This window comes from Dasypus novemcinctus, chromosome 7 (assembly GCF_030445035.2).
Source record: "Dasypus novemcinctus isolate mDasNov1 chromosome 7, mDasNov1.1.hap2, whole genome shotgun sequence".
Classification (NCBI taxonomy): domain Eukaryota; kingdom Metazoa; phylum Chordata; class Mammalia; order Cingulata; family Dasypodidae; genus Dasypus; species Dasypus novemcinctus.
This window is the reverse complement of record NC_080679.1, coordinates 16,108,527-16,396,884: the sequence shown is the minus strand read 5'-3', so window position 1 is coordinate 16,396,884 and position 288,358 is coordinate 16,108,527. Positions and strand designations below refer to the sequence as shown.

At 37.7% G+C, this 288,358-nt stretch overlaps 3 protein-coding genes, 3 long non-coding RNA genes and 2 pseudogenes across 25 annotated transcripts; 6 read left to right on the top strand and 2 right to left on the bottom strand.

Moving 5' to 3' along the window:
* The first annotated feature begins 13,137 nt into the window (after nt 1-13,137).
* MFF (mitochondrial fission factor) lies at nt 13,138-45,090 on the top strand. Of its 11 annotated transcripts, XM_004453867.5 has the most exons (11): nt 13,183-13,338; nt 16,363-16,474; nt 17,223-17,399; nt 18,336-18,556; nt 19,797-19,966; nt 26,544-26,632; nt 29,143-29,217; nt 32,765-32,923; nt 38,047-38,106; nt 41,032-41,116; nt 44,219-45,090. In XM_004453867.5, the coding sequence occupies exons 3-11, from the start codon at nt 17,362-17,364 to the stop codon at nt 44,348-44,350; spliced, it is 1,029 nt and encodes a 342-aa protein (XP_004453924.1). In that variant the 5' UTR covers nt 13,183-13,338; nt 16,363-16,474; nt 17,223-17,361; the 3' UTR covers nt 44,351-45,090. The 11 variants fall into 11 exon arrangements, with proteins under 11 accessions (XP_004453926.1, XP_071072196.1, XP_058155992.1 ...); XM_004453869.5 differs by lacking the exon at nt 17,223-17,399 and having other exon boundaries at nt 13,138-13,338; XM_004453871.5 differs by lacking the exon at nt 32,765-32,923.
* A 5,241-nt stretch (nt 45,091-50,331) lies between these two features.
* On the bottom strand, nt 50,332-71,030 carry TM4SF20 (transmembrane 4 L six family member 20). Its single transcript, XM_004453866.5, has 4 exons — nt 70,848-71,030; nt 65,225-65,290; nt 63,210-63,355; nt 50,332-61,083 (listed from the first exon to the last, which is right to left on the bottom strand). The coding sequence occupies exons 1-4, from the start codon at nt 71,028-71,030 to the stop codon at nt 60,798-60,800; spliced, it is 681 nt and encodes a 226-aa protein (XP_004453923.1). The 3' UTR covers nt 50,332-60,797.
* Nucleotides 63,342-77,640, top strand: LOC131279121 (uncharacterized). The gene is made up of 3 exons (XR_009186454.2): nt 63,342-67,290; nt 69,397-74,891; nt 77,010-77,640. It is a non-coding gene; the product is annotated as an uncharacterized lncRNA (long non-coding RNA).
* Nucleotides 77,641-80,957: 3,317 nt separating this feature from the next.
* Nucleotides 80,958-85,756, top strand: LOC139439276 (uncharacterized). The gene is made up of 2 exons (XR_011649155.1): nt 80,958-81,182; nt 83,476-85,756. It is a non-coding gene; the product is annotated as an uncharacterized lncRNA (long non-coding RNA).
* A 35,421-nt stretch (nt 85,757-121,177) lies between these two features.
* On the top strand, nt 121,178-123,301 carry LOC101436536 (cytochrome c oxidase assembly protein COX11, mitochondrial pseudogene; annotated as a pseudogene).
* Nucleotides 123,302-151,761: 28,460 nt separating this feature from the next.
* AGFG1 (ArfGAP with FG repeats 1) lies at nt 151,762-251,706 on the top strand. Of its 10 annotated transcripts, none has more exons than XM_058299999.2 (15): nt 151,762-152,048; nt 175,484-175,577; nt 217,290-217,405; nt 220,383-220,545; nt 221,558-221,711; nt 233,786-233,905; nt 234,590-234,661; nt 236,004-236,213; nt 238,451-238,631; nt 241,002-241,081; nt 241,301-241,393; nt 243,903-243,950; nt 245,928-246,086; nt 247,100-247,185; nt 247,768-251,706. In XM_058299999.2, exons 1-15 carry the CDS (start codon nt 151,882-151,884, stop codon nt 247,825-247,827), a joined length of 1,803 nt encoding a protein of 600 aa, XP_058155982.1. In that variant the 5' UTR covers nt 151,762-151,881; the 3' UTR covers nt 247,828-251,706. The 10 variants fall into 10 exon arrangements, with proteins under 10 accessions (XP_058155982.1, XP_058155981.1, XP_058155989.1 ...); XM_058299998.2 differs by having other exon boundaries at nt 247,094-247,185; XM_058300002.2 differs by lacking the exon at nt 234,590-234,661 and having other exon boundaries at nt 151,763-152,048; nt 247,094-247,185.
* Nucleotides 251,707-263,236: 11,530 nt separating this feature from the next.
* On the top strand, nt 263,237-264,286 carry LOC131279120 (uncharacterized). Its single transcript, XR_009186453.2, has 2 exons — nt 263,237-263,459; nt 263,563-264,286. It is a non-coding gene; the product is annotated as an uncharacterized lncRNA (long non-coding RNA).
* A 20,418-nt stretch (nt 264,287-284,704) lies between these two features.
* LOC101426663 (small ribosomal subunit protein eS1-like) lies at nt 284,705-285,479 on the bottom strand (annotated as a pseudogene).
* Nucleotides 285,480-288,358: the final 2,879 nt, after the last annotated feature.

Sequence of the window (288,358 nt, the reverse complement as noted above, 5' to 3'; positions counted from 1 at the left end):
AGCTGCTAAGGGTGGGGAGTGGAAAGAAGAGATGTGATGTGGGGGCATTTTCAGGACTTGGAGTTGTCCTGCGTGGTACTGCAGAGATAGTTACTGGACATTGTATGTCCTCCCATGGCCCACTGGGTAGACAGGGGGAGAGTGTAAACTATAATGTGGACCATTGACCATGTGGTGCAGCAGTGCTCAGAGATGTATTCACCAAGTGCAATGAATGTCCCATGATGTTGGAGGAGGTTGTTGCTATGGGAGGAGTGGGGTGAGGGGGGTGGGAGGTATATGGGGACCCCATATTTTTTTAATGTAACATTAAAAAATAAAGACAAAGAATTTTTTAAAAACAAAACAATACTATTGCTACCAGACATCAAAAAAAAATACCATTTACATAGTAAATTTTAAAAATCAAATACCTAGGAATAAATTTAACTGAAGATGTAAAAGATTTATACACAGAAAACTACACAACACTGTTAAAGGAAGTCAAAGAGTTAAATAAATGGAAGAATATTCCCTGTTCATGGATACGAAGACTAAACATAGTTGTCTATCCTACTGAAACTGATCTACAAATTTAATGCAATCCCAATAAAAATCAGCACAACATTTTTAACTGAACTGGAAAAACTATCTATGAAATTTATTTGGGAGGAAAAGAAGCCCCAAATAGCCAAAGACATATTGAAAACAAAAAATTAAATCAAAGGAAACACACCACCTGACTTTAAAACATACTACAAAGCTATAGTGGTAAAAACAGCATGGTATTGGTACAAGGCTAGAACTGAATTGAGAGTATGGATACAGATCCTCACATATACAGTCATCTGATATTTGACAAGGCCAAAAAGCCCACTCAACTGGGAGAGAATGGTCTCTTCAACAAATGGTGCTTGGAGAACTGGATATCCATATGCAAAAGAATGAAAGGATTACCATCTCACACCTTATACTAAAATCAACTAAAGATGAATCAAAGATCTAAATATAAGAGCTCAGACCATAAAGATCTTGGAAGACAACGTAGGAAAGCATCTATAGGACATTTTAATAGGAAATGGCTTCATGAACTTCACACCCAAAGCATGAGCAGTGAAAGAAAAAATAGATAAATGGAACCTCCTCAAAATTAACGCCTTTTGCACCTCAAAGGAGTTTACCAAGTGAAAAGACAAGCTACCCAACGGGAGAAAATATTTGGTAGCCATATATCTGATAGGAGACTAATATCCAACATATATAAAGAAATCCTATATCTCAAAAAGAAAAAGACAAACAACCCATTCAAAAAATGGGCAAGAAATTTGAACAGATGCTTCTCCAAAGATGAAATACAAATGGCTAAAAAGCACATGAAAAGATGCTCAACATCACTAGCTATTAGAGAAATGCAAATCGAAACTACAACGAGATACCATCTCACACCCATTAGACTGGTGGCTATTAAAAATCAGAGGAATTTAAGTGTTGGAGAAGATGTGGAGGAATGGGAACCCTCATCTACTGCTGGTGGGAATGTAGAAGGATTCAGCCATTCTGGAGGACAGTTTTGTGGTTCCTAAAAAACTAGCTATAGGTTTGCCATATGACTCAGCAATTCCACTGCTGTGTATATACCCAGAAGAACTGAAAACAAGGACACAAACTGATTTACGTACACCAGTGTTTATAGCGGCATTATTTACTATCACCAAAAATTGGAATCAATCCAAATGCCCATCAACAAATGAATGGATAAACAAAATGTGGTACATACACACAATGAAATACTACTCAGCTGTAAGAAGGAATACAGTACTAACACATGGGAAAACACGGATGAATCTTGAGGACCTTATGTTAAGTGAAACAAGCCAGGCATTAAAGGACAGACTTCAGTGTCAAACCCTCAGCCTTGTTGTATCTATTAATCTTGTCCTTTAAGTAGTGAAGCTTGGTTGTCACTGTGGGCCATGAGGGGAAGGGGAGAGAGGAAGAGAAGGGATGGAAGTGGGAGTAACGGGAGACAATGGAAGTTTTCCACAAGTTCTTGCAGTGATGGATATAAGCCATGTTAAATTTCACCAAAAATTTATAAAAGTGTATTGTCTAAAATGTAAACCATAATGTAACCAAAAATTTAGAAAAGTATACAGTATAAAATATAAACCACAATGTAAGCCATAATGGAACCATGGTTGGTAGCTATGTTTCAATATCTGTACATCAGCTGTAGCAAATACAACATTCACGTGTAAAATGATCATTGCTAGGTGTATTAGTCAGCCAAAGGGGTGCTGATGCAAAATACCAGAAATTGGTTGGTTTTTATAAAGGGTATTTATTTGGGGTAGGAGATTACAGATACCAGGCCATCAAGCATAAGTTACTTCCCTCACCAAAGTCTATTTGGAGCAAGATGGCTGTTGACATCTGCAAGGGTTCAGGCTGCCTGGGTTCCTATGATCCTTGGGCTTGCTTTACTCTGGCTTCGAGGTTCCTTCCTTCCTGGGGCTGGCTTCTCTCCTCTGCGTGCTGACTTCCCAGGTCTTCAGCATCAAACTCTAACATCAGAAATCCCCAACTCTGTTCTTCCCCATGCTTTTTATCTGTGCGTCCCCACCCACCAAGGGGTGGGGACGCAATTTCCTAATCATAACTCAATCATGCCCAGGTACAGATCAGATTACAAGCATAATCCAATATTGCTTTTTAGAATTCATCAAATATATCAAACTGCTACACTGGGGAAGTAGGAAAAGGGTTTGATGTTGGGTATATGAGAGTCCCCTATATTGTATATGTGACTTTACTGTGATCTAAAACTTTTTAGATGTTAAAATTAGAAATTTTTTTAAAAAGTATGTAGACACTGAGGAAGGATTTGAGGAGACTGCCTTGCCACTGTACATGCTGGCCAACACCTATTACTGTGATGAAAGGCAGAACATCTATAACAAAGTTTTACAATATTTTTCATTTTTTAATACTCCAATTTATTTTTTACTTTATTTTAGTTTTTCTAAATTATTATATATTCTATTTCTAATCTTTAAACCTGTCAATACTATTTCATTTTCCTACTAATTGAATTTGGCAATATATTAGGCTTCATTTCTTAAGAAGATTTGGATCACAGAGGGGTTCAACTATGGCAGGGGGGGAGCACTAGTGTGGGGTGTCATTGATGGGGGATACATGGGTGGAAGAGAGATTGCCTAGGCATGCATAGAGGGTATATAGATATGTTCAGATGTTTGTTGGATATTGTCATAGTGGAGAGAGTTACACACAACGACTAAGGGAGTGCTCCCATCCTGGGGATCTCTGTTGCATTCCCCAATGGAACAGCAACAATCCCCCAAGTGCAAGGACAAAGACCAGTGAAAAAAGAATTGTCCAATGATGGTCCCTTAATACTGATGATTGTGCTTATGAGCCTGTGTGTTTGAAATTTCAACTAGGCCTAGAGGTGCAGGCTGCCTAAGAGTTAACTCCTAAGACCCTCCATGTTGCTGAAATGTGGCCACTCTAAGCCAAACTCAGCATGTAAATGCATTACCTTCACCCCAGCGTGGGATGTGACTGCTGGGGATGAGCCTCCCTGGCACTGAAGGATTACTACCATCACCAGCTGGTGATGCAACTAGAAAACAACCTTGAATAAAAGGGGGATTGGTAAAGACAAATGAGTTTATATGGCTAAGAGACTTCAAAATGAGTTGGGAGGTCATCAGAGGGGTCGCGCTTACACATGTCTCAGCAGGATCCCAGGATAGCCCAAAATAGATACAAGCCCAGGTACTGGTGCTCCTGAGGGCTATGGAGTTTCTATGGTCATGACAGATGGCTCAAGAGGTCATTGCCTCACCAGTGGGTCCTACTTTGGAATTTGTGCTTCTGACTGTGAAGGAGTTGGACTCAGATGTGACCTCTCTACACATGCCTCTTCTGTCACTTTTACTGAACCCGTGATTGGCACTGGGGTTTCTGTATGCTCAGGAGACTTGTATTTCTCAACTGTTCATGTGCCAACTGGGTCCTGAGCCTCAGCAGAGTTGCAACTCCTACTCTCCAGTTCGTTGGACTCACACAGGTCAACTGACAGGGAGGTGAGAATGGTCAACCACCATACCAGGGAACCAAGAGTGTCTACAACTGCAAGCAGGAAAATCACATCCATCAACCACGTGGGATCTAAGCCTCTTGATTTAGAGGTGGAGTGGACATCACCATTCCAGGGCCCACAAGATGGAGGAATATAATATAGAGTGGAGTGGACTTGCTGGTGTTCTACTATAGAACTTTTGTGACTCTAGCAATGGAAGAAATTTATATCATTGATGTGGAGATGGTGACCACGGGAGTTGCTGAGGGCTGGGAGAGGGAGAAAGAGGTGTGATATGGGGCATTTTCAGGACTTGGAATTGTCCTGAACAATATTGCAGGGACAGATACAGAACATTATTTATCCTGCCATAACCCACTGGATAGAGTGGGGAAGAGTGTGAACTACAATGTAAACTATGTTCCATGTGGTGCGGCACTGCTCCAGGGGGTGCTCGCTAAATGCAATAAATGTGCCTCACGATGAAAGGGGAGGTTGATGTGGGAGGAGCAGGGGTGGTGGGGAGTGGGGTATATGGGGACCTCTTATGTTTCTTAATGTAACATTTTGTGTGATTTATTTATCTTTTAAAAATACAATAAAAAAAGAGAAAAAAAAAAACAAGAAAATTGTTGGTCATCATCACCCTAATACCAAAGCCAGATAAAGACACTACAAGAAAGAAAATTATAGGCCAATTTCTCTTATGACTATAGATACAAAAATCCTCAAAAAAATTTTAGCACATTGACTCCCACAGCACTTTAAAAGAGTTATACACAATGATCAAGTGGAACTTATTCCAGGCAAAGATGGTTCAACATAAGAAAATAAATCAATTGAAAACACCTCATTAACAAAACAAAAGGGTAAAAAACCACATGATCAACTCAATTCATGCAGAAAAGGCATATGAAAAAAATCCAGCATCCCTTCTTGATGAAAAATACTTAGAAAAATAGGAATAGAAGGAAACTTCCTCAACACAATAAAGGGAATGCATGAAAAACCCATAGCTAACATCATACTCAATAGTGAAAGACCAAAGCTTTTTCTCAAAGATCTGGGACAATGTCAACATCATACTGGAAGTTCTAGATGGAGCAATTAGGCAATAAAAAGAAATAACAGGTATTCAAATTATAAATGAGGAAGTAAAACTTTTACTACATGACATGATCCTACGTATAGAAAGTACCAATAAATCTCCAATGAAGATACTAGAGCTAATAAATGGATTCATCAAAGTGGTGAGGTACAAGACCAACATGCAAAAATTAATATAGTTTGTATACACTAGTAATGCACATCTGAGGAGGAAATCAAGAAAAAATTCCATTTACAATAGCAACTAAAAGAATCAAATATCTTGGAATAAAGTTAACTAAGGATGTAAAGGATTTATACAGAGAAAACTACACAACTTTACTAAAAGAAATCAAAGAAGATCTAAATAAATGGAAGGGCATCCATGCTCAAGGACTGGAAGGCTCAATATTGTTAAGATGTCAATTCTATCCAAAATTATTTACAGATTCAATGCAATCCCAATAAAAATTCCAACAGCCTACTTTGCAGAAATGGGAAGCCAATCATTAAATTTATTTGAAAGGGTAAAGGGCCCCAAATTAAAAAATGTCTTAAGAAGAATGATGACTTCCTGACTTTAAAACATACTATAAATCTACAGTGGTCAAAACAGCATGGTACTAGCACAAGGATAGATATATAAACCAATGGAATAGAATTGAGAGTTTTGAAATAGACCCTCACATCTTTGGCCAACTGATTTTTTTTAATTGCTCTTTTTTATTTTTTATTTTTTAAAGAAGCTTTAGATTACATAAATGTTACAATGAAAATACAGGGGATTCCATATGCCCCCCTCCCTCCTGCTCCCACACTTTCCCACATTAACAACTTCATTAATGTGGTACATTTGTTACAATTGATAAACACATATTGAAGCACTGTTATTAACTATGGTCTATGGTTTACATTATACTTTACACTTTGTCCCACACAATTTTGTAGGTTATTACAAAGTATATAATGGCCTGTATCCATCATTGCAGAGTCAAGCAGGACAATTCCAATGTTCCAAAAATACCCTCATATTGCACATCTTCTCCCCTCTACCTCTCCTCAAAACCTCCGGTGGCCACTGCCTTTATTTTTTTAAATTTAATTTGTTTTTTGTTTTTTTTCTTTTTGGCCTCTGCCTTTATATCGATGACAAAAGTTCTTCCATTGTTGGAATAATAAGTCTATTGTAGAATAATAATAAGTCTACTTTAGTACATTCTTCATTCCCCAGTCTTGAGGCTTTGGGGTTGTTGATACCTACTCTGCTTCTAATTGAGAAGGGGCTTAGATTCCATGTGGCAGATGGATGGAGCTATCTTGCTTGCAGTTGCAGACACTCTCTATTCCTTGGGATGGGTATGGTCCATCATCATCTCCTTGTTCATTGCCCTGGGTGAGTCCAGTGAACTAAAGCGTTGGTGTTGCAACTCTGCTAAGATTCAGGGCTAGATTTAAGTATCTTGGACATATATTTATCAAGTATAGTGTTAATTATAGGTTTAAATAAAAGGGGCAGAAGAGCTGAGTGCAGGGAAACTAGAAATGAGTCTAACTCTATTACACTTGGGGAGCATAAATTCAAAAGTAAAGCCCACTGACAGAGTGCAGAATTCCTGAGCTGTCTGCCCTATTTATAGTGTCTGAATGTCTCTAGAGCCCTCAGGAACCCTGCTATTTGAGACACTATTTACTATGGCAGTCAATGAGATCCTGCTGAAACATGCATAAGCATAACCTCTAGAATGACCTCCCAACTCACTTTGAAATCTCTTAGCCATAAAAACTCATTTGTATTTAATATTTCCTCCTTTGGGTCAAGGTCTTTTTCCAGATCATTGCTAGTAGGTGCTTGGTAATAATCCCTCAGTGCCAAGGAGGCTCGTCCCTGGAAGTCATGTCCCATGCCAGAGGGAAGGTAGTGCATTTATATACTGAGTTTGGTCTGGCATAATGGTTTGTTTTCCTTCATAGGCACTGCCCTTGTACTTGGGGGATTCCTACTGTCCTATTAGAGAATGTAGCAGAACTCCCCAGAATGGGAATTCAGTATTCTTTTCCGTTATTGTGTGGATCTCCACCCACTGAGACTATATCCCATGAAAACTTGAACATATTCATATGCCTTAGAGACATGCCATAGGTGAAACCCTCCCCATGCATCCCCCCATCACTGACACCCCATACCAGTGATCCTCCCCTGCCACAGTTGTGACCGTTCTGTGATCCAAAACCTCTCCAAAAATGAAGCCAAAAAAATTAATAAGAAAATGAAATAATAATGTTTTAAAAATAACAAAAAAATACAAAAAAGTTTTAATTTGAAACAATAAAAATTTTTTGACATTGTGTTTTTCATCACTGTAAGATCTATTGTCTTGTACGTACAGTGACATTTTCTTCCATATATTCCCCCAGTGTCTTATTTTTTCATTTTACCTTCAAAGAAGCTTAAGGTTACAGAAAAGTCACATAGAGAATACAGGGGATTTCCATATACCCAACACCTGCCCCCTATTAGTAACATTTTATATGCAGATGGTACATTTGTTACATTGATGTAGAACTATGGAAGCATTGCTATTAACCATGGGCAATCGTTTACATTATGGCTAACATTTTGGATGGTACACTTTTATAGGTTTTTGTGGCTTTTTTTTTTAAGATTTATTTTATTTATTTCTCTCCCCTCCCCCCCAGTTGTCTGTTCTCTGTGTCCATTTGCTGCGTGTTCTGTGTCTGCTTCTGTTGTTGTCAGTGGCATGGGAATCTGTGTTTCTTTTTGTTGTGTCATCTTGCTGCGTCAGCTCTCTGTGTGTGCAGCACCATTCCTGGGCAGGCTGAACTTTCTTTCGCGCTGGGCAGCTCTCCTTACGGGGTGCACTCCTTGTGTGTGGGGCTCCCCTACACGGGGGACACCCCTGCATGGCACGGCACCCCTTAAGTGCATCAGCACTGCATGTGGGCCAGCCAGCTCCACACGGATCAAGGAGGCCCAGGGTTTGAACCTCGGACCTCCCATGTGGTAGACAGACACTCTATCCACTGGGCCAACTCCACTTCCCTTATAGGTTTTGATGAAATTTAAAATGGCCTGTATTCGTTATTGCAAGATCATGCAAAAACAATTCTAATGCCCTAAAAATGTCCTATGTTCCATCTACTCTATTCTTCCCTCTCTCCCCTGGGAAACTTTGGCAAACAGTAAGTTTCAATTTTTGAAGAATAAGATTCATATTTATGTGCAATAATACTGAGGGTTTGACACTTAGGTCTGTTTTCTTTTTTTAAACACTGCCTATGTTTTTGAGGGATTCTTGTCCCTCTTATTGAGAATAAAGCAGGACTCCCCAGAATGGGAGTTTAATATTTTCTTGTTTATTGTGTGGGTCTCCACCCACTGATATAACACACTGTGATAAGATGAATACATATTCCATAGACGCCTGCCCCAGGCGTACCCTTTCCCATACACCCCCACTTCCAATGTTCTACAGCAGTAACCCTCCCTGCCATATCTGCCAAAAGAACATTCCCACCGTCGCAGTTTTAACCATAGATCTGCAAATCTCTGGAGCTCACCTGCTCTTTCCTCCAACCCTCTCACCAGTTCCATGGATAATCCAACCCATCTCCCCTTCCCTACTCCCTCTCACAGACCAGCACTGCTGAACCTAATCACATCCCTGCACCACTGTCAGGCCCATCCACTGCACAACTACACCCTTCCATCTTATCATAGATTTTGACCACTTGGGCATCAGCTCACCACCCTCTACTCCCTTTCTATCTCCTATAAGCCTACCTTCCAGACTCTAGGTCTTTGAGTCTGCTCAATTTGTTTAATTCATATCAGTGAGGTCATGTAATATTTGTCCTTCAGTGCCTGGCTTACTTCACTCAACATAAGGTCTTCAAGATTCATCTATGTCATCCTGTGTGTTAATGCTGCATTCCTTCTTAAAGTTAATATTCCATTGTATGTATATACCACAGTTTGCTTATCCATTCAACTGTTGATGGACATTTGGGTTGCTTCCAACGTTTGGCAATAGTGAATAATGCTGCTATGAACATTGGTGTGCATATATGTGTTCATGTCCTTGCTTTCAATTCTTCTGGGTGTATACCCAGCAGTGGGATTGCTGGATCATATGGCAGTTCTATAGTTAGCTTCCTGAGGAACTGCCAAACTGTCCTCTACAATGGCTGCACCATTCTCCATTCCCACCAGCAGTGGATAAGTGTTCCCTTTCCTCCACATCCTCTCCAACTCTTGTAGTTCTGTTTTTTAATAACCACCCATCTAATGGGTGTAAAATGATATCTTATTGTACTTTTGATTTGCACTTCCCTAATAGCTAGTGATGTTGAGCAACTTTTCAGTGCTTTTTAGTATGACCAATTGATTTTTGATAAGGCTGTCAAGGCTACTCAATTTGGAAAGAACAGTCTCTTCAACAATGCTGCTGGAAGAACTAGATATCCACATGCAGAAGAATGAAGGAGGACCCCTATCTTACACTATATACAGAAATTAACTCAAAATCAATCCAAGACCTAAATGTAAGAACCAGGGCTGTAAAACTTCTAAAAGAAAATGTAAGAAAGCATCTTCAGGATCTTGTGTTAGGCAACTGTTTCTTAGACTTTACACCCAAAGCACAAGCAACAAAAGAAAAAACATATAAATGGGACTTTATCAAGATTAAAAACTTTTGTGCATCAAAGAACTTTATCATGAAAGTGAAAAGACAGTCTACTTGAAAGGGGAAAATATTTGGAAACCACATATCCAATAATGGTTTAATATCCAGAAAACATAAAGAAATCCTACAATTCAACAATATAAAGATAACTCAGTTAAAAAATGGTCAAAAGACTTGAATAGATATTTCTCCAAAGGTGATATACAAATGGCTAGAAAGCACATGAGAAGATTCTCAACATCATTAGTAATTAGGGAACTGCAAATCAAAACCATAATGAGATATCATTTCACACTCACTAGAATGGACGTTATTTAAAAAACAGAAAATTACAAGTATTGGAGAGGATGTGGAGAAATAAGAACACATAGCAACAACTGGTGAGAATAAAATGGTGCCACTGCTGTGGAAGACAGTTTTGCAGTTCCTCAGAAGGTAAGTGTTTGACCCAGCAATCCCACTACCAGGTATATACGCAAAAGAATTGAAACAGGGATTCAAGCAGACATTTGTGCACCGAAGTTCATAAAAGAATTATTCACAATTACTAAAAGATGAAAGCAAACCAAGTGTCCATCAACTGATGAATGGCCAAATAAAATAGAGATTATATATACAATAGTATATTATTCAACCTTAAAATGGAATGAAGTTCTAATTCATCTGACAACCTGGATGAAGACTTCATATTGAATGAAATAAGCCAGACACAAAAGGACAAATATTGTATGATCTCACTGATATGAAATACTTAGAATAGGAAAACTCATAGAGTCAGAAACTAGAGTATAGGTTACCAGGGCCTGGGTTGGAGGTAGAGAATAGGGAATTAATACTTAAATTGTACAGAATTTCTATTTGGGTTGATTGTAAAATTTGGGTAATGAAAAACAAACAAAAAACCAACAATAGCAAAACATTGTGAATGTAAGTAATAGCACTGAATTATATATGGGAATGTGGTATAAGGGGGACATTTTAGGTTGTATATGTGTCACCAGAATAAAAATTAAAAGAGAAAATATTAGAACTGTACAACATAGTGAACCCTACCATAAACAATGAACTCTAATAGTACAATTATAAAAATGTTCTGTCATGAATTATAACAAATGTACCACACTAACAGAAAGTGTTAGTAAGGATGATATATGGGAGCTCTGTATTTTATATATTTTTTGCATATTTCTGTAAACTTACAACTTCTCAAACAAAAATTTATTAATTAAAAAATGAAAACTGTTGCTTAACTAAATATTTAGAAACACTCTCATAATTGGGCCAAATATCTAATTTGAAAATGATTTGAGCTTAAAATGTACTAATCCATTTTGATGAACTTTAACACCTTGCAAGTAGAAGAATGAACATGCTGTATTCCAGCACATTCTTTCTCTCTCTTCTAAGCCTGTTTGGAAAAGAAAATGTTAATCCGTTCCGAATGGATACTTAGAAACTTATTGGCAGGGCATTTGCAGGTCACTAATAGTGAGTGTCTCCTTTAATTTTCACCCATGGCACCTAACTCACGTAGGCACCTAACTCATGTCACCACTTAACCTATTCCTAGCTCTACCTCATTGGAAACAAAGAGACAAACACAGAGAAAAAATTAAGTGCTTTTTAATAATTTGGCTAAATTTAAGCATTCAGATAAATATGATCCTTCCTAGAACTTTGTAGACTCTACAATTATTCTGAAAATGCTATTATTGCTAAAACTTTCTTAGAACCAGTGCTCTGGAAATATCTTCAATCCAATTTATCAGCCAAACAAGAAAATAAATCCCAATACTTTATAATGACCTACAAAATGCTTGCTATATTTGGAACCATAGCAGATAACCAAATGAGTGAGATAAAGACTTTGGTGTCAAACACAAATTTACAGTCTAGTAAGAGAATATAAGGCAAATATGTAGATAATTATAATAGTGTACGGAACAAGGTAAGGGCTATAAGAGACAGAAAATAGAGGCTCAAAAGTTGTAGGCCTCAGGAAATAATTCACAAGAGGATACAGTTTAGGTGGTTTTTAAGGGCAGCGAGGAAATTTCAAGCCACAGAGGATGGTCAGAAGCAGGTGGCATTCCAGGCAGCTGGAATAGCAAGGTCGAGGATAAGCAGTTAGGAAGGCATGAAGCAATCTCAAGGGACAATTAATGGTCCAGTGTATATGCAATGTCTGTAAACAGATTTCATATATATGTATATACATTTCATACATATACATGCACAGTAATAAAGAAAGTGACAAAGTGGGAGGTTAGGGCCACATTAGGTAGGATTTAGAATACCAGGTTGAACTTGTACTCATTGGTTGGTAGTAGAAATCTAGTTATGATTTCGAGCAAAAAAAAAAGTAAAATGGTTATATAAATTGTAACCTGGAAGATCCAGTATTTAAAATACAGCCTTCACCAGGCTATTTCACAGTTTCTGATGTTTTAAAAATTACTGGATTGGGAAGCAGATGTGGCTCAAGTGATTGAGCTCCCGCCTACCACAGGGAGGCCCCTTAGTTCGGTCCCCAGTGCCTCCTGAAAGCCCCAATAGACAGGGAGTACAAACAACGAGGGGATAGGGAGAAATTGATCAAATAAATCTTTTTAAAAAAATTACTGGATTGCTGTTATGGACTTTTGGATTTGTAGATAACTATAAATCATTTCTTTTACATTTGAGGCTTTAGGTCATTACAATTTGTAAAAATTAGTTTTTTATGGATGCATTGTCTAAAAATTAGAGAGAAAAAGATTGGCGATGGGAAGGGCATTTAAAGGCTAATAGCCCAGATAATGGAAGGTAAACAAGACTGCCAGGCTCTTTGTTCCCTACCTTAGTCTTGCCCTTTTCCGGGGTTTTCGGCTTGAAGAATTGGTGGAGTTAATCTAAGCAGGAGTCCTACTACTAAAATCCATCGCTGACAACTACAGGGTATGGGGAGAACTCAAAATTACAATGCATAAGCATCATTGGTATTGCTGATTAAATATGCACATTCTTAGGTTTCACCCTAGAGATTCTGATGCAAAAGGTCCTGAAAAACAGTTATTTTAATTGGATACCGAAGATGTATCTTGGAAATACGAGTTTCTTACATGTCACGAACTCTACAAGTCTAAGCTGGAACCAAAGTTAAATATTGCAGAAGTGTTCCTGGGTGGCTCGCTTTGCCCATAACAAAGATGTCTCCTAAGCGCCGTCTCTCCACCTCGGGTCCTGTGCGTGAGCCTCACGTCCGCCCTTCCCTGTGTCACATGACTATGAACCTGTCTCCGCTACGGCTCCTGGAAGGGGCCAGCGCCGGCGGTTCTCGCGTCTTTCCCGGCCCGCTGCGGGCCGCTCCGGCCGGTGCTTTGCCCGGGCGCCTTCGTGCGCTCGGCCAACGGCCTTTGAGAGCGCCCCGGGAGCCGGCGGGCGGCGGCCCTCGCCGGGGACCCTCCAGCGGGCCCAGGGGTGAGTGCTGACGCCTTCCCTTCCCGGGACCTGGGGTCCGGGCCGGCCGCCGGGCCTAGCGCTGGTGTCTACCTGCTTGGGGTCTGTCCGGTCCCCCGGGCTTCTCTTCAACCCTGGCCTTTCCTCCTTCTCAGGACCCCTAGACGCCAATCAAGCCCGGAGGAGAACGAAGGAGAGACACGCTCTCCTGCAAACGTTTTGGGACCAACCTCTTTGCCCTTTCTAGTTTGGTACCTCGTTTTGTGTATCCATTTATCTGACTAGAAAGTAGTCCGGGGTTGGAAAAGAGCAGGGGAATCCTGTGAGCATCAACGCCGGCTTCGCTGCTCGTCTTCCCTAATTCCCTGCCAAGGTCCTGACCCCTTCTAGGATGACCTTGAGCCAGGCGCCTGCCGTCTTTTAAAATAAGCTTTTCTTTTGTTTATTACTTTGTGGAAAATACGTGCTGGAAAAGGGAGGCCTTGTTGGAAGCTGGGGTTGCGGTATCCGCGGGGGTTGCGGGCCTCCGCCCCCTAGCCTGTTAGGCTCTTCGCTCGCAGGTGTAGATGCAGGGATTGCTCTTCGAATTTCCCTACGGGAGCCGCGACGCCGGACGCACGCTCGGTTTTCCCTTCCTGCAAGTTCATAACCTTCGTCTGCAGGATGAGAACCCCTTGTATAGGAAAAGAAAACCTTGGCTGCGTCCCACCGCGTTAGAGCAAAGGGCATTCTAGAGGAAGAGAACCCTTCAAAAGCGGTGATGCCTTTATAGGAGAGGATTAAAAAAAAAAAGGAAAGCTTCGGGGTCATTCGCCCAAATCCGGAACCACTTGCATGCTGGGTTCTCACCCACTGAGAGACTTTCTCTAAATGATCTTGAGTGTTTTCTCTCCCTGGATGAAAAGCCTTTGTTTCTGTGTCAATTCTCTTGGCAAATGAGATCCCAAAGGGAAAACCCTTGGGGAAAATGGCACTGGAAAGAATGAGAACAATTTAGTAGTATTTAGTGCCTTTCCCATGTAATTAAATTGCTTGAGGGATCTGTTATCTTTTTCCTTCCAGAAGTTTGGGAATTGATTTTGCTGTTCTTTCCGAAAGGTAATCGTATTTTCTATCCATATCTGTGTGATAGGGCTGCCTCATCTTAGGATAACAAAATTTGGCTGTTGCTCTTCTGCCGCCTGGTGTTGAAATTCATTTTGTCTGAGGTCATAACCTTATCTTAAAATTCGTTGTTAATTTGTATTTTTCAAAGTTTTCAGTGACCTCTTAAATGCTAAAATTAATCCTGTATTGCTCATCTGTTTTCTAATACATCTGTTTTTTAAGTATAGTTTCTTGAAAAGGAAACAATCATGTTGACCTATATGAAAACCTTAAATGAGGTCCACATAATAAGTGATAAAGAATTGGAGATTTCTTTGGTAATTGGAGAATTATATAAATTTTTGCAACCACAGTCAATTTGACCGCACTTGGTTCTACTACTTCCTAGGTTATCTCTCTTGGGTCTAGTGCCCTAATAGAGGAAATGAAAGAGTTGGGCTGAACACTTTACACTAGTGGTATGTGAGTTGAATTTAGGTGATATATGGATGAGGGTTTTGGTTTTTATAGTTTTTGTTGCATGTATTTACGTATGTACGTCAAGTCCATGATTTAAAATAGTTGTATAAAATTTCCTTTAAATATCCATTTAATTAAAAGCCTTTAAAATTGAGTTAAAGGAGAGATTAAGGATAGCTGAAAGTAGAGTGCTACTGAACATGGAAAAAACCATGAGGTGGATAAGTTACTGATGTTTGGTAAACATTGGTTTTAGAAAGTTTAGAAAGCTGAGATCATCTGTGATTCTGAGAGAGGTTTTTTACTCTACTGGTTGCCCAGTAGATTCTAAGTAACAAACTTCTGGAATTAATATCTTAACTTCACATGAGAGGTTTATTTTATTTATTGTCGAAAGATAATCACCAAAATATGCCATAGTCTGAGGGAGAAAAAACTAGGCTTGTGATCTGTTTTTTACTTAACTGTAAAACTAGTCATTGGGACAGCGCAGTGTTAAATTGTAGTAGAAAAGTTTCGTTTGCTTTTTTAATTGCGGTAGCTTAGATTGACTATGGGAGAATTCGGATTTTTCCAGGAGTTGTCTTTTCAGCGTCTGTCTTTATTTTCTAAGTCTGTGAAACTTTACACACGCAGAGATAAGAAAAGATGTTGCTATGGAATGAAATGTTGAGACCCTTAAGATGGACTAGTAGAAAGTTAAGACTGAAGTGTAGGGAATAGGATATTCACATTTAGGACGTATGCACATTTCAAGATCATGTAGTTCTAGCAACTTGCATCTCTTATTTATTATTATAAAACTTCAATTTATAATGTCCCAATGCTAAAATCCTCTTGAGATGTATCTTTAAATGTCATTTAGTAATAAAAGCTTTTTTTGCTTCAAATACAAGAATTGAAAGAGTATCTCATCTAGAATTATGCACAAAAAAATTGGTCTTAGGTTCTGCGGAGGGGATCTAGAATGTTGTAAGATAGGATTGGCTGGGACACTTCATGTTCCTATGTGTTCTTTGTACCATGTGCATGTATTATTGCTTCAAAATTAAGTACATTTTAAGTGAAAGAAAATTGAACAAATTATATATTTGTTCCTCCTAAATATATACATGTATATATGTAAGTGTGTATATGTATATATGCATTTACATGTATTCCTAAGTATTAGATTAATTTAAACTTACATATTTTTCATCTGTCACATTTTTCTAAAAGCAATTCAGAAACTGTGACCATTATTAGTCTTTTATTTTGCCTAACGTCACGAATAGACATAGGTAGGGCCCCCATCTATGGGACTAAACCAAGGGGAAGGTTGTTAACTTTTTATTTATTTATTCTTTTATCCATTTCATAATGTAAAGTCATGCCATCTTTGCTGACTTTTATCTTTTGGAGAATTTCCAGCAGTGAATCTCCAATTTTGATAGCATCCTGTTACTCAGGTAGCACCTGTTTGTTTTTTTTTTCCCCTAGGAACAAAAGTGGCTCTAAATCCATCACATACACGTTGACACAAGTTAAAGGATTTAATATGAAGCCCAGGAGCAGATAATGCCAAATAGCAAGCAGTAGTTGGTACACATTTGTGAGTAAAAATTGTTTTCTCTTTTGTTCTTGTTTTCTTAGTGTTTAAACCATCTGCATGCCAAAGCCTTAAGATTTAGGCATTTTGGTAAAGAATAAAAGAAGCAAGTTAGCAGTCATAATCAACCAATTGTTAGGATTTAGCAACCTAACCATTGCAGGGAGGTGAAGTTTAAAGTATGTAATACATCTATAACATGAATTTTGAGAAACATCCCAGCTATGACTTAAATTGTAATGTCTTTAAAATAGTGTTTTAGTCCATTGACTTTTGCCATTTCTTTTGCTGAAACATTAGTGTAATTTGGTTTTTGAAGTTATTTCCTTTTTAAGGAACCATTTCTTCCACATCAAATTTTAGGCTTCCTCAAATATTTTACTTTTACTGTTTGACTTCACTTCATGTTTCCTTCATCTGTACTTAGTCCAAAACAATTTTTTTCTTCAGAATGTGACAGAGAATTTTATGGGAATGTGTTGTTTTTTCTAACCTGACTTCATATTTGATATAGCTTTCCTTTTATCCTGTTTTCAAAATCATAAAACAGTGACTATGCTTAAAACTGTCTCTATGATTTTTGATGTGAAGAATAACTTTGTGTAGGAAAGATTTGCAAATAAGTTTTTCAGACCAAGCTCAAGCCATATTCAAGTCCAAAAATAATTTTAAGTAGATATTTATTTTTGTTCATAGTTTTCTTGTGAAATAAATTGTTGAAATACTGATTTTTATTCTTTCTTTTTTACAGCTGGAAAGCAGTGTCCGTGTTGTTATGTACACCTCCAAAAAATTTCAGATCTGTAGGGGAATTGTTGTGTAAAGTAAACTGAACTTCAGGGTAGCAGTATTTTAATAGCTATTGTAGACCTGTATTTACTGTATTAAAAATGAGTAAAAGAACAAGCAGTGACACACCACTAGGAAGGTCAGTGAAATTTTTTTCAGTTGAGATGGTGTTAAAGGTTTGAGAGATAGTAGTGGCTTTAAAGTTGATTGCCATAGGCTAACCTTGCTTTGTATGCTTTTATCAGCATTAGGTATTTTGGGGCAGTGTTCTTTACTCTGTATTTCCCAGGGAGCATGGATCCTTCTCTAATTTAGAAGGTTACTCAGTGCATTTGTAGTCTTGTATGCTCTTTCCCCTTAAAGGCATGTCATGCTTTTTTTTTTTTTTTAATATAGATATATGTATAATATTGCATACAAGTTAATAATGTAAAGCTTTCAACACCTCAAAAGATGAATGCATATGTTAAGGATTTATTAATACAAATTTTATATTTGATATTCATTGTATCTCTGTCATTACATACTGAAAAAGAGAAATTGGAATATGTATTTTGTGATTTTCACTGGGGGGTTCATCTTTTTAGTAAATTTAAAATTAGCTTTATTTACCTTATGAATTTGATTCTCATCATTAAAATAGTTGTTTTTTTTTCATGCATGAGGTCAGTTTCTAATTGCATTTTTATGAAGTCCTAGCAGCTTTCCTAGCTTTAGGAAATTTTGATTTTATAAAACTTTTATTTCAGGTATTTTTGAGTGACAAAACAGCATGCATATCTGTTTTGCAGAGAGAGAGTGCTTGTACATATTGGTGTCTTTGATTATAAAATAATTTTCTAAAATTTGTTCCTAAGCAGTATCCTCAAGGTGAAATTTCAACTAAGTATTGAAGGCATTATGTTAAGGAAGACATTTTCTTCATACTTTCATTTTTCCTTTGTATTCATTTAATACTTGTGAATAAGTATACTTTTTGCTTTTTCTATAAGGTCTTGTCTTCCATCTCCACTACAAAGAGGAGATTGACATTTTAACACTCAGTCATCCTTATCTTTAAATTTTTCACCCACAGGGTGAGTGGGGCAGCATTTCCTTCTCCCACTGCTGCTGAGATGGCGGAAATTAGTCGAATTCAATATGAAATGGAATACACCGAAGGTATTAGTCAGCGAATGAGGGTCCCAGAAAAATTAAAGGTAGCACCACCAAATGCTGACATGGAACAAGGATTCCAAGAAGGAGTTGCAAATGCTAGTGTAATTATGCAGGTTCCAGAGAGGATTGTTGTAGCAGGTATTTTACATTTGTTTTACATTTTAATGTTACCTGATAAATCTTTTGTTTTATATATTTCAGTTAAAATGTTTGCGTTTTTCAAAATATTATTTAGAAAAGAATTTGGGAAATGCAATTTTATATTTTCAAAATTTCTATTCATTACAGTAGGCTGAAATTTCAAACAATATTTTTATAATTGAACTAATAATTGAGGTTTATTTTTTGCTTATAAAATGTATACTTTTTAACTGTATAGCTTAAAGAGTTTTGACAAATACATACGTCTGTGTGATTACCACCACAGTCCAGAGATAGATAATTTTCATTACCCCACAGGTCCCCATCTGCCCCTTGTCAGTCTCCTCTCAATTCCAGTCACCAAAATCTCCTTTCTAAAACCAGACACAAGATTTGTCTCTCCTAGAGTTTCCAAAAGTGTGTATTCTTTTGTATCCAGATTCTTTTGCTTAGTGTAATGTTTTTCCATGTTGTTGTATATATCAGTTATTCATCCTTTTTTATTGCTGAGTAATATTCCTCTGTGTGAGCAAATCACAATGTGTTTATATGTTCACCTGTTGATGAACATTTGGGTTGTTTCCTGTTTGGGGCTGATAGGAATAAAGCTGCTATAAATGTTCATGTATAGGACTTTGCGTATCTCTAGGAGTACAATTGCTAGATTATAAGTTATGTTTAACTTTATGAGAAGCTCCCAAGCTATCTTCCAAATCGATCGTACCATATTGCATTCCCATCAGTGATTTTTCAAAGTTCTACTTAATCCACATCTTCACCAACACTTGGTTACTGTCAGTCATTTTAATGTTAACCATTTGGATGGGTGTGTAATGGCATCTCATAATTTTTAAATTTCTGTTTCTTTGATAATGATTAATTTTCAATATCTGCTTGTATGTGTTTTGGCCAATTTTATGTTTTCTTTGTGAAACATTCAAATCTGTTGCCAATTTTTAATATCAGGTTGTTTTCTTATGGTGTTATAGTTCTTTATATATCTTGGGATACCAGTTTTTTGCCAGATTATGTGGCATAATTTATTTTTTGTCATTTCAGCATCACAGTGGTAAATATTAGTGAAATGTCAATTATGCTGAAAGCTTAGTTTTAAAGAAACTGCTGTTACTGGTAAGATTACCAGTACAAAAGTGAGTGAAGATTAATATGTTTTAATAAAACTTCTATCTTTTAAAAATTCTTCCCCTTCTCCCACTTTTGTGTTTTTTATTCCTAGGAAATAATGAAGATGTTCCATTTTCAAGACCAGCAGATCTTGACCTTATTCAGTCAACTCCCTTTAAACCTCTGGCGCTAAAAACACCACCTCGTGTACTTACACTAAGTGAAAGACCGCTAGATTTTCTGGATTTAGAAAGACCTCCTCCAACCCCTCAAAATGAAGAAGTAAGTAGAGTTTTAATTTCAACTGAATTTCCAATAATACAATGACAAAAGTTTAGGAGGACTTGAGGCTACAAATCATATCGTTAGTAATATGTAATGAAATCCTTCCACATGGAGCATTGATTTACTATGAATTCTGATTTATGGATACACCAAATAAGGTATTATGTTACTGATATTTTTTCATTTAAATGTTGTTTCAGGAAAGGTAAAATTTTGTAGAAAGCATTATTAATATTCAGGTGGTCTTGAAGGAAGTGATTTTATAGTTAGGGCTTATATATTAAGTAAACAAGTTGGCAGGTTTAGCACTAAGAAAAAAAATATCACTTTATTATAAAAGCAGCCTGACAATCAGGGCAAAGAAAGCTCCTTTTCCCTTGACACTGTTCTTTCTCCTTACTTGCTGAAAGGTTGCTACCAAGTTGGCTACTGTGCTGTATAATATTAGTATCCCTATTGACCTAAATACAGAGTATATACTAATAAGAAGTCAGTAGCAGAGTTTCAGTCCTGCCCCAGTCTTTGATTCAGGGCCAATCTTGTAAAGCTCCTCTCGGTGATGATTTCTGTTGTTTTTCATTATAGCTTCTGAACTTCTAATGTGTTATGTTGTTATGAAGCTATTATAAAGCAGTGTGCAAACATGTTTTTATTGATAATGGCCCGGCCTGTGTCTGGTTATATTCTTCATATACTCCAAAGAGAGAAAGGCACCCGTATAACTTAGGGCAGGTACTTTTCTTAGGCTCTAAGTTTCTGCTGAGATAACTGAGGTTCTAGACATTCTAGATATTTGCTTGGTGAAAAGCACTAAATTTGGGTGTTAGCATGGTGAAAAGGCATTAAGATACTTGCAAAATTGTATTATTTTAACAAATACGTTTTCAGCTTCTTTTATCTATAAGGCACTGTAGTACAAGAACGAATGAGGCATAGTTTCTGCCCTCAAATGTTTGCTCTTTACTAACAACAGGGCAACAGTCTGAGTGAGGGAAAGACACCAGCAGACACAGAGGATATAAATTTTTTTAATGCAAAGAATAATGAAAAAATTTAAGATGGTTATACAAAGCAAAAGATAGTAAAGCATGCTCCCAGTTAGAGACCCAACTTCCCAGCTCCCAAAGTTCCCAATAAGAATAACTGTGGTTAATTTTGTCTTGGTGTGAGGATTCTGCCAGGAGGAAGAAGCTCCTTTTGCTCTTCTTTGGGTTACTTTTTCTTTTAATCTTTCTGTTCCCCCTAATTTTAGATGCTTTTGCCTACGTCATGCAGATAACTGATTGAAAGCAATCCAAGCACTTTCTTAGTAATTACTTTAAGACACAGTAAAGAATAAAGCTTACCAGGATTACCCCCAATAGACTTGGACTTTAAGCCTATGTCAGGTTTACTCTTGAGTAATTTTGATGTTTAATCAAATGTGATAAATGCTCAAAGTATGTAGCATGGGTTGAAAAACTTAGACCATGAGTTAGACCTAATTTTGAAGGCCTACTTTGCCACTTACTAATCATATAACTTAGGTCAAGTAATTTAACATATCTAAAGCTTATTGCTAAAATGAAGGTAAAAATAATGCCAACTGCATAAGATAATTGTGAAAATTGAACATTATAATGCAAGTGATATATTTAGCATATGTTCTAATTCCTGTTAAAAGCTCAATATGTATAAATATTATTGTTATGAAAGAGTTAAAATCCTGTGGCAGGAGTGAATCCTGAGATGCCAGAGAGAAGTTGATGAGGAAATTACTACCAGCTGCTCAATGGAAGGACCGATGGTCTGTACTTCAAGACTTTGGAAGGGTTAGTGGGCCCTCAGGAGATTGACCAATGAGCAGGGAGGAATGGAAAGGGATCCAGGGTTGCAGCAGCTTCTGCAACATGTGCTGAAAGAGAAAAGCAGAATAAGGCCCCAAGTGCTGAAAACTTTGATTTATTCGGCTGCCACTTGGAATCAATCAAGTGAGATCTCCAGAACCATATACTCCATAGCCATCATTCAATAGCCTATGCCAGAGTTTCTCAACCTCAACACTTTTGACATTTTAGACCCAATAATGCTTTGTTGTGGGGTACTATCCTCATGCATTGTAGGATACTGCACAGCATTCTTGATCCCTGTCTATTAGATGCCATTAGCTTTCACCAGGATGTGGCAATCAAAAATATCTCCTGTAGCCAAAAGGCAGAAAGAATCCAAATACTCATAAGCTGATGAATGGATAAGCAAATTGCAAAATATACATACAATGAAATAATTATGCAACCATGAAGTACTGGTACAAGCTACAGTGGATGAACCTTGAAGACATTATACTAAATGAAATAAATCAACCATAAAAGGCCACATATATGATTCCATTTATCTGAAATACCAAGTAGAGGTAAATCCCTTGAGACAAAATAGATTAGTGGTTGCCGGGGGTTGGGGAGAAGGAAATTGAGAGTAACTGCTTAATGGGTTTGTGGAGTTTACTTTTGGAGTGATGAAAAATATCCTCGAACTAGTGGTGGTAGTCGCACAACATTGTGAATGTGCTAAATGCTTCTGAATGGTACATTTTTAAATGGTTTAAATAGCAAATTTTATGTGTATTCTACCAAGTAAGAAAGAGAGAGAAAGAGAAAAAGAAAGAAAATAAGAAAGGGTCTCCAGACATTGCCAAATGCCCCCGAGAGAAAAAAATCACCCCTGTTTGATATCTATGCCAAGAAAAGAGACTACCAGAAGAAGGTTTATGAGGAAGGTCGTAAAACTTATCTGAAAGCTTGACCGAGGCATGGGATAAACTTGCAGAAAGCAATAGCATTTGAGTTCTTAAACTGGCTTTAAAGACTCCAGGTAAACCTGTGAGGTGGATCTGAGAAATGAAGTAAATAATTTCCTAACTCAAAGAGCATCTATAAAATCTGGAGGCTTGGCTGATAGGAGATTCATGAACCCTTCAGTATGCCTAATCTCTACCAAAATTTGGAAAGCACCTCTAGATCAAGACTATTGCTTGGCGATTCTATCTATGGCAAGCTAATAAATACAAATAGGTCATCTGATCTGGGCATAATACTGCAAAATACCCAAATTCTGACAACTCTCAGTGTTCTTAGAGTAGATCAGGCAGTGTGGATGAGAGGCATTGACCACTGCCTCCTCTCAAAAAGGAGTCCCAGTTGGAGCCAGTGGAGAAAGATCATCCAAACAAGGAGAAATTGAAAAGATAAATGATGTCTATAAAAAAAAACTTCACAATATTTCATGGCCCTCTTAGCACCATAACCCTCTGTCACTGTCTCAAATGTTTTCCCTAGAGTAGGTTTTTTAAAAATTTTGGACAATGAGCACATTTGGGGAATGAGCTCATCTCAGTTGTTACGCCCACTCTGTTACCTCTGTGTTTTTCTTTCCTAATAAAAGTCTCATGGTAGTATGAAGATTCATATTTCCAAACTATTTTAAAACAGATGAGTATGGGGGGAAATACTAAGAAAGTCATCTGAGTAGATTCTTGACAAGAGACAGGCTTTGAACAGGTTGATGAAGCAGGTTAAGCAGAGTCCCAGAGAACATTCAGATGTCCAGGATCCTATGAAAATCAAATATAACTTGGAATATTAAGCACATAAACAAAGAAAGTTTAGGTCAGTTCTTAATCCATGACTAGGCAGAGGAGACCCTGTGGCCCAGCTTCCGGAAACTTGTCTGAATCTAGGATACTTTCTCAGCTTCAGGAGTAAGTAAAAGTTTAAAGTGGGTAATCAAGGCAGACTGGATGACTGAATAACATTCAGGAATCATGAACTGAAAAAATAACTCCTTGAAATAAAAGGTGAAAATGCATTTTAAAAATACTGTGTTTCCTATCATCTTAGGCAGTGTCTAAATTCTTTGTATTACATTATACAAGTTGGTCATGTTACAAGGCATACAAATAGAAGCTTTTGTCTTAAGTTGTTTTTTCCCTCCGGTGTGTTAGTAATGTCAAACTTAAAAGCTTAATACCCCTGCTAAGATATATTTTAAATCAGATATGAGATAGTGAAAATAGCAGTAGACTTAGGAACCTCTAGCTTGTCTGGCTTTGTTGAATTCACAGACTTACTTGTCTTCCCTCATTACTTCCTATCTTGCTTAATCTTAGTTCTCACCTCATAGCAGCAGGAATGGTTCTGATTGAGTAGGAAATTCATCCTGATAAAATCCCTGCTATATGGAAGAGTTGTTGTACTATATAGGCAAAGCAACCACAACTCTGCAGTAGGTTGGAAGGCAAGTATCAGTGGAGTTCTCACAAGCCAACCCAGTATTGCTCACTGAATAAAATATACTTGGTAGTGTAAATTTTATATATATATAGGAAAGCGGACTTGGCCCCGTGGTTAGGGCATCTGTCTACCACATGGGAGGTCCGCAGTTCAAACCCCGGGCCTCCTTGACCCATGTGGAGCTGGCCCACGCTTAGCGCTGGTGCGCGCAAGGAGTACCGTACCACGCAGGGGTATCCCCGTGTAGGGGAGCCCCATGTGCAAGGAGTGCACCCCGTAAGGAGAGCTGCCCAGCGTGAAAGAAAGTGCAGCCTGCCGAGGAATGACGCCGCGCACACGGAGAGCTGACACAACAAGATGACGCAACAAAAAGGAACACAGATTCCTGTGCTGCTGACAACAACAAAAGTGGACAAAGAAGAACACGCAGCAAATAGACACAGAGAACAGACAACTGGTGCGGCGGAGGGGAAGGGAAGAGAAATAAATAAAAATAAATCTTTAAAAAAAATTTTTATATAAAATTAAATTGTTTAAAAGTTAAGAGTAACTTTGATTTTTGGTTTAACTTTAAATAGCTCTTGCAATAGGCTCCAAATTGACTCCTTTTCTGTTTCAGAAGTTATTTTTTCTTCAGTTTAGATGGGTAAGTGGTTCATAGCCAAATCTAAATCATGCTCAGAAACTATGTGCTACATAGTATGGTTTTAAGTTTTGATGGCACAAAATATAGGATTTATTCTGCTTTGATGGTGTTTATAACCTGATGTTCTACTCCCAAGTCTTTTTTAAAAACATTTATAAAAATTGACACTTTTTTAAAAACTCTGAACTCTTGTGTCCTTTTTTTTTTTTTTTAAGCCGTGAGGTTGTCATGGCTATTTCTAGTTTAAAAAGGAAGGGGAGGGGGCGTTTTCTAAACAAGCAGTAAAGTTAGTGATTACCATTGTTCTACTTGTCTATTGCTGTATGATAAACCACCCTATAACATGTGGCTTAAAACAAAGAAATTATTTTGCTTTTGGATTCAGGAATTTGCAGAAGGCACAGTAGGACAAGCTTGTTTGTATCCTACAATGTCTGAGACTAAACTGGAAAGTCTCAAAGGCTAGGTAGGGTTTACTCATCAGTTTGGGGCTGCGTCATCTGAAGGTTCACTCACTCACATGTTGGTCCTCTGAGACCTCAGCTGCAGTTGTTGGCTGGCACATAGCCTTTCCATGTAGCGACTTGGGCATCCCCACATCATGGTACTATTGTTCCAGCAAGAACTTCACAGGAAAAAGGCAGAAGCTGTATTATTTATGACCTAACCATAAAAACTCTTATAAATTGTTCTTATAAATAATGCTAATATATATTGTAAATGAAATAATATAATTAATTATATCAAGTAAGGTTGATAATTTTAAAAAAACAGAAGTAACTTTTTTTTCATGAATGAGTAAGCATTCCTAAGTTTTATCTGCATTGTAACTTGGAGGTTTTAAAATGTCCACTTGTAAAAAAAAAAGAAAGATGATGCAACAACAACAACAAAAATGTCCACCTGTAATACACATGCCTGGCAGCAATTCTTAGTTACCTTTTCTTGGTTAAGTTCTTTGTAAATTTTGTGAGTAACCTTGGATTAAAGCTTTTTAAAAAAAATTTTATTGAAGCATATCATTCATACTTGAACCTACATAAACATTAAATGTACAGTAAAAGTTGTGACCTTAGAAAACAAATGTGCATATCATCGTACAGGGCTCCTCCCATAGAACACCCCATCCCCGACACCTTGCATTGTTGTAAACGTTTGTTACAAACTATGAAAGAGCATCATAAAAATATTACTAACTATAGTCTATATCTTACATTTGGTGTATTTTTCCCCCAACCCACCCAGTTATTAACACCCTGTATTAGCATTATATATTCTAGTTCATGAGAGAACATTCTCATATTCTGTTAACCACAGTTCATCTTCCACCGTAGGATTCCTTATGTTAAACAGTCCCATGCTTTATACAGTCCATTTAAAATGCACAATCCATTTAAAATGTGGCTTTAATTTTCATCACAATGTTGTGCTGTCATCACCTCAGTCAATTTTAGAACGTTTTCATTACTCCAAAAGGAAAAAATCCCATACCCCTTATAACCCCCCCATTATTGTCCTTAGAATTGCTGTATTATCTTCTTTGCCATTGCTGAAAAAATACTGCAATAATACTGTTAACTATCATGGATTAAGGGTTGATGTTAAACAGCTATTGGGCTACTAAGAATATTTTCTATTCCCTTTCTTTGTACCATAACAGATCCGTACAGTTGGCAGGCTGAAAAGAGAGCGCTCTATGAGTGAAAATGCTGTTCGCCAAAATGGACAACTGGTCAGAAATGATACCATGTGAGTAGAACCACTCAGTATTGTATCCTTTCATAAATTTCCTATATATATTGTCTGTAACTTTTTCTAAATAGTTTACTTCTAGTAATGTTTCAAATCTATTTTACATTTACATCAATTTTACATTTATAGTTTAAAAATCCGACCATTTTAGTTGTGAGAAATTTTCAGTAGCATTTTCCTCTTCTGTGTGTATGAAAGTCTTCGGTATTATGTTGATTTGCTTATTTTTAGAGTTGTCTTTAAAGTGTACTTTAGACAAATTGATAAACATAAGTGTTTAGTGATATGTAGCCTTGAAAAATGTTTAGCCTGCGGATTTAAAAAAAAAAAAAAGAAAAGGAAAAATGCTGTAGAATGTCTTTTTCAGTTTATTGTAAGATCGTGAACCAGCCCTTCTAGCTCTACTTCTAATGAGTCATGGTAAACAGTGTAGCATAGGAAAGTAGAATTTTTTTATTTGCCCTAAGTAGGTATTAGCTCTCTGCCTAATGATTCATTGAATTATTAAGTCTCTTTCATATTAAAAAAAAAAAAGTATGTTGTTTCAAGGACTATGTATTTAAGCCTTTCTTTCTCATTTGGTTATACTATCATAGCCTTATCTTAAAGTTACAACTATAAGATGTTTTAGATTAGGCAAGTGCTTTTTGTTGTTAATGGATTTTTATAAGTAAAATAAAAACTGGTCAGAATTTAGACCTGGAAGTCCTCAGTGATGGTGGCTTTATTTAATAGATGATTGAGTTTGTTTACATGAATTAATAATTCTTCCTCATTAAGTTTTTGGTGAATTTTCTTGATGGATCATTACGTGATGCCAACCATTATGTTAGCTTCTCTGAAAACTGTACAACAATCAGATGGTATCTCTCTCTCAGAGCTTGCAAATATGGCTAAAAGCAAAACATTTTAATTTATATACAAAATAACAAAAGTACAATATAATTATATCATTTATGTTATATTTTATCAAGTTCTAGTTTGGACCAGACTAAAAAGTAAAATGATGCAGAAGGAGCTTTGATGGGGATAGGGTCTTTAATATTTAGAATAGAAAGAGTGTTTTCTATGTATTTTATTCTTGCTTGGAAAGAAGGCTTATGGACAAGTTTAATGGTGTTTTCAATAGTTATTTCTAACTTCAGTATAAATTCTTCTATTGCTTTTTGAAATTCTATTTTCTTGTGTTAGGTGCAAAGACCTATATAACACTTCTGATTTTCTGGAAAATCTTGAAAAGTCTCCCAAAGTAGCTATAGTTATTCTGAAGGGTTATATAGGAAGATAGCAAGTTAAAATTAATATATTGTCTCCTTTAGGAAAGACCTTCCTGAAAGATTCAACCTACTGAAATAGTTTATCCTTTTTTATTTTTAATTGATTATATTTCCCTGAAAGTTACCTGTTGGCAGTGATGTCAGTAGGCCTATGGAATCCATTTTTCAAGAATTTTGCCATGTATATCATACAAATGGTGAAAAGGCTACATAGTTTTTGGAAATCATAGCTTCATGATATTTAATACCGTATCAAAATAATTAAATATATACCTGAAGGCTTTAGTTCTTTACTACTTGTAATATTTTTAAAGGTATCTAATAAACTTTTCTACTATATGAAGATGTGGCTTATTATTTAGGACTATTGTTAATTTGACATTACAGTTAACAAAAAAAAAAAGACTAGTATATTGTTTTTTTCTCACAAATTATGCTATTGATAACTGAGTTCAGCCTAAGAGAAAGAAAACAGCTCTGTGAAATATGATGTAGAGTAGATGACTAGTTAATAGATGTTTCTGCAGTTACCCAAATACAAGTTCTTCGTAACAGTGCTAATGAACATTTGGTTTTCTCATTTCATGTACACTATCTTAATGACGTCTTCTAGATGTTGATACTGAAAATCTCATGTTTTGTTAAATTGAGAGGATTTTTAAAAAAATTTGGTAGTTAAAAATAACATGGAATTTAACTGTACGTTTTCACAGTGCAGTGCTTACCTTATTTAACCATATTTCTTTTTGGTAATAATAAAATCTTGCCTCTTCTCCTGCCATTGTTAATTATATAATTGAATTCATCTTTAAGTATAAACTATTAATATTTAATTAACTTTTGGGATTTTGTATGATGAGCATATTATGTATTCAATGTTGATATTGTAAAGATGAAAATATTAATACAATACAGCTGTATTTACTTCTACTGCAGTAATTATTAAACTTTTGCTATCTGCCTACTTTAGTCTTTTATCTTTGTAATGTGAGATTGTGCATCATTGTGGATGAACCTGTGCCTGCCTCCACTTTATTTTATTCTTTGGCTTTAAGAAGGGAAGTGTGTAGGTCTATGAGCAGGAGACCTGACCTTTATTTTTTTAGTTCAAGAGGCAGTAGGATTGATTGTCAGCTATTGGCACAAAATGAGCTCTAGTAAGTAGAATTGTATCTAGCTTATTTGTGTTATAAAAGCTGAATATGTAAAGAAGCATAATTATTATTTAAGGTGGCTCAGATCATATTCTGCCCCAAGAAATAAAATTTCAAGGTTCCAGGCACCGATTTCTGCCCCGGAGTACACGTAAGGTTTTATTTGTTACGGCTTTCACAAGTAGGAGTTGTATTAATTTTGCTAATTCACCAGGTAATTGGCATGTAATACTCTAATTAATTCTCTTACTGTTTCACTTTTTAGTACCTCTGTTTCACAGTTTCTCAAACTGTCATCATGCTCTTTTAAGAAGAATAGATGGACAAACTAAGAAAGACTTTTTGTATAATTTTGGGTGTACTGGTAAAAGTAAAATGGAATAATTTAAACATAAGAACCAAGCATACTTTTCCATTTTCTTTATTTTACTTCATTTGGCATCTTAGTTCTCATCTGTTTCAACTTAACCAGATTCAGTGATCTCAATTTTTTTTGTTTTAATTTCTGAACACTATCTTTTCTTGTTTTATTTTGACCCAGAAAGAGAATGTAGTCAAAATATAGCCTTTCATTTAGGTTTGTGGTTTTTTAAAATTCTATAAAATTGTGCTTGGAAGAATTTTTTGAGATCCTTAAACAATTTTTTGTAAATACGTAATACTTTGTATTTATGGCAAAATGAAGTGTGGGAATGACTGATGTCCCATGGGGGAAGCACATATTTTGGTGCACAGTATAATAATTCAACAGCTACTGTAGTTTTAAGCAACAGGAGAAACTACATCAACCAACTATTCTGGTTCTCTTATTCTTTTGGGAACTAGTAAGTTTCCTGAGTTAATGGCAACATATTAAAGTTTTATCTCTATTTAAAATTCCAAGAGGAAAGGTGCAAAATTTGTGTTTTCAATGAAAATGTTTCCTTCACCATTCCTGTTTTTTTTTTTGAAGAACCTGGTACCTCACCAAAAACGTTAACCTTACAGTTTGAGAAACATTGTTCCTGTGAAAATGCATGGGGAAAGAGGTGCTTGACTTTGGACTTATCTTTTAGTAATGGATGATTAAGCCAAGTACATATTAATTTACATTTTAGTTTTTTATTGAGTAGTATTATTTACTTAATACTCATGTAATAAAATTTCATGTAACCATGAGGTGGTGCTATTACTAATGAATAACATGGCAGAAATGAGTGCTTTCTTCAAATTTTCTGATCTTTGTTAAAGAAAAAGGTAAAGTTGAGACTTTGCAGTTTTGTAACATTACTAAGGATCAATTTATTAAGAAAATGCTTTTTAACTAAATACTAATATTATAACAATTGTTTAAATAATTTTTCCAGTGCCTCTGTTATGCAATATGCTTTTTTTTTTACTTTTCATAATTGTTCATTTGTCAGAACAAAACAACAGAAGCAAAAAGCTGGTTTTGGTGGATGCGTGGACGGAGATAGAAACTCACCTCTAAAAGTAGTTTCCCTGTCTACTTGTTGGTAGTGGCAAACATTCAGAGTAGCATTAAACTAATGCTAGCATTAGACTAGGATTGCTAAAATAGGGTTTATTTTTATTCCTAAATTTGTGTTAGTCGTTTTTCTTAAAAAAGGCTTTCAAGTCTGCTTAAAGCGTTAAAAAAAAGAAAGAGTTGCCAAATTATTTATTGTTTCTAATTAAGGTAATATTGATCATCTTATGATTAAGTCATTCGGTTTACTAGTGAAGAACATTTAATCTGTACAAATGCTGTCAAACTGATCATCAGTTTAAAAACTCCTTTCCTTTTCTATTTTTCCTGCTCCATGAAGCAATGCCATATAAATGAGTTAAAAGTTAGATTTCTTACTAATCTTTGAAACTTTAATTTCTTTTGAGAAACAACCAGAAATCCTGATAAGTTTTTTGTTGATCCTTGATGACTAATTTTGTCTCTTATTTTACAACGTAAATATTTTTTGTTATTAAGCTACAATAGAGGACGGTGTACGGTTTATTATCTTATTCCAATTTCATGTGATCATACAATCTTAGAATTGCAGGAGAGTTTATAGACTGTTTTAGAATGCAATCTATGCATTCTATCTTCAGAATTCTTTGCAGTTAACCTGAAATTATTTTTGTTTGACCTCTTTGTAAAATTACCACCTCATTTCCTATGTGTAGACCAGAAATACTTGCATTTTTAGAATGTAAGTAAATAATTCTTTATTTTTTTTTCTGGCAAAATGATTTCTCTCAAAGGAAGTAGCTCTTATTCCTTTTCATTTTTAATGGGCAAAAAGCTATCAAACCTTTTTCATGGACTTAGTTCATCTGCATTTTTGCTCTAAGATTATAATTTTGAATATTATTTTAAATTTTAATTAATTCATTTTCATAGCATAAGTATTTATATTTATTGTACTTCTCTCTTTGGATCTTTAAGACATTCAAAGTTATTCACAAAATTGTGGAGATTTTTCTTTTTAATCCTGTGGGACTGTAGAAATAATATTAGATGACAGTAACTGTCCTTTCACAAATTTTCCCACTAATTCTGTGAATTCAAACAAATACACTTTAAGTTAGAAGAGATTATAGAAGTCACAATAAAAGGTTTTTCTCTTTTCACTTGTTCACTGTTGCTCTGCTTGCATTCTTTCAGATATCGTGCACAAGCATGGTTTTAGCCTAATGTGCTTTGCTCTGACCTTGAGAGAGAATGATGAGCCCTCATCCCAGTGTCATAGTCCTCTTATTGTTAACAAGCCAGATGACAAATCCACGCTTGATCATGTTCTAACATTAAAACAGCTGTCTGAAAATGGTGACACTGATCGTAAGAGATTTCAGGTTAAAACTATAAAAATGGCTCCATTCAAAGGTGGCCACCTTTTCAGAAGCACAGTCAGTAGAGCCAAAGAAATTGTGAATCCCAGCTCACACGTAAAAAATGATTGAAAATATTATCACTGAGAAGCCCTGAAATGGTTAAGAGCCATCTTGATAATTTAAGCATCCTTTTCTTCTTTCACTGTATTCACAGCATTGGGGTTGATTTTATGCTTTAGTCATTTAGCTAGAAAACATATGCTTTATTTTAGTAAGCAACTAAAATGCTCCACTAGCTTTATGAAACCTTAATTCATATTTAAATCGACATCATTTACTCACCATTAATCAAGCTTATTTCATTTTCTTATTTATGAGTAATTGAAATGGTATTTTCACGGGACCATTTTTTGATTTATGTGTTCAAACTTTAACACCTGTTTACCAGACATGCCTGTACTACCCTTCTGATCATCCATAAATTGAAGTGCAGTGTTGTTTTGTTAGAGATTTGGCTTACCGAATTAGAATTTATGCATTAAATAAAGAATGCTGCTTCTCCAAAGCTAGGGTTGAGCAAGCTATTGCTATAATTCTCTTCCCTCTCCAGAGTTGCTCTTTCATGTTCAGTTTGTTTATTTTAATATTTAGGGTTACTAAATTATAGATGCTGCATTGTAGCTGTGTTTTTTTAAAAACAGTTCAAAATGTTTATTAACATCTTTGGTTTCACAGTTTTTGGGGCGGGGAAAGTAAAGGGTGGGAGAAAACTGTTAAGAAAATGTTAATTCTTAAAATATAACTGTTTGGGGAGAGTGCTCAGCTGAAGTTTGATAAAAATCTGACTTGAATGTTTTTCTCTTCATTTGCTATGCTTGTGTAAACAGTGTGACACCATCACCACAACAGGCTCGGGTCTGTCCTTCCCATATGTTACCTGAAGATGGAGCTAATCTTTCTTCTGCTCGTGGCATTTTGTCGCTTATCCAGTCTTCTACTCGTAGGGCTTACCAGCAGATCTTGGATGTGCTGGATGAAAATCGCAGGTGATTGGCCATCAGTGACTCTTGACAGTTTTATTGCATATTTTTTGGCTCCTTTATTAGTGGACTGTGGTATCTTCCTTTTATGTTTGCACCTTCTAGTCTCTTTCTAAGATGTAATGATTCAAAACAGCTTGCTTTGCTTTCTTTTAATTTGAAATTATTGTCCAAAATTCACATTTCACAAAACCATATTAGCTTCCCTTCCATCAAGGAGATATTTAGTTACTAACTGTATGTAGGAAGTATAGTGATTTTTTTCAAAAGGCTTTTGTAGACCTATTTTAAGTACTTGATTTCATTCGGGATATGTTGAGGGATACTGTTGAGTTGCATATAGAATGTTGGACTGAAGTGTACTAGTTTTCTTTAGTAAATTCTTCTTATTTAATCATTTATCATGCTAATATGATTAGATTAATAAAGGAAGCAAATCTGAGATGATTTCAGTGTAACTACCAGGACATTTTTCTCTTTCCTCTTAGCTAGGGATCTCTAGGCCTGTACTGAAAATCCCAGATGCTCTTGTCTTTTTAATATTACTGATGTTTTTCATTATTGGTAACATACCTGTTCTTTAATGTCTTTCAGATAGAATACTTCAGCTTGCTCATACAAATACATTTTTGCAATTATTTGAAATACTTTTTTTCTTGCTTCATTACTACAGTGTTTCAAATATAGGGAAATAAAACTTTATTATATGTTTATGTGTTTAAGGAATATAGAATGGAAAATTTGCTCATTTACAAAGAAATTATTTAGATAGTTCAGACAAAAAAAAGATGACATTTTGGGAGTTTTTTTGGTGGAGTGTGGGAAAGGTACAATCAGTTCCATTTCAACTGTGAACATTTTACCGAGTTTGAATTTTCATTATCATTTTATTAGACTGTTCATTTGTGAATTTTTAAGAATTCACAATAAATGTAAGCAGGCCCTTCCAGAAAACCTTGTCTCTTATCTTAGGTATTGATATGTCTTTTGGTTTGCTCAGAACAATCTTTTTCTTGCTCAGTGCCTTTTAATCCTCATATAAACACCAAGTGTTTCACTATACTTTATGAGTACTTGTTCATACTGCTTGAGCCATGTTGAATCCATAGCCCTTTCTAAGCCATCCAGGGTTAACTGAGGACATAAGCCTGTAGGCTGGGAACTATCTTGGAGTACTCGAAAGCTGTAAAAATCAATCTGGTGTAGAGGAAAAAGCATGGATTCAGGGGGCCAATCAAGTTCAGTCTTGATACACCCCACTAAATAACTGCATGGTGGCCTTGGACAAATTGCTTAGCTTCTCTGGCCTTGATTTTCCTCATCTGTTTGTTTGTTTTTTTTTAATTGGATATAATAATCATACCTAGCTTTCTGAATTCTTGTAAGGAAACCCACCCCCTGAACCTTTTTTAAAGATACAGGAATAATGGCCTCAAATTCTTTATTTATTGATGTGGGAGATCCCGCAAAAGATATTGAATATAAAGTTCCTGGCACTTAAGTACTAGTATTTACAGAAGCCTGTTTTCTCCTCACTCCTTTAAACATTTATTCTTTACCAGCTATCTCCTACCTTTTTAATTACAACAGGACTACTTCTTTTCCTTAGAAGAGAACAGATTATTAGGCCAGATTATATCATATCATATGCTATTACAGTGAAAATATCTGAATGAGAAAGATACTTCTAAATCATAGAGGATCAAATCTCAGTGTGTTCAAATTATTTGTCCTCCCCCACAACACACGTGATTCATTGCAGTGATATAGAACTCATATAAAAGAGTTAGATTTTTTATTTCTCTAATGGAAAAAACATTTGCCTCAAGTTCAAAAGTTCAAAATCCGAAATCTCACTAATATGAAATTCACTTTGTATTCTTTTATTATGAAAAACTGTTTTGATTCCTAAATGAAGTTTTATTATATTCTTTTAATTGTAGTGACATTGGCCACTTTAAAATTCCTTTTCTGGGAAGGAATTTACTTTTTTTATTAACTACTTAAATCAGATTTTAAAAACTCATTAAGGAATTATAGTAATATTATAGTATAGTATAGCAACATATAGTAACAATACAGACTATTAGTTGTTACCTTGGAGCCTGGAGGGTTAGATTTTCATCAGTATTAGAAGGATGCTTTTATTATTGAAAGGTTTTTTAAATTGTGTTCAAATCTCTTGTGATCTAAATGTTGAACAAGATTTAATCAGAATTTTAAGTGCCAAATCAGTTTTTATTTCTACTGTGACAACTGTCTAGCCTGACTTTTGAGATGTAAGAAATAGGAATGTGAAATTTGGATAATGTTCTACCTGCATGATTAAAATAATGCTGCTTATAAAGTTTTAAGTGCTTTTATGTTCCTTTCTCTGTATTTTTTTCCTTTCTATTTTATTGGTTTTTGCTGTTATGCTAATCTTATCTCTGATCTTATGCCATCCCACTAGGTATACTTAAATTAAGCTAGAACTATTGGCAGAAGGAAATACAATAATAAAAGCTTTCTGCCTTCTTTATTATCAGAAAATAACTCTGATTCACAGTTGCTTGACGTAAGAACTGTTTTTATTTTGCTTTTTAAGGGACACTGTCAAAAGGTTTTGTGTACTATATTTTCATTTTTTCATTTTTTGAGAACTTAGATCATCCATAATAAGCTCAAAATGAAAAATGTAAATTCTAGGTACACATTAGAAAAGTTCAATTAGATGGGCGACTGCTGTGCAGTTGGAAAACTGGTATTTTAAAATTTACCAGAACACCTGGCACAAGCATCAGGTATGTTTTTTGGTAAGAAGCAGGCAGCAGGACTTAAAATGCTGTTAGATTTTGTCCTTGGCTGGTAAGGAAATGCCTGGCTTTGAACATTTCTTTAGCTATCTCAGTCTCTGATGCAAACTATTAACATTTTAAAAGGGAAACTTACTTTCCTGTGTAAGAATATTATTTAAATATTGACAGACTAGTCCTGTTTAGTCCACTTAAGTTTTCTTTTATAGGAGGGGCTTGATTGTTTTGTTGTACATATTTTCATCAGATTATACCAGCTTTGAATGAATAAAACACCAATGTGTGTGACTTAAAGTTATTGCAAGTATCTCTAAAAATATTTGAGAGACCTAGAATTGCAAAGTTGTAGATGTTACAGTGTTATATTAGTGCTTGTTTTTTTAAATACATGTGTGCGTGTATATATATATTATATATAATACATATATAATATATATATACACATATATAAAATTCCTGGCCCCCCCAACTAGTCCCCAAACTATTTACTGTAGCAGTTTACATTTTTATATCAAAGTAACACATACTCTATTAAGTCAGACCATGTTTGTTCCAAAATATCAATGTCCAAGTTAATGCTGGAACTTGTAACTTGGATTTCCTTCCTTTTTGCCACTGTATTTACAAAACATACTATTGAACATACAAGCTGACAAACTTGAAAAGACTTTATATGTATTAAAACACACTTATGTTAGTGGTTCTTGAGTGTCATTTCTAACTTTGCCGAAATGCCTGTCTAATTTACTTTTATTTTTGCCAGTATGAGAAGACAAAATGAAATATGTTGTGAAAGATCACTATATTATTTTCTGGCTCTGCATTATAAAAGGGAAATCTGTGTGGTGGAATATTTTGACTATAGAAGATCCATTTAAGCATATTATTATGCATTTTTAAATGGCATCAGGTAGCACACGACATGCTTTATTTAGTTAACCGTTTTCATGTAAGTGTTATTTAACCATTCTTGTGTTGGTGTGATTAAGTACCAGTTTTCTTACTACCACAGAGTAAATATATTAGTAGGATAGGATGAGTTTAAAACTGGTCTCAAGCATATGTGACTTCTCACTATTCTTTAGCTAACAAAATGAAAGTCTAACGTGCCTCCCAGAAAGTCTCTGAATCTCTTATCCTCTAGGCTCTGGAAATTTAAGTACCAATAGCACATTTAGGAAATGTGGAAGATAATCATTAAAATTTTCTTGTATAAATTGACTTGTCAGAAAGTAATGATTTGTGTTGTAAAAATTTCAATGAGTGCATTTGGTATTAAACATTTACTATAATTAAGAATTCCCTTGATACTTAAATTCAAGCAAACCCTGATCAGTTACTTAGAGAATGAGACATTCAAAATGGAATCTACTGATTCTTAAAATTCTTGTATGGGTTCCATACCCCTAATCTCCTTCCTCTGGTTAGTAAATATTGCTGATTACTTTTTGGGTAACTGACCAGTGAACATTATAGAGCTTTTTTGTTTTCTGCTATTGAAAAATAAAATTTATTTGAAAGGTAACTGCTTATCTATATAGAGACCATATCGTCCCCTCAGACCAAAGTATGTACTGAGACTGAGTGAAAATCCCCACAAAGTTTTCCAGTGCACCTAACTCTTCATTTCCAGCAGCCCTGTATGCCACTCCTGGTTGTCTCTCAAGATCAGATTCATTCACATATTTAATTGCATTTCTTGTAATATGCTGTAAATAAATTTCCAAAGCATGTCCCTCATCTCAACTCCAGAATAGAGGCTTACAGTTTTCCTCTGAAAACTGAGAAGATTTGAGTGAGATAACAGCTACATAAGACATTGGGCACTAGTTAGAATTAATGAGGTGGAAGTGAAGGGGTTGGGAGAAACAGTTGTCTGAAATGTATAGTTTTGGGGATAGAGCTGTTGGTATCAGATGAGCAACTGTGATCATGCAGGAGCAACTAACCAGTTCTTGACAGGCTTTTAAAGTCGCTAGTGATTTTTTCCCAACTAGAGAGAAATTAGACTTTTTAAACAGAGTTGTCCTCTGTCTTAAGTTTCATAAATGAAAATATAAGCACCAAAGTAAAATTATTTCATACATTTGACACTATTTTGTCACATAAGGATAGATTCTTTTGTTTCTTTAACCAATCATAAAATGTAAAATTTATGAAAAGCATAAAATGGAGGACATATGAGACAAAGTTTTTAAAATATTTGAGATATATTGTATCAAAGCATACAATATAATCATATTTGATGCTTATTTGTCTTGTTTTTGCTTTATTTTATTACTTCTCTGTTTCCTAATTCTCTCTTGTGCCTTCTCCCACAAAAACCTGCCTTAGACCTGTGTTGCGTGGTGGGTCTGCTGCCGCCACTTGTAATCCTCATCATGACAACGTCAGGTAAATTTTGAGACTTTGTAAATAACAGGGTAAATAGTTGACTGAACTTGTGTTTTTCAGTGTATATGCATTTAGTAGCAAGACTATATTGTAGCTTGAACTTATGTATGTTTCCCTTATGAATACATCCTTGCTTCTCTCTTAGGAAACTAGTTCTAATTATTCATGACATTTCATCACCAGAGTATAAGGAAAAATCCTTAGCAATATGATACAATTTCACGTGAGCATGAGGAACATTTTATTTAAATATGTAAAACGTATTTAACATTAAACGACGGCTGTAGTAGTAATAGCCATTATGAGATCGTGCTGGAACATAGAAAAAAATCTTGTTTATTGTGCACTATTTTAATTGTCTGACATTCTGTCCAGCATTTCTTGTTTTAATTGTCTATAATGTCGCTTTCAACATGTAGATAAACCTGTCTGTAAGACATCATTTTCTGTAAGTTGATAGAAATCAGCATTGACATCCTTACAATTCACAAAGTTGAATTTTAGAAAGGGAATTTAGATTTAAGAGATTTAAATTTGTTAATTTAAGCCTTTCTCTCTTGTTTTTGCCCTTTTCACCCTTCCAGACATGTTTACCCTGAGAAATTATTTCTTCCAGTCGTGCACAAGGACAGGTAGAATGGCACATACAAATACTTAAGGCTCTCAGGTGCCAAAATCCCTATTTCATTTTCCTGTCTTTTGAAAAACAAAAACAGAAAATACTAGTTGGTATTCACTTTATTGTAATTCTTTCAGAGCCAGTTTTATTTTAAGCAAAAATATATTTTCTGTAGTGGTAAATTTAAATCTGGAAGCATATAACTTCTCTGATCAGAGGAAGCTGGCACATTCATTTTAAGCAAGAGCAGAGGGAAATACCAGCTTCCTGTTAATACTGTATTCATGTTAGTGGGATTAAGAAGTGAGTCCTTGCCACCCTGTTGACTTGTTCCTTTTTTACAATACTAATTTACTCCTTTGTAAGTTTTCCTTTGTATTTTTCTCTAAGTCTGTGATCAGTTTATCTTTCTGTGAAAGTGTTCTCAGCCAGTGGTCTGACTTAGTATTTCTCACAGTGTTTTTATTTCTGATAGATACAGATTTGAACCTAAAATACAGATTATAAAGTAATACTGTTTTTCTTGTTCAAGTTGAATTATGTAAATAAAGTCTTTGCCATATCCTTAGATTTCTTTGCAAGTGAAGATTTCTCTTACAGGTATTAAAAGCCTTAGTTAATTAAGATTTAAATTATAAATAATCTCTTTCATCTATACTTCATTTGTGTATTCAGTCCAGGTGCCTGTACTCTGGGGCACTTGCTTATATTGTTAGATTTCTTGCCCAGTTATTCTCATCATATATAACCATAGAAAAATAGAGAAGCTCTATTTTGAGGATAAATTTTTGTAACAATCATTTAATAGTTCTGTTTTACTGTTCAAAAGCATTATTAACTCAGTGTTTGTAAACCTGTTGTTCCAGCATCTGTTAACTTAGAAGCTTCCTTCCTGATGAAGTACCCTCAGTGTTCCAGGATATTTACTCTGTTTCATGAAAAATGGGGCAGTTAATGAGAAAGCAGGTCAATTTAGCCAATAGAGATTATTCCAGAGTCAGTATACACCATCCATCATTGAAACTACAACCACTGTTGTCTCCACTGTTGCAGAATGATAGCGTTGGCTGGAGCACTCTGAATGATTATAAAATAATAAATCCTCTTTCCCATACTTTATTACTAAGACAGATAAAATGTTTTTTTAGATTATTTAGATTGTTTTTAAAAACATCTGAAACAAAAGCGCTTTCTGATTAGCCTTGTCATTAATAGTCTGGATGAGAAATAAAACTCTTACTTCATTTCCCTTTGTATAGTAATTTCCGTTTTGTAATGAGGACTTATTTTGAGTATTAGAACACATGAACCATGTGCAAAAACTCTTTGTAGATTATGTAAGACTAATTTTTAAAATTAATTTATATTCTGCTCATTCAGAAAAGTTATTTAGCCATTTTACTGAAATAACTATAAATGATATAAAGTAAATTTTCATGTAAGGATTGTATGGTATGTGAAATGTATTTCATAAAGCTGTTAATTAAAATAAGTAAACACCTGGGAATCCAGGCAAAGGAGGGGGATGGCATTTCTGTGTGTTTCTCAAAAATTTGTTGTCATTCATTTAAAGAGCAAATTCACTTTTAGAGGAAGTAACTATATTTGAACAAAAAGTACTGTCTGACATGCTTTCTCTGGAATTTTGTCTTAGTGGCTTTCCAGTCTTACTTTTATGGACAACCTCTTTATTTATTATTGAGCCAATTCTGAATCTAAATGTAGTGGCAAGATGTATTCAGGAGATTTTATAATTGCTTCTGTGGAAGAACACAGCAAGTAATGTATTGGAAATAAGAAGTAAAGAGTAGAAATGGCAAGAGAAAAAGGCAGTAAGAGAAAGAGAAGAAATAAAAGTGGATTCGTCTTATCTTTTTTTTAAAGGTTATTTTATGTTCCCTGCTAGTGAGTCTTTGTCTGCAAAACAATATATAAACGTAAGTTTATGTAAGAATTGTATGTTGCTATATCCTGGCGTGGCAACTGTCAAACCTTCTTAGCCAGGGATCCATTTTAGCATTATCAGTCCTGCTGAGATGAAAAATGACTCCTTATTTATGTCTTTAGTCAGAATTTCTTTCCATTCTCAAAGTTTTGGGACCCTTTGCTAACAATGTAGATGGTTGTCATCTTAAGTTCTTATTTTCTTTATTAGTACCAATTCAGTTGTGAAATATTACAGTAATTCATAGTGTAAGATACCAGACTTCTTGAACATTTCTTTGAGCATAACACATTGTATGACTTGCCATTTACCCTTAGTTCTGTTTTAATATTAAATTTTATATTTATTTCTTATCTATTAGGTATGGCATTTCAAATATGGATACTTCAATTGAAGGAACTTCAGATGACATGGCTGTTGTAGATGCAACTTCATTAAGACGACAGGTATTTAATGTACCAATGATATATATTTCTAAATTATATTTTTATAATATTTTTAAGTGGTAGTTCCCAACATTTTATTATTTTCTCACCTGTGGAACCCAAGACTTGATAAGTTTTATTTTATCAAACTTTTTTTTTTTTTTTAAAGATTTATTTTTATTTATTTAATTCCCCTCCCCTCTCCCGGTTGTCTGTTTTCTGTGTCTTTTTGCTGCGTCTTGTTTCTCTGTCTGCTTCTGTTGTCGTCAGCAGCACGGGAAGTGTGGGCGGCGCCATTCCTCGGCAGGCTGCTCCCTCCTTCGCACTGGGCGGCTCTCCTTATGGGTGCACTCCTTGCGCGTGGGGCTCCCCTACGTGGGGGACACCCCTGTGTGGCAGGGCACTCCTTGCGCGCATCAGCACTGCGCATGGGCCAGCTCCACACGGGTCAAGGAGGCCCCGGGGCTTGAACCGCGGGCCTCCCACGTGGTAGACAATCGCCCTAACCACTGGGCCAAAGTCCGTTTCCCTTATCAAACTATTGATTAAACAATTGTTTCCCATTTTGATTAAAGATATATTAAACTACCATTTACATGTTTTGATCAGCCTAAAACAATTAGTATAACCAAAATAGATTGATGTAATTCTGGCCAGTAGCATAGCATATTAACATTTTAGCAAACCAGTATGCCCTTAAATTACTTATTTTGGCTTTTCAAAATGTGGAACAATCACTTTGAGGACCTTTGTTCCTATGTTTAAGGACTCCATTTTGGAAACCACTGCTTTCACTTTTCACAGTGTCTTATGCACATATGTACATATTTATCATGTTCTGTATGTATTAAGTCCTAACTTGAACTGCAGTTGCATTATTCATATTTTTAATATGTATTCCCACAGCCTCCAGTACATTGGAGAAAGAGTTAAGTTTGTTTTTAGGATTGAATAAGATAAATATGCCAGGAGAGAATGTTTTAAAGTAATGCCTACATTATTTATTAAGCTGCCTTTTGTCTGTTGTTTTATTTTTTGAAGTTGAAATAAAGTTTTAAAAAAATTTTTAAAAGAAACAAAATATTTTAGAGTAAGACAAAAATTGGAAAATACCATTTTAAAATATCTAATACAATAAAATGATAATATGAAGCAAATAACACTTTTTCATCATGAGTCATGTTGATTGAAGCATAAATGGGAGTTCTACCTTAAGTTCCTGTATCTTTTCATATATTTATTATACCTTTCTTTGACATTTATCATTGAATTCACAATTAGACCAATAACCTTATTTTCTGAAAGTGTAATTTGAATTTCAGTGTTTTAACAACATCAGTTAATCCTTAACTAAGGGTGTGCTAGTAGAAGAAAGTCATTATGATGCTGTGAAACTTAAGAAGTAGTAGTAAATCAGTTGGAAAACTATGAGCTTCTGAGACAAGTAACAAAAACCAAATCGCAAAAAGACTATAGAATTCATTTCTATGATCCTGGCAGCAATGGAGGCTACTATTTCTAGAGCTTTGTTCTTTTGTCAACTTGAAAACTCAACAGCCTGGATTCATTTTAATCTAGTGATGAGAAACCCACAGGTCACCTAGCTTCAAGATAGAAAATGTAATCCACTATCAGGATGGAATATTAAAAAGCTGCCTTGGAGTTGGAACTTCCCAAATACACCCAGATGAAAATGTAATTGCTCAAAAACTACACCCGCTTTTTCCACTGACAATAAAATAGCATCTTTTAGTGTAAGAACATAATATTCCATGGGACCCAGTGACCCATTTTCATTCTGAAATGGGGCAAAAACCTTTTTTACTGAATTGGGCACTATAGGAAAAATGATTGCTCAACACTGATCAAGAGTGAGATACTTTTTCAGATTATTAAAATGCTGGTCTCTACCCTGCCATATCTCTAGTTCTGTCATTAGAATTACTCTTTTCCTATTTGGAATCGTTAGTGCTTGAAATGCTTAAGTTTAAGAATTATTAAAAATCTGCCCCCAAGTTCTCTAATATAATGATAGTAATCGCATATAATTTTATAATGCTTATAGAGCTCATAGTGGGTTTTTTGTTTTGTTTGTTTGTGGTACTGGGGCCTGGTACCTGGGACCTCATATATGGAAAGCTGGTGCTGTTGGTTTTTTTGTTTGTTTGCACGTTGTTTGTTTTTTTGTTTTTAGGAGGCACCGGAAACTGAACCCGGGACCTCCCATGTGAGAAACAGGCACTCATCCGCTTGAGCCACATCTGCTTCAGCTCATAATGTTTTTATATAGTTGGTACAGGGTAGAGTCCCTGGAAACCTGATTCTTAGCAGATTTGTTATGTAGAAAATTTATGGGGAGTTTATGAGGGAAGGAAAGGAAGTAGGATTTGGCAGAAGGAGAAGATGGGCTACATTATAGTCACAAGAAAGGCTGTAGCCAACCCCTCAAGAGCTCTGAAGCTAGGATGACCCTAGCTTCAGAGCTACATACTTGTCCCCAGATGAGACAAGGGACTTGGACCTTATTACTCCCTCACTGATCTTTTGTTGGGTGGGATGTTGCCCCTGGAAGTATCATGAACTTGGGCAAGGCATGCTTGAGCCAAATGCAGTTCACAGTAAGGACTGGCAGGTGAGAACAGTACTGTCAGCAGTGGGAGACTTAATTAACTTTCAGTCTTGAAGGGTCTGGATGGCATATCATGGGGCCCACTACAATATTTTATTTTATGGGACCTTATCATTAACTCAGAAAAGTATAGAGTGAAGGCAGTTGTATTATATTAAAAATAACAACTGAGGCTGAGTGTACAAGAAACTCTTAGAAGGGGCATACAAAGGGGCAGGAGTCCTATACTCTTTCTGCTGTAATAAGACTCCCTACATGTATAGTCTTTTCTGTCAGAATTACAATATGCTCCAGTTTTCCTGGCCTTGCTCTCTCATCAAATAAGGAAATATACCCTTTCTAGTGTGGAAATAGGGAGAATTTAAATATGGTTTTATTTCACTTTAAATGAAACTTTTTCCATTTTTAATCATTCTTTTTGACAAATTATTGCATCCTTTTATAAGACTCTGCTTCATGAAGTAAAGCTTTTATTTTTTTTGTTTTTCGTTTAGATAATCAAGCTAAACAGACGTCTACAACTTCTAGAAGAGGAGAACAAAGAACGTGCTAAAAGAGAAATGGTCATGTATTCAATTACTGTAGCATTCTGGCTGCTTAATAGCTGGCTCTGGTTCCGCCGCTAGAGGTAACCTCAGCTTTCAAGAATATTTGTCTCAACAGCTGGAAATATAAAGAATTTGCAAACTTCTTTGTTTCTGTCTTTGCATTGTATGCTGTTTTATAGTCCAGATCCTAAAAATGTGTTTCTTCCAGAAAGGAAGGGGAGGGGAAAGGACTTAGATTTGTAGAAGTGAAGTTATGTTCTGCCACTCAGCTGTATGCACTTCCAACCAGTTCTACAGAAAAACTGACTTAAAATTCTCCCTTTGCATGTTTTGTAAATAGGTGCCAGTTGTTTTTGAAAGGAATTCGTTCTTTGCCTCATCATTAGTTTTACACAACTAATTTTCTGAGTGGAGGAGAGAATGAATAGAGAATAGATTTAGAGAATATCTGTAAAAGAAAAACACTCTTTATTTTGTCTTGTTTCTCAAACACTGTTAGAGTGAACATTTTGATTATGGACATTTTTGCATCTGCAGCTCAACATGAACACTTTGAAGTCATAGTTTGAGGTCAGGTGTAAGAAAACAAGCCACCTAATAGTTCATGATTATCTTCATTAAGCACTTGTACAGATTAAATTAAAATAGTTCCTAACATTTCAGCAGTCATCTAATATGTGCGCATATTATTTTCATTTTAGTTTTGCAGATGGTTTTCTATAAAATAATGTTTTTACTAAGTCTATGTGTGAATGATTTTTAAAACTACAGAATAAGGTACAAACGTAGTGTATTTAATAAACTGTCAAGCAAATCAATATTTGTCTATTGAAAGATTTTATTTCATCATATTATGCTATGAGCTGTACATGAACCTGAATCTTTCTGCCTTAGGAGCAAGTAATGCAGTTAATGACTTGGCAGGTGGCAAGAACCTCCGGTGTTTCCTTTCCCATCTTCATCCTCGTGGTGGTGGACATTGGTTGCATTGTAGGTGGCTTTCTAATTTGTGCTACCTATAAGGTGGTTTCAGATTAAAATACCTTGACTTGTGTATACTTTTTCCATTGTAGTATTTAGATGTTAATATACTAAATCTCATGAGAATTGAACCCACCAATGAAACCAAGTCCTAGGAGCCTTTAGTTCTCAAAACTTTTTCCTCTTTTTTTTTTTTTTAACAGAAACTCATAGGTGCAATACTCTTCACACTTCTTCAGTATCTTTCTGCCTAAGCACGGGGTTTGGTAAAGGCAGGTGAAAGAAATTCCTTAGATATAGCTAGATTTAATCCCTCTGTTATTGATTCCTGTGCTACCAACACCACACTCCCTCCCCTCAAAAAATAGAAGGAAAGAATCTTCTTTGTATCTACTTCTTAGGTTTATTATGAGTATGATGACAATATATATATATTTTACTTTTACCCATGAAAGTCTTCTAACTTTTGACAATATTCTCATGGTGCAATTTTATCAGTTCTAACATTATACAAATCACAAGGTATTTTCTGTGGGTGATCCTCCCAATTGAAACAACAAAAATGATTTAAATGGTGGCTAAAGTATTAAAGAAAACCCTCTTTTGCCAAGCAGGCATGAAAAGGATCCCAGAAAGGTGAAAAACACAAAAGCAGGAATTCTGAGAGATAAGCCCAAAAGCATCTACTTTCCCCTAATGATTTTTACCAAACACTGGGAGCTTTCTCCCTTTATCACTCCACAGAGGCAGGAGATATGATCCTCTACCTTGGGCAGGCACTAACTATAATAGAAGACTCCTGCATAAAGCTGGGACTCCCAAAGACTAAACTCTCAGTAAAAGGATGAACGTGAAACCAATTAACCATGTAGTAGGGAACAGCAAAGAAATGTGCCTTTTTTTTTTTTACCTTGTCACTTATCCAAAAATAGAAGAGCTTAGGTTTAACCTAGGTCTCTGTAAGTCCAAAACCAAGCTCTCTTTTAGGCCATTCTGCTTCCCCTAAAAGTTATTAAATCCCTATAAGAAAGTGACTTGGTAATTGAAAGGAAAGAATTCCCTCCTGCTTAGGGCAGTCAGAAAACACTTCTTAGAGAGGTATTTTAGCTGAATTTGAAACAAATGTAGGATTTCAACAGAGAGAGAGAAGAAAAATTTCCACAGAAAAGCAGGAGAAATGAATACAATCAGGGGTCAATAATGTAGTGATCAGCCCAACACACCAGTGTATCCATACAACTAAGTATAGCAGCTGTATTCTACCACTCTCAGAACTTAAAAGTTTTTTTTTTTTTTAAGATTATTTATTTCTCTCCCTTTCCCCCCCCCACCCCGGTTGTCTGTTCTGTGTCTATTTGCTGCGTCGTCTTTGTCCGCTTCTGTTGTTGTCAGCAGCACAGGAATCTGTTTCTTTTTGTTGTGTCAGCTCTCCTTGTGTGCGGCACCATTTCAGGGCAGGCTGCACTTTCTTTCGCGCTGGGTGGCTCTCCTTATGGGGCACACTCCTTGCGCGTGGGGCTCCCCTACGCGGGGGACACCCCTGCGTGGCAGGGCACTCCTTGCATGCATCAGCACTGCGCATGGGCCAGCTCCACACGGGTCAAGGAGGCCCGGGGTTTGAACCGCGGACCTCCCATGTGGTAGATGGACGCCGTAACCCCTGGGCCAAGGCAACCGCCCCTTAAAAGTTTTGATTTTGTTTTTTTCCCCTCTTCTAGGAATACTTGTTGAAGCTTTTGCAGGTAATTTACACTTTGAGGAATAATTTTATTAAAGGAGCATATTTTCAAAAGAACTTTTCATCCTTTCCTGCATGAATATCTGCTTTCCATCTTCTTAAATATAGTAACATTGAACTTTAACACTTTTTCTGGGCCTCAAATTCAGAAAGGTTTAATTATTATAAATGTTCTTTTATATCAAAGTATTATGTCTTTTCAGTAACTAGAGACTTCTGTGTACGTAGCACTGACCTTAAAGAGGTTACAGAAAAATGCTATAAGCCCTGCCTTGAAGGAATTTACAGATTAAAAGGGGTGATGCATAAAGCTTATAAACAAGTCAGAAGGTTATGAAAACAGTTTTATTGAGGAATGGAACAGGTGTATGCGGAAGGATGGGGAGAAGAGAGTTTCAGATGGCTAGTACTATTTTTAAAAAAAGTATAAAGATACCAAAATAATTGAAACTTGGGGATGGGAGGGAAGGTTAAAATCTGCAGATTGTGCCGTGTGAACAGATATGCATTGGCAAGTTTAATTACCAGATCAGAGATGGCATGTCTCCAAAAGATGTAACCACAGGTGACCTATAGAAGTTAGACATTTAATCTGTGGCAGCAATTTCCGTAAGACTGAAATAGTGAAGAAAAAACTTACCAGCTATTTTAGCTGATCAGATAATTGTGTTATAGCAAACGTAATTGTGCTATTGTCAGCCATCCTTTCTATTGCCATTTGAAATGGGAAGTTTACATCTCTTTCCCTTCCTGACCTGGTAGAGAACTGGGATCATTTCTCGGGCCATGAAGAAATTTTAAGCACCATCACTGACCCTTGTACTAGTTCTGGGAGTTAGGTATTTTAATTCTACTGAATTATTTTAATTTTATGGCTGTTAGCAATTTGACATTCACATAAACACATTGAGTCCTCACTAAAGGCCAGGTACTGAAGATAGGATTCATTTGTTCATCAAATATTTATTGTGGTCATGCTTTGTATCATACACTGAGCTAGGTACCGAGTGTATCAGGAGTGAATAAAAGAAACATGTCCCTGCCCACATGGAGTTCATGGTCTTATAGGAAAGAGTGAAATTTAAGTAAGAAGCACAAATGAAAGTGCTTTCAACCATTGTGACAAGTGCTATAAATGAGAGAATGCTAACCATTAGGTGGTTAGGGAAGGCCTGTCAAGAAAAGTCACAATTGTGCTGAAATCTGAAAGATGAAGAGGTCTTAGCCAGGGTTGGGAGAGGGGGGACAGTAGGGGCCTTAGTAAGGACCTGAAGCAGGAAAGATCCAATAAACAAATGGTCTCTGCTCTCTTAAATGCTTGTATTATGGTAGATGTACAAAGAAAAATCTGTATTGTATGTTACATTGTGACAAGATAATAGCAATTTGGGGAAGTGTTAACTTAGTTTTTTGAAAGTCATGAACTCTGGAGAGGCTTCCTCAGGAGATTTAACTAGGCTTTAAGGATAAATAGATGTTGACAGAAGTGTAGGAAAGAGGTCTTTATATAGTAAATAGATTCAGAAAAAAGTTTATAATTACATTCTTTTTAAAAAATTTTTTTTTTTTTTAAAAGACACTTAGATTACATAAATTTTACATAAAAATACAGAGGATTCCCATATGTCCTGCTTCCTACCTCTCCCACATTGTCCCCCAATAACATCTTTCTTTAGTGTGGTACATTTCTTACAATTGGTGATCAGATTCTGGAGTATTGCCACTAAGTGGATTATAGTTTACATTGTACTTTAGACTCTCCTCACAAACTTGTAGGTTATGACAAGATATATAATGGCCTGTATCTGTCATTGCAGTGTCATTCAGGATAATTCCCAAGTCCCGGAAATGCACCCATATTACACCTGTTTTTCCCTTTCCCTCCCTCTGCTCAGAACCTCCAGTGGCCACTGCCTCCACATTAATGATAAAAGTTCTTCTATTGCTAGGATCAAAATAAGTCTATAGTAGAATACCAGCAAGTCAACTCTAGACCATCATTCATGCCCCAATCTTGAGGATCCTGGGATGGTGATGCCCACTCCACCTCTAATTGAGAGGGAACTTAGATCCTGTGGGGCAGATGGATAGGACTATCTTGGTTGAAATTGCAGACTCTCTGTGTTACTTGCGATGGTCATTGTCTATCATCATCTCCTTATTGTCCTGAGTGAGTCCAGTGAACTGGAAAATAGGTGTTGCAATTTTGTTGAGTTTCAGGGCCCAACTGGCACGTGGACTGATTTAAGTCTCTTGGACATACACCTATCCACTCTAGTACTAACTATAGGTTCAAATGGAATACAGAAGAGCTGCATGTAGGGAAACTACAACTGAGTCCAACTCTGTCACACTGGGGAGCATAAATTCCAAAGTAGGGCCCACTGTCAGGGCACCAAGTTCCTGGGCTATCTGCTCTCACTATAGTATCTGGATGTCTCCAGAGCCCTCAGGAGCACCACTGTTTGAGGCAATATTTACTTTGGCAGTCAATGAGATCCTGCTAAGACATGCATAAGCGTAACCTCTGGAATGACCTACCAACTCACTTTGAAATCTCTTACCCATATAAATTCATTTGTCTTTACCCTTTCCTCCTTTTGGTCAGGGTCTTTTTCCAGTTGCATTGCTAGTTGGTGCTTGGTAGTAATCCCTCAGTGCAAGGGAGGCTCATCCCTGGAAGTCATGTCCCAAGCTGGGAGGAAGGTGATGCATTTATATCCTGAGTTTGACTTAGAGGCCACATTTGAGCAATAAGGAAGTTCTCAGGAGGTAACTCTTGGGTCCCCTATAATACTAGGCTAAGTTTCAATTTCAAAAGAAAAGGTTCATAAGTACAGTCATCATTATCAAGGGCCCATGAATGTTCTTCCCTCCTTCACTAGTCTCTGCCCCTGTACTCGGGGGATTCTTGCTGTCCCATTAGAAAATATGGCAGAGCTCCCCAGGAGGGAATTCTGTATTCTTTAGGTTATTGTATGAATCTCCACCCACCATGGCAATGCCCCATGAATACTTGAACACATTCATATGCCTTATAGGTATGCCCCAGGTGAAGCTCCTCCCATGCATCCCCCATCACTGACCCCCCTTACCAAAGATCCCTCCCTGCCACAGTTGTAACCCTTCTGTGATCAAAAGCTTCCTCAAAAATGAACCCAACAAAGCAGGAAAATTGCATCCATCATCCATGTGGAATCTAAGCCCCCTCTTGATATAGGTGTGGAGTGGACACAACCATTCCAGGGCACACAGGATGGAGGAATAGAGTATGGATTAGAGTGGACTTACTGATATTCTATTCATGAACTATTGTGATTAGTAATAGAAGAAAATGTAGTTTTGATTTGGAGAAAGTGGCCATGGTAGCTGCTAAGGGTCGGGAGTTGGAAGGAGAGGTGTGATGTGGGGGCATTTTCGGGACTTGGAGCTGTCCTGGGTGGTACTACAGGGACAGTTACCGGACATTGTATGACCTCCCATGGCCCACTGGGTGGACTGGGGGAGAGTGTAAACTATAATGTGGACCATTGACCATGTGATGCAGCAGTGCTCAGAGATGTATTCACCAAGCACAATGAATGTCCCAGGATGATGGAGGAGGTTGTTATGGGAGGAGTGGGGTGAGGGAGGTGGGGGGTATATGGGGATCTCATATTTTTTTAATGTAACATTAAAAAAATAAAGACAAATTTTAAAAAAATTTTCAAAAAGGGAAAAAAATTGGGGGATACAAAAGAAAAATGAACCCAACAAAATAACTGAATACAATTAATAAGAAAATGAAATGATGATAGTTTTAAAAATAACAGAATACAAAAACATTTTTGTAAAAATTTGAAAAAAAATTTTTGACATGTTTTCATCACTGTAAAATCTGTTTTATATGTACAGTGACATTTTCTTCTATTTATTCCCCTAGAGTCTTGGTTTTTTGTTTTTGTTTTTTTCCACTTTATCTTCAAAAAAGTTTTAGGTTACTCAAAAGGCAAGTACGCAATATAGGGGATTCCCATATACCCAACATCCTCTTCCTTTTCCCCTTTCAGCTATTAATAACACTTTACATGTGAATGGTACATTTGTTACAATTGATGTAAAAAATATCAAAGCATTGATACTAACCATGGTCAGTGATTTACATTATGGTTTACATTTTTGACCATACACTTTTATAAATTTTGATGAACTTTAACATGGCCTGTATCCCTCATTGCAAGATCGTGTAGAACAGTTCCAATGCCCCCCAAAATGCCCCATATTCCATCTTTTCTATTCTTCCCTCCCTCTCCCCTCTGGACCCATGATAATCACCAAGCTTCAGTCCTTGAAGAACAAGATTCATAGTTGCAACAACATTGAGGGCTTGACATACTGGCCTGTCCTCCCCTATTAGGCCCTTTTCATGCTCTCGAGAGATTCCCACACCTCTATTTGAGAACATAGCAGGACTCCCCAGGATAGGAGTCCAACACGTTCCTGCTCATGTGGGTCTCCACCCACTGATACAGTACTCTGAAAAGATAAACATTCACTCCCTAGAAGCCTGCCCCAGGTGTACCCTGTCCCACATGCCCCCCACATCCAACACCCTAAACCAGTAACCCTCCCCTGCCATATTTGCCAAAAGAAAATTCCCAATGTTGTAGTTTCAACCACATACCCACAAATCCCCAGAGTTCACCTGTTCCCCATCCCTCTCCCTGGTTCAATGGACAGTTCAACCCACTCTCCCCACCTTACCCCCCTCACAAACCTGCACTGCCCAACCCAAGAGCATCACTGCACCACTGTCATGCCGCTCCAGTGCACAACTACACTCTTCCATCTTATAGATTTTGCCCTTGTGGCAAAAGCCCTTTCTGTCTCCTATAAAACCTATGTTTCAGGCTCTAAGTCTGTGAGTTGGCTCAATTTGCTTAATTCGTATCAGTGAGGTCATGTAATGTTTGTCCTTCAGTTCCTGACTTGCTTCACTCAACATAAAGTCTTCATATTCATCCATGTTATCCTGTGTATTAATGCTGCATTCCTTCTTAATGTTCAGTAATATTCCATTTTGTGTGTGTACCAGAATTTTTTTATCCATTCACCTGTTGATGGACATTTGGGTGGTTTCCAACTTTTGGCAATAGTGAGTAATGCCATTGTGAACACTGGTTTGCATACATCTGTTTGTGTCCCTGCTTTCAATTCTGGGTATATACCCAGCAGTGGGATTGCTGGATCACATGGCAGTTCTATAGTTAGCTTCCTGAGGAACTGCCATATGTCCTTCACAATGACTGCCCTATTCTGCATTCCCACTAGTAGTGGATAAGGGTTCCTGTTCCTCCATATCCTCTCCGACACTTGTAGTCCTCTGGTTTTTCAATAGCCACCTGTCTAATGAGTGTAAGATGATATCTCATTGTAGTTTAGATTTGCATTTCCCTAATAGCTGGTGATGTTGAGCATCTTTTCTTGTGGGTTTTAGCCATTTGTATGTCTTCTTTGGAGAAATGTCTATTGAAATCACTTGCCCATTTTTTAAATGAGTTGTTTGTCTTTTATTTTTGAGGTGTACAGTTTCTTTATATATGCTGGATATTAGGTCCCTATCAAATATTTGGTTACCAAATATTTTCTCCCATTGAGTAGGCTGCCTTTTCACTTTCTTGACAAACTCCTTTGAGGTACAAAGGTTTTAATTTTGAGAAGGTCCCATTTATCTCTTTTTCCTTTTGTTGCTCATGCTTTGGGTGTACAGTTCATGAAACCATTTCCTAATACAAGATCCCAGTTGAATGGGCTTGGTGGCCTTGTTGAATATCAGTTAACTGTATATACAAGGATCTATATCAGAATTCTAAATTCAGTTTCTTTTGTCAGTATGTCTCTCCTTGTGCCAATACCATGCAATTTTGACTACTCTAACTTTGTAGTACTTTTTTTTTCTCTCTTTTTTAAATGTTACATTAAAAAAATATAAGAGATCCCCATATACCTCCCACCCCCTTCACCCCACTCCTCCCACATCAACAACCTCTTTCATCATCATGGCACATTCATTGCATTTGAAGAATACATTTTGGAGCATTGCTGCACCACATGGATAATGCTTTACATTGTAGTTTACACTCTCCCCCAGTCCACCCAGTGGGCCATGGCAGGACATACAAAGTCCAGCATCTGTCCCTGCAGTAACACCCAGGACAACTCCAAGTCCTGAAAATGGCCCCACATCATATCTCTTCTTCCCCTCCCTACCCTCAGCAGCTACCGTGGCCACTTTCTCCACATCAATGCTACAATTTCTTCCATTTCTAATCACAATAATTCCATAGTAGAATATCAGTAAGTCTACTCTAATCCATACTCTATTCCTCCATCCTGTGGACCCTGGGATGGTTATGTCCACTCCACCTCTATATTGAGAGGGGGCTTAGATTCCACATGGATGATGGATGCAATTCTCCCGCTTGCAGTTGTAGGCACTCTTGGCTCCCTGGTGTGGTGGTTGACCTCACCTCCCTGTTAACTGGCTGGGGACCTTCACCTCCCTGTTAACTGGCTGGGGTAAGTCCAATAAACCAGAGGGGTAGGAATTGCAAGTCTGCTGAGGCTCAGGGCCTGGCTGTCACATGGACAGTCTAGAGTTTCTGGTCTCCTGAGTATACACCAACCCCAACACCAACCACAGGTTCAGTAGAAGTGACAGAAGAAGCATGTGTAGAAAGGTCACATCTGAGTCCAACTCCATCACACTCAGGAACACAAACTCCAAAGTAGGGCCAAGTGACATGGCTCTGAACGCCAGAGCCATCTGCCATGACCATGGAACCTGTGGGTCTCTGTAGCCCTCAAAACCAGTACCTGGGGTTGTATCTCCTTTGGCTGTCTCTGAGGCCCTCCTGAGGCTTTGCATAAGTGCGACCCCTCTGATGACCTCCTGACTCTTTTGGAGACTCCGCCATATCAAGTCAGGTAGTGTGATTCCTCTGATTTCATTTTTCTTTTTCAGTATGTCTTTGGCTATTTGGGACATCTTGCTCTTCCAAATAAATTTCATAGTTAGCTTTTCCAATTCAGTAAAAAAATGCTGTAATTTTTACTAGGATTGCGTTAAATATGTAAGTCGTTTTGGGTAGGATAGACATCTTAACTATGTTTAACCTTCCTATCCACGAATAGGGAATATTCTTCCATTTATTTAAGTCTTCTTTGGTTTCCTTTAACAGTGTTGTGTAGTTTTCTGCGTACAAGTCATTTACATCTTTGGTTAAATTTATTCCTAGGTATTTGATTCTTTTGGTTGCTATTGTAAATGGGATTTTTTTCTTTATTTCCTCCTCAGATTGCTCATTATTGGTGTACCGAAATGCTACTGATTTTTAACTGCCACTTTACTGAACTCATTTGTAAGCTCTAGAAACTTCGTTGTAGATTTCTCAGGGCTTTCTATGTGTAGGATCATGTCATCTGCAAATAGTGAAACTTTTACTTCTTCCTTTCCAATTTGCGTGCCTTTTTTATCTTTTTCTTGCCTAAGTGCTTAGACAAGTACCTCTAACACAGTGTTAATAAGAGCAATGAAAGTGGGCATCTTTGTCTTGTTTCAGATTTTAGAGGTAAAGCTTTAGGATTTCACCATTGAATATGATTTTAGCTGTGAGTTTTTCATAAATACCCTTTATGATGTTGAGGAAATTTCCTTCTATTTTTGTCAAATGCCTTTTCTGCATCTATGGAGATGATCATTTGACTTTTTTCTTTTGATCTATTTATATCTTGCTTTACATTGATTTTCTTACATTGAACCATCTTCGCATACAGGGATGAAACCCACTTGGTCATGGTGTATAATTCATTTGATGTGTTGTTGAATATGATTTGCCAATATTTTGTTGAGGATTTTAACATCTAGGTTCATTAGTGAGATTGGGCTATAGTTTTCCTTTCTTGTGGCATCTTTGTTTGGTTTTGGTATTAGGGTGATGTTGGCATCCTAGAATGAGTTAGGCAATATTACCTCCACTTCCTTTTTTTTTTGGAAGAGTTTAAACAGGATTGGTGTTAGTTCTTTCTAAAATGTTTGGAAGAATTCTTCTGTTAAGCTGTCTGGTCCTGGGCTCTTCTTAGTTGGGAGATTTTTTTGTTTTTGTTTCTGTTTTTTTTTTTTTAATATAAATTTATCACCGCCCCTGCCCCTTGTTTGCACTCACTGTCTGCTATCTCTATCCATTCCCTGTGTTTTCTTCCTTGTCTGCTTGTCTTCTCTTCTCATCTTCTCTTTAGGAGACACTGGGAACTGATCCTGGGACCTCCAATGTGGGAGGGAGGCACTCAATCACCTGAGCCACCTCAGCTCCCTGGTCTGTTGTGTCTCTCATCATCTTTCCTTTGTGTCTCTTTTTTGTTGCATCTGCTTGTTGCATCAGCTTACTGCACTGCCAGCTCACTGTGTGGACCAGCTCACCCAGCAGGCCAGCTCGTCTTCACCAGGAGGCCCCAGGAACTCAACCCAGGACATCCCATATGGTAGACAGGAGCCCAATTGCTTGAGCCATATCCACTTCCCAGTTGGGAGGTTTTGATGACTAATTCTCTCTTGTTACTTGTGATTGGTCTGTTGAGTTCATCAATTTCCTCCTTTGTCAATGTAGGCTGCTTGTTTTTAGGAATTTGTCCATTTCCTCTTAATAAACCATCTTGTTGGCATTCAGTTTTTTAAAGTAATCTCTTATGATACTCTTTATTTTTGTGGGGTCAGTGGTGATATCCCCCTCTTTGTTTCTTATTTTATGTATTTGCATCTTCTCTCTTTTTTTCTTTGTTAGTCCAGCTAAGAGTTTGTCAATTTTATTAATCTTCTCAAAGAACCAGCTTTTGGTTTTGTTTATTTTTTCTAGTGCTTATTTTCAATTTCATTTAACTATGCTCTAATCTTTGTTATTCCCTTCTTTCTACTTTCTTTGGGGCTAGTTGTTCTTTTTCTAATTCCTCCAGGTATGCAGTTAGGTCTTTGGTTTTAGTTCTTCTTTTTTAGTGTAGGCATTTATGGCTATAACTTTCCCTCTCAGAACTGCCTTTGCTGCGCCCCATAGGTTTTGATGTGTTGTCATTTTCATTTGTTTCAAGGTAGTTACTTCTTTCGCAATTTCCTCCTTGACCCACTGTTTGTCTAAGAGTGTGTTGTTTAACTTCCATGTCTTTGTGCCTAATCTGCTTCTCTGTCCCTTACTGATTTCCATCTTCTTTCCATTGTGGTCAGAGAAATTACTTTGTATAATTTCAATCTTTCTGAATTGATTGAGAATTATTCTGTGGCCTAGCATGTGGCCTATCCTGGATAATGATCCATGTGTGCTTGAGAAGAATGTGTATCCCACTGCATTTGGGTGTAATGTTCTGTATATGTCTATTAGGTCCAGATCCTCTAATATATTTTTCAAGGTCTCTGTTTCTTTATTGCTCCTCTCTCAAGATGTTCTGTCTAATGGTGATAATGGTGTATTAAAGTCTCCCACTATAACTGTAGAGTCATCTATTTCTCCACTTAGTTTTTCCAATGTTTGCCTCATGTATTTTGAGGCACCCTGATTAGGTGCATAAATGTTTATGATTGTTCTTTCTTCTTGATAGATTACCTGTTTTATTAATATATAGTGTCCTTCCTTGTCTCTTACAATAGTTTTGCATTTAAAGTCTTTTTTGTCCAATATTAGTATAGCTACTCCTGCCCCTTTCTGATTATTGTTTTCATGTGAAATTGTTTTTCAACCATTTACTTTCAACTTCCTTACTTCCCTAGTTCTAAGGTGAGTTTCTTATAGACAACATATAGATGGATCATATTTCCTTATCCATTCTGCCAATCTGGGTCTCTTGGTTGGAGAATTTAATCCATTAATATTCAGTGTTATTACTGTCAAGGAATTACATTAGCCTTATTTTCTTTACGTTTACGCATGCTATATGTTGTTTTTATTTCTCTTTTTATCTTTTTAGTTATTCTCACACTTTCCTGCAACTGTCTCCTGTTTTTTCCTGTCAACCTGCAGAACTCCTTTTAGTATGTCTTGAAAGACAGGTTTGTTATTGACAAACTCTTTTAATTTCTATTTATCTGTGAATATTTTGAACTCTCCCTCATTTTTTAATATCAGCTTTGCTGGACAGAGAATTCTTGACTGGAAGTTTTTCTTTTGGCACCTTAACTATGTCATACCACTGCCTTCTTGCCTCCATGGTTTCAGATGAGAAATCAGCAGTTAATCTTATCGAGCTTCCCTTGTATGTGATGAATCTCTTTTCTTTTGCTGCTTTCAGTGTTATCTGTTTGTCTTGGACAGTTTGACAAGTATATGTCTTGTATGTGATGAATCTCTTTTCTTTTGCTGCTTTCAGTGTTATCTGTTTGTATTGGACAGTTTGACAAGTATATGTCTTGGAGTAGGCCTGTTAGAATTTATACTGTTTGGAGTGTACTGTGCTTCCTGAATACATGTACGTCATATCCCTCAATAGATTTGGGAAATTTTCGGCCATTATTTCCTCCAATACTCCTTCTGCATCCTTTACCTTCTTTTCTCTCTCTCTGGTATGCCTATAATGCACATGCTTGTGGTTTTCATGTTGTCATTCAAATCCCTAAGTCCCTGCTGGATTTTTCCTATCTTTTTATCTATCTATTCTACTATCTGTCTGATTTCTGCTGTACTGTCTTCGGTATCACTGATTCTTTCCTCTGCCTGTTCAAATCTGCTGTTATGTGCTTCCTGTGTACTTTTTATTTCTTACATTGTGCCATTCATCACCATCAGGTCCATTATCTTTTTATGTATATTTACAATTTCTTCAGTATGTTCCCCCAGTGTCTTCTTAATATCCTTTATCTCTTCCTTCACTTCACTTAAGTTGATTCATGATATTTGTTTGGACATCCTTAATTAGTTGTTCCACATTCTGTATCTCCTCCTGTTTTTTAGTTTGTACATTTGACTGGGCCATGTCTTCCTGTTTCTTAGTGTGGCTTGTAATTTTTTGTTGGTATCTAGGCATCTGTTTATCTTGATGGGCTTATTTGGTTGATTAGCTTCTCTTTCTACTCTAGGATTTTATTTTGTTGTTTCTTTGTGTGTGATAAGGTTAATTTTTCATAATTGGTTCTTCCTATTCTATATCCTTGCAGTTGTCTGTGTTCCCTTGAAAAAAATATTAGGACTAGAGAAAAGGAAAGAGATAAGAGAAAAAGCTAATAGTAATAATAATACAAAAAACTGTGCAAGAGCTAGAAAACTAAGTAATAGTAATATGAGTAAGAAATAAAAATACAAAGGTACAAAGGTATAAGAATAAAAAGAGGTGGAATAGAAAAAAGTAAAACACAGAACAAAATGGAAAAAAAAAAATAGAATGAATTAAAAGGCCAAACAGATGATTAGGAAAAAATAAAACAAGAAACAAAATAGAAAAAAAAAAAATAGAATGAATTAAAAGACTGGGCTGAGAAGGAAAGTAAGGGGAAAAAAAGGAGGGTGAAAAAGAAAAACTGAAGACCAAACAGGAAGTGATGGAATGGAAGAAAAGCAACAGAAGTCAGAAGATAGAAAACTGAAGTAAAAAAGAGAAATAAAGTAGGTTGAAAAAACAAGTAAAAGAAAAAAAGGAAACAGAGGGAAAACAACAAACAAGAAACAAAACAGCAACAAAGAAACAATCCAGGGAAAACAGCCTTCCCTCTTAGACATCTAGGAATCTTCTGAGGCTGCTGGTGTTCATCAATTAATCACCCTGCAGCCTGCCCTCCACAGGTGATGTATCCAGTTTTAGTGAATAAAATAAAGGAAAAAGAAAAAATTTTCAAAAAACCATAAAACAAAACAGGAGAAACTCAGCCTATAAGTTCCCTATCATAAGGTGCTAGCAGCATGCCTTATCTCTCCCTGGATCCCTTCTCTTAGGAGGTATCAGGACTCAAACCAGCAACCTTCTACATGTGAGGCAGGAATTCCCCTACTGTACTACAGCAGCCTTATGGACTAAATAGGCTTTTGAAAGCTTATTAGGCTCTTCCTGCCCCCATTTCTCTTAGGCAAGTTGGCTTTCTAACAGTTTTGGGGAGCTGGTCAAGTTAGATGCCTGTCTCCACCTTCTCTCTGACCAAGTTCCTCTCTCCCTGGGTGACTGTATGTGACGGCCTGCCTGAGCAGATTTCCCCCTCCCTTCTCCCCAGGGCCACCTCAGTGTGGCTGGCATCCTCTCAGTGATTCAAAGGGATCTCAGGTGGCCTACCCATGAAAGGAAACCACTCTCCACCCTTCACCAGACTTCTGTTCCTCTTAGGGACTCCTGCCTCCCACTCAGCTGGTGAGAGCCAGGGGGTCCAGAGAGGCTATCTGCCTTGAGGGTGGGGCTTACCTGCCCGCTGTTTCCAGCCACAGAGGTGAGCAACTCACAGTTTTCCCTTGAGCTCTTTATCTCTTTGTCCAGCTCCCTCCAGAACTATGCCCTGCAGCCTCCTGCACTATGGATTCCCAAAACTGCTCACTTGGGTAGGATTTTGCCCTTTTTCTGCCATTTTTTATGAAAGAGCTGAGCAGTGCCTACCTACATCAATTCCATTTTCCTGGAACTTCTATAATTACATTCTTGGTGGTACTAATAACTTTGGGCAGCTGTAATGAAGGTATCATGAATTATTTTTAGAACATTCAGCCCCGTAAACATAGAAAAACAATTGAAATAAATAAAATGCAGGAGTGATCACATTCAGAAAATTGTAGACTTCTAGTTTTGTCTTTTTATAGCATTTTAATATGGTAAGTATGCTGTTTTGTTAGTCTTTCAAAGATTGGCATGTATAGAAACCAGCTTTTGAAAGATTGACCTTTTTTTCCTAGGTTTTTATTGTTTTTAATTACTGTTATGAGAGATGCAAGTATAGGAAAATAGAGTATAAATGAATTACCATATACCTATCACCTAAATATAACAAATTTTCCATTTTTTCACTGAAGTATTTTAAAGCATGGCATTTTCCCCAAAATATAAATGTGTTTCTTAAAAAAATAAGAACATTTTCCTGTATAACCATAAAACCATTATCATACCTTAAAAAATTAGCAGTAATTCCTTAATGTCATTTAACCCAATTCATGCACAGGTTTCTCCTGCTACACATAATGCATTTGGTCAAATCATGTCTCTTTGTTATCCTAATTTAGAACAGTTTCCTCAACCCATCCCACCTTTTATTTTTCTGATGACATTTTCTTATTTAAAATAGGGGGCTATTGTCTCCACTGTTTCATCTTTTTAACTTGTCTGAGTACTTCCTCTTCCTTTATATTTCCTGTCAGTTGGGATTGGGTCTACAGACTTGATTATATTCTGGTTATATGTTTATTCCTTTTTTATTTTTATTGTTTAAGTACAGAGAGACATAAAAAGATCCTATCCTTTCACTTCAGGATAACTCCTGTTTGTTCTTGTTCTCTCTCTCTTTTTTTTCCTCTTCTCTCTCTTCTTCCTTCCCCCTCCCTCCAAATATAGAGTTAGAAAATTCAAGTAGTATAAACAGATACAAAATACACTGAAGATCAACTGTTGATTTTTCCTTTCCATATAAAATGTTAGGTTTTACATGTGAAAGATTGATTTTTAAAATCACCTCAAGGTGACTTTAAAGACAACTCTCTGGACTTGTCTGAAATGACATGGTTTTCTATGCTTCATTGTTTTACTTCTAAGAGTGTATTTTTATTTTAAATGTAATTCTCGAATGATTCAAACTACTGATATCTCCATTTTATTACCATTCAACTACACAATTCGACCTCTCCGCTTGGAGACTCCACACAGACAGCCAAGGAAACCAATAATTACCTGACTGAGTCCAAACAGAAGTTCAAGAATCCCAACAATTAACAGACCTAAAAATACTGAGAGGTGTATAGTCTTATGTTTGTTTTCTTTAGAATCGACGCTCAAGCTGTATTTTCTCCAGTCACTGGCTGTGGTGACGTTGGTGGAGTTATTCAGAACACTTGTAGATACGCAAGAGTTATTGAAAAACCACTGCAGATCGAAGGATTCTGCACGAATGTCGCTGAATAGCAAAAGAAATGGAAAATAGATATTAAGGAATATCACTGACAATCAAAGGAATGCATCATTAGGCCTAGAAAATAACAAGTATAGTAAAATAGTGTACTTTTAAAATATTATGCCCAACAAATATAGCTAAAATCAGTGTTTCTGAGTATGTGTCCATATATCTTAATAATTATAAAACTTTTATTCATTATCTTTTCCAAGCATTTTTACAGTACCTACTTTTAGTTCAAACCATATGAAATGTCTGTTTTTGTATGTCAGAAATGGTTAAGTATCAATAATTTCATTTGGTTCAGCCTGCTTATGCAGGCTCCCTTACACTTGCTGAAGATAAGAAAACAAAGTAGCTCAATTCTTAGTGCAGAATTGCAATGTTGCCTCAGTGTTGCCTCTACTCTAAAACCAGATGTAAAATTTTAACACATGAAAAACATTTAAAATAGTAAAATGATTTGTGCCCTTTCTAACAGGATTATGGAAAATGAGAAACTTTTTATCCCTAATAAATCTAATTCCAAGATTATTTTTCTTTGGTTTATTACGGAGTAAGACTATGTGTTCTTAGACATTGCACTTCTGGATACCAACAACTGGCATTCAACCTGGACAAACACAGCAGTATTTTCAGGTCATGGAACATGAGTCTGCAGTGAGCATAGGATCACTCTATTATAACTGTTTACTAGCCCAGCCTGGCCTGTCTTCCCAACTAGATTGGAAATTCCTTGAATGCTATAATCTCCAGAGCTTAGCCTGGTGGCTGGTGCAACATGGACCCTTGTCATTAACTGAGGATTGAATGTATATAAAGCATCTATGGTTGAAATCTTTCATCTTAAACTTCAGCTCTATTAGAAAATGGAATTTCTTTGGGTTTTGATTCTAACAATTGTGCTATACAAATTTTGAGAGGTTTTTATTTCTTTAATGTAGGGAGAAACATGTTTTGTTTGTTTTGTTTTGTTTTCCTCATGTAACTTACAAAAATAAATTCTGGTCATTTTCCAAACTAAGCAACCTAGTGAGGTAGATCATTCCTTTCTTCCAGTTTACAAATTATGCCTACATTCAGGCACAGACCATCTTAGATGACTGAAATAAACCATTTACATGGGACTGGAAGTATGCAAGACAAAAGTCTTTAGTAATAGTATTACTATTTTCAATTTGCAAAGCCTGCAAGTGTATTTATAGTATGTCTGCATTAAATCCATTGGTTGTTTTATTTTTTTTTAGGACTAACAGGCAACACTCTAAATTTTATATATTAAATTGCATTTTTATTTTTTAATTATAAAAGTAATATATGCTCATGGTTTATAAATTTAATTAATTCAGATGTAAGAAGTAAACTAATTAAATTTATAAACCATGAGCATATATTACTTCACTCCTCCTAGGATATTCCCTATTATCATTCTGCAAAGCTAAGTTTCTGGTGTAATTTTCCAGAAATGTTTTATATAAATACACATAGGCAACCATAGGTTTTTTTGTTTTTGTTTTTTTTTTAAAGATTTATTTATTTTATTATTTAATTCCCCCTCTCCCCCGGTTGTCTGTTCTCTGTGTCTATTTGCTGCGTCTTGTTTCTTTGTCCGCTTCTATTGTCAGCGGCACGGGAAGTGTGGGCGGCGCCACTCCTGGGCAGGCTGCACTTTCTTTCGCGCTGGGCAGCTCTCCTTATGGGGCGCACTCCTTGAGCATGGGGCTCCTCTACGCGGGGGACACCCCTGCATGGCAGGGCACTCCTTGCGCGCATCAGCACTGCGCATGGGCCAGCTCCACACGGGTCAAGGAGGCCCCGGCTTTGAACCGCGGACCTCCCATGTGGTTAGACGGACGCCCTAACCACTGGGCCAAGTCTGTTTCCCCATAGGTTTTTAAAAGACAAGCATAAGCTGAGATTAGAACTTTTAGACAAGACCATACCCAGTTCTAAGAATAATGATTCCTCCTTTCTATATGAGATTGGTCCAGTTGAGATTACCTAAGAATCTGTCTAGGTAGTTGCATCAAAGAAAAACATGGCATGGTGTCAAGAGCAAGCTATTCTAATCTAGCTAACTTCAGCTGTGTAGGACAATAAAGACCATCAGTAATAATGAAGTTACTCACCTTAAGTTTTTCAGTGAAAATTCACAAGGAGTCTTGCCTTGAGAGTTACAAATGAGAGGTCCTTCCGAGAGAGCACGAATAGATACCAACATGCAATAGACAGCACCAATGATTGTGGTTACATTCAAAAGGGATGAAAGAAACATCTGAAAAATAAAGTAGGGCCATTTATGCACATTATTATGATAAGTTCTTGGTCTGTTTCAAGTTTCAGCATCTTATGCAGTCTTAAAATCAACTGCTGCCACTCTCCAGTGATCCTACATTCTTAGATCATAGTTTCAGTAGGTGCAAATTAGAAGGCAAAGGACAAAGTCTAAGTCAACCCCCGATTCTTCCATACTACTGTGGCCCTGTACAAATTACTTAAATTTATTCATCAAGAACCACTGCTATGTTTGTCTTTTGCTCATCTACTCTAGCTGTCTTTCTCATCATTACAGGGGGGCCTGGAAAGTATTAAGGAGCTATATTTCCCCTGTTATCTATATTTCCCTTGTTAGTGTTTCAGCAAAACGAAAGTATTCAGAAACGAAAGAATTGGAAAAAAGGAGGGAGCAAGAAACAGTTAAAATAGGAGGTGGGTAAACTGTCTTCTTACTTAACTCACCTAAAACCTTTTGTTGTTTAAATATATACATACAGAATTATATCTCCATGGAGTGCCTGGGATCAGCAATCCAGGGAGAAGTGTCGTAGTTTCAGCACTGGTGACTTGGTGAGGCTTGTGGGCTCCTCTGCTGATATCGTCATTAGATGTACTAACCTACCCTTATTTCACTGGATCGCAATGAATGCAAATTACCTTTTTTTAAAATGAAAAAAAGATTTACTCATTTGCAAAGTAGGCTGTTGCCCCTTGCAGGGTTATTACAAAGATTAAACAAAGCAACCACGAGGGTCACTAACCTGTACACCGAGCATTTGGGGCTCTTTGCCCTCCTGGCCACTTGTGGTTGGATGGGGGCCATGTTGCCTTTTCTGGCCAATTAATTGTGAGGAAATGTTTCTTTGGGGAAGAGCAGCACTCCCTTCTAATCCTTGGACATATAGCTTGACTGTAAAATCAACTTTGTTCAGTTAGCCACTCAGATTTTGAAATTGTTACTTGAGTATAACTAACCTACCCTGACTTGTACCAAAATATGCTTTCAACCCTTGGTTTAATTATGTCACTTCCTGTGCCTCAAAATTTCATGTAAGTATTTCTTTACTAAAAGTAGTTACTGATTTATTGGCACTTTCTCCAGAAGTGTAATTTTATTTGCATTCAAGAGCATAAAAGGTGATAGGCTCTACTTTGAAATAAAATAATTAAGATCCCTTATTACTGGTATCATTGTTTTTGGTGAGCACAAAATATTTACCACCATCAAAACATTTTTTGTCAACCTTATTCCCATCCCAACTCATGGCTCAGTAATAGAAAACTCACTTCACAGATTATCAGTAAAATAAATAACTTTAGTCTTAATCTACAAAATGGCTATTGGTCTAGGGCTTCACTATTATAAATTCTATTAGCTCTAGTTGGACTTTAAAATACTTGATTCTCCTGGAGAAATTTACATGTAAGTTTATGGGGGGAAAATGGGTATTAAGTGTTTTCTTGTTTTATTATTTTTCTATTAGATTTTGTAACTATGTTTTTTTCCTAAAACGTTTGCTTTTTAGTTGTCAGAGTAATACTTATAAGACACACCATCACAAAACCAGTAAGTATTTGAGTATCATGAACTGATTATGGATTTATCAATCTCCTTTCTTTGAAAACCTTTAGATTGGTGAAACTAAAAATTGAGGAAAAGACAGAAGGCTAACTCCAGAGTTAAATTTTTATGGGGGGGAAAATCCTTCTCACTTTCCTTATTTACATACAATTATCATACAGAGCATGTTCCCTGCCAGTTGGGCCCTATTGTACTTGGTAAATACTGATGGCTCAGGGTAGCTTTGCTTGGATGTCAGTGACTGTTTCTATACTTCTGCTCCCAGACCAATTGCTCCATACTCACTCCAGGTTTGTTGTTGCAGCATGCTCTCTTTCTTGCTGCCAAGGACATTATTGTTGCTGGAATGACCTGGAAATTACATCAACAGGAAAGATGAGTAGTAGTAGTATTTCTCATCAGATGAAACAACAGTAAGCTCAGCCTTCATTTATCAACCGTTATGGGAAGTAAAAATTTAGGACAAAAAGGAAATTTGACAATGGCCTTGATCCTGTGAATCAAGGATAATTTACAACCACAAAGATTAAAGGAGGTGAAGGGGTGAAGGAAACTGCTATGAATATTGGTTTTAACTCTTTCATCTAAATTCTTAGTTTAGCCTGCATCATATTTAGAGACTTGGTTTTAAATAAATTATTATGAGTTTATTAAATATTTTTGTAGGAATACTTCTGAAAGAATTGGTTGCATAATCCAAAATTCACTTTTTTAAAGTCACGAGAACCTGTAGCCACTTAAGCAATTTCACAAGAATTCTATTTCTGGTAAGCATCCAGAAAAGAAACCAATGGTTTTGTTTGCCTGGCAGTTGAGAACTAGTAATTCTATTGTCACCCCTCTCCCACTACCCTAACTTTCCTTTCATTCCCAGAGCCCACACCATGTTGCTGGTTCTCTGAGCTTACCATTTGAGAATTATTTTTTCATTCTACATGCTCCTTTCTCATCCTGTATCCTGGATATGTAATGATCTCACTTTACAGTGATGTTTAGAAATCTCATAGGTAATGCATTCTATCTTAAGGAACTATTGCTGAGGAAAGGTGTAAGCAATGTTACCATATTCTCAAGACTTAGATTTACGTATTTTGGTAATACCTACTCAGCTGCTATGACTAGAAATTCTTACTGGAAGAAGTTTTGTATTATTAAAGATGGAATGTAAATTACTTCCTTCCACCTGAGAAATTTTAGCCATAAGATGTTTTTGCCATCTCAGCACAGCAGCCCTTGAATAATTCTTTCCTTCCTTCTGCTCTTGTTTTCTAACAGTTTGCTGAGCTCTAACTATATACCAGGCATTGTTATAGGTACTTTACATGGTTTGGCTCATTTCATCCTCATAACAACCTTTTGAGGTTGATGTTATTATTATCATCCCCATTTACCAATGAGAAAGCTGAGGCACAGAAAATTTGGTAACTTGCCAAGGAATGTGGAAGAGTTGGGATTTGAAGGTAGGCAATTGGGCTCCAGAGCCCAGACTCTCAACCATTTACTCCACACTGACTCAATTCTTAAAATTCTCCTCACCCATACCCTACCCCATCTCATTGTCCTAACTGCTCCTTTCCTGACCCTTTTTTCCAAGGCCATGTCTACACTTGTTTTTTCAGACAGGTTCAAGATGTATGCCTTACAAGATAGCTTTTCTAACAAACTTCACCCCACTCTGATCATGGGCAGACTCCATGGCACTTGTATGGAACCCTTTGCATTGTTGTCAATTTAGCTTACGTATTGCCTTGAACACCAACGCCCTTATAATTCAGAGTTCCCACGTATGTATGGCAACCCAGGGCATAGCTAAGAACACCAAAGAAAAGGAAAAATAATTCTTAACCCCCAAATATGTGTTTGAGTTCATGCACCAAACCTCTTTTCTTACAACCATGAACTATTCTGCCTCTTGAGCTTAAGGAACAAATCTTTTAGAACAGGGCTCAACAAACTGTGGCCTGCAGGCCAAACCTGGCCTGCCACCTGTTTTTGTCAGTAAAGTTGTGTTGGCACACAGCCATGCCCATCCGTTCACATTTTGTCAATTGCTGCTTTTGTGCAACAACAAAGTTGAGTAGTTGCAAGAGACTGTCTAGCTCACAAAGCCTAAAATATTCACTATCTGGTTCTTTGCAGAAAAAGCTTTCAAACCCTTCATTTAGATTATAAATGATTCTTTTAAGAAAAAGTTGGAGCAATAGTAAATCACAACATGAATGGATAAATAATTTCATTTTCCTTATTAATGTAAATTAAACTCTCCTGACTTTTCTTTAGGATTAACTTATTTCCGAGATGTTGAATATTTACTTTCCTGGTTCCGTTCTCCTGCAGAGAGGTTTTATAAAGTAAGTAACAATAATTTATAGTATAGGAATCCCCGCTCTGTTGCCTGCGTAGCATATCAACACATCTTTGCCTCACCTTTATGGGTAACTTATCACTCACTATATTTCAAGCATTTTGCCCAATCAGAGCTTTGTAGGATACAGATTAAAATGTGGAACTGTGTGTGTTAACTGAATTAGAACGCTTCCAGATAATTTCCTGCCAAAATGAGTAATTATGAGAATATTCTTAAATTGCATTAAGAGCATTAAATGCATGAGTTGTTTTTTTTGGTGTGTGTATGAAAGTAAAAGTCCTAAACCTACAACAGCTCTAATAAATATTTTTAAAAAAAGAAAAAGTCTTGCTTGCCTTCACTTTTCTAAAGAAAAGAAGCAGTTTTGCTCTCTGTCCTACAGAAACCCATACTTTAATACAGAGTTTTAGAAGCTAGGTATATGAATTTATAAAAAAAACTATAGAAGAGCCTTAGACTCTTGAAATGCCGTGATAGAATTCAAACTTTGGGGAGTCCTCAAGATTCTTCCCCATGAGAGTAACACACAAAGTCACATGTTCATCATAAATATAAAAGTTATATTTAGCAAATGTTAATTATATACAATAACAACAGTTTGTTCTCGCACTTTAGCAATTTGCTTTGATGAATTAGTGTATATAATAAGTAAAATCAATGAATATATGCTTGATTTAGATAAAGCTTAAATTTAACTTCATATAAAATAAAATGGACTACTCTCTATATTTTTAGAGGAAACACTTCAAGATTTTTTTAAAGTACTTGGAATAATAACATGTGCATTGATTTTTCCAGTTAGCCAATAGTAGATTAAAAATAATTAACTATATAACATTCTTCCTCTTAGTTATGTTTTCAAGAGATGAAAAGTCCAGCTCTGTTTTCGGTTAGTCATAAAACCAGGAAATGAGTGTATTTCATGAAGTAATCAATAATGAACCCCAGGGTTTCTATTATTAACCACTTCTGCAAAATTCCTTATTTTTAAGGCAATGCTAATATAAAAATGCTACAATTTTGGAACAATTTCAAAATCTGTGACAAAAGTGCTTATTACAGACAGTGATTTATTCTAATTTATTAGTTTTTCCTTGTATTTACAAATATACTGAGTTCAACCTAGTCAATATTTTGACAGATACATGAAAGGACACAGTTCTCTTTTGAAAAAAATATTCTTCCACATCCTCTCTAGAGCCAAGGAACATAGAAATACACCCATGTTCTGGGCCCATCTACTACCCATCTGCTTATAGGCCCTCTCTAGCATGTGAAGCTCAATCTATAAAGTGCCTCTTGGACATTTCTAAGAAGGTGGTTGATGCTCTCATGGCATTCTATAATACTGAGTAAGAGAGATAACCTGGTGTTGACACCTTTCATTAATTTTTATTGACATGATAAAGTAAATTTAGCCATGGAACCAGGATGTCTAGATTCTCTGTGAAATTCTGTCCCAGTAAGTTTAAACTTTCTATGCTTCCTGTTTCTGTGTTTCCTGGTAATTGAATTTTATGGATTGTGCCTTTCTCTGCTGTCAGCCTGAAACAGTTGTTGAGGATTATTTTACCAATACTTGTGGAAAACAGAGCTTTGCTGTTAGATATACTTGGACTTGGGTTTCACACTTACCATGTGGCCTTACTAACATTCCTAAGCCTCCTTTTACTGATCTGTCAGGTGAAAATGACAATATCTGCTCAACAAGATTATTACAGAGATTAAGTGAGATATAGCAATGTAAAGTATACAATGTAAAGTAACTGGCATTTAACTGGTGGTCAATAAATGGGAGACTTTTGTACCTCTGTATCTTTCTGTATCTTTCTCTCTTTCCCCCACTTTCCCAAAAAGAAGAGTACAAGGGATGTAATTATGTTTCATCATGATCTCAAGCTCCTTTAGTAGCTGTTGGGCTAATCATAGTAAGAATTTTTAAATTTCTGATGTGATTTTTGGCAGAGCCCATTTATATCGAAAGCAACATGAGGTATGCTAAGTGCGTTGTGTTAATTTAGGAACTTTGTGGAAACTTCCACCATTGAGTTATACCTACTTAGCTGCTCTTGTTTTCTGGTCTAAACAGATTCAGAGAAGTGGAAAGAAGCCTTCAACAAGGGAAGAAAACAGACAAGGATTGGCAGTTGCATCACATTTTTAAACAATGTGTTTTCTCTCTCATCCTGGAAGAGAATTTTCAGGGATGTTTGAAGAAATATCCCAAAATTTTCCAAGAGTTTCCCTTGCATTGTCTTTCTAACTAAAACATGGCAAATACATTGTTCATGGTCTTAAAAGGAAAAGAAACCATCAAATTTGGGGCAATGCTTCCTGGAATGACTTTTTGATGTCAGAGTGGTCTCAAGTCAGTGTACCAGAAAATGACAAATTTTTACCTAAAGTTGAGCATATAATGGCCTAAGAGTATTTTTATATAAGTCTGGGGGTAAGCCCAGCAGAAGTAAGTGATTATCATTAAGGATTATGATGCAGGCAGAAAATGCATCCTGGATTACTTTCAAAGTTGCCTCCATGTTTCATCATCTCTAAAACACTTTGACAATGTTCGTCATTGCAGCTGTCTCTCTCTCTCTCTCTCTCTCTCACACACACACACACACACACTCCCTCTCTCTCTCTCTAAAGAAGGGCTCAAATGATACAACAAACAAAAACTTCTTGCATACTGAATTTTCCAATTTTAACATCCACACCCCCATTTTATGAATGTGAGAACAAAATCAGAGGATAAATGATTTGTTCACAGTAATAGATTAAACACCAAACTAGAGATGAGATCATCTTCCAGGTCCCAAAACTATTCCATTGCGCAAGTGGTTCCCACCCAGGTCTGTTTCAAAATTCCCAGGAGAAGGTAAAGGAATCTAACTTTTGCAAATGCCTAAAGTGATTCATGATCATATACATAGAAGAGTTCTGGATTCCAGTGCTCGGATGCATACTTCCAGCAAGGTAAGCATATTAATAACCATTGAACTCTTCAACAAGCACTGTGGCATCTGTGTAAGATCTGAGTTTAAAAAGTTCTTGAAGAGAGAGAGCCAACGTTTCAAGCCCCAAATCTCTTAGGTGCCAGCAGATGTCATAGTCATGCCTCACAATTATCATCCAGGATATTCATCTTGCATGGAAATGTTTCTTCCCACTCCTTTCAAGCAACTTCCCATTCCTACTGTATTTCTTGTAAATTCTTAAGTCTGGTATTGGACAAAAGGTCCCTAACACTCTAAATCTTGAAAGAGCAGCACTACTTGTAAAGAAATGTGATAGGTAATAATACAACCAACTTTTGCCAATTTTTTTTTTGTTTTGCCCAAGCTGCCTAGCATATACCAGATAGTTTAATTTACTTCAATTACCATTCTTCACTGATGACCAATATAAATTAATTTCATACCACTGCCCCTCACTGTATCTCATGCCAAGACACAGCTAACTGCAAGACTGTAAGTTGGTCTGTAGGAGTTTGGTAAAATTTAACCTTTCTTCAAATCAAGCCAAATAGGTACTACTCACCATCAGACCTGCTCCTATAATACCTGGGAACCACCACTCAAAGCAAGAAATGGGGTTTGAGGAAGGTTGGTCCTCATCGACAAAGCTGACAGCCAGAGGTATTGCATTGAGAACTACTCCAAACAGGAGCAGAATCAGCAGACTGAATCCATTGCAGGAGGTACATCCTTCACAGCAGGTCATGGTCACCCCTGGTTCAGGTAGAAACCCTGTCCAAGTGACTGTTTGTGTGGCACTGTCTTGCCTTTTATCCTGAACCTTCTGGTTAAAGTTTAGCACTTATGAAAAATGGATTACAGAATTTAGTTCAGAGTCCACTGGGCAGGATGTTATTATGAGGACTATTACAGGAACGAAGAACAGTTTTACTATATGATGGGGGTGGAGGAAGGAAGGCAGGAAAGAAAAATCTATGGTTTCTGTTAAACTTACGCATGAAAAGAAGCACATGGAAACAAAAAAAGGGGAAGCAGGTGGCTTAAGGTGAAAAAGATATGTTCCTCCAGCATATTTTATGAACATGCCCTATAAAAAGTGAAAATAATAAGCAGTTAATATGAGCTATATGAGCTATATGAACTATTTTTCCCTGTTTTGATGATACTGCCCCTTATTTTTGAAATTGTGAGTTCCTTATTGTTGAATTTGTTCAATAAGAAAATGAACATATATGATTTTAGGAGAAAAATGTTTCCTCAGCTGCAAATGTTCTTGATTAGCCAAATTATTAGACCAGTTTCAGGCTGTATGCTCACACACAAAGTAAAATGTTTTCTGATGTCCTACTATTTGTTTTGTAGACTGATCAACCTGGAGATAGCCCAAGGTTGCCAGACTGAAAGTGATCAAGAATGAAACAAAAATGAAAGATAAGAATAGAAGAGAGACTGGAGGGTAGATGTCTTAATAATAAGACCTCTATTAATAAGACATTATTAATGTCTTAATAATACAGCATTAATAAGGTGTCTTATTTTTTTCATACCTTGAGCTCATGCTCCTAATGTGAATCCCTAGTCCACGTCCAGAGGGAAGAGAGTAACCCCCATGCACATAATGGGAGCATACAAGTCTGCCCAAGCTGTCTGGCAGCAGCTGAGGCACTAAAGCAGGACGTTCATCATAGGATTGCCATGCCAGAACTTGCCGTGAGTACAGGCCCCACTGAATTCTCCTATGGGACACAGTGGAAAGCAGCCCAGACGTGGCTACCTGAGGCAAGGGATTTTGGTCTATAGAACATGCTATACATTTCCCAGAACCATAAGCACACTGTTTCCTAGGGAACAGAGGACATTGATAGCCATATATATGGGGGATTTCCCAGGGGCACAGGTGCGTGCCCAAGACAAGACACATACAGGTCAGCAGCCAGCTGTGGAAAATGGAAACCCTTCTAGCTAGGTTAAGCTGGAAGAGATATAATGTGGGGAAAATTATGTGTATGTAATTGTTAAAAGGGCTGGAGCAGTAGGTTCCAGGCTGTGCCTCCAGGAATACATCCCAGGACCTGACTGCTAAACTGGCCCAGGTAGTCTAAAGGCTTGAAAATCAGGAGGCCACCTCTGGAATGGCTGAGTTCAAGTATACACCACTGCAGCTCCTATCCAGGAAGAATCTGCCACTGCTGCTGGCTCTGACCCTCCACATCCTCAAAGCTAGCGACTGGACCTGGAACACTGAATCTGACTACTGCAACCACTGCCATTGCGTCTTACCTTCCAGGAAATAATTTTCTGGACCAGGAATATTGCTGCAGAGCAGAAAACTCAACAACCTCTATTTTAGCAGCAGCAGTCAAAATTAACTTATTTCTCTCTTCTGTATCTCTCATGAGTGGATCTATTTGTTGCAATATCCAGACCCTAAAGGCGGATAATTCTGGGAAATGCAGTTGCACGTTTCTGCTGTACAGATAGGCATCCTAGAAGGACATTTGGAATAGATAGCAAGCAAGACAATTCACCATAGCCACCATAGTATTCTCCTTTAAAATCTGTAGATTATCTAGGTTACCAGATACCTCATCCTTTTAAAACTATCTGTCTTGTTTGTGCTTTCCACACGGTGACTCTAGAATGAACTGTAATATTTTAAAAACAGACAATAAGCTACTTGCTAGTTCAAACGAGAAGTTCTCAAGAATATTAGGAAATAAGAGTTTTCTTTGAAGAAGGAGAGAGAGTTAATGTATGGGAGAGAATGGAGTCAAATCATATTTGCTCCACTGGTCAAAATAGGAGGCAGTACAAAAACACCTTGTTTTGTCCTCTCCCAACCCTATTCCTCCCCCTTCTAGCCTCCCACATACCACAGTCCTTGGAGCTGTGAGGACTAGAGCCAAACACTAGGGACCACATTTCCACCAGCTCTTTGGCTCCAACTGTCTTGTGCTCAGTGTTTTCAAACCCTTATCCCTGAACCTCCACCCTATGATAGGTTCATATGACATTAAGGTAGCTCCCAAACAAACATTGACTATGCCCAGGTTACCTGGGTAACTAGCCTAGGAAGAATTCAAGGGATGTGAGTGGGTAGTAAACACCCACCCAAGTTATGTCAGAGCATCCATTCCTAAACACACTCTAGAAAAAACAATTTTATTAGATGGGCTTTATAAGGCAAATACAGCTATTTGTCCATCATGCTTTTTCCTTTCATCATAGAGAGTTACTGCTGGGGAGTGTCTTCCCAGCCATGAATTACATTTCCCAGCCATCTTGCAGCTAGTCAGGGTCACATGACTGCTTCTAACCAATGGGAAATGGATGGATAGGAGCTTTGCCACTTTCAAGCCAAGGTGCTTAAGCAATGGGCTTTGTCCACTCTCTTCTTTTCCACCTTTAGACTGGAGACAACCAAGCTACACTGGAAGCCATGAGAGGAAAATGGCAGCACTTCCATCAGCCTAGATCCCTGAATGACCAAATGGAGCACAGCTGTCCCTATTTCCTTCCCTTTCTGCCTACCTAGAGTTGCTCAGATAGTTGACATCAACCAAAACTAAACTTATATTGTGCTGAGGCATTCTACATTTTTGTGGCAATTTGTTATAGTAGCTAACATTATCCCAGTAATTACAGTGTATTCCTTGTCTTTCCCAGAATAACCTACTGAAGTTCCCAAGACGTGTTTCCAAACATCAGCTACAGCAAAACAACAACAAATCAAAACAAAGACAAATAATATTTTTTTCTATTTAAGGAAATTAAGTGACTCTAGAAACAATAAGGACTCTAGAAACTGCTTATAACCAATATGAGCAGGAATACAAGGGCAGAAGTTGCACAAACAAAGTAAATATTTCAAAAGAACGGAATATATTTTAAAACTATTTCTTTCCACTAAGCTCATTAGTGTGAGTTTTTAAAACCCTCATGGTGCAAGCTATGGCATGTTTTTATAGCAATTGGGATGCCTATGAATGAACCATAATGAGGGCTTTCTTCCCCAAATGAACAGATTTGAATGCCCAGTATAGCCAAGATATAGATGAGAAATCCTCAGAGTCTGAGAGGTGGAGAGAGAGATTTCAGTTTCCAGAGCTCAGTAGACTCACATGCTGTTACGCTGAAAAGGTCTTTGGAGACTCCTGAATTCAACCTTCTTATTTTATAGATGAGTAAGCAGAAAGGTTTGTACATGGTCTGGCTGCCCTGGCAGACCCAGGACTTGAATTTGGACCTTCTGACTTGTAACCTAAAGTCTTTCTGTTATATAATACAACTTGTATTGAGGTGAGTCAGAAGAAGAAAGCTCAGGAGTAAGCTTGGCCCCAGCAGCACCTGTGGAGAGACTGGGCAGCCTGTCTAGCAGCAGCACTGCTTCTTGCAGCAGCACATCTGCTGGCAGCAGCACTTCCCGCAGCCACAGCAGCCATAGCAACAGGAGTCGCGGCAGCAGCCACAGCAGCAGGGACAGCTGGCAGAGCAGCAGCCCACCCAGTAGCATCTGCAAGTGGTGCAGCTGCCACAGCCACCACAACCACCACCGCAGCCACCACAACTTCCACAGCAACCCATGGTGTCAGTAGAGAGGACTCAGGTGAGTGAGAGGAGTGGAGTCCGGAGGTGAGGGAGCCCTGATGCCTCCTTCTGCTGGGAGGCCCTTATGTGCCACCTCTGGCTTGGGCTTGACACACGCACAGGACTAGCTCCCTGGTTTTGTTTATGTCCATTTCCTTGGAATTTTATAGTGCCCCTGGTTTACTTCCTACTTACAGACTTTTGACCTCATATTATAGTTTAATTTACTTCTGAGTTAATTCACCCTAAGGACATATTTTCAGTGGAACTCTGAGCGTCTGACATATTTTATTGTCGTCTTTTTTTTTTACACCACCATTTTTAATGCAATAAAAGTCTGAGTCCGTGATCTTGGTTTGGACTGTGAGCATGATTAGAATTTTTACCTCTAACCTTTTCCATGTGTATTCAAGGTCATCCCTGATCCTCTAAGAGATGGTGCAAAGAATTACCTTCCAAGGCTAATGTTTCTCTTAATTAGAAGCCGCAAAACTTACAATTCCAAAATCTCCAATGTCCCAGTATCAAGGAGAAGAAGAGTCTGAGGGGCCTTTCCCACCTTTTTTTTTAGGCTTCCCCTGTCCCTGTTTAGTGTGCAGATTCTGAGAGAGAGAGAGCTCAAAAGTCAGCAAAGAATATACTTTCAAAATCCCAAGACTTTGGATCACATAGACGGGACCTAGGGCAGCTGGTGCACCGCAAGTCAGGTGAAATCCCACACGTGTAAACAAGGAGGCAGGAGGGAGCCCACCCCTGGGGCCTGTGCATTCCAGGATTGTAAACCCCCGTCTCTCCCTCCAGCACTGTGGCTTTCCACCAGGGGCACATAAACAGGATGACAGATGTAGTTTGAAAACCATATTCAGTATTATAATTTTGTATTTGGCAAATGTAACCTGGATTGTATTTGAAATGCAATAGAGAATGAAGGGCAAATAAATCTTGTTTGTCAGCCAGAGGCCCTTGAGGGGCCTGCATGCCAAGGCCAGCCTAGATACAAACAAGTCAAGGCGGCGAGTGCCACATGACGAGCCCTACTTGAGAAGTCTGTAGCAGACCCCAACGACCGTCCTTCAAAAGGAGCTCTCCGTTGGATTCTTGAATACTGGCAGGAGTCTTGCATGCACCCAGGATAGCCTTAGACCTGGGCAAGAGAAGCCCCTGCTCTAGGCCCTGCACTTTGGGGCCCCGCAGGTCACAAACATAAAAAAGAAACCTGTGAAAGAACAAGGGCTCTTCCCGCTCTGAGAATCCAGAGCGTGGCCTGCAATCCCAAACATCAGCTGCTGTGACTAACGCCGCCCCAGGGAGAAGCTTCCCACTCTCTTGGCCTGTGTCCTTGAAACCAATGCTGACGGCGTCTGACTGTCATAGAGGTCTGAGGATTGATTGGACGCTGCCTCCGAGCGTGGAGAGGGTTTGTGTGGTGGAAATACTTAGGTAGGAGAAAAGACAAATTAACTTGTCAAATCCTTCCTGTTAGTGTGAAGGCAAAATATTCTTGGATAATAAAGTATCATTTCCAGCAAGTAATGCCGCACACTCATTGCCTTGCTTCCGGTTGAATTCTTTTTTTTTTTTTAAGATTTATTTATTTTATTTTATTTTATTTCTCTCCCCTTCCCCCTCCAACCCAGTTGTCTGTTCTCTGTGTCTATTTGCTGCGTGTTCTTTGTCCACTTCTGTTGTTGTCAGCGGCACGGGAATCTGTGTCTCTTTTTGCTGCATCATCTTGCTGTGTCAGCTCTCCGTGTGTGTGACACCATTCCTGGGCAGGCTGCACTTTCTTTTGCGCTGGGCGGCTCTCCTTATGGGGCACACTCCTTGTGCGTGGGGCTCCCCTACGCAGGGGTGACACCCCTGCGTGGCAGGGCACTCTTTGTGCGCATCAGCACTGCACATGGGCCAGCTCCACACGGGTCAAGGAGGCCCGGGGTTTGAACCGCGGACCTCCCATGTGGTAGACGGACGCCCCAACCACTGGGCCAAGTCCACTTTCCTCGTTGAATTCTAATTCATTGTTGCTGGGGAAGTCACAGGCACACCCTCAGGGGCCACCTCCCCCACCCACACCTACTCCCCTCCCCCCCTCCTTTTCTATTGTGTAAAGATGTTTCCATCTGTTTCCATGCCACAGCCCAGGGGAGATGCTGGTTCTGAAGAAAACACCCAACCATACCTTGAACTTGGAGACCTGAAGCTAACAGCCCCAGATGCTCCTCAGGGCAGGAATTCGCAGTGGCAGGCCCCCAGCCCTGGATTCTAATCTCCATACTCAAACAGCGCAGAGTCTCTCCTCTCCCACCCGAAGCGGGGCGTGCAGAGCTACGCTCCACTGACCTGACCCGAGCAGGAGAGACGGGCGTCCGTGCGATCTCTTCCTCTGCTCTCTTGGACCCTTCGTAGTGTGTAAGTAAGTAAAGTGGTCACTTGCAGAAAGTTTCTCTTGTGCCTGAGCCTTTCCCACAACTCGCTCCACAATTGTTCTGGAGGCACTCCCGTACTGGTGCCACAACAGTTGCACCTGGTGGCTGAGGAGTGTCTGCAATGTTAATTTATAGTTTTCTCAGGTTTGTATACATGTAAGTGTAAACAATAACACACATGGAATCGGCCACTGATTTTGTACATTGGCAATAAATGGGCATTAAGCACTTGTGAATGCTTGTACTTTTATCATATATTTACAAAAATGAAATTACATTTTTAAAAAAGCAAATAAATAGTTCAACTTTAATTACTTTTGATTTAAAACTTGGGTGTTCATTAACTTTTTAATTTTATTTTTTACTGTGATTTTTAAAAATATGTTCGTTTACTTTTTAATTTTTTCTTTTAATTTTTGAGGATAATTTTGAATATTTTTTCAAGAAAGATAACTTTTTTTAAGCAAGTGAAAAGTCCTTTTAATTTTTCACTTTTGTGTTTCCTTATGTGTTTTTGATGAAAATACATTCAAATGAATACTATTACACTATTTTTTATACTTTAAATCATAAGAATACTAATAATTTTTATATATATAATACTACAAATATTTAGTAATTTTGATGAGTTGAAGGTAAGGAAAAACATTCTGGAATAAATCTATGATGTAATGGATTATCCATATCTTTATTTTACTAATCCAAATATCCTAACCCATCAACAAAACACCCAGACACATGCAATAGTAATTAAGCTCAATTGTCTTTGATATTTCGCCCCAAAACATATTTACACACACATACATATATTATTTTCATTTTGTTGTTAAGAAGGTGTATTTCACGGGATAGAAGGCTAGAACACATTTTATTTAACAGTCTTGTTAGCATGATTTATCACTTTAAATATTTAGACATACAGTACATAGGCTTCCATTTGTACTCAGTTCTTGGTCCTGCAAACGTTCGGGCCAGGCCAACGTGCAAACGAAAGAGGAGGGTGCCCGAGCCAGGCCACAGCAGTGGTTAGGTGTGGCTGGGAGCAGGGAGCAGTGGGGGGCGCTGTAAGAGATGAAACCAGCTAGGGGGGCAGGGGAACCTTGCTCTGGAAAGGCTTGCCCGCTGCTTTCACATGTTTGTTTATCCCATGGGTGATTTGGCAGCGCTGAGAGATTAGGCATGGGAAGAGCAAGTCCCCAGAGTCCAAGGAGCAAGGTGAGTTGTGCTTCCTGCAGGGCAAATATGATGCAATAAAACATTTGTTCTCTGAGGGAAAAGTCAAGGGACAGGTGGTAGAGTTTAGATAAGTCCGTTTCAAATCTGACCTCTGGTATGGAGTTGTCAGTCTCTTTATTGTCTGTCCCCAAATCCTCTGAGGCACAAAAATATTCAGAGAATAGAGAAAGTTCTTTAAAATGGAGTATTAGGCCATTCCTTCTCTTATTTGTGGGACGTGATAGGACAGGATACCCTTCCAGAGAATGCTGTTGAACGTGACATTGGGAGGCGTGCCATGATGTCTTAGGAATATAGTACTGAAGGCGTGAGCTGGCCCCTCTAGATGCCCGGCCTCTGCAGTCCCTCTGGCTTCTTGTGGCTTCCTCACAAATAGTTTCCCCACCACTTGGGTCTCCATCGGGTGCTACATCAGGCCTGATCCTACATCACAGGCCACAGTTCATCAGCTATCAATACCGGTCACTGAAAATAAACATTTATTCTAATGGAATTGTGATTTTATTTCACATTCAACATGAACTTCGGCATGTATCATTTCCCATCTTTCTAAAAGATTGGCTAGTCCCACGGGGCCAATTTTGAGCAATAAAAGAGGAAGTAGCCAAAAGCCTGCTTTCTCGATCTACCTCCTTATCCCAGAGGAAAGAAATGGAAATGACTCCTGTGTAATTTTTTGTAAAGTTAAAATGAAATTAAAGTTAAAAATAATAGTTATATTTGCCCATTCCTTACCTCTTCTTTTCTTTGAAAACTTTTATTGTGGTAACATGTATATGCATATAAAATGTAGCATTTCCCAGTACAGTGAATGTAGCATTCCCAGTAACTGAATGTAGCATTCCCCAGTACACTGAATGTACTGGGGGAGAGTGTAAACTACAATGTAAACTATTATCCATGTGATGTAGCAGTGCTCCAAAATGTATTCACCAAATGCAATGAATGTGCCACAATGATGAAAGAGGTTTTTGATGTGGGAGGAGTGGGGTGACGGGGGAGGAGTGGGGGATATATGGGAACCTCTTATATATATACATATATATTTTTTTAAAGATTTGTCTTTTAAATTTATTTCTCTCCCCTTCCCTGCCCCTCCCCCCCCAGTTGTCTGCTCTCTGTATCCATTTGCTGTGTGTTCTTCTGTGCCCGCTTGTATTCTTGTCAGCAGTACCAGCAATTTGTGTCTCTTTCTGTTGTGTCATCTTGCTGTGTCAGCTCTCCGTGTGTGCAGGGCCACCCTGGGCAGTATGTACTTTTTTCACACTGGGTGCACACCTTAAGGGGTGCACTCCTTGCACAGGGGGGCTCCCCTACGCGGGGGACACCCCTGCTTGGCACGGCACTCCTTGCGCGCATCAGTACTGAGCATGGGCTAGCTCATCACACGGGTCAGGAGGTCCTGAGTTTGAACCCTGGACCTTCCATGTGGTAGGTGGATGCTCTATCCGTTGAGCCAAATCTGCTTCCCATTTAATGTAACATTTTTTGTGATCTATGTATCTTCAAAAAAATACAATTAAAAAAAATTTATGGGGGTGGGGAGTGGGGCATATGGGAGTCTCTAATGTAACATTTTGTGTGCTTTATTAACTTTTAAAAAAGATAATTAAAAATAAAAAATTTTTTAAAAAATGTAGCATTTCCCATTTTAACCACTTTCAAGTGTACAATTCAGTGGTGTTACATTCACCTTGTTGTGCTATCTTCCCCACCATCCATTACCAGCTCTCTTCCATCACCCCAGACAGAAATTCTGTACACATTAAGCATGAACTCTCATTCTTCACAGGCATCCCTGTCCCTGGTAATCGGCAATGTCTCTACGTATTTGCATATTCTAGTTATTTCATATAAGTAAGATTATTTAATATTTGTCCTTTTTTGTCTGGCTATTTCAACATGATGTTTTCAAGGTTCATCAATGTTGCATGTATCAGAACTTCATTCCTTTTTATGGCTGAATAATATTCCATTGTATCCTGTCATTGTAAGGTTTATGTTGACAAGAAGATTGCACTTCAATGAAAAAGAATTATTTGCATGTCAAAGAATTAGGAGAGGCCCTTAGAAAAACTGAGCAAACCTTCCAGCATGGAGAACGGTTGTCAGCAAAAATGTCAAAAATCCTCCAGTTAAATTTAAGTCAGTCTTTGTTCTAAAATTAACACATAATTGCATGTTTTAACTATAACTACGTTTTTTTAAAAAACAATATTTCGTTTCAATTATAAAGATAGGGTTATCATGAAATTTGTTAATAAATTATTTGCTGTGAAACTTTAGTTTCTGTTTAAACTCACTTCAAGTTTTTTTCCCCCTGTACCATTATCCTCGAATAAAGAAGACCCCATATTCCAGCTTTAAAGATGACGATATCGAGGTTGAAGGAGGTCACGTACTTTGCCCAAGGTCTGAAGAGTCGAGCTTCTAAGCCAGGTGTCCAGGGGGAGGACTCTGTCCCTTCCCCGCATGAAGTCAGAGGGCACGGCCTACCCTCTGGCTCTGCTCCATGGCTCTGTGCCTTCCCATTAGCCGGTTGCCCTTCTTGCCTCTCCCCGCTGTCTCTGTACCCTGGCCCCGTGCTCCATTCGGCCCCAGGATCTGAGGCCCAGGAGTGGACGTGCCTGCCCGGCTTCCCCCCTCAGGTCAGTCTCTCTCTGGGGCTTTCTCAGGCCCCGCCCTTCGGCACTCCAAGAGACCAGTGGTCTGGCGGGACCGGGTGGAAGGGCCAGAGCTGGCAGGTGAGGCAAGGCGGAGAGCTTACCCGAGTCCGTTCCTGTGACGTCACTGCGATTAGCGCCGCCCCCGCCCGCGTGCGGGCGAGTCCGCAGAGGAGGTGAGCCGCCCTTGCAGATTGTGCCCGCCTCTGGGTCCCGGGTGCCGCCACAGACGTATCACAAGTACAGTAAATCGATTTTGAATATGCAGTGACCAAAAACTGATGTGTCATCTTCTTATCTTTATTAATGCCATTACTAATGTACCTTGATGATGTTATAAAATCAAGACAAGAGGTACCTTATTTCCAGACTTTCTCTTTCCTCAACCTGAAGACGGCATGTTATACCCTTCAGAAACCTTTCCTAATGAGGAGGGTAATCAACATGCAGAGTTGGAACACATCATATTTTGGTAGATAAAATATAGACGTGACAGCAAATTATCCATCATCAGGTATATCCAATTGCTGAGGATACCATACAGTATTCAAATGAGATTTCATCTAGCCAAAAATTGTTACTTGTCTAGTTTATCCTTATGAATTCCCTTATAGAAAAGGGATTTTTTTTCTTTTTCTTGTCAGTGATTTTTCCCTTGAAACTAATCTGAATCCTACATTTTCACCTTGGTTGTTTTCTTTGTCCTTAGAATAGGTGGGAAACATCTGGCAAAAAAAAACAAAAACAAAAACAAAACTTGTACATCAAATAGCTCTTCAGGTATTGACTAATAGTTATCAAATTACCTCTTAGCTTGTTTTTCCCTTTTCCAGAACATGTTATGGCAAACGTTATTATTCCTATTATTTCCTCATTTGTGTTTGCTTCCTTTCTCTGGTCATTTCTCCCCTTTCCTTCTACCTTAAACCTCCAGTGCTTTCCAGAGCATCCAGAATAAAATCCAAACCCCTTATGATGGCTTTAAAGTCCCCTGGTAAACTGGTGTGGATTACCTGTGGCGTCAATTTTCCCATTCCCCTGCCATTTTCTCCCTCCTCTAGCAATTCCAACCTTCCCTTCCTCCAACAAATGTGTTCCTGCTGTGTGTATCAGTCAAACCTCCAATCAGGAAAAGAGAAGCCATTCTTGAAACTGTTTTTGAAGAGAGAAGGATTTAATTCAAAGAATTGGATGCAAATTGACCAAAAGACTGAGGGGACAGGCTGCTCTTGTCTTTGTAACCATAGCCGCACACCAGAGCACTTGTTAGCATTTGAGATGATTTTATGTGTTTATATGCTTTTTGTCCGTCTTCTCTTACTAGAATGTATTTAATTGTAGTTATTTTCCCGGTACTTCCAATAGTGCCTTAAGTACCTAAGTACTTCATAAATAGCATGTCCACCCCCACCAGATCTTGGAGGGGTTTTCTCTAATCTCTATAGGCAGAAAAAAATGTAAATATGGTAATGTGAAAATGGTAATGAGCTCAGGATAGTTTTTACATTGTTAAAAAGTTGTAGGAAGGAAGGATAGGAAGAAGGAAGGAAGGAAAATATGTGACAGAGACTATGTTGTTCCTGTCAGTATGTGGCAGCAAAACCAAGATTATTTACTACTTGGCCCTTTACAGAAAAAGTTTGTCAATCCTTCTTTAAAGGCACAACTTTCTTCGGTTTATTTAGTTGATTAGAATGAAAATGTTATTTCTTCATTAAAGAAATATTTAGTATTATGGTTTTGAGAGAATTTCCCAAAAAACTGGTAAAAGTAAGCATGAGTAGGCCTTTGGGATGGGCTCAGACTTAAGAGGCAGACCCCTAGCTGACCCTCACTGGGTCATTGCTATATTTGTCTCCTTCAGTCCTAGGATTTATTCCTGGCCAGGTGTGTCTAGGCATGCAAAGTTTAGCTATAAACGGCCCTTACTAATCTCTCTTTGGGCATGCTGAATGGACGGCCAGCAAATGATCCATCTCGGGGAATTCCCAAGGTGATATTTTACAGCCTTTACTGTTGGCCTTGGGTCAAGTTCATTCTGAGAAAAGAGGAAACCAGGGAGGGGCCAACCCTGCCTTCCCACTCAACCCTGGCCACTTCCAGTCCCCACTACCATCATTCCTTTCACTTCCTTTCTTCCGCTCCACTTCCTCCCCAGATCTGCAGTGGTGGACCCTTACAGGTAGGGTGGTCAGGTACAGTGAAGATCCATCACTCTGGATTCTTTCTTGATATTTGGTTTCTGACATTCCTCTTGCCATGTTTCCTTATTACTTAGAAGAAAAGTTACTCATGGACTCAAATTGAAGAGGAATGAGTTCTCCAAGGAGAGATTTTCCATGGATGCATTGGGTCAACTTCTAGAGTCCTGGACAAATAAAACTCATCATTTAAAATGCTAACTCTTGTTCTTATATCCTTTTCAACCACCCCACTTGGACCCTGTCTTTACCCTTCATTCCCATGGCTCCCACACAACCTTCTCCTTTCTCTTGGATTTCCAGAATTGCTGGGAGAATGCCAGTGCTGCTCTTGTTGGTTTTCTGTTAATGGATTTGGTGGACATTTTGGATCTCCATAAGCTCATCCAGTCAGCCATCTCAAGATGCTCTACAGCCAAAGATGCTTTCATTTAAAAACTTCCACCTTCCTTGGAAGGTAGTTGTGGTCACAAAAACAAAGCATGTATTTTGGGTACAATGGTGAAAGTTGCTATGAAGGAGAAGGAGGTACCAAGGGAGCTTATAGCAGAAGGATTTTAACCTCGTTTGTGGGCCAGGAAAGGTCTCCCTGAAGGAACAGCTAAGGGCTGAAGAATGAAAAGGAGCTGACCATAGAAGTGGGGGAAGGGAGCATTCAGACAAAGACAGAACAAGTTCGAGGTCCTAAGGAGGAGGAAGGGCCCTCGGAAGTCAGAGGAACTGAAAGAAAGCCAGAGTAGGAGGATTGTGGAGAAAGAGGGGAACTTGCTTACAGTGACGCTGTGGAAAGGGTAGAGGGGGCAGATCTTGCCCAGCATTGTAGAACCTGTTAGTAATTATGGACTTTCTCCTGCTAGGAGTAGGTATGCGCTAAAGCCAGGGAGTGAGAGTTACATTTGCTGAGATGTGGAAAATGGGTTGGACATGGATAAGAATGGAGATGGAAAGACCATTTAGGAGACTACTGTATTTTATTAGTTAGAGAGGTGATGGCTTGGCTTTAGGTATGGTAATGAAGGTGCAAAGAAGTCAGTGGATTTGTCACATTTTTAGGAAGTGACTTAAAGATTGACTGGGTAAAGGGGGTGAAGAGGTCAAAGATGGCTCCAGGTTCTGGCCTAAGAGGCAGATTGGAGGAAGGAGCAGTTTTGTGGCTGGGCTTGTTTTCAGTGGGGGCAAGATTTTGAGTTTGGGTTTAGTTGGGTTGAACTGGAAATACCTGTGAGGAACCTACCAGAAAATGTGGGAAGGGCTGTTGGAAATACATGTCTGGAAGTACATTGACTTCAGAAAAGGGCTAAAAGGAGGAGGCCCCAGACAAGCCAGAAATGGGGATCCAGAATTGTGGAAGAGAAACCAGGAAATTGTGTCATGGACGCCAAAGAAAGAGAATGTTTTAAGGAGCGAGCCATCCACTGTAAATGCAATCGTGACAAGAGTCCAGTACAAAAAGGACTGGGTATAGGGGACTGTATTTAGCAACAGGGACAGCACGGCGTGACAGGATCCAGGTCAGACTGAGAGGAGAAATGGATTCAAGTTATGGCCAGTTATGTTTAGACTTCTCTTTTCACCCCAGAAGGGCCCCATTTCTTCCCTTCAAAGGGAAATGTCTTCACGAATCTCTGAAATGCTAATCACATGTCCTGTTGGACATCCACTCCTAGGGCACTGGCCCAGAGACAGCTGAGTTGTTGCTATTTTGTACCTTATCTCCTTTACCACTGAAACCTGTGAACCCAGAGAACCCTGCCCTTTACCCTGAGCCTCGGTCAGGGAAACCAGGAACAAAATTCCAGAATTATTGAACACAGAGCAAACCCCACTCTTCTTAGGCTACAGTTACCACAAACACATTCACTGCTGTCTGCTGGAGCCTCTCAGAGACCAAGGTCAGATTAGCTTCCTGCTGCTGGACCAAGTGTCCTTTGGACTGGGAGAACAGATAAGATCAAAAGAAGAAAGAAAGAAAAGAAATGAGTTCTCTTTTCACAGGGATGACAAAGACAGCACGCTTGAAGGGCTATAAAAAATGTCTTGCTACCCACATCATCTCCCTGATCAGCTGATCTCTAACAGGGTGAAAGTTTGCCAGGAGAGCTTTGTTCCTTTGAGGTAAGGGATTATGCCTATTAAAAATAGGTTGTGCCTCGAAGGACGAAGGGTGGAGAATGCACAAAGCTCCTTCTGAAGAGGCTTGAGAGTCACAACATGGGGAACCAAAAAGGGAGACAGAAAGCACAAGCTGAGTAATGGCATAGTCCAAACATTAGTGTTCCTTACTCATGAAGGTATTTTAATCAGGCTTGCTTTATAAGGATGTTCAGGTTGTGCACTGCAAACCTTCAGGGAGCACCATTTATATCACAACCTATGTGAATGGCTTCCTGCAGAGGCCCACACTGCGGTTTTCTGAAGGTGAAGTGTACCTGTATGAGGGGAGAAGCCCCAAAATGTTTGTTCCTACAGGGCAACTTGTGCCTTTCTCATTCTTTATTCCTAGAGCTTAACCTAGGTCAATACATAAATGGATTTGCAGGAGATGATTTTTATAATGTCTTGTATTCTAAAATGTATGACCTTTATCAAAAGTCAAATCACACATGCTTTCTCACATTTAAAGGTTTCTGGCAATATATAAAATTCCATTATAATAATTATATTTCACTTAGAAAAATGAAGTTCTAGGATCAAAAAGTCTTTGAAAGAAATGTTATCTCAATAGTGAGTAAAATGATTTTTTAATGATATTATTTTATCTATCTGCTTTAAGCAAAATCCAGTTTCTGAAAAAAATACTCTGAGTATAGCAAGTAAGGGGGATTCCTAAATCAATGACAACAAAAAATAAAATTACACGAATGGCATTATATAGACTGTCAATCCCAAGGAGTTATGGTCCTCTGGCTTATACAGAAAGGATATCTAACTGAAATATTAGAACATAGACTTTTTCTGGAAGAAGGCATAAGAAAGGCTAAGTCTAACCTTACATTTAAAAGACGAGATACCACAGCATAGGAAGAAATTACTTAGTCTGTACATTTAGAGATTAAGTTATTTGACCTCCAATGAACAGGAGAGCTGTCCCCTGTTTAAAAGCAAATACTGGGGAAGTGGACTTGGCCCAGTGGTTAGGGCATCTGCCTACCATATGGTAGGTCCGCGGTTCAAACCCCAGGCCTCCTTGACCCATGTGGAGCTGGCCCACGCACAGTGCTGATGCGTGCAAGGAGTGCCCTGCCACGCAGGGATGTCCCCCGTGTAGGGGAGCCCCACACGCAAGGAGTGTGCCCCGTAAGGAGAGCCGCTCAGCACGAAAGAAAGTGCAGCCGGCCCAGGAATGGCGCCGCACACACAGAGAGCTGACACAACAAGATGACGCAATGAAAAGAAACACAGATTCCCGTGCCGCTGACAACAACAGAAACAGACAAAAACAAGAACACGCAGCAAATGGACACAGAGAACAGACAGTTGGGGGGGGGGGGGGCGAGGGGAGAGAAATAATAAAATAAATCATTTAAAAAAAGGTATATTAAAATAAATAAATAAAAGCAAATTTTCACAAATGGTCAGAAAGCACATGAAAAAATGTTCAGCATCACTAGCTATTAGGGAAATGCAGATCATAACTATAATGAGATGCCATTTCATACCTTATAGAATGGCCATTATTTAAAAAACAGAAAACTACAAGTGCTGGAAAGGATGTGGAGAAACAGGAACACTCTTTATTTTTGGTGGGAATGTAGAACGGTGCAGCCTTTACAGTTTGACAGAACCTCAAGAAGCTGAATGTAGAACTGCTGGATGATCCAGCAATCTCGTTACTAGGAATATATTCCAAAGAGCTGAAAGAACATCAGTTTGCACACCGATGTTCATGGGAGCAGTACTCACAATTGCTAAAATATGGAACCAGCCCAAGTGTCCATCAAACAATGAATGGATAAACAAAATGTGATATATACACAATGGGATACTGTTCAGCTGTAAGAAGAAATGAAATCAGGATGCATATGACAACATGGATGAACCTAAAAGATACTATGTTGAATGAAATAAGCCAGACACAAAAGGACAAATATTGTATGGTCTCACTAGCATGAACTAAATATGCTGAGTAAACTCATAGAGGTAAACTCTAGAGTACAGGTGACTAGGAAATAGAATGTGGGTTGAGAATGGGAGCTGATGCTTAATGTATGTAGCATTATTAATAAGGGTAGCTGTAAAAGTGTGGAAATGAAAAGTTGATGGTAACACCTTATAATAAGTATAAGTAACACTGCTGACTTATAAATGTGATTGTGGCTGAAAGGGGTAGTTTGTGGACATAAATGTCAATTGAAAGGAAACTAGAGAATAAACTAGGGAATATATAACAGTGATTTCAGTGGTGAATGAAGATTGTGGTTAATAAGAAGGCTCTTCTTTTACAAAGTGCTAGGAATATGGTGATACATCAGGAAATTACAGCTAATGTAACTTATGGACAATAGTTAACAGTAATGTAATATTTTACAGTAATGTCAAGATATTTCAGTACTAAGGGACAACAAAGGGGGTGTGGGGGTATGGGATTTTTCCCTTTTGGAGTGATGAAAACATTCTAAAATCGACTGAGGTGATGACAGCATGAATCTGTGATGAAAAAGAGAGTGGCTGATTGTACACTTAGAACGGATCATACAAAGCATGGGGCTATGTAACACAGGGAGTCCAGTGGTGGATGATGGACTGTGGTTAACAGAACAAATATGAGAATGTTTTTTCCTGAATGATAACACACATAATAATATAAGGTGTTAATAATTGGGTGACTTGGGGGAAATACACCAAATTAGGATCTAGGCAATAGTTGGTAGGAATATTTTACAATGTTCTTTCATAGGTTGCAACAAATATTTCACAAGAATGCAAGGTGATGTTGGTGGAGAGATGTATGGGAGCCCTGTATGATGATATGCATGTTTGTTTTATAAATTCACAAAATTTACTATACATTTATTGTTTATATATGTTCATGTATGAATTATATACCTCAATAAAGTTTTATTTTGAAAAAAGATATGTTAATACTATACTGAGACTTTCCCCTTCCTTAATCTAGAATATTAAAGGAGAATTAAAACCAAACCAAAACAAAACATAAGCAAATATTCATAGGAAAGCAACACATATTAGTAATTTTAAACTTATTTATTAAATACTTTATTTTGGGTCAGTGTTTTGATATTTTTGTAAGGAACATGGATTTCTGAAATGGGTGAGGGCCTACCAGTGAATATGGGAACTCTAGATTCAGGTGCTTATTGGGTTCTGCCAGAAAAAGGGTTCTGCTTAAAAAGGTGGAGAAGACTGGCCAGGTGTTTTAGTTTGCTAAGGCTGCTGATGCATAATACCAGAAATGGGTTGGCTTTTGTAAAGGAATTTATTAGGGACAAATGTTACAGTTGCAAAGTTGTGAAAATACTCATATCAAGGCACCATCAGAGATGCTTTGTCACCAAAGGTCGACTGCTGATCAGATCCTGGACTCCTGCCATGTGGCGAGGCAAAATGGCAGCTGTCCAATTGGGTTTCTGCCTTCTCCTCCTGGCTGTTTTCTCTGGGAGCTCAGCTATGGGCAACCAAGTACATGGCAGGGCTTGGCTCTTCAGCGTTGAGCTGCTCTTTGGGCCTATGCTCTCAGGCACCTCTTGCCAGGCCTCTCTGCTCTGCTGATGTAGAGCATACACAGCATCCAGCCTCCAGGACCTCTCTCAGCCTCTCGGGGCTTCTTTGTCTTTCTTCAACTGTAGACAATCCTGGAGTCCTTTCTCACATGTCAGGGTCAAACTGGCAGCTGCCTTTCCCTCTGTGTGTTTCAGCTTTCAGTTCACAGTTTATATGAGACCCAGCAAGAGGGCAGAGACTTAACCTGGGTCATACCCAATCAAAGATCCCAAATGATCTAATCAAAAGTGATCTAATCAAGGTCCCTTAACTGAATCTAATGTGCTCAAAGGGCCCTACGCCCACAGAAATAGATTAGTTCAAAGAACATGATCTTTTCTGGTATTCAAAAAACTTCAAACTATCACATCAGGATTAGAGATCCAAGATCCTTGTCTCTAGGTGAGAAGGTGTATGAACAGTATGAATTGCTTAAATCATGATAGAGGACACAAAATCACAGATGTGGCTATAAATACAGTGTTGTGTATTGTGAGTCCGTGTGTGTGTTGTGGTGTATGGATGAGTGACACAAAAGGAGATATGAAAGGTAGTACATTGAATATGAAAATGCTAAAAATATATCTCCATGTTTTCATTTTAAACTCCAAGTTTCAGTTGATGGAAAATGTCCAGCTCTATTAGAAATTAAACTTTTCTGTTTGTGAGCTCTTGAATTTGGATTTTATCATGCCTGAATTTTTTTTGCCAAAGCTCTAGATTGGACAGTTATCACTGTCACTGCCATACTCTTCTAACATGGGGAAACATTCTGGGCAAGTTGGCATGTTTGATCCTCACTTCCCTCCTTGTGAGGATTTGGTTTTAGAGTAGTAAAAAGCTTCATTTTGGCTTTGTATGTTGAAAACTGTGCTGTCAAATGTGTCATGGCCACAAGAGGGCATGAAATACCCAAACGTCAAGTGGGGTTAGGGAAAAGGGATTCACCTTTCCCCAGAAAGTTCTGGCTTATTCCTAGGCTTAAAGGGATTAATAAAGTGCATTTGGGAAGGAAAATCTGTATAGCAATCTAAGCCAATAACCATTATGATAGAGAATTGTCCTGATAATCAGCACTGTCTTGACCCCTGATTACAAAACTGGATGCTGAGAAAGTCCATCTTTCACTCGAGGAAAAAATACAGTGCCCTTGAGGAGTCAGGATTCTAGGTCTCTGAATGCAGTGGTGAGGAGGCCAGCCCAGCTGCCTGCCCTCCTGATGCTTACTTTCTAATAGATGGGACCAGATGAGCACACAAGTATACAATTCATGAACTTCAGGCAGATAATTTTCATCCGTGTATTTCTTTTTTCTCTCTGAGTCAGTTCCAGTCAGCAGTATCTGCATTATCTAATCGTATTCTGAAAGAGAATGCAGGTCACACTTTCAACCCTCCAGTCCTGGCTGAAAGTCATGTTTTAGAGTGACCATCTGGCACCAGTTTATCTGACTGTGTAGTGGAGTGTTACCAAAGGTAAGGAGATAATTGAAGGGCTCAGCGTTTGCTGTAGACAGTCTCTGCCTTGGCTGGATACCAGTCCTCTGATTTTGGGGTTTACTCAATAAAGTGAAAAATTCATGACTCCTCTCCCATGGAACCTTCTCCAATCTCTAGAAGTGAGTCCTGATTACTCTAAATCCCCACACCATAGCACGTTGGGAAGAGACCATTACTACCTCAGATTCCTGCCTGTAGCAACTTGTTTTATTTAATTGCCAACTTTTTGGTATTCTAGAACTTGCTTTGCCCTAGCTGTTTTTAGACTTGGAATTAGAGGAAGGAGGAATAGAAACGTTACATCTGTTTAGTTAAAAATCCAACTGGGGAGCAGATGTGGCTCAAGTGGTTGAGCACCCACTTCCCACATGGGAGGTCATGGTGCTTCCTAAGAACAAAAAAACAAACAACAAGCAAACAAGTGAAAAAAGCAACTCAGGGGAGCATGTGTGGCTCAGTGGTTGAGTGCCAGCTTCCCACTTACAAGGCCCCAGGTCCATACACATACACGTACATACACACCATCCACTAGATGGTAACACTTGTGGACCCTTACCATGAAAGTTTTTTTTTCCCTCTTACTGTTTGTGCATGACATAATCACAAACTCCATAGGGCCCTAATGTCTAGCACCTGATAACCCCTTTGAAGCAGGTCAGCATGTTCACGTTTGGGGTGTCTTGTTGGTAGCATGTGGCTCGCCTTCCAAATGAGGTCGAAGGGCATGACAAAAGTAGCCTCTTGGCTGAGCTCTAGTACATACACTGTGGTAGACTTCTCTAAGCTGTCGTGGGTCTCTCCTCAGCCTGATGTCTTCCATGTGCTGTGGAATTACCATTGCGTTGCTCCATCTTGCCATTTTCTGGCACAGTGGCATTTGTAGGAGGTCATTAATGGAGCAAGCACCATGTAGTAAAAAAGGCACCTGACAGCACTGTATTCCTAACAGAAGATGGGACTCTTGAATTTTGTGTCAGTCAACACAGAAGAAATGAAAAAATGAAAAAGAAAAGAGACTTCACGATTAATTGGATAATGATGGAAACTGGATGTAATGACTAAAAAGTACTTATATTATTTCAACAATTTGGTGATACAAAAGAAGATCTCATTCTGAACATATTTTGCTTTTTGCTCTATCTCAATTTTGGTGAATGTTCCAAATTCTGCCTAACATGCCTTCCTTCATCTGTCAGCATGGTCGCTCTTGCCAGAAGTCTTCATTATATCCATCAAGCATAATTTTCAGACTCTGTCCTTCCTGTCAGGAAAAGTTTAATTCATCATTTTCCTCAGGCAGTAGGAGAATTCCTTCTAATTTTAGAGAAAAGATGGCGGAGGGTTGCGACTTTATGATTAAAATGTAAATATTATGGATCTTTCTTCATATGCCTTTAATTTTTTCATCAAAATGTTATTTTTGAGTTGGTAATGCATACACATGGTACAAAGTTGGAAAGGTTCAAAGGAGTTTACTGAAGAGGGAAAACCCACACTCCCACCCCACCTGCCATCTTACTTCAAAAAGTGGCAGCTGACTAGAAAAGCATCTCTGATGGTGCCTTGATTTTGACAATTTACAACCTTGGAACTGTAAGCTCTTACCCTGATAAATTTCCCATTATAAAAGCATTGGTTTTTATATTTTTATATTTCTGGTACTTTGCATCGACAGCCCTTTGGCAAACTAACACAGATGTCTTGCTGACTGATTTGCCTTAGGAATAGCTGTCTGTTAGATTTCAAATTTCTCTTCTCAGTGTATGAGGTGGGAGAAATTCTTGTGTGTATGTCCCCTGGCTGCATTGGAGTTGCTAACTCTAAGGATGTGTGATTTGGTGGCCAAGTACTCTGTAAATATCTTGGCTTCTTAAATCTCCATGTATCAACACCCCTACAAATTTCTCAACCATGTTTCACAGTTGAACCATTTGTCTAACTGAAATGCTTTATTTATACATTGACAGTTATTGGTACCCCCAGGCAGCCAAATGTGTCTCTCATGTAATAAAGTCCTGCCTTCACCATGCTGCAAGCTGTGCCACTAAAGAGGATTCCAGAAGAAGGAGTGGTTCTTTCGTTGAGATTTATGACTGCTACAGAATATATCTGGGCTCTTCATGGAAGGCGTGCTTCTTTCGTCCTCATACCGTCCCATGAACTCTATAGGAGAAAGTGTCTAGGATTGAAAGGGGAGAAATTACTGAGTTCAAAGGCGTTTCAATTCTTTTCAAGTACACCACGGCAGGATAATAACTCAACCATGTCTCTTCCTGCTCCTTAAGGAAAAGCAACAACTGTGGAAAGATAAGCGACTGGTACAGGGCACAAGCAAACTAGCTGTCCTGCCTCATGGACCCCTGGAGTCCAAGGAATGCTGGAGATTTCCGGGTATAGTCTTCAGGTTCTATTTATTCCTTTCTGGCTGTGTTTGGACTCATTTGATTTTCTTTTCATGGACGAGCAGAGGCAAAACAAATCCAGCTCCTGCTTCAAACCCACCCAAAGAGATTAGGAGAGTTCCTGGGGTTTTATTTTTACCTATTTTCTCCAGGCAGCAGCTTCATGACACAGAAGCAATTTTCTGTCCTTAATCTATTATGGACTTGACTTCAAGGAAGAGAAAAAAGAATGTTTGTGGATCCTCATTTTATTCAGACATCTACTTCTTTTCTTTTTAGCAAATCAATTTTATTGATATTTATTAATAAAGCATACAATCCATCCAAAGTGTGTAATCAATGCTATTTGGTATAATAACATAGCTGGACATTCATCACTTCAATCATTATTGGAGTATTTTCATTATTTCAATAATAATAATAAACACACAAACAAACAACCAAACTGTCATCTCTCAGTCTCTCTTTGCTTCCCCTGATGTACATAGCTGCTATTTCTGGCTATGCTTGCACAATTATTTATTTATTTATTTAAAAACAGTGTTATGAAGGTAGATTCATGTACCATGCAATCTATCTAAAATATATTATCAATGGCTTCTAGTATAATCACAATGTTGTGCATTTATCACTACAAAAAATTTTAGAAAAATTTCATTACTCCAAAAAGAAAAATTCCACATCCTTTAGCTGTCATTTCTCAATCCTTCTAAACTTACCCAGCGCTATGTAACAACTAATATAATTTCATCTTTATAAATTGGTTTATATTTATATACTTTATATAAATGGATTCATATAATATGTAGTACTTTGTATGTGACTTCTTTCACTAAGCATAATGGGTTTTTTTTGTCTCATAATAACATCTGTAACATTAACATACATTTGTTCAGTTTCAAAGACAAACTATCTTTTATATGCAATATTACCCATATTTGTATTTCACACGAGATTTTACTATGCTATACATTCACATATTACATTTTTTAGTTTTCCTTTTAGTAATTGACATGACCTTAGACTTTCCCTTTCAACCACTGTCATACCCATATAATAGCATTGCTACTTGAAAACATTGTATTGGGCTTTCTCCTTTTCTGTTCATTTCCGAAGATTAACATATATCCTTTTTACCAATTCTACACAATTTAACCCCCAGCTTTCCATTTTCTAACCTCTTTCTATTTTCTAATGACCCATATTTAAGTTATTAACTCCATGAGATTACACAATATATTTAGTTCATAACAGTGCAATCATACCATATTTGTCCTTTTGTGTCTGGCTTGCTTTACTCAATGTCCTCTAGGTTCATCCATGTTATTATATGCTTCATGACTTCATATCTTCTTATAGCTGCATAATATTCCATCATGTGTGTACACCACAGTTTGTTCATCCATCCATAAGTTGATGGTCACCTGGGTTGTTTCCATCTTTTGGCAATCGTGAATAATGTCACTCTGAACATTGGTGTGCAGATGTCTGTCCATGTCACTGCTCTCAGTTCTTCTGGGCATATATCCGGTAGTGGTATTGCCAAGTCACATGAAAAATCTATATTCTGAATCTTTAGGAACTGCCAAACAGTCTTCCACAGTGCCTGTACCATTCTACATTCACACCAACAGAGTGAATAACTGTTCCTACCTTTCTACATCCTTTCCAACACTTGTAGTTCTCTATCTTTTTAATTGTGGCCATTCTAATAGGTGTGAAATGATATCTCATTGTAGTTTTGCTTTGCATTTCCCTAATGGCTAATGATGTTGAACATTTTTAATGTGTTGTTGTTGTTGTTTTTTTGCCATTTTTATTTCTTCTTTGGATAAATGTCTATTCAAGTCTTTTGCCCATTTTATATCTACTTTTTTATTTTTAAAAAAATACTTTGATTATATAAATGTTAGAATATATAGGGGATTCCCATATGCCTTGCTCCCCACACCTCCCACATTTTCCCACATTAACATCTTTCATCAGTGTGATTTTTTAATTGCAATTGATAAAACACATTTTGGATCATTACCACTAAGCATGGATTGTAGTTTACTTTGTAGCTTATGCTCTCTCCCATTTGACTCTGTAGGTTATGACTGGATATATAATGGCCTGTGTCTGTCATAATGTCATTCAGGATGATTCCCAAGTCCCAAAAATGTCCCCCTATTACACCTGTTTTTCCCTCTCCCTAAACCCAGAACATACATGGATCACTGCCTCCACAACAATGGTATTTCTTCCATTGCTAGAATTGCAATAAGTCTATAGTAGAATACTGGTAAGTTTATTTTAGTCCATAGTTCATTTTCCAATCCTGAGGACTCTGGGATTGTAATGCCCACTTCACCATTAATTGAGGGGGACTTCAATCCCACATGTCCAATGGATGGGACTCACTTGCTTACAGTTGTAGCACTCTTTGTTCCTTGATGTGTTGTTTGTCCATCATCTCCTCCCCATTAGTTGTCCTGGGTGAGTCCAATGAACTGGAGAGTAAGTGTTGCAACTCTGTTGAGATTCAGAGCTCAGCTGGTACATGGACAGCCCAAAGATTTAAGTCTCTTGGATGTACACATAACATACTTAGTAATTTCACTTACAATTTATTCTTTGGCCCACTGAATATGTAGGCGTGTGTTGTTCAGCCTCCACATATTTTCAAAATTTCCCCTCTCCCTCATATTATTGATTTCCAGTTTCATTCCATTAAAATCTGAGAAGGTAGCTTATATAAATTTCAATCTCTTTATATTTATTTAGACTGTCTTGTGACCTAACTTGTGGTCTAGCCTGGAGAAAGACCCATGAGCACTTGAAAAAAATGCATAACCCACTGATATAGGATGCAATGTTCTGTATATGTCTGGTAGGTGTAGCTCATTTATCATATTGTTTAAGTTTTCTGTTTCCTGTTGCTCTTCTGTCTCATTGTTCTAGCGAATGATGTGAGTGGTGTGTTGGAGACTCCAACTATATTGTAGAGATGTATGTTTCTCCCTTCTTTTTTGTCAGAGTTTGTTTCATGTATTTTGGGGCACCCTGGTTATGTGCATAAGTATTTATGACTGTTATATGTTCCTGGCGGATTGTCCCTTTTATTAATATGTAATCATCTTCTGTATTCCTTACAACTTTTTTGCATTTAAAGTCTGTTTTGTCTGATATTAGTATAGCTACCTCTGATCTTTTTTGGTTACTGTTTGCATGGAGTATCTTTTTCCAACCTTTCACTTTCAGCTGGTTTGTGTCCTTGGGTCTAAGGTGAGTCTTTTGTTAGCAGCATATGGATGGCTTATGTTTTTTATCCACTCTGTCAGCCTATATCTTTTGATTGTGGAATTTAATCCATTCACATGCAATGATATTACTGTAAACGCATTATTTACTTTCATCATTTTATTCTTTGGTTTTCATATGTCATATCTGATTTTCATCTGTCTTTTTACTCTTTTGATTATTCTTTCTGCTATTCTTGCCTTCATCTTTCCTGTCTTTTTCTTTGGGGCTGTAAGATTTCTTTTAATATTTCCTACAAAGTGCATTCTTTTTTATGAACTCTCATAGTTTCTGTTTGTTTTTGAATATTTTAAACTCACCTTCATAAAATGAAGGACAATTTTTGCTGGATAAATAATTATTGGCTGGCAGTTTTTCTCTTTCAGTATCCTAATTGTATCATACCACTGTCTTCTCATCTCCATGGTTTCTGATGAGAAATTCTCACTACGTCTTACTGGCCTTGTATGTGATGATTTGCTTCTCCCTTGTGGCTCTCAGAGTTTTCTCTTTATCTTTGATGTTTGACATTCTGAGTAATTTTTGTCTTGGATTAGGTTTATATAGATTTATTCTGATTAGAGCCTACTGCACTTCTTGGATGTGTAATTTCTTTTCTTTTGAAAGAGTTGGGAAATATTCAGCTATTATTTCCTCAAATACTCTTTCTGCCCCTTTTCCTTTCTCTTCTCCTTCTGAAACTCCCAGGACACTTACATGTTGTATTTCATGTTATCCTTCAACTCCCTGAGCCCCTGCTCAATTTATTTCATTCTTTTCTCTCTCTTCAATCTCAGCTATTCTGCTTTCTATAGCACTTATTCTTTCTTCTATCATTTCAAGTCTGCTGTTGTATGCCTCTACCGTGTTCTTGATCTCACCTATAGTGTCTTTCATTCCCATGACCTATAGTGTCACCTATAGTGTCTTTCATTCCCATGAACTCGTTACTTCAGGTTTTCAAACTCTTTGTTGGGCTTGCTCAGTGTGTTCTTGATGTCCTTTATCTCTTTAGCCATACTGTCTTTCAACTCATTAATTTGATTTTGGAAATTTGTATGAATCTCATTGGTCAGTTGTCTCAATCCTGTGTCTCATCTGGGGCTTTGATATATTCCTATGCTTGGGCCATTTCTTCAATTTTCTTAGTATGGCTTGTAATTGTTTGCTGATTATGATGATGAGTTTACTCTTATGCTCAAATTCTCTTTCTTTTGTAGGGATTTACTGGTGCAAGGCTGTGTGTTACTGTTATTTTTTGAATCTTGGTTCAATCTTTCTGCGTCTTTTGGATTGTCCCTGTTAGTTGCTCAAATCTGGGCCCTGGGTCCAGTAATACATAGTAATCTCACTCCCAAGGGCCTTGGGGAAGGAGGCTGTACGACCAGAAAAAGTCTCTTACTTACTTTTAGTTTTCTTATGTGCACTTTCTTGATCAGCCAGCAGATGGTGATCTTTGGCAGCCCTCTAAGTTTAAAGACTGGTTGGAGTGGGTTTCCTGCAACATGGAACAGATCACTGTGATACAGGACCCTGCCTGGAGCCTAAGAGCCTTGTATTCTACCTTGCTCAGAGGTTGTTCTCTGGCTTTTGCTGGCAGTCTCTGCTTTCCCTGGGTGGGAAATATTTCCACTTCTTTCTGCATCCCCAACAACCAGACCTGGTCCATAGACAGGGTGATTGAAAAGGTCCCATCTCTTTAGTCCTCTGCTGGCACCCAAGGCAAACAATGGTGCAGCCCCACCCAGCCTGAAGGGCTTTGGGGACAGCAGACCAAATTTGTTGGTCAGAAGCTGAGTCAGGGGAGTGGATGTGACTTGAGTAGTTGAACTCCTGCCTCTTACATGGGAGGTCCCAGGTTTGGTACCCTTGTCCTCCTGAAAAAAAAACAAAAACAAAAATAACCAAGCAACAAGCAAAACAAACCAACAAAAAACAACTCAGGGAAGCCAGTGTGGCTCAGTGGTTGAGCATTGGCTTCCCACATATGAGGTCCTGGGTTCACTCTCCAGCCCCAGTACCTCAAAACAAAACAAAATAAAACAAAACAAAACAAAACAAAAGCTGAGTCAACCTTAGGCTAAGTCCCTCTCTCTCCCATTTCCTGGGGAGGTATATCCTGCTGGCCCCCTTTCTCTGTAGCCACCAGCCCTGAGGTCTGAGAGTTCAAAATTTTCTATAGGGTGGGGGATAGTACTGTCAGCTGCATCTGCAGCTTTATTAACTGATTTATTTATTTTTAGGAGGTACTGGGGATTGAACCTAGGACCACGTATGTGGGAAGCAGGCACTCAACCACTGAGCTACACCTGTTCCCCATCTGCAGCTTTAACTCACAGTTTTTCCACTGAGATTCTTTTCCTTTGCTACCCTCTCTTCTGGGCAGTGTCCAGCCTTCCCCTGGTGTTGTAAACTCTAGAACATTATTTTCCAGGGCACTTCTGCCTACCCTCTAGCTATTTTTCTGGGGGAGGAGAGAGTCCTGTGTCTTGCTAGTCTGTCATCTTCCCAAAAGAAAACCAGGCATTGACTTCTGTTCTCCTCATCAGAGAGGCTTTTCCTGATCCCCACAACTGCCACCTTTGCTCTCCACTATTCCTCATCCATCTCTGTACCCTCCCCTTGCATACTTTTCTCACCCTCTAGAATGTGGACTCCCTGAAAACACAGTATATGTTAGCTTCACTCATTGCCATACCCCAGTGCCTGGCTCATTTGTGCACACATGAAAAATACTTGTTAAAGCACTAGAGAACTGCAACTCATTCCAGGTGCTGCATTACGTGTTGTCCATATGCTATCCCATTGAATGCAAGATGAGTGTTAGTATCTCATCATTCTACAAGAGAGGAAACTGAGAAGTGGTGAGGTGAAATAACTTGCTCAAGGTCACACATTTTGTAAAGACTTGAACTGAGATTTGAACCAGGATTGTCTGACTCTAGGATTTAGAAACTAAAGAAATATGCAGAGTGCATGCAATGTGTTTACTCTTAAAGCAACCTCAATTTCCTACAGATAGGATTTAGGAAAACAGAAGTGATGGATGCAAGGTGTTAAGGATAGGGTGGTATATGGAAATCCTGTATTTTATGCTTGTTTTTTCTATAAACCCCCAACTTCTCTAATAAAAAAATTAAATATACATAAAAACTGGGAAAACGTTCCTTTTCTAAAACTAATGAAGTACAGCACCTTACACAAAATTTTTCAAACTGAAATTGAACCATTCTCAAGATCTAAGAAAGTTTAATTGATTTACTTAAGTCCTTCCATCATCCCAAGTGTATTTACTGAGGTCCTGGTATGTACCAGGCTCTTAATAAGTGCTCAGGACAAAGAGAAGCCCTCCTTGGGTTTACTGCCCACTGGAGAAGACAGTTGCCAATCAAACGCTCACATACCTTTCTGATTACAAACTGAACAATGAAGAAATATAGAGCATGCCTAAAGAGAAAGTAAAAGAGGCTTCTGTTCTATGTGGTGGGGATGAGGGAGGCAGATCAGGGAGGATTAACCTGAGGAAATTGTTTTTGAACAGATCTTAATTTGCCATCAAGATTATAGTAGCTAAAGAAAGGTAAATAGTAAATGGCCAGGACATAGGACATAAAAATTACAGAAAGGCCGACAGGAAGAAATGGGAAGGAGGTGGTTAGATTTATGGGCAGAAGCCCAGAGAAGAGATGTATGGGCTAGAGCTAGGCATTTGGAAGTCATTGTCTTCTAGGGGGTAATTGAAATTAGAGGTGTAGATGAGATCACCATGGAAGAAATTATGAAGCATAGGGAAGAGAGCCCAAGACTGAGCTTTAAGAAAGTCTAACACTTCCTGGCTGGGAAGAGGAAGAGGTGCCAGCAGAGATGCAAGGCAGGAGCCAGCAGGGGAGCCAGAGGAAATCTGAGCGTGGTGAAATCTGAGTGTGATATCACTCAAGTCCAGGGACGAGAGGCTCATGAGGGAGTCTCCGGTGTGGAATGGAATGTGCTGGGAGCAAAGCTGAGGGCACAGGGGGAGCCATTAAACTGCATGACAGGGAGACCATTGGCAACCCTAGGGAGAGCTCTTTTGGTGGAATGATGTGGGTGGGAGTCAGACAAGGGCTGGCTGAGCAGTGGGTGGGAAGGAAGGAATGGAGACAGTATAGGCCAGGGAACTGCAGGCTGGGGCCAAGTCTGGCTCATGGTCTGCTTTTGTAAATAAAGTTTTATTAGAACACAGCCACACCCATGCATTTCCATGCTGTCTATGAGAACAGAGTTGAGTAGTTGCAAGAGATACTATTAGTGTGCAAAGCAGAAAATATTTACTAATTGGCCTTTTTACAGCAGAAGTTGGCCAACCCCAGGATAGATGACGGTTTCAAGGTCACATAGCCCATTCATTGGAGAGTCAGGATTTGAACTCAAGTCACCCGAGCAGAGCTCGTGCATTTCCACTTGGAGGGTGCTGTCTCTCCCCAGCCAAGAGAGCGGACACTCAAAGGGGAAAGTCAGCATGTTTCCTTTATTTTCTTCAGTTCATGCACTGTCCTGTGGGCAGCTGTTGTGGGGAACTGCTGAGTCATAAATAATTCTTACATTAACACCAAGGCTGCCGGAAGGAAAATGTCAGTAGGAAATGGTATTTCAAATAAGTGCAAATTTCGTAATTCAACCAGTTGTTTTAGATCATTTCTCACAGCCTTATTTCCTTAATTTGAGCTATGCTGAACTCTGGTCATCTTTCATGAATGTGGAAGAAATTTATCCTCTTTTGGACATTGGGCCCAGATATAAAGATATAAATTGAAGGCATTCTCCTGCCACTTAAAATGGGCCAAATGGATGAGGGCAAAGGGAGCAACAATTGGTCTTATGTACAAAAAAACCCACAAAAACCTGATTCTTGCATCTTTAAATTGCCCAATGTAATTACCGTATTGTGACATTTTCTATTTGATCTTATGCTTGAGACACTCCAAGGAGCCTCGATTCCTACCCAACGGAACAGTTTATCAGCTTGATATTATCCTTTCAAGAACGTATAACACGAGCCTGCCCTCCCAATTCCCGTGGAGACCGAGAGAGGAAGGAGTGAGAAATGCTGGCGTCCACAAGGCCAGGCTGGGAGGCTAAAAAGTGCAGCCAGTGAGGTGGAGAAAGCAGCTGCCTGCCTCAAGAGCCCTTGGAGCCCTGAGGAGACACGGGCCAGCTGTTCCCAGATCTTCTGCTTTTTCACGAGAAGCCGGAAATGCAGATTTTATCTGAAATTTCCCATTCTCTAAATCTTGGCAATCAATTCAAATGAAAAGAACAAGGAAAACTCACGGGCCAGAAATTGTTGTCTGTGGGCTGGGTCCAGCCTTGGGCCCCCGATTTACGTTCCCTGCTTTGTGTGGACCCAGGGTTCTTCACCAGGGGTCCGTGGGAAGATTTCAGAGGGAACGTGAGCTTGAATTGAAAAAAATCAACTTATCTTTATTTTCTCTGATGTCTAACTGAAGTCTAGCATTTCCTTCCCTTATGAATGTATGCAGTAAATAAATTACAGTAATATTCATTTCACCTGACTGGCAAGGGGTCCATGGAACAAAAAAGGTTAAGAACCCCTGGGTTAAGACCACATTGCAAGGTTGAAGATCAAGATTGATCTGATCTCCAATGTCCTTATCTTTACATTTCAGAACCTCTCTTCAAACTGTGGTCTTCACACTGGCATTGTTGTGGCTGCATCTGACCTACCCTGATGTACACCTGATTTCTCTTTTCCCTTTATTTCTGGTACAGAAACATCTGGGGCTATCAAAGTCACTGCTGTTGGAAATGCCAGCTTCTGAACCACATGCTCCCTAGCCAGGAGTCAGGCTCAGCTAAGCCAGCAAGGAAGGATGAGACTAGATTTTTCTGTCCCCCTGACAATGTTTTCTAAACCTAGAGTGAGGCTTCCTGGCTCAGTCCCTGCCACTCTTCCATATGGAGGTGCCAAGGAACAGAACAAGGGATACTAAAAATACAAGCTTTGCCATCTCTCCTTTTTCTCTCCAAATCTTTTCTTCAGTGAATGCCTCTACTCATTTTTCAACCTCTACTTCTTTTCCTCCTTTGTTTATTCATTCATTCACTCAGTAAACACTTATTAAGCAATGGCATGTGCCAGTCCCAAATTACTTGCTGGAAATGCAAAGATAAATCAGACTCGGTCACTGCCAATGAAGGGCTCATGGTGATGTGAATTCCTTGGTGATCCAGAACTAAGACTCAAAAATGTCTGGGACCAAACCTCCCACATACATACATACCCCTTCTACCATAACACCCCCTCCCACATGTGGAAAATTTGGCTTGGAAGGCTGGGGCCAGACAATAGACACTAAATTGAAAGGAACACATGGAGTTCCCTAGGAGAAAAATACATCATGGTTGATGTTTTTAAACCAAGCAATGATTTCATCAAAGGCATTATTACATATATTTTTAAATCTTAAATGCTTAAGAACAGGCTCAGTAAAATGTAATCTAGCAAAGAATGATTCGATCATTTTCAGAAGTAGTTTGGTTGGCATCGCTACAGAATTTAGGGAGAAGCTGCAGATACAGATATAGATACAAACATAGAAGACAGAAGATTTCCCCCTTCCCCCAAAGTTGGTTGAGATCATTGACTAGTATTAAGGGAGTTAACCTTGATGAAACAAGTAGCAAGAACAAGAAATTAATGAAGTCATGGAGCTACTACCCCGCACCCTCATCCCTTCCCCCGGCATTTACCATTCAAACCATGTGGAAGCTTTAGTGCTCAATGAATTAGTGATATTTTTATTTTCAAGAGAAGTGATCCTGATTTTTAATTCAATTTGAAAGTCTCTGCTGCAGTGAAGAATGTCTATATTTGCCAGAGGAGATTTACCAGGAGAGAAAGATATCTTCAGTCCAAACTCTGCTGGACTTGTACTTCAGGAAGCTTCAATCCATCCAGCCCATGGAGAAAAATCTTGAAGAAACATTTTCAAAATAGTTTTAATCCTAAATGTCTGATCTCACATTCCTAAATGTTTAGAAATGCATCGATTTGTATTTTATTATTGTCAAAATAAATAAATGTCCATATGTTCATGGTCTGTGTGGGTTTCTACAGTGGGACAGGTGGTAAAGATTCAGTTCAAGCCAGTTCCACTTGTGACTACTATCAAGAAATCAATTAGGTCTTGAATCTAGAGTCACCTGCCCTTGAATCCACCTCTGACCCAGTCAGAAAAATCAAGGTCTGAGAAGAAAAGTAATTTATGGAAAATTAAAAGAATAGCTAGTACTATAGCCTATCTCCCAAAAATTCAATACAAAGATGGAAATTATGAAAAGTAACAAAGTAGAGCTCTAGACTATGGGAACAGAAATTTAAAATTACCTAGGGGGGTTCAACAGCAGATTGGAACTGTCAGAAGAAAGAATCAGAGAAATTGAAGAAAACATATTTGCAACCATCCAGTCTGAGGAGCAGAACAAAGAATGAATAAAGAAAAGTGGGACACTGTGATGGTTATGTTAATGTGTCAACTCAGCCAGGTAATTGTGCCCAGTTGTTTGGTCAGCAAGGGCTGGGCTAATTGTGATACAAGAACATTTATGGGCTTTAGTCATCAGGGAGTTTATAGCATAGACAGCTGATCTATGATCAACCAAGGAGATTGCCATCAGCAATGACTAATGTTTTATCCAATCAGTTGAATGCCTTAAAAGTGGAAGTGATTTCAGCATTTAGAGAGAATTTCCCAGCTTGTCTTTGGTCAAGCAACGTCTCCCAAGAACTTATCAAGGACTTTCATTGGACTTTCATCAGAGCCCCTGGTTTGCAGCCTGCCTGCAGAATCTGGACTTTTGCATCCCCATGGTCATGTGAGGGTATCTTATGATATCTTACAGGTATCTCCTGTTGATTCTGTTCCCTAGAGAACCCTGATTAATACAGACATCATCAAGTGTACCAATACACACATTGTGGGAATCCCACAAGAAAAAGAGACAAAGAGGCAGAATAATATTCAGAGAAATAATGACTGAAAGCTTCCCAAATTTAAGATAAGACATGAATATACACATCCAAGATGCTCAATGAACTCCAAACAAGATAAACCCATACCATAGCATATTATAACCAAATTATTGAATATTAAAGATAAAAAGAGAATTCTGAAAGCTGCAAGAGGGAGGCAACATGGCCTATACAAAAGACCCTTGATAAGATTAAGTGCCAATTTCTCATCAGAAACCATAGAGGCAAGAAGGCAATGGGAAGATGTATTTCAAGTGCAGAAAGCAAAAAATTGCTAGCTGAGAATTCTATATCCAGCAAAACTGTCTTTCATAAATGAGGGAGACATGAAGATATTCGCAGGTAAACCAAAGCTTAGGGAATTTGACACCACTAGGCTGGCCCTACAAGAGATGCTAAAGAGACTTCTACCAGTTGAAAGATAGATAGGTAGGTAGGTAGGTAGGTAGATAGATAGATAGATAGATAGAATTCTATGGCAAATGTGGGAAAATGTTAAAATTGGTAGATCTGGGTATTTGGGGGTTGAGGGGATATATTGGAGTTCTCTTTATGGGATTTGTATTATTTTTGTAACTTACCTGTAAGTCCGAAAGTATATAAAAATAAAAAGTGAAAACAAAAACAAAACAAAACACACACACAAAACCATAGACATTCCTACAAGAGTCAACACACATCTGGGACTTCCCAAGATAGCAGATGGGAAAGCAACCAAAAATTGGGGCTAAGGCAGTGTGGGTAGGAAGGGGATACTGGTAGTAAAAGGCTGCCTTAATTAATTTGTACCCTGTGCCAGTCATTGAGTTCTATCTCAGCTCCAAACCCACCCTGCAGTTCTCGGCTTTGTGATTCTGGGGCTGGGTCTCTGTACCAATTTTTGCTTTGTGACTGGCTCCCTCTATAGGGTCTGCCTATAGGGGATGCTACAGAGAGACTGCAAGACTGGAGGAGGAGGAATATGCCCTTTCATAACTGCTTCCTGCTCCTGTGAGCAGCACCCTAGCCATGCTTCTTCACTCTGGCAGCAGCAGTTTGTTCTGCAGCAGTCCCTGGATGTAGTTTACAGTACTTTTAATACTTACAAAAGCAGTCTCATCACATCCCCTCAGAGACATCAGCAACACCCACCTGACACCCTTCTTTGGGGGTCTGGTTGTCAGCTCTTCCAGTCTCTTCCTTCAAATGCACATCTAAGTTTTAATAGTTTAACCTCTTCAGTTTGTTCCTCAATCTTTAAGGATAATAGCTGCTTCCTCCAGTTGCAACTTCAATGATAATTTAGTGTTATCTTTTTGTCCTTTCTGTAATCTAATCAGAGAGAGTGAAATTATCTCTGTTGAAATAATCAGTGTGGTTTCTGTCTCCTGACTGGAGCCTGCCTGATAAATCCCTAAGCTTTACTCTGTTCACTTATTCATTCAACAAACAGGTAATGAGAACTCGCTTTGTCCCGGGCACAGTGCTAAGTGCTGGGGATACAGAGATCTTGAATAAGTCAGACAAGCCTCTTGCCCGTGTGGGTAAGGGGGGAAACAGACAAGAAACAAACCCAGAGAAATCTCTCTTCACGCACTCCCACTTACCAGAGGGAGAGATCTACACTCTTGATCTCTGAAGTAAAAGGTTAATGTTCCTTTGGCTCCTCAATGAATTTATGCTATGGAAGTAGCCAGTGCTATACATTTCATCATAAAACCCAACAACCCACGTGCATGTCAGGCTGATGGGTGTGATCCCAAACACTGACTGATACTCACATTTACCAAGAGTAAGTTGTGTTTGTTCCCAATCCTGTATGTGCCATTTATATTTACATTTATGATTACATCATTCAATGAAATACTATGTAAACCAATAAAATGTAAGCACTAAAAGAATTAATATTGTTTTTATAAAAACCAAATTCCATGATGGTCACCATCATCAGTGATGCAAATAGATATAGACCTAAGGAGGGCCCTTTACCTCTGTTGTATTCTTTCCCAAAACTCTTTTTTTTTAAGATTTATTTCTTTATCGCCTCCCCCCCCCCCCCCCCCCCGCCCCCGTTGTCTGCTCGCTGTGTGTTCTTCTGTGTCCACTTGTGTTCTCATCAGGTGGCTCTGGGGATCTGTGTCTCTTTTTGTTGAGCCATCTTGCTGCATCAGCACTCTGTGCGTGTGGCACCACTCCTAGCAGGGAGCATTTTCCCGCGGGGCAGCTCTCCTTACGCAGGGGCCACTCCTTGCGCGGGGGGGCACCCTTACACGGGGGCATCCCTGCGTGGGCCGGCACTCTTTGCATGCAGCAGCACTGCACATGGGCCAGCTCACCACATGAGCCAGGAGGCCCTGGGTATCAAATCCTTGGACCTCCTATACAGTAGGCGGACGCGCTATCTGTTAAGCCACATCTGTTTCCCCCAAAAGTCTTAATGCTAACTTAATCATGAGGAAAACCATCAGGTAAATCCATGTTGGGGGACTTTCTACATGATACCTGGGCAGTACTTCTGAAGACTCTCAAGGTTATGAATAACCAGGAAAGAATGAGAAACTGCACAGACGAGAAGAGACCACATTTAAACCAAAATATAATGTGGTTTCCTGGATAGGATTCTGGAACAGAAAAGAACAATAGAAATAGCAGTAGAATCCAAATATAATCTGGAGTTCAGTTAATAGTTTTGTACCAATGGTGGTTTCTTAGTTTTGACAAATGTACCAGATAAGGTAAGATTTAACGAGTGGGAAAACTGGGTGAGGAGTATTCAGGAACTCTCTGTACTATATTTGTGATTTATCTGCAAATCTAAGATTGCTCTGAAATTAAAATTTTGTTTAAAAAAAACACACTAAATTACATGCTTTGGAAGATTCGATAATGGAGGGTTGCTTTTAAACAATAGTGCTAAATTAGGTGTGGGCAAGACCTAACAGTCAAAGAAAAGGGAAAATTATAAAACCTTCCTTTACTAGTTTCTTTATGTGCATGCTCTACTTTAAAGTAACTGAGACCAGAAATTATAGATGATGGATTATGCTGATGGTTTATTTGAGAAAGATGATGCTGAACTTGAATTACCAAATTCATTTTCAGGGCCATGGCTTAGCACGAGGTTAAAACCTAGGCAAATGAGAATGCATTTATTTGTATTTTTTATATTTGTATGATAATATTTAAGGTACTTATGTACCACTTTTTATGATTCCCCAGTTTTAGTCACTATGTTTTTAATCAACTTACCAACTACTTGCATTAAATTAGATGGCTTTAGATGGAAACTAAAATAAGATCATCCCAGGCTGTGAACAGAAAGAAGTAGGCAGGGCAGTATAACCAAGAGGGACAAGGTAGGGACAGGGGGGCTGCTTGGGGAGCTCAAGGAAATTCTCTGAGGAAATGACATTTGAGGTGAGGTTAGACTATGGCATAGGGAATTTTGGCCCGCGGAGCTTAATGAGGGAGAAAGTCACATAAACAAACAAATGAGGCAACGTGTGGTGACATGGACACACTGACAGAGAGCAGCAGAGAATGGAGGGGACAGTGCTCATTCTGGGGATGTCAGAACAGGCTTCCTGGAAGAGGCTCCTCAGCTGCACTTTGACAGTGGAGGCGTTTCCCAGGTGAATGGGGGAGGGAGCAAAATGATTTCAGGCAGTGGGAACAATACTAAGAAGGCAGAGAGGTGTGAAACTGCCTGTTGTGCTTGGCAACCATAAATAGTTTCATACAGGGAAGTAACCCGGTCAGACTCACATGCTTAGTAACGGGCTCACCTCGCTCCGTGAAGTGTGGTCCAAGGATCAGGGGCGTCAGCATCAACCTGGAGGCAGGTTAGGAATGCAGACTCTCAGGCTCCCCCCAGACCTACTAAACCAGAACCCGCATTTCAGTCAGAATCCCAGGTGATTCAGAAGCACACTATGGTTTGAGAATGCTGGTGTGGAGGATGGATTTAAGGGCTACGTTCTGAATTTATCCTAATAGTCTGGGCAAGAAGATGAAGACAGCCAGAGCCCAAGCACCGACTGTGAGGAAAGAGAGGGAATAGATGGTACAGAGGTTTAGAGGACAGAATTATAAGACTTGAGCACAGTTGGATGTGCGAGCCTCGGGGAGATGGAGAGAATAAAAGGCTTCTAGGCAGTGGCATGCCAGAGCTGGCGGCAGAACCAATTATTAAACATAGCGATGGCTAAAAATAATTATATGAAGGTGCAATAAAAGAGATTACATTCTAAAAATGTAATAGATACCCCAAACTCACCACTTCTGAATTACTTTTCTACATTCTGGTATTGCCTAAGTGCTTGGGGTTATTGACATCTTACCGCCTGTGTGTGATGGAAATGCTACCTAATGGGGCACTTCTGCACATCACTACGATACTCTGTGAATAGCGGTGTCACATTAGTAGCTTGAAATCGGCCACCATGGGCTATTTACCCACGCAAATCAGCAAATGCTACAGATGCGGGCTTAATTTATTGTTTTCTCAATTTTCTAAATGGGGGTTAGCAAACTTGTTCTGTAAAAGGTCAGAGAGTAAGTATTTTATGCTTTGCAGGCCGTATGGGCTCTGTTGCAACTACTCAACTGTCGTACCACAAAAACAGCTACAACAGTATGTAAATCAATGAGCAGAGCATGGCTTTTTCCAATAAAATTTTATTTACAAAAGCAGCAGCTGGATTTTCCCACAGGTCGTAGTTTGCCAACTCTAATCAAGTCTTAAGGCAGAGATGGTAAAAGTGTTAATAATGTAAATTACACATTAAAAGTTTTCAGGTCTATAGTTCTATAGCCATTACATAGTGAATAGCACACACACAAAATTGAGGAAATATTCTTCCAGTATTCAAAACCTATTGTCTGATTCAGTAAAGAAGTTGCTAAGGTCAAGGACTAAGTGATGTTGCTATGTACCTCTTCCTTGCTTCGCTTTCACCTTATTAATAATTGTAGACAACAACATCAACCAACATTCATATCAGAACAACACTCACCATCAGCTGAAACCATAGGCTGGCAATGGATTCAAGAGTTTGGGCAAAAATCAGTGAAAGCATTCTGTGAGAAACAATTGGCTGTATGGAATTTACAATAAAAAGTATTGTGTATTTGATTACTATTTGCAAGTTATGTGCCACACCTCCTTTACATTGGTAAAATATGTAATAAACTTTTATACACAGACATACAGTTTTTGTTTTCCAGAGAGCTAGTTGTTATGCATGTGTCCACACACATTGCCCAGGTTTCTGATTAGGTGAGAAGTTAAGCAGGGATGGGGGAGACAGGAGGAGTAGTTTTGCAAAGAAAGTTCTGTTTTAGATGTATTCCAAAATTAGAACATATTACTTCCAAAAAGGTATAATCAGGACCCATTCAGGGCCCAGCCTCACATTCCATGAATGTCCCTCATTTCTTGCCAGCAGATTGTTACGTGTTGAATTGTATCTCCCCAAAAGCTATGTTAAAGTCTTTTTTAAAAAAATTATTAACTATGGCTCATAGTTTATGTGAGGGTTCACTGTTTGTGTTGTTCAGTCCTATGTTTGTTTTTGTTTTTTAATTCTAGGAACTTCTGTACAATTTAAAATAAGATTGCTGTGGGTTGAATTCTATCCCACAAAAAAGATTCATTGAAATCTTTAACCCTGGTGCCTGTAAATGTGGCCTTATGTGGAAATAGTTCTGTGTAGATGTAGTCAAATAAGATGAGGTCATATTGGAGTAGGGTAGGCCCTTGATCCAATACAACTGGTAGGTATCCTTAGAAGGAGAAAGAGACCCAAATACACTAGGGACAAAGGCCATATGAAGCAGACACAGGTTGGAGCCAAGGAGTGTCAAGGATGGCCAGCAAACACCAGCAGCTGGAAGGGGCAAGGAAGGCCCCTCCCCTGGAGACCTCAGAGGAGCAGGGCCCTGCCACACAAGGGTTTCAGACTTCTGACCTCCAGAGCAGAGAGACGATACAGTTTTGTTGTCATAAGTCACCTACTTTGAGGCTCTATGTTACAGTAGCCTCAGGAAACTAATACAAAGATACAGACTGAACTCTTTTTAAAAAAGTAAAATTAAGAATTTATTTTAATTCCTAGAAACCAACTCAGAGGTACAAAGTGGACCAAGATTTATAAAAACAAATAGGCAAGTATGGTAAGCTAATTTTTTTTCTGTCTACATCTACATGTTTAAGTACTGTTTCTTTTCTACCTGGTAGGGCAAAAGAGCTTGGGTCCTAGTCAAAGATTCTCACCTGCTCTGCTTCAGATTGAGAGGGGGCTTAGATCTTATGGTGCAGATGGAAGGAACTATTTTCTTGCAGTTGTAGATACTCTTTGCTTTTTGGGATTGGGGTTGTCATCATCATCCTTCTCTTAGTTGTCCTGGTCAAGACCTATGAACTAGAGAGTAGGTGTTGGCTACAACTCTGCTGATTCAGGGCTCAACTGGCATATGAACAGACCAAAGATTTAAGTGTTCAAGTCATATATTTAATGGATATAAGACTAATTATAGGTCCAAATAAAAGAGGTAGAAGAATCATGTGTAGGGAAATTATGAATGAGCCTAACTCTTTTACAGTGGGGAAATAAGTTATCGTTGTATATTCCAAGGTAAGGCCAGGGTATCAGGGGTAGGGGAAGGATGTATGGGGAAGTGTTCACCTATGGAATATGAATATGCTCATGTGATGATAAGGTTTTACCTCAGTGGGTGGAGCCCTATACAATACCCAACAAAATACTAAATTCCCATCCTGGGGAGTCCTGCTACACTCTCTAATAGAGTGGCAAGAATCTCTGGAGTACATAGACAGGGCCTAGAGAAAGAGGACAAACCAATACGCCAAGTCCTTGATATTAATGCTTGTACTAATGAACCTTATTCTTGTAAAATTGAAACTTAGCCTAATAATATCTATTGCCCAAGAGTTACCTCCTGGGAAGCAGATACGGCTCAAGTGATAAGGCCTCCGCCTACCATATGGGAGGACCGAGGTTTGATCCCTGGGACCTCCTGGTGAGAAAGAAGAGAAAGCATTCCAGTGTGGTAAGCCAAGTGCCCATGAGGTGAGCCAAGTGCTGGTGTGGCAAGCCGAGTGCCCATGTGGTGAGCTGAGTGCCCATATGAGTGCCTGTGGGGCAAGCCAAGTGCCCCACATGAGTGCCTGTGTGGTGAGTCAGTGCCCACATGGCCAGTCAGTGCCCACGCGGCGAGCCAGTGCCCACGCAAGTGAGTCATGCAGCAAGATGATAATGCAACAAAAGAGAGATGCAGGGGAGAGTCAAGGGGAAGCACAGCAGAGACTGGGAACTGAAGTGGCACAATTAACAGGGAAACTCTTCCCACATCATAGGTTCCCAGGATTGAATCCCAGTGAATCCTAGAGTAGAAAGATGAGAAGACAAAAAAGAGAAATCAATAACGAATATCACACATCAAATGAAAACAGACAGCAAAAGCAGCAGGACAGAGGAGGGCGTGGGGAAGAAAAATAAACAAACATTAAGAAAAAAAAGAGTTACCTTCTGAAAACCTCCTTGTTACTCAAATGTGGCCTCTCTCTAAGCCAAACTCAGAAAATAAACTCACTATCTTCACCTTGGCATGGGACGTGGCTCTTGGGGATAAGCCTCCCTGACACCAAGGGATTATTACCAATGAAACTGATCTTTAACTACTGTTAGGAAGTGATTCAGGAAGATATGGTAACAAACATGGCCAAATCTCAAAAGGTAGCAACAACAAGGATAAAAAGTGGCTTCTTCCAGAGGTCTGGGTACATCTCTTTTCTTTAAGGTGAAAGTGTTTAGTGTCAGTCCAGGTAAAGCACTTGTGAGCTTCAGAACCTGGGTGAATTTAAACCATCCCTTTTCTCCATGAGGTAAAATGGTGTGAAGTTTGTAGTTGTACCTTAAACTGGCCTCATATGTTGGATGGAATGGATCTTTCTATGCATTTCTTCATTATATCCTAGGAAAGGAATGTTCCCTCATTAAGCAAGTCATTTTTAAATCCAGAATCTGTTAATAGTGATAAGAGAATCTACAGCCTCATTCATACAGATATTATCATTGCTCCCTGGATAAAATCATTCAGTTACATAGATGGATATAAGTTAAGCAAAATAAAATATTTTTGTCTTTTATCTGTATCTGGGCATACTGTACATGCTGTGGAGAGATTTGTGGATACTCCCAGGAATGCAGAAGGAAAAAAAAATACATTTTCTATCTTCTAGAATTCAAAAACCACAATGGAAACAATTTAAATGTTTCCTCTTCTCCAAAGGATGTCCCATAGAGCACTATAGACAACAAATCTGATAATACTGTCAGATTTGGGAAGTGAGTGGGAGGAAAATAGCAGAAAAGAGATAGTAAAAAAGACCCCTGTGTTTCATACCAAAGATTCTGGGATTCAGAATCACAAGATATTTTTAAAGATCACTTAGAACAATATTTCTTCTTGCAGATGAGGAAACGGAGCCACAGGGAAAGGATTTGTGCAGGCATACCCAGTTAATTTGGTAGAACTTGAGGAAAAGAAAGTCTGAGCATTTGCTGCTCACTTCTATGTTAAGCTTTGTCCCTGGAGGCCACCTGCAGCCTCATCCTGCCTTGCTATGTGGGTCGGCTCTAAACCCACATGTCGGTGGGAATTGCTTCTCCTGGTACTAACAGACTTTCAGTCCTGCTGTTTGCGAGCCAGTGTCTTTGGTTTTGGTGACCCTCACTCTTCACCTTTTTCCAGGCTTTGGTAATGAAATGCAAAGACATTAGAACCCCTTCACGACAGGACACAGCTCATTTTCCAACCCCTTCCCTAAGTTGAGTTAATATCTAAGCTCCTGTGATAGAGGGAACAACTGAAATCCTATTATTAATGCTCAGAAATGGCCATCGTCCTAGTTTTTCATTTCCTTTGAAGCAGCCAACATGCTTTTCTTCTTTTCTCTTTTCTTGTTTGTGTATAATACAAAAGATAGGGGTTCTTTTATGTTGGAGCCATCTTTTATTGAACAGTTTTTTTTTTTTTAGATAGAAGGTATTTGCAGCTTTTTTTAAGCGAGCAAGATTCGAATGAGAACATACAAGCCTAGTTTCAGGCTACTTAAAATAGACTACATGAAATGATATGCATGGGGAGAATGAGCTTATAACTGCCCAGTGACAATTAATTGAATTTCATACATTGGCTTAGGTAATCAGTTAGTCAATCAATATAAAACCATAACATAAAAACCTAGAGTCTGTTCATATGACTTATTACCTGAGTAGCTACTTCATAAACAATATTAATGTTAAAATGAACAATTTTTTTTAAAAAAATCAGCTTCATTTATTTACTGAATTATGATTTACAAACAATAAGATTCACCCATTTAGGTTCAAATGTTGGCATTCATATAACCACCACCACAATCAAGATTCGATTTTCTTCAAGCAAAAATTTCTCTCATGCCTATCTAAGAGTAAGTTACAGGGGAGCGGATATAGCTCAAGTGGTTGAGTGCCTGCTTCCCACGTATGAGGTCCTGGGTTCGATCCCCAGTCCTCCTGGAAAACAAAGAGTAAGTTATAGGCTTGATGACATTTTACCCCTTAAATATTTTAATCTGTATTTTCTAAAAACATGAATTCTCTCACATGACCAAAGTACACTGTGGAAACTACAAGGGAAACAACTAGGGAAACGTTATTCCCTAGTCTACAGAGCTTATAAAAATTTTGTCAGTTGTCCCAATAATGTCCTTCACAGCAAAAGAAATCTAAAATTTGAATTTGGTCATCCTGGTTCTTCAGTGTCCTTTAATCTAGGACAGTTTCTGAGTCTCTTTTCTTCCTCATGACATTGGCGTTTTTGAGGTGTGCAGGTCAATGATTTTAGACACCCCCTCAATTCACGTTTGTGAGATATTTCCTCATGATTAGATTTGGGTTATGCACTTTTGACCGAGAGCGCCACAGAAGTGCTGAGTTGTGTTCAGCGCATCCTTTCAGGAGAATTACCAATTAGTCCCATTTCTGCAGGGTTACTGTCTCACTTTACCAGGGCTGCTATGACAGATACCACACCCTGGGTTGGCTTACAGAACAGGAATTTATTGTCTTATGGTTTTGGAGAGGAGAAGTCCAAAATCAAGTTCTCAACAGGTCTCGCTTTGTCCTGGAGTCTGCAGCGTTCTGATGCTGGCTTGCCATAATCTTGGGGTTCCTTGGCTTGTGTCTCTGTCCCCATTACGGGGTCATGTGTCTCCTTGGTCTCCTCCTGCATCTTTCTTCAACTTCTGGCTTCTACTTGACTGACTATTGAATTTCCTTTGCTTAAGAGGACTGTGGTCATAAGGATTAAGGCCCACTCTGATTCAGTTTCACCTGTTCTAAATACAGGCATACTTCATTTTATTGTGCTTGGCAGATATTGAAGTGTTTTGTTTTGTTTTACAAATTGAAGGCATGTGGCAACCCTGCATCAAGTAAGTCTATTGGTGCCATTTTTTTCCGACAGCATGTGCTCACTTCATGTCTCTGTCACGTTTTGGTAATGCTCTCAATGTTTCAAACTTTTTCATTATTGTTATATCTGTTACGGTGATCTGTGGTCAGTGATCTTTGATGTTACTATTGTAATGGTTTTGGGGTTCCATGAACTTCACCCACACGAGATGGTGAACTTCATTAATGTTGTGTGTTCCAACTGCTCCACCAACGAGCCATTCCCTCATCTCTCTCCCTCTACTCAGGCCTCCTTATTCCCTGAGACACAACAATATTTAAATTAGGCTAATTAATAACCCTACAAAGACCTCTAAGTGTTTAAGTGAAAGGAAGAATGAATTGAGGTGGCAAATTTTACTATTGTCTCATTTTAAGAAATTGCCACAGCTACCTTAACCTTCAGCAACCACCACCCTGCTCAGCCAGCAGCCATCAACATCAAGGCAAGAGCCTCCATCAGCAAAAAGATTATGACTGGCTGAAGGCTCACGTGATAGTTAGCATTTTAAACAATTAAGTATTTTTAAATTAAGGTATCACATTATTTTTTTAGACATAATGCTATTTACACACTTAATAAGACTACAGTATAGTGTAAACATATCTTTTAAATACACTGGGAAACCAGTATAAATACATTTTTGCGTGGCTCGCTTTATTGCGATTTTCACTTTATTTCTGTGGTCTGGATCCAAACTCACAATCTCTCCAAGGTGTGCTCCTAGTATATTCTAAAGATCCTATTCCCAAATGAGTCCACAAATAACTCTTTAAAGGCCCTATTTACATCCATAGGACAACGAATGGAGAGTTGAACATGTCTTTAGTGGGATACATGATTCGGTCCCCAAAGTTGCCTTTGATCTTTTGGTTAAGGCAATATGTCAGGTTTCTTCACTGTAAAGTTACCATTTAACCCATTGTAACTTAAAGGTCTTTGAGGTCCACTATCTTATTGTACATCTATACTCATAAGCATTCTTCTTCTAAGACACAGGAATACTTCAATTGGCTGGAATCAATTAAGTGGAAGCTATTCTTCATAAATTTGCTCCCTACAACTTGGTGAAAGGAGAGACCTTAAAAAATCTTTCAAAGCGGACATCAGGAATTTATTTCTCCAATGGATTTTCCATGGTGGGCCTGAAGTTCTGAATACTAGTCTCCAACCCTGGGTTCTACTATACTCTGTTGTTATCACAGATGTTTGTTATCTCAGTCTTCAAGGGTTAGCTCAATTGTGATGATTCTTCTTTGCTTAGAACGTTGGGAAAGCTTATATATTTCAGTAAGAGTTTGAATGATAAATGTTAATTTGCTAAAACAAATATTTTGGGTTTCCTAGTTAATTTTGAAAAATAGCTTTCCGATTAATTGAGGTTCTCCAGCATATAATGAAACTCTGTTCCAATTCTGACAAATATATTCCTAATAAATATAAAATTGTTGATACCAATATTGACAGGGTATGTTTTATTCCATATTCAATTTTTTATACTTTTCTGCACACAAGTAAGATTACACTAATGGACCATTTGATTTTACCACAATAAATTCCCTTGTCATTTAAACTTCTGAACTAACTGTTTTCAAATGAACATTCCTGGCATCAAATCATGTGGTAATTAATGGGCAGGAATTATGTTCATTCTCTAAAATAATATTCTAGAATATTTCTTTCTTTTGTTGTTTCTGTAGAAGAAGTGTGGGAAAATGTTATGCACATATTTCTCAAAGCTAGGCTGTTACCACTTGAAAAAAAAGGAGCGGATTCTAAATGCTGACTCACTACTGGGGAAGCTTTTACATCTTTACGTTGACTGACACACTAGGCCCTCCTAATCAGATGCCTTCATTTTGTTTTGTTTAATAAGAAATGAAGGTTCAAGGGGAGACGTGTTTGAGCTTAGGTTCAACTGAGAATTGGCACCTTCCTTTTCATTTATTTACTCCTATTGCCAGACCAGCAGAAGGAGAGGAAAGGCCTCCTCTTTTTTCCTCCAAATAAAGTCAGATGTAAAGAACCAAGGAGCAACGGTGCATTTGGAGGCATCTGGCTGCCTACTTGGCGCCCTCACACTTCACGTTCTTCTCTGACTGCTGCACTAGCTCTGAACGGCTGCTTTTTTGCAGGGCCACCCACAAACCTAGACCATACCACGTTCTGTGGCTGTGCTGTTACCCACTAACCTGGGGGTTCTCTCTTATTCTGATTTGTGTGTAGGGCACCTAGATAAGCTCCTGAGACATGGCAGGCTTCTGCATGGATAATTGAATGCTTCAGAGTTTTGATTAATATCATGTAATATGTTATAGCTGGAAAGAGGCTTAATCTAATAAAAAAAACTCCCCTTTCATGAGTTGTTAAATGACTTGCCAAAGTTACCAACTATTTAGTTGATAGAGCAGGACTAAAAAATATCTGGTTCTTTTTCCATTACATGTTACGGAATATTATATATAAAAACATTTAATTCTTACAGGGTGACAAAAACAAATTAGAATATAGAGTCTGGTTTCTGTCATGTTCTTTACTTAATGTTGATTTAGCTGACGTCCCTGGAAGAATTTACCTCTTGGGAACAACAGTTTTGAGAATCAGTCAACGGCTAGTGACAGATGATTTCTATCAACCTACATATCAAAGCAATATTCCCCAGAGGATCATGTGGACATTTTAATGACATTTTCTATTTTAAAATCATGTGTATAGATGACCCTGGGATCATATCAGTTCTGAACCTTTGTTCCTTACATTTCCTCCACTTAAAATGCATTCTTTTACCTACTGAAAAATTTCAAGGTATGGATAGATCAAGAAATTTTAAAATGTTCACAAAAGGAGAAATATTGTATGATCTCACTAATATGAACTAAATACGAGTTAAACTATAGCGTAAAGGTTAGTAGGAGACAGAATGTGCAATAAGAAGGGGAAGCTGATGCTGAATGTATATAGAATGTTTAAATAAGTTCTATCATAAATATGTGGTAATCAATAGAGTTGATGGTAACACATTATAATGAGTTTAACTAACATTTCTGATTTATAAATGTGATTGTAGCTGAAAGAGATAGTCTAGGGAGGTTAATGTTAATTGAAAGACAGAGGATAATTTAGGATTATATAATATAGCAGTTTCAGTGGTAGATGAAGATTGTGGTTAATAATACAAATATTAGAATGTTCCTCTATTACAAGGTAACATATGGGAAAATACAACAATATAACTTATAGACCATAGTTAACAGCAATATTATAATATTTTTGTAGCAAAGGCAAAGAAAGTACTACATCCGTGCAAAAAGTAAAAAAAAAAGAATATGGGATTTAGTTTTATGAGATGTGAATATAATCAAGCTTTTTTTTTTTCCATTTTCATCTCATTAACAAGGAAACCTTGGTCATGTCATTTAACCAATCTGTGCTCATTTAGTCATCTTTTGGAACATTGGAGAAAGAATTGTTTGTTTTTAGGATTAAATAAGATAAAGCTGTCTAGACAGGATTTTTTAAAGTAATACTTCCAGAATTTGTTAAACTAAATTTTGTCTGTTATTTTAATTTTTGAAATTGAAATAAAGTTTTTTAAAAAAGGAAATTAAAAATGTTGAGTGCAAAAGGAAGTTGCAGGAGGATAAATATAGTGTAATGACATACAAGTTAATTTTTTTCCCTATTCTTTGGTAATATGCAGTAAAATTCAGTCTTTTTGATATACAGTTCTATGAGTGTTGATGAATGTATGAAATTATGTAACCACAACCCAATCAAGACACTAAACAGTTTCATCATCCCCTGTTCTTAGTTTGCCAGTGCTGCTGTGACAAATACCACACGCTGATTGTCTTAAGCAAGATGAATTTATTATCTCATGGTTTGGAGACAAGAAATCCAAAATCAAGGCCTTGACTGGCCATGCTTTCTCCTGGAGCCTGTAGCATTCTGGTGCTGGCTCGTTGCAATCCTTGGTTTCTTGGCTACATCTCTGCCTCCATCACAAAGTGGTGTGTCTTCTTGGACTTCTCTTGGGGCTTTAGCTGACTTCTGGCTTCTTCTGGCCGACTGTGTCTGAATTCCTTTTCCTTGTAAGGACTGCGGTCATATGGATTAAGGCCCACCCTCCTTCAGTTTTGCCTCATTGAAATAAGATCTTTGAAATCCTAGTCACAAAGGAGTCCATACCTTAACTAACAATAACATCTTTGAAGACCCTATTTACAAAGGAGTTCACACCCGCAGGACCATGATTAAAAATTGAATGTGTCTTTTGTAGGGTGTATGATTCAATCCCCAACACCCTCCATTCCCTTGTGCTACCCCTTTGTAGTCAAATCCCACTTCCTTATTTCCCCTCCTCACCCCAAGTCCATGGTAACCACTGATCCATTCTCTGTCTCAATAGTTTTTCATCTTCCAGTATATCACATAAATGGAATCATGTAGTATATAACCTATTGAATCAGGCTTCTTTCACTCAGCGTAATGCTTTTGAGAGTCATCCAAGTTGCTGCCTGTATCAGTAGTTTTTATTATTATTATTATTATTATTATTAAGTAGTCTTCCATTGTGTGGATAGACCTATCATGGTTTGTTTATCCATTCCCAAATTGAGAGATAGTTGGGTTGTTTCCAGTTTTTGGCAATTGTGAATAGAGTTGCTCTGAACATTTTGTATGAACATAAGTCTTTTATTTCACTTGGATAAAAACATAGGAGTGGGATTGTTTGGTGTACAGTAAGTGTATGTCTGACTTTTTAAGAACCTGCCAAGCAGTTTCTATTGTGATTGTACGAGAGTTCTAGTTTTTCCATCCTCGCCAGCACATGATTTTGTCAGATTTTTACTTTAATTTTAACCATTCTAATAGGTATGCAGTAGTATTTCAGTGTGGATTTAATTGGAATTTTCTTAATTACCAACAATTTGACATCTTTTTATATACTTATTTGTTACCCATATATCTTCTTTGGAGAAATAGCTGTTCAAACATTTTGCCAATTTTTTTTCAAATTGGGTGGTTTGGTTTTTTATTGCTGAATATTGCAAGTTCTTTATTCTTCATAGAAGTCCTTTTTTATATAGATCTTGCTATTTGTGTTATATCTAAAAACACTTTGACTAACCTCTATTTTCTTCAAAAAGTTTTATAGTTTTATGTTACATTTGGGTCTATAATACATTTTTAATTAATCTTTATATAATGTATGATATATAAAATTTTAAACCACAAAATACAACATATGCAATGTTCAGTTATATATGTGTGCGATGAAAGTATGAAATCATGAGCTGGATACATGGGGTAGGAGAGAGAGACATGGGCTTGGGTAAAAGTTACAACGAAGTCTTCAGCAATAACCCTAACATTTTCTTTCCTTAAAAACAATGGATCTGGACTTCAACTTACAGGAAGATGGTGTAGATGTACTTTGTCCTATTTCTCCCACTAAAAACCCTGGGCATTATATATAAAGCAAAACTAAAAGAACTCTGAAAGGTGAAGAGAAGAAGGCAAACCAGTTGGGCATATTGGGACCAAGAAATCACAGGGTGGTAAGTTCTCTGGTTTTCTTTTTGCGTCATATATCCCCAACCTGGAGCTGAAGCATTTGGAGACCTGGAAATGTTGATAGGTTCAGCCAAAAAATGAAAAGCCTATTTTCTAAAGCTAAAGGACCAGAAAAAATGGCAGTCCAGCAAGACAGAAAACATTTAGAAGATAACTTCCCTTTTCAGTCAAAATCACAGAAAAAAAGCTCTGATCCCACATAGGCTGAGTGGAGCCCAGACATTCATCCTTAAAATATGGTAACACAGTGCTCCACTACTCTGTAAGGCTGGTGTTTTAGCTTCCTGGGCTGCTCAAGCAAATGCCATGAAATGGGTTGGGTTAAACAATGGGATTTTATTAGCTCATGGTTTTGAGGCTAAAAGAAAGTCCAAATCAAGGTGGTAATTCTCCCCAAAATCTGTGGCATTCTGGGGCTGGCTGTCAATCATCCTTGATCCTTAGCTCATTACATGAAAAGGTATGGTGGCATTTCCTGGTTTCTCCCTTCTCTTCCAGGTGCTATTGATAATCAGCTTCTTCTGTTCCTCTCTGTGTGAGTTTCGCTCTCTTATATAGGACTCCAGGAATAGGATTAGGACCCATCCTGATTGAGGTGGGTCATATCTAAACTGACGTAACCTCATCAAAAGGTCCTACTTAAAATGGTTTCACATGCACAGGATGGATTCACTTTAAGAACATGTTTTTCTGGAGTACATACAGCTCCAAACTACCACAGGTAGGATCAGAGAAGACTAAGTAGGGAGCAGGGATTTGAATCCCCATGGGTATCCAGCGCTTTCTGGACCACAACGTCAGTAAAGACCACATGGGGAGACAACTTCCATTCTCACCTGGCAGGAATGAGGCACTCTTCCTCACCTGCCAGGATGGTGTCAGAAAAGGCCTCATGGAGTGTCAAGACTTTCACCACTGCCCGGCAGTAAGGAAGCCACCTCCAAGGTTGGTTAGGTGGCCACCACCTGGGGAGGTGGAACTGCCACCACTGACCAGCAGTAGCAAGGAGCTTCAGGTGTCAATGGAGGTCAAGTGGGGAACTTGGACTTCTATCTCTACCTGGCAATGTGAGATGGGACCACAACCTTCTCCCCAATCCCCTGCAGCCAGAGTAGTATTGGAGAAAGCCAGCTGAAATAAGAGCTTTAAATAAGTTGCAAAGGGTTTTGCCAGCTGGAATAGAAGTGGTGATTGGTAGAGCCACTCTAGTTACCCGACTGTATTGGTCAGCCAAAGGGCTCCTGATGCAACATACCAGAAATGGGTTGGTTTCTATAAGGGCTATTTATTTTGGGCAGGAGCTTACAGATACCAGGCCATAAAGCATAGGTTACTTCCTTTACCAAAGTCTATTTCCACATTTTGGAGCAAGATAGCTGCTGACGTCTGCGAGGGCTCAGGCTTCCTGGGTTCCTCTCTTCCCAGATCTTGCTTATATCCAGGCTCAGGGTTCCTCTCTTCCCAGGGCTTACTTCTCTTTCCTCTGTCTTCTTACTTTCGGGGATCTAGCTTAAGACTTCAGCATCAGGGAAGGAGACTTGGCCCAGTGGATAGGGCATCTGCCTACCATATGAGAGGTCCACAGTTCAAACCCCGGGCCTCCTTGACCTGTGTGGAGCTGGCCCATGCGCAGTGCTGATGCATGCAAGGAGTGCTGTGCTACGCAAGGGTGTCCCCTGCATAGGGGAGCCCCACATGCAAGGAGTGCACCCCGTAAGGAGAGCCACCCAGTGCAAAAGAAAGTGCAGCCTGCCGAAGAATGGCGCCGCACACACAGAGAGTTGACACAACAAGATGACGCAACAAAAAGAAACACACATGCCTGGTGCGCTGATGAGGATAGAAGCAGTCACAGAAGAACACACAGCAAATGGACACAGAGAGCAGACAACTTGTGGGGGGAGGGGAGGGGAGAGAAATAAATAAAAAATAAATCTTCAAAAAAAAAAAAAAGACTCCAGCATCAAACACCAACATCAAAACTCCAACATTAAAAACCCTACAACTCTGTCCTTTGCCATGCCTTTTACACCCTACTGAAGTGGCCCAATCAAAGCCCTAACCATAATTAAATCATGCCCAGGTACAGACCAGTTTACGAACATAATCCAATATCTATTTTTGGAATTCATAACTATATCAAACTGCTACACCAACCAAGGTGGAGGAGACAGTAGAGCCATTTCTCAGGCCAAGATGGAGTGGGACAGGAAGTGCTAAAGGGGATCTTAGGCACCTCGGGAGGTGGGGGTGCCCCAGCCTGGCAGCCTCCGCCACAGCAGAAGACCATGATCCCATCCACACTCACACAGGAGGGGGACTGGAGGTGGCCAAGTAAGTCGGTCCTCACCTAAGAGGCCGCAGCTGCAGTGGGCCTGCCACAGGCCTCCTATGCCCTGTCCCCCACAATCAGTGCTATTGCCAGACTGTTGGACCTGGAGGATCTGCAGTTGCGCATCAAGTATTAGAACAGATTGAAGCCACGGTGCCTGTTAAGGATGTCATCATAAAGTTACCTTTAATGCAAGTGTGTCTGCAAGTCTCCAGTGGAAACTTGACCTCCACAAACAGAAATATATGTTCACCAGGAAAGACTGCCCTAGTCTTTTATAAAGCTAAAAATCCTACTGACAAACTAGTAATTCAGAATTTCTGCATACAGTCTTGTGCCATTTGAAGCTGGACAGTATTTCAATAAAATACAGTGTGTCTGTTTTGAAGAACAAAGGCTTAATTCACAAGAGGAAGTAGAAATGCCAGCATTTTTTCTACATTGTTCCTGATTTTGCCAAAGATCTAAGTATGGTGAATGTTGATCTCATCACTCTTTCTTATACTTTTTTTTTAAGCAAAAGAAAGTCACAATTTGCCAGCTCAAAGCTATAAATGAAGTAAGCAGTTAAGTCTGTTTTCATATTTGTGATTTTTGAAAAATCATAATTTTGCCTTCTCAGAGGAGAAATATTCTACTATAGTGTGAAATCTACTTTAAATATATGTATAAATAAAAATAGAGTTCTATTTTTTTCCTCCTAATTTATCCCACTTAAAATTGAGAGAACAGGCTTTTATCATAAGAAACCTGCCATGCCTGTTTAGAAAGTGACTGTTCAATACCACACTCAAGAGTTCGATAGTAGTAAAAGAAACTCTTAAATATGCAGATATGGTACAGCTTGATTCAGTAGTTCCTTCCGAATTATTGGCCCTTCATACTTGGAGCAGTGAGTCTGAGTATTTTTAAGAAATTTATGCCCAGAGTTATTTAATTATGCCAGAACCTCTGACCATGTTTATTATTATCTCTGAAACAGTTGGTTGTTACTTTCCTTCAGTGTGAAGAGTCAACTTTCTTAAAAGTTCAAAGTAGAAGAGAAATTACTAAATAACTTGAACCCTAACAACTTGCCCAAAGATTATATTGTTATTTTAAAATCTATTTTATTTTTCCATTAAGATCTACTTTACACTCATAGATATTACATTCAGATAATTAATTTCAGAGTCTCAGAACATAATCCAAAAATGTCCAAATTTCAATTGAAAATCACTCATCATTGCAAGAACCAGCAAGATCTCAAACTGAAAAAAGCCAATCAATAGATGCCATTTCTAGGATGACAGATGTTAGAATTATCTGACCAGGATTGAGAGCAACTATCATAAAAATGCTTCAGTGAGCAATTGCCAACATGCTTGACCCAAATGAAAAAAGCCTGAAAACCTCAGCAAAAAAGTAGAGTCTCAGCAAAGTAATAGAAGATATAAAGAATAAAATATCAGTTAGACATGAAAGGGAAACCAAGACATACTCAGATGAAGGAAAACAAAGAAAATTTCTTGGCAGTGGACCCACTCTTAAGGAATGGCTGAAGGAAGTTTTCTAAACAGAGAGGAAATGAGGAAAGTAGCAACTTTGAAACATCAGCAAGGAAGAAAGGACATGGTAAGCAAAACTCTAGGTAAATACAATAGGCTTTCTTCTCCTCTTGTGTTTTTTAAATTACGTTATGTGACTGAAGCAAAAATTATAAAACTGATGTGGTTCTCAATGAATGGAGAGGAAACATTTAAGACAACTATAAATGGGGACAGGTAAAAGGACATGAGGGAGGTAATTTCTCCACTTGAACTGGTAAAATGATGACACCAGTGAACTGCAATATATTATGTATGTGTATATAATGTTATACCTATAGCAACCCTAAATAAGTTATACAAAGAGATATCAAAAGGACTATAGATAAATAAAAATGGAATTCTAAAAAACTTTCAAGTAATCTGCAAGAAGGCAGGAAAACAACAACAACAACAAAACTAAATGTTCTAAATGTCTCAATTAAAAGATAGACGTTGGCAGATTGAGTTTAAAAAGCACCCAATTATGTGATTTCAAAAGAAACTCACTTCAAATATAAAGATAAAGGTTTTGAAAGTAAAATGTTTGAAAAAGATATATCATGCAAACTTTTGTCAAAAAAAAGCAAGAGTAGCTATATTAATATCAGATAAAATAGACTTCAGAGCAAAGAAAATCACCAGAGACAAAGATGGATATTATATATTACATATTTGTATTAGTCAAAGGGGTACTGATATAAAGTACCAGGAAGCTATTGGCTTTTATAAAGGCTATTTATCTGGGGTAGATGCTTACAATCACAAGGCCCTAAAGAGTACAACTCAAGATAACTTTTCTCACCAGAGTGTGTTGCCACATGTTGAAGCAAGATGGCCAGCCATGTCTGTAAGGGTTCAGCCCTCCTCTTTCCTCTTAAGGCTCTGTGCGCCCAGCTTCTTCTGATCTCAGCTGTAGGCTGGAGGGTTCATTTTCTTTTGGGCTCAGCTGCTCTGTTTTCTTCGCAAAGTCAACTGTAAACTCTCAGGCAAATGGCTCATCTCTCTTCCCAGGGCCACAGGATCAAACCTGACAAGTTCTCTCCTCTTCTGCATCTATGGAGCTCTCTCTGTTCCTCTGTGTGTTTCTTATATTGATTTAATCAAGTTAATATAAAGCCTCTGAATTTAAATCAATCAAAGGGTATCATGCCCAGAGGAGCAGACCAGTTTACAAACAATTTATATCTCTTTTTGGAATTCATAAATAATATCAAAGTGCCACAGTATTATATGACATTATATAATATAATTATGTATTATATAAGAAATTATATAAACTAAAAGGGCCAATCCACCAAGAAGACCAAGCAATCCAAAATGTGTATGCACCAAACATCTGAGCTGCAGTATATGTGAGGACAAAACTATTAGAATTGAAAGGAAGAAGAGACCACAATTTTTAGAGACTTCAACACCCCTCTCTCAACAACTGATAGAACAACTAGACAGAAAATTAGCAAGGGTATAGAACTCAACAAAACCATCAACCAACAGGTTTGAACTGACACTTACAGAACACTTCACCTACAAACAGCAGATTACACCTTCTTTTCAATTGCTCAGAGAACACCTACCAAGATAGATCGAGAGGATCAGAAGCAAACATGGCAAAAGTTAGGATTTACAAAATTAGCTCATGGGCACATGAATGTTTATTATATTATTTTCTGTACTTTCAACATATGAAGTTACTTTATTTTTTAAAAAAACATGTTTCAAGACTCAGTTCAAACATCATTTCCAATTCAAGACTCTTACTCTCAGAATTACGTTAATTGCTCTTCCTCCACAGTTCTATGAGGGTAGACTCAGAATAAGAGCATTGTGAGGCAACAAGTTAAGTAACTTTCTTTACATTTCTTCCCATAACCTGTATATTTAATCCAGTACTGTGAATGCAACTGAACTGCACTGAAACTCTCTTTTGATACTGTTATTTTTGTATATTTGACTGTGACTTATGTTTCTAAATTAGAAAGCAAAAATCCACACAACTCGAGTCTTCTTTCCGTAAAGAAAACAGAAAGAAAAAGCTAAAATAAATACAAGTTAAAGGGATTCAAAGAAACCATAAGGATCTTGAAAAGTACCCACAGTGTGCTTTTTTCCAAAGCTGTTCCTTTACCCAAGGGGACAATATGTGGTTTGTGGAGAAGAAATTTTGCTTTTGTTCCTTTGATGCTGGCTTCTCTCTTTGTATCATTTAGAATGCATGTGGTGTCGAGTAACAGATATTGAGCTTAACTGGCTTCAACAATGGGAACTCTCTTGGCTCGTAGGAGAGGGTCAGGCTTGACTGAATCCAGAGGCTCCAATTCCATTCCCTGGGCTCTGCATTCCCGAGTGGGCTGACTTCAGCCCTAGGCCAAATCGGAGAACTGCTGGGCCACATATCCTTGCATGATGCTGTCCAGATTCTCTTCGTCTCGCTTCCTCCTTAGAGGGAGGAGACTTTCCCAGAATGCCCCAGGAAACCTCTCATGTCCTTGGTCCCCGTGGCCCTCCCTGAACCCACCACAGGCAGTAGGGATGGGATTCTCCCACAGACCAGCCGGCCTCTCTTGATCCTTGGGGGTCAGCTTCTCCTGGGGAAGCATGGTTACCTGCACAAAACCCGGGCTCAGGAGGGGTGATGGGAAGCTGATAAAAAAAGACCACCATAATAATCTGCCTTTATGTCAATGCCCCTTCATGCTGTGACTTTGGCATATGTCTCTTTCTGCTGCAAATTTGCTCAGTTCTCCTTCTGTCCGTGAGGTTAATGTTCTAGGTTGACTTGAATTTTAAAAAAGAAAGGAAAAAAAACCTTTATTCCACATGTTTTCTGTCCACGCTGATATATGCTAAGAGGCCTCAGGCCAGAGCCGGTGGGCTCTGTTACAGACTCAAAAAATGGTGGGTTTAAATCACCGGAGGGATCCACAGGATTGAGGGAGAGAAGACGGAGGTGGTGCCCTGACTCCAGAAGGACAGAGAGTCAAAGGGTGCCCAGAGGTAGTAGGAATGCAGAACTCTGTCCCCCTGCTGGAAGCCCTTTAGAGGCTTGGGAGAAGTTGGGGGGTTTCCCTAAAAGGAGACAGGACGCGAGAAAGACTCCACAGAAAGCCTGGAAGGCAAACCTAGATTCAGAGGTATATCCTCAGTGTTTGTTTAACAAACAAAAAGATGAAAGATGCCACCACATGCAGGTCTGTGCGCCCATGAATGAGTACCCAGGTTCCACACAGCCTCCATGAACTTGCAGTATCCACATCAGCTTAAGCCCCCGTTTCATTTCACTAAACGAAGCTCCTTAAAGAATGGGCAGCTACAAAATTCAAAATGAACTTGAGAACTTGGATTAAAAACAGGTAAATAGAAGAGCAGCTGAAGGCTGGCAAAGGATTATTTAATGTATCTCACTAATATTAATCACAATCTCTTACTTTCTCTTTGTAATAGCTAGAAGAATTTATAGGACTGGCCTGGTAAACATTTACTGGGGACATATAGTACTGTGTCGCTCTGGGGAAAAAAAGGAATTGGGACACAGGAAAAAATGTTTTCCTTCTCTTCTCCTCTCTGAATATTTCTAGGAGAACACACGAAGAACTATATTAATAGTGGTTATTTCTGTGCAGTGCGACTGGGGGTTGGGCAAGAAGGGAAAGGAAATTTTACCTTTTATCTGTGAGGTAGGCATTTTTGTTGCTGCTCTTCCCATCATGAGCTTATATGATGATTTTAAGTTTTACCAATTGAGTGAAATAAAAATTCATTTATTAAATGTGTACCCAGGTTATAGAGAAAGTTAGGACCTGATTTACTGATTCTGTGAAGCCTAGCATCACCATCTCCCCTACAAAGAATTCATGTTTGAATTCTCCTTGGCAGCCTGACTCAGTAGGGGAAGAATGCGGATGACTGATTTTGAGAACAATAAAGGACAAAGGTTCTAGACTGCATGCTTTTTACAGATGCTTCATGTCCTGAATAGCACTGTGAAGTCTCCACTAATTCTTAGCTGCACCATTCTCATAAAGCCTCGGGAAATGCCAGAAGATCAGACACAGTTCATTGGGAACTGTAATGGAGTTGTGACTAAACTCAAGTGACAAATTTTAATTCAAGTTAGCTCAATAGCACAGAAAAGTCCAACCTTGGTTCTTCAGGGGAAAAGAAAGGAATGTCATAATCAAGCGCAGTTTCAAGGGAGGGACAACTCCTCAATAGGTCAAAGAATGCATGTACATAATGTTTCAAGTGTACAAATATTATTCTGAAACTAATACCAAAGAGCTAAAAAAGCAGATATTTAACAAGGGTTCTCAGAGGATGGGACTTGTTTCCCATACTTTTGAAACATCTGTCTTAACCTGGAATTTGTAACAACTCTTTGGTCTTTGAAAATATTCATTCAAATTAAATTCATAACACTAGAAACGATAAACAAGCAAAAATATCATTACATGTGACAACCTTAAGTGGATGTATTTGTAGTACTGCCTTCATTTTGAAGCTTGTATTTCAATAACAGTTCATAAAACAAATAGCTTTATCCATTTTTTCCTTTTCTAACCTCTCCTGTATCTTTAGCATTAAAATCTACTCTATAGGGAAGCAGTAGTAGCTCAACTGATAGAGAGTTCACCATAAGGAGGGTCCAGGGTTCAATACCCAGGGCCTCCTGACTCATGTGGTGAGCTGGTCCATGCACAGTGCTGCTGCACTCAAGGAGTGCCGTGCCATGCAGGGGTGTCCCCTGTGAAGGGGTGCCCCATGGTCAAGGAGTGTGCCCCAAAAGGAGAGCCGCCCCACATGGAAAAAAAAAGTGCAGCCCACTCAGGAGGGGCGCAGCACACACAGAAAGCTGACACAGCAAGATGATGCAACAAAAAAAAGCTACACAGTTTCCCGGTGCTGCATGACAAGAATGCAAGAGGACACAGAAGAAGACACAGCGAATAGACACAGAGAGCAGACAATGGTGTGAAGAGGAGAGAAATAAATAAGAAATAAATCTCAAAAAAAAATCTATGCTATAGGGAGGGGATGTGGCTCAGTGGTTGAGTGCCAGCTTCCCACACATGAGGTCCTAGGTTCAATCCCCACCCCAGTACCTCAAAAACAAAAAAGAATCGACACTATAGCCAACTAGTGATGCATTTGGAAAAAGACTTTGATCAAAAGGGGGAAATATTAAATACAAATGAGTTTTTATGACTTAGAGATTTTAAAGTGGGTCAGGAGGTCATTCCAGGAGTTATGGTTATACACGTCTCAGCAGGATCTCACTGACTGCCACAGTGAACAGTGCCTTAAATAGCAGGGCTCCTGAGGGTTCTAGAGACAACTAGACACTACAGGCAGGGCAGACAATCTCCGGAACTTGGCACCCTGTCAGTGGGCCTTTCTTTGGAATATATCTTCCCGAGTGTAACAGAGTTAGACTCATTTATAATTTCCTTACACATGGCTCTTCTGCCCCTTCTATTTGAACCTATAATTTTCACTATACCCATTAAATGTGTCTGAGATTTAAATTTTTGGTCTGTTCTTATGCCAATTGAGCCCTGAATCTCAGCAGAGTTGCAACACCTACTCTCCAGTTCATCAGACTCGCCCAGGACAACTAACAAAAGGATGATGATGTACAATGCCCATCCCAAAAAACAGAGTATCTACAACTACAAGCAAGACAATTTCACCCATCTGTCACATGGGATCTAAGCTCCCTCTCAATCAGAAACAGAGTGGCCATCACCATCCCAAATCCTCAAGATTCAGGAATGAACAAACATAAGGGGGTGGGGTGGGGAATGCAACTGTGGACTAAAGCAGACTTATTATTATTCTAGCAATGGAAAAACTTGATCATTGATATAAAGGTGGTGGCCAGCAGAGGTTCTGAGGGGAGGGAGAGGGAAGAATAGGTGTGACATAGGGGCAATTTTGGGATATTGTAATTGTCCTGCATGACATCGCAATGACAGATACAGGCCATTGTATATTTTGTCAAAACCTATAAAATTGTGTGGTGGAAAGTGTAAACTATAGTCCATGGTTAGTAGCAATGCTTCAATATGTGTTCATCAATTGTAACAAATGTACCACATTAATGAAAGATATTGTTAATAGGGGCAAGTATGGGAGGGAGAGGGAGTAGGGTATATGGGAATCCCCTATTTTTTTATGTAACATTTATGTAATCTAAAGCTTCTTTAAAAAAAATAAATAAATAATTTCAAAAAATAAATAAATAAATCCATGCTATAGATGAGACCAAGGCCAATATTAAATTCCACAGAAAATGGAACTAGGCAGTTTTTGTCTGCCAAGGTTCATTCAAACCTTCAGAGACAAAACTTTTGCTCTTCTTTTGCCTTCTCTTTCATTTTGTCTCTTTTCCCTTTTAACTTTACCCTTACCCCATGCCGCCAGTCTATCTCCTATTTTCCTTACTTTCCAAAGAAATGAATGGTGAGTTTGATTTTGGTGTGTGTGTATGTGGGGAGAGGCATCTATTGACATTATCTTTAAAAAGCTACTCTACTAGTAAAATCTTTACCTAAGGAATATATACTAGCAAAATCGTAAGTTCTGATTAAGAATAGGGCTGTAAAGATTAAGGTACATATTATGGGTTTGTTTTTTTTTTCAATGCATTTAATGATTCCTTCACCTCAAGTCCCTAGAAGATCAATTATTTGATCTGGGGTCTTATTACATCCAGTGAGGTCTATATCTTGAATGATCTAGAGAAGGTGATATTGTGCCTCTGTATGATTGTAAGTACTTGCTTAACTTCTGACCAAGAAGTAGAATTGGTAGGAATTTTATTTGACGTAGTTTATTTCAAAAATGTGCTCTCAGAGCCATCTACCTATTCAAGGAGTCTGGCTTCTTTGGAGCTGAGGGAACAGCCTGGCAAGAGGAAACAAAACGCAGAAAAAGACCTAAATCAGGGTTTCTCAATGTCGGCACTTCTGACATTTGGGGCCAGACCCTTCTCTGTTGTGGGGTCATCCTGTGCACTGCAGGACTTGCAGCAGCAGCCCTGGCCTCTACCCACTGGGCGCCATAGCATCCTCACCTCCCTCCCGAGTTGTGATAACCGAAAAATACCTCCAGATATTGCTGAATGTCCCCTGGGGGGTGAAAACATCCCCAGTCGAGAATCACTGGCTTAAATTTAGCAGTGAAACTGTCTCATGAACAGTCTCTGGTAGTTATTTCAAAATCTTTCCAAAACTAAAAACTGTAGCAGAGAACAATTGTGCATGGCTCTAAATTTTCCTTGGTCATTTGCCTAAGGTGATGTGTCACAGTCAGTGTCTCCCAAGAGACTTAGGTCTGCTGCAGGAATGGACTTCGATGATCTAATAGATTTTTTTCCTGTCTCAGTATTCCGGCTAATGACAGCATAATCAATGCGCTGATGCTGAAACATGCTGAGAAAACAATGGGAACAGGGTCAAATTCTCCTGAAGTTCTTCCTTTTTTTTTTTTCAGTAACCCTGGCCAAACAAAACCTTGCAGTGTACATTTTCCATACGGTAGAAAACTCTCGTGCTTCAGGATGAAGTAAAGTCAGTCTTCTTATTATATTCAGTTGCCATACATATTCATAGATAGAGGAAGCTAAGATATAGTCACAAAACGAGAAATCTTGAAATATTTAAGTCACCAGGTGGCTTAAAATCACAGCCAAATCTATAGATTCGATTTGGCAGTAAAATACCTTATTTCCTTTTTTGGGAAAAAAAATGTTGCACTATGCTTCCCATATTCAACTGGATTATGAAATGCAGAATTTGAGACTTGAGTACAAAAAGTAAACATTATTTCCCTCCCTCCCTCCTTCCTTCCTTTTGTCATTCTTTCCTTCCTTTTTTTCTTATAGTGTTCTCACATGTAAGAAAAGTTCATTCAACACATCTGTCTTGAGAAAGCATGAGGTTTGACTCTGTCAGCAAAGATAATATTACTAATGTTTAAATGAGCATTTAAAATTAAGCACTTCTTTATAAAGCAGGGGGTGTGGACTTACCGGCTTCTCCATAGTTGGCAGAATTTTTTCAATAGTACGAACCAAGGACAGATCCTTAGTTGTAAAAGCTAAGCATTATTCCACCATGCTTCTTCCTAGTGGAAGATTCAGGCACACTGGTCACAAGTCCATGAACTTTCCATGCCTGCAAACATCTTCTGCCAGGAAACCTGGGGGGAGGAGGGGCGGAGTGGTTTAGTTTCCCAGCTGCTCAACAAATAAGGTGAAGTGGGTCACGTTAAGCAACAGGAATTTATTTGCTCACAGTTTTGAGGCTAAAAGAAAGTCCAGATCAAGGAGTCATCAAGGTGATGCTTTCTTCACAATGACCGGCGTGCTGGGGCTGGCAGCCCATGATCCTTGGCTCCTCTGTCACCTGGCAAGGCACATGGTGGCATTTCCTGGTCTCTACCTTCTCTTCTTGGTTCCACCCTCTTGCTTCCTGTGGTTTTCTCTCTCTCTTGTCTGAATTTCACTCCACTTATAAAGGTCTCCAGTAATACGATTAAGACCCATCCTGACGGCGGACTTGTCCCAGGGTTAGGGTGTCTGTCTACCACATGGGAGGTTCCCGGTTCAAACCCCGGGCCTTCCTGACCCGTGTGGAGCTGGCCGAATGCAGTGCTGATGTGCGCAAGGAGTGCCGTGCCACGCAGGGGTGTCCCCCGCATAGGGGAGCCCCACACGCAAGGAGTGTGCCCCGTAAGGAGAGCCGCCCAGCACGAAACAAAGTACAGCCTGTCTAAGAATGGCGCTGCCCACATGGAGAAATGACACAAGATGACGCAACAAAAAGAAACACAGATTCCCATGCCGTTGACAACAACAGAAGCGGACAAAGAATACACAGCAGATAGACACAGAGAACAGACAACCGGGGTGGGGGGGGGGAGGGGAGAGAAATAAATAAATAAATAAATCTTTTAAAAAAAAAAAAGACCCATCCTGACTGAAGTGGGCCATACCTTAACAAACATAACCTTATTAAAAGATCCTAATTACAAAATGGGTTCACACCCACAGGAATGGATTAAATTTAAGAACATTTTTCTCTGGAGTGCACATAGCTTCAAACCACCACAGGGGGTCAGACAAGTAAGTGACTGCCTAAGACATAAGAATTTCACTTTCTTGAAAAACACTCTTATGAATGCTTTCTAAATTCCATTAACAGAAATTAAACTTAACAGTTAAAAAGCAATAAAAATCTGATGTTCATACCTTCTACACTATAACAAATTGAATTCTCTATTCTGTGTCTGGTTCCTGTACTTTCCCACTACCAGTCTTAGCCCAGGTTATTTCCTCCACCTGAGATGTTTCTCATTCCTGGGGCCCTGCACCGTCCAAATCTCCAAATCCTGTCCCTCTCAGCTGCAGCCTCCTCCATGAAGCCTCTTTGTTTCCTTAGAGGGACTCTTGCTTCCCTGTGAACTTCACCACTTTATCCCACTGCTCTTATGACAGTTTTACCTTATCTTTTTCTATCATCATATATGGTTTCTTTCTTTATACATAAAAACCTTGGAGCTTCTTCTGCATCTGCTTCCTTGTGTTATTCCCCATACCACATGGCTTCGGACTTTGTACATTGAGCTCAGCAGATAATATACTAAATACATGACCCATTAGAGATCCTGTCCACGTCTGATATTTGTTCTATCCTGCGTAAGTCCTCTGGAGGGTGAGATAAGGGAGTTAAGCGCCTCAGCAGTCCCAGGGGAAGAAAAGCAAAGGCCAGTTATAGATCAACTCCCTGGACTAATGTAATCATTCCCTTTGCAAATGGGGGGTGGGCACTTCTGCTCTCACTCTTTCTGCATATCTGTGGTGAACAAACTCCCTGGTTAACACTGGCCAGTCCTTGAAATGTGGCCTGTTACTAAAGCCCTGACTCAGCTATTCTTTTTCTTTCTCTGTTGCATAATACACCAACCAGTTCTTTCATATTTAGAAGTATAAAGATGATTGCATCACCTAGCCCAACCCCTCTGTAGGGATACACTGCCCGGGAGTTAAAATGACACTGTGCCTTATCTTTCTCAAGAAGACATGACTGATTGCTCCAGAAACAAATTCTTATGAATGAGGATGGCCTATGTTTAGATTTCCTAAAATCCTATTGGCTGGTTATTTTAAATAAATCCATATTTTGATCAAAAGAACTATTTGAGTTTAATATTTTCTCCCATGGAACAACCATTCAATTTGTTTAACTTGGCCTGCCTTTGGGTCTGTCTGCCTCCTTCCAAAGAACTGAACTCTGGCAAAACAGTGTCATGTTTTCTGCTAATTTGTAGTCACTGCCTCTTTTCCTGTCTTTCAAATTGATGTAGAGTTTCTTCTGTCTCCATGATATTGTGCCTTTAAGTGGGTCTCTGATGGCATTGGGGAAAATGCAATGGTGGTCCAGCAGACTGTGTATGGACTAAGATCTGGAATTAACTTCTGCCTCCCAGAGTCATATCTGGGAAATGGAGACAATAATACCTACCTCACAGAACTATTATGAGAATTTAATGAGAGAATGTACGTGGAAATACATTGTAAAATACATAATGATAAATATACATGACAATTCATATTTTATCATCAGAATCTGCTATTCAAACAGTTCATTCAATTTCAAATAAAAAACACTTGGTGTTGAAGGACAGCTCTACCTGAGAAGTGTTGATGAATCCAGCAGGAGAGAGCAAGTTGAGCAAGAGCCACTGACTTTGCCCTCAGAGAGCATTTAATGCTTGCTTTGAAATCTGGAGAAGTGGCTTATCTTTTGGAAGCTTTTGGTTTTCTCAAATGTGAAAAGGAAGTAGTAATACCCTACCTTTCAAGAACAAGTGAGATAGTACACATAAAGCATTGAGCCAGTACTCAAAGGTAAATGGTACCTTTCCAAGGAGTAAGAAAAGCACCAACCAAGTGTTACATGAGTTCAAAGGAAAAGACCGTTACATCTGGTTGGGAAAATCTGGGAGGACATTTTAGAAACATTAGCATCTGACCTGAGGCTTGAAGAATAAATAAATTTCTACATTGAAGATAATAGGAGCAATGGCTAATGTGTCACACACTCTTTAAAGCATTTTCACATGTGTTATTTCATTTAACACTCACAAACATCCAATTCGTATTGTCATCCCCATTTTGTAAATGAGAAGAACTGAGGCACAGAGAAGTGAAGTGATTATGCCAAGGTCCCCCAGAAAGTTTGGGGCAGAGTAGGGGCCTGACTTCTGAGCCTGAGCTCATAACTATCATATTGATAACACTGGGAAAGACAATGGTGAAAAAAAAACAACAACCCAGGATCCTCCTCATCTGAGGGGAAGGGGTGTACAGAGGAGAAAAGGCATGGTCTGTGTGATGGAACAAGGTTAGGGATGAAAGAGCATGAGGGACAGGATAAGCTGATAAGCAGAAGGACCATACAAGTTCCTGCCATGGAACCTAGATCTTGCCTGGTGACTGTGAAGGCAGCAAGAAAGAGGGTGCTGGATTTTGCAAATCCAGGACAGATTTAAACACATGGCCTGGATTTTCTTGGGAGGCTCTCTTGTCTAAGAAATCAACGCCATCCATCCCCTTCTCCATCCACAAAATGCCGCTGACCTTTGACTTCCACCAGAGATTCACCTGAAAGCTTTTATTTGGTGTCATCTCTCATCAGGTCTTGGCAATTATGTGTATTTTCTTAAAGGTTAGACCTACAATTTTTTTGAGCTTGCACAGTAGACTGTGATTGTATGCATGTTTAATCGATCAAGTCAGCATCAAGACGGTGCAAGTACAACAAATCCAATGTCCACATAGAAGAGGTGGCATTGGATTGGGAAAAGTGGACATGGTGGACGATGGGTATGGGGAAAGGCAGGAAGAGATGAGAGGTGGAGGCGTCTTTGGGACATGGAGCTGCCCTGGATGGTGCCTCAGAGGTAATCACCGGACATTGTAAATCCTCACAGGGCCCACTGGATGGAATGGAGGAGAGTATGGGCCATGATGTGGACCATTGTCTATGAGGTGCAGAGGTGCCCAAAGATGTACTTACCAAATCCAATGGATGTGTCATGATGATGGGAACGAGTGTTGTTGGGGGGGGAGAGGGGAGGTGGGGGGGTGGGGTTGAATGGGACCTCACATATATATATATTTTTAATGTAATATTATTACTAAGTCAATAAAAAAAAAAAAAAGACGGTGCAAGTTGCTTCTGCAAACCACAGAGAAGGAAACAATAAGCGCTCTTCTGTCTTTAAAACACAAACAGGAACAAAAAAGGCACATTTTCCATAATTGGTGGAAAGACTCAAGTACCTGTAATTTATTATTTGCATGAGATTCCCACTCCTCTCAAATCGAGTTTTACAGACATGGTTTCTTTGGGCCTCATATGTCAAACTTTCTCTTCCGTGGAATCCGGTGTCTTTATACAGCCAATATTGTTAGCATTTAGATTCAAGGTGGCTTCCTACGCAAAAGTTAATTGGATGGGATGATGGTTATTCAATGATAATACATTACACTGCCTTAGTGTTACCCCTGGGTCTGTCTTTTCATTAATAGTCCAGAGTGCAAGCCACACTAAGGCTTTTTGTCTCCTCCTACATGAGCTCACCTCTGCATGCAAAGTTAGAGTCACTGAAAGGCAGCTAGCATAAATTATTCCATCGCTCAACCACAAAGGCATCTTTTTTTGGCAAAATATTTATATTTAAGTAACTGCTTTGTATAAACATTTGTTTCCCATTCTCCTCATCCAGTGAAGATGATCCTAATGTTCTCTCAGAGTTAGGTAGGCAAAAGTTTAGCTTTTACCAGAAAGACTGAAAGAAATTGCTGCAACCCTTCTTTTGTACAAAAAAAATAAAATAAAAATATTATTGCATAATATCTTAAAAAAATAAAAAAGGCTTTAAAAGGACCTGCTAGCAGTTTTGTCATTTTTACTCCCATTACCATGGACAGACAACATTACTGAGTATATACTAAAAGAAGCAAATGCTATCTATCATCTCTACTCAGTGATTGTCTCCCCATTTCCTTACTACAGAGACACTTTAAAGGCTATTTCTTGCAGCTAATCTGCAGAATAAAGGCTTTATTCATCCATTTATTTATTCATTCAATCATTTATGCATCAAAAATTATTCATCATTGCATGATTGTTTGATAAACTCACAACTTCTCAAATAAAAAAAAATATTCATCATTAGAAACAGGACTCAGAAAGGCTGAGTAACTTTCCTAGAATGCTCAGCTTACAGGGTGATGTTGGACTGATGACAGTGACCACCACCGGCTGCCATCAAGAATCAGACAAAGTGAATGCTAATGTAAATTATGGACTTGAGTTAATAATATTATTGTAACAATATTGGTTCATCATTTTTTACAAATGGACCACACTAGTGCAAAATGTTAATAATAGGGAAAATTGTGGGAATAATGGGAACACTGTACCTTCTGCATGATTTTTCTGTAAACCTGCAGCTGCTCTAAAAATAAATAAAATTTTGAAATGTAGAAAAAGTTATTCATCAAATATTAACCTTTTAAGTGGCCAGCACTATGCCAGGGATTTGGAATATATCCATGAAACAACAAGAAAGGACTCTTGCCCCTGTGGAGTTTACATTCCTATGGGGATAGTTAGATAATAAAAAAACAAACATCATAAATAAGAAAACTCTATTGTGTATTCGGAGTTCCAGAAAAAAAAAACAAAGTAAAGTGGGGTAAAGGGGATGGAGAGGTGGGGAGGTGGGGGCCAAGCTGTCACATTATATGGGGAGGTCAGGACAGGCCCCGTTGGGAAAGTGAGATGGAGAGAAAGGAGTTGGCTAAGCAAATAGCTGGCTTAAGACAGACAAACAGCTGGAGCAAAGGTCCCCAGGCAGGAATGTTCCCAAAGCAGCAAGCAGGAGACAGTGACTGAAGTAGAGTAAGAAGGAGCCTTGTAAGAGAAGAGAGCAGAGAGGTACTGGATCTGGGGGCGTTAAGCCCTTGAAAGCTTTATAGATCTTTGATTTTACCCTGGGGATGGGAGGAGCAGGGCATCCCAGGATTTTTTAGCAGCATAAGATGATCCAACAAAGTTTCCAAGAATCCCTCTGATCTGGCACTGCCTTGGGAATGAACAGGAGCAGGGTGCTGGGGATCACATCATTTCCCCCACAAGACGTGTTCACATTCTAACTCTGGATCCTCTGAGTGGGGACTCCTTTGTAAATACAGTCTTCAAAGATGAGGCCAAATGGAATCAGGGTGGGCCCTAACCCAATATCACTGAAGTCCTTATAAGCAGAGGACATTTAGACATGGTTGGTGAGTAGAAACCAGAGGAGAGGAGATGGCAGTAGAGAGCTGGCCATGTGACCGAGGCAGAGACTGGGTTATGGATTGCTGGCCAGTTACCACCAGAATGCTGTGGACTTCAGAGAAAGCCTAATCCTGCTGTGGTCTTGTGCTTCTACCTCTGAAATTGTGAGACAACAAATTCCTGTTGTTTAGGCTAACCAGTATGTGGTATTTATCATAACAGCCCTGGCAAACAAAGACAAGGGGTAAGTGTGGAGACAGGGATACCAAATTATTATGTTCAAAGTCAAATCAGAAAGTACTAAAAACCCTCCTTGGTTTACATTGTTTTAAACCAGACTTAGAACTAAAATCTAAGCAAAACAACTTCCTATTCGGTCACTTTCTTGCATTCCATCTCTCAGACAGGAAACGGCACTACCCTCCAGACACAAGCCGCTACATTCCTTCTGTGTTGCTTCTGCCATTTTGGAGGATGTTAAAACCATATAAGCTAATTTGGTAGTTCCTTCTAGGGCAGTGCAGTTACATTAGAGAAGACAAAGCATTGGGCCATGGGGACTGATACAAACACAAGGCTGGGATGTTTCAGAAGCATTTCTAGAATGCTCCATGACACAAGCAAAGAAAGGAAGCAGCACTGAGCTTAGTACTCTATATAGCTAGTATATGTAATAGATACACAGCGCCGATATTTTTGGATATTTGGATTGTCACGATGGAAAATACCTCACCTTACCTTCCTCCACTGTCTTTGAACTATCATGAAGCAACTAAGACTTATCAGTCTTTTTTTCTTCTGCTTTTCCAACGTCTAATGTTAGGGTTGTAATCCAGAGGGGGTGAGAAAGAGAGAGAGCAATTACTGATATGAAAGAAGGAATAAAAAAGTCAAGATACTAGAAACTTGAAATTCCCAAAGTCTTCATAGTCTACGTAAACATAAGTAAGTTAAAAGCAATTATTTCTTTCTCTTGCTTAATGATTTCATGTGACTGAGAATGTAAGAGTATAGCTATTAGAAGAAATCCTAGGAGAGATTACTGCCCCAGAAAGAGAGGTCTCTAGGCCTCTTCTGAACCAAGTAAAGTTGTCAGAAATTCTAAATGGGACCACATGGGAAATATCTAATCACAAGGGACTAGAAGGAATGTTGGAAAGTCATTTAGCTATAGGATGGCAAATAAGTTGCAGAGTTCACTGCCAACTGGGATCATCTGAGAATAACTTCTGGGGTGTAGGGTTGGGAACAATTCTGAGGCCGCACCAGTGTTGGCTGGAAATGGTATCATGCTGACAAATGCTGCCGGCTATGGACTAAGGAAGCCGGAATGGTGAACACAAACCACAGATTTGACATCATGAGCAGCCAGTCCACTTGCCTTCAAATCTGTCTACATTCATATCATCTTAGAGAGATAAGATGCTATTCTAGTTTAGGAGTCCTGAAGAGGATACTATATAAAATTCTTGCAGAAATGCAAGGATTGTTACTTAAAATAAATTCTCCATATGTTATCTAAGAAGCTTATGCTTTAATGTAAGACTACACTCATTCGTTCATACCTGGTCTTGGTAGATAATGGTGGAGTTCTTTGTCCCAGGAAGCTCCTGTGTTGCCCTCACCGCCATTGGTGTCTAAGGTATCTAGACTTTGCATATAACTGTTTAGTTGTACCAGAACCATTTGTGGAAAAGACTATTCTTTCTCCATTGCACCTTTGTCAAAAAATCAGTTGGGCAATGGATGTAGTTCAAGGGGTTGAGAGCTGTCTTCCCAAGTACGAGGTCCCAGATTCAATCCCTGGTACCTCCTGAAAACAACCAACCAAACAAAAAGGCTGTCTCTCATTGGGGAATGGATGTAGCTCAGTGGTTGAACACCTGCTTCCCATGTAAAAGGTCCTGGGTTCAATCCCAGGTAATGCCTAAAAAAAAAAAATCAGTTGACCATAGATGCATGGGTTTATTTCTGGACTCTCAAATCTATTCTATTGATCTCTATGCATATCCTTATGCCAGTATATAGTATCTTGATTGCTGGCATTTTGTAATAAGTTTTGAAATTGGAACACGTGAGTTCTCTTACTTAGTTATTCTTTTTCAGGTTTGTTTTGGTGATTCTGGATCTCTTGCAATTCAATATGAATTTTAGAATCAGCTTGTCAATTTGTATATCTGTATATCAGTTTCAACTATAGATTAGTATTGCCATCTGTATTAGTCAGCCAAAGGGGAGTTGATGCAAAGTACTAGAAATCTTTTGGCTTTTATAAAGGCATTTATTTTTGGGTAAAAGCTTATAGCTACAATACTATAAAGAGTCCATCTCAAGGCTGCTTTCTCACCAAAGTCTGTCCTCACCTGTTGAAGCAAGATGGCAGGTAATCTCTGCCTGGTCTCTCCTTCCTTCTTCCTCTTAAGGTTTTGTGAACCTAACTTTTCCTGATCTGGCCTAGGACTCATCTCTCTTCCCCAGGGCTTTAGCTGTTTGAGCCTTCTCCTTCCTGTCACTCGGCAGGACTGAAATAACCTAGTTCTCTCCTCTTCCGTGCCTTCTTCAGTGAGTGCTCATGTATATCAGCCCACAAGGGGGAGGGGACTCAACCCGAAGTCATACCCTACTGACGCCATTGAATCAAAGCCCTACTCTTTTACCAAGTACACTTAAAACCTTTGAACTTAATATAACTAAAGGGTATCAATTCCAGAGGAATGGACCAGTTTCCAAACATAATTTTTCTGTTTTTTGGGGGGATTCATAAATAATATCAAACTGCCATGCCCTCTTACAATGTTCAGTCTTTTGATCCAGGAACATAAGACATTTTTCTACTATTTTAGATCTTCTTTAATTTCTTTCAACACTGTTTTGTAGTTTTCCAAGTATAAGTTTTATGCTTCTTTTGTTAAATTTATTCCTAACTGTTTTACTCTTTTGATGTTATTATGAAGTGGAATTGTTTTCTTAATTTCATTTTCAGATTGTTTGTTGCAAGTATATAGAAATGCAATTGATTTTTGCATACTGACTTTGTATCCCACAACCTTGTGAAACGCATTCATGAGTTCTAATAGTTTTTTAGTGGATTCCTTAGGATTTTCTATATACAAGATGATCATGTTATCTGTGAATAAAGATATTATATTGCTTCTTCCTTTTCAATCTGGAGGTCTTTTATTTCCTTTTCTTGTCTAAATGCCTGGCTGTAATCTCTAATTCAATGTTGAATAGAAGTGGCAAAAGTGGGCATCCTTCTCTTGTTCCTGATCTTAGGGGCAAGTACCTAGTCTTTCACCATTAAGTACAATATTAGCTGTGGGTTTTTCATAGTTGCCCTTTTTCAGGTTGAGGAAGTTCTTTCCTCTTCTAGTTTGTTGAGTGGTTTTATCATGAAGGGATGTTGGATTTTGTCAAATGCTTTTTTTTCCCTATGTCTATTGAGATGAACATGTGATTTTTGTCTTTTATTCTACTGCTATGATGTAATACATTAATTAATTTCCAGAAGGTAATCAGCCTTGCATCCCTGAGTTAAATCCCACAGGGCCACGGTGTGTACTTCTTTTAATAAGTTGCTGGATTTGGTTTGCTCTCCTTGGCTTTTAATGGACGTAAGTCAGAGGTGACTCTTACGTGACACCCGTGAGAGGCGCCTTGTGGCCTTCTGTGAGAGCAGCCTTGCCCTGGCTGTGGTTCGTGTCTGCCTGGCTGCTGGGCTGTGGTCAAGGCTGCAGAATGTAGGGGTGCTATGGTCAAAACAGTGTGTAGTGATGGTTGTCAACTAGATGAAATATGTCGGATACAAGTGTAAGAGCATAGAAGGAAGTCTGGAAAGGTAACAGAGTGACACTACTGCTGGGAGAGAGGACTTGGATGGACGAGGATGTGCTGAGGACCAGGAAACTCTGGCTTTCATGGCATTGTTTGCAGTGTTTTGGTTTGTTGTTGTATGTGATTATATTCATGTATTATTTAGGATATTAAGAAACTAAATGAAGCAACCAAAATAGGGGCTTAATAGGAAGCCGTATATATATATTTGTTTGCTTACTTTGGCTGGATTGTAGGGGAAGTGATTGATGGGAAAGCAAGGGAGTATAATAATAACAGCTAACACTTGTAAAGTGCTTCCTATCTACCAGACATTGTTTCAAGTGTTGTCGTTATTGTTGTTTTTCATATTAAACCACAATCCTCATGGCAACCATATGAGATAGGTGACTAAATCATCACCATTTTACAGGTGAAGAAACTGAGGCACTGAAAGTTTCACTTACTTGCTCAAGCACCCAGGGGAGAGTTAGGATTAGAGGCCAGACAGTCTGACAGTCTGACTCAGAAGCTGTGCTCTTAACTACCACGTCGTACAGCCTCTCAACGCCTGGCATGCATAGGAGCTACAGGTCTCATTAAAGAAAATGTGACACCACTTCCTAAACAAACACGGACACATATGTCCCTCCTTCCCCCCCAAAGAAACAACAGTAAGTGTAGAAGTAGTTTCCATCTTCTCTATGGCTAGATGTGCTTGGGACCTTTCAGTGCAGAATCTGTTGAATTGGACATTGTCAGATATTTCCTTAGGAAAAAATAAAAACTATTATGGACCTGGTAAAATATGGTTGTTCAAGTATGTCATTGTCTTTCAGACCATTTAGACCACAAGTATTTTCAACTAATCAAAGAGCAGTAACGCTCTGGTCAAAGGGAAGCCAAGCATGCAGAGTGACTCATTTATAGATGCTTCTAGAACATTGCAGCTAAACTGCCCTTGTGGTTGACTTGACACCTTACAAGCCACACATACCAGATGAAGACAAGGGCATTAGTACATATATTTAAAACAATAAGAATAAAGATAACAGTGCTTAGATACACGCCAGGTGCTGGGCTAAGTATATTTGCTCGTTCAGTCCTTACCACAACCTTTTGAATCATCAGTGGCCCCGGGGCTGGGATGGTGACTAATAATAAAACAGTAAGGGTATCGTTTGATGGTAAAAATGGCTATGAGCTTGCTCCTGTAAACTTGCTCCTGGGCCTTCCCCACCTCTGAAGCAGACTTTATTAAAAATGGCTTATGGACATTCAGCTAGGGCAAATCTCTACAGCAACAATTATCAAAATAATTATTTAGGATGTTCTCACTGTGGGGGCATGGTGTGAGTAATTTTTCAGGTAATTTCCCACTTCTGAATAACTGCTTGAGTGAAAAGAAGTCCTTCTAGTGCACGGTCTGAAGCTCAGAGGATGGGGAAAGGGGCATCCTCTTAAGCAGCAACCTCAGGCTAAACAAGCCCAGTTCTAACACTGGGTGTCTGTGCCCTCAGAGCTCAGATAAAGGCCAGGAAAGCAACATAGCCTCTTTGCTTTTCCTGCCAGATTTGAGTCACAAGAAGAGGATCCAACAGAGTGCAGTTCTCACTGTGAAGGTTAGATCATGGGCTCTGAAGTCAAATCACTGACTTTCAAATCCCAGGTGCTTCACTTGCCAGCTGGGTGACCCCGGCAAGGCCTGCAACTGGAGAGCCTTCCTTTCTTCATCTGTGAAATGGGCACAACCTTAAAAACTACCTCAAAAGGCTACTGTGAGGATTAATGGAGTTCCTCTACGGAAGGTGCTTTGTACAGTGCTTGGTGTTGAGGCCCAGGAGCGGGGATCTTCGTTACCGGGGTATCAACAGTGCCACTGCTGCCCTTCTCAGGGGATGGGACGTGTTGGCAGCATCAATCAACTGGGCGCAAGGGAATTACTCTGTGCTCAGCTCACCGCATGTTGTATAATGAGCCATTACCTCTCTGCTGGCATTCAGGGAAAAACATAAAAGGAAGGAGAGAACTTTTTAGAGACCCACTTTTAAAAATGCCTCCGTGCGACCCCTTCAAAATGGAGGGCTGTTGGGCAGGGCCCATTTTCTTTGTCTGTAGGCAAGCCCCATTGGTGTTTCTTTACTGATAACTGGAACAGGTTTCTCTCCCCACAGGGGCCCCTTTCTTCTCCCTGAACCAGAGGGGAAGGTCCCCTTTCTCTTTTCAGCCATGGGCAAGAACAACGTTCCATTGACAACGTGAATGGAACATTTCTTACCCTGAGAATCTCATCCCTGCGGAGGCGGGGATATTTTCTCTGTCTTGGCTTCTGCAGATTACAACTCACGTTCTCCTCAGGCAACCAGGGGAGGCCCAGCAACCCAGATTCAGGCAACTCCCCATGTCAGCTCACTCTGGGCCTACCCTGACCACCCATTGGTAGCCTTTCCCATCCTGCTCTATCCCCTCACCATGCTTTACTTTTCATTCAAGCTCTTAGCATCACCTGGTCCATTTATAGAGCTGTGTTTCCTGTCTGTCCTCCCCCATCCTGAGAACACAAGCACCAGGAGTGTTGAGACTTTGTTTTATTCACTGCCAAATCACCAGGGTCTGGCACAGTGCCTGGAAGATAGCAGGTGCTCAGTAAATATTTATTGAATGGATGAATGAATGAAGGCTGAAAGCTCCTTCTAGTTTCCCTTGAAAATCCAGAGAATGCCTTTCTGATAAATGGCTGACTGGAGTCTCATTGCATTTGTTCTGAGCTTCCAGAACACCATGGGGTTTGATCTGTCAATCAGCTGACATAGAGGAGACACAGAGAGAAGGCTATGACCTAGGTCCCTGCTCTCTGGGCACATGGAATTCAGCTGGTGAGGCAAAGCTCACAGATGACAGCATACAGTGAGCCCAGGTAGGTCTCTAACAGCATGGGCAGGGGGAGGGCAGGTATGTAACTTGTTTTTCCTGGCTTTGCTGCAGAGAAAGAGGCCAGGTGACCGCTGCTCAGTCCCCTGGCATTGGCCTTGAAGGATCCATCAGGTGTCTCATGTCTACACACCCCACACTCTGTGCAGAAACCACACAAATATTTCCAGGAAGTATGCATCAACTACTTGTTCTCTGTAGGTTTCCTCCTCTCTTTTCTATCTCATTGCTTTGTACAAATTAAAAAGCAAGTCAGGAAGCAACGCTAAAAAAATAATCAGACCACAACTAAAGGAAGGCACTATTAAAAGAAGAAAAGGGGAAAACATTGAGTTGAATATTATTTCCGCAGTGCTTTAAACACGAGGCCCAGGAATTAACCTGCTAGGGCCTTGGGGAGTTAGTGGGGCCAAAATTATTTCCCTTTGGCATTACTTAAACAGGCCATGAAAATTAGTGTTGGCTCCTTGGCCAAAAGCTGGAAAAAGTCGTGCTTTGGGGGAGGAGACATATTAATAAAAATGGAAACCCACTGCTCTTGTTTTCTATGTAGTCACTACTTATTGTTGTCAGGTAACTCCTCTCCATTTTCAAGGTCAGCTTCAGGCATCAGGGAGGGAGTAAATGCAATGAGAGCCCATTACCCATTTATCAGAAAGGCCTTCTCTGGATTTTAGAGGGAAACCAGTAGCAGAAGTAAAGAAAGATCTGAAGACCCTAAGAATGGGGAATTCAGGGTTTCCAGCCCCACTGAAACTGGGTACCAGAAAGAGGATTTGGAGTTTTCTGAGAGGCTCTTTGTTCCAAGGTTTGGGGCTAGGGAGAGTTGGCGGGAGTCTGGGGTCTGCAAGAAAAAGGTGGCTCACCTCTGGGAGGGTTCATGGCCAAGGACGGAGAGGCCCCCACAATATGAAAAGATGAAATATGGCAAAGTAGGGCCACAAAAACTGTGACATATTTTGGAATAATTATATTGAACAAGATTAGCCTTTGAATACACAAATAAAGAAAAGGCAACAGTGCTATCACAAGGGTAAGAGCAGGACTTATTAAAAATATGAACTCAGAATGCACCGCAGGGGGGGAGAGCAGCCATGGGACAGAGAGTGGAGTGGAAGAGCCTGGCAACGTCTCCTTTCTGGTCTGTCATGGGTCTTCTTGACACTCTGTACATTCGGTTAGAGATAGAGTCGGAAGTCTAAGTTTGCGGTCTGTCATCAGTGGGAAGACCCCTCCTACCCCATGAGCACTGACCTCCCCACCCTGCTCAAATACTCGGAGGGACCAAGCCACCACTGACCATCCCGCGATGCCTTCATTGCTTGCGCCCGGCTGTGCTCTCAAGCCACACAGAGACAAGCTTCCACACCGGGCCTTGAGGCAGACGAGAAGGGTGGGGCGGCCCAGGATGAGTTGGCAGAGCCGGGGTGGCTCTGTGGGGCCTCTCCAAACACTAGCATTTGTTCCTGACATTTTCTCTGACTCACCCCTGGTGATAAGTCAGGCAGGAGCCTTTAAGCGAGTCAACTTTGAGGGGAAGTTTTAGATTCTTCCTCTTGGAGGTTTGATTTCAGAATTTGCAATTTCCCAGACGAAACTCTTGTAGCTTTGACAGAGCTGGAGGCCTTCTGGGAGCCAAGACAGTGGAGATGATGGTAAACAGACCGCTGAACCCAGTGCGTATGACTGAAGGATCCTTTATTCTTTCGCTCCCCACTGCTGCATTTATTTATTCATTCAAGCAATATTTACTGAGTCCCTTCTAAGCGCCAGGCCCCATGCTAAGTGCTGGAGAAATAATGCTGAGTAAACACAGACCTGGTCCCTTTCCAGTTGAAGCCTGCAGGGTAGAGGGGGACGATGGACCCTAACTGAAAATCACCAAGCGATGGAAAGTAACTGCAGCAGCAAGTGCTGTGAAGGAAAGGGACAAGTGCTATGAACACATATTGTGGGGTGACCTGGAAGGAAGGAGCCCTAAGGTACAGATGCTGAGCTGAATCTGAGGGATGAGCTAGGAAAGGGAGAGGAGGAGAGGAAAGACTGTTCTTGGAAGTGAAAACAGCCTGTGCAAGGGCCTCGTGGTGGGAGAAAGGAGACCATAAACCTTGAGAGGGGAGTGGGGCTAGAGCGGAGTGGTGGAGACATAGTATGGGGCACAGATGAGGGGAGGTGGGGGAGAGCCTGGGGCCCAGGGCTAGGAGCTTTCAGGAGAGCCTTGGACCCAGCGGGGCTGGGGCAGGGGGAGGCAGAGGCACCATGTTGGGCAGGAAGGAGGTCCCCTGTGCGGGGCTTCTGGGTCTCCTTAGGTTTTCTTTCATCTTAAAGTAGTGGGGAGTCATTGACAGGCTTTAATTAAAGCAGAAGTGTGGTGGGGGGCTGGGAAATGCCTGGATTACATGTGTATTTTGAAAGAATCATTCTAGCTTCAGGGCTAACATCTCTCTTCTGAAGGTGATTTTTGCTTTGAAAATCCTGGGTCGGCATTTTGTCCCTGGAGGCAGCAGCAGGTGCTTTGCTACCAGATCTAGGTCTGAATCCTGGCTTTGAGTCTCACTTCTGACATGGCCTTTCAGAGCCTCAGTTTCCTCATTATGAAGTGGGGATAATAATGCCTCATTGTTGTGAGGGTTAAGGAAATTAGAGTAAATAAGTAAGTCTTGCTGGATACAGAGCGTGCTCTCTTTAGGGTTAAAATAGGAACCCCTTTGTTGTTATAGCAGGTAACAGACTCTCAGCTTCATTTGGAGAGACCATCTTGGACCTTGTCTGAACATCACTGTCCAACAGATCCACAAGTTGGAAATGCCTTCTCTTGCATCTTTGAAACTACAACAAACACCATCACCAAACAACCACTCATTATATGGTATGGACAAGGTGCTGGAGTCAGGACTTCTGATTTTGGACTTTATCTGATGATAGACCACAGAGTGATGAGCAACCAGAGAACAAACAAATGACAAGTGAGCACTACAAATATAGAAACAAACACATAAGCCATTGGCAGTGGGCTGAATGCATTTGTTGGTGATGGATTAGAGACTGAGAACGTTTTATATTTAGCTAGAGCTGGTCTGCCCAGTCAGCCTTCTGCTTTCATTGGTCCAGGGTTGGACATGTCAATGCTCTCACCTCCGGGTCCTGCTGCAATAGAACTCAACTGACTTTAAGTAAAGAGTCTTGTTAAAGGGACTCAAGAACCAATTTTAAGAGGCTCCCACTGGTGACCAATGAGACAATTTGAACATCAAGGATATGAAATACGTAAAATATGGTTAAATCCTGGAATTCATAATGACACTGAAAAAATATTGATCACCAATCGACGGGACTAAGGAGCCAACATATTATTTTGAAAATTTGCATATAAAGGAAAGGAATCAAACATTTATTTTGCCTTTCTGATGTGAATTGTGCCAAACAGTGGATCAGGGGAAGTTTGTCTTTATAGAAATATTTCAGCTGATAAATGAAGAAGGAATGACAGAATTAGAATACCACTATTTTGTAACCCTCAGTGAATTAATGAATCTAGACATTGATCAATTGCTGCTGACATCATAAAAATAGAGCAACCCCTCATTATGTGCCTCCTGGTTGAAGAACACAATGAAATAAAATTTTACCAGGAAAAAAAAAAACATGATCCAAATGAACTAGATCCCACTGTCAATTTTTAGGAAATACAGAGGACAGAGGAACCTGTTAAATGACACAGACTCTATAGAACAAAGGGCCAAATTCCTAAAAAAATAAATTACAAGAAAAAAAGAGATAGGGCAATGAGGAGCTAATGCAAAATAAAAGTAGGGTTTCTATTTGGGGAGAAGGGGAAGTTCTAGTAAATGGATGGTGGTGTGGGTATGGCAACATTGCGAATGTGATTAATACTACTGAATGGTGTACTTGGGAGGGATGGGAATATTTATGTTGTGTATATGTTTCCACAATTAAAAAAAGAAAGAGAAACTAAAGAGACAATGACAATTAAATGCAATACATGATACTAATGGGATCTAAGAATGGAAAAGGCTCAAAAGGACTTACAGAGACACAAGAAAAAATTGGAATAGAGATTGTAAGTTTTATATCAATGTTAAATGTCTTGAATTGATAACTGCACTTTAGGTGATTGTATAAGTGAATATCCTTTTGTAGGAAATGTACATGGAAGTATTATATATTCAAGGACTATGATTGTGTGTAACAGGACTCTCAAATGTTTACAAAACAGATAGTAAGAATGATACAGCAAGGGTGGCACATAAAAAAATTCGTAGATCTGGGCATCTGCGTGTGGTTATGTTGGAGTTCTCTGTAAAGGGTATGTATTATTTTTGCAAATGTCATGCATATTTGAAATTATTTCAAAATAAAAAGTTAAATATAAAGAGAGAGATGGTCGGGAAATCCATAGAATAAAAAATCTTTATAAGATATACCACCCACTTACTAACATGAGGGTTCAAAAACTGCAAAAAATCTTTTTGAAATACTGATAATTGGAAACCTGAGCAGCAACTGGATGTTTGATGATGTTAAGGAATGATTAGGTTTTAGGTGTGGTAATGGTATTGTGGTTAGTTTTAAAAAGAGAAAGTTCTTATTTTTTAGCAATACAAACTGAAATATTTGCAGATGATATTGTACAACAATCTAGGATTTGCTTCAAAATAATAGGAGCATGAGAGAATAGATATAGACAAGACAAGATTAGTCATGAACCTTTAATTGTTGCAGGTGGGCACTGGGCTCATGTGAGTTCATGATACAGTTCTGTCTCCAAAATATTTTCCATAAGAGAAAGTTGAAAAAAATCCACTGACCAATCCATTATCTGTCTGTCCCTTTCTTTTAATATTAATAATGCTAATTATCATTAATAGTATATCAGTATTGTCTCACTTGGCCTTTTCTATCAAGTCACTTTCATGGAAAATCTGGAGGTCAGCCTTGGCAATTAGTAAACTTGAGGCTTAAATCTCACTTTCCCATTCACTAACTTGAGAATTCAGGTTTCTGAGTCTCCTTGTCATTTGGAAAATGAGGGGCGGAGATGGCCGCTAACATCCTGCTGCCAGAGAGTCAGTGACTAAGAAATTTGGGTTCTGACCGCTGTCTGAATTGGAATCCCAGCTTCTGTAATATATATACTTGGATAAATTACTTAATCCCCTGGAACTTCAGTTTCCTGCTTTGTAACAGGGGAATGACCATAATATTTTCCTCAAAGGGTTGTGAAGATTAAATGAGATTGCACGCATTCACTCCAGGCTCGAGCACCTGGCCTTCAGCTTTGGGTGGAGCAAGGAGTGGAGCAGGGAGCAAGATAACTAGGCCCAACCCTTGAGCCTAAGGGAGAGATCAGATAACACACAGTAACTCTAAATAAGATACTACATTTCAAAGAGCTAGATCCATTTAGAAAATACAGTAGCAATGTGATGTGCAGGGAGGGAAGCCTGGCAACATTAAATAGGTGGATGGGGTATAGCTTCCCTGAGGTGACATTTGAGCCCCGCCTGTCTGACCGGAAGTTGCCTGCCTGGGACAATCCGGGCGTCCACGCGGAGCAGTGGTTTTCAGTGGGGCTCTTTCGCCGCCGTCTGCCCCTTCCCCTGGACAACTGGCAATGTTTAGAGCCATTTTGGGTTGTCACTACTGGGTGGGGAGTTGCTACTGGCATTTAGTGGGTAGACCAAGACTGCTGCTCATCGAATCCTACAAGGCCCAGGACAGTCCTCCACAAGAATTTTCTCACACACAAGGTCAATAGTGCCGAGGCTGAAAAACCCTGCTGTAGAGCGAACAGCAAGGGCAAGAGCCCTGAATGCTTGGGAAACAAGTGGAAATCCAGTGTATATGAGTGGCCGAGGATCAAGTGGGAGAGGTAGGCTGGGGTGGCGATGGAGCGCTTCCCAGGGCACGGTGCCGGTGGGGAATTTGGAATTATTCTCAATGCAGTGTGCATCCACTGGAGAGTTTTACCCAGGAGGGTAAGAGAACACATGTAAAGCGTTTAGCACATATCACCGCTCAATAAATATTGTCTACTATCATCACTCTTGAGTCTTCCCACTTTGCCCAGCCGGGACCCGGGCCTTGGCGCGGCCGCAGTGACTCCTCCTGGCCAATAGAGGGCGCAGGCCGCCAGTTGGCCTCCAGCCTTCCGGGGCGGGCCTCCTCTTGCCGTCCTGCTTCTTCGTCTTTCCCCTCAGGAGGAGTCGGGAAGGTGGCGGCGGCAGCGGTTGTCCCGGGCGGGCGGGTTGGTGTGGCCGGTCAGCCCGAGCTCCGCAGTGTCTGCGCCGCGCCGAGTCCAGTCGAGTCGAGCCGCGGCGGTCGGGTCCGCGCGGGTAGCGCGAGCTGACGGAGGGCGGCGGCCGCGGCCAGGGCGGCCCGTGGGAGCGCGGGCCCCCGGCGCAGCGCCGCCCGGCTCCCGGCCCCGCCGGCCTCCTCCCTCGGCGCCGCGGCCATGGCGGCCAGCGCGAAGCGGAAGCAGGAGGAGAAGCACCTGAAGATGCTGCGGGACATGACCGGCCTCCCGCACAACCGAAAGTGCTTCGACTGCGACCAGCGCGGCCCCACCTACGTGAACATGACGGTCGGCTCCTTCGTCTGCACCTCCTGCTCGGGCAGCCTGTGAGTGCGGGGCCGCTGGGCGGGCGGGTGCCGTCGAGGCGGCCCCGACCCTCGGGCCGTTCCCCGGGAGGTCGGCGGGGCAGCGACCCTGCCTGGTCGGGGCGGGAGGCCGGTCTCGGCGCCCGCTCGAGCCCGGGCGGCGGTTGGGCCGCCGGTTGGCGGGGCGGAGGCGGCTGGCGGGAGGGATGCGCTGGGCCGGGGGCTGGGGATGCGCAGTCGGTGTCGCAGGGCTGGGGGTCCCGGCTCGGGGCAGCCTTCGCGGGTCGGGGCGTGGGCGGGGTTGGGCCCAGGGAGGGGCCCCCGTGCGTGAAGCCGGCGGCCGCCTACCTCGGTGCTCAGTTCTCCCGGGTGTTGGGCTGTGGGGAAAAAGACGCGAGGAGGTGGGGAGGGGCGTGCGGTCCTTTGTGTGTGCCTCTCCGCGGTCGCAGCGGTCCCCAGCGAGGCACCTGCCTGATGCCCGGGGGTGGAAGGAAGATGCTGGGCTGGGAGGGACAGAAAAGTGTGGCCTGGGCCTTCCTAGGATTGAGAGTACCTAGGTAACTGAGGTAAAGCCGACATTTAGGAATAGTGGCAGGATTAAAATACCTCGGTGGCGGAGATGTGAATCCCATGGGAGAAGTTCGAGAGGGTTAATTGAGAGGGGGAGGCAAAGAAGCAGATGTGAGGTTATGGGGTTTTGGCTTTATGCCCTGAAGAGTCTTGAGTTTGGGGTAAGTTTTAAAGATTTTCTGCCTATAAATGTATCCTGGCTGTGTCTGGAAAGATAGCATTATTTCAGAAAAAAATGGAGATTATTGTGTTGGATTACTGGGCTGGTTTGTATTTGTTCTTTGCTTCGTTAATTTTTATTTTGGTAGGATTTTAAGACTGTGGAATTTCGTTTGGAAAGTGCAGATTTGGTGACTGATAAATTGGCTTTTATGTATATTTCTGACAAAGTGGTAGTAAGTATTCTAAAAACCTTTGATTGAACGAGTAATACTGAAGCAAAATACACAATACAATGGGGAGCTGATTTAGTAAAGATTTGAAAAATGCAGGACATGCCCAGTAGTGCATGATTTATTAGCGATTTAAAAAAGTTGGCAAAGAGTCTCCTATGACTTACTCCTCAGCAAATATTTGTTGAGTGCCTGCTAGATTGTAAGAAACCTTGGGGGTATGCTAGTTAACACAGCCAAGTCCTTGTTTTCTTGGTATATTCTGTAGAGGAGATGGTAATAAGTAAATAAGGAAAAATGTCAGGGGTAAATACGGTGCTCAGTATTAAAATAGCATGATTGGAAAAGCTGGGTCTGAGAGAGTACACTTTAATTGTGTAGAGAAACACTCTGGGAAGTTGACAATTATATTATTGAATTACAACAATTTTAAGAGCTAGGTGGTATGTAGGAGATAGTTCATGCTTTTCATTTACAGATGTAGCAAGGCTAGAAAGCAATATGATTTGTGTTGTGCAACTTTGATTTTAAAATGAAGTTATAGTCAGCGGTTTTTAAGGGTATTTGAATTTTACTAGGTGCATTGAATATGACCTGCTTTTATGAGGTCCTTTGCTGCATTTAAAACATTTGGCTTGAGAAAAAAGTATATATTTACTAGTCTGGATTTTTGCATTTATGCGTATCCCTTTATAAGTAGAATAGGGCAATATTTAGTTTATTCAAGCAAATTGTTGTATCAAGGAAATATTTTAAAATTTCTTTCTAGATATTTGTTTCAGAAACATTCTAAGTACAGACAACAGTATAATGACAGCTGTTTATTTTAATCAGATTTCATCTGTAGTAGATTGAACTTCATTTCTATGTTATTATCCAAATATTTTTGTTCCCTTGGTGTGCTTTATACACTAGAAAGCCCTGGAATTATCTGGATCCTGCTATCCTTAAGGAACATATATTCTAAGGAAGTTGAGTATGTAAATGTGTAGTTACAATACATTGTAATATTTCTTTTCTGTGAATGAGCTACGCATAAAGTATGTGTCTAGTTGGGGTGAATCTTTAAGCCATGCTTCACAGAGGAGTTATACCTGAGCAAAGACCTTTAAAGACAAGTTCCACGTGGCAGGCAGCTTCCTGTGGTTTTAAAGAACATGTGCTTCTGAGCTAGGCAAACTTGGTTTTGAATCCTAGCTCCACTTATTAGCTGTGTGGTATTGAAAATGCTACTTAATCTCTTTGAGCTTGCGTTTTCTCATTTACAAAATGGAGAGGATAAAGTTTACCTTGTAGGTTAGTTGTAGTTATTAGAGATAATATATGTGAAACCTCTAACACGCCTGGTACATTGTTGAGTGGCATAATTAGCAAGGAGGAGAAGGGTATTCCGAGTGTAGGGAACAGTATGTAAAAGGCATTGAAATGAGAAACACCCTTGAATATTCTTAGTTTGGATTTTTGGAATATAATATAGGCTGACTAAAATTGGTTTAAAAATATGAAGTGAATGTGTTGATTGGCTTAATTAAGACCTTATCTATGGCTTAAAGTTGCCTAGATTTTCTCGTCCAAAGACTGCTGCCCCAACTCCTGGGGTAACATTCTTCTTTAATTTCATCAATGTTGCCCTGGTTCCAGCAGTCCTGTTGATTCACTCTAATTAGGTTAGCTTAGGTCACATAGCTGTCTTGAACCAGCCATTAAATGCCATGACTGGACCCTCATTTCACTGGAATAACCAGAATCTCCAAATAGGAGTTCCAAAATAAGAAATCTGAAATTCTTGGGAAGATAGAGTGGATCTGGAATGGCAACCATCAGAAATATTTAAATATTGGAGGGAAAATAGCTCTTGGGAACTTTTTTTTCCTTAAATAGAAATGTGGGGAAATAATTTAAGAATAATATATAACTCCTGTGTTTAGTAATTATTTGATATTTAGAGGATTTGGTATAATGGCGGCAAGAGTATGAATTTTGAAGTCAGATTTGACACTGTCACCAGCTTTGTGACTTAGGGCAAGGTGTTAAGCCAGGCCCCTGTTGTGTCGTTTGGCCTGGGTCCATCCCCTCAGCCTCACTTTCTTTGTAATAAGATGCTAATATATTTTTTTATTGCTGTTTTGAGGATTAAGTGGTGCAACTCATTGAGTATTTACTGAACACATACTAGATGTGAGGACCGGGCTAAAAGATGTAGATAAGAATATGAAATAAAGCATGTTAGATGCACTTTAGGAACCTAGATGTGGCTAGAAAATGCGTGATACACATTAATTGGTATCTACTAGCATGAATTCTAAATTCTAGGATAGTCAGATACCCTTTACCTTTCATTTAGCAATATCTTTGTTTAAATAAATTAAACCAACATCTTATGTTGACATTAGACTCAGAGCTAATCTTTCCTATTTTTTTTTTTCTGTTTTTCCACACCCCCTTCTCCCGATGATTGTCCTATTTGTATGATTATATGATGTTCATTTGGAGTATATAACTGAATTCAGATGCTGAAACTTTAAAATAGACCTTAGATTTAAATACTATAAAACTACTTGTTATTGAGACAGAATGGGTATGTTCTAATAGATTTGTTTTTAGCTTTCTTTAAAGACTAGTTTTAGGCCAAATTATGTGTTTTGTGTCTACTGTTGTAAATATTAGTGTAATCAGTAAGTAACATAGTAAAAGATTATCCTTTCCTTTAGAAATGATTCATACATTTTTCCCTGAGGGATTAGATAAAATTTAAAAATGACATCTTGAGAAACACTTAGCCATTCTTAATACCAGCACTTTTATTGGAATGTCATAGGTGGTCAAATGTAGCCAGATAATAATGTAAAACTCTATTTTTTGTTTTTTTAAAAATTTTTCCCCTCCCCTTCCCCACCTCTGCTGTTTTTGCTGTGTGATCTTCTGTATCTATTTCTTTTTGTCTTCTCTTCTCATCTTCTCTGCTGTGCTTCTCCTTGACTCTCCCCTGCCCCTCTCTTTTGTTGCATCATCATGTTGCTGGGTGACTCACTTGCACGGGCACTGGCTTACCATGTGGGCACTATGGGGGACTCAGCTCACCACGTGTACACTTGAGCGGGTACTCAGCTTGCTGCATAGGTACTTACCTGGGCACTGAGCTGGCTCCATGGGCTCTCGGCTCACCGTGTGGGCATGTTTTCTCTCCTTTTTCACCAGGAGGCCCCAGGAATCCAACCTGGGTCCTCCCATATGGTAGGCAGAAGCCTTATCACTTGAGCCACATCCACTTCCCTCTGTTAATTTTGAATATACTTTTACTTTTATATGGTGATTTTTTAAGGTGTTTTTTTTTCTTTTTTAAGGAAAATTTCAATATCTATTTGATACTTTTCCACTGTGAAGGATAGAATTTTTTTTAAGCACTCTTTCATTAATTGCTAGTTACTGGTACATGTGTTGGGGATACAACAGTATTTATTGAAACAAAAAAATATAACAGCAACATTGAGCACTGGCTGTAAGCCACGCCCAGCATTATTGTGGGTGCAGTGGGAATATGGTGCTGATTACTTTGACACTGTTTTGAATTTGACATATCTGTACTGCCATGTGTTAATTCTCTTGCTATTTTAAGTATATGAAACATAATTTAAACCCATTATTCTATGCATTTAGGATTGGTAGGGGATAGGTTAATACTTTTTTTTTGTTTAAGGCAAAGGCTCCTAAAAACAAAAACAAAAGCAAAAAAATGTAATGCTGTTTATTTTAACATATACCTGTTAGTTTGTCAGATTGTTTGAATGACACCTTAGTCATTTCTTTGAATATGAATCCATTAATTAGATTCTTGGTTATCTGATACCAGTAGAATCATGCTGTGTTTATGATTTCTAGAATTGTAAGTTACTTTAAAGCAGTCTAAGTGCTGAATTGTTCTAGATTTTTATTGTTCCATCTTTTACAATTTTCGCCCACATTTAAATAACTTTTTAACTTTTTTTTTCCTTTTGTGAACTCAGTTTAGTCTGTAAAATATTACACTTAGTTTTATGGAAGAAACTCTTTTCTCACTTATGTGCAATATTTGTATAATGCTCAGTTAACTGTGTACTCACCAAGTACTCTACCAACTGTATTACCAAGTACTACTGGCATAAAGAAGTTTGAGAATAACTCCAAACAAGTCTTGATAAGCAAAAACAATATGAAGGAACAGGGGAGAGGGGCCTTCTAGGTATGAATGTTCATCACGCAACAGGCATTAGTGTAGGTTTTTCAGAGGGAAGGACTAAAATGGATTCACTCAGTAAGTTGGTTAAGAGGGGACTCTTTCATAAAATGCTGTGAAAACCTTCTGTCCTAGGAAAATCTTCACATGCAGGATGTGGTCATATCATTTGACCTTAACTTGGTACAAAAGCATCATTTTCATATTAAACTTGTGTCTGTTCCTTTCTCATTTGTCCATGATTTTTGGCACAAATCTTTGCTATGGAACACACATGGTCTCATATTCTTGAGAAACTCCTGTGGAGATATTCAGGAATAAATGTCATTACCCTTCCCATTTTTCTCCCACTCAATTCAAGTAAAGTAATGATTATTCAAGGAGTAACCTTGGATTCTTCTAATGTATGTTTTAAAAATAAATCATTCATAACTTTTGGTTCTTTCATTAGTCACAAATTACATGTGACATCTCAGAGATAAGAGTTGTTGCAGGGCTGGGAGACATGTGAGTTACTTGAAATATGGGGAATTGAAAATTTTTTAGGTTAGAATATATTTTGTTCAGAGTCTTGAATAAGATAACATCTTTTTTTGATTGATACTATAAATGTTTTTTAGAGCAAGGAAGGTCATAATTCTATCTTGCTTTTATTCCAGTTGCTTATTTTAAGAGGGACATTAATAAACTAGAACTTACTAAGTAAGGAGTGCTGATGAGGACGGTAGGAGATTTGAAACTAGTATGAGAAGAAAATTTGAAGGAATCACAAATGTTATTAGGTTAAAGAAGAGTTGGATGAGGAGACAATGCATATGATCACTATCTTTGCGTAATTTAAGGCCTGTCATGGGGTAAAGGTAATAGCTATATTCTGTTTGACATCAGGGGAAATATGTGTTTAGAAGTTACAGGGGAACATAAGATGAGAAGAGGAAGGAGAATCTTCCTTGTGACTGTAAGATTCTAAAAGTTCTTGTTAATTTTCCCAATTTTTTTTTTTATTAGGTTCTGCAAGCTCTTTGATGAGGGAAGTATGAAAATCAGGAGAACCCAATAATGCTGGCAGATATGAAAATTCTTACTAATTTTTCTCTTTGAACCCTTGTGTCTTAGTGAATTGTCATGGTTCTAATTTAGAACAGTTGCTCAGTAGGTGCTTCAATAAAAAGAGTTAATAATAGTAAAGAAAATGGTATTTTTGAAATTTAAGGGATTCCTTCTATTTTCTTGCAATGCTTTATCATTAAAGGAAACAACCTGTAAGAATATATCAGTTAAATTTAATTTTGGAGAACAAGAAGAGTTTCTCTAAGTCTTTTGTTTCATTTTTAGTTCAGTGTTAATTTTTATTGAAAGAATATATGTATAATCTAAATAGGTAAAAGGCTTTTATAGTATTTATACCCTTCCCTAGTTTTTGGACTCTCTGGCTGCTCCCCCTTCTATATTTATCTTACTATTTCTAACGTATATTGAATATTGCCTTTTCCCCCAGTTTTTTAGTTTTGACATATCTACTGATTTCTCTCCTGTGGAAGAAGGAAGATAAGAATTTGGCCCCCTTAACACTCCTCCTCCCACCCTCTCCACCTATATCCTGTTTCTATCCCTTCGATATAATCATAATTTTTGGTTAAATCAGTGTTCAGTATCTGCTTTACTGTGATAGTGTACATATCGTTCTCTTGTTCAGAGCTGTCATGTCATGTCACTGTGACCACATACATAATATACCTTTTTTTAAAAAACCTTTTCTGGATACTTCTGTCACCCTCTGCTCTGGAAATGTTGTACTGTAGACCTGCTGTGCAGTTTTCATCCTGGTGCTTTTCTTCTGTCTTCGTTTTCAAAATTCCCTTCATCCCTAACCTGTGTCATACCCTCTCTTTCCTGTATCCCACATCTGCATTAGCCTCCTGACTAAAGGTGAGTGAGGTAATTTTTGAGAGTTGCGTGGCTAAAAATATTTCATACTACCCAATTTTCAGATTAATAGTTTCTCTGAGTTTACAATGGTGAAAATACTCTTGGAATTTTTAAGCCATTGCTTAGTTATCTTCAGACTTTCAGTGTTGCTGTTGAGATGTCTAGCAGTGCTGTTCTTAACTGCCGATTCTTTGGGAGTGTATATGATCTCTTTATCTTAGCTGTTCTGGACCCTCATATTGAAGTATTTTGGTGTAGGATTTTTGTTCATTATTCTGGGCATTTTTTTTTGAACCTGTTGGTTTATAAACTCATATTTTTTTGTTCAGAGATCTTTTCTCAAATCTTCTTGTTGAGAAATTAAAAAGCTTGCTTGCCATTCTTTTGGTAGCCAAGGTAAGGGAGGGGAGAGCGCATAGTAGTGGGGAGGATTGACCATTTGGTATGTGGAGTCTCAGAAAATACACTAGTGTTTAGCATAGGACCTAACAACTCTCTGTTGTGCCTGAGTCCAGAGTCTCTCTATACAGCCTTTCCAGATTAAACTTCATCCAGACTACTGCCTAGGGCCTAATGGCTGTAGGGTAATTTGAGGTCTAAACATTTTTGACCCTACTTATCCCCCCTCCCGCCTCTGATTCTTTCAGTCTTTCCAGGGGGATTCTGTGGTTGAATTCACCTTCCAAATGGCTTTTCCCACTTTGCAGGTGCTTCTGTTTTGGCTTTCTCTACTCTGCAAATTTGGTTACTGCGTGTGTATTCATTTTTTATCTTTGAAATTTTGCTAACTAGAGAAGAATGATAATGTACTTTTGGAATCTCCTTCCTTGTTTACTTTAGTCTTTGTGGGATAATACCTTTTTATTCCATTCCTGTCATTTCAGTGGGTTTTAAGGAGGTAATGAAGACATTCCTGGGTTTTGTGTGCCACATTTAACTGGAATACTTTAAATAGATTTAAGTCTTTATTTGAATATTATTTTTTAAGATCTTTGACTCTGTTACAGGTAGCTTATAGTATAGTATTTGTGACTTTCTAAAAAATACCAGTTGTGCTTTGGATCATGTTTACATATATATATAATTTTTTCCCCAGGTTTTTAATGTTGAATTGGGGATAAATTAATATTTTGGGCTGTCCACTACAGATAGTCTCTTGGCATCAACAGTCTGTAGAGTCTTGATAGCCAGTGGAGGTATCTTCCATCTGTTCTATATTTTAAAGTGTAATTTTTCAATATAAAAATGCCAGTTACATGTAATATTTTTACTGAATAACTAGGATTAGGGTAGATCTAAATGTCAGATTAACTTTATTGCTTTATGTCAACATTATTAACAACCACACACATTTCTACAACCTGTTAAAATATTTTAACCAGCTTCTGCTCCAGCAGGAGAGAAACAATTAATAAAACTAAGCTTTCTTATTCATCCAGCACAGATTGTTGGGTTGAACAAATGGCTATTTACAAAGATTGTTTTAGGCATAGTTAAGAGCAGCATACTGGTGGACATATGGAATGAGTCATACCATCTGGTTACAGCCATACCTGGGTGGCGGTTGTTAAAACTCAAACTCCTGGGGATCTGATTATGACTTAATTAAAATTGCAAAAACATATTGGGTTCCCCAGTAGGTGACTTTGGAACTTTTGGAAACAATTTAGCTGGCAAACATCTTTTCAGACTATTGGTGCTATTGTTATTATATGCCTTTTTTTTTTTTTTTTTGCACAAAACTAAAGACTTAAAATGCATATTTTAGTATTGGAATGGGTGGTACTTTAATATTGGCACTATAAAAATGGTGTGGTTTACTTGCCTAACACTTCCAGTGACTAATGTCATTCCAGTAAAATATTGTATAAACATTTCATGTGACAGCTAAACTTGGCTTACCAAAAAAGAGAAGTGACTTGAGCTTCCAGGAATACAGCTTAGTGTGTATATATATATATATATATATATATATATATATATATTTCTGTTTTGATATATTTAGGATTTCTGTCATTTATATGATCAACTTGGTAGGTGGAGAAGATGGTCTGCAAATGAGAAAAATTTAATAAGTGTAAAATTGTTGGTTACTATAAATGGTACCATGGAATTGGGACTTTTTAAAAAAATTTTTGAGTTAATGTACATTAAAATTAGCTTTTGATGTACAGTCCCATGAATCTTTATGTATAGATTCTTGTAACCAACACCACATTGAGAATATGGAACTTTTCTATCATCCTAGAAAACTGTTTCCCTTAACTCCTGTCATTCCTTAACCCCTGGCAAACACTAATCTTTTCTGCAACACTATAGTTTTTGTCTTAACAAGTATGCCATGTAAATGGGATCGTAACAATATGTAACCTTTTCAGATTGCTGTCTTTTACCATAGTACCTTTAAGATTCATCCATATTAGTTGTTGCATTTTTAAAAACTTTGTTCCTTTTCGTTGCTGAATAGTATTCCATTGCTAGTTTATTTATCCATTCCCTATTTGAGGGACATTTTGGTTATTTCCAGGTTTTGACAGATCTGATCAGAGCTACTGTAAATATTTATATATAGGTTTGGAGTGAACATAAGTTTTCATTTTATTTGGGTAAATTTCAAAGAGTGGGAGTGCTGGGTCATATGGCAAGTGTATGTTTAAATTTTTAAATTAAAACTGACAGTTTTCCATAGTGGCTTTGTCATTTTATATTCCCATCAATGATACGTGAGAGTTCCTCCACTTGCCTGACATCCTTAACAGCTTTGGTGTTAGTTTATTTTATTGGATATAGAATTTTAGATTGATAGTTATTTTCCTTCAGCACTGAAAAACTTTTATACCACTTCCTTCTTTCTTCTGTGGTTTCTAAAGAGAAATATACAATAATTCAAAAATTGTTTCCCTGTTAGTTAATGTCATTTTCCTCTGACTTCTTTCAAGATTTTTCTTTGACTTTAGTTTACAGCAGTTTAAATATATGTCAAGGCATGAATTTCCTTGGGTTTATTCTGTTTGAGGCTCACTGAGGGTTTTGAATCTGTAGGATTTAAGTCTTTCCCTAATAAATTTGGGGAGTGTTCAGCTATTGTATTTTCAAATATTATTTCTGCTCTGTACTTTCTTTTCCCTTCCTGTGACTCCAGGGACACAGATATTAGATTTTTTGGTATTGTCCCTTGGGCCCCTGAAATTCTGTTGATTTTCTTCCTCCAGTCTTTTTCTCTTTCAAATTGTATGTTTTCTGTGGGTTTATATTTCAGTTCTCTGATTCCTTTGTCATGTCTGTTCTACTCTTGAGCTTCTCTAGTGAAGTTTTACATTTTGATTATTGTATTTTTGAATTCTAAAATTTCCATTTGATTTTATATCTTTGCTGATCCTTTATCTTTTCCAGTTTTTCAACATTGTCACCTGGCTTCTTGTAGCATTTTTATAATATTTGCTTTAAAGTCTTAATCCTTACATCTGTGTCATCTCAGCCTTGGCTTCTGTTTTTCTTTTTCCATATGATTTGAGATTTTCCTGGTTCTTTGTTCACTGAGCAATTTTGGATTGTATCTTGAGTATTGTGAGACTAGTGCTCTTGTTTAAATTCTTTGAAGAATGAATATTTTATTTTAGCAGGCAGTCAACCTGCTAGGTCATAAATTCTGACTGGTGTTCTGGGTTGTGGTTTTAATATCAGTTCTAATTTTAAAGACCTCACAGTGCTTCCTACATGCATTCTAACCAGTGGTCAGATCTGGATGATGGTTTGTCCTTTATATCAGTTCTTAAAGTCTGTTATATTGTATAGAATCAGATCCATGCATGCACAGCTGGGGATGAGCGCAGAAGTTCATAACTTACTTTATAGGTTGCTTTGTTCAGCTCTCCCCTCTTTGTGGTTCCCTGGGGTCTCCCTTTTTGGTTCTCCAGTCCTAAAGTTGAGACTTCAGTTACCTTGCCTTGCAGTTGGCCCTGTGTCTGAGTGGTAGGAGGACACAGGGAGGGAAAAAAGCAAAGGTGGGCTTGTCCTACCCTCATTGGATCCCAGCTTTGTTTCAATCCGGCAGTAAAAAGTTTACTCTTCAGAATTTTAGGTTCCTGTAGCCTATTACTGCTTTGGCCAACAGTCATGTCTTGCCTGGAGGTAGGGCAGGATAGAATGAAGAAAAGAAAGAAAACGCAAAAACCACAAATAGGAGATATGAAAATGGATTTCTCTTACTCAGCTCTGAACCTTAGACATTCCCTTTCTCTTTCCTCAAGCTGTAAGAAAACGTTATTCCTGCAGTGGACTCTCTCTACCAAATCAGTGTCCACTTCTAGGTTTCGGGCTGCCTTGTTTGTGTTGACCGATGCCAGAGGAAAAATGGGAGACTCACCAAAAGTTTAGTAGTATTTCAAATTCCAGTCTTCTTCCAGTCAATTTGCTACTGTTTACATTTCAGAGTTCTTGGAGAGTTACTTCATGGATTCTATTCAAGTTTCATAGCTGCATTTGATAGAAGAGATAGAAAGTACTTAGTCCATCCTACCCAGAACCAGAACATCAGGAGTACTTTTAATTGGAAAAAAAAAATTTCGAAACCACTACCATGCACTAATTCTGCCACAGTTTCCTCCTGGGAAATTGGGCATTGGGAGTTAGTGTCTAATCCAAATTTTCATGTTGATGTGGTGCCAATGTTTTTAATCATCTTTAAATCTGGAGGGGGGATGACTAATTAGAATTTTGACAAATCATGCAACTTCATATTAATATAGAAAATTTTATTTGTTTAGAGCTAGGAAACAAACAAAAGTATTTATGTAGGAGAAAGCCACTGGGCTAGAGAAATGGAGACATGTGGAGTCATTGTTTAAAGAAAAGATATAAATATGTAATTTGTAGTAAAATTAATTTAAGCAAGTATTGTGCATGTGTATGGTTTATTCAATTTTAAAATGTGAATAAGCTACTCAATTCACATTTTATAATTTTTTTAATAGAAGAAAAAGAGGGAAATGGATGTGGCTCAAACCAGTTGGACTCCCATCTACCATATAGGAGATCCAGGGTTTGATGCCCAGGGCCTCCTGGTGAGGGCAAGCTGGCCCACGAGGTGTGCTGGCCCTTGCGGGAATGCGGCCACCTGCAGGAGTGCCGACCTGTGTGTGAATGCCACCTTGCACAGGAAAGTTGCGCCATGCAGGAGTGCTGGCCGAAGTGAAGAGCTGATGCAGCAAGATGATGCAAAAAGAGACACAGAGGAGAGAAAACAAGAAGCAGCACAACAGGGGAGCTGAGGTGGCGCAAGAGAGTAGTCATCTTTGTCCCACTCCGGAAGGTCCCAAGATCAATTCCCGGAGCTGCCTAATGAGAATACAAGCAGACACAGAAGAACACACAGTGAATGGACCCAGAGAGCAGACAATGGGGGGGAACGGGGGTGGGGTGGGAATAAATAAAATAAATCTTTGGGAAAAAAAAAGAAGAAAAAGATGGTCAATGTCAGTGTTTCTTTTTTTAAAATATTTTTTTGCTTCTCAAAAGGAATTCTCAGGTTCTTGTGAAGGAAGAAGAGGAATTGTGGCTCACAGTTCTTTGTTTTCTATAGGCAACTTCAGGAATTTTAGAATTTCTGCTATTTTGTATAGAAGCCAGATTACCTTACAATAGCTATTGAAACTTAAATGGGTTTAGTTATGGACCCCAGGGCCTGTTTAGGCTATGTTGAAGTACCCATAGTATGCTGGACTAGTGGTCCAGTCCTGTTTTCTCTATTCTTTCAGGAAAATACAGCACAGAAGAAGGATGTTGCTGGTTTCATTGATAATTTAATACAAAATACTCACACTAGATGGCAATGATTTAATAATATATTGTTCTTTCTCCTATTTAAAAGGACTACCAGGAAGAGACAGAGTTGACTTTTTCTTTGACCTGAAAATATGGTCTGCTGTTAAAGGAGAAACAATTGACCAAAAAAAAAGAAAGAAAAAAAAGAAAAACCCTTTTAGAATACAAGAAGAGTATGAGAATTTTTTATTACATATTTGAGGTTATATAGGCCAGTGATTGATTTTGTATACTTTTCAGATGGGCACTCTTTTAAATCCAAATGAAATAATTTTATGATGAAGTGTTATAGAGGTTTACAATAATTAACAAGTTGTAGCTCAGTTCCCCCGTGATATACACTGGGGAAAGGCTACCCCCCCCCCATAAGCCTGCGTGTTTAAGGGCACGGCAGTTCCCCACAGGTTAAACAAAGAAACCATGTAGAGACAGGAGTAAAGGGAGAGGGAGACCTTTGCAACCTGTATATCAGAGGGATATACAACCTGTATATCACTATCTGCCTATCAGAGGGAGATGAAAATCTTCAGTACCTGCATATCAAAGTGAGATTTTTTAAAAAAAACCTCTACTCCATACACATCAAAGAAACATCCTCTCCTCCAGCATTCCAAGAAAACCTAACTTCCTAACCCACTACCTTCTAGCCATACAAGGGAAAATTTTCACCTCTAGGGCTTCCTATTGGCCCCTGCACCTCTCTCGGACCCTCACCCCCTCCCACCAACTATCATTTCCTTGCCTAGGTAAGTTCTGTGTAAAATCAAATCCCCTCCCCCCGCCCCCCTTCCAGGAGTGGGCTGAAGTCTGTTCTTCACATCCTCTCCGTGGGGAGAGCTTCTCAATAAATTCTCAGTCTCTGTGTCCCAGTGAACGCTATTTTTCTCCAGCATGAAGCTTATTTTAATGAAAGTTAGATTTGAGGAGGAAATGTTCATGATGCTATTAATAAATTCCCTGTGAGTCTCTGAATGTTGTAAAGGAAAAATAAGTATAAATCCTTTCCATTATCTTGATTTTTTAAAAAATTAAATTACAAAATCCATATAACATTACAGAAAATTGGAAAGTAGAAGAAAAAAATCACTCAGTTTAATCTTGGAAGCATAATAGCTGATGTTATTTTTTAAGTAATTTACCTTTCATGTTTTTGCCTGTGAAAGCGTGCTCAAGATTTTGCATGGTGACCTTTGTATTCTATTATCTTTTTTTCCCACTAAATATGTCCTAGCTGTTTGTTTTTCTTATTGTGCATGCAGTTTTTGTAAAAGCCATTTTTAATGATTAAATGTTATTCCATTGAGTAACTATAATTAAGCTTTTACTGTGGAGTCCAGAATCTATTTCCAGTTTCTTTATCTGTAATACTTTAATACATACAGTACTTCTTTTTGTAGACCATTTCTTTTCAGAAATATATCCTATAAGTACTGTTAACGGTACCACATTTGCTGAAATGCTGGTATTTTTATGGAAATTTTGTGTTATGTAGGTTATATGAAAAAAATGCTACTAGGGTTAAATTATTGAAGTCATTTGGCGCTTTAATTCACCTCCCTCACAGCATTGCCTTTGTAGAGATGGTAAGGCAGATGGTGTTAAACTGTATTTGACAGATGAGAAATTTGTAGGGCTGAGGTTAAAAGACTTGTCTAATCAAAATGGACAGTGGCCAGGCAAGAATTTTATTCAGAGTTTCCTGACTATTATATTTTTTCTTTATGCTTGTGCTCTGAACAAGGGGTTCTTAGCAAGGGGTCAGTGAACTTGAACTTAAATTTTTTTTTTTTTTTTTTAATTTTTTTATTTTTTATTGACTTTGTAATAATATTACATTAAAAATATATATGTGAGGTCCCATTCAACCCCACCCCCCCACCCCCCCTCTCCCACCCCCCCCAACAACACTCGTTCCCATCATCATGACACATCCATTGGATTTGGTAAGTACATCTTTGGGCACCTCTGCACCTCATATACATTGGTTCACATCATGGCCCATACTCTCCTCTATTCCATCATGTAGGCCCTGTGAGGATTTACAATGTCCGGTGATTACCTCTGAAGCACCATCCAGGGCAGCTCCATGTCCCGAAGACGCCTCCACCTCTCATCTCTTCCTGCCTTTCCCCATACCCTTTGTCCATTATGTCCACTTTTCCCAATCCAATGCCACCTCTTCTATGTGGACACTGGATTGGTTGTGTCCATTGCACCTTTATGTCAAGAGGAGGCTCAGATTCCACCTGGATGCTGGATGCAATCCTCCCATTTTCAGTTGTAATCACTCTAGGCTCCATGGTGTGGTGGTTGTCCTTCTTCACCTCCATCTTAGCTGAGTGTGGTAAGTCCAATAAATCAGATTGTAGGTGCTGGAGTCTGTTGAGGCTCAGGATCTGGCTATCACATTGTCAGTCCAGAGATTCAAATCCCCTAAATATATCTTAAACCCCAACATTAACTGCACCTCCAGCACATTAGCATGAAAGTCTTATGAAGGGAGATCCCATCTGAGTCCAGATTCATCACACATAAACACCATTTCCAAAGAGGGGCCATCTGCCCTGGTATTGAACTTAAATTTTAAAAAAACATTCTGGTGGGGATGTGTTGGTGCAGGTGTGATATATTTATTAAATAATACACAGTATAATGTGGACTTAGTAAGGGGTCCGTGGTTTTCACCTGATTGGGAAAGGGGTCCATGGAACAAAAAAGGTTAATTAAGAACCCCTGCTCTGAACCATTTTCTCAGAATAAAGGTCAAATACTTTGCTTTGCCTTGCTCTACCAGGCTGTACAAGGATGTGGTCTTCTTTAATTCTTGACCTATATTTCTATCAGTTTTCCTCCTTTAACTCTTGAGCTATATTTCTGTCACTTGCTTTTTTCACATTTTACTTTGCAGTATTGCGAACTTTTATGAGTATATCTGCACATCTTTTCTCACCCTAATAAGAAACTTACAAGCTTATTTGGCATTTGCTTTTCAGATCCCCATAGCCTATGTTCAGTACCACTACTGTTTGTTTATTATGTGATGTTGTAGGAAGTTTACACAGTCTACTCTTGAAGTATTCTTGCCTGAAAAACTGAACCTGAATCTAACCTATTTAGTTCTAACTACCAGTGTGTGGGAGATATAGGGAATATAGAAAGGACTCAAACACCAGCATAAGGAAGCAATAAGCTAAATCTAGAATAGGGAACATTGTGTATGATAAATGACCTAGTTTCTTTAGAAAAATTAGTGGTAAGGGATATAAAGGAGGGCATGCTATGGAATAAAAAAGTCTTAAGGATGGAAAAACTCTTCATGAATATTGTTTGAAGTCTTCTGATTGAACAAACCTACTGTAAAAAGTTATCTTTGAGATACTAAGAAATTATTTATTTTGTTAAGGATGATAGTAGTTTATGTTGCTTATATTTTTAAAAAATTCTTTTATTTAGTAATAGTATGGGGCAAAGTGATATGATGCCTGGGATTTGCTATAAAATCAGCAAAAAAAAAGGAGGGGGTGGAAGGAAATAATGAAACAAGATTTGTACAGTGAAGTTGGGGTGATGGTATATGGAGATCCTTTATGCTTTTTTCTATTTTTGTGGATGTTTAAAATTCTTCTGTACAAAAAAATTAAATCAGTGTTTTTGACTATTCAGCTTTTTCCTGTGCTCTTTTTTTTCCTTGACTTTTTTCTTCCCTTTTTTTTTTTTTAATTTTCCCTTTCTACTGATTTGGAAGCTATAAATTCTTTATTCTTTCTTGGTCACTATTGACATTTTACTCTCCATAGTAAGAACTTCTAGACCTAAGCAATGTTTTCTCTCTCCCTTAATATAATATATAGTCTTGAAAATATCAAGTACCAACAGCCCTTCTTCACCTACGTGCTATTGTTGATGAAACTGTAAATTCTGTTTTGTTTTTGCCCTACAAATTAGATATTATTTTAACCAGATATTATTTAATATCTACAAATTAGATATTATTTTATTTTATTTGCCTATGTTTACCCGTTTCTTTGTTTTTTTTCTTTTTGGTTTTCTTTGCTAACCCTTTTGCAAGACCTTCTGGGGTCATTTTTCATTTTATACAATTAAATTTCTTAATTTAAGAAGTGACGTTCTTTCATGGTAAACTCTTGATTTTTATCTGAAAATATTGTTTTGATCTTGTACTTCAAGGCTAGTTTTGCTGGGTTCACAATTCTAGATTGACAGTTTTCTATTACTACATGAAAATATTCCCCTGTCTTCTGACTTATATTGAGAAGTCTGCTATCAGTCATATTTTTGTTTCTTGTCTTTTCTTTCTGATTGCTTTTAAAGGTTTTCTCTTTGTCTTTGCAATTTCACCAAAATGTTTCTAAGTGTGGATTTATTTTATTTTCATTTTCATAAGCTGTGCTTCCTATATCTGCAGATACGTCTTTCATCATATCTGAAAAATTTCAGCCCTTATCTCTAAATATTACCTTTACTTCATTTTTCCAGTTCTCTCCCCAAAAGAAAGAGAATTGGTTCAATGTATGTTAGACCTTCTCATTTAAGTACTTCTCTTTTTATAACTAAAAGTAAATTTATTATGATTAAGATATATAGGGAAGTGGATGTGGCTCAAGTGTTTGGGCTTCCGCCTACCACATGGGAGGTCACGGGTTTGGTTCCTGGTGCCTCCTAGAGAAGGTGAACTGGCAGGGTGGGCAGGTGCAGCAAGCTGATGCAACAACATGAAGCAGCGCGCAACAAAAGAGACACAAAGAGGAAAGATAAGTGGGAAACACAGCAAGCAGGGAGTTGTGGTGGCTCACATGATTGAGTGCCTCTCTTCCACATGGGAGGTCCTGGGGGTTCTGTTTCTGGTGCCTCCTAAAGCAGAAGATGAGCAGGCACAGAGAGCACACAGCAAATGGACACAGAGAGCAGACAAGGGCGGCAGGGAGGATAAATAAATAAATGTTAAAAAAATAAAAGATATGTACAACATAAAACTTCCTATTTTAACCACTTTCATTTGTACAAGTCAATGATAATAATTATTTATGTATTGTGTTAGTATTGTGTTACCATTGCCAGTGCTACCAAAACTTTTTCATCACCCCAAACAAACTCTTTACCCATTAAGCGTGTGCACACATGTACATGTGCACACACACACAAACACATGCCCCTCATAACCTGTAGACTACTTTGTGTCTATGAATTTGCTTATTCTGGGTATTTTTATATAAGTGAAATCATACAATACATGTCCTTTTGTGTTTTGCTTATTTCACTTAATGCGATATCTTCAGGATTCACCTATGTAATAGCATGTATCAGAACTTCATTCCTTTATCTGGTTGAATAATATTCCTTTCTATTTATACCATGCTTTAAAATACATTTTTCTGTTGGTGGACACTTCAGTTGCTTCCATCTTTGACTATTGTGAATATTGTTTCTTTGAACTTTGGTGTACAAAGACCTCTTGAGTCCCTGCTTGGCCATATGGTAAGTCTATATTTAACTCTTTGAGGAACCAACCAACTATTTTCTGCAGTGGCTGCACCATTTTACATTGCCATCAACATTGTAAGATGGTTCTTCTCTGATTCCTCATCAACTCTTGTGATTTTCCATTGTTATTATTATTATTTTTAAATAATAGTGGGTGTGAAGTGGTATCTCGTTGTGGTTGTGATTTGCATTTTCCTAATGGCCAACAAGCATCTTTTCATGTGTTTTTTGACCATTTGTATATCTTTGGAGAAATGTCTCTTCAAATCCTTTGCCCATTTTTTAGTTGGATTGTTTGTCTTTTTGTATTTGAGTTATAGGGGTTCTTTATATATACGTATACATACATACATACATATATATATATATATATATTTTAACCCTAATCAGATAAATGATTTCCTGATATTTTTCTCCCATCCAGTAGTTGTCTTTTCATATTCTCCATGTCTTTTAACTTTTAGCTTTTCTATCTGTTTTACATGTCTGTGCTGCCTTTTGAGTTATTTCTTCTACTTTTCAATTCCGTAATTCTCTCTTCAGCAGTCTCTAATCTGCTCTTTTAACATTGAATTTTAATTTCTACTATTACAATTTTTCCTACATACTTTGTGTATTTTATATTTTGTATTTAATAACTCCAGTGTCTATAAAGTTTTGGGGAAAAGTGGAATAAATCTGTTGTTTCTGCTTACTCAGGCTCAGTGGTTTGTTTTGTTCTTGTGTGGTGATATTTATTGCAGCCTCATATTTAATTGAACTTAATATTTGCAAATCCTAATATCTTAAGTTGGAATACATTCTTCTAGAAAAGATTTGCATATTCTTTTGGTAGCCAGTGGTGCTACCAACCTGAAGCTGCTTTTTTCCCTATGTCGGGTATTAGGTTTCAGATTAAGCACTCACCTAGCCCTAGCTATTGTTGGTGTTTACTTTCTGAGCAGTATTGCATTTTGTGTATAACATGGGACACTATTCTAGTTTCAGCTTAATTTTTAAAAAATTTGTCTATTTTATTTAAGGAGGAATGTCCTTATAGATTTCTCCCTTTCTGTAAGACTAGCAATGTGTTAAAAATTGTTGGTGTTTTGTTTTTGTAATTAGTGCAATATTTGCATATTTCAGCAGAGGAGCTCTTTCAGAATATCTAATCTACCGTATTGTTAGAAGTAAAAAAATATTAATGAAATTAAATATATAAAGTGCCAGTTCAGCTACTCAAATATTAATCTTCTGCTTTCTTGACTTATATTTTGCCTACCAGTTTGTATACAAGTGCTTTACAGCATATATTTCATTCTTGGTTTCTGTGGACACTTTTCTGCTTTTAAGTTATTTTATAATTTTTTTTTTTGAGGTGCCAGGGCCAGGGATTGAATCTGGACCTTGTATATGTAAAGCCAGCGCTCAATCACTGAGCCACATCAGCTCCCCTGAGTTGTTTTTTCTTTTTTCATTTGTTTGTTTGTTGTTGTTGTTTTTTTTTAAGGAGACACTGGTGATCAAACCTGGGACCTCACATGTGGAAAGCAGGCACTCAACTGTGTGAGCCATATCTGCTCCCTTAAATTTAAATATATAGCTGTATCTAAAATATAGGTATATCAATATATTTATCTGTACAGATGTTACACGTGCCTATTTCTGAATTTGTTAGTCATCATTTCAGAGAAAACTTTTTTTTTTTTCCAGTTTTTACTTTCTGTTATTCTAGAAATTAAATTTTTGGGATGTGTTTAGGGCAAAGGTGTAAAGTATGTTTTCTCCTTCCCTTATTTCTCTAGTTCTTCAGCACAGAAGTTCACATCCCTACTGCTAAGACTAAAAGTCCAGAAAATTTGATTACTACTAGTCAGTTGGACTTTTTTCCTTATAGAATAATGTGTATCATTAGTATAGAAATAGAGATTAGAAATTCATAAATAGAACAGAAATCAATCAATCCCTTACCTATCTGCATTATTTTAACATTTTGTGTTATTTGGGTTGACTGCTTTCTGTGTAGATATTTTTATGTAGTTTTGAGAATACATATTTATAATTTTTACTTAAAGTTAAAACTGTAGCAAAATATTCATAATGTTGGACAGTGTTATTGTCATTTACATAACAACTTCCCCCATGCAATTAAAGTTGTTTCTCATGTTTTCCTGTTAAGAATATTTATGAACATTGTTTGCATAGTTTGTAAACTGTATTTCAGATTCCTTCTTTAGTATAGATTCACAAAAATGGCATTGCTGTCTCAAACAGCGTGAACAAAGTTCTTGTAAAAATTGGTGAATTAAACCCACCATCCTTTTATGAAACTACCCATTTTCACTGCATACTCATTAGTCTAAATTCTCCTTAAAAGATTGATAGTATCAGTCTTTAATTTTTCACCAAATTCTTTTAAAGTATGTAATATTCATATACACAAAGCTCTTGGGGGCTTAAAAAAAAGAAAAATCATTGTTTTATCTTTGCATTAAGAATGTAGTTAATCTGCTTGGATAAATGGAATTTCAGAGAGCAATTACAGAAAGTAACATGAACAAATATAATATTTCCTTCAAGTTAGTCAGTTTATCTACTAGATACGTGGCCTTGAAAAATGTTATCTCCAAGTTTAGAAAAATCAAATCCTCTTTTAAGTACACAGAGAGAGCTCATTTAAAGACATTGTAATGAGTGCTCTTTTAAAGTGGAAAAACCTGGAAATAACATGAGTGAGTAAGCTACAGATAATACTGCCTTCATGAGGTTATATTTGTGTAATATGACTTTAATAACGTTAGGGTTGGCTGTGAATTGCTGTCTTTCCCTCATTAAACTATTTGAAGAGTGTAGGAGTATACATCTTTGCTCCAAAATTTCTTATCCAAAACATACACCCTTATAACTGTTTTGACATTTTATCATTAGAAAGTCATTTCTTTGCCTTTTCCATTAAAAAAAAAAAGTCATTATGAGAGGTAGAAAGGAGAGAAAGGTATTAGAAAAATAAGGAAAAACAAAGTTTCGGTGTGAGAGGGAGGGACTAGTTGCATTTGAAATACCAGTGGTAAACTAATTCCTTCTTAAATTGTTTTGTAACAAAGTGTAGGGTATAAATAATAAATTCATAAACATCCCTGAAGATGGTGAATTAAGTCTTGTTCTCGTAACAGGGAGATGTATTTTACTTTTGAGATTAAAGTGCTGTAGTTTTTGTGTTTTTTTTAACATTTTTTATTATAGTTAATAGATCACAAAGAACATTATATTAAAAACATAACAGCTTCCCATATAAGCCACTCCCCACCCCCATCATTTTTGTAAATTGCATTTTTTTAAGATATATCCATTTAAGAAAAAGTTACATTAAAGAAAGTAAGAGGTTCCCATATACCCCCCACCTCCCCACACCAACAACCTCCGCCATCATTGAGGCACACTCATCACACTCGGTGAACATATTTTGGAGCACTGTAAAGTGCTGTAGTTTAAATGAATAATATTAACTTTCCCAAATTTTCACTTTTGGAAATTTGGAAGGTTTTTACATTTTAAAGCATCAATTTGTGGATACAAGTTATGAAAGTAATTGAAAGTTATTCATACACCAAAATTGTTTCTTCGTGTTTAAGTTTGAAAGTTTAGTGGATAAAGGTGTACTGACTTCAACTCCTGTGAAATTTTATTTCCATATTTTGTGACTTACAGGGGCTAGCAGGAAAATAATAAGCTTAAAATCCAAACAGAGTAAAATAAAACAATAACAAAACACAGGTTAACCTCTCTTCATCTTAAAGTGTGAAACAGAGAAAATGTAACTTAATTCAGAGTGCAGTCTGAAAGGTTGTACCATCCATCTCAGAGAAGTGAAATGGGGGGAGGGGAAGAAGCAGGGTGTGAAAAATGAGGTGCTTCTGTTCATTTTAAATTCTCATAAGTGTTTTTTAGAATGTTGTGGATTTCTAGAATGTTACACATCCATATTTAATTATCCAAAAATGTTTCCATAATAATATTTTGGGATTGATTTATATTTTAAAATAGATCAGTGTTAAATCTCATTTACTTAGCATGCATGATTGCAAGATGAGTATAGCAAATTCTATAGAAATATTACTAATCTGCCCTAGAATATGGAATTCCAAATGGTGATATCACCCTAAAGAGATTTTATGGAGCTTTGCATCAGTTACTTGTTAATTTGTGTAAATTATTTAAGCTTCATTTTGGTGATGGAGCAGGTCACATTGTGATAATTGGACAAAATCTAAGTAGGTTCTTACTATCCCAGGGTAATTTCTCTTCGTTTTTCATATGCATGATAAAACTTCATCATGAAACTTAGAGAAAAAAGTTCTCTTAGGCTTTAGGGTTGTAAATGAATGGACCTTAAGGTCATTTACTCATGTATCCAACTGTTTCTCAAATCACTTTAAAATATCATGACAGTTTCTTTTTGAACACTTACTGCCTTCTGCTGTGATTGAAAATAGTCTTTATTATAAATCCTTACTTGAATTGATGGACAGATGGAACTTTATTTGTAAATTACTTCGTTTTGTTGATTAGTTTTTGTAGTTTTCTAAATTAGCCTCAAACTTAAAGGTGGTAGCTATTTAATAAGAGTATTTCTATAGCTCCAAACTTAACATGTCATTGTCTCTTTATTAGGAAATACAAATATAAACTTAATTATCTTTTGACCTCTTTACCTTAGAGCTCTTTATATATGTAATCTTCTCCTTCAATCAGAAACATACTAAAGCAATTTTTTTATTTCCCAGAAGCTCAGGTATTACAGTTACCATGGGTTCCTAACTAGGTAGTTAATTGAATTTATCTTAAAATGTTTATATTTGTGTGTCTTATTGCTGAAACATCTGACATACCTGTTTTGAGTATTGTTTAAAATAATTTTTAAATACTTTTAATCTGTGGGAAAAAAACACTGTTCCTGTTTAAATGTGCTAATTAAAATGTTTTCAGTTATGTATAAATTTTAAAATTATAGTGTGTAATAGTAAATTTAAAAATATTTTCTCTTTTAGACGAGGTTTAAATCCGCCGCACAGGGTGAAATCTATCTCCATGACAACATTCACACAACAGGAAATCGAATTCCTGCAAAAACATGGAAATGAGGTAAATGCTTTTATTTTTGTTTTTGTTTTTTTTCCACTAAGAAAAGTTATTTTTATATACTCTAGGTAGTTTAGAATGTACTCATTTAATAATGTATTTGGAATTAATGTCTCCTATGTAAATACTTTACCTTAAACCTGAGATGAAACTTATGTATCTGAAATTAAAATTCATTGGTGTTGAGAGGAGTAACTAGTTTCTGCTCTAAAAGACAAGGAAAAAAAGGAAGGGAATTAGTTTTGTGGTACTATATTGAATTTATTAGGCTGTTTTGTGAACATCTTTCACTTGAGGTGTCCTTTTCTCTACTAAATTTTTAACTTTGTAAATGTGATGTTTAATGTTTAGAAAGTGCTTTAGTAGTTTTGAGGAGGCAGCGTAGAATCATGGGGAGCCTCACAGAGTAAAGATTTGGAGGGGAGCTTTTTACTTCTATTTTTCCTGGGCTTTCAGTAATTTTTTTTCCCTTAGTTTTTTAGGTCTATGGTTTGCTGTAGAGTTATTTCATTTATTTTGAAATAATAATATGATATATCATGTTAGTTGCAGTTGTCTTTGACAGTTGGATATGTGGAAGCAGCTTTCACAAGTAAAACACTGGAAGTATATTTTTAGTGGCTATAAGTAAATCCTGACTGTTTCCCTTCCCCTTCATTGGCAAGACTTGATTCTGATTGATATACTCTTGCTGCTAATGGCCACTCACATGATTAGCTTTCCACTTCCTAGTGGCCCAAAGAAAAGACACTCCAATGTATTTTTTATGTTTTCAGCTCTTAACAATGAAAAATTGTAAGATGTATGCATGTGCCTGTACATGTGTGTGTTATTGCTTCCTTAACTTTTGCTGTATCTTTTTAAAAAATTACATTTTTTTAAAGATACATAGATCACACAAAATGTTACATTAAAAAATATAAGAGGTTCCCATACACCCCACTCCTCCCACGTCGACAACTTCTTTCATTAGTGTGGTATGTATCTGTTTTAAAGTCAGAATCATATTCATTTCATTTCAGAATGCAAAGATAAACGGAGATAAAAAGGCTTGGCTCTTTTGAATGGACCCATAATCTTTGCCTTCGTCCTCTCATCCTAGTTCTCCATGCCTCGGAAAAGTGTTCCCAGAAGTACCCTGGCTAATATGCCAGGATCCTTTAGCATCAAGGAAATAGAGACACACAGTGTATTCTCTTATATTTGCTAGAGAAGTAGAAGTGTTTACACACACACACACATATACATGGATTGATTAGTCAAGTATTTCGTTGAAAAATTATGGCTCATTTAAATTTCTCTGCTTTTTGTCAGATTATCTTTTTTTTTTAGATTGTCTTTTAAAGTTGGTGGTGTCTACTGCTGTACAAAAATTTTGAACATAAAATCAACTCAGTTTGGAATCTTCTTTAAAAAGGTCATCCTGACCCTAAGATTATAAAGATGTACTGTATTTTCTTTTTAAATTTTATACTTAAAAAAAATACTAGATCTTTATCTGGAATTGATTTTTTTTAAAAATCCTGATGTGAGGTGGAACTGATTTTATTTTTTTCTGAATTGATATCCAGTTGTCTTCAGTGTACACAGTAGTCTGTTTCTTCCCCTTTTATTTAAAATGTCATCTTTCTCAAATACTTCCTTATTGGAGTTTTTCAGGTTCACAATTTTTTTTTTTTAAAGATTTATTTTTTAGTTATTTCTCTCTCCTTCACCCTCCCCCCCAGTTCTCTGCTCTCTCTGTCCATTTGCTGTGTGTTGTTCTGTGACCGCTTCTATCCTTATCAGCGGCAACGGGAATCTGTTTTTTTTTGTTGTTGTTGCATCACCTTGTGTCAGCTCTCCATGTGTGCGGCACCATTCTTGGGCAGGCTGCACTTTTTTTCCGTGCTGGGCAGCTCTCCTTACAGGGTGCACTCCTTGCGCATGGGGCTCCCCTATGCCGAGGACACCCCTGCGTGGTATGGCACTCCTTGCGCGCATCAGCACAGCGCATGGGCCAGCTCCACACGGGCCTCCCATGTGGTAGGTGGACACCCTATCCACTGGGCCAAGTCCGCTTCCCCAGGTTCACTATTTTGCTCATTTAACCCACTTTGCTCTTCCTGTCCCTTTTCCACCTTATTAATATGCTTTGTTGTCTGCTAGGATAAATTCATCTCACTATTCCTTTTCAAAAGTGACTTAGCCATTCTTCTGATTTGCTTTAATTCCTATTCATAATTCCACCTGTCACATTTCCAGAAGGAATCAATACTTTGCTTTAAAAAATTGTACTGAAATGCTGGTTGTGAATAGAGTGAATTTATAAATTACTTTAGGATAAATGGACATATTGCTATTACTGTTTTGAGTCTTCTTACCTAGGAACATAGTATTTCTTTACATTTATTTAAGTCCTCTTTTATGAACTTAAGTAAGATCTTATATTTATCTTCAGATTTATATTGGATAATTTACTAATACTACTTGAAGCTTTTAAGTAATGTTAGTATTCTAGGGAAATCTATGACCATTTCTATTCTTTTTGTCCTAGTTTAACTATTCTATTAAGGAGTTATTTTTAACGTAGAATGCTTTATTGATGGCCAGGTACATGTTAAATAAAAAGAATCATAGGCATTCCCTATTCTTTGCTACTGTCCTATTAATCTTTCCTTTTATAATTATATATTTGCGCCTAATGCAGGTAAATTTATTTGGTTATGATTCCCCCTACTTTTTGTAAGAAGTTCAGGAACACCTGAGACTGTGGGAATAAGTCTTACCAGTAAACTGAGATTGAGTTAGGTTGATGCAAAAGGAATTGCGATTTCAGACCATGAATTTTAAATCATCATAACTTGGCTCAAACACATCTTTTATTATCAAAATAGGAACCATTACAAACAGTGCATTTTCCCAGTGAAAAATTAGTTTGTTTATTCCTATAGTGTAAAAATCCATGATTTAAGATTCTACTAACCCTTGGAAAGCATTTTCTGTATCCTGCTGGTTGTGAAAGTGTTTTCCCTGCAAAAAGTTGCCGAGATGCTTGAAGGAGTGGTAGTCCATTGGTGAGAGGTCAGGTGAATATGGCAGATGAGGCAAAACTTTTTGGCCCAATTTGTTCAACTTTTGAAACATTGGTTGTGTGATGGTGCAGTTGGGCATTGTTGTGGGGAAGAATTGGGCCCTTTCTGTTGACCACCACTGGCTGCAGGTGTTGCAGTTTTTGGTGCATCTCATCAATTTGCTGAGCATACTTCTCATATGTAATGGTTTCACTGGAATTCAGAAAGCTGTAGTAGATTAGACCAACAGCCGACCACCAAACAGTGACCATGACCATTTTTTGGTGCAAGTTTAGCTTTGGGAAATGCTTTGGAGCTTCTTCTTGGTCAACCACTGAACTGGTCATCACTGGTTGTCATATAAAATCCAGTTTTTGTTGTACATCACAGTCCAATCAAGAAATAGTTCATTGTTGTTGCATAGAATAAGAGAAGATGACAGTTCAACAATTTTTTTGATTTTCGGTCAGCTCGTGAGGCACCCACTTATCGAACTTTTTCACCTTTCCAATTTGCTTCAAATGCCAAACGACTGTAAAATGATCGACATGGAGTTCTTTGACAACTTCTTGTGTAAGTGTAAGAGGATTACCTTCCATGATTGCTCTCATTTGGTTGTGAACTTCTAAAGGCCAGCCACTATGTTCCTCATCTTCAAGGCTCTCGTCTCCTTTGCAAAACTTATGGAACCACCACTGTACTGTACATTTGTTAGCAGTTCCTGGCCAAATGCGTTGTTGATGTTGCAAGTTGTCTCTGCTGCTTTATGACCCATTTTGAACTCAAATAAGAAAATTGCTCAAATTTGCTTTTTGTCTAACGTCATTTCTGTAGTCTAAAATAAATATAAAATAAGCAAAAAACCATAAAGCGAGAAATGCACATTAAAATCATGTATAACGTAACCACATTTAAGAATGTATTCCAATATCAAACAGTAAATTTCAGTAGTGCAAAATTACATTTTTTTTTGTGCGAACCTGATGGTAGCTCTCACATCTTTATCTTCCCTACCCAAACTTGAAAGTAAATCTTAAATGTAAATACTCCTTTTCAGAGATTTAGGAATTCTGTGCCTTTTTAAAAGAATTCAAACACTTTCTAAGTGTTCTAAGTGTTGCTTTTTGGGAACATGACTATTTGCTAAATTTGACTAAGATAAATGAAGAGAACGTTGTTAGAAAATCTGTATTCTAAGTAACTCTCTGTAGTGGTTTGATATGGTTATGAATTCTAAAAATAGATATTGGATTATGTTTGGAATCTGGTCTGTATGTGGGTGTGATTGAGTTATGATTAGGGCTGATTAGGCCACGTCATTAGGGCATCTAGTCCCCAGGGTGGGGACTCACATATAAAAGGCATGGCAAAGGACAGAGTTGAGGGTTTTTGATGTTGGAGTTTGATGCCGAAGCCTTAAACTGGAGCCCTGGGAGGTAAGCTCACAGAGGAAATAGAAGCAAGACCCTGAAATAGAGGAACCCAGGAAGCCTGAACCCTCCTTGACCTAGGCAGCCATCTTGCTCCAACACGTGCCAACAGACTTCGGTGAGAGAATTAAGTTATGCTTTGTGGCCTGGTATCTAAGCTCCTACCCCAAGTAAATACCTTTTATAAAAACCAACCAATTTCTGGTATTTTGCATCAGCACCCTTTTGGCTGACTAATATACTCTCCAATAATTGCTGTGCTGTGCATGTATGTCTCCTGAATTTTCCCCCAACTTTTAATTTTGAAAAATTGTAAACTTACAGAAATGTTGCAAGAATATCAAATAAACATCTTTATACTCTTTAGTTAGAGTCTCCAAATTTAAGCACTTTCCCATATTTGTATTATCGGTGTGTGTGAGTGTAAGTATTAGTTTCCTAGGCTGCATAAAGCAAACACTGTAAAATGGTTTGACTTGAACAATGGAAATTTATTAGCTTAGAGTTTTGAGGCAAAGAAAATGTCCACGTCAAGGTATCATCAAGGCAAACCTTTCTTCCCGAAGGCTGGCTGCCAGCGATCCTTGGCTACTCTGCCACATGGCAAGGTACATGTGACATCTGCTGGTCTCTCCCCTTTCTTCTGGGTTTTGTTGATTTCAGCTTCTAGCTTCCATGTCTTTTTCTCTGTATTCTTTCCACTTGTAAAACGACTCCAGTAATCAGATTAAGACCCATTCCCCTTCTTACAATGGGTTTACACCCACAGGAATGGATTGACTTTAAGAACATGTTTTTTCTGGGGTACATACAGCTTCAAACCACCACACTGTATGTGTGTACACACACATACACACATTCTTTATTTCTGAACCATTTGAGAGTTCCAGACATTGTGGCACATCACTCTTAGGTATTCCAGCTTTTATCTCCTAAGAAAGATGTTCTCCTATATAACCGCATACACTTATTCTATGTAGACATTTAAGATTGATACAATCCTATTATCTAATATAAAACCTATGTTAAAATTTCCTTGGTTGTCCCAATAATTTCTTTTATAGTTTTTTTTTTTTTTTAAGTCTAGTATCAAATTAAGGAGTATGTGTTGTATTTAGTTGACAGGCTTATTTAGTCCCCTTTATTACCAAACAATTTCCTAGCATTCTTTCGTAGCTTGATATTTTTGAAGCATCGAGGCTGGTTATTTTGCAAAATTTCCTTTTATTGAATCTGTCTAACTATTACCACTAACTGGTCCATAATTTCCTCATGATTAGACTGAAGTTAAACACTTTTTAGCATGAATAGTATACAGGTGATGTCTTTGGTGATGATAAATTTAATCAGAAGATTAAGATGGTACCTGCTTTCTCTATTCTTAAGGTACCTTTTTTCCCTTTATAACTAATGAGTTGTCAATGGGATATTGCTTTTAGACTTTGGGAATATCATTGATTTATAGTTTTTTCACCCAGTTAAACTAAGAAATCCTGGTAATCCTTGCCTAAATCAATTACTTGTGTGATATTTGTAAAATCTAGTTTTTAAAATAGTAAATTCCAAGTAGTTTTAAAAAAAAAAAACCTTGAACATAACGCCCCCATTACATGTATTTAAAAATAATATACATGTACCACTATAATATATATAATGTGTCATGTATATAAATAATGTGTACAATGTAAAATTACAGAACTTCTTTTAAAAAGATGACAGACAAAATTAACTGGTAATTTTTCATTCTGTAACCCAGTGGATCATCTTGTGTACCCAACCACTGTTGTTCATCACCAGTTCTCAGATTTAAATGTGAGAGTCACTTGAGGTCTTTGTTTAAATGGTCATCTCTTTTATTCATTAAGTTTGGATTAGGATCCCACACTGCATTTAAAAAAAAAATTTTTTTTATTAGGAAAGTTGTGCACTTACAAAACAATTATGTATAATGTGCAGAATTCCCATACATCTCCGCTCCACCAACACCTTACGTTATTGTAGAACATTAGTTAAAAAGATTTTGAAAGAATGTCATCATAGTATTACCGCTAACTGTGATCCATAACATACACTTGGTATATTTTTTCCATATGCCTCCTATTAACACGTATTAGTATTATACATTTGTTATAGTTCATGAGAGAACACTTTCATATCTGTACTCTTAACCACAGGCCATCTCCACCACATGGTTCACTGTGTTATACAGTCCCATGCCTTGTACAGCCTATCAAAAGTGTATACTCAGTGGCCCTCACTTTCATCACTGAGTTGTTCATTCATCGCCTCAGTAAATTTTTGGACATTTTCCTTAGTCCAAAAGAAAAAATCACTTACCCCTCTATTTTTTTTTTTTTTAAGATTTTTATTTATTTATTTAATTCCTCCCCTCCCCTGGTTGTCTGTTCTCTGTGTCTATTTGCTGCGTCTTGTTTCTTTGTCCGCTTCTGTTGTCCTCAGCGGCACGGGAAGTGTGGGCGGCCGCCATTCCTGGGCAGGCTGCACTTTCTTTCGCGCTGGGCGGCTCTCCTTATGGGCGCACTCTTTGCGCGTGGGGCTTCCCTACGCGGGGGACACCCCTGCGTGGCATGGTACTCCTTGTGCGCATCAGCACTGCGCATGGGCCAGCTCCATAAGGGTCAAGGAGGCCCGGGGTTTGAACGCGGACCTCCCATGTGGTAGACAGATGCCCTAACCACTGGGCCAAGTCTGTTTCCCACCCCTCTATTATTATAATACTTTCTTTGGCTTTGACGCAAGACTATTACAGTATTACTGTTAACTATAGTCCAATTGTATTTTCCCCATGTAGCACTATCTTCTTACTGCCTTGTAATAGTGATATCAATTTATTCCAATTCATAGCTGAACATTCTTGTATTTGTCGTATTAACCATAATCCTTATCCACCTCTGGGTTCACTGTGTTATTCAGTCTATAGATTATTCTCTAGTTTTCTTTCAATTGATATTTATGTCCCTAAACTTCTTCTTGAGCCACAGTCCCACTTATAAATCAGTTATGACAGTTATTCACGATAATGTGTTGCCATCAGCTCTATTCATTTTCACACGTTTACAGTTAAGCTAATTAAAAATTCTCCATACATTAAGCATCAGTATCTGTTCTCATTTCTCATCCTGTCTCTGTAGTCTAAGCTCTAACTCCATGTGTTTATTCTTCATAATCAGTTAATATTAGTGAGACCATTCAATATTTGTCTGGGATAAAACTCCCAGACAACCTCCATATGTTTATTTTTTGTATTTAGTTCATTTTAGTGAGACCATACCTAATTTGTATGTGATAAAACCTGCTTGATCGTGATGAATAATTCTTTTAATGTGTTGTTGGATTTGATTAGCAAGTATTCTGTTCAAGATTTTTGTGTCTGTATTCATTAGGGAAAGGGGTCTATAATTTTCCTTTTTTTCTTTTTTCATACTCTTTTTTTTTTTTTTTTTTTAATATGACTTTGATATTGAGTAAGATTGGTGTTAAATCTTTGAATGCTTGGTAGAATTCACCTTTGAAGCCATCTGGCCCAGGACTTTTCATTTTGGGAAGGTTTTTGATGACCGTTTCAATCTCTTGTGATTGGTTTGTTGAGGTCTTCTATTTCTTCTAGGGTCAGTGTAGGTTATTCTTGTGTTTCTAGGAATTTGTCCATCTCGTTTACATTAACTAGTTTGTTGGCATACAGTTGTACATAGTATCCTCTTATGATCTCTCTTATTTCTGTGGGATTATTAGTAATACTCCTGTTTTCATTTCTGATTTTATTTATTTGCATATCTCTTTTTTCTTTGCCAGTCTGTCTAAGGGTTTGTTAATTTTGTTGATCTTCTGGAAGAACCAACTCTTGGTTTTGTTCATTCTATTGTTTTTTGTTCTTTATTTGATTTATTTCTCTCTGGTCTTTATTCTTTCCTTTGGCTTGGTTTAGGAATAGATTGCTGCTCTTTTTCTAGTTCCTCCAGCTGTATAGTTAGGTCTGTGATTTTAGTTCTTTCTTTTTTAATGTAAGCATTTAGGGCAATAAATTTCTCTCTTGGCACTTCCTTTGTTTTATCTTAAAGGTTTAATATGTTGTATTGTTGTTTTCATTTGTCTTGAGTTATTTACTGATTTCTCTTGCGATTTCTTCTTTGAACCACTGATTATTTAAGAGTGTGTTGGTTAATCTCCATGTATTTATGAATTTTCCCTTTTTCTGCCTTTTGTTGATTTCTAGCTTCATTGCATTATGATCAGAAAATATGCCTTGTATAATTTCAGTCTTTTTAAATATTGAGATCTGTTTTGTGATCCAACATTTGGCCTATCCTGGAGAAAGATCCATGAGCACTTGAGAAAAATGTATAGACTGCTTTTCTGGTGTGCAGTGTTCTGTGCATATCTGTTAGGTTTAGTTCACTTAACATGCTATTAAAGCTCTGTTTCTTATTAATCCTCTGCCCAGATGTTCTGTCCGGTGATGAGAGTGGTATATTAAAGTCTCCAGCCATTACTCTACAGTCATCTATTTTTCTCTTCAGCTTTGCCAGTATTTGATGTAGTTCAGGGCATTCTGGTTAGGTGCATATACATTTATGATAGTTATTTCTTCCGAGTAAATTGCCCTTTTTTATTAATATATAATGTTTTTCCTTGTCTCTAGTAATAGCTTTCTTAAGAATATTCAGAAAGTTTGTTGTTGTTATTAAAACAGTGTTATAAAAATCCCACTACTGTAAATAGCTGTTTACAAATTACAGAATACCCATTCTTCAATCAGGAAAAGGAACACTTAGGACATACCACTCAGTACTAAGAGTAGAATTAGGAATTGAGTATAACAACTGATAGTTATTTGCTATGACAGTCACTCTATATAATATCAACAATCCTAAGAGGTATTATTTGGAAAGCATTAAGACAGAAAAGCTCATTATCTCGCCCATATTCACAAAGTATGAATAGCAGAGCCAAGACTCCAAATTTACCTCAAAATTTTGTGATCTTTATGGCTTAATGACTGCAATACACTGTTATCCTGAATAAAATAGCATAACTCTTTAATGAATTAATTTTTTAAAAAGATTAATTGTATTCCTCTCATTGATTACTCCCTTGTTGTTTGTGCTCACTGTCCTCTGTGTCTGAGAACTGAACCTGAAACCTGGGACCTCCCATGTGGTAGGCAGACACCCTACTTCTTGAGCTACATTTGCCTCCCAGCATAACTCTTTTAGATAGCATAAGAAGAGTTTTGGGTGTTTCTGTCTTTCTTTCTTCCACCAACTCCTCATTAGTTCACATTATACATACCCTGACTTAAGGAGGAAAATAATCTTTTACATATTTAATTGTTTCAACCATTCCTTATTTTGATACCTAAGTATCATATAAAATTAAGAGTTGGATTGTTTTGTTTTTTGTGCTCAAATATCCCTTTCTTCCACGAACACAGCTGTGCTTTTAAAGTCTATTTCATTATTTCAGCTAATATACTTACAACTACTTCAACTTTTTTATTTTGGTTACTGCATGTGTGGAATGTCTTTTCTCATCGCATATAGATTGTTTATATTTTCTTGTCCATTCTGCCAGTCTGTGTCTTTTGATTGGAGAGTTTAATCCATTAACATTCAATGTTACTACTGTGAAGGCAGTTTTTACTTCACCCTTTTTGACCTTTGAGTTTTATCTGTCATATCTTAAAATTTTCACCACTTTTTATACTTTTAGTTACATTTACTAATCTTCATTTCTAGACTCCCATCCAAGCTTTCTCCTGTCTTTTTCGGGATGTAGCATTCCCTTTAGTATTTCCTGTAAAGCTGGTCTCTTGGTTTTAAACTATCTCAGTTTATCTGAATATTCTAAACTCACCCTCATTTTCTAAAGACAGTCTTGCCGGATTTAAGATTCTTGGCCTGCAGTTTTTCTCTTGTAGTATCTTAAGTATATCATACCACTGCGTTCTTGCCTCCATGGTTACTGATGAGAAATCAGCATTTAATCTTACTGTTCATCCATTTTGTGTAATGCATCACTCTTTTCTTGCTGCTTTCAGAATACACTCTTATCTTTGACATTCGACATTCTGATTGTATGTGTCTCAGAGTAGGTCTGTTCACATTTATTTCCATGGGAGTACATTGTACTCCTTGGGCACGAACATTTATATCCTTCAGTAGGGGTGGGAAATTTTTTACCGTTATTTCCTCATCTTTTCTTTCTGCCACCTTTCCTTTCTCTTCTCCTCCTGGGACACTCTTGACACATATGTTTGTACATCACTTGCTGTCATTTAGTTCCCCTGAGACCCTGTTCAATTTGTCCCATTCTTTATTGGTTATTTGTATGTTGGCGTTTGGAGGCCCTGCCTACAAGCTCACCGATTCTCTCTTCTATCTCTTCAAATAGTCTTTTATATACCTCCACTGTATTTCTTAAAAAAAAAAATCAGTTTTATTGATACATGCTAATAAAGCATATAATTCATCCAAAGTCTACAATCAGTCGTATTTGGTATAATCACATAATTGTGCATTCATCAATTTAAGCATTTTATTATTTTCATTTTTCCAATAACGATAATAAAAAACAAACAAAAACTCATCACCTCTCAATCTCTCTATGCTTCCCCTTCTGTACATAGCTGCTATTCTGTTTCTGCCTCTCTAGTTTATTTGTATTTGCATTTTGTATAGATGGACTCAATCTGTATGTAGTACCTTGTGTCTAGTTTCTTTCCCTTCGTATATTTTCTTTTTTTTTTTTTTTTATCACTCTTACTGGAAGATTATATTGTTATTTACAACTGTGCAAAGTTTGCTTTGGTGTAATACTTGGTTCAACTTAATTTGGAACTTTATAGTGGCTTGTATTTAGCCAATCTGAAAGTTTTCAGGTCTTTTTCATCTGTTTCTTACCCTTCTCCCTTGCTAGTTGCAGAGTAGGAGCCGAGGATGTTGATTGGTACTATCAGCCATGGATGCTGACGTGTCCATATAGCCCCAGGAACCAATGAAGCTTCTCCCCTTTTATGCCTTGCCTGGGTAGGGATGGAGCCGCAGCTGTGTGCAGGAATCCAAGCCATGCATAACCTTGATTGTCTGTAGTTGCCCAGAGAGACTGATGAAGCTCCAAGTCCCTTCCTTCCCTGCCTTGGGCTTGTGTGGAGCCACAGGTGTGGGTACCAAACTAAGCCATGTGGGTCAAAACTGACTACATTTGCCCCAAGATGAAGCACCAGCTCCCCTCATCTACTCCACTGCTTGAGATAGGGATGGAGCCACAGGTGTACACAACAGTCTTGTTTGTTTTGGACTGAAAGTAACTTCATTTGCCTGGAGAGGCTGAAGGATCACTGTCCTCCTCCTGACCTGTCATGAATGGGGATGTAGCCACTGGTGTGGCCTTGTGGGCCAAAAGTGACAGTTTCTTTGGAGAGGCTGACGGAGTACTTTTCCTCCTCCTCCTTATTGGGGGCAGGAATGGAGCCACAGTCTAGTACATGCAGGTGAAAGTGGCTGTAGTTGCTTGGAGAGGCTGAAGAAACACCATCCCCTCTCCTATCCTGTCAGGGGTAGGGAGGAGGGATGGAGCTACAGGTGCCTAACAATCTAGTCCTTGCAGGCTGAAAATTACTACCATTGCCTGGAGAGGCTGGTACGGGTCCCTCCAGCTTCCTTCCAGAGATACTGCAGCCCAGGCTGGGGCAGCAAACTGTCCTGGGTCGAAAGAAGCCAGTTCCTACTGTCACTGTGATCTTCAATCTGCCCTGCTTCCCCTCATGCCTGGGGTGGAGATAAAATGGAGGCTGTTGGTTTCTTTCCGGCTTGTACAGGTTCAAACCTCAGTTGTTCTTGGGATTGGACTTCCGCCAGTCACATTTACTGATCAGTAGCTGAAGTTGGTGCCTGACTGCCTCTTCCTTCCCCATTTTTGGGTAATAGAGCTTCCAGGTCCCACCAGGGTGATTCACTCAATTTTGACAATGCAGGGCACTGAATTTCTTTGTTCTTAGATCCCCGAGTCTGGCTAGGTCTTTCCTTTTTGACTCAGATTAAGTAGTATTCCACCAGGAGAGTGGAAAAGTATTCGTAAACTTTAACCTACTCTTGTTTATCCCATTCATGATCATCAGATTCCACATACAGCTTGTACATAGAAGGCGGTTCACAGAGCTTTCCTACGGAACACTCTCTAAGACCAATTAAGTGACTGTGTCAAGGGATTGCTAGTTGTGGGATATACAGTGCAGTGTCCAGGACCATGAGGAAATTGTTTCCCTGGCGAGGACTGCGATCCAGCTGGACCGTATATGGTATGATGCCGCAGTGCTCCTATGTTGCATTTTTTTTTTAAGATTTTTTATTTTTTTAAAATTTATTTATTTCTCCCTACCCCCTTGTTCTTTTTCACTTGGTGTGCCTGTTTGTCTTCCTTTTTTCTTTAGGAGAAACCAGGGGCCAAACCCTGGACCTCTGATGTGGGAGGGAGGTGCCTAATTGTTTGAGCCACCTCCACTCTGCTTTGTTGTGTTTCTCATTATGTTTTCCCTCCCTGTGTCTCTTGTTGCATCAGCTTGCCATGCCTGCTGGTCATGTCAGCTCGCCATCTTCTTTAGGAGGCACCAGGAACCTCTACTCCCTGCTTTGTTGGGTCTCCCATTATGTTTTTCTTCCTGTGTCGGCTTGCCATGCCTGCCTGTTGGGTCAGCTCGCTGTCTTCTTTAGGAGATGCTGGGATCTCAACCAGCAACCTCCCCTGTGGTAGGTAGGAGCCCAGTTGCCTGAGCCACATCTGCTTCCCCCACATTGCATTTTAAATAAGCATACTTGGGTGATTTTTTTTTTTTTAAGGCAGCGCTGGGGATTGAACCTGGGACCTTGTACATGGGAACATGGGAAGCAGGCGCTCAACCACCTGAGCTATACCCACTCCCCTCTTAGGTGATTTTGATCCATGTAGTCTGTGTACTGCATTTTACTACTGAGAAAAGTAATAAATTATTATTTTTATGTTTAAGCCATTTTTAATTCACGGGAAAGGCTGATCATATCCTAGAATGGAAATATTTTCATGGTTGTATTATTATTATTGTATCTTTGATGTCATTCTTAGGGGACATAAGAAATTAAGTGAAATTAATTATTAGTTTCAGTCTTCTCTTTTGCTCTGAGAAGATATATGCAACCATTTTGCATTTTGCCACTTTCTTCCTCACCCTTTGGTAGTATTATCATCAACTTTAAATTAGCAAATAAGTGTAAATTCGAGACTGAAATAATTTTCAGTAAACGATTTTTAGTAATGAGCCCACTTACTTCAGAGTCTCCAGTTTTTACCGCTGACAAATTATTTTGGGCAAGATCCAGACTGTTGTGGGTATATTGCAGAAAAATCTTAATTGTTGGTTGAAACCTAGCAGGAGGTTTTTAAATGACAGTATAGAATATATATGTACTGATTAAAATACAGTTAGAACTATTTGCATAAAATTTGGGATTAGCCTGACAGTGAGTGCAAACTTGAAATTAATTTCATAGGATGTTGGCCTAATAAGAAAAATTTTGGAAATCAGAATGGAGTCAGAAATATATTCTGTTGTTACATTAAAAACACAGTGACAGTAGATAAAGCCAGAATAACAGAACTAGAAAGATGTCAATCCATTGGTGAAGTAAGAAAGACCTTTTAACATGTCGGTAGGTAAGGTTAGGCCGAGATTGGTCCCAAAATACAAAGATTAAAGGAACTTTTTTTTTTTAAGACTGCAATATCAAGGTAAATTTAGAGTATATTAAAGGGAATACTTGATTGTAAACAAAATATTAACATTAGAATGACTGGCATAGATTTCTGAATCTTAAATCCTACAGTGCAGCGTGCAAATTGATTGAGATTTACTGGACACTCACCACGACAGTCACTGTGCTAGATGCTATGGATGAAGTTACAGATGTGCCACACAGGCTTAGCTGAAAAAGAGCTCACAGCCTAGTGGGTGAGGCATATTGTGTAACAAATAATTATAACTTGGTGTTAGAAAATTAATGATAAAAGAATAAAATGGAAGAGGGAATCAGTCTGTTGGTGGAAAGGAGGAATTGGGAGAGGAGAGGAAAAACATTTACTGAGTTTTGAGGGTGATTAGGACTTAAGCTAACAGGGAATCACATTAAAGGCAGAACAAACAGTGCACAAAGAGTAGTTCTGCTAGGTAATATACCATCTTTTTAAATGGTTAAGGATAACAAACATGTTTTCTTGTAATATTCTTGGGGGCATCTTAGAAACAAATTTTGGACTAGGTATACTTTGGTTCTCTTCAATATTAACAGTATCCTAAAAACTAAATAGATTTGGAGAGGCTGAAGAGTGATATTAGGAAGTGTAAGAGAGTTGACACAACTTAAATGGTAAAGCTTTATGGACTTAAGTGGAAGAATTTTTTGTGTTTATCTTTTTAAAATTATTTTGTTAAGATTATATCAGTCTATGTTTTTAACCATTTGCATTTTAAGTATAAAATAGAGAAAAAAGTACACAAATCTTAAGTCTACATTTCAAAATATTTTGTCATATTTTCACTGTTTGCCATCATTCAAGAAGGAATGCACAGACACATAAATTTTGGATTACAAAGGTACTATCAGACATCTTGTGCATTAAATGGGTTCACAGCTGAAGTACGTATGCATTAGTTTGCATTGCAGCTGTAGTAAGAAAATATATAATGTTGTTATTACTACTAATAGAAATGCATCAAAGACATACTTAATATTTACTATGGAGTATGTTTGTATGGAAATGGCTTGCAGAATACTTCATTATTCCCTTAGTATTTTCAGACTCCTACATAAGAGAGTGATGTGTTCAGTGGAGTAGATATTACATTATTAGGTGATAGAACATAATACTCCTGATAGTAGAAAAGATTGTACAGTGAAGCAATTTTGTATTTATTGTTTGCTGAAATGCTTTTTTTATAGAAATAAAATGTATTGCAGTCAGAAGGTAAGCTTTTTTTTAACAAGTCAGTTTTATTGGTACATATTAATAAAGAATACAGTTCATCCAAAGTGTACAATCATTGGTATTCGGTATAATCACATAGTTGTGCATTCATCACTTTAATCATGATCAGGGCATTTTCATTATTTCAATAATAATAATAAATAGACAAACAAAATTCCTTACCTCTCAATCTCTCTATGCTTTTTCTACTGTACATAGCTTCTGGTCTGGCTATTCTATTCAAAGTGTATAATCAGTGGCTTTTAGTATAATCACAGTGTTATACATTTGTCACTCAAAAATTTTACAACAATTTCATTACTCCAAAAGAAAGACTCCACACCCTTTAGCATTCCTTCTTCACACCTATTTAACCACTAATCTCATTTCATCTTTATAAATTGATTTGTATTTACATTTTATATAAATGGAATCATACAGTATGTAGTTCTCTGTGTCTGGTCTCCTTCACTTAATATAGTGTTTTATTTTTTGACTGATACTAACATTTTGTAGTATTAACTTATATTTGTTCAGCTTCAAAGAAAAATGGTCTTATAAATGCAACTCTACTAATATTCATATTTCACAAAATATATTTATATTTCACATAATAAATTTAGTTCATAAAAGGGCAGTTATACAGTATTTGTCCTTTCGTGTCTGGCTTGCTTCACTAAGCATAATGTCCTCCAGGTTCATCTATATTGTCATATGTTTCATGATTTCATTTGTTCTTACAGCTGCATATTATTCCATTGTGTATGTACACCACAATTTGTTTATCCATTCATCAGTTGATGGACACCTGGGTTATTTCCAACTTTTGGCCATCATGAAAAATGTTTCAGTGAATATCAGTGTGCAGATATCTACTCGTGTCACTGCTCTCAGTTCTTCTTGATATATGCCTAGCAATGTTACTGCCAGGTTCCATGGCAAGTCTATATTCACCTTCCTTAGGAACTGCCAAACAGTCCTCCACAGTGGCTGTACCATTCTGTATTCCCACAAATAGTGAATACGCATTCCTGTCTCTCTGCATCCTCTCCAACGTGTACAGTTTTCTGACTTTTTAATAGCAGCTAATCTAATAGGTGTGAAATGATAACTCATTATAGTTTTGAGTTACATTTCCCTAATTGCTAGGTATGCTGAACATTTTTTCATGTGTTTATTTACCATTTGTATTCTTCGGACAGTTTTTTTTAAGTCTTTTGCCCTTTTTTTTTTTTTAAAGATTTATTTTTATTTATTTAATTCCCCTCCCCTCCCCCGGTTGTCTGTTTTCTGTGTCTTTTTGCTGCGTCTTGTTTCTCTGTCCATTTCTGTTGTCGTCAGCTGCACGGGAAGTGTGGGCGGCGCCATTCCTCGGCAGGCTGCTCCCTCCTTCGCGCTGGGCGGCTCTCCTTATGAGTGCACTCCTTGCGCGTTGGGCTCCCCTACGCGGGGGACACCCCTGTGTAGCACGGCACTCCTTGCACGCTTCAGCACTGCGCATGGGCCAGCTCCACATGGGTCAAGGAGGTCCGCGGTTCAAGCCGTCCCATGTGGTAGACGGACGCCCTAACCACTGGGCCAAAGTCCGTTTCCCTTTTGCCCATTTTTTAATTGGATACTTTTCTTTTTATTCTTGAGTTGTATGAGATCCTTATATATCATGGATATTAAATCTTTATTCAGATACGATATAGCCAAAATTTTTCTCCCATGGAGTTGGCTGCCTTTTCATCCTTTTGACAGAGTCCTTTGAGGTGCGAAAGTGTTGAGTTTCACGGCGGTCCTGTTTGTCTATTTTTTTCTTTTTTATGCTTTGGGTATAAGGCCCAAGAAACCATCACTTACCACAAGGTCTTCATGATATTTCCCTACATTTTCTTTTAGTAGTTTTATGGTCCTGGCTTTTATATTTAGTTCTTTGATCCACTTTGAGTTGACTCTTGTATAGTGAGTGAGATATGGGTCCTCTTTCATTCTTTTGGCTATGATTCTCCTAGCACCATTTGTTGAAGAGACTGTTTTGTCCTGTTGACATAGACTTGGTAGGTTTGTCAAAAACCATTTGACTGTAGGGGTGAAATTTATTTCTGTACCGTCAGCTCTATTTCACTAATAAATGTGTCTATCTTTATGCCAGTACCATGCTGTTTTGACCACTGTATCTTTGTAATATGATTCCAGGTCAGGCAGTGAAATTCTTCCCCCATTGCTCTTCTTAGAATGCTTTGGGTTACTTGGGTGCGCACGTTCCCTTCCAAATGAATTTGGTAATTGCCTCTTCTATTTCTGTGAAGTAGGCTGTTGGAATTTTGATTGGTATTGCATTGACTTTATAAATCAGTTTCGGTATGATTGACATCTTCACAATATTTAGTCTTCCAATCCATGAACATGGAATGTCTTTCCATTTGTTTAGTTTATCTTTGATTTCTTTTAGTTTTATAGTTTTCTGAATATAGGTCCTGTACTTCTTTGGTTAAATTGATTCCTAGGTATTTGAGCCTTTTTGTTGCTCTTCTAAATGGAATTTTTCCCAATTTCCTCCTCTTGACTGTTCTAATCTTTGCATGTTGATCTTGTATCCTGCCACTTTGCTGAACTCATTTATTAGCTCAAGTAGCTTTGTTGTAGACATTTCAAAAGTTTTAAAATATATCCATGAATAGAGTTTTATTTCATCTTTTCCTATTTAGGTGCCCTTTATTTTTTTCTTGTCTAATTGCTCTAGCTAGAACTTCTGTAGTGTTGAATAACAGTGGTGACAGTGGGCATCCTTGTCTTGATCCCACTCTTAAAAGGGAAAGCTTTCAACTTTTCCCCACTGAGTACGATTTGACTGTGGATTTTTCTTATATGCCTTTTATCATATTGAGGAACTTTCCTTCTATTCCTGTCTTTTGAAGTGTGTGTGTGTTTTTTTTCAAGAAAGCATGCTGGATTTTGTAGAATGCCTTTTCTGCATCAATTGAGATGATTGTGTGATTTTTTTCCTTCAATTTATTAATATGGTATATTACATTAATTCATTTTCTTATGTTGAATCCCCTTACATACCAGGAATAAATCTCACTTAGTCATGGTGTATATGTCTTTTGATATGCTGTTGGGTTCTGTTTGCAAATATTTTGCTGACAGTTTTTGCATCTATGTTCATTAGCGTGGTTGCTGTAATTTTCTTTTCTTGCAGTGTCTTTATCTAGCTTAGGTATTAGGATGACATTGGTGTCCTAAAACATGTTGGGTAATTTTTCCTCCAATTTTTGGGAAGAATTTAAACAGGATTGGTGTTAATTCTTCTGGAAATGCTTGGTTGAAATCACCCGTGAAGCCATCTAGTCCTGGACTTTTCTTTGTTGGGAGATTTTTGACGATGGATTCAATCTCTTGAAATATGATTGATTTGTTAAAATCTTATTTCTTGTAGCTTCAGTGCAGGTGGTTGTTTATTTCTTGCAATGTGTCTAGTTTATGCTGTCTAGTTTCTCGGCATACACTTAATCATCATATCCTCTTATGATGCTTTTTATTTTTGTGGGGTCATTTGTAACTTTGTCCCTTTCATTTCTCATTTTATTTATATGCATCTTGTCTCTTTTTTTCTTTGTTATTCTAGCTAGGGGTTTGTCAGTTTTATTGATGTTTTCAAAAGAATCAGCTTTTGGTTTTGTTGATTTTTCTCTAATTTTTGTTGTTCTTAGTTTGCTTTATTTCTGCTCTAATCTTTGTTTCCTTCTTGTTTTGGGAATGGTTTGCTGTTCTTTTTCTAGTTTCTCCAGTTCAGTTAGATCTTAGGTTTTAGCTCTTTCTTCTTTTTTAATATAGGTGTTTAGGGTTATAACTTTCCCTTTTAAGACTTCCTTTGCTGTATTCCATTACGTTTTGATAAGTTGTGTTCTCGTTTTCATTCATCTCAATACTTTTATTAATTTCACTCGCAATTTCTTCTTTGACCCACTGATTATTTAGGAGTGTCTTGTTTAGCCTCCACACATTTGTGTTCAAGTTCTCTGTTTCCTTTTTGATCCTCCATCTAGTTTATCTATATAATGATGTAAGTGGTATGTAGAAATCTACTACTATTATTGTAGAGCTGCCTATTTCTCCCTTCAGTTTTGTCAGTTTGCCTCATGTATTTTGGGGCCCCTGGTTACATGCATAGATATTTATGACTATTATTTGTCTATGGTGGCTTGTCCCTTTTATTAATATATAATGCCCCTTTTGCATTTAATGTCTGTTTTGTCCAATGTTAGTATAGCGTCTCTTGTAGTTTTTGGTCACTATTTGTTTGACTATCTTCTTTTCATCCTTTCACTTTGAGCTTGTTTGTATCTCTGGGTCTAAATTGAGTCTCTTGTAAGCAGTATATGGATGACTTTTTTTTTTCCATTCCATTCTGCAGCTTTTAATTGGAGAGTTTAATCCATTCACATGCAATGATATTACTGTAAATACATTATTTACTTTATTTTATCCTTTGGTTTTCGTATATCACATCTTATTTTCATTTGAGTTTTTAACTCTTGATTACCCTTTCTGCTATTCTTTTTTCTATACTCTCCTCCAAGGCTCTTACTCCTGTCTTTCTTTCTGGCTCTAAGACTTCTTTAATATTTTCTGCAAAGGTGAATTCTTTTTTATGAACTCTCAGTTTCTGTTTGTACTTATTTTAAACTCATCTTCATATTTGTAGGACATTTTTTGGATAAAGAATTCTTCGCTGTCAGTTTTTGTGTTTCAGTATCCTAATTTTATCATACCACTGTCTTCTTGGCTCCGTGGTTTCTGATGGGAAATCCACAATAAGTCTTACTGGGTGTCCCTTGTATGTGGTGGTTTGCTTCTCCCTGCTGCTCTCAGAAGTTTTTCTTTATCTTTCATATTTGATATTCTGAGCAGTATATGTCTTGGAGCAGGTCTATTAGTATTTATTCTGATTGGGGTATGCTGTGCTTCTTGGCCATGTAAGTACATTTCTTTCATGAAGTTGAGAAATTATCAGCCATTATGTCCTCAAATACTCTTTCTGCCACTCTTCCTTTCTCTTGTCCTTCTGGAACTCCCATGATATGTATGTCGTTGCATTTTGTGTTATCATTCAACTCCTGGAGCCCCTATTCTGTTTTTTCCATTCTTTTTTCTTTCCAGTTTCAGCTGTTCTGTTTCATCAGTGTTTCTTCTATCATTTTGAGTCTGTTATATGCCTCTAATGTGTTTTTGACCTCACCTATCTTGTCTTTTGTTCCCATGAGCTCTGTTACTTTTTAATTCAGGTTTTCAAATTCTTCTTTGTGCTCACTCAGTGTTTCTTTTTTTTTTAATGTTTCTTAATAAGTTGTCTCATCCTGCCTCTCTTCTGGGACTTTGATATATTCCATTCTTGGGCCATGTCTTCTATTTTCTTATGGCTTGTGATTTTTTGCTGATGTCTGCATTTTATTAGAGTAGTGAGTTTACGTAAATCCTTAGTTTCTCTCTTTCGTAGGGCTTTAGTGGCATGAGACTGTGTGTTACTGCTGTTCTTTGATTCTTGGTTCAGCCCCTACTGGTCATTAGAATTGTCCTTGTTAGTTGCTCAAATTTATCTCCTGGACCCAGTAATGGGTTGCAGACCTGCTTCCAAGGGCTTTGGGGAGGGAGGCTGTGAAGGCCTAAAAAAACCCTCCCTTGCTTATTTACTTTTAGTTTCCTCACTTGCACTTATTTTAGTTTCCTCACTTGCACTTATTTGGTCTGCCAGCAGATAGCGTTCTTTGGCAGACCTCTTAGTTCTGTGCCTAGTCAAGAGTGTGTTTGCTGTAAAATAGACTGAATCGTTGTGACAGAGGTTCCTGCCTGGAGGCTAAGAGCCTAGTAATTCAAACTTTCTAAGAGGCAATTCTCCAACCTTTACTGGCATTTTCCCTGTTAGGAAGTAATTTCCCTTCCCTTTGAGTCCTCAACAACCTCTCCAGGTCAGTAGAGAGGATGACTGAGAGGGTCAGATCTCTTTAGTCCCTTGCTGCCTCCTTAGACTTAGCAGTGGCTTGTCCCCGCTTGGCCTGGAAGGGCTTGTGGGACACAGCAGACCAAATTTATGGCTCAAAAGCTGAGTTAGCCTTACATCGTGTCCCTTTCTCTCCCCATTCCTGGTGAGGAGTAGAAGACTTTATAGCAGCCAGACCTGAGGCCTGAGAATTCTTAAGTATCTTTAGTGTGGGGGAGGGTGCTGGAATTTGCAGCTGTGGTTTTGAATTTACACTTCTGCTGTGGCAATTCTTTTCCTTTGTCCTCTCTCCTCTGGGTGATATACAGCCTTCCCCTGGTGTCCTAAACCCTAGAAGATTTTTTTCCAGGCTGTTTCTACCTGTCCTCTAGCTCTTTTTCTGGGAGAGAAGACAGCCTCAGGTTTTTCAAGTCCTGCATCTTCCTGGAAGTACTGAAATGCCTTTTGGCATTTTTCCAAATGTAAAATAGCTCACAGGAAAATCCAGATTTTACCTTGTAATGCTTTCTTTTATGTTCTAAAATTATGGTAAAAAATTATCTAATGGCTTTCTTCTGAATATTTTCTTGTTTTTTTTGGTGTGTGTATGAAAATATGAGTAAAATTGAGTTAGTATCTGATTATTAAGGTTAATGGAAGGAGGTCTGGCAAACAATACAAAAGAAAATGGAGGAATAATTTCATTTTTACGCATATGTAGTTTTTCTTTTTTAGTAGCAAATTAATGTCCCTATTATGTTTTTATTATTGAGAATAAAAGGGTTATTACTAGTATGCTACTGCCACAAAGTCTTCCTGTAGCGATTGAATCATGCGTCGATTGACAGTATTTGATTATCTGTGTGCTGGGTTATTTATAGAAAAAAAAAACAAAACTTTTGCTTTTTAAAAATTCTTTTAAAATAATAAGCCCATTAAGATTTATTTTTATTTACTTCTCTCCCCTTTCCCTCCCTGTTGTCTGCTCTCTGTGTCCATTCATTGTGTGGTCTTCTGTGTCCACTTGTATTGTCAGGTGGCACTGGGAAACTACGTCTCTTTTTTGTTGCGTCATCTTGCTGTGTCAGCTCCGTGTGTGTGCGGCGCCACTCCTGGGCGGGCTGCGTTTTTTTTTCATGTGGGGTGCAGTCCTTGCGTGTGGGGCCACCCCTGTGTGGCACAGCACTCCTTGAGCACGGCAGCACTGCACATGGTCCAGCTTACCACATGGGTCAGGAGGCCCTGGCTATAGAACCCTGGGCCTGACGCTCTATCAGTTGAGCCACGTCTGCTTCCCAGTAAACCTATTATATAAACCTTTTCCTTTAACATTTAAGATTAATTCACTTTTTTTAAAAAAAACAGTTTTATTGAGATATATACTGTACATTTCATCCAAAGTGTATAGTCAGTGGCTTTTTTAAAAAGTAGATACTATCTGTCATTTTCTATGTTCCAGGAACTGTCCATGGGTGTTAGAAACAAAAGGATGACTGAAAACAGACACAATTCCTGCCATTGCTTTGGGTTCTAGGCTTTTGGATTTTTTTCTATGTTCATTTAAATTTAAGGGCATAGCATAGGGTAGGCGAGGGTGTAAAGGGGTTGTTAAGAAACAAGAAAAGAGATAAGTACATAACCAAAGACATGGGTACGGATATGCTACAGGGTGAGGTGCACACTTGGGGGGCCCCAGGTTAGGCCTTTTTAAAGCCTTTCCTCCTCACCTTTCCTAATGTTGGGGAGGGACCCAAGCTGTTTGCTGTTGTGATTGGTTGCCCCACCTGTTAGCTCTCCGGGGACCAATTGGAAGGCCTGTTGGTTGGAGTTATCTGTGTCTTCCCCTGGACCCTGGAAAGAGTTCAAATTGGACTTCTTGGCCAGGGTCTAGGTGGGGTTTTTCTGGCTTTGTTCTCTGCTGGGTCTGAGCCACCTTCCCTCTTTCCTTGTACTAACTTGTCTCAGTGGGAGAGAGAGAGAGTGACATCATAAAAATTATCAGTAATTTTTTTTTTCAATTCCATTTTCATGTAAGAGTGAGAAGGGGCTTCAGTTTTGGAATTGCAGATGCTTGGGATTGTGGAGACATCTTCATGCAGTTATACCTATGACTTAAATAGGCCTTATTTTATGAGGCAGCTCTTCAGACTTTTTGGGTAATTAGTTTGCACCTTTGGGAAACATTGAAATATTTTTATAATCAGAAATGAGCACTGCTATGAGTAGCATTCCTTGTATTTCTAAAGAGTTTTTAAATTCCACTTTTATTTGCTGTCACAATTAAACTGGAATATCTGTTAAATTTGGTGTGTTATGCTCCATCTATTATGCAATTAAAACAAGACACTATTGTTTTTTCCCTAAATTATCCTGCTCTGTAAACTATAAGTTTTGGTCATTTCTCAGTTTTGGTCATTCTCAGTAAAGAATAGTGGGCTCACATGTAAGACCAGTATCATAAAGAATAGATGGATCATTATCAGAGCAAAGCTTTTGAATGCATCCTGAATCAGTGCCTTGAACTATCATTTATTTTCAAAACATTGTGTACATTTCTTTTATATTTTGTTAAAAACTAAATAACCTTACCCAAATTGTATAGGGAAATTGATAAAATTTGGGAGGGACTTGTTAAATATTAAGTATTGTGGACTTCTGCAAAAAGATTTAGACTCAGCAGGTTGAGAACCTTCAACAAGATGCCTCTGAACCTCAATTCCTACAAATGAACAGTAGTAACAATAATAATATCTATGTATCAAATGAGGCTGCTTTGTTCTGAGCCTACCTGTGACTATTTCCAGCACAGGTCTTGTCAAATAATATAGATATTCAGATGTTCATTTAATCTAAATCTAAGATAGTGAAGTTATAGGAGGATTATCTATTTGTTTTCGTTCTTTTCTCACACTGGTTTCATTAGGAGGACTTTTCTTAATATTTGGGTTATATACTTAAACTCTGGAGCATTTTAACTTTGTTATGCTGAGCTTAAAAAATAAGTTTGAAAATTGCTGTTATTTTACGACCAACATATTAAATGTCTTTTTTGAGCATCAGAGTTATGTATTCCATATTCCAGGATCTACAGTTACCCTGATTCCTATGGGAGGGTTCTGCAAACTTTTCCAGGAAAGAACTATATAATAAATTTTTTAGGGTTTGTGGGGCATCTGCAGCTCTGTTGTATGTTCTTCTTTGTGGGTTCTTTTTTTTTAAACAACCCTTTAAAAGTGAAAAACCATTCTTAGCCCATGGCAGTACAAAACAGGCCAGTGCCCTAATTTGGTCCGCAGGTTGGTAATTCGAAGACCCCTGGTTTATAGAATTATTCTAAAGTTTTCACCTCACAATATAAATCCTTTTATAATATGATTTATTTCCTTAGTTATTCTTTTTATAACTTCCTTTACAGCAGAATTGTTTAACTACAGTAATTTCTGTTTCGTTTTATGTATGTGCTGTGTGTGTTCCAGTTTTCTTGCCATTTTTTGCTCATGCTGTTTTGTTTATCCTTAATCTTTTCTTCAAGCTCTATCAAAATTTTTACTCTTCTATTAAGTGTTCCAGGAATAATTTAACTCACAAACTAAACCCCTCCAATAGCATTCACTTGCTCATAAGATTTTTTTTTTTTTTTTTTTTTAGATTTATTTTATTTATTTAATATCCCCCCCTCCCCTGGTTGTCTGTTCTTGGTGTCTATTTGCTGCGTCTTGTTTCTTTGTCCGCTTCTGTTGTCGTCAGCGGCACGGGAAGTGTGGGCGGCGCCATTCCTGGGCAGGCTGCTCTTTCTTTTCACGCTGGGCGGCTCTCCTCACGGGCGCACTCCTTGCGCGTGGGGCTCCCCCACGCGGGGGACACCCTTGCGTGGCAAGGCACTCCTTGCGCGCATCAGCACTGCGCATGGCCAGCTCCACACGGGTCAAGGAGGCCCGGGGTTTGAACCGCGGACCTCCCATATGGTAGACGGACGCCCTAACCACTGGGCCAAAGTCCGTTTTCCCAGATTTTTTAAATAAACATTTTATTTTGAAGTAATTTCAAACTTGGTTGCAAAAATAATACAGAACCTATTCAGACAATGCCCGTGTACCCTACACCCAGATACCCAGATCCACCCACTTTAATGTTTGCCACATTTACACATTCTCTGTCTGTCCACCTACTCAGCAATCTACCCACCTGTCTTACCTATTTGTTTGTTTTCTAAACGTTTGAGAATGTTACTTTTACTCTTAATACTTCCATGTACTTTTCCTAAGAACAAGAATGTTTACTTATACAACCACCTTAAGTACACTTACCAAGTTTGGGAAATTTAACATTGATAGAAAGTTTATAGGCTGTATTCCAGTATTTTCATATATCCCAGTGATGTCCTTTGGGGTATGTTCGCCTTCATTTTTTATTAGATTCAGTCCAGGATCATGTGTGCATTTAGTTGTTATTGTGTGTTTAGTCTCCCTCTTTTTAACTGTGGAAACGTACACACCGCATGAACTTTACCAGCTCAGCCACTCCCAAGCATACCATTCAGTGGGATTAATCATATTCCCAATGTTGTGCTACCCTCACCACTACACTTTTCCATAGCCTCCCCGTCAAACTAAAAAAAACCCTGAACCCATTTTGCATTAATTTTCCATTCTCCTCTTTCTCCCCAAATGTAGTTTACTCTTTGTCTCTATTAATTTCAATATTCTTGCTATTTCATGTAAGTGGAACCACACAATATTGTCCTTTTGTTTTCTGACTTATTTCACTCAGCATGGTAGTCTTCAGGGTTCACTCATGTAGTGGCATATATCAGAACTTCATTCCTTTTTTGGACTGATAGTATTCAGTTGTATGTATATACCAAATTTTCTTTATCCCCACCCCATCCCCTGGTAATATGTTCTAGATTCTGACGCTGTAAGTTTGCTTATTCTAATGGTTTCAGATCATTGAGATCATATGATATTTGTCCTTTTGTGTCTGACTTATTTCACTGAACATAATATCTTCAGGGTTCATCCATGTTGTTGCATATATCAGGACTTCATTCCTTTTTATGGTTGAAGAATATTCCATTGTGTGTATATACCACCGTTTCCTAATACAAGGTCCTGAAGATGCTTCCCTATGTTTTCTTCCAGGAGTTTTATAGTTCTAGCTCCTTTAGTTGGCGTTTGATCCATTTTGACTTGATTTTTATATATGGTGTGAGGTAGGGTCCTCTTCCTCCTCCTCCTCCTCCTCCTCCTCCTTTTCGCAAACGGAGATGTATTTTTCCCATTGAGCCTGTTCTTTCCCAGTTGAGTGGTCTTTGCCACCTTGTCAAAAATCAGTTGGCCATAAATGTGAGGGTTGATTTCTCATCTCTCAGTTCTATTCCATTGGTCTCTATGTTGGTTTCCTTTTGCCAGTACTATGCTATTTAGTTACTGTTCCTTTGTAATAAGTTTTAAGACTGGGAAATGTGAGTCCTCCAGCTTTGTTCTTTTTCTAGATGGCTATAGCTATTCATGGCCCCTTACTCTTCAATATAAATTTGATGATTGGCTTTTCCATTTCTGCAAAGAAGGTTGTTGGAACTTTAGTTAGGATTACATTGAATCTGTAAACTGCTTTGGATAGTATTGACATCTTAACATATTTAGTCTTCTAGGCCATGAACACAGAATATCCTTCCATTTATTTAGGTCTTTTAAAATTTCTTTTAGCAATGTTTTGTAGTTTTCTGTGTACAGGTCCTTTATATCCTTAGTTAAAGTAATTCCTAGATATTTGATTGTTTTAGTTGTCATGTGAAATGAAATTTTTTCTTGATTTCTTATTCTAATTGTTCATTGCTTGTGTGTAGAAACATTATTGATTTTGGGGTGTTCATCTTGTATCCTCCCACTTTGCTGAATTCATTTATTAGTTCTAGGAGCTTTGTTGTGGATTTTCTGTATGTCGGATCATAACATCTACAAATACGGAAAGTTTTACTTCTTCCTTTTCTATTTGGATTCCTTTTCTTTCTTTCTTTTTTTTTTTTTGACTAAGTGCTCTCACTAGAGCCAGGCAATGTTGAATAACAGTGGTGATGGTAGATATCCTTGTTTTGTTCCTTTTAATCTTTCACCATTAAGTAGGATGTTAGCTGTGGGCTTTTCATATTTTTCCTTTACCATATTGAGGAAGTTTCCTTCTATTCCTAGTGTCCAAGAGTTTTTATCAAGAAAGTGTGCTGTATTTTGTCAAGTTTCTTTTTTGTATCGACTTTTTCCCCCTTCATTCTGTTAATATGGTGTATTACATTAATTAATTTTTTAAAAATGTTGAACTAACCTTGTATTACTATTACAGGGATAAATCCCACTTAATCATGTATCATTCTTTTAATATGCTATAGGATTTGGTTTGTTAGGATTTTGTGGAGGATTTTGCATCCATATTCATAAGGGATATTTGTAATTTTCTTTTCTTTTGATGTTTTTATCCAACTTTGGTATGAGGGTGATGGCCTCTTAGAATGAGTTAGGGAGTGTCCCCTCCTCTTCAGTTCTTTGTAAGAGTTTGTGCAGAATTGGAATTAATTTTTCTTGAGTTGTTTGATAGAATTTCCCCGTGAAGCCATCTGATCCTGGGCTTTTCTTAAATTGGGAGTGGGAGATTTTTGATCACTGATTCATCTCTTTACTTGTAATTGGTTCATTGAGATCTTCTGTTTGCTCTTTAGTCAATGTAGTAGTTTGTGTGTTTCTAAGAATTTGCTATTTCATCTAGATTGTCTAATTTATTGGCATACAATTATTCCAAGTATCCACTTACAGTTCTTTTTATGTCAGCAGGATTGGTAGTAATGTCCCCTTTTCATTTCTGATTTTCGTTATTTGTATCCTGACTTTCTTTGTCAGTCTCCTTAAAGGTTTGCCAATTTTATTGATCTGTTCAAAAAATCAACTGTTTTTTTATTGATTCTCTTTTTTTAAAATCTCTACTCTAATCTTTGTTGTTTACATCCTTCTGTTTGTTTTGGGTTTAGTTTGCTTTTCTTTTTCTAGTTCTTCTGGTTTTGAAGTTAGGTCTTTGTTCTGAAGTCCTTCCTTGTTAACATAAGCATTTTGGGCTATAAATTTTCCTCTCAACACTACCTTTGCTGCGCCCCATAAGATTTGGTATGTTGTATTTTCATTTTCGTTCACCTCAAGATGTTTCCTAATTTTGCTTCTGGTTTCCTCTTTAACCTATTGTTTAATAAGAGTATGCTGTTTAATTTCCACATATTTGTGAATTTTCCCTTTCTCTTTTGCTGATTTTCAGCTTCATTCCAGTGTGGTCAGAGAATGTACCTTGAATTATTTCAATATTTTTTAATTTATTGAGACTTGTTTTGTGACTCAACATATGGTCTGGAGAATGATCCATGTGCACTCAAGAAGAACGTGTATTCTATTTTCGTTGTGTGCAGTGTTCTATCTATGTCTGTCGTGTCTGGGTGGTTTAGTATATAATTCAAGTCCTGTACTTCTTTACTGATCTTCTGACTGGATATTTTATTCATTATTGAGAGTGGTTTGTTAAAGTCTGCTACTGTTAATGTAGAACTTTGATTTCTCCCTTCAAATATGTCAATATTTGCTTCATATATTTTGGGTTTCTGCAATTATATGCATATATATTTATAATTGCTATTCCTTTGTGTTGAGTTGTCCCCTTTATCAGTATGTAATGACCATTTTTGTCCCTCTGTTTTTTACTTAAAAGTCTATTTTATCTGATATTAGCATAGCCAGTCCAGCTTTCTTTTAGTTACTACTTGCATGATATATTTTTCCCATCATTTCACAATCAGCCTACTTATATCTTTGATTTTAAATTGAGTCTCTTACAGTCAGCATGCAGTTTAATTGTGCTTTTTTTTTTTAAAAAGGATATACCAGGGATTGAACCTGGTACCTTGTTTGTGGGAGGTGGGTGCTCAGCTGTTAAGCTATATACGTTTCCCAGGGATTATGGTGTTTTTGTGTCTGTGTGGTTTTTTGTTGTTGTCAGTATTGGGTGGTGGGTTTTTTTTAAAAATTTTTATTATGATTTTGTTGTTTTTGTTGTTGTTTAGGATGTACTGGGGATTGAACCTGGGATCTCATACATGGGAAGCAGGTGCTCAAACCACTGAGCTACACCTGCTCCTCCTGGTCATGCTTTTTTATCCTGTTATCCAGTCTGCCAGTCTCTGTCATTTGACTGGAGAGTTTAAAACATTTACCTTTAAAATCATTACTAATAATACAGGTCTTTCTTCTGCCATTTTGCTGTTTAGCCTTTGTAAATCTTATGCCTTTTTTGTTCCTCCCTTCCTTTAAAGCCTACTTTTATCATGTTACATTTGTCATTATCTCTTTAGTTGCTCTTTTTTTCAATTGTGGGAACATAAATACAGCATAAAATTTTCCATCTCAAGCATTACCAAGCATACCATTCGCCCGGATTAATCATATTCACAAAGTTTTCACATCTCACCAAACAGAAACTCTAGACCCATCGTACGTTAGTTCCCCATTCCACTGCTCCCAGCCTCTTACAACCTGTATTCTACTTTCTGTCTCTGAGTGTGCATATTCTCTGATATTTTCTTTGTAGTTACCATGTTGCTTATAGTTTAATAAACTTGTTTGCTTTGTTACCCATTTATTTTCAGGATTAGAGACAAAGTCTTCCTATTCTGCCCTGCCCCCTTATATAGGTCTTGTCACAGTTAACATGTTTATTTGTAATGAGTCCAGAATTACTGATTTATGATTACATTTTTTTAAAGATGAATTTTATTTATTTACCCCCCCCCCCATTATTTATGCTCACTGTTTGCTCTCTGTGTCCGTTCTTTATGTGCTTGTCTTCTTTTTAGGAGACCACACAGGACTTCCAGTATGGGAGGGAGGCGCCCAGTGGCTTGAGCTACTTCTTCTCCCCATTTGTTGTGTCTCTTTGTTGAGTCAGCTGACTTGCTTTTCTTCCTTAGGAGGCACTGGGAACTGAACCCAGGACCTCCTATGTGGTAGTCGTGTGCCCAACTGCTTGAGCCACATCTGCTTCCTTATCATTACATTTTTACATGTGCCTCTGACATCCTGTGGGAAACAAAAAGTGGAGCTGCAAATCAAAATACAAGAGTACTGCATTTATATTTACCAAAGGGCTTTGTTTCTTCTTGGAGCTTTGATCTTTTGTCTGCTGTCCATTCCTTTTGACCTTCAGAACTCTCTTTACCATCTCTTATATGGTTGGTCTAGCGGTAATGAACTCCTTCAGCTTTTTTTTTTTTTCTCTTTTAATTAGGCCAGTAAAAGAGTTTGAGAAATGAGAGAAGAGGAAAGAAATACACACTCAAGATGTGAATGTGGGCTCCTTCAGTCAAAGAGGAGCATTTTGGGGTTGGGGACTGCCTTTATTAAGGCCGTTCTTCACCCTTTCCCTTTCCTAATGTTGGGGGAAGATCCCCAGCTGTTTGCTGTTGATTGGTTGCCCCACCTGTTAGCTCTTAGGGAACCAATGAGGAGGTCTATTTGGAGTTATCCAGGGCTTCCCGTTGACCCTGGAAAGAGTTCCATATGGGACCTCATGTCCAGGATCTTGGAGAGGTCTTTACAGCTTTGTTCTTAGTAGCAGCCTTCCCTCAGGGGTTTTCCAGGCAAGATCTCATGGCCATGGTTTTGCTGGGTTCCTGCTGTGGCTCGTCTTTCCTCTTTTCCCTATACTAGCCTACCTCAACTTCTGCATCAGATAGTTTACACCCTGTTAAGGGGAAGCTGAACAGTGATGGTCATTCTTATGGCTGCTTTCTACTATTTGGGTAGTCCTGCCGACAGGGTGTAAAATTCTCTGGCTAATTATTGAGGTTGAGGAAAGATGGGTCTGGCACTGCGTTTGGAACTGGATGAAATCCCTACATGACTAATATCTTTTTCTGGAAGGCAATGATTCTGGAAGAAATCAACTTAGAGTTTTGAAGGTATATGGTCCCACTAAAAGGATAAGGAAGATGGCGGTAAGCAGGTCCACAAAGGGGGCCAGCCTTGACATACTGGACCATGAGAGTGAGAAAGGCCAGGTGCCTCTATAAGCTGCATCGTTTTGAAGTTGTTTGGCTTCATATTGCAGGTTTTAATGCTGTCTAGGACATTCTGGAGCAATTTACATAGAAACAGCGTTCCTCCTTGAGAAACAGACAGGTTCCTCCTAGTGCTGCCTTTAGGATGTTTAGGGACCTGCAGTTTTGCAGCACCACAGTGGCAAGAGAGCTTTTTGCTGTCTAAGGGCTTCTAAGGCACAGCCAGTTTCTTATATTTTGTTGGTTGACTCTAGGGAGAGACTCTGGTAGAGTATTCAGCTTCGGTTTATTCAGGAATGTCTTAGTTACTCTCTCATTTCTGAACCATGGTTTTGCCAGATATAAAATTTTGATTGGCAGTTTTTTACTGTCAGCTCTTTATGTCATCCCACTGCCTTCTTGCTGCCATGGTTTCCAATGAGATATGGGCCCTTAATCTTATTGAGGCTCCTTATACAATACATGTTGCTCCTCTTTGATGACTCTCAGAATTATATTTTTGGCATTCAACATTTTTATTATATTAATATATTGTAGACATGGCTCTATTTGGATTTAATCCTGTCTGGAATTTGTTGAGCATCTTGGATGTGTATATAGTCATTTCTTAATTAAATTTGGGATGCTTTCAGCCATTGTTTCTTTGAATAGTCTATCCCTTTCTTCTCTTTATGGGACTTCACAGTGTGTATATTGTTACATCCCACAGGTTCCTGAGGTTCTGTTCACTTTTATTTCTTTTTTCTGCTCTATAGACTGAATGATTCAGTTAGCTTCAAGTTTGCCGATTCTTTTTTCTGCCAGCTAAATTAGCTCTTGAATTCTCTAGGGAATTTTTAATAATTTACTATGGTCTTCCCCTCTTTTTGGTTCTTTTTTCATCATTTACATCTCCCTATTGATAGTTTCTTTGTGTTCCTCTATCATTTGCCTGCTTTTCTTTAAGTTTTTGGGCATTTTTAGGGCCATTTTTTAAAAAGTATGTTTCAGGTCTAGTCTTCTCATTAATGGTTTTTACGGCTTTAATCTTCTCCTTTGCTTGAGCCATCCCTTTCTATTTGTCTGTTTTATAGGCTTTTGTTGAAACTTGGACATTTCTGATATTTTAATATGTTGTCAATAGAATTTGACTCTGGTGCATCTATTCCTTGAGCTGATATCTGGCTAATATTATGATAGACTTTCTTTAAATTCCAGGAGCTAACTACAACAACAGCAACAAAAAGATGAAGGAAAGGAGGAAAACACTCTTATCTGTCTTTGTAGATTGACCTGTGTGCGTGTTTGCCTTGGAGCTTACTCATATAATGAGTTCAGAGACTAACTTGAGGCCAAAGTTAGAGGAGTTTGTGCTTTTGGTCTTGTCCAGGACATGTGTGTGACCCTAGGAATTCCTTCATTTACATGGATAGGAATGTCACCTCTTCCCTAGGACATAGCTTCCTCACGGTCTTGAGCACTGCAATATATGTCCATAAGCCAGAAATCCCTTGCCTCAGGTAGCCAGGTAGTGTTTCAGTTTTCTGGGCCACTCAAGCAAATATCATAAAATGGGTCAGGTTGAACAATGGGAATTTATTTGCTCACAGTTTGAGGCTTTGGAAAAAGTCCACATCAGGGCTACCCTAAGGTGGTTCTTTCTTCCTGAAGACTGGTGATATTCCTGTGCTGGCTGCTGGTGACCCTTGGACTTTAGCTTGTCACATGGCAAGGCACATGACAGTGTCTCCTGGTCTCTGTCATCTCTTCCACGTGCTTTGATGTTCAGCTTTTTGCTTCTTATGACTTTCTCTCTGTTAGAATTTATTTCTGCTTATAAGTGACTCCCATAATAGGATTAAGATGCATCCTGATTGAGATGGGCCATACCTTACCTGAAGTAATCTCATCAAAAGTTTTTACTTACAATGGGTTCACACCCACAGGAATGGATTAAATATAAGAACATGTTTTTCTGGGGTGCATAGAGCTTCAAACTGCCACACCATGACTTGGCTACTCTCCTATATTACTCTATAGCGGTCATCATCCTAGTTAACCTTTGAATGTTTTCCTTAGTTCAAAAGAAAAAATCCCATATCCTCTTATTATTGACCCTTAGTGTTGATATAGTACCTTCTTTGACAATGATGCAAGAATACTGCAATATTGTTGTTAACTGTAGTCCATAAGTTACTTTGTTTTTTTCCCATGCATCACTATATTCTTACCACCTTGTAATTGTGATGTATATTTGTTCTAGTTCATAGAAAAACATTTTTGAAAGCACCTCCAGGTTCACTGTTATCCAGTCCCTAGATTATTCTCTAGCTTTCTTTCAATTGACGTTTACATCCCTAGACTGTTCCTTTCGGCTACAATCCCATTTATAAACCAGCTGTATTATATATACTTACTATAATGTTTTACCATTGACTCTATATCCATTTCCATCCACACTTTTACAGTCAAGCTAACTGAAAATTCTGCATACATTAAGCATCAGTACCCCTTCTCAGTCCTCATCCTATCTCCTTGTAACCTATAGTTTAGGCTTTAACTCCATGTGTTTATTCTTTGTAATTAGTTCATATTAGTGAGACCATACAATATTTGTCCTTTTGTGTCTGGCTTTTTTACTTAGCATAATATCCTCAAGGTTCATACATGTTAATATGTGTCCAAATTTCATATCTTCTTACATCAGTATAGTATTCCATCACATGTATATACCACATTTTTTTTATTTGTTCATTGGTTGATGGACACTTGGGTTGTTTCCATCTTTTGGCAATTTTGAATAATGCCACTATGAACATCAGTGTACATCTTCTTCATTAAAATCTGTTTCACGGTCCAGCACATGATCTGTCTTGGTGAATGGACTATGTGCTCTTGAATGTGTATTCTGAAGTTGTTGGGTTTTGTGGTTTATAAATGTCAATTATAGGTCTTTGATAATGTTGTTTATATTGTTATGTCTGATGTACTGATTTTGTGTAGTTTAAGCTATCAATTAGACAACTGATTATTGATTTGGATATTTTTCCCTAAGTTTGACAGTTTCTGCTTCATGTATTTTGAAACTGTTCTTAAGGTGTCACGTACTTGTGATTGTCTTCCTGATAAAAACAAGTCATTCTGTCATTAGGCAATGTCTCCCTTTATCTTTGGAAAGTTTTTTTCTTGAAAATTTACTTTATCTTCTGTTTATATTGTTGTTCCTATGTAGTGAAACGCTGTTTCAACCTCTGTTTTCCAGTGTTTGATTATGATGTATCTTAGGTGTGCTTTTGTTGTTGTTAATCTTCCTGTGGTTCACTGAGCTTCTTTATAATTTTGTCTTCTGCCAAATTGGAAAATTTTCAACCAGATTGGAAAATTTTGAACTTGTTTCTTCAAATATATATTGCCTTATTTTCAGTTTTTCTGGTACTCCAGTTACATACATGTTAGTGATTTTGATATTGTACCAAGACCCTAAGTTTTATGAGGTTTTTTTTTTCTGAACAATCTTTCTGTTCCTAGAATGGATAATTTCTATTAATCTATGTTCAAGTTCACCAAGAGTTCTTGTCATCTCCCATCTCGAGTTATCAGATTGAATAATTTCTGTCTCTCTGCTAAATCTTCTGTTATCTCCAAACTCCCATTGTTTTTATTTCAGATATCTTTTTCAATTCTAGAATTTACATTTAGTTCTTTTCTCTATTTTCTGTGTTTCTGCTGCGACTTCATTCAGTTTGGTTCAATGTAAGCATGTTTTCTTTTAATCTTGTTGAATATGGGTATACTAACTGTTTTATGTCTTAGCCTGCTATATCCAAAATCATTTCACAGTCAGTCTTTGCAGTTGCCTTTTTTTAGATTATGGGTCTCACTTTCCTTTTACTTTGCATATCTAGTGATTTGGTAATTATGTCCTGGACTTTGGATTTAGGTTGTAGAGAGTCTAGATTCTTTTTTGTACCTCAGAAAGTATGGTGTGTTGTTTTTGTTTCTTTTTACTTTAATGAACTGCTTCTCCCACAATGGGTACCAACTGAGATCTTTCTCTGCTAAGTTCTTTTGGTCTTTAACTGAACCACTTGGAGTCAGCCCCACATGTGAATAGGTCAAGAGTGAGCCAGAGATTTGGACAAAGTTGCTCAACAAGTTTTGCAGCTCCTACTCTTTCTTTCTAGGATTTACCCCCATGCTTCACATTTGCTGTTGTTGAGGCTAATTCTGTCTTCTTGTATTTTAGGCGTAAAGATTTGTGGGATTCTATTCAAGTTTTAGCAGTCCTGCATATTGCTGGCTGGGCGTTGCTTTTAAGTGATAATCCTTTTAAAAAACAAACAGCAAATACCAGTACTGTTCCTTTTTTTTTTTTTTTTAAACAAAGTTTTACTCCTTTCCAGTTTCTGTCTGCTTGTATTTGTTCTTTAAAAGTGTTTTATATTTTGTCCAAAGTATATAGTTACCTGTTGGAGAGTTGGCTTTTAAAATGACCCACTCTCCCATTACTGGAAGTAGAATCTATACCGCTTACCTTCCCTGCCCCCTTGGGGCTTTTTTTTTTTTTTGCTTGCTGTCTGCTTTCTGTGTCCATTCACTTTGTGTTCTTCTGTGTCTGTATTTAGTTTTATTTATTTATTCTCCCCACCCTTGTGGCTTTCTTGCTGTCTGCTCTCTGTGTCCATTCGCTGTGCGTTCTTCTGCATTTTTGCTTGTCTCCCTTTTTTGTTGTGTAACCTGTTGCGTTGGCTCTCCATGGAGCCCTGTCCAGCTGCTCTTCACATCTTGTGGGTGAGCCTGCCTTCACAAGGAGGCCCCAGGACACAAACCCAGGACCTCCCATATGGTAGACGGGAGCCCAATTGATTGAACCATAGCTGCTTCCCCTCTATACTGCTTACCTTTTTAATCCTTTAAGTTTACCCTCCAATCATTTGTTCTGTTAATAGAGTTATTTGTTAATAGAGTTTCCCATAGTATTTGGATTTTGCTGATTCCATTCACATGGATTCAATGTTCCTTTGTCCTCCATTGGTAGATATAGTGGTTTCTTAAGATTCAAGGTTGATTTGGAGGTGGAGGAAGAGCTTTTGTGTCATAGGTTGTGGAGTGCACACGGAATTTGGTTGTCCTTTCCTGGAGGGCAGGGCAGGGGAATTCATATTAGCAGCTGCTGGTGTTTATCATTTCCATTAATTAGGTATTGTAAAATGCCAGTTATAATATAGTGGTTTTCTAAGTGCAGCCTGGGGACCTGGGGAGATACCTAAGGATTTCTGTAAGGTCTAAAGTATTTTCATAATAAGACTTGTTGTTTTTATTTCCATTTTCTCATGTGTACAGAAGTTTTCCAGAAGCTATGTAATATATAATAATAGAGAAACAGGAGATATCCACTGCCTTCTCTTTAGCCAGACATTAATGAAATTTCTAAAAATGTAAGACAGAGCTACTCTTTTCACTAATATTTTAGGAAATATAAAAAATATAGTTTTCATAATTATGTTATTTACATTAACATGTAGTGTGCTTATGTTATTTTTAAATACATGAAAACTACTTCTGATAAAATAAAAATCAGTGGCTAATGCTTACATAAACATGCTTATTTGTTTTCCTCAGTATTTACAGTTTTAAAAATAAAGCTTCATAGCATCTTCCAGTGGTGACCAACTAGGTTTTTAAAAAATATATCACTATGAACTTTATTTATTTATTTATTTTAAAGATTTATTTATTTAATTCCCCCCCCTCCCCCGGTTGTCTGTTCTCTGTGTCTATTTGCTGCGTCTTGTTTCTTTGTCCGCTTCTGTTGTCGTCAGCAGCACGGGAAGTGTGGGCAGCGCCATTCCTGGGCAGGCTGCTCTTTCTTTCACGCTGGGCAGCTCTCCTTGCGGGGCACACTCCTTGCGCGTGGGGCTCCCCTACGCGGGGGACACCCCTACGCGGGGGACAACCCCGCGTGGCAGGGCACTCCTTGCGCGCATCAGCACTGCGCATGGGCCAGCTCCACATGGATCAAGGAGGCCCGGGGTTTGAACTGCGGACCTCCCATGTGGTAGACGGATGCCCTACCCACTGGGCCAAGTTCGTTTCCCTCACTATGAACTTTAATATTTGATACGTTTCAGTCTGCACAGTTATTCTTATTGATGTTCAGATTGTCCCCTCTTTGGCCAATGATAAATGTTTTTTTTAAAGCAGTTCTATTGGGATATATTCACATGCTATACAAGCCATCCAAAGTGTACAATCTGACTTTTAGTATAATCACAGAGTTGTACATTCATCATGATATATGCTTTTTAACCCTGAAATTTACCTCTTCTACAAATATCATTTTTATATGGAAGAGCTTTGCCTGAATAATCATTTTTTGTTCTTTAACTGTAAGCTACCCATATATTCAAATATGTTTAAAGAAGATGAAATGGTTCTGTTCCACTTTCTGGTTGGTTTATGTAGAATATGGTATATATTAACCTTAATCCAGAGATTTGTATTGCATTTGGGTCAGTTAGTCTTTCTGTTCCTTGTCCAAAAACTATTTATAAACATAGTCACCTGCCTTGCAAATGCATGACATCAGTCATGGGAAACCATACTGTAGGGTGTCAGTATACATCTATAACTCTCATTGACTCTTAGATTGAACTATACAATGGGTGAGTAGTGTTCTCATTAGAAGTGGTACAGTGATAATGATATCTCTAAACCATAGATAATCCATAAACAAGTCTTACTATGCATCAAGACAGGTAAATAAAGCTGTGTTCTTAACATCCAGTTTTACAAGAAATATGATCAGACCATCGTGCCCATTCTACTCTTCGTCCTCAGCTCCTTTTTCTTCTAGGTACATCCTGGAAAATGTTTAATAAGTATAGCTTACTATGTGTGCGTATGTGAGAGAGCACACACACTTCAGCTAATTTTTCCTTCTTGGCAAGCATGCTTATTATCAAATTCATACTATCTTTGGGAATGAGACTGCCTTGTTTTAAGAGGCTTCACAAATCTATAAGTTTAAAATAATTAGAATCAAAACAATGATGGGAATTTTTTTCTCTTTAAAAAAAACACTTCTAAAATTCATTTGAAAGAACAAATAAGCAAAACTAGCTGGAAAGAATTTGGAAAACAGAGAGGACTTGGGATCAATTCTTAGATATTAATTGTATCTCTACACACAGTAATTTGCAATATAAATTTGTCATGATTACAACAGTGTGAAAATAGTACAAGAATAAGCACAAATCTGTCGCCTGAATCTTGAGATATATAGAAACGTTTATGTGTATCAAATATGTATATGGACTTCCTATAAACTGAAGTTCAGTCCAGTGGGGAAAGGAATTGACAAATTTCAAAGGAAATTTAGGTCTTAAAATATAAAAGCCATAAATATATAGGAAATAGCCTCGAAAGTATCTCTCCACAAGATACTATCCCAAAGGGAAAAACAGTAACAATGGAGAAATGTGGCAAATAGCATTTTAATCAAATGATCAAAGTTAACATCATCATTGATGGTACAGATTAACATCGTGTGCCTCCTGGTATGATGCACTGAAAAGAAAGAATATAATATCACATTTGTGGTATTCCCTGATAAAAATGCTTGATGTAAAATTTTTGAGGAAACTACAGACAATCCCAAATTAACATACAGTCTGCAAAATAACTGGCACATACTCTTCAAAAATCAAGTCATGAAAGACAAAGTCTAAGCATCTTTTCCAAATTAAAAGAGACTAAAGAGCCAAGACAATTATAGTTTCTAGATCAGGAAAATATTCCTCTTGTGATACAGGACATTATTAGGACAATTGTCAAATCTGTGGATTAGGTAATAGTGTAAATTTTTAACTTCTGAATTTTGGGAACTGTACTATGATTATATTGGGGAATGCCTTTGTTTTTAGGAAATACACATTTAGGGACAAAATTTAAGAATTTTAAATGAATTGAATCATATAATATATCCTCCTTTTTTGTTTGACTTCTTTCAATCAGCAAAATTATGTTGGGGCTTATTCCTGTTGCTTACATCAATAGTTTGTTTCTTTTAATTGCTGAATAACATATCCCATTTTAGATATTCCACAATTTGTCCATTCACCTGGTGATGGACATTTGAGTAGTTTCCAATTTGAGGTTATTACCAGTAAAACTGCTGTGAATATTCACATACAAGTCTGAGCATGGATGTACGGTTTTCTTTTTCTTGGGTAAATACTTAGTAGCGGGATGGTCAGGTTATGTGGTAAGTGCATGTTTACCTTTTTAAGAAAATACAAACCATTTTCTAAAGTGGTTGTACCATTTTACATTCTAGAACATTCCAGTTGTTCCACATTCTCATCAACACATGATGTTGTCAAGAGTTTTTATTTTTAGCCATTCCAATGGTAACTGTTGAGGGGGGTCTCATTTTTTTATTTTGCATTTTCTTTAAGACTAATGATGAGCAATTTCTATGTGCTTATTTGCCATCTATATATCTTCTTTGGCAGTAAAGTATTCAGATATTTTTCCCTTTTTAAAAAAGATTGGGTGGTTTGTCTCTGAATCTTTGATAATTGTGTTATAGGAGATATATATTCTGGATTCATGTTCTTTATCCTGTGTATGTTTTACAATTAATTTTTATCACTTGGTGGCTTACCTCTCCATTTTTTCCTTTTTAAAAGGTGGTTTTTTCCCCTGGTTTTTTTTTCCTCTTTAAAAGTTTTTTTTTCCCCCCCGCCATTTTTTCCTCTCTTTAAAATGTGATTTTTCATCATATACAAAATAAAGAAAACTTTATATATCACATCACATACATACATTATTTATGGCAGTGAATACCCAGGGGCCCAACCACTCCTTCTGGACAGTAATTTAGCAATAAATACTGCATGTTGGGTTCCGAGGCCCTGCCCAGGCCAAGTCTTCTGACTGCCCAACCCCGAGGTGCAGGTACTGGGTCACCCTGGACCTCCTCGCATTGATGCCTAGTCCCTCCCCACCTAGATCTTTTTCTTTTTCTTTTTTTTTTATTGAGATACCCAGAACTCGTATGTGGTAAGCTGGCCCTCAACCACTGAGCCACATTGGCTCCCTTGAGTTTTTTTTTTTTTTTTTTGCTTTTAGTTGGCGCTGGGACTCAAATCTGGGACCTCCTGTGTGAGAGTCAGGCACTCAACTGCTTGAGCCACATCTGCTTCCTCAAATTCCTATCTGTTTTTTTTTTTTTTTAAGGAGGTAACTAAGAATTGAACCCAGAACCTTGCACATGGGAAACAGGTGCTCAACCACTGGCCTGCATCTGCTCCCTCCACCTAGATCCTTAGCACCTACCCCCCACCTCAGCCCATCCAATCCCAGGTACCCTCCCACCAACTGCTTCTAGCTTCAGCACTAGGCAGGGCAGGTGGGGTCTGCTCAACCCCACTCAGACCCACCCTCTCTGTGCCACAAGAGCAACAGAGCTGGACACACTGGGCAGCCCTTGTCATGTTGCCCTGATTGCCAGAAGAAGGCTTTCAGTACTCACTCCCATTTCATCTTTTGACAGTTTTTTGAGGAGTAAAATATTTTTAATTTTGATGTATTCTACTTTATCCGTTTTTCCCTGATTTTTCTTTTATTGCTTGACTTCTTTGTGTCATTTCTGAGTTCTACACCATTTCATTTCTCCTTTGATTTTTCTAAAAATGTTCAGTGTCTCCGACTCTCATTTTTAAGTCATTGGTCAATAAAGCCATTGTTTTTTATTCTAGTACTTTTTTGTTTTTTATGTTGATTTTTAAACTTGTGGGGCTATGAAATTGATTCTGGTGCACTTCCTCTGTTTTGTGGATGAAGGAGCTGAGGTTCATAAAGGTTACATGACTTCACTGTGATGGCTTGCTGTTTATGATCATGCCAAAGCCAAAAAACCTGGTCCTCTCAAACCCTGTTTTGCTGCTTGATTTCCTATGAGATGCTGTTTTTTCAGAGTGCTATTAAAATTTTACTGCGTACAGCAACACACTAAGATAAATTTAGTCCCTTCATTTGTTTCTTCTTCGTTTCTCTTTTAATAAATATCATTTTAATAAAAAATTAAGGTTAGCTTTTTGAATCCTAATTTCCCCTTAAGTTTTAATTAAGTGAAGTTGAATTTAACACATTCTTTTTTTTTTTTTTATTTAATTCTTTGCAAAGGTCTGTAAACAGATTTGGCTAGGATTATTTGACGATAGATCTTCAGCAATTCCAGACTTCAGGGATCCACAAAAAGTGAAAGAGTTTCTACAAGAAAAATATGAAAAAAAAAGATGGTGAGTGAATAGTCTGTTTACAATGAAAGCTCTCAAAATCACATTAATTGTGGGTAAGATTTACTTTGAAGGAAGGCAGGAAGTAGAGAGAGAGAGAGATACTCTTCATCTTTTTGTTTTTTTATGGGATTTTGTTTCCAAAAACCTTTACTTCTACTTTATCTTAACTTGTCTATGCCTAGCAGCAGCCTTTTTGTAACAATAATTGCAAGGTCTCTTACCCATTTTGGAAAGTTGAGGATTTTATTAATCTTTCCCTCATCCTGTTTCTCTAGACATTTTTAGATCTGTAAAGCCTCCTTTCTTAATTATGGCTGTGGCATAATTATCCATCCACTTAATTCCCTGTTGCAGTAGTAAGTCTTTGCTCAAAACATTCCTTACTTCCCATTCAAGAAATCAGTTTACTACATTAAGAAGTGAGGTTTGTATTCCCCTAACTAATCCATCAAATGTTAATTTTGTTAAAGAGGTTAACACCATAGGACATCCAACTAGTAATCCTTTACTGCAGAGCATGCACTTTAGCCATTGAGATAGTGGTCTGCTACTTTAGGGCTCTTTATTTTCAGCTGTATGAGCATAATTTTAATATAGACTCATTAACTATGAGCTCTTTTAATTGTTTCTTTATCAATATTGAACAGTATGTATTTCCTTCTTGGGCATTAAGACAATGAGACGATGAGGAAGTCACAATTAGAGGGAATGTGAGTAGATAATGGGGAAGTAAAAGTCCTTTTATTTTCCTAAGGAGCTATTATTTGTTATTTTAACCCAGAAAATGATATGTTCAGAAGTCTGTTTTGGTTCTGAGAGAACACTTGACTTTGGTCTATTTGTGACATACTTTTATCTTCAATCAGTGAACACGTTAGAAAAAAGTAACTGTGATTTGTATGCACTGCTGAACTTTGTATTCATATTGTTCTCTAGAGTGGACTACTTTTCCAAGGCAGGATTAGCCATGGCTATGTTCAGCTGCACTAGTTGAGGATATAATATAGGTATGAAGACAGATAAAAACACACCAGTAAAATTTTAGTGTAGAAAAGATGAAAATATTACAAAGTGGGTTGATAGTAAAAATATGGTGTATAAAAGATTATCTTAAAATGAAGGATATAATTTTCCTTTTATTATTTTAATTCTTAATTTCTTGAATTTTCTAACCTTAGTTAAGACCTTTCTCCTTGATACAACCCTTAACATACTGTTGGTTTCTCCTGTAGCCTTACTTTTCCCAATCCAGAAAGTCAGTTTGGATAAGGACTTAGCTGAGAATTTTGGTAGTTTATCACCAGCCAGCAAGGGAAAAGTCATTGTAGATAAGAATTGATAGAGATAAAACCATAAATTTCCCCTTTCCTCCCCATCCTCAACAACCCCACCATCACGAACAGAGCAATGAAAATGAGTTTTTAACATAACATAAGCACTATCCAAATGCAATTTCCCTAAAAATATTCCTGTAGGAAACTATGGTTAGACCAGTGATGCTGCTGTCATAATCCAAACTGATTTCGAAATTCTTCCTTTGAATAGTTCTCAAAATCACTTTGTAAAAAGATTAGTTTTTTAACTTTGAGATAGGTTTTTGAACCAAAACTATTAGTTTAGTTCTTTGAAAAAACTTGGCAGTAATTCAAGAATTTATATCATTGACATGCTGATATTTATGTCATCATTGATGTCCGTAACCTCGTGTATCCATTCTTAATATTCACCTCTCTTCTCATTTACTGGGGAAAAATCAGTTTTATTGTTTGTAATTATCATATAGTTCAATAATAATTGCTAACACTATGTGCAGGAAACTAAGTGATTTACAAATGTTAATGTGTTTCAGACCTCACAGCAACCCTGTTTCCATTTAATACATAAGTAAACCAAAGTACGGAAGAGTAGAAGTGGTTTGTTCCATATGTCATGGCCATTAAGTGATGGAGCTAGACATTGAACTCTTGCCATTTTTTGGAATTGTTGCTCTTACCCTCTCTAGTTTTTACCACTTGATTTGGGGGTCCAGAATGAGGGTAGGACAAAATCCAGGAGTACACAGAGTAAAAGCTATCACCCAGTCCCACCCCTAGAAGAAATTAACATTGCCAATGCTGGGTCATTTTATCTCTCCTTTCTCTCTTTCTATCTTTTATTCCCTTCCTGTCATGGATCATATTTATGTGACTGGGCTCCAGCCTGAAAGACATGTAAAATTTTGTAGATATCTCTCCATATCAAAACATAGAGTTGCTGTGTAGTATTTTATTGTACAGATTTTAGCATAATCCTTTAAAATAGTTCTCTGTTTATGGATGTTTGGTTTGTTCCCAAGTTTTTTTAAATAATGAAGGGTGCTTTGGTATACATCCATGTATATGTATCACAGAGCCTACCTAATAGATAGTAACAGAAAATTTGTAAAGTTCACACTGAGATCAAAGGTATTTTACTTCTAATTTGCTTTCTTATTAGGTTGCAAGTGTTTTCATGTTTATTAGCCATTTGTATGTCTCCTTTTGTAAACTGCTTTTTTCCATTTTTAAGATGTTGTTATCTTAATCTTATAGATTTGTTTTAGGCCTTTATATTTAAAGCTACTAACTATAATATAATAACTGTTTTTCCTGCCTTTTCATCTGTCTCCAAATGTTATTTATGATCTTTAGATATTTTAGTTTTTAAAAAATAAAGTGAGAACTAGCTATTCATCTTGATGACTGAACTCCTATTATGTTTTATTTATTCTCAGAAAATCTGTAAGTAAATAATTGAAACAAGCTTTGTGGTTGGCCCTTTTACTCTGAGTATTTGAATTAAGTGTAGTCTTAACACCATCATAATTCTAAATAAGATAGTTCTCAAGTAAGATAAATACCAAAACTGTCTTGTACAAAATTAGAACTAAACTTATTTGGAGTATAGGATTCCCTATATTTTGCTTAGTTAATTGCCTGTTCTAATTTTCACGTTTTAGGTATGTTCCACCAGAACAAGCCAAAGTGGTGGCATCAGTTCATGCATCTATTTCAGGGTCTTCTGCCAGTAGCACAAGCAGCACACCTGAGGTCAAACCACTGAAATCTCTTTTAGGAGATTCAGCACCAGCACTGCACTTAAATAAGGGCACACCTAGTCAGGTGAGTAGTCTTCAAATATTTGTAGGGGCTTCCTCTTAAGGAGGGTTGAGTTTTCATGAATTTGAGAATTCTTTAAGATAGTAACATAACTGTACATGCCACCAGCTTTATGTCCTAATGGTTTATAATGCATTGAGGATTGTTGCTTAAGTATTTGGACTGTGCGTATTTTTGTTCTTTAGCTATTGCTAATAAGAGTTTGATTCCTTCACAGCTTTGTTAAGGTGTTCAGGAACAAACAGCTATCTGTTAATATAGCACACATTTATGTGTTAGATTTCATGTTAGAACAGTACTTTTGTGATATACTTTTACAGAAAAGGTTTTCTTAAGCAGTAAAATTTTCCTATATACCTGATTGTGAAGCATGCATATCATTGAAACAAAAGTGGTTTTGCATTATCCATCATTCTGTTAAAAAAACTGAACAGACTGTTGTCATATCATAACTTCATGCTTAATGTTTTTATTGCTCCACTACATTATAGTTGACTGAGGAACAACAGGTCTGTCACTGTATGGCACTGCAACCTCTATCCTACATAAGAATATTTCTGAGGCAGTGTATTGTTTGGGTTAAATCCCACCCTTCTTAATAATGCATATTAGGACTTCTGGATAAGTCACTTTGTTTTATAAAAAGTTTGAATGAAAAAAAAAGATCCAGAAAGAGGTTAAGTCAGTATTCTATAATTCTTCTGTGTGTGAAGGATGTGTCCCAGAAAACCTTATTTACCCTGTCTTAACAGTAAGTCTCTCTTGGCATGAGTTTCAATAGCTGTTACAATTGTATTTCTTGCTTTTAACTATATATTTAAAAGCAATGCAGAGAATCTTTGGGAATAGATGTTGAAAAATTATGCTTTACAAAAGACATTAGAATTCTAAAAATTACAAGTTACAGATCATGTGATCTTTAAAATGTGTTTCAAACTTGCTGAATTGGAGATAATTTTTTAATAAAAATTTAGATCTGACTGGAAACTCTTTATAGCTAATATGTGGTTTATAGTCTCCCGTTGTAGGTCGCTCTCAAGGACAGCAACAGGAAAAGAAGCAGTTTGACCTTTTGAGTGATCTTGGCTCAGACATCTTTGCTGCTCCCACTCCTCAGTCAACAGCAACAGCCAATTTTGCTAATTTTGCACATTTCAACAGTCATGCAGGTAAATTTTTCCCAACAACTTTTGGTAGAGATGTATACAAGGCACCAAGATACGTTCATTCTTGATTAAACTTACATATCGGTAAACATACTGAACTGAGACTGCTTGGTCACCCATAAACCATATATGTAATCATGGTTACATGATTATCATGTAATCAAAACCGTGTTGTTTTTTTAATTCCCAAAGAGATTACATTGATGTTAGGTATTGACTTAACCTCTTTCCATGGAAAAATGGGGAAAGACTTAAAAAAAAAAATACATATATATATATACACACACACACACACACACACACACATATTGCTCTTTCATTATGGAGAATTGTTAGATATTCAAAAGCGACCAGATAATATAACTTTAATGAACTCGTCAGTCATGGCTAATCTTGTTTTCTCTATAATTCTACCCATTTCCCCTTCCCATGTTACTTTGGAGTAAATTTCAGAAATAATATTAGTTTCTTCTTAAATGTTGTTATATATGTGTGTAAAACAGATCCACAATTCCATTATTATTCCCGAAAAATATTGTAATAATTCATTAGTCACCCTTCTAATATCCAGTTGTCTCAAATTATGTACGTGCACACAGTTTGAGTCAGGGTTCAATGAAGTCTGTGCATTGCAACTGTGAAATATGTTTCTTAGATCTCTTAATTAATAGATCCTCCATCCCTTTTTTTCCCCCTGCAGTTTATCTGTTGAAGAAACTAGGTCATTTGTCCCGTAGTTTTCCATAGTCCAAATTTGCTGATTGTACTACTGTAGTGCCCTTTAACAAATTCCTCAGTACTCTCTATTTCTTGTAAATTCATAGTTGGATTTAGAGGCTTGATGAAATACAGGTACTGTTTTGGGGGAAAGAGTAAAGGGGTATGCTTGCAACTTAGGGCTTAAGAAGGACATAATATCTGACTGTCCTTTTGCGGTGTTAGCTGAGATGGTCAATGCCAGAATTCATTACACAAAATGGCAGTCTTATAAAGTTATCATTCCTTCATTTATCAGCTGAAATATTACTTTTAAAAAATTTTAGTTATCCAGTGTTATGGTTAGTATAGAGAAGTTAGAATACATGAATTACTCTTCCTTTTTTATTTACTAGCTCTCAGAATGATTGATTCCTAGCAATCTCTAATGTTGACCATTTTTTCCTTTGGTATCATCATGAACTCATAAATTTTAGCATTTGATATATTTCAGTTCAATTGATATTATTACCCTTAGTGATAATTCAGATGTTCCCATCTTTAGTGGGAACATTTGCAGGTTGGCTTCTAAGTCTTTTTGATATAACCATTGTAGTCTTTAAACAGTTTTTTTTCCCCATTTTTAACATGTTTATTTTAAGAGCAGAAAGTTTGTTACAAAGAGGTTAGTTTGACCAGAAATTAGAATTCTCTTTAATGAATACTCAAACCCCCTTACCTTGGCAATATTTAAAATTGATATTTGAGTTATAGGTTTAGAATTTGTGTCTCCTTAATTGTAGTAGTAACAGTCCAATAGATAACGGTAGCGGCATAATGTAGTGAAAAGAACATGAGCTTGGGAGTCAGAACGACTAGGTTCAAATGCTGACCGTGTCACTTATGTGCATAACCTTATGTGCAAGTTACTTAATATTTCTTAATTTTTATGGTATATAATAGCTATTATAAATTTCATAAGTGATGAGATTCAATTAAGATAATGGATTTCAGGGATTTGGCATATAGAAGGTACAATAAGTATTGTTTTCCTTATTTAACCCTATAAACATGCATATACACTCCATACATATGTACATGCATGTGCACATATGTAAACACGTGCATGTATATTTATATTCGTATGTATTTAACAAAATTTTTCATTCTATATGGAGTTTGTACCCTCTTCTGATCTTTGGATCTTAACTAAGATTCCTCAGTGGTTTAGAGTCATTTCCTATCAACTTGTTAATTTTTCTGTCTTTGCAGTTGTTTCTTTATACTTCCTTCTACTCTTTTAGAGGGTATGCTGTAAATAGTGTAAAGCATATATAGTATTTATATTGGAAGTATTTTAAACTTCATTATTAAGTAATTTCAAACTTACAGGACAGTTGCAAAAATAACACAAAACCATTTTAGAGAACTTATCCATCCATCTGTCCATGTATCTATAAAAACATTTGAGAATAGGTTGTATATATCATGCTCCTTGTACACTTAGTACTTGCATGTGTATTTCCTAAAAACAGAGAATATTTACTTAGTAACTACTTTAAATATAAATATTAAGTCCAGGAAATTTAACATTTATATAAAGTTCATAGTTTGTCTATATTTGTGGAATCCATTTTTTATGCCAGTAAGCTTTGATGTGTGTATCATAAAATTCACTCATCGTATTAGTCAAAAAATGGTTAATGAACAACAAGATCTGGAATTCCAGAGATATACTGGCACCAAGATTGCACCCATACTTTTAATAACCTCTTTAAATGCCCTTTGAAATTAATAGCTATTATGTAAGTTGTAGGAAATGCAAAATAGAATTATTTTTATCATTTGATAGCAGGTAGTAAATCTTAACTATTTTGTATCTTTTTCACATATGGAAGAAATGATGGAGAGTTTGTGAGTCTTTGAGGAAATACTAATAGTTAACTGCCAGTAGATTTGGTGAGGTTGCCTAAGAATTTCTTAGCCTACTAAAGTTCTTTCTTATTTATGAATGACTATCCAAATCATCTTTATTGCTTCATCTTCCTTTTAGTTTGAATAAAATGTATGTGCATATTATAAGGAAAGGCTGAGAAAATTACTAATTTGTTTCTTAAAAAGTTGTTGCCATCTTTTGACATCCTTGGGGTAGTTTTTTGGTTGTAAATCTCTCATGGTTCAATCTCAGATGTCTTTTCCAGAGCCTCTGCAAACATAATACCTCTGTATTTTTCTACATATACTTCACAAATGAAGTAATTGATGGGTGCATTCTCACCATGAATTCTCATTTATTATTTTATAAGTATACTCATATTATAAGTAACTATATCCTAAACAGATTGACATGGCAGATGGAACCTTTAATAGCAAATGATAATTTTTCAGATGTGCCAGGCTGGTTAGCATTACTTTGTAGGGAAACTTGTTCTTTTGCAGATAGATTGGCACCTTAAAAGCCAGAACTGTCTACTGTCTTTTACCCTTTGTGTGAACCTTCTGACTAAAGTGGTATGTGTGCATGTGGGGGAGTGGGTGTGGGGTCACCCATGTGTTCAGGAGAAGTCATCTACAGAAATAAGCATGAATATTTTAAACATAATTTGCTTAAAGAATTTAGTAGTTATTTTGTCAATATCACAGAACTTATGAACTATAAACTATAATTGATTTTCATCACACCATATACTGTTGGGGTCTCACTCAGTTGCCCCACCAGCCAGGTAACACAAATGAGTAACGTACATAACAAAGTGTGGAAGGAACTGCTTCCCTTTTTAAAGAGAAGCAAGAAATCTTGTTTTGTTTAAGGTAAAATGACTCTTTAAAAAATATTGGAATAGATGAAAATAACATAAAATATAGACATACCTCATTTTATTGTTCTTTGCAAATACTGTGTTTTGTTGGTGTTTTTGCAAATTGAAGTTTGTGGCAGCCCTGCATTGAGCAAGTCTGTTGTTGCCATTTTTCCAACAGTGTGTACTCATTTCATGTCTCTGTACCACATTTTGGTAATTCTTGAACAATTCCAGACTTTTTCATTATTATAATATCTGTTGTATATTGATCTGTGATTTGTGATCTTTGAGGTTACTATTATAATTGTTTTGTGATGTCACACACTATACCCATATAAGACAGCAAACTTAATAAATAAATGTTTTGTGTTCTGACTGCTCCACCAACTGGCCATTCCCTGCCTCTCTCCCTCTACTTAAACCTTTCTATTTCCTGAATCACAATATTGAAGTTAGGCCAATTAATATCCCTTCAGTGACCTCTGAGTGTTCGTGTGAAAGGAAGAATCACATGTCTCTCACTTTAAATCAAAAGCTAGGTATGATTAGCTTAGTGAGGAAGGTATGTTGAAATCCAGAATAGGCCAAAAGTTATGCCTCTTGCTCCAAACAGTTAGGTTATGAATGCAAGGGAAATGTTCTTGAAATGAAAAGTGCTACTCCAGCGAACACACAAATGATAGATAAGAAAGTGAAACAGCCTTATTGCTAATATGGAGAAAGTTTTAATGGTCTAGTTGGAAGATTGAAGCCAGCCACATTCCCTTAAGCCAGATCCTAATCCAAGGCCCTAACACTCTTCAAAGGCTGAGAGGGGTATGGAAGTTGCAGAAGTTTGACACATGCAGAAGTTGGTTCATGAAGTTTAAGGAAATAAGCTGTTTTCATAACAAAAAAGTATAAGGTGAAATGCAGCAAGTTTGGTTTAGAAGATGGAGCAAATTATCCAGAAGATCTAGCTAACACAATTGATGAAGGTGGCCACACGAAAGAACAGATTTTCAATGTAGACAAAATAACTTTCTGTTGAAAGAAGATGCCATCTAGGACTTTCATAGTTAGAGGAGAAGAATCATTGCCTAGCTTCAAAGCTTCAAAGGACAGGCTGACACTTGTTAGTGCCTAATGCACTGGCTTAAGTTGAAGCCTGTGTTCATTTACCATTCTGAAAATACCTTAAGAAGTATGCTTAGTCTACTCTGCCTGTGCTCTATAAAAGGAACAACAAAGTCTGAATGAGAACATATCTGTTTACAACATGGTTTATGACATGGTTTACTGAGTATTTTATACTGCTCAAAAAAAGTTACTTTCAAAGTATAGATGCCCATTGACAAGGCACCTGGTTACCCAAGAGCTCTAATTGAGATGTACACCAATATTATTCTTTTCGTGCTGGGTAACAGCATCCATTCTGCAGCCCGTCCATCAAGGACTCGTTTTGACTTTCAGGTCTTATTTAAGAACTTCGTTTTGTAAGGCTGCCACAGATTCCTCTAATGGATCTGGGCAAAGTAAACTGAAAACCTCTGGAAAGTATTTAACCATTCTAGATGCTATTAAAAACATTGGTGATTCATGAGAGGAGATCAAAAATATCAGCATTAACAGAAGTTTAGAAAAAGTTGATTCCAGCCCTCATGGATGACTTTGAGGCATTCTAGACATCAGTGAAAGAAGTAACTGCAAATGCGATGGAAATAGCAAGAGAACTAAAATTAGAAGTGGAGCTTGAAGGTGTGCCTGTAAAAGCAGTTTTATTGCGATATATTCACATACCATGCAGTCTATCCAAAATGTACAATCAATGGCTTTTTATAATCACAGTATTGTGCATTCATCACCAAAAAAAATTTTAGAATAATTTCATTACTCAAAAAAGAAAAACTCCACACCCCTTAGTAGTCACCTCTCAGTCCTTCTATCCTTCCCCAGCCCTACATACATAACCACTAATCTAATTCCATCTTTAAAATCTATTTATATTTACATTTATATAAATGGAATCATACAATATGTAGTACTTTGTGTCTGGTTTCTTTCACCTAGCATAAGTTTTTTGTTTTGTTTTTGCCTGATATTAACATCTTGTGACATTAACATACGTAACATTTGTTCAATTTCAAAGAAAAACAGGCTTATATATGCAATATTACCCATATTCATAAATCACATGAAGTTTCACTATGTTGTACAGTTCTCTGTTACATTTTAGCTTTCCTTTTAGTAATATACATGACCTTAGGCTTTCCCTTTCAACCACTGTTATACCCATATAATAGTTCTGCCACAAACGTTTTTGTGCTTTCACCTTTTCTATTCATTTCCAAAGATTAATACACATCCCTTTTACCAGTTCTGTGCAAGTTAGCCCTCATCTTTCCATTCTCTAACCTCATTCTATTTTCTCATGACCCATATTCTAGTTATTAACTCCATGAGTTTACAGTATCTTTCGTTCATAATAGAGCAGTCATACAGTATTTGTCCTTTTTTATCTGGCTTGCTTCACTTAACATAATGTCCTCCAAGTTCATCCATGTTGTCCTATGCTTCACCACTTCATTTCTTCTTACAGCTGCATAATATTCCATTGTGTGTATGCACCACAATTTGTTTATCCATGCATCGGTTGATGGACACCTGGGTTGTTTTCCATCTTTTGACAATTATGAATAACAGTACTATGAATGTTGGTGTACAGGTGTCTTTGTTACTGCTCTCAATTCTGGGTATGTCACCTGGCAAATCTTTATTCAGCTTCTTTAGGAACTGCCAAACAGTCCTCCACAGTGGCTGTATCATTCTACATTCCCACCAGTAGTGAATAGTTTTTCTATCTCTCCAGCAACACTTGTGATTCTGTCTTTTAAACAGTGGCCATTCTAATAGGTGTGAAATCATATCTCATGGTAGCTTTGATTTACATTTCCCTAGTCACTAGTGATGTTGAACTTTTTAAAATGCATTTTTTGACCATTTGTATTTCTTTGGACAAATGTCTATGCAAGTCTTTTGCCCATTTTTTCTTTTGACCTTATTAAATAATGTTTCATGAATTGTTTTAATAAAGTAAATCTTTAAGTTGATTTTTATGAGGTTTTCAGGCATTAAGTTTGAGAAAGTTGCTGGTTATCAAGATTTTTGTACATGATCACAATCGAAATGGTAAAATAAACCAAAGAACAAAACATTTTAACACCCACCAAAACATCATTGCTATTTCTAGTCAAGTATTTATTCTTATGCTATGTTTATTTTGAATTCTTATTTTCCATTTATACTGTCATTTTTTCCCTAAATACTGGTTATAAATGATAATCTTTTGCTTTTTCTCCCCAATCTTAGTACCATAAAGTCATCTGTTTTACCGTGGTTATATTTTTATCCTTTAGTGTAGTATATGCTTATTAAGCCAGTTATACTCCAGTAAACTTGTCAACGTAAAAACATTGAAGAATTAAGAACAAATAATGGAGTAATTATTTCACTCATCCTAATCAGCAGTAATTTTGGCTGATAAATTCTTTCCGTCTCTAAATAGCACTTGAAAGAAAATGAGATTAGAGGAAACCTATGATATTTTACTGGACATTTCTGTGCTTTTAAGAGTTCCACAGGGAGTGGATGTAGCTCAGTGGTTGAGCATCTGCCTCCCACCTATAAGGTCCCAAGTTCAATCCCCAGTACCTCCAAAAAATAAAAAAAACAACAAAGGTACATTTTTAAAAAATTAACAGTGGTAAAACTTGATAAGAGTAAATTATAGGCTAACATTTAAAAATGTATACTTTAATAATTATAAAGTTTATAAATACTTAGCTTGTGGAGAACACTAAGAAACATAAATTAGGAGACAGAAGGGTACATCTAAATTTTCTTCCATTTTTTACAGAATATTTTATTAAAGTTGTTTAATGTACAATAGCTCATTTGTCATTTAGAAGTCCCTTTATTCTTAAAGATAGTTCTTTTGTCTGATGATAAACAGCAACCTTGTCAGTGATTATTCTGGACCCCTGTGTTGGATAAATTTGATTTCTTCTTGACATAAGATTCCTTCTGTATTTCTGAGATAATTTTACTATTTCTGTAGTATCTGGAGGACCCTGATTACCAGCAAATTTGGTGATTTACTTCTTTCAGAATGCTGTGAAATTGCGGAAGAGTGAGATGGTATTCCTGCTGATCTTACAGCTTCTGATACACTGAGTTTAGAGTTGTCCCTTCTGTCAGGGAACCGCAATAATGGAGTATGTGGCTTGACTGCATTTATCAGTATATCTGTGGGACGATTCTAAATGACTTTGCTGGCAGATGCCATCTTGCTGCCCACCATGTTGCCTATTTTTTAATTGGGTCGATTGTGTTTTTAGTTGAGTCGTATGATCCCTTTCTATATCATGGATACTAAACCCTTATCAAACATGTGATTGCAAATATTTTCTTCCATTGAGTTCGCTGCCTTTTCACCCTTATGACAAAGTTCTTTGAGGTACAAAAGTGTTAAATTTTTGGAGGTGCCATTTATCTATTTTTCCTTTTGTTGCTTATGCTTTGGGTGTAAGCCCCAAGACACCACTTACCACAAGGTCTTTAAGATGTTTTCCTACTTTTTCTTCTAGTAGTTGTATGGTCCTGGCTTCTATATTTAGTTCTTTGATCCATTTTGAGTTGCTTCTTGTATAGGGAGTGTGATAGGGGTCCTCGTTCATTCTTTTGGTTATGGATAGCCAGTTCTCATAGCACCATTTGTTGAAGAGACTGTTTTGTCCTGTTAACATGGACTTGGTAGGTCTGTGAAAAACCAGTTGGCTGTAGAAGTGACGGTTTATTTCTGGACTCTCTATTTCCTTGATCAATATGTCTATCTTCATGCCAATGTCATGCTGTTTTCACCACTGTATCTTTGTAATATGATTCAAGGTCAGGCAGTGAAATTCCTCCCACATCGTTCTTATTTCTTAGAATGCTTTTGGCTACTTGGGTGCACTTTCCCTTCCAAATGAATTTGATAATTGCCTCTTGTATTTCTGCGAACTAGGCTTTTGGAATTTTGATTGGTATTGCATTGAATCTATAAATCAGTTTGGGTAGGGTTAACATCTCCATGATATTTAGTCTTCCCCAATCCAAGAATACAGAATGTCTTTCCATTTGTTTAAGTCATCTTTGATTTCTTTTAGCAGTGTTTTATAGTTTTCTGAAAATAGGTCCTGTACTTTGGTTAAATTGTTTCCTAGGTAGTTGAGTCTTTTTGCTGCTCTAGTAAAAGAAAGTTTTTTTCTCATAAAACTTTAACAGATGAGGAGTTGCTTCTTAGGGATAACCAAAGAAGTGGTTTCTTGATAGAATCTGCTCCTGGAAAGATGTTGTGAACATTGTTGAAATGACAACAAAGGAATTAGAGTATTATATAAGCTTGGTTGATAAGCAGCAGGGGTTGAGGGGATCGACTTCAATTTGAAAGAGGTTTTACTCTTTGTAAAATGCTATCAAATCAAACAGCATTTCATGCTCCAGAGAAATCTCTTATGAAAGGAACTGTCAATTGATAAGGCAAACTTCATTGTTGTCTTATTTTAAGAAATAGCTACTGCCACCCCAGCCTTCATTAACCACTGCCCTTATCAGTCAGTAGCCATCAACATTAAGGGAAGACTCTCCATCATCGAGCAAAAAAATGGACTTGCTGAGGCTTTAGATGATGGTTAGTGTTTTTAGCAATACATTTTTTAAAATTGTGAAATGTACATTTTCTTTAGACCTAAGGCTATTGCATACTTAATAGACTACAGTATAGTATGTAAATATAACTTCTGTACACTGGGAAATTAAAAAAAAAAAACTTCTATTTTTATTGTGGTGTTCCAGAACCAAGCCCACAGTATTTTCAAGGTATGCCTGTACTATGTATGAGAAACAGAGCTGATTTATCAACTGAGTTTGCTGAGGACTCCCAGTTTTCATTTTTTGGTTTTCATTTATCTTTCTCACGAGTATCTGTTTCTTTTTGAAGGAATTTTACTCTTTTGTCGTACTTGGTTTACTTTATTCTTTTGTGCAGCACTTGCTTGAGGATCTAGATAATAATTTTTGTATTATTGAATTAGTGTTCAATGTCTAGTATTTCCCAAAATTTATTCCATATTATTATGAATTTTGAAGGTTGCTTTCACCAGTCTCTGAAGGCTGAATATAGTGCCTACAAATAAAAATGGATATAAGTATTACAGAGCCCTGCCTTTCCATAATAAATAGTTATTCAATTACTGTGTTCAGTGCTCTGACTGTAAAACACTGAGAGGATATAAATGTGATAAAATGGGCTTCAGTAACAAAAAATGGATTCTATTAAACTGATTTCTTTCCTGATGTTGTTTTAAGTATGGTTAATATAGATGATCTCCCTGTGATATTTATAAATGTAAATTAAATGTAGAGTATATACTCGTGTTATGTACTGTTTCATATCCTAGATTATAAATTAGAAACTAATTTAGGGACCTCATTCCCATTTCTACAAGGGACAAATGCATTTCAAGTTCAAAACAACTTAGAAACTCACCTTTTGGAATATAACCCACTTTAAATCTGATAACTTTCTATGTTCTCTTTTTATTTGGTTCATAGATGTATATCAGTATTTATAATTTGGCCTTAAAGTCATTTTGTATTTTAGTAGAACTTTTTTCATCCAAATATTTCAAAGCTCTTAAGTTATAGAATCATAGTACTGGATTTGCAGGTAGAGACTATCAAGTGAATCCTCACAATTTGCTAGTTAGAAAACTGGATTAAGTAGAGCAATGAAGGGACTTGCCCAACCAAGATTGTGTTGTTACGAATGTTACAACGGAATCTTCTGAATCTTAGCCCAGATTCCCTTTTCACTAAATTGTACTTGGCTGCTATTGTTTTCAGTAATGCTAAATGCTAATTGTGTTTAAATTTGTATAGATACTTCTAAGAAAATTCATTTTTGAATTGATTATTAGTATTTCTTCCATTATATTTATCTTCAAGAGTAAATCTTCAAACAACAAATAAATTGAATTTTATTGTGTAAAGGTAATAGATTGCAGGGTATCCAGAAAATACATGATTTGGGGTGGGGGAGATTGTGCTTTAAAAAAGTTTTCAAGAACTGTCATATCCTTTCAGATACGTACAACAGTTACTACATAAAATGTTCTTAAGTTTTCCTGAATATTTAAAAAATGGTGTTTAATATGCTGCTGTATTAATGGAAGAAATTTTAAAGAATTTTAATCTTTTTGTGTTTGTTTATAAGTATAAATAAATATATATATTCACAAATATTTGGCAGATTCAGGAAAACATAAAGAAGAAAATAATGCTTATCTGAAATCCCAGTCTTAGAATAATTAAAATGCAGATTTTTGATGTACATAATAGTATGTTCTGTTTAAGAAAATTGGGAGACTAAAGCACATCTGGAATTTAATGATGGTATTCTTTTACATGGTTTTTGTGGCTGCATTATATTCCGTTGTATGATGATCCATAATATAGCTAAGCAGTTCCCTACTGGTAGCCTTTGAGTTCTTTTTTTTCACTATTATAAAAAACGTATAGTATTGTCTTAAACCTCTACACACACACACACACAATTAAAAAAAGTTTAAAACATGCTCACATTGTCTAGTCTTTATATATAGCTGTAACCATTTGCAAGATTATTTCCTTAGGAAATTTTCTTGACGTAGATTGCTTATAAAGGATTTGACATGGCTGACTTTACTATGCTCATAAACATTTACCGTTTCTCCATCCTTTTGGACATGATTTTCATTTTTACCACTTAGCATTCCTTTTTCTGCATACCACCCTCTTATTATTCTTATCATATACTTTTAAAAATTCTTATCCAGTATCTATTTGAGCCCCTTTTTTTTTTACTTTTGAATTGTTTTATTCATTAATTTATCCATTTCATGTTTGAGAAGACTAGCATTTTGCTCTTAGGTTAAGTGGGAGGAAATAACTTTTTTCTGAATATTAGCTGTGGTTATATAAACGAGTTTCTGCTTGATTCATCATTTCTTAAATTTTAATATGTGTTTAAGATGACAGGCTTTTAATAAAATGAAAGTATCTTGAAGTTATTTGTAATCGTGTCCTTGTTATGCATTCAGGTTTTTTTCAATATTATATGCCATATGTGTAAACTTAACAAAAAAACTAATTAATATAGTTAAGCCATCTTTGTATCATTATTTTAGATTTCATAATTTTAAGTAGCTCAATAACTTTTTAAGTCCCTGAGTTTTTCAGAAAGTCTACTTCTTAGTCTGTTTTATTGTAACTCATGTATTTCATGTCCTTTGTTAATAGAGTCTCTTTGGAGTACTGTTTCTGAGGTCGTTCAAAGGGTGTCATGAAAAAATTTATCATTGTACAAAATGTTTTTGGAAAATTCCGGATACCCTTTACTATTGCTTGAATTAATTCTTTTTAAAGTGATATAAACTTTGATAAAATTGTTAAATTCATTTGTCACCTTTTTATTTATAGTTTTCACATTCATTAACGTTTCTTGTTCCTTACCATTTACAGCTCAGAATTCTGCAAATGCAGATTTTGCAAACTTTGATGCATTTGGACAGTCTAGTGGTTCGAGTAATTTTGGAGGTTTCCCCACAGCGAGTCACTCTCCTTTTCAGCCCCAAACAACAGGTAGAGCTTCTCTAGCATTATGCTTAAATGTTTACTTTTAAAAACAAAACTTTTTAGATGTAGTTTTGAAAAATTAAACTTAAATTCTGTAATTACCTGATTTTAAAATAGTTCTATCTTTAAAAAGCTCTGGGGAAACCTGAAATCTGTATTTGTTTTCCTATGTGTTTATTTGTTTTCTGAGCTTTGATATGTTGTTTAATTCATAATATCCATTCTCCTTTTCCTGCATATGAATCTTCCTTAAGTCTTTCATGCACAGAGGCCCTAATATCTAAAACTCTTTTTAGGTTCATGTACATGTTGATCTAGGCTGACATTATACCTCTGTATAAAAGAAGTCAATTGGTTACTTTCATAGATTTAAAAAGGCAAAAAAAGTTAAAGGGCAGCAAGCTTGAAAAATTTTTTTTTAATTTTATTAGTCAAGAGTTGATTTAATGGACATGCTCATCAAACTTGAAAATAGTTTTCTCTGCAGGAATTGGTCTTTAAATATTGAACATTCACCCATAAATTATATTGTCTTCAGAAATTCATTGAACACTTATTTAAATCTTTAGCTGATTACTTTCCTTTCAACTTTTAACTCTGTGTATTGTCTTAAACTTATTTTTTTCCATTTTCATTTTTTCATTTTTTTTCCTTTATATTTCACCATTTATTTTATTTCTGACTGTCCAGCATTTAGAATGCTTTCATCTAGTTGCAGTTTTGGTGAATTTACTCCAGCTTTTCCTCTCCAGTCTACCCACAGTAAGTTCTGTGTCAAGTAGGCTTCTTTTACTAATTTGTATGTCTTATACCATATTTCATGAATTCTTCAATTATAGATGATTAATCATCTTTTTGATAGTAATCTTTCTTAAATTCTTACTTTTGCTTCTACTTCTTTACTACTTAAACTTAATAAAATGAGAATAAGGTTGGTTTGACAACTTAGTTTTATTTTGAAAGCTTGATATCTGCTTTGCTTGCCAACTACTAATAGTTCACTAACTTGTAAATATAAATACACATACGTTAGTATTAAGTGAAAATATCCAGAGTTTAATTCCTGAATGAGATTCATTATATATTTCTTTGAGGATATCTAAAGAACTGATTAATGGAGAGTGTGTTCTTTTTGATAGGGGCTATATCCATTCTGTTTTTTAAATGTCTGTAGATGTGGTTTGCTGTCACTTTAAACTGTTATGTATATACCCTTCTGATTGCTGAAACTGAAGTTTAGGAATGAAAAAATGAATAAAGAGTGTGGGATCAAAAGCTTAGAATCAAATATACTGGCTTTAGTCCTTTGATAGGACTATAATAGGATAGAATAGATGTGTGTGTGTGTGTGTACTGGAAGTCTTAGCAGGATCTATATAGAAGTGACCATTAGGTGACTTGTGCTTTATAAAGTCAAATTTAGCTATATATTTAAATTATTCTTATATTGTCTGCTCTAGTTTTTATTTTTTGAACTACAGGATTGGGTAAGATTCTGCTGTGAATATCATGGTGTGTTGTATGCACATTCATTTGTTATGTGCAATTAAATAATTGCAGTAGCTCTTCAGTTGAAATAAGTCTGAAGTTTGACAACCACCTTTTAAGAAATTATGGATCTAAATAAATAGGACATCTTAAATATTGTTAGTCAGTAGCCCTGGGATTTGTTTAAAATTTGCTTCCACGGAGCTGTTAAAACTTGATTCTTCCAAGTAAGAAATCTTGCATCTTGTTTGCAGAGTTTCTATTTAGAAAGAACTAATAAAAGGTCATAATTAGTACATAGTTGGATATTCTGTAAAGTAACTGAGTCTCATACCAGGTTAGCATGGTGTTACTCTCCCTATGAATTATATTTTTTCTCTCCAGAGTAGATAATTAAATGCTGAAACAATGTTACCCCAAACATGTTGCTATGTCCTTTGAAAATCTAGCTTCACAAACTATAAAAAGTCAAGTGTAGAAGATTTTACTTGGCAGTCATTAATTTTAAGGGTGTAGAATTGCGTGTAGAATACTAAGGAAGGTATGATCATGTTATCTACCATAGAATACTGGGAAAAGTTTAGAAATTTTAAGTGTTCCATTTATTTTGTTACAGGTGGAAGTGCTGGATCAGTAAATGCTAATTTTGCTCATTTTGATAACTTCCCCAAATCCTCCAGTGCTGATTTTGGAAGCTTCGGTACTTCCCAGACTCATCAGACAGCATCAGCTGTTAGTAAAATTTCAGCGAATAAAGCTGGTCTACAGACAGCAGACAAATATGCAGCACTTGCTAATTTAGACAATATCTTCAGCGCTGGGCAAGGTATACAAATTTGTATGTTAAATAGTGCTCTAAATTTGGTTGCGTTCATTAAAATATGAGGGTATGCTTTTCTCAGTCATATAGAAATTTTACCATTTTGAATATGTTCATGATTATTTGGCATATTTTAGCCCTGAAGTGTTTTCAGATTCTAATCATTATAATCCTTTGAAGCTTAATGCAGAACTTTGTTAATAGTACCAGTCGATATCTAGCCATTAGGCTGCTGTCATTGGGTTTTTGTTATATTTTCTTTAGGTTTCCCAGACAGTTAAAGAAGTCTTCACATGGGGTTGAATAAATTGAAAAACACATTGTTACTTTGGAGAATCATAATTGGAAGACTCACAAGGCTTGAATACTTTTAGGAAATTTTGGTAGTACTGGTACCTCTTAAAGTAGAGTAGTGTTATTGTGTTCACTATAGTAACCACAAATAAAACTGCAACAGTGCACTTACTCCAATATGAAATCATAGGATAAAAGTAGTAGAAGAATATAAGGGAAATCATTGCTAAAACTACTAAAGGTTCTTTTTTTTTTTTTTTTTAGTGGACTATTTAGACATTAAAATTACTGTAATTGCTCTGAAGATAATTTTAAATGGCGCCATGTAGCACTGTCTATGCATAATTTTGTTGGTTAATAACTTTTACAAATTAGCTTTTTTATTTTTAAAATTAAAACATAGAAAAATAGGTGAACAAACTTTATTATGGTTCCCCCTGGCTCTCTCATTTTGGCCAAAGACCCTAACTACAATTTTTTTTTTTTAACGGAGGTACTGGGAATGGAACCTAGGACCTCGTACATGGAAAGCATGTGCTCTACCACTGAGCCTTATCTGCTGCCCAATGAGAGTTGGTTTTTTAGTTTTGTTTGTTTTGTTTTTAGGAGGCACTGTGTCGGATTGAAACCAGGACCTTATAACTGGGAAGCAGATGTTCAACCACTTGAGCTACATCCGCTCCCCAGTATAACTTTTTAATAAGGCCTGGCAAGCATAGCAGAGTACTGCCCTCTCACATCCCCTTCTCCTGCCTCCAAATACCTAGACAGAGGCAAAGTTAGGGCCTGAATCTAGATATCCTTTCTCTATCCAGAATTCTTTCTACTACCTGTAGCTGCTTCATAAAGAAAGATAATTTCATATTTAGTTAAGGAAAGTAAACTATGCTTCAGGAAACTGTAAAAATGATCTTTTATGGTTTATTTCGTACAGTGGGCAGTTCTTTTTAACCCTTTAATAAACCCTTGGTCATGTATTTTCAAATGACCAAAACCACAGTCAATATCCTATTCAGAAAACCCTTAATTTCAGCTGCAAACTGATGACTTAGAAACTAATTTTTAAACTTCTAGTTTAAAGAAAATAATGAAGAAAAAATGTATTTTATCCTAGAAAGCATACTTTAGTGCTCGTGCTCTAAGAACATAAAAGGCCAAGAAATCCTATTGACAGTTTATTGAGGGTCTATTTGATGGTTTCTATAATGCATCCTTTTGAATCATTTTATCAATATCTTAGTACTGTTTCAAAATTTCATCATTTTGAAAGTATATTCTTAAAACTCAGTTTTGGTCTTAAGGCCAGTATCTTGCCTCTAAATATGCATGGTGAAGAGGTGAAAGGCATGCATCGGGTGCTAGCCTGGATTTTGCAGCCTGATCTCTGGGCCTCAGTTTTCTCATTTCCAGTATGAGGGTAATAATAGCATTGGCCTCATGGAGTTGTATTATACAAATTATTGCATGTGAGACATTTATAACAATGGCTAGTACATAGTAAGTACTCAATAAATGTTTCCTATTATTACTATCTCAGGCTTTTTTTCATGGAAAATCATGGGAAAATGATACTATTAATAGGATGCTTATATTAGATCCAGCATTTTATGAATTTATGTAGTCACTTGAGTGAAATACACCAGTCTTGGAGATGTAAGGTAGCACTTTGAGAATTTCTTCTTTATGCATAATCTAGAAATCTTATTAATATAGAGTCTTAGTTTTTGTTACAGAAACAATATTCTGTCTTTTCCTCAGAGGTATGTATAGCAACTAATCTTGTACAGTATTAGCTAGATTATTTAAAGGTTTAAGAGTCTAAAATCCTGTGCATTTATTTGCTTAGCTCCAAATCACTTTTTAAATTTGCCTATGTTTCAAGGCAAACTTGGTAAGTTGAAAGTAAAACTTTGAATTTTTGATGTAGTTGTGTTTTTGTTTATTCTCAGGTGGTGATCAGGGAAGTGGCTTTGGGACCACAGGTAAAGCTCCCGCTAGTTCCATGGTTTCAGTTCCCAGTCAGTCAAGTACATCTTCAGACAAGTATGCAGCCCTGGCAGAACTAGACAGTGTTTTCAGTTCTGCAGCTACATCCAGTAATGCATATACTTCCACAAGTAATGCTGGCAGGTACCTTGTCTTAGTCAAGTTTTGTGTTTTGTGTTGTAATATTTTTCAACTCTGAATAATAATGAGGTTAAATAATGATTGTTTCTGGGTAGATGTATTTTTGGGGAATAATTTTTAAATTGTTGAATGTTTTTGTAAATTTGTAGAAACAGTTTAATTTACTAATTAAAATATAATCCTTGAGAAATCACCCTAATTTAATTTTTCCTTTAAAGGTTGTATAAATATATTTTGAATCAAAAGTTGTTAATTCTATTCTTTGAACCATAAAATGTAATTAAGGTGTATGTACACATCCTAAAATAATTATATACAGATTTCGTTGTACTTTGCTTGGTAGAGAATCCATTTAGCAGTTAAATTTTTACTTTTTAATGCGTTTTTAGTCATGAAGGCTAAATATTGCATCCTTAGTTGTAAATACACAGTTGTAGAAATATTAGCAGCAGAGCCCAACATCCTTTCTATAGTTCTTCATTGTTATAGTGGCATTTATAAGTGAGTATTTCTCTTTCTAGGTTCTAATATATTTGGTGTAAAGGAATTTTTATAAGCAGAAAGTTCTAACACGTTTTAAAGACATTAACTCTTTGCAAACTCTTCTAGCCTTGACTTCTGCATCTTATAATTAAGAAAGTAGGTCCAAAAGATTTAGGTGACACCTGTATGATGTTTTTCTTTTTTCTTTTTTGAACAATTCAGTTTTATTGATACATGTTAATAAAGCATGCAGTCTATCCAAAGTGTACAATCAATGGTATTTGGTATAATCACATAGTTGTACCTTCACCACTTCTAATCTTTATTAGAGCATTTTGTTATTTCAATAATAATAAAATACAAGAGACAAACAAAAGATTTATCACCTCTCAGTCTCCCTATGCTTCCCCTGATATTTTCTTCATCTCTGTTTTCCATTCCTGTGGATTAGATCAACTTCTCTTGTCCCAATAGATTTTCATTTCCTTTTATCACCTTTTCTAGAGAGAAACAGTAGGATTGTAAAGTTATTCATACCTTTTTTGCTTTATTAATATCATCTACATTGCACATGTAATAGTGGATTTTAACAAGGTGGTCATAAAGTCTGGAAACATAGGTATACATAGCAAATTGTCTATTTATGCTACGATATAATGGATCTGGTTCATAGAGTATAGTCCATGGAACAGTCAGTGGTCCTTAAGACCTTTTCAGAGGTCTGTGTGGTTAAAATTATCTTCATAATAATTTCGTGAGATTATTTGCCCTTTTACTAAGTTGACATTTGTATTGGTGGTGCAAAAGCAATAGCACTAAACTCTACTAGTAGTCATTGTATTCTTCATCACCACACATTCCCTGTGAAAAGAAAAGAAAAAAGCTTAATTTCACTTACAAATGTTTTTGACGAAGCAGTAAAATTATTATTTTATTAAATCTTGACCTGACTATATGAGTCCTCTTAATTTTCTGTGTGTTAAAATAAAAGGGTATTATGCATCAAGCAGTTCTGTTGCATATCAAGATATGATATCTTAAAGCATAGTATTTATGTGGTTGCTTGAGTTGTAGAACTAACCAGTCACTTGTTTTATGAAACATCATTTTTTTTCTTGAAAGTATGACTGATAGACAAACCACAGTTATTCAGATGTGAGTATTTGGAAAACATTTTCTCAAAAATGAACTAATTAAGTCTGTGACTCAGTGTGACTCTTAGAACATTAGAATTTTGGAAAATTTATATATCCTACGATAGGCTTTACTGATTCCCCATTACTTTTCTGATGAAATGGTTGTGAAATTAATGAGTTGTTTTTTGATCTTGCATGAAGTGATGTGTTAACATTTGGAAAGATTGCCATAGTTCAGCAAACCAGTATTTTCCAAACGACCAACACATGATACAAAATCAGTAAAGGATCCAGTTAAAGTACATGAAAAAAACAATGGATTTTACTGTAGCAGTAATAAAAATCTTATTGCTCTTCTAAGCCATACATGAAAAGCCTTTGCAGAAATTTTAAAGCAATCTGCTCTTCTTTACTAAATTCCTTTTGTTTTGGAAAATATAGTTTTCATAAAATTGCTATTTATATTAGCATATAATGGCTTCTATTGTTTTTAAGTGAACTACTTAAAAAATTCCTCAGTTTTAATTTCTGTATACTATATATTGATAAATATAATGCAGATAAACAAAAACTCTTTGGGGTTCTTAATAATTTTTCAGAACATAAACGGATCCTGAGACTTAAAAAGTTTGAAAACTGCTGAGATACATGATAGGCTCAATATGAACTGTTTCCACACTTTATGGCCACCCTATATATAGATTACCCCCCCCTTTTTTTTTTTTTTTTAAAACATATGAATGTATGTTTTCAGTAATGTTTTTGGAACAGTGCCCGTGGGTGCCTCTGCACAGACGCAGCCTGCTTCTTCAAGTGTGCCTGCTCCATTTGGAGGTATGTGTTTCTGGTCTCTGTGTGTGTGTGTGTGTGTATGTGTGTCTCTTTATAAAGAGACTAAATGTATATTGTGTTTTTTTAGGAATACTGAAGACAGTCAAAGCAATGATTTATTATCAGAAGCTAAAATGTTCTATCTTTTAATATCAGTGAAAAATTTAAATACTTGAATACAAAACATTAGAATTTTATAGTGTATTTTATAATTTTTTAAAGCTACGCCTTCCACAAATCCATTTGTTGCTGCTGCTGGTCCTTCTGTGGCATCTTCTACAAATCCATTTCAGACCAATACCAGAGGAGCAACAGGTAAGGAAAGAAAGATTATATAGTTCATTAAGCTTTGGGGAAGGTATTATCACCAAGAAACCATGTGAAAAACACCAGAGAATAGGAGTCTGTCTCCTGGAGTGAATGGCAAGTGGGTGGAAGAGTCTGTCCATGTAGAATAATAATAGCTGAAAGTTTGTGAAATCTTGGAATTCAAATAGCTGAGGGAGACCTTGGAGGTTTTTTAGTGCAACTCACTCCCTAATCAAGCTTTCACTTTTCACTTAAGGAAGCCCAAACATGGAAGTAAGACTACCTCAGAGCCACAAAATCGATTTATGGCAGAAATATGATTTGAACATAGAAATTCTGGCTTATTTAGTGGTCTTATTTCAGGCTAAAACTCATTCAGTCTTAACAGAACAATTTGATGAGAAGTTCTATTTCATTTACCCTTGTGTGAATTGCTACAGGATTTCTTAATGATTAGGTCTTTCTCCCCTGAGTATCTGCATACCACTAGATATTTGATTATTTTCTCATGATAATTTTTCTCTTAAACTACTCCCCTCCCTTTTTTTTTTTTTTTTTTTTTTGGTTAAAAATGCAAGTTAGACATATCTCTTGTATTGCACCTTTTTGAGTTTTGTTTTATTACTCTTGACACCAGCGCTATGTTCCAAAACCTTGGAGTGTCGACAAGTGCATGTGGTATGGTGGGGAATTCATTTCATTTAGAGTTTGTAAACTTTTGCTTTTGTATATATGTCTTAATAATCTTAGAGCTGAAGCCTGAGCTCCAGTTACAGCAAATGTTGATATGAAATCTTGAGAGAGTAGGTATTTATAACATTAAAATTAAGTTAACATTGTTAGGAATTATCAATAGTTAGCAAATCTGTTTGCCTTTGGCAGAATTGTGATATTAGGACTTTGAACCATAACTCTTAATATTTGCCTTTTCATATATATAAGCAATGAAAAACTGTTCAATATCATTAGTCGTTAGGGAAATGAAAATCCCAACCACAGTGAGTTACCACTTCACACCCATGAGGATGACTACAATAAAAAGAAAGTAACAAGCATTTGCAAATATTTGGAGAAATTAGAACCCTTATACATTGCTGGTAGGAATGTAAAATGATACTGCCACTTGGGGAAATAGTTTGGCAGTTTCTGAAAAAGTTCAACATAGAGTTACCATATGACCAGCAATTCCACCACTAGAAATATACCCATGAGAAATGAAAACATATGTCTACAGAAAAACTTGTACACAAATGTTCATAGCGGCATTATTTGTAATAGCCCAAAAGTGGAAACAATCCAAATTTCCATCAACAGATGAATGAATAAATAAAAATGATATATCTGTACAGTGGACTATTTGGCAGTAAACAAATGAAGTACTAATAAATGCTACAACATGGGTAAACATTGAAAATATTATGCCAAGTAAAAGAAGTTAGTTACAGAAGGCCACATACATGATTCCATTTGTATGAAATGTCAAGAATAGGCAAATCTTTTGAGACAGAAAGTAGATTAGTAGTTGCCAGAGGCTGGAATGTGATGATAGGGTTGGGGCAAAATGGGGAGTGACAGCTAATAGGTACAGGATTTTAACCCATTTAGGAGTGATGGAAACATTCTAAAATTAGATTGATACTGGTTGAATAAACACATGGAATTCTACACTTTAAACATAGGAATTTTATGAATGTGTATTATATCTCAATGAAATTGTTTTAAAAGTCTGAAGAGAGTTTTTTAGCAGTCTGGGACTAGAGCCTGAGGAGCATTATTAAATGTTTATTGTCTTGGTTAATATTCGCTGTTAACCAAAAGTCTGTTTTTGCCAAAATAGAACATATATCCTGAGATGAAGTTAGTAATATTCTTTGGAAAAAGAGTACTATGCCCAAATACATTTCGAAAATACTGGGATAAACAATTTAACCAGTGTTAATGCAGGACTTTGCAGTCTTTAGCATGCTCTAAGAAAGGATATAAATGTAAAGTAACTAAACTTGTATATCTCAGAGCCCTTAGAGTATCAGTTAACCTTTACCTTAAACCCAGAACACAGTATTAAAAAAACATTGTTTTACATTATCAGTAAAATTACATTCCTGGAGTGTTTACTGTAGAGCACTTTAATACACTCATTTCAGAGGTTTCTAGGAATAGTATTTTTGGGTATAGCTCATGAGGTCTACAGTGTCTTTCTGGGGGGATACATTAGTGGCGTCACATGAATAAAATGTTAGTTGTTTTTTTTTTTAAATAGATTGTATGCATGTGTCTTCATTTGTTATTTTTATTCTAATCTCCCCTTTATTTCAAACAGTATAACTCTTACAGTGTCGTGACTATGGTAGAAATAAAAAAGCTCTTTTTATGGATGTGATTTTATTACGTATTCTTAAGCTACCCATTTTGCATCAATGCATTCTAATCTTAGAATTTTTTAATGAAACATTTCGTTTTAACAATAGTTATCCATAAATTAATTGACATTGGTCTTTTTATGGCTTTCCATAAGGCCTTTCTGGAGCAATGCACTCTCAAGTATTTCCTCACGCTCATTTTGGTAGGTGGCCACAATTAATATCTAAATTTTGCGTGGCAATTTGTCTACCTGCTTGTGAAAGCTGCTAATGTTCTGAATTCCTGCATGTGGATTAAGTTTTTTCCATGTTTTAAAATGGAGTGGGCATGGATGTGTGGCATCAGGATTACATTGTATTTAAAGTTACATGAAAACTTACTGAGATCATTTATGTTTTGATGCTGAAAAGCATTATTGCTTACCTCCATGGTCACGTTAGAATGTTGATAGCTTCTTTGATTGTTTTTCTTGAGCTTGAATTCATAGTACTTTGAGTGATTAGATATATAACAAACCATTTTTCCATATTATTCATGGAGCTTATTTGCTTAACTATATCCAAGTTTTATGTTTTTAGTGCTTTCTTAGAAAGTGATTTGTCAAAGTTATGTCAGTGCACTGTTGTCTGTTATGAAACCCTCGTGTTTCCCTTACAGTATGCTTATTATTCTTTAATTCAGTTGCTTCCCAGTGGCTTGTCTTTTTTTTTCTCAATTAAAAAAAAAATTTATCTGACAAATTCTAATTAGGTTCATTGAGGAAAAATTGTATTGTTGCAAACATTAGGACTATGAGAATTACTTTGGGCAACATCTATAATGTGTTTTTAAGGGTTTTTTTTTTTTTAACAAAAGACAATTCTGTGTAACATTTCAATGTTTCAATTTCTGTGTTTTAAGGCAATGACCAAGTTTAAAAATTTTAATATCAGAAAATTCAGTGAATTTGATAGCATCATGCTAAAAATATTTTACTATGTAGTTATTAGTATTCTATCTTTCAAGTAACATTTTTGTTTTTTATTTCACTGAGACCCTTCCTGGAACATAGAGTTGGAAGGTTCTGTTTGAAATCTTCACTTGTAATAAATTATAATCTATTCTTATGGAATGTGTAGTTTTATAATGCAAATTGGTTAATATGTTATTTGTAGATGGAAGAATCATGGCAGCATGCCACATATGTAGCTGAGGTTGGCACACAGATTTCCCCCAATATATTAATGTTCTGTTCCACCAAGTAATAGCATCTAGACATGGCAAGCCATGCAGTAGTACAGTACTGGACACAAAGCACATTTAGGCTACATTTCTGTTTCCTTTAGGAAATGCTTAACTTCATTGCTTTTCCAGTTTTGGGGCATTTTGCCCTAATTTAACTTAGCAGTCCTGACCTTCCTTATATCATCGCCTTCCAAAGCTGTTCAATTACCTTATAAAAAGAGGGGGAAAGGGGCGGAAAGCCATATATTTATTTTGGAATTGATGTAATTTTAACCGTTCTGGTATTTTTATTAGACTCATTTTCTCCCTGCTTTTTGTTACAATGCTGCATAAGTTTTTAGCAGTCTGCCTCCAGCTCTTTTATTTCTCCATTAAATTGTCTTAATTTTTAGTGAACTATTCTGCAGAGGTCTTCCCCCACTTCCCAGAACTGCATATATTACATTATAGGTTAGGTAAAATTTTAATTTTTGCTCTTATTTATAGCAAATCAGAACTATAAAAACAAATGTGAACTAGTAGTATACATATGAATTGCATGACTAAGAGCTTTAAAAAGTAAGCTATTATTTAGATTAAACTTTACAATTATTTGGAAGGTTTTGTTTTTGTTTTTGTTTTTTTTTCAGGAAGGTATAGGGATTGAACCCAGGGCCTCATTCATGAAGCTGGCACTCAGCCACTGAACTACACTAGCTTCCCTTGGGAATTTTAAAAGACCGCTTTATTGGTTTCATTCCAATTATTGAGTTTCAGGAGAATAAGGTTTCAAAGATGACATTAAACTATATTAACACTAAAATCACATCATTACTAACTTTGTTGAGATTTTGGAATTTAAAATGCCTTTAATATATATCAGTATTTTTTAAGGTAAACATCTACCCTTTAATGTTCATTATAAGAAATAAAATCTTTTGTGTGTAACTGATTAGCCCCCCTTTCCTCCTGTCAGCGGCAACATTTGGCACTGCATCCATGAGCATGCCTGCTGGATTTGGTACCCCTGCTTCTTATAGTCTTCCCACCAGCTTTAGTGGCAGCTTCCAGCAGCCTGCTTTTCCAGCCCAAGCAGCTTTCCCTCAACAGACAGCTTTTTCTCAACAACCCAATGGTAAGATCTGATATCTGGCTAGCTGTTGGTCCACTTTCTCTATCCTTTGTGTGTTGTAATGCGAAATGTTTTGGCAAAAGGACAGATTGTAGAAAGAATGTTGTGGTATTAGCTACTGAGCATTTACTCTAAGCAAATAGAAAAGCCTTTGGTGATTTATGGTCCTCAAAACTGAGTGATTGAGTAAATTTGTATGACCAGATACAGATTTAAGAGAAATTGGTGACCATCTATAGAGGATCCCTTTTTTTCTCAGAATGCCCTGTGTCCTTTTCTTATTAATTTATGTTTTTTTTTTAATGCCTCTTGGTTTTAAAAGGAAACTTACATACATTTTGTGATATTTCGGGCATCACAGAAATGTTGCTTATGTGCTATTTTGTATACAGTTGGGTGTTTCTGTGTGTGTGAAATCAACTAATTTTCTCTCTAGGTTACTGTATGTGGTAAGATTTTATTTTTTTGAGACAGAAAGATTCCCTATAGACTCGTTTTGTGTTTTTTTCGTTGTTGTTTTACCCATTTCTCTAATCTGGCAGGTTTGAAGTCCATAGTTTAAAAAGACAACTTTTGAATTACAGCTATCTATTTTTTAAAGTTAGTGGTTAGATAAAAATCTGGAAATATGGTCCACGATAGAGCCATAACGATAAAATATTTCATACGGAATACTCTTGATGTTTACCTAAAAACCATCGTGTCACTCTTCCAGCCCTTCCCAGACAATAGCAAGGTCATCTCTGAATTATTTATTTGAATATCACCAAATCACACAGCTAAGACAAATTGCAATTAACCCTCTGGAGCAGTGTATGAAAGCTCTTTTTATACATGCTTTAGGAAGTTTGTCTCTGGTATTTGAAAGAACATGTGACCTATTTTTAACATTGATATTTTATTATTGCTGCTCTGGTAGGTGTTTCTCTGAAACTTGTTATAAGGTTTTCTTAAGCATTGGCTTGCCTCTTGAAGGTACAAGGGATAATTGGTGGTTCTGTTTTAACAAGGTGCAGGTTTTGCAGCATTTGGACAAACAAAGCCAGTGGTAACCCCTTTTGGTCAAGTTTCAACTGCTGGAGTATCTAGTAATCCTTTTATGGTGAGATTCATTTTTCAATTTTTAAGCACTTTATAAGTTGTTTTTGTTTTCAAGTTAGGAAAAGTAGAATGTGAATCCTAGATGCTATTTGGTATTCTGATAGAACAATCATAAAATAGTTCAAACTGAGAAAGAGCCATTATATATGGTCCTTTTCTGATAAAACATTCAGTTTGCAAATCAAAGCACTTACAGAAAATTAGCTTTTTTGATAATATAAAACTTGCCTTTCTTGGTCACAGTAACAGATACTTCATGAGAAGCTATAGGATTAGTGAACAGTGTGAAAAGGGGTCATGAACTCAGAGATTTGGTTTGAATCCCAAGTGCATTTTTTGTGCCTTTTTAGGGGCAATGACAAATCCCTTCCTAGAGTGTGTTGGGAGAATTATTTGAAATAATGGGTGTAAAAAGCACAGGCCAGAGCCTAACACAAAATAATTTTGTTATAGTATGTTGCTAATAACAATAATGAACACTTTTGCCAATAATAATAAAATAATTCTTAATCTAATAAGTGCAGTTTGTTTTCCGCATGCTACCTTTATTTGTTTGTTTATTTTGTCTTGTGTTTTTCTTTAGACTGGTGCACCAACAGGACAATTTCCAACAGGAAGCTCATCAACCAATCCTTTCTTATAGCCTTATATAGACACTTTACTGGAACGAACTTTTATGTGGTCACATTACATCTCTCCACCTCTTGCACTGTTGTCTTGTTTCACTGATCTTAGCTTTAAACACAAGAGAAGTCTTTAAAAAGCCTGCATTGTGTATTAAACACCAGGTAATATGTGCAAAACAGAGGGCTCCAGTAACAACTTTTAACCTGTGAATTGGCAGAAAAAGATAGCGATATCATGTATATTAAAAATTGGCTAATATTAAGTTATTGCAGATACCATATTCATTATGCTGCAGTACTGTACATATTTTTCTTAGAAATTAGCTATTTGTGCATATCAGTATTTGTAACTTTAACACATTGTTATGTGAGAAATGTTACTGGGGAAATAGATCAGCCACTTTTAAGGTGCTGTCATATAGCTTGGAATGAATGACCTAAAATCATTTTAACCCTTGCTACTGGAAAGTTACAAAGACAAAATTGGAAGGTTTTATTCGTTCTTGAATTTTTCCTTTCTAAAGAGCTCTTCTATTTATACATGCCTAAATTCTCTAAAAATGTTGAGGGATACCTGTCTGCATAATAAAGCTGATCATGTTTTGCTACAGTTTGCAGGTGAAAATAATAAATATTAGAAAATATGCTATTGTTTTTGTGTTCTTGCTGCAATGCCTTTACCAAAGTGGCCTTAAATATGAGTAGTGGATTGAGAACATCTTGAATTCTTAAATCGGAATTTCAGAAGACTTTTAGTGACTTTTAGGTCTAAAAGAGAAAGTTTTATTAAAAGGCCATGGAGAAAATTTATTTAAAATACTGTGACCGTTATATTCAGGAATATGTCAGTGGTAAAGCATTTAAATGTAGCTTGTCAAATTCACCATGATCCTTCTAATTTGTTTGCAACTTGTTAATTTTCTGAAAATTTGTATATAGGAAGAATTTGCATGTATGTGTATTTACAAATTTTTTTAAGTACCTTGAATTCTCAGACTGAAAATGCAAAAGGCCTATTTTAACTATTGATTTTTAAAAACTATTGTCTTTGAATGTATTGGAAGCAGACATGCATTAACTGTGACATGATTGCACCTCAATTTTTTTTTTTTTCTTCTTTTTCAGACAAACTGGTGTCAATCGGACATTTGTTTATGTTCATTTGGGGGAGGGGGGAAGAAACTGGAATTACCTAATGTTACCGTAAAGTTATAGAATACTTTGTTTATAAAGGCAGTGATACTAATGTTTAGTTATATATTTCTGTTAATAGTCAAATGAACTTGTTTAAATATTTATGTACAATGCCTCATTCATCCAGAGATAATCTGGCAATCTCATCAACATGGAACATACCTGAGAAATTTGTAATAGTTAAAAAAAAATGCCTCTCAACAACCCACTGAAGTCACAAAGTCTATACATTAGAGCTCATGCATTTGTTTTTATGTGAGATTTTAATAATTTTGATTACTTGATTTCCCAGCCCATAGCTTATTAACAGTTCAGAACTGATGGCCTGAAAAGGAGACTGAAAAAGCTGAATAGAATACAGTATCCCAGACCTTTTAGTGTAGGAACAGCCAGCGAGCCCAGAGGACATCAATGTATCTCATCATCTTCTGATAATTAATTGTCCATTGTTATGACTCTGTGTCATCAAGAAAAGGTGAAATTATGATCAATGCATATATGTAATACGTGCTTGAAAAGTTTTATCTTAAAATGATTAAAAACTTTTTAAAAATTCTTCAATTTCCTCATACATTTTATTCATGTTGAACACCTTTTCCAATGATGGCTACATGAGTTGTTATCACAGTATTTTAAATTGTGTATTGTGTTTTAAACATACTATAACATTGCTATCCAGTGCACATCTAGCTGAATATGTGGTCTACCTGAAGCATTCTAATAAGCAAAATGACTAGGAAACCTCTGCCCCTTTTCTGAGCAGTATGCCTCTTCTCTTAGAATTAAATGAATGCTGCAAAGGTCCAAGTATGTGTTGATGTATACTTGAAATGCCTTTACATTTTGGGGGAATTCTCTCCAGCCCATTTTTCATGAGGGAAAATTTAAGAAATGTCTTTGAATTTCAATGTCTTAGATCGTGTCGGGTCCCAGATCAATTCATATGTACGCATCTATCTAATTGTAGGCCATTGCCCAAATAACTTACCAGGCTTACTATCTAAGAAACAAATTTAACAGTTATCATCAAAATAATTTTAAAGTCTTTTTTTTTTCCTCCTGGGAAAATCTTAGTTTGTAAAATGGGAACTCTTAATTGACTTTTTTAAATGAGTACTTATAAAATCAAAATGCTTAGTTTAAGAACAGATCCGGCTTTAAAAACTTGATCTTCTTTACTGTTAAAAAAAAAAAGTCAACTTCCATTACAATTTTATAATCAAATTTACTTCTAGTTGTGTAGATGCCAGAATTGTGTTGAGTGCTAGAAGGAGAAAATCCTTAAAGGTGTTAAGATTGAACACCTTCAAGTTTCCTGAACTTAATGGTTGAATCAGTTCTTTTCTTTTAGGGCGGCAGACTTTGTTGGTTAATATAAAGATATGTTTTAGTCTCATTTGCTTCAATTAAGAGATTAGCTGATCACTCTCTCAAAATAATTCTTTCTGTGAATTTGAGGAGGAATATCAATACTTTACCTGTAAAGTCTCCCTTTCTTCAACACACACTCTTTGGTACAGTTCCTATAAATTGGGCAAAATGGAAAGAGTAATGGACTGCTGCTTTATTGCTGTACCAACAGTTCCCAAACATTTTATTCTCAGGATTAACTCTTCAAAATTATTTAATACCCCAGAGAGCTTTTATGTAAATTATATTTAAATTTACTGTATTAGAAATTAAACTGAGATATTAAAAATGTTAATTAAAAAAATAAACCATTAATTACATGTTATCATAAATAACATTTTTGGTGAAAAACATTTTTCAAAACAATTAAAATTAATGAGAAGGACATTATTTTATATTTTTGCACATTTCTTTAATGTCAGGCTTAGTAGAAACAGTAGGATTTATACTCCTTCCATATTCAGATTCTTGGTTTCATATAAGTGCTGGAACACTCCACTATGTATATGTGAGATAATAAGAGTGGAAAAGATCTAATAGCATCTTAGTATTGTTATGGAAATAGTTTTAACCTTGCACACCTCCTGAAGAGAGTCTTGGGGACCATACCACACTTTAAGGACCACTGTGCTACATTTTAAAATTTGTATATATAACTACTGCTTGAACTTTTAAGCTTGTTTTTATTTTTGTTTGCTTAGTGGCTATTTTACTCTTCTTTAAACTGAAAGTGCAGTTAAAATGGCAAACATTTTTTTAACATCTGAAATTTCTTAGTTTTATTTTGAAATTGGTGACTGTCTCCAATGTTATACTATTTGGAAATATTTTAAATGGATATTACAAGTTCTGATTCATGGATATCAGTGTTTACTTTGGAATCATGTATTCTTATCACTTTGAAATGGTTTACTTAAGTAAAAGGTCTGCTGTGGCTTCCCCCCCTTTTTAACACTTTGTTTCAAGTGGACACTTGCTGTTGCATTTCATTTAAGCAAAATGTTTTGAAATTCTTCTGAAATCCTGATGACTTTTTAAAAGGTAGTTTAAAAGGGCCCCCTATTCTGGGTTGGTAGAGTATCTCTTTGACAAGCACACTCTGGGAAGCAGTGATGATGAGAGCTAAACCTCATGTTGGCTTCCCCAGAGCTACAGGGTAGTGCATGTGTGTTGGGTTTACCTTTTCTATGAGTTGTATCAACGTCTACCAAGTTATTTCATTGGTACCGTTCCTTCAAATAAAGGTATTTGGTACCCGAAAAATAAAAATAAAATTAAGTAGTCACCAAAAATATATATGTATGTATTTTTTCCTTTTGTGTGTGTGTGTGTGTGTGTGTGTTTTATTTTTTTCACCAAAATTTTTTACTTATTTTTTGGTATACTGTGAAACATGGGTTTTTTTTTTTTTTGAGATTCATTTCTATCACCAGGAAGGCTCTATGCCTCACTTCTTGGGCCAGTCATAATTTAAATTCATAGTGACCTTCCACACTATCTTCTGCTTGCAGCCTCAAACCTTTATTGGAAAATTAATCTGTAGGACACCATTATGAAGATGAGTTTTTAAAAAGTACTTTAAAGTAATAGTCATGGTGGTATTATGTGGTATGGCTTATGAAGCCCTTTTTATGTATCGGACACTTGATAAATGCTTCTCATATATTATTTTACACAATCCTTAAAGTGGCCCCATAGTTTAAGGCTGAAAGAAGCAAGGCATAGGGAGCTTAAGCTGAAAAGTGACAGCCTACACTCTTAAGGGCAAAATATTTTATTGTTGAATAAAATGTTTTATTTATGTGTGAACAGTTTTTTTAAATTTTTTGAAATTCTGAGCTGCTTACTTTTATATCCTATATACCTAATAAAACAGTCCTTCAGTTTGGGTTCCATTCATAATTTGGTTAAGTCAATACAGCTTTTTCTGCAGGGTTTTATTTAAGCTTTACAGGTCAATTAATAGGGTAATTAGTGGAGCATGTTTTAAAATAAATATACCTCGAGTACACTGTAGCTCATGTTTTGTGAAGTATTTCAGCTTTATTGGTTTAGATTGCATCCTATAATACATTATTTATAGCAAATGATAAAATTTACTGTTGTTTAAAAATACACTGTTATAATAATTTATAGTAAATTAGCCTGTTATATTAAATTCATCCTCATTAAATTTTTGTATATTCAAAAATTTTATGATGTCATAAATTGTAATTTTTATGTGATTGTATTTGATCAAATGAACATCTAAGTAAGATGTATTCCAGAGGAGTGCCGGTGAAAGTTCATCAGTGTTTCTTAGAAAGTGCCCTGTTTTGTAGTGTTTGCTGATACTGTGATGAAAATACTCTCACGATGGCCAAATTTCACTTACCATGATGTTATTAAATCCAGTGGCTCTCTTAAGCCTTCACAAGCCAGCACAGCACTGACATGGAATTCCACAGCTCACTCATTAAATTTATTTGCTTGTATCCATTGTTTAAAGAACCTTTTATTTGTGACCTAATCTCTTTCAGTTTCCCTAAAGTCTTTTTCTTCAAAGAGCTCCTCCTTCATGTGGCTATAGGTTGGGCTAGTCTATGTTGATTTTGAAACTGTATTGTAATGTGATTTGACTTATCACAATCTGTTTAGTATACATTTATATTGTTTAGTCTTTCAACAAGCCTTTGTATACTTGTTTAATTCTAAAAGTGTGCTAGGCACTGAAATAATTTATTTGCGAAGACCCAGGTATTGTGAACCTTATTTTAAGTCTTATGCCATTGATAGCTTACACTGAATTCTTCCTTTAGTTTTATGTTGTTTGATCTACACAGTGCTTTACAATATTGGAATTGAATTGTTTTAAGTGGGCTCTGCACTCTTAATGTGGCCACCAGCTGACCACTCTCAAGTGTCTTAGCCACAGATGGTCAGATACCCTTCTGAAAGGCATTTGAGTTGGCAAACCTTGAATAGAAATTAAAGAGTGTGTGGGGGTGGAGTGGCATAGGGGTTTGGCTTTTATACCTTGCTCTCGTTTTGAAGTATGTCACTTAAGGTTTGAATTTATTTTTTTATTTTCCAGAATAGGCTTTTGCCAAGAATGTGTTTCTTTTCAAAACTGTTAATCTCTCTTCTGCTGATTTTGTACCAGTGGATAAGAATTCAACATAATTTAAGTATATTTTTGAAAATCTGTTTGTCCAACTCACAGGACTATGTAATTTACCTAAAAGTGTATGTTGTGACTCAGACTTTTGTAAAATGGAAAAGAAATCCTGGGTAAAATATTAATTGGTAATTAAAATGCTCATCTCTCTTAGTTTGCCACAGGACTACTGATGCCAAGTACCAGAAATGAGTTGGCTTTTATAATGGGAATTTTATTATGGGGCAAACTCACAGTTCTGAGACTGAGAAATGTCCAGATCAGAGCACCATCAGAGATGCTTTCTCACCAAGGCAGGTTCTAGTGATCCTGCTAACTGGTGAAGACGGCGGCCAGTCTCTGCTGAGGTTCCTGCCTTCCGCTCCAGAATCTATTGTCTCCAGGAACTCAGCTTTGGGCAACCAGGCATATAGGGCTTGTCTTTTCCAGGCCTCCTCTCTCAGTCTTGGCTGCTCTGCTTCCCAACCCATCACACTATCAATTTTTTTTCATTAGTTCTCAGAATCTTAAGCATGCGATGTCCAAATTATGGTTTAAAAGCAGTGAGAATAAATATTAAACTCATTAAATTCTCAGCATTTTTCCTCAATCTTGAGTAGAGGGGTTGAGGAAGCAAACACCAAGGAGCTTTCTAAATTTGACTAAATGATCATTTACTAAAGGCAGAAGGGATTGTATGCTAATTTTATACTGTCAGTGTTTCATAGAATACTTTGGGAATAACTAGGCTTTTTAAAGACTTCAGAGGTTTTTTTAGTATGTTATCATAAAGTAATTCATGGTTATGATTTTTTTTTTAAAACTATGCAGTATAAAAGGTTGTAAATGTACAGAGTATGCCTTTTGTGACTTTACTCCCACTCACCAGGGGAACATAGTTTCTTGTATAGTCTTTCAGAAATGAAGTGTTCCCAACCTTTTTAGCACAAATATGCACACACACTTGCTGTCCTCCCTTTCAAAAAATAAAAACATTTTATCATTAGTTCATTGAGGGGAAAACTGAGGTGTAGATATTAGCTTGGCTGAGATTACAGAACTTTATAGTAAGTGACAGGCATAGAATTCTGTCTGACTTTTAAAGTTCATCCTTTGGTTTAGATTGTATGTGTATGCCTACTTTGAAACTCCTAGTTCTGTTTTAATAGAAACTAGTAAGAGTATGGATTGAAAAAAAAAACTTTAACAAGGATTAAAGAAAAGACTTCATAGTCTTCCTACCCAAAATGATCTTTTTTCCCCTGTATATTTGCTTCTTGCCCATAAAAGGTTTTGCTTCATGGATCATAGAACATTAATATTAATACTGTGCCTTTCCAACATAACAGATTTCTTCCGAACTGGATATACATTCACTACTTTAGGGGGGGAAAAAAAAATTTATAATCCTATACAGATACTTGGTAAATACTTCTGGATTTTGTTCTATATATATCCAAATATAAAGACCTTTAACAGAATGGAGTCATGCTCACTTTTTTAATCTTTTTTTGCCAATTAAAATATTGTGGATTTCTTTCAGTGGTCAGTAGAGATATGCATTATCTTCCAATGATGTTTTATTATATGGCATTCTCATAATTAATTCCCATGATGAACATTAAGGTTTTTTAATTGTTCAATCCATCAAAAATTCTTTGCACCCTTTTATTTGGAAGCATATTTTCTTAGAAATGGGGTTATTGAGTGAAAAGGTTTTCAGTTTTAAGAACTTAAGTAAATTGCATAAACATTTTCTATATTGCTAGTTAGTCCTCATGGCTATTTGTCATTTTTCATAATTTAAATAAATTGAATTCCTCACTAATTTTTCTTTTGGATTATGTCATGGAATAAAGTTTTAAATCACACTGTCGGTTTTAAAGGGTTAACATTTTATTCTCTTTTAGCTAAACTGCAATTTAAAGGGATTATTTTAATTTCTACAAATACATAAAAGGCATTGGGGCCATTTTTATTCCAATCTCCATAGGAAACTTAATTAATGGTTGCCAGTTTAAGGGATATGAAATATTGTCTTATTTTCCTTTTTTTTTTTTTAATTACTATTGAGGCTGCTTTTCCTCATGCATGTTTACTAGTTACGATTCTTATTAATTTTAAGTTAATTTAAAAACAATTGGATTGTTAAATTTGTGTTTTCATTGCATGCCCATATTATTCTTTGAAAATTACGTAGGAACAGACTAATACTTTTCCTTAAAAACCATTTTACTTTTTAGGCTGATTAATCTCATTTGTAAGGTAGTGATTTTAAATCTGGATAATTACTGTTTCCTGTCAATTCCATATTTTTTTGTTTAATCAGAGGATTCCTTATTCAGATACTCTTAATAAAAGTGATCATTAGGCTAACAAGCTCATATTTTCAAACTGCCCTGTACTTGCTGTCTGGCTACTTTTCTCTGGTATGTTTTTTTTCATTATGTTGTGCCAAGATGTGGTTGTTTACTTTTTACTTTATCCTTGGAGTTTAATGAGATTTTTGAATCAGGATTGCTGTTTTTACCAGTTCTGGTAATTATCTCTGCCCTATATCTCTTTTCTGTAGTAGCTTCTTAAGGTTTAGAAAGGAAAGTTTTAATAAACTAAACATTAAAATGGAACTGATAGAATCCTCTTTTTCAGACCTCCAGAAAAGGGCAGTAGTAACTCTGATCACCAAATCAAGCATAAGGGTACTTAAAATGGCGTAAGATTTTGTGGCACCCTGACAGGCCCCTCCCATGGTGTTCACACGAACTGTGTGGAGCTGGCTTGTGCTTCCAGTGCAGATACCTGGTCCAGATTGTAGAGGGAGTTTGGTAACCCTCCTGTGCATAATGGGGACATGTATAGCCCTCTCTGTCTAGTGGTGGCCAGAGAGACTCAACCATCCCTGAATTTACCTGCATGTGGAAGGCAGCTGAGCTCTCTTACAGAACATTAAAGGAGAGCAGTCAAGGTGTTCTATGTGCCTGGGATTGTCCGGAAGCTTTCCTAGGAAAAGTTGAACATTCAAAGCTGTGTATTGGGGAAATTCATTGGGCTGCACAGACATGCTCAAGATAAGATGCTTGTATGGGAAATATCTAGGAGGCTCCTACGATTTGGCCTCAAGCTATTTTTTAAACTCTATGGATAAGCCCTGAAGGAGAACACGGCACAGGTCAGTCTTTTTTCCTTCCTTTTTTGGTTGGTTCTGACATTTTAGGAAAGTTCTGTCATAACACTAAGTGGATGCAAGTTTAAGCTTGTCTGAATTCCAGTAATCTGTTAAAATACAAAATGGTGTCAACAAAGGGTTGCAAAACATACAAAGGAACAGAAAGCTATGGCCAAGTCAAAGGAGAAGATTAAAGCATTAGAAACCATCTGTAAGGAAAACCAGACTTGGGACATACCAAAGACCTTTTAAAAATGGTCATAAATATGCTCAAATTACTAAAGGAAATCAGGAAAACAATTGCTGAAAAGAATGAATGTCAGTAGAGGTGGAACTTATGAAAAGGAACCAACCAGCTGAAGGCTACAAGTAAAAATTTGAAATTCCCTAGAGGAGTTCAACAGCAGATTGGATCTGGCAGAACAATCAGCGAACTTGAAGACTTGGAATCATTCAGAGGAATAGAAAGAAGAATGAAAATAAGTAAAGCCTGAGGAAACTTGGACACCATGGAGTGTACAAATATTTGCATATGGGAGTTATAGAAGGAGAAGAAAGAAAGGGACAGAATATTCAAAGAATGCTTGAAAACTTCTCAAATTTAACAAAAGGCACTAATCATACATGTCCAAGGCATTCAACAAACTCTGAACAGGATAAACCCAAAAAGAAACACTGTAGTATAATCTAACTGTTGAATACTAGAGTAGAGAATTCTGAAAATTGCAAGAGAGAAACAACATGTCATATACAAGACAGTCTCAAAGATTAAGTGCTGATTTCTCATTGGAAGCCATGGAGGCAAAAAGGCAGTGGGATAAAGCAAAAATTTGAAAGCAAAAAATTGTCAAACAAGAATTCTATATCTGACAAAACTGTCCTCAGAAACGAGCAGATATTCTCAGGTAAATGAAAGCTGAGGAAATTGGTCACTACTAGACCAGCTACAAGAGATGCTAAGAAGAGTTCTGCAGATTGGAAGGAAAGGACAATAGATCAAAGCTGCATGAAGAAATAAAGATCTCTGGTGAGGGTAACAGCATTAGTAAATATATAAATGTTGTATTTTTGGTTTGTAACTCTGATTTTTCCTTCCTACAGGAACTAAAAGGCAAATTCAAAGATACAATGAGGGAAGCGGATATGGCTCAACCAGTTGGGCACCTGCCTACTACATGGGAGGTCCCAGGTTCAGTCCTGGTGCCTCCTAAAAGAAGACCAGCAGACAGTGCCTGTGAACTAGACACTGCCTCCCACTACAACAAGCAGATGCCGGGAGAGGTTGTGGCTCCAGCTATTGGGCACTTGCCTCATGTTGGAGGTCCTGGGTTCAACTCTCGGTGCCCCCTGGAGAAGGCAAGCAAATGATAAGCGCCAGATGAGTGAACCATTGGGATGGGGGGGGGGGGGGGGAGAATTAAGGAAAAATGAATAAAATATAAAATGTATATGTATAATGGTAAGTCAGTGGTTTTTTACTCATAATGTATAAACATGTAATTTATGACAACAAAAAGGTTGGGACCGAAGAATATAGCAACATGTTTGTGTATACTATTGAAGTTAAGTTGGTATCAAAGCAAATGAGATTGCCACAGATTTATGATGTTAAATTTAGGGCCATGGTAACTACAAAGAAAATAATGGAGAACATTCAAACTCAGAAATTAGAGTATAGATTCCCAGGTACAGAGGTATGGGGAGTTAATGCACAATGGGTGTAGGGTTTTGGGGGAGATGGGGAATTTTCTGTAATGGAAGGTGATGTGGTTCCCACAATATTGTGACCATGGTTACCCCCATTGAATGGTCTGCTTGGGAGTGGCTGAAATAGAAAAGTTTAGGTTGTATATATGTTTTCCCCTCCCCCCCAAAAAGGCAACTAAAGAGACAATAACAAATGCAGTACATGATCCTGCATGGGGTCTAGCATGGATGAAAAAATACTCAAATGGACAGGAAAGAAATTGGAATATTGACTAATGCTAAATTTCTTGAACTTGATAACTTCACTAAAGGTTGTTACATATCCTCGTTCTTAGGATATGTATATGGCAGTTGTTTTAGTTTGCCAACAGGCTGCTGATGCAAAGTACCAGGAATGTGTTGGCATTTATAAAAGGGATTTCTATAGGATAAAGGCTTACATTTTCGAGACCGTGAAATGTCACCATCAGAGATGCTTTTTCTATGAAGTTAGCTACTGTTGGTTCTAGCATCCTGCCATGTGACAATCAGGCAAGGCATGTCTGCAGGTGTCTCTACTTTGTCGTGAAACTCAGCTGTGGCTGATCCGTTATCTCTCCTTAGACCTCACCTCCTTGAGCCTCTTGGGGCTTCTATCCTTGAGCTGTGGGCAGACCTAAAGTTCTTTCTGTTACATGGCTGGGTCAGAATGGTAGAGCTTGCTTTCCTGTGTGTCTGTCTTTGTGTCTCCATTTATTTTTAAAATTTATTTCCCCTTCCCCCTGTTGTTGTCTGCTCTCTGTGTACATTTGCTGTGTGTTCTTCTGTGTCTACTTGTATTCTTGTCAGGTGGCACTGGGAATCTGTGTCTCTCTTGTTGTGTCATCTTGCGTCAGTTCTCCATGTGTGCGGTGCCACTCCTGGGTGGGCAGCGCTATTTTTACACAGGACAGCTCTCCTTGCAGGGGGGGCGCACTTCTTGCGTGTGGGGCACCCCTATGCGGGGATGCCCCTACGTGGCACAGCACTCCTTGCGCGTGGCAGCACTGCGTGTGGGCCAGCTTACCACATGGGTCAGGAGGCCCTGGGGACCAAACCCTGGACCCTCCTTATGGTACACCAATGCTCTATCAATTGAGCCATGTCTGCTTCCCTTTGTGTCTCCATTTTTATAGAACCCAACAAGAAGTCAGAGACTCAACCTGAGTCATGCCTTACTGATGCAGTCTAATTGCAAGGGTCTCACACCTATAGGAATTGATTAGTTCAAAACATAGTATTTTTCTTTTTGGGATTCATAAAAGAACTTCAAACTTTCAGCAGTTTTAAGTGTTCAGGAGCATGATGTATACAACCTACATGGAAGTGTTGAGAAAATGGACTAATAGTACAGATGATTTGGCAAATGTGGCAAACCGTTGAAATTGGTGGAACTGAATTATCAGTGGGGTGACGATATGTTGGAGTTTCTTTTGGGGTTTGTATTTCTGTAACTGTCTTTTACGTTTGGAAGTATTTAAGAATAAAGAGTTAAAATCTGGAATCCTAGGAGGATGAAATGCTTATGGTTATAAACACCAATGCAGACTAAGCCCCCTCTTGATCTAGAGGTGGAGTGGACATCACCATCCCAGGGCCCACAGGATGGAGGAATAAAATATGGACTAGCGTGGACTTACTGATATTCTACTGTAAAACTGTTGTGACTAGTAATAGAAAAAATTGTATCATTGACATGGAGAAAGTGGCCACAGTAGTTGATGGGGGCAGGGAGACGGAAGAAGAGATGAGATGTGGGGGCATTTTTGGGACTTGGAGTTGTCCTAAATGATATTGCAGGGTCAGATGCTGGACTTTATATATCCTGCCATAACCCACTGAATGTCCTAGGGGAGAGTGTGAACTACAAGGTAAACTGTTATCCACATGGTGTAGCAGTGGCCCAAAATGTGTTTGCCGAGTGTGATGAGTGTGCCACAATGATGGGGGAGGTTGTTGGTGTGGGAGGAGTGGGGTGGGGGTTGGGGGGGTATGCGGGAACCTCTTACGTTTTTTAATAATTTAACCTTTTTTGTGATGTATGTATCTTCAAAAAAATACAATTTACAAAAATGATGGGAATGGGGAGTAGGTTATATGGGAACCTCATGTTTTTTTAATGTAACGTTTTTTGTGATCTATTAACTAATTTGTAAAATGTTTTTAAAAATTTCAGACTAAATTTCCATAAAGTTATCAAAGAATATAAATTTGTACAATACATGAGTTGTAACATTTTAAAATAGTTCTTTCCCTAGTCAAACATTAACAGTTTCATACGGTTTAACCTAATATGTCTGAGGGTAGGGCCCATTTGGCTACAATTAAAAACCTGTGGGTGTGGATGTGGGTCAAGTCGTTAAGTGCTCGCCTCCCATATGGGAGGTCCCAGGTTCAGTTTCCGTGCCTCCTAAAGAGAAACAAACAAAAAAGACAACATGCAGACAAAGAGTGCAAACAATGAGAAAAAACGAGCGGCAAAACACAAAAACCCATCTTCGGGGTTGGGGTGCAGGATAAACTGTGGTCTTACTGGCTTGAAAAATTAGAAGGCAAAGTTTGGAGAACCATGGCAATTAGAAAGTGAGAGGGCACACCCTAGAAAGTAGAGAGTCACAGTGAGCCCAAAGTTCTTCATGTAACCTCTACTTTATTTGACTGAACTATGTGCATTCATGGCAGACTCCTAGGAGCCCAGCTCCTACTTCTGCTCCTGCCTACCTCAGAGCTGATGGAAAAGTTTGAAGTTTTAGACCAGACTAATCATTTCAGAGTAATGTAATAGAATCCAGAGTCTCTACAACAAATCAACACAATATCCAAGATTTAATCCAAAATTGCTAGATGTACCTTATAAGAGCAAACTTTCCTTAAATGACCAGATTGTAGATCGTTTAGGCTTTGCAACCTATACAGTCTTTGTTGCAACTAAACTCTGCTATTGTAGTATAAAAGCCATAGAAAATATGTAAATGAATGGTTATGACTATATTCCAATGAAGTGTTTTTTATAGAAACAGGCCATGTGCTAGATTTAGCTAGTAGGCCAACCCCTGAAATGTAAGACGATACAGGAAAATCTGACCCATTCTGAAAAGAAAAGGCAATGGAGATTAACCTTGAGATAACAGACAAGTATTTTAACATATGCACTGTAATTATCCCCATAAAGGAAAATGTGCATATAATGAATAAAAAGAAAGTCTCAGCAGGGAAGAAACTAAAAGTAACCAAATGGGAATTATTGAGGTGAAAAAACCTCAAAAATAGGAAATTTACTGGTTTTAGCACATTTCAGATGCAAGGAATCAGTGACCTTAAAGATAGGTTAATAGAAATTGGTCAGGAAAAAATATTAAACAGGCAGAAACAGTCTGAGCAACCTGTGAGATAACACAGGTTATCTGCACAGGTTATCTGATTATGTGTAATTGGAGTTCTAGAAACAGAAGGGAGAAAACATTCCTAAGTACACCATAATCAGACTGCTGAAAAGCAAGGATACAGAGAAACTATTGGAAGTAATGAGAAAATGACCCAAAACAATATTAAATACCTCATGCTTTTATCAAAAGCAGTGGAGCTTAGAAGATGAACATCTTTTAAGTAAACATTGGGGGTAAAAAAAAGCTATCATCCCAGAATTCTATAGTGAAAATATCCTTCATAAAACAAGGCAAAAATGCATTTTCAGATCAATGAAAATAGAATTTGTTGTCAGCAGGTTGGCAGTACTAGAAACGCTATAGAGGCTGGAGGAAATTATACAAGATGCAATCTTTGATTTTCAGAAAGGAAGAGACCAGAAATGGTAAACACGTGGATAAATATAAAGGAGGGTGTACAGTGAGAGTTAAGTGAGAAGTGTAGGCCTAGAATGGAGCCCTGAAAGCTATTAACGTAGTAATCAGAGGAAGGAGTCCACAATGGCCCTGAGTTGTGACCAGAGAGAGAGGTGTGAAAATCAATGTGAGAGTCAGGCTAATATATCAACTGAGCCAGGTATTGGTGCCCAGTTGTTTGGTCAAGCAAGCACTGACCTAATTGTAATTCGAGGGCGTGTCATGGACTTTAATCATCAGTGAGTTGATTGCACAGATGGCTAATACAAAAATACGCAATCTCTAAAGCACTAAGAAATTTATATCTCTAAGTTAGGCAGGTGGCAATTCAACATCCAGGGTGAACAGAATGCCACTACAAGAGACTGCTACCGAGTAGACTCCCGTCAGCCTCCCAACAGCACTAGAGTGTAGTTACTATAGCAGATTAACTGAGTAAATGCATAAAGTAAGTCGTATGTAACAGCCATTCATTGTTCCTTGCATAGACTGAAAGAAGGGTGTTTTCCTGTAAAGCAAGCTGTATCAACTTGAGCTAGTCTTGACTAGCACTGAATACATCACAGTACTTCACCCAATCCATTTAGTTCTGTAGGACTTGAATAAAGTACACCTGGTCCTCCGGTTTCTCTCTCCTTTTTCAGGGCCATTTGGTGTCAGCACCAGGGAATGAACCCTGGACCTCACATGTGGGAAGCTGGCACTCAACCACTGAGCCACATGGGCTCACCTGAGTTGAGTCCGCCCCTGTTTGTTTGTTTGTTTTCCTATCAAGAGAGGCACCCGTTTGAGCCACATCCATTCCCTGGTGTAAACTTTTGATTTGAGTTCAACAAAAGCCTTACCACTCCATCTGCGCCTGATGCCCTGTCTTGAATTTTGGAATCCGAGAGGAAGTTCTGCACATGTCAGTTCAGTTTAACCGTGAATCTTTTGCCTCCCTTGGGACCCAGCATCATGGAGCCTGACAGGACAGGCGTCAAACCAGTTCCATGTGCAGATTCCTGTGGTTTATGCCTGGTTCTTTTGGTGATGACTTCACCTCTGACAGAAGCTGTCCCTCTAAAGCAAACATGCAATAGAAGAAACATCTCGGCAATGGAGCAAGAGCCACTCCACACACCTAGCTGCAGACCCACACTGGCCCCATTCCTGGACCAGAGCAGAGCATCTCAGGTAGGCCAGGCCTCGGGAATCCGCATGTCAGATTTGTGCCTAGTGAGATGGATCCCTGCTTTTTCCTTCTGATGACCTTTGGGGTTTCCCTTCTGACTCACAGGCTCCTGTCTCCAAGTTCTGATGATCCATTCTGTACCAAGAAGAGGACTGTCTCCAAGTTCTGATGCTCCATTCTGTACCAAGAAGAGGAGGTTGCAACTTGCAGGACTTAGCTTTTTGAGCCAAGGCAGTTGAGGCTTCTTTGCCATCACCATGGAAACCCCTCCACCACAAGGCAGCAGGGCCAGTGTCTTAAGCAGATGAGCTTTTTAAAAAATATTTCCCCTCCCCCCTTGTCTTGTGCTCACTCTCTGCTTTCTGTGTCCATTTGCTGTGCATTCTTCTGTCTGCTTGTCTTCTCCTTAGGTGGCAGTGGGAACCAATCCTGGGACTTTCCACGAGTGGGAGAGAGGTGCTCAATCTCTTGCGCCATCTCAGCTTCCTGGTCTGCTGTGTCTCTCATTATCTCTCCTCACGTCTCCCTTTGTTGCGTCATCTTGCTGCACCAGCTCTCAGCGCTGGCCAACACTCCACCTGGTCCAGCTTGCCTTCACCAGGAGCCCCAGGAATTGAACCCTGGACGTCCCATATGGTAGATGGGAGCCCAATCGCTTGAGCCACATTGGCTTCCCCAGATGAGTCTTGAGATCATAAGTTCTAATAACACTAATTCATAAATGTGTAGTTTTTCTCCTATAGAACATGCAGTTCAAGTGTAGGCCTGGAGAGAACCACCTCTTGGATTAATCTAGGGTTGGGGTTTTGCCAGGCATGTGCAATAAAAAGATGAGTTGGGCTCTTTGTTTTGTACTCCTACTGTGAGGATAAAGACTATTCTCAGCAACCACATATCACACTGAGGGGCGACACGCAGTTGTTGTGAAAGATCCCAGAGGGACCCTGCAGAGGGACTTCAATCACATTAACGTAGAACCCAGTCTCCTTAGAAAGAAAAGGAAGAGGCTTTGGGTTGACAAACAGTGGGGAAATAGAAACTGGCTGCAGTGCACAATCTCTGTAGTCATAAACAGAACATGCCAAGAGTGTTACATTGGGCTTCTGTTAACAAGATGGTCTGTGTATGATCACTTCCCCGTTAATATCATTGTTCAGGAGAGTGGGTCTATATTTCAAATTCAAAATATCCATAAGGTTTGGATGAGACCACACATCACTTGTTCAGTATCTCAGGTCCTGAAAGATGAGTTAGTTCTTGAAAGAGATGACATTGAACTTATATCAAATTGAGCTGTTTTGATTCAATAACCTATGACAGTTAAAATCAAGGATATCCGAAAATTGGGGGATGTTACCTATGTCTGAGAAAGAGCTATTCAGCAAGTTGATTAATAAGATTTAAGAGTCGTCCAGTTATGGAAATAACAAGATTCCAGATGATTCCTAAGACTTGTCCATAATATTTTAAAGATGCAACAAAACTCATCTGTTGGGGGAAAAAAGATGAATTGGTTGATATTGGTAAGAGAATAACTGTCCATGGAATGAAAGATGAACAGGGAAAGAATAAAAAATCATTGAGGCAAAATTTGACAGATTAAGTGGACAGGAGCTCTTCTAATGATACTGAAAAACTGATAAAAACTGCTATCTGAATGGAGGTCCTAGCAGGATAGGAGTTGTCCAGAGAGAGATGTTTGGATTTGAGATTTTATAGTAATTCTTTAAGTGAGAAGTCCAGGGTCTGGCCTTGAGAATGGGTAGTTAAAATCCATGAAGATAACCTTTCCAGTGTGACCTCTCAAGACAAGAAGATCAAGAAACCTAAGGTTAGGGAAGCAGACTTGGCCCAGTGGATAGGGCGTCCGTCTACCACATGGGAGGTCCACGGTTCAAACCCCGGGCCTCCTTGACCCATGTGGAGCTGGCCCACATGCAGCGCTGATGCCTGCAAGGAGTGCTGTGCCATGCAGGGATGTCCCCGCGTAGGGGAGCCCCACACGCAAGGAGTGCGCCCAGTAAGGAGAGCCAACCAGCACGAAAGAAAGTGCAGCCTGCCCAAGAATGGTGCTGCACACATGGAGAGCTGACACAACAAGATGACACAACTAAAAGAAACACAGATTCCCATGCCGCTGACCACAACAGAAGCAGACAAAGAAGAACACGCAGGAAATGGACACAGAACAGACAACTGGGGCGGGGGAGGAGGGGAAGAGGAGAGAAATAAAATAAATCTTAAAAAAAAAAAAAAAGAAAGACTATGGTTAGGATGTTTGATGGGTTTTCCCACAAAGATGTCCAAGTCACATTCCTAAGTAGGATACTGACAATCGTCAGTGAATTGGGGGAGTTACCAAAAGTTAGTAGATAGCAATGGGAATTGAAAACAGAAATTTTTTATGAGGAATAAACTCTAGGAGGGACCATTGGGTAAAAAATGATCACCAACCCTCAATTATGTGCCGGGTGAGAACATGATCAATTTCCCTTTGAGAGGAAAAGAGGTTTTCTCTGGAGAATACAGACTTCTGTTAAAGCAAACAAGGAGGGAATATGAGTGGTGCACAGCTTAGGCATGTAGGCTGGGGATATCAACTGAAGAGAGTATGTCAGGGACTAGTGGTCAGGAATGGAAGGGTATAATGAATGAAGAAGGAAGAGGTTAGATCTGGAAGGAAACACTTGGAAAAGTAAGGAGATAAGAGTGGCAGGGAGGAGGAGACAGCCTGAGAAGTTTTCAACTTGGCCGGGGTCATGAGGTGTGGTGGTTATAACTGACCATGATATTCCCCAAAGGATGATTTCCAGCAGTGTGATGGAGGATACGGGTGCAGGAGAGCAGGAAAGAAAAGGGCCTTTCTTCTGAGAAGGAGTTGTTGTGGGCCAGGATTGATTGTTTCTCTTAAGGAGCACTAGTCCAAGTGCATAACACTCCTAGATCTGGCTAGCGGGACCTCTGCCCTGGGCCCTGTGCTTTAGGGGGCCCCATGTTGGTCTTCCTCTTTGAGGGAAAGGAATCTATGGCATTTACCCTCCAGCTTGTATTCCCCCTTCTAGACTCTGCTCCAAGCAGGAACTCAGGGATCTATGCCCAAACATCCCCAAACCCACTTACAGGTGGATGTACCTGGTCTACACCCAAAACTTGGCCTAGGGGCTGCTGTTTGCCGGGGGTGGAACTAATGTGTGGACAGAGCCTTGGTTTCCTAAACTGCTACTCTGTGGTGATAAATTCTATCTAGCAGGATTGTGATATGGAGTATAGGTAGTTTAGATCAGGTGCCTAGTGCTTGATACATCAGAGTAGCAATAGTATTTTTTCTCATTATATAAATATTTATTGAAAACCTAAATATAGATGCTCAATTTAAGGAGTTTATACGGTTCCTTACTATTTTGCAAGAGAATATGGATCATGACAATAAACTCATTGTTTTGGAAATTCTCTACTAGCTCCCAAAGGGTGAACATGTTCACCCCCGTCTACCCAGGGTCATTCTGTAGGTTGGGATTGGTGGTAAGAATGGGAGCAGGGGATTATATCAAGAAGGCAGTGGTTTGCTTCTGATTCTAGAAGTGTTTGAAAGTGACTTTTCCTAACTTTACTCCTATTTAGACACATTTGATCAGCATTAACAATAAAAAATTGAATCATGTCCATTTTAAGAATCCTTGGGTAATCTCTTGGATAAAAATGGAGAGTGATCTCTTGACTGGGTGTTCATTGGTGGATCCTGTAAAATAACCCTGTAACTAAATCTGACTACCTAAAATCCATATAACCTGAGAGATCTTAAAAGAAGAAATTCCCTCTTCCTAGGGCTGCCAGATAAAATATATGATCCCCAGTTTAATTTTTTGTCTTTTGTTTGCTTTCTTCCAGTTTAATTTTAATTTCAGATAAGCAACAGATAACTTTTTGGGACAGGCTTATGCTATATTTTGGACAGGCTTATGCTAAAATTTTCTTTTTGCTTATCTGAAATTCAAATTTAACGAGATGTCCTGTGTTTGCGGAATCTGGCAACCATACCTCTTCTTGTTTTTCACAAGAAATACAAAGAACACATAAACCAATATAAACATTTATTCATATAAGCGACTTTTAGGCTATGTCAACTATGCCTGCAGTAACATATGTGAGAATTCATTTTTACATGGCAGCTGTTAGGTGAATTGGACGGTTGTTCTTCCAGTGTAAATTTTGTGCTCAGTGATGAATTTTTTATGTTACCAAAGTTTTCACTCACATGAAGTGGAGTGACACAGGGACTGAGCCCTTAGCCACTTCTCAACAGAGCCCTCAGTACACACTGAAAGTACACTCAGTTCTTTCAGCCTGCCCCTCTTCACATACACTTCTGATTCCTAACTTTTCATACATGCATTCATTCATTCTTTTATTCATTTAGCAACTTCTGAGTATCTACAACATGCCTGCATTGTGCTTCATGCTGGGGTAAAGAGCAGTGAGTGTGAGAAGCAAGACTCCTGTCCTTATGGAGATTAATTCAAGTGAGGGGGGTGCTTCCCATCCACTATCCATCTTTACCTTGCCTGTTTTGTTTGGGACGTGGCCTTAATCTTTCTTGGTTTGGTTTTGGCTGTTTTCCATCCTTGGTTTTGTGCATTAGAACTCTTGGGGTGACCCCTGTACCATCCTGACAGGACCCTGTAATGAATCTCCTTGTTCACTCCGATGAGCAATCCTGCGTTATTTGGTCTGGCCTCACTTGGGAGGCAAGACCTAGATAGTATATATATGATGCAGAAAAACTCAACCATGCTGGACAATTAAAAATTTCCTATGGACTTCTATATAAAATACCTGTTTGAGATAGTTTGTTAAAAATACAATTTAAAACATTAAAATTATTTTTGCCAAGACTCCAAGAAAGGACAATATCTCCAAATATTAAAAGATTGAAAAATATATGGAAGATGTTTCCATCTACTTCGAAATGAAATTGTCACATCCATGATGAGACATTTTATGATATTAAATGGAATAAATACAAATAACATTTGTCTTCATCTTGTGAAAAGAAAGTCTTACTGAATGTGACATTTTTAAAGATTTATTTTATTTATTCTTTCCCCTGCCCCTGCCACTGTTGGAACTTGCTTTCTGCTTGTTGTGTGCTGCTTTTTTAGGAGTCACCGGGAACCAAACCTGGGATCTCCCACTTGGGAGGTAGGCACCCAATGGCTTGAGCCACCTCCACTTCCTGAATTTGACTTTGAACAGAGGTTTGTGGTTCAAATTATATGAAGATGGGAAGAGGACTTGGCCCAGTGGTTAGGGCGTCCATCTACCACATGGGAGGTCCACAGTTCAAACCCCGGGCCTCGTGTGCAGCTTGACCCGTGTGCAGCTGGCCCATGTGCAGTGCTGATGCGTGCAAGGAGTGCCCTGCCCTGCAGGGGTGTCCCCCACATAAGGGAGACCCACACGCAAGGAGTGTGCCCCATAAGGAGAGCCACCCAGCGGGAAAGGAAGTGCAGCCTGCCTAAGAATGGCACCACCCACATGGAGAGCTGACACAAGATAACGCAACAAAAAAAGAAAACACAGATTCCTGTGCCACTGCCAACAACAGAAGTGGACAAAGAAGAAGATGCAGCAAATAGACACAGAGAACAGAAAACTGGGGTGGGGGGTGGGGGGAAGGGGAGAGAAACCTTTAAAAAAGAAAAAAAAATTATATGAAGACATTAAGCAGTTATCTTTTTAAATTTGCTTTATTTTTTTCTTTATTCATTTTTTTAATATTACATTCAAAAAATATGAGGTCCCCATATACCTCCCACCCCCCTCACCCCTCTCCTCCCCTCATAGCAACATTCTCCTCCATCATCATGAGACATTCATTGCATTTGGTGAATACATCTCTGAGCATCATTGCATCTCATGGTCAATGTTCCACATCATAGCCCACACTCTCCCACGTTCCATTCAGTGGGCCATGGGAGGACATACGATGTCCAGTAATTGTCCCTGCAGCACCACCAAGGACAGCTCCAAGTCCCAAACATGCCTCCACATGTCATCTCTTCCTCCCATTCCCCACACCCAGCAGCCACCATGGCCACTTTCTCCACACCAATGCCACATTTTCTTCTATTACTAATCACAATAGTTCATGAATATCAGTAAGTCCACTCTAATCCATATTCTATTCCCCCATCCTGTGGACCTTGGATTGGTTGTGTCCACTCCACATCTATATCAAGAGGGGGCTTAGATTCCACATGGATGCTGGATGCAATCCTCCTGCTTTCAGTTGTAGGTACTTTTGTGGTGGTTGACGTTCTTCAACTCATTGTTTGCTGAGTGGGGTAAGTCCAATAAACCAGAGTGTAGGAGGTGAAGTCTGTTGAGGCTCAGGGCCTGGCTATCATACGGTCAGTCCAGAGATTCAGATCCCCTGGGTATATATTAAACCCCAGCACCAACTACAATTCTGGTAAAGTAACAGAAAAGGCTTGTGAAAAACGTTCACATCTGAGTCCAGCTCCATCACACAGAAACACAAACTCCAAGGAAGGGCCAACTGACATGGCACTGAACTCCATCTGCCATGACCATAGAACCTGTGGGTCTCTGTGGCCCTCAGAAGAACCAATACCCGAGGTTGTATCTACTTTATCTGTCTCTGGGACTCTGCTGAGGTGTGCATAAGGGTGACCCCTCTGGTAACCTCCCAGCTCTTTTTTGGAGACTCATAGCCATATAAACTCATCTGTCCTTTCCATTTCCCCCTTGATTCAGGTCAAAAAGCATATTTAACTCCTGTTATTATGTAGACTGAGATATTCTGGTCCGAGTTGAACCTTTTATTCAAGGTCCTTTTCTAGTCACATCATCAGCTGGTACTTGGTAGTAATCCCTCGGTGCCAGGGAGGCTCATCCCCAGGAGTCATGTTCCACACTGGGGGGAAGGCAACGCATTTACATGCTGAGTTTGGCTTTGAGACTGGCCACATTTGAGCTACACGGAGGCTCTCAGGAGGTAACTCTTAGGCACACTGCAGCTCTAGGCCTTGTTCTTATTTCAGGTGCACAGGCTCACAAGCATAGTCATTAGTATCAAGGGCTTGTTGGACCTTCATTCTTTTTTGGTCTTTGCCATTGCACTTGGGGGATTGTTGCTGTTCCTTTAGGGACTGTGATAGAGCTCCCCTGGCTAGGATCTTAGCATTCCCTCAGTTGTTGTTTTTAATTGTTTCCACTATGAAAATATCCAAACATTTTTATGTACCCTGGATATATGCCCTGGAGAACTCCCTGCCAACCATGTGTCCCCTGTCAATAACATCCCACACCAGTATTCCTCCGCTGCCATTGTTGAACCTCTCTGTGATCCAAAACTTCCTGAAAAGTGAAGCCCAATATATTGCCAGGTTCCCTTAATAGTAAAATGGAATATAGAAATGAGTTTAAAGGTTAGATATAGAATACATATTAATTTGGAAAAATTCTATTTTTTCTAATTATTAAGCTTATCTTCACAAGAGTTTTAGACCACAGTACTTCACATATACAATATAGAGTACTCCCACATATCCAACATAAAACCTTTTCCCTTCCACAGCAATAATCTTTTTACATATTCATACTGTATTTACTGAAACTGATGTACAGATATTGAGACAATAGCTTTCAAACAAGGTAACATTTGTGTTTACATTGTGGTTTATATTTTAGACTATACAATTTTATAAATTTTTAGTTATCTTATGTTTTATATTATGATTTACATTTTAGCCAATCAGCCCCTATATATTTTTGGTGTAATTTTACATGTCTTATATCCATCCTAGCATATTCTTGTGAAACACTTCTATTGCCCGCACAGTTACATTGGTTCTATCTATTCAATACCTCTTTCTCCCTCCCCTTAGGGCCCACAGTGACATTCAATCTTCATTGCTTGAAGGGCCATGTTCAGAGATAGTTGCAACAGTGTTGAGGGCTTGACATGCTCAACTGCCCTAATGCCCTGGGAGCCACCATTTCTCTTGAGAGATACAGTTCCCTCTATTTGATGGCATCAGTCCTCCCCAGGATGTGGGTATACCTTCACTCTCATTATATGGGTCTCTATCCAATGATATAACCCACTATGGCAAAATGAGCATTCACATATTCCCTAGGAGTCTGTCCTGCGTCAGACTATCTCCTTTAAGCATCTTAAAGAGGTAATTTTCCTTATTATATTTTTGAAAAAGTTTTCTCAATAATATACTCTCAACCACATAACTGACAATCTCCTATGTTTGTATGTTGCCCCACCCTCTCCCCAATTTCTTGGGCAATATTACCCATCCTCTCATCCCTAGCCCCCCTCGAGCCCGCAAAGCCCCACCCAAAGGTAACCCTATGCACCCATTTTATCCCTTCCTTGTACATATACTTAACTCCAGTTTATCATAGATTTCACCCATGTAGGTGTCAGCTTACATCCTTCCTTTACCCCCTGATTTCCTGTAAGCCTATCATCCAGTCTCTAGCTCTCTGAGGCAGCTTGGTTTACTTATATCATTGAGGTCATGTAGTATTTGTCCTTCAATGCCTGGGTTGCTTCACTCAACATAATGTTCTCAAGATTCATCCATGTTATCACATGTGCTTGTAGTGTATTTCTTAAAGCTGAGTAGTATTCCATTGTATGTATATACCACATTTTATCCATTCATCTGTTGATGGGCATTTGGATTGATTCCAACTTTCAGCAGTAGTGAACAATGCTGCTATGAACATTGGTGTGCATATATTGGTTTGTGTCCTTGTTTTCAGTTCTACTGGGTATATACCCAGCAGTGGAATTTTAAGCAGTTTTCAAAGGCTACTGGACATTGAATTGCTTATCATTGGAAAAAGTCATGTCACCTGTGTACAAATGAAGAACTTAACAGATGACTGCATGTCATGTTTGTTAAGAAATTATTTAGGAATCTAAATTTATTTGGCACTTTTTGGTGACTATCTAAGAGTGTGGATAGACCTTTTAACATCTCTTTCTTATGTCTTCCTTTTATGTCACTATGGAAAGAATTTAATTTCCTAAATATCAATTCATAGAAAATTATCCAAATTGCAAGACAAGAATGTTATGCTTATATATCAGCTTTTAAACATGTCTCTCTAACTTGGGATAACATAATGTGTAGTATATTTTTTTGTGCTTTCAACTGGATGGACCAATTCTTAATAACTCAACAATAAAAAAACATAAGGTGAGCATATGCTGCTCAATGGTTGAATGCCTGCTTCCCATGTACAAGGTCTTGGGTTCAATCCCTAGAACTGCCTTAAAAAAAAAAAAAAAAAGACACATAACCCAATTGAAAATGGGCAAAAGATTTGAATAGATCTTTCTCCAAAGACATTATGTAAATGGCCAATAAATACATGAATAGATATTAAATGTTACTAGCCATTAGGGAAGATGAATAACAAGTGTTGGTGAGGATGTGGAGCAATTGGAACTTTCATACATTACTGGTGGAAACATAAAATGGTAAACTTTTTTGGAAAATGGTTAGAAGTTCCTCAAAAAGTTAAGCATAGAGTTCCCATAGAAAATGTTGACCTAGAAATTCCACTGCTAAGTATATACTCATGAGAAATGAAACATAGGTCTACTCAAAAACTTGCACACAAATATTCATAGCAGTATTATTCACAATAGCCCCAAGTGGAAACAGCCCAAATGTCCATCAACTGGTAAAAGGTTAAACAAAATGTGGTATAACCATACAATGGAGTATTATTCAGCTTAAAACAGAAATAAAGTGCTGAGACATGCTACAAAATGGATGAATCTTGGAAATGTTAAGTGAGAAAAGCCAGACAAAAAAGACCACATATTGTATGATATCATTTATATGAAATATCTACAACAGACAAATGCATAGAGACAGAAAGTAGATTAGTGATTGCCCGGGACTGGCAGAGGCAAGAATGGGGAATGACTGGTAATGGGTGCAGGGTTCCTTTTGGGGGGCCATAAAAATGTTATGAATTAGGTAGAGGTGATGGTTGCCCAACTTTGAATATACTAAAAACCACTGAATTGCATACTTTATGGTATGTGAACTATACATTAAAAAATGAAAAGAAGAATGGTACACATGGATTATTCAGATACTTACTCTTCCTAGTGGACTGTGGAAACTTCAGTAGAGTTCCTTTACCTCCTTTCCCAGTGATGTCCTCCCTGATAGTGTTTCCACTGCTTCCTTTCTTGGATGCCTTGAACCATCAGCCTCTTAACAAATACACAATTGCTCAAGTGATGTTGTGATGGGCAGGACCTGGTCAGCTTACTTCTAACTGATCATATTCTTGCATTTTGTTGATAATAATTCTAGAGTTTCATAGGAAATTATGATAACATGGATCAAAGAACCAAATGAGATGATTCTGCAATTGAAGATCGACTACTTTTACCATATCAGGGGCATTCGTTTTCTGGGACTGCCACAATAAAGCACCATAAGCTGAGTGACCTAAAACAACTGCAATTAATTTTCTCACTGATCTGGAGGCTAGAATTCTGAAATCAAGGTTTTGGCAGGGCCATTCTCCTGAAGGTTCTAGGGAAGACTCCTTCCTGTCCTCTTTCTGGTTTGCTGGCTGCCTACAGCCCTTGGCGTTCCTCAACTTGTAGCTGCATTACTCCAATTCCTGCCTCTGTCTCCACATGACTGTCTTCCCCTGTGTGTCTCCAACTCTTCTTATGAGCACACCATAATTGGATTTAGGACATAGCCTACTCCAGTGTGCAACTTGATTACATCCACAAGGACCCTATTTCCAAATAAGCTCGCTGTCACAGGTACTGGGGATTAAGACTTCAACATACCTTTTTGGGGGACACAGGTAATCCTCTCCATCAGGTACGAGTTGAGGCAGCCTGGGAGAAGGAAGATACCAGTGGCAGTGGGGAAATCAAATGGTGGAATAGCTGGGAAATCATACTGTCTTCCTAGTTATCAACATGGGTTTCATTTTCAAGCTTTTTGCTTGTTCAGTCTTAATTTCTTTCAGGTCTGGTCTAATTTTTAAGAGTAAGATTTGGGTCTATATGCTTATGTTAATTGAAAAATTCTAGTATTATCTGCTTAATGTCTCATCATAAAAATAAATTTGACTGAAATTGCTTTATATATCAGTTGTATACATTAAGTTAATAAAAACGATATCTTTGATCCAGATCAAATAAAATTCTTTCTGCCCTCTCTAGACAAATTGGTAATTCCCTTTGTATGCATATATCCTGGGGATACTTTTTATTTGAAATGAATCATTCTGTATTATCACTGTACTCACTGAATAATTTTAGAGCTGGAAGGGACCCTTGGGAAAGTCTGATGGTAAAAATAGTAAAAGTGGCAGAAAGCTGCATAGTCTTGCGGACAAAATGAGGATGTAACATTCCTCTATTCCCATTCAATGCTCTTTCCAAGGTACAAGTCCTACAATAAGGAAAAAGGCAAATAGTGACTTCATTAGACTTTATTTTAATCCTTTCAGTGACCTGTTTTGTACTCTAATGCACTTCGTGCATCTCTCACGTCCTCCTGACCAAGCCTAGCCCATCAATCTTATATCACCCAGGGTCTTTTCTGACCCCAAGTACAAAGACTTCTTAGAGCTGCCAATGGTAATTATAGCTTCCCACACAGTTTTATGAACAATTACAGAGCTGATCTTTTCTGGATAAAAGGACTCAGCCCCACCATCCCCACCGCATATCCAGTGGGTCCCATGGAATATTTGGTAAAGATTTGGGTCCTATATGCTGGCTTCTAGTGGGTTAGCAATGTTTCCCAGGCATCTGTTTGGTGTTTGATGATCTGGTCAATGGCTCTTAGTTTCTAATTCTTTATTCTGCTCTGTGACATGATACCAGCAATAATTCAAAGGGAAAAAAACATCCACTAACATCCTCTTTGATAATAGTGAAAAGCCACTTTGAAGACCTTGGGCCCCAGTCAACAGGTGTATCTCTTTTTTCTTGTCTTGGTTCTGCTGGCAAAAGTCTGGTGGTTGAACAGAGCAAAAGAGCTGCCCTCGGGTCCAGTACGGCTACACAGCAATTCAGACTGGGCACAGTATGGATATCTGCAGGTGTAGGCAGGTGGGAGGCAGCTGACTGCTCTGCGTGGTCAGTCTCTCTGGAGGCTAAGATACCAGCCTATTTGCAAACCTATTGTAGTAGCTTTATGGAGAGTGTTATGATGTAGCCACATAGATTACATTCTAGGTACTTTATTATCAAGCTTTCTTTTTATCATCTATTTGGGCTGGTTTTGCTGGCTTATTTGGGGTACCTTAGTTTTGTTTATATCTAATTATAATTTTTTGTAACATGCCATGAAAACAACAACAACAAAACTCTGGATGAATTGGTGAATCATTATTGTGATGTCTTCTTTAAGAGTATCAGCTTGAACTTACAGGATGGATTGTAAAAAGGAATATTGTTTTCAAGATAACTTTATTCTTGGAGTTTCCATCACCTGCTCTGGTGACCTCCCCTGAACCCTGGCAGAACTCAGAGGTCAGTTGATCATTTCTTAAGAAAATCTATTTATTTTATTTTCAATGAAATTCATTGTATTGCAATTATGGAAATTTCCTTTCTCTACTGCTTACGTAGTTTGCCATTTAAAAAAATATTTTAGTCATAATATCTTAGGAAGATGCAATTGTATTCGGCTTTGCTCCTTTGTTTTGTGAGTGTTCTATAAAAACTGTCTTTGGCCAGAAGCTCATGACATGGCTGAATTAACTAGCAAGAAGGGAAGTTTTAGGTCTTCTGTGTCTTACTCACATGTCTTACATAAGATGCTATTCAATACCCATCATAACAGGCCTTGTAAATGGCTATAAATGGCTCCTTGATGAAGTGACCACCTGGTGTCATCCTGTGGAAAGAGGTTAAAGTCATTCATTCATCAAATATTAATCAAGAAAAAAAATTGTATGCCAGGAGGATTGTGGGAAGATGGCATCAGACTAACAGGCAGAGCTCAGTGCTCTTACAAAAACAATGGAGAAAGAGCTAAAAGCTGCCCGAGGACCTGCTTTGGAGGTCAGCAGACCAGGACAGTGCTATACAACTCCCAGGAGGGTGAGGGACAGAGACATGCAGAACCAGAAGTAACAAAGGTGAATTACCAAACCCCTGTAGGAAGAACTTCCCTCCTCCACCCCGAAGATATTAAGCTGGGGTAAAACTCCTGACTTAACTGCAGCCAAATGAGAAGGGAACAGACATCTTCCTACAGAAATTGCTGTTTCAAGGGAAAAGGGAAAGGGAGTCAGGGGGCTTTTCTTCAGTGAATTTGGTTAACAGAGCCTGATTTGAATCTCGCTCTAGATATTCAACACAGGAACACAGGAAAGCCAAGACTGAAACACCTCTGTGGAAAGATGCACTGATGAGTGCCATCTGCTGGCCAATCTAGAAATTGCATGGACAAAACTTTTGGTTCTCCCTATATCCTAACCCCCACTAGTGAGTCCTGGCCCAATTTTGATAAGTTAAGCTCAGAAGTTTTAATGACTTGTAATGAGTTGAACCAAATATCAAAGAAGAATTGTGAGGGAAAAAAAAAAGGCAAGAAAGAGAAATTGGCCATCAGAGTATAGTCACTAACATATTCATGCCTAGATATCAGCAAAAAATTACAAGCCATATTAGGAAACAGGAAAGGATGGCCCAGCCAAAGGAACAAACCAAATATCCTGAAGAGATATAGGATTTAAGACAATGAATCAGTGATGATGACATAACTCTCCTAAATGACTTCAAAAAATTTAAAGAAAATATGAATAAAGAAAGGATATTAAGAAGACACTGGGAGAGCATAAAGAACAATTTGAAAGCCTGCAAATAGAATTAAAGACACAGTGGATGAAAATAAAAATACATTAGAGGCACATAATAGCAGATTTGAATTGCTCTAAGACAGAATTAATGATTTTGAAGACAGGATATCTGAACTGGAGAACATAAAGAGAAGAGAATGGAAAAAATGAAACAGAGTCCCAGGGAATTGAATGACAATGCAAAACACACAAACATTTGCATTATATGTGTCCCAGAAGGAGAAGAGAATGGAAAAGGGGAAGAAAGAATATCTGAGAAAATAATGACCCCAAATTTCCCAACCCTTATGAAAGACATATGTATCAATGTCCAAGAAGGACAACTTACCCCAAACAATAAATCCAAATAGACCTACCCCATACCCCTAGATACCTTCTGTTCAGAATGAAAATATCAGAGATAAAGAGAGAATTCTGAAAGCAGCAAGGGAAAAGCTAAGCATCACATACAAGGAAAACTTGATAAGAGTAAGTGTTGACCTCTCATCAGAAACCATGTAGACAAGAAGAAAGTGGTATGATCTATTTTAAGGCAATAAAAGAGAAAAACTGTTGGCCAAGAATTCTGAATCTGTCCTTCAAATATAAGGGTGAATTCAAAGTCTTCACAGGCAAACAAAAAAATGATAGAATATGCTACCAAAAGACCAGAATTACAAGAGATAATAAAGGGAGTGCTGCAATATGAAAAGAAAAAACAAGGGCAAGAAATTTGAAGAAGTGTGTAGAAATGAAGATTATTAGGAAGGGTAAACTAAAAGTTAAGAAGACTGACAACAGAAGGACAAAATGGATGAAGTAAGTAGTGCCTTTACTGTAATAACACCAAATGTTAATGGCTTGAACTACCCAGTCAAAAGACATAGACTGATAGAATGGCTAAAAAAATATGAGCCATCTATATGCTGTCTACAAGAGACACAACCAGGTGAAAAGTGAAAGGTTGGAAAAAGATATTCCATGCAAATAGAAACCAAAAAGAGCTGCAGTAGCAGTATTAAGATGAGGCAAAATAGATTTCAAATGCAAAACTTATAAGGGATGAAGAAGATCATTACATATAATAAAAGAGTCAATTCACCAAGAAGAAGTAACTATACAAAATATTTATGCATCTAACCTGAGTCCCTCAAGATACACGAGGCACACACTTGCAAAACATAAGGGAGAAATAGTTTTCTCTACAATAATATTTGGAGACTTCAATATACCACCCTCAGTATTGGATAGAACATCTGGGCAGAGGATAAATAAAGAAACAGAACTTGAATAATATGAGAAATACATTTGCCCAAAGAGACATCTACAGAGCATTGCACCCCAAAGCAGCAGGCTATACATTATTTTCATGCACTCATGGATCCTTCTCCAAGATAGACCATATGTTGGGTCACAAGACAAGTCTCAACAGATTTAAAAAGATTGAAATTATACAAAACACTTTCTTTGATCACAATGGAACAAAGCTGGAAATCATTAATAGATGGAAAAAGGGAAAATTCATAAATATATGGAGCCTAAACAACACACTCTTAAATAATCAGTGGGTCACTGGAGAAATTGCAAGAGAATTCAGCAAATACTTTGAGAGGAATGGAAATGAGAACACAACTTACCAAAACATGTGGGACACTTCAAAGGCAGTGCTGAGAGGGAAATTTATAGCCCTCAATGTTTACTTTAAAAAAGAAGAAAGAGGGAAGGGGACTTGACTCAATGGATAGGGTGTCTGCCTACCACGTAGGAGGTCACTGGTTCAAACCCTGGGCCTCCTTGATCCATGTGGAGCTGGCCCATGTGCATTGCTGATGCGTGCAAGGAGTGCCCTGCCACACAGGGGTGTCCCCTTTGTAGGGGACCCCCATGCTCAAGGAGTGTGCCCCGTAAGGAGAGCTGCCCAGTGCGAAAGAATGTGCAGCCTGCCCAAGAATGGCGCCACACACAGAGAGAGCTGACACATCAAGATGACACATAAAAAGAAACATAGATTCCCGGTGCGGCTGGTAAGGATAGAAGTGGTCACAGAAGAACACACAGTAAATGGGGGGGGGGGGGAGCGGGGGGCAGGGGGAAAGAGAAATAAATAAAACAAATCTTAAAAAAAAAAAAAAAGAGCTAAATTGAAGATACAACTGTACACCTGGAGGAACTAGAAAAAAGAACAGCAAGCTAATCTGAAACCAAGCCAAAATAAAGAAACAGTAAAGATTAGAGCAGAAATAAAGGAAATCGAGAACAAAAAGCAATAGAATCAACAAAACAAAAATTTGGTTCTTTGAGAAGAGCAACAAAATTGACAAACCCTTAGCTGGATTGGCAAATAAGAAAAGAGAAGACACAAACAAAATCAGAAAGGGGGGGCATTACCTCTGATCTTGCAGAAATAAGAGAGATCATAAGGATACTATAAACAACCGTATGTCAAAAAAATAGACAATGTAGAGGAGATGGACAAATTCCTAGAAACACAGGAGCCACCTACCCTGATCCTGGAAGAAATAGAAGATCTCAACAAACCAATCACAAATGAAGAGATTGAAACAGTCATCAAAACCTCCCACAGATTTTTCTTTGGGAACAAATGGCTTCACAGTGGAATTTTACCAATCATTCAAAGACAATCTAATTCCAATCTTGCTCAAGCTCTTCCAAAAAGTTGATCAGGAAAGCACACTACCAAACTCATTCTATGAAGCCAACATCACCCTAATGCCAAAACCAGGTAAAGATACTCCAAAAAAAAAAAAAAAAGAAATTTACAAATCTCTCCAATGAATATAGATGCAAAAATCCTCAGCAAAATACTTACAAACAGAATCCAAAAGCACATTAAAAGAATCTCACACCATAATCAAGTGGGTTTTATCCCACATTTGCAAGGGTGGTTCAACACAAAAAAAAACAATCTAATAAACCACCTTAATAAATTGAAGAAGAAAAATAAGATGACCCTTTTGATTAATGCAGAAAAGGCATTTGACAAAATACAGCACCTTTTCTTGATAGGAGGTCGTTAATGTGGGAGAAGTAAGGTGAGGGGGTTGCGGGATATATGAGAACCTCATATTTTTTTAATGTAACATTTTTTGTGATCTATGTATCTTCAAAAAAATAAAATAAAATAAAATGAAATGAAAAACAAAACAAAACAAAACAACCAAAAGGTAGGACTAGAAGGAAGCTTTCTCAATAAGGTACAGTGTGGTGAAAGACTGAAAGCGGATGCTCACTGACCCCACCATTGTTTTTCAATATTGTACTAGAAGTTCTATCTAGAGCAATTAGGCTAGATAAAGAAATAAAAGGCACTCAAATAGGAAAGGAAGAAGTAAAACTTGCACTATTTGCTGGTGATATGATCCTGTATCTAGAATTTCCTCTAGAAAATTCACAACAAAGCTACTAAAACTAATACACAAGTTCAGCAAAGCGGCGGGATACAAGATTAAGATGCAAAAATCAAATAGCATTTCTGTATACTACTGATGTGCAATCAGTAAAAAAAATCTGTTTGTAGTAGCAACTAAAACATATCAAATATTTAGGAATAAACTTAATCAGGACATAAAGGACCTGTATTGAGAAAACTATAAAACAATAAGGACCAACCAACAAGCTATATCAATTGTATGCAAATAACATAACATAAGGGCTACTTTAGATTAGGTGCTCAGGAAAGATCACTCTGGGGAGGTGAGAGTTAATTTTAGACCAGAAAGTAAGTGGAATGAATTGGGCAAAGATTTGTTTGTAGAGGGAATAACTAGGGCTACGGTTCTAAGACAAGCATGAGCTTTATGTGTTTGAGAAAAGGAAGAAGGCAACAGTGGCTGGTGAGTGAAGTAGGCAGGGGTCAGATCATATAGGGAAAGAGTAAGGGATTTCAATAAATCTAGAGTGAAGGGAAGCTACCAGTGGGTTGTGAGCATGGGTGTGATATGGTCCAAAGCCCTGCTGTTGTGTGGAAAATGGAATTTAATGGTAATAAGAGTAAAGCATGGAGAGCAGTGGATTACATGAGTAGTTGAGAGAAGAGATAGTGTCTGGTACCAGGGGTTGATGATACTAGAGAAAGAAGTGGGTGCTTGTAAAAAAGGAAAAGGAATTTCCCAAGCACACAGGGTGATGGTAGGACAAGCCAGACAGAGACATGAGTATGGGAAAATTGTAATCAATTCCTCCTGGTCAGAGCTAAGAGGGAGGGAGTGGAGTGGCCAGAGAGAAGGCAAAGAGATCAATTTTCTAACTCAACCTAGATGCCAGGTTAACCTTGCTTTTTTTTTTTTAAAGATTTATTTATTTATTTCTCTCCCCTCCCCCGGCCCCAGTTGTCTGTTCTCTGTGTCTATTTGCTGCGTGTTCTTCTTTGTCCGCTTCTGTTATTGTCAGCAGCATGGGAATCTGTGTTTCTTTTGGTTGCGTCGTCTTGTTGTGTCAGCTCTCCATGTGTGCGGCACCATTTCTGGGCAGGCTGCACTTTCTTTCGCTCTGGGCGGCTCTCCTTATGGGGCACACTCCTTGCACATGGGGCTCCCCTGCGTGGGGACACCTCTGCATGGCAGGGCACTCCTTGCACACATGAGCACTGCATGTGGGCCAGCTCCACACGGGTCAAGGAGGCCTGGGGTTTGAACTGCGGGCCTCACATGTGGTAGATGGATGCCCTAACCACTGGGCCAAGTCCACTTCCTGCCATTTATTTTTAATTTTTTTAAAATGTATTTTTTTTAGATAATTGCAGATTCATGTGCAGTTGTAAGAAATAATACAGAAAGATCCCATTTACTCTTCAGCCAGTTTACCCAATGATAACATCATGCATAGCTATAGCACAATATAGCAACCAGGAAATTGACATTCCACTAACTGTATTCAGATTTCACCAGTTTTACATGTACTTATCTCTGTGTACATTTAGTTCTAGGCAATTCTATCACTTGTGGAGATTTGGCATGACCACCACCATGGTCAAGCTACAGATCCATTCCAACACAAGAACTCCTCATGCCACCTTTTTATGATCATACCACCCTCCCTCCCCTTCTCCATAACCCCTGGCAACCACTAATCTGTTTTCTCTATAATTTTGTCATTTTCAAAATGTTATATAAATGAAATCACATGATATTAACTTTTGGGGATTGTCTTTTTTTGAGTCAGCTTAATACCCATGAAATCTATCCAGATTGTTAAATGTATCAATAGTTGATTCCTTTTTATTGCTGAGTAATATTCTGTGGTATGAATGTACCACAGTTTGTTTGCTCACCTGTTGAAGGATAGCTGGACTGATTGCAGTTTTTGGCTTTTATGAGTGAAGTTTCTATAAGAATTCATGTACATGTACAGGTATTTGTGTGAATATGTATTTTCATTTCTCCAGGATAAATGCCAAGAAGTGAAATCACTGGGTCATATGGGAAGTACATGTTTAATTTTGTAAGAAACTGCCAGACATTTTTCTAAAGTACTGTACCATTTTACATTTTCACTAAAAAGGTACAAGTGATTCAATTTCTTAAGATCCTTGCTAGTATTTGATATTGTCACTATTTTTTTATTTTAACCATTCTGATAGGTGGGTAGTGATATCCCATTGTGACTTTAATTTGTATTATATTTCCCTATACTTAAGTTTGTTCCTCGATATTTGATTCTTTTAGTCACTATTGTAAATGGAACTTTTTTCCTGACTTCCTCCTCAGATTGCTCATTAGTGGTATATAGAAACACTTCTGATTTTTGCATTTTAATCTTGTATCCTGCCACTTTGCTGAACTCATCTATTAGTTCTAGGAGCTTTGTTGTGGATTTTTCAGGATTTCCTAGATATAGGATCATATCATTAGTGAACAGCAAAAGTTATTCCTTTCCTTTTTGGGGTCTCTTATTTCTTTATCCAGTCTAACTGCTCTAGTTAGAACTTCTAGCACAGTATTGAATAACAGTGATGACAGTGGGCATCCTTGCCTCTTTCCTGATCTCAGTGGAAAAGCTTTCAATCTTTTGCCATCGAGTACAATGCTAGCTGTACGTTTTTCATATATGCACTTTACCATATTGAGAAAGCTTCCTTCTATTCCTATCTTTTGGAGTGTTTTTATCAAGTAAAGGTGCTCAATTTTGTCAAATACATTTTCTGCATCAAGCGAAAGGGTCATATGACTTTTCTTCTTCAATTTATCAATGTGGTTTATTACACTAATAGATTTTCTTCTGTTGAAACACCCTTATATACCTGGGATAAAACCCAGTTGATCATGGTGTATAATTCTTTTTATGAACTCTCTTATTTCTGCAGGGTTGGTAGTAATGTCCCCCCTCTCATGTCTGAATTTATTTATTTGCATCTTCTCTTATTTTTCTTTGTCAATCTAGCTAAGAGTTTGTCAATTTTGTTGATCAAAGTACCAACTTTTGGTTTTGTTGATTCTATTGTTTTTGTTGTTGTTGTTCTCAATTTCTTTTATATCTGCTCTATTCTTTACTATTTCTTTCCTTCAGCTTGGTTTGGGATTAGTTTATTGTTCTTTTTCTAGTTCCTCTGGCTATACAGTTAAATCTTCAATTTTTGCTCTTTTTTTTTTAATGTAAGCATTGAGGGCTATAGATTTCCCTCTCAGCACTGCCTCTGTGGTTTTGATATATTTTGTTCTCATTTTCATTCATCTCAAGATATTTGCTGAATTCTCTTGCAATTTCTACTTTAACCCACTGATTATTTAAGAGTATATTGTCTAATCTCCATATTTTTTCCCCATCCATTATTGATTCCCAACTTCATTCCATTATGATTAGAGAAAGTGTTTTGTATAATTTCAGTCTTTTTAAATTTATTGAGAATTGTCTTGTGACCCAACATATGATCTATTTGGAGAAGGATCCATGAGCACTTGAAAAGAAAGTATATCCTGATATTTTGGAGTGCAATGCTCTATAGGTGTCTGTTAGGTCTAGTTCATTTATCTTATTATTCAAGTTCTTCATTTCTTTATTTATCCTCTGTTCTATCCAATACTGAGAGTGGTGTATTGCAGTCTCCAACTATTATTGTGGAGGCAACTATTTCTCACTTAGGTTTTGCCACTGTGTGCCTCATGTATCCTGGGGCACTCAGGTTATGTGCATATATATTTATTATAGCTATTCTTGGTTAATTGCCCCTTTTATTAATATATAATGACCATCATCCTTTATAACAGTTTGCATTTAAAATCTATTTTGTCTGATACTAGTATCACTACTCCAGCTCTTTTTTGGTTACTATTTGCATGTAATATCTTTTTTTTCCCTCACAAATAAGACATTTTATTTGTCACTTTTTATGGGCTGAATTTTAAACAGATTCTTGGACTGGTGGCTCATATCCACTAGCTCATTCAACTTTAGCACCTGTCTCATTTCCAGTTGGTTTTCCAGAACTACTGCCTTCACCGTGAAGCTCCATGAGTTTTCCCAATTCAAACTTAGTCTTCAGCGTCTTTACTATTCTAACAAACACATCATGGAGAGGATAGATAGATTGGCAAGCCTTTTCTATGTCTTTACCAATGCTATCTGGAATCAATTTATTGACCACTTCTTTCAAGTCATTTGTCTGATTTCCATCATCTTCTTCCAGATTTGGTGGACCTGTTGATGCTGGGCATATGGGGTCTTCTGAATTTGATTGTTGCATTTTTTAGTAAAACCAACACAGAATAGATGAAGCAAATAACCATCGGTATTTTGACATCAACATGTGCTTCAATCATAGTCTGCCATTTTTTGACCATGGAGCACATTTTGGCATGGGTAAGATCCATGGCATGGACATTGGTTGGGCAGTTTTTGCCCTCCACATCCTCAGTAAAGTGCTTGAATTTTCTAAATTCAATTTCATCATTCTGTAGATCAGCAAAGCTCACTTCGAAAACACAACCCTTAAGGCCATCAGTTGCAATTTGGGTTCTTTGAGTCCTTGTAACTAGTGTTTTCCCAATATTTCTTATATTGAACATTGCTGGTGCTTTCACATCATACCAATCTTTCTTAGAAAATGAATCGACCACTTTCTTCTTTGTTCCCTTTTTGCCATCTTTTGTAAGGCACTTGCTCTTGTCAACTGCCATGGTGCTGCTCAGAGAGCCAAAAGACTGTAATATCTTTTTTGAGCCTTTTACTTCCTACCTGGTTGTGTCCTTACATCTGAGGTGGGTCTCTTGTATACAACATATAGATGGCTCATATTTTTAAAAATCCATTCTATCAATCTTTGCCATTTGATTTGGTAGTTTAAGCCATTAACATTCAATGTTATTATTGTAAAGGCATTACTTACTTCATCCATTTTGTCCTTTGGCTTTACATTGTCATCTTTCTATTGTCTATCTTTTTACCCTTTAAGTTACCCTTATTAATAATCTTCATTTCTACACTCTTCTCCAAGTCTCTTGTCCTTGGATTTTCCTTTCAGACTGCAGCACTCCTTTTAGTATCTCTTGTAATTCTAGTCTTTTGGTCATACATTCTATCATTTTTTGTTTGTATGTGAAAACTTTGGACTCACCCTCAGTTTTGAAGGACAGTTTTGCCAAATTCAGAATTCTTAGATTGCAGTTTTTCCCTTTCAGTACCCACTTGTATGGATGGGTGGTCAGTTGGCCACATCAAGCCTAAATTCTTTAAAGTTTTAATTTACTGATGGTCATTATGACAAATTCCATGGCACTCTAATTCCTGGATACATCTGGCTTATATTGGACCATTGATTGGTTTTTGAAGTTATATATATTTTGACATTGCTAAATGTATCACAGAAATAGAAATATTATATTGTGTAAATATCAGAGGACAGCTTGTTTTTGCTCTATAATTTTACCATATACATTTTTATCTTGGTATATTTTTCCTTATTTTAAAGAAAGGAACTCCCCTTTTATTGACAAGGAAACTCTTCTTCCTTATATTGCTGTCTCCTAATTTTTCCTTGGTTTAAAATTTTTTTTCTTTTGCACCTGAGACACTTAAATTTAAAAATACATTGTAATTTATTATTCACAAAACTCTGTATGAAAACTTTCTTTTTCCTGAATAGTTTAGAATGGTCAACAAATACTGTAACCTGAGCAGATAGATTTAAAAAAAAAAAATATATATATATATATATATATTTCTTTATTTATTTATCTACCCCCCCCATTGTTTGTGCACACTGGCTGCTCTGTTTATTCATTGTGTGCTCTCTGTGTCTGCTTGTCTTCTTCTTAGGAGGCACCAGGAACTGAACCTGGGACCTCCCATGTGGGAGGGAGGTACCCAATTGCTTGAGACACATCAGGTCCCTGCTTGTTGTGTTGTCTCCTTCTTGTTCTAGTCATTGTGTGTCATCTTGCTGTGTCATCTTGTTGCATCATCATGTTGCATCAGCTGACTGTGTCAGCCCCTCATGTCAGCTTGCTGTCTTGCTCATCTTCTTTAGGAGGCACCAGGAACCAAACCTGGGACATCCCATGTGGTAGGCAGATGCCCAAATTCTTGAGCCACATCCACTTCCCAATAGACAGTTTAAATGAACCCAAGTTGGTTCCCTTTGATCAGTGCAGACACTTTAGAGCTAAAGGGTCTTCTACCTGATTGTGAAGTCATGGCTGGTGGGATGGCAATAACCGGTTTTCTAGCATGTGATTTATAAATGGTCCCTCTAGCCAACATGGAAAGAGATTTGTCATGCATGGTATCATATTATCTGCACCAGAAATTGATCCCTTCTTCTGACAATGGAGGAGGATACCACAACCCTAAATGAAACTCCTGCTTTCTCCTAATACAAGTGGCTGTTCTTTTTTCCCTCTCAGTCAGACCAGTTAGAAGGTAGAAGGCATGGCAGACTTTTTCTTCACCTGCTAAAACATTGTGGTTGTGCCAGGCTTGCTCCACCATGGAGTAGCTCTTACTTTCACCTGCAGTAAGAAAAAATAATAACATATAAGTGTTCAGGGCTTTCCCTTCTCTGTCTTAGAATGAACTTTTGTGTTAGTCCAAAGGAAGAATCCTTGTTTCTTGTGAGAGAGACTGAAGTAGCCTCTATAATAAAGGGAGAGATGGATAGAAGCAACATCTTGGGCTGCTGTTGGGGGGAGATTCTTTGGAGGTTTGATGTCTGTGAGGCTCCAGAATAGCCAAAGGATTAAATGAATTGGGGTGAAGAAAGGGGCTTTGGGGAAGTACTAATGTGGATAGAAAATGCACTCTCCTTTACAGTTCTTAAGTGAAGAATGAAATTCCATTTCAATTATTTCTGTCTGGTGGATTGTACTTCTTTAAATGAGACCCCATGCAGAGCATCACAGACTTTCGGAATCATTAGGATCATGTGGTGGGAATTGTGTTGGTGGAAGACCTGTGTCCTGCCAAAATTGATCAAGATATTTCAAGGCAACTAGGTCTCACGCAACTCACAGATGCCCCTCTTGTTCCTGAAATGCTGGTAATCCATGTTGATTAATGAGTGGTGCATACATTTCAGAGATCAGGCAGCAAGTAGCAAAGTTGACATTCATGTTTAAAATGTAAGCATCTTGGGTGAGCAGGTGTAGCTCAGCTTGGCTGAGTGCCTGCTTCCCATGTACAAGGTCCTGGGTTCAATCCCCAGTGCCTCCTAAAAAAAAAAGTAGGCATCATTTGTATTCTTACTTAAAGAGAGAGAGCCATTTTCTTTCCACAGGAAGATAGGCAGCCAGGTTACCTATAGAAAGGGTCAGAATGGAAATCAAAGAAAGTTTTGAATGTGCTCACACACTGGCAAACATATGCAGTTGTCATAAACCATAGCAGAGATGTTTGGGGCCTGGATGATTGTAGGCGCATGTCTGTGGTCCACATTACTATGAAAGAACCTTAGTATAATGTTTGATTTCAAGAACTGCATTCTGATGGATCTACCTGATGCATGTTGAAGATCTACAAAATGTAAAGGAATTGATGAATAATGAACCCATTTAAGTCTTCA

Coding starts and splice junctions, on each gene's coding strand:
- MFF (XM_004453867.5), top strand. CDS start 17,362: ATGAGTAAAAGAACAAGCAGTGACACACCACTAGGAAG. Junction 26,633..29,142: donor CTGGTCAGAAATGATACCAT/GTGAGTAGAACC, acceptor TTATTATTTAAG/GTGGCTCAGATCATATTCTG. Junction 41,117..44,218: donor CAACTTCATTAAGACGACAG/GTATTTAATGTA, acceptor TTTTTCGTTTAG/ATAATCAAGCTAAACAGACG.
- AGFG1 (XM_058299998.2), top strand. CDS start 151,882: ATGGCGGCCAGCGCGAAGCGGAAGCAGGAGGAGAAGCACCTGAAGATG. Junction 217,406..220,382: donor AAATATGAAAAAAAAAGATG/GTGAGTGAATAG, acceptor TTCACGTTTTAG/GTATGTTCCACCAGAACAAG. Junction 238,632..241,001: donor TCCACAAGTAATGCTGGCAG/GTACCTTGTCTT, acceptor GTATGTTTTCAG/TAATGTTTTTGGAACAGTGC.
- TM4SF20 (XM_004453866.5), bottom strand. CDS start 71,030: ATGACCTGCTGTGAAGGATGTACCTCCTGCAATGGATTCAGTCTGCTG. Junction 65,291..70,847: donor TTATAGGAGCAGGTCTGATG/GTGAGTAGTACC, acceptor TGTAATTTCCAG/GTCATTCCAGCAACAATAAT. Junction 63,356..65,224: donor GCTGCAACAACAAACCTGGA/GTGAGTATGGAG, acceptor TTTATTTTTCAG/ATGTTTCTTTCATCCCTTTT.